Source organism: Pezoporus wallicus, unplaced genomic scaffold (assembly GCF_028554395.1).
Source record: "Pezoporus wallicus isolate ANWC-B61680 ecotype Strahan unplaced genomic scaffold, APGP_CSIRO_Pwel_v1 contig_736, whole genome shotgun sequence".
NCBI lineage: Eukaryota > Metazoa > Chordata > Aves > Psittaciformes > Psittacidae > Pezoporus > Pezoporus wallicus.
Window position 1 is genome coordinate 1,453,642 of NW_026639744.1, and position 288,358 is coordinate 1,741,999.

Below are 288,358 nucleotides of genomic sequence, written 5' to 3' on the forward strand. Positions count from 1 at the left end.
GGATGTATGCAGAACTGCTGTGTGGTCACCTCCGCGGCTTAGGCATCTGCTAAATCAGGATGTTTTTCTGCACCAATTGACATGGAGCTTTGTCAATTTACAGCTAGCAAGAGCCAGAGCATTACAGAAACACAGCAATGTTTAATCAAAATTCAAAGCCCGTATCCTTCTTTTTTGTCCACCCAGGTTATGAAGATGCATTTTTATGTGATGTGAAGATGCACATGGATGGAAAAGCTTTTTTTGTAACAAGCTCTGCAGCTCAGAAACACCATTTGAGGTAAAAACCCTAAATTTTTTTACTATAATACCCTTCCCAAATATATTTTCTCAGAGTCCCTTCCTTGTTTGGAAAGTTTACATCTTTAGTGTCAAAGATTTGGACACATTGTAGGCTTTTGTTGTTATATTCCTTATTTTCACCTTATTTCCACCTCATTTCATGCAGTTGCTGGTGGCAGTGTGGAAGGGCCATTTGTCAGCCACATCCCCCTTCAGCAAGACTGGCCAGCTGAGTGCAGGGACACCCTGCAGGTGAAGATGCTGCTGGCTTCCAAGGCTGGAGGCAAGCCCTGGCTCCTTGCCACCTGGCCCACAAGCCACAGCACTGGCTAGGCTGGAGGAGAGAATCTGTAGGTGGGAAGTTATTACTAACATCGTGAGCCATCTATCTCAGCCCTACATGCAACAGCCTATTTTAAATACAGATTTAATATAGCTGATATTGGTATGGCTGTGGAGGGAACACAGAATTCAATTTGCAGTGTCAGCTCTGGTGACAGGTTCATCTGTAATGTTATGAATTAGCTGCAGCAGCTTTACCTGTGGAAATGTTGCATACACTGGTTACCTGCCCCTTCTAAATATTTAAGCAAACTCTTGTTCTCTGAATGAGAGTTTTTTCTTATTATCTCACAGAGCTACAAAACTCAATTTAATTTAGTTATATCTTCAATATTGTGAATTGCATCTTGTCCTCCTGTCCCAGTAACCACCCCTTCAGAAAGGACTGTCGCCTGGCTCCAAGCAGGAGCTCCCTGGTTCTATCACCACCTATTGTGGATTACTGAATTAGAAGGAAATATCAGATGAAAATGAAAGGCAAAGACTTCATTTGGTGGTGGAAGCACAAAGATTTGAAGAAAATTAATTGTTATTAATCTGCCTTTGGATTTGGAGAGACAATGGCAAAACTCACCCTGGAAACATAAACAGCAGTTGAACTATTTTTGTGGCGTAGTATCCATCTCTAAACAGTAATATATTACACCTTGTTGTACTATCATCCAGCACATCCTTTTGTCATGTACATGAGATGGCTGGTAAGAAGCTGATTTAAGGTGTTTTGCTTCTTTCAGCCCCAGGGGAAAGGGTTTTGGAGATTGACGGAGGGAGATAACACCTTGTTACTTCTTCCTTCCATAAACCCTCAACCTTGCCAAGTGCCATCAGGAGCTGAGGTGGTTCACCACTTCTTGGGAAGCTCTTGGAGCTGCTCAGAACTTCAACTGGGAGCTAAAAGGATATTGCACTTATTTCTCTTCCCTTACTGCCATTCCTTGGTTATATCCCACCATTTGCACTTTCCAGGAATTTCACCCTCATCACCACAAACTGTCCCTGCTTGGTCGTCAGAGGACTTCCTGGTCATACTGTGAGGTGGATGAAGCATCCCAGTGGACAGTGGGCTGCCAAGGGAGGAATTTCGCAGGGAACTAGAAGATCTTAAGGGTCTTTTCCAACCTAAATGATTCTATGACTCCCACCACTCCTTGTCCTGGTCACATAAGAAGCGGCTGACTGGGAGGCAGTGGGGAGCATTGGAGGGATGCTGAATCAGTTGTGATGCTTAAACTGCTGTTATCTTTGTTTCTGCTCAATTTGCTTTTGTTGCTGTTGGAAAAGGATGGTTTCCAGATGAGAGAGCACAGGATAGGTTTCCCATTATTCCTTTCTGTATGAACCTGGGTTTCATCAGAGCATCTCCCCAGTGGCTCTGGGCTCTGCCCTGTGGCAGTGTAGCTTTTTGCTTTTTTAAATGTGTACGCCCCTGCTTTGTTTTTTGTGAAATAGCAGATGTACCAACAAAAATATTTTTCAATTGAGCAGGTCAGGTCATTTCAGCTGATTTAAATTTCAACATATTAGTTGGTATGGATCTATCCTGCATGGGCAGCAGAAAGTTAAAAGTGCTTCTCTGGTAATCCTGGAAGCATGGTTAGGATAAGCAATACAAAGCTAATAAAGGAGAGCAAAAAAAAACCCCACCTCTTTATGCACTGATAGATATGGGTGCTCTATGTCATGTTACCAGCAAAGACAGTGCAAAAGTTTGCAGATACTTCAGGTACTTTAATTAATGAGATCTTAATTATCACTAAAAACACCAAAGGGAAAGCAGGAATGGCAGTAATTTTCAGTAGCCTCACAGGGCCTTTGCACTTGGCAGCACTGCCACGAGCATTGGCAAGTCATTTTCTGGGTGACTGAAACCCACAAAATGTGGGTTAAGTTGCTCCTGCTAATGATGGTTCTTATATTTACTGTACAAAATCCTGGAGGAAAGTGAGTAGGAAGACTTGAGTGGGGAGTTAGGTTTCTGTCGGGGAGCAGGCATGATGTTGTGCAAACCTGGTGATCAATGGGGTGGATGCACAGCATCTGCCAGCACCATTGCCTGCTCCTCCAGGAACATGCTGCAGGAAATAAACCATTATTATAGACAGGATACATCCAGACTTTACCACATCTACCATAATTTGGGTATTTACTCTCGCTATTAAGACAATTGGTTTCATCTAAGACTTGAACATATTGAATCCACAGGATACGACAGCCCACATTTATTTAGTGGGATCAGTGGTAGGTTGTTATTGCACACCAAAGCTCTAGGACTGGCTTACCAAGGCGGGGGGGCAGACAGCACAACCTGGGGGGAAATGGGCACCTTTGGAGCATTTGTAGGAAGAAGCAGGGGATGCTGCAGTGGCCCAGAGCCCCCAGCTCACTGGTGAGATGTGGTGTCCTCGCTCTGGTGCCCACCATCCTGATTACCAGCTTCCATTTACCAGGACCTCTCCTGGATGATACCTTTTTGTGGATGCAAAAGAAATTAGGGGCTAAAAGCAGAAGCCTCTTACAGAGGCCAGAGGCACCATCAGCTATAAAAGGTAAAGTTCCCCAGTCCTTTGAGTTTGCATATCCACCACCTTTATTTCATCCATTTAAAGACTGCCACTTTCAGCTCTCAGAGCACTAACAGAGACTCATTCAGACCCTTTTACATCTCCTCTTGCCCTGCTATAAGATGACTCATTGCAAGGACCCGCGGCTATGTCAGAGATGTCCTCTCAGTGAGGAATTTTTCCAGGACTGTTACGCCTTGGAAGAGTGCCTGGTATGTAAGTGTGACTATGCATCACCTTCAGACCATTCTATCATCTTTCTTTCAATGACAAATATCCCACTTTTATGAGCTGCTTTACTACTGGCTTCAATATTTTTCCATTTTCCCATTTTGGATTTCTGTTCCAAACAAAATTGTTATGCCACAGAGCTGAGGTTTTCACCATGTAAATGAGGACAGCTGTACTCAGGTGGCTAAGTGATGACTCTTAACTCTGTCTCCATCATATTGTCATAGGCACTTTGTGCTATACTCTTATCAAGTGGTTATAGCAGTGCAGTATGTCTGTTTTATGGCCTTATTAAGTCATTGCTGTGCTGTATTAAAGTCTCTGTCTTATCAATCATTTCTCTAGAAATGTATCAGAAAAGAACAAAATATGACTTAGAAGATAACACAAGTCTATAATTATGGTTCAAATTTTGTGTTTGCCTTTTAGGTTTCTTCATAAGCAAAAAATGATATTCTTGCTTTCTACTTGGCAATTTGTTTTTTCTTTTAGATTTGGAAAGAACAAAATAATTTTTTTCTGAAATAAATAATCACACCACAAATATCTTTCTAAACACTGCACATTTCCAAGATGATAGGAAATACAGTACTATGTCATCCCTGTTTTGCAGCCGCAATACTAAATTGCAGCTGGAGAACCAGGGGCATATCAGGTGTGGATTAATCTCAGTGCTCAAATATTCTCACAGCAAACATTTTGTGTACAGAACTCAAGATGCCATGGTGATTTGGAATACCTGAAGGGCTGCGTTCAAAGCTCACGGACCAGGGATGTAACCAGACAGGTTTGAGGCAGCAAGGGGATGCCTAGAGGTGTGCAATTCACCAGACGTTTTCACTTTCCCCAGAAGGCAGATGGAGACTGGCAGTAGCTGGAGATGAGAGAAAGGACAGGGTGGACTCTGCTCTAAAACTGAAGGGTGGGTAGTTTTGATTTTCCTTTTCAGCACTGACTGCAGGATTGTTATTGGGGCCATTTTCACATACCCCACTGTAGAAGAATGATCTCTAAAGTAGTAAAGTAGTAAGGTGAGTGAGAATGGCTACATACAAGCCCATTATAAATAAAAAAAAAACCCACCATATACTCACTGCAAAAGTTGGAAAACAGGCACTCTGGTAAAATAAAGGAGTAAAGGGGAGAGAAATAGCAAGCAGAAATGAGTGCAGCAAGGTTTTTTTTTAAGAAATGTTTTAGGAAAAGAAATAAAAAATACTATCTATGGTATTGTTACTATATTACTAGATAGGAGCAACACAGCAGTAAAGCATGGAGAGTGAAGGCAGAAATGTTAAACAACAAATTTGTTCCAAAAATATGTAAAGAAGCAGCTAAGGGCTCTTGATGTTGCTTGAATGATCTCTAGCCTGCTTGGAGAGCCCCAGATGTATGAAATGAAATTTTATGTCTTAACACTGTGGTAATGTTTTGAGAGTCTGTGAGGAGCACGCCTGCTAATCACGTGCACATCAATCATCCATCCATCCAAACATCGAAATCATGGATTACAAAAGGCCAGTACAACTGCTGATGATCTACATGGCTATACTCTTCATGCGATGTGCATTTTGATATTGTTTAACATGGAAAATGCATATAAGGATGAAGAAAGTAGGTGTAATTTATAGCCTCTTGGACTCTGCCCTAGGAACCAGGATTTTGAAGGGGTTTCTATGTCACTGCAATTGAATTAGCTGAAGATAGGTGTGAAGTGTGGCACTGGAGCCAAAAGAATGACGAGCATCCATATGCTTTTTTTAAAAACAGAAGAATATAGATTTATGGGGCAGAGAGGTTGTGTTGCTTTAGCAATCCTGTGGCTGGAACATTGTATCCATTTCTAACATCACAAATTTAGAAAAAAAAAAAAAAGACACTGATTAGTTGGCAAGATTCAGATAAGTGCTATGAACACAATTACACTACTAAAAGCATGTCTTCTGGTTACTTGAAAGAAAGTCCAGGGCTCAGGGTTTGTAAGTCTCAGTCCAGGGTATCAACTTAATCACACAGCTTAGTGTCGTTGGCAAACTTGCTGAGGGTGCACTCAATCCCACTGTCCATGTCACCAGCAAAGATGTTGAACAAGACCGGTCCCAACACCGATCCCTGAGGGACACCACTCGTTACTGGTCTCCAGCCGGACATTGAGCCATTGACCACAATTCTTTGCGTGTGGCCATCCAGACACTTTTTTATCCACTGAGTGGTCCATCCATCAAATTGATGACTCTCCAAGTTAGAGACAAGGATGTAATGTGGAAGAGCATCAAATGCTTTGTACAAGTCCAGGTAGATGAAGTCAGATGCTTTCCCTGTCCATCAGTTCTGTAGCCACCAAACTGGTCAGGCAGGATTTGCCCTTAGTGAAGCCATGCTGGCTGTCACCAACTACCTTGTTTTTCATATGCCCTAGCATGGTTTCCAGGAGAATCTGTTCCATGATCCTGCCAGGCACAGAGGAACTACAGGCTGGTTTGTAACTCCACAGGTCTTCTCTTTTCCAGTCTTTGGGAACTTCACCTGACTGCCATGATTTTTCAAATATGATGGGCAGTGGCTTAGCAACCTCATTTGCCAGCTCCTTCAGGACCTGTGGATGGCTTTCATCAGGTCCCAGGGACCTGCGAACATTCAAGTTCCTTGGATGATCTTGAACCTGATCCTCTCTTACAGTGGCCTAAGGTTTTCATTCCCCCAGTCCCTGCAAGACCAAGTCCCTACAAGTTCCAAGACTTGAGTAGCATGGCTAGAACACTTACATGCATGCTGTGGTGAAACCTCCTTCCTGGTGGTCCATGGAATGGTCCAAGCAGTGAAGATGAGGACAAGCATGCTCTGGCTCTGAGAGACAGCATGGCAATGAGAACGGTTTAAAAAACTGTTTCACAATGTTACACATTCTGGGCATGTTGTGTATGTCAGAATTCATTTGGCATTCTGACATAAAAATTTCAAGGATAAATGAAGCAGCATTCCTGGCTGGGAATTTGGCACGGTCCACCACCAGCTGATTGCCTCTAGCATCCCAACTCCCTTGCTAAAGCAGGCGCTATTGATCCTTCTTAGACTGGTTAGGAGCAGGACAAATTATTTTAGGACTTTTTTTAGAACTAGGTTAAATCAATTGCAGCTCTCATTTTCCAAGAGGCTGCTGTCTTGATAAAATCTCACTTTTCAATCAATTAGAGGAATGTCTCTTTGCAATGCTGCTGAGAAACAAAACAAGCTATTGTCTCCTTGCCCCACTGGACAACAAGGCTAGAACCAAGTTATAAGCCCAGGATATACAGTATGTGGTACTGAGCCACAGCAGTAATGGGATATCAACACTGTTACATGCTATGGGCCTTTAATGCAAATTAAAAACAGTACAGTGCATTAAGTGCTCCCAGATCTTAGTTTACAAATGACAGAATGCCAAATACTTGGCAGCAATCTTTTATTAAAAGTGTTTTTACAGTTCAACTTCACACTTCCCATGGGTACAATTGGACTCCCACAGTCTGGGGAGTCCACAATCCATGCCACAGGCAAAATCCATGCCACAGGCTGCACTCACCAGCACTGAGAGAGCTTAAGTACAATATATGAAATTGTGGTTATTCTTCCTTGATCCACCTTTCTTTGATCTAGGAAAGTCACTGGACTGAGCGTGGGGTTGCAATCTGTCCATTGAGGGTGGATAAACAGTGTCTCATTTAAACTGTGGTATTTAGTCGGAGGCTGAAGTCTTACCAAAATCCCAGATACATTAGGTCTTCCAAGTTCCTTGCAAGGTCCCATACTTCTTATTCCTCTTCGATGGCAATGACCTGCTGTTCCACATCTCACCAAGTCTTGTGCATTTAATCAAATTAACTGAATGGCCGTGCAAATTAACTGAATGGCCTCCTGCTGCAGTACAATGGATCTTCCTGGAAGACTTCAGTTTTTATTATAGCACATGTTAATAATATTTTCCCTAAAGCCTGCTTTTAATTAATGTATGTGTTTTTGGTTTATGTCCAAGGTACAACAAATGTTAGGTATCATTAGTTAACACCTGCTGTGCTCCATTTTCCAACAGTGTTATATATATATTTTTTTAAGTAATTTATTTCTCACTTAGAGAATATCTTGTGGATATGCTTTGCTCAAGTTCAAGGTGTTATTTATGTATAACAATGGTCATGGTGCACCATTTGAAAAGGAGAAAAAGTGTTAGCAAATACATGGAGTGTGCAAAGCGTAGAACTACTTAAGATAATGTATGTTTTCCTCTCTTTTAAAACTTCATAGGAACGCCAAGGATGTTAGCACCCAGTGAAAACCAGGAAGCTGGAACCAGGGAATATTTGCTGGTGGGCTTAATATCAATACGATAGAACGGGGAGCTAGGTCCATTAGAAATAGGGCATTTCTCTGCAAATGAATGAGCGTCAGTCCAATCTTTCTGCCCCTTGTAACAATGTAAGACAGAGGGGTGGTTTGTGTATGATGGCAATGAAGGCTCGTCTGGGAGGAGAGCTCCAAGCAATCTCAGTGATCTCCATCTTGAGTACGTGCTCTTCGGCAGCTCTAAGTTTATACTTAGCAAAGGGAAAGAGTGATGTAACTTTCATTTACCATGTAGAGATTTTAATGAAAGTTTGAATCACAGAATCCTAGAATGGTTTGGATTGGAAGGGACCTTAAATATCACCTAGTTTCAACCCCCCTGCCATGGTTGCAACCTGTTGCTAGGCCAGGTTGCTCTAAGCCCCATCCAACCTGGCCTTGAACACTGCCAGCGATGGGGCAGCCACAGCTCCTCTGGGCAGCCGGTGCCAGGGCCTCACCACCCTCACACAGAAGAACTTCTTCCTAATATCTAATCTAAATCTACCTGCTGTAATTTTGAAGCCATTCCCCCTTTTCCTGTCCCTCCCTGTCCTTGTCAGAAAACCCACTCCAGCTTTTTTGTTGGCCCCTTTAGACATTGGAAGCTGCCCTAAGGTCTCCCTGGTGCCTTCTCTTCTCCAGGCTGAACCAAGCCCGGCTCTCTGAGCCTGTCTCCACAGGAGAGGTGCTCCAGCCCTTAAAGCATCTTTGTGGCCTCTTCTGGACTCACTCCATCACGGATTTGTGAATCATTGAATACATATTTTGAAAGCTTTGAGTGGCAGTTCCATTACACACACAAATGCCCTGCTGGGTAACAGGCTTTGAAATGTTTCCCTTGCAGTCAAACAGCCAGCAGTCTTCTGCAGGTGGATGAATTAAAGAAAACTGGTTTGTTTTCGGTTATGGTTTGTTTTTTTTTTCCCTTTTTCTGCAATTGCCGAGTGCAATTCAGCTTGGTTTTTTTGCTTGGTAGTTTTTGGTAGTTCTTACATGTAATTAATATCTACAACATGATTGGCACTTTTCATTCATGTAACTTCAGTGATAGGTAGTTAGCTTAACCAGGGAAATTCTTCAGATAGTGATGAAGAGGTGGTACAGAGAACCAGGTCCAGCATCTTGTGAATGCAGCAATATCCTGTAGGGAATATATTCTTAAACTTAGAGTAGAATTTGTAAATAACGTAACTTTCATATCTTCCCGATAGAGATGAATCCACAGCCTAACATCTCTCATTTTCAAGGCTTTTCTACAAAGCAGCAAATTTGCTCTATTCTGTTCTGGCCTCTTCTAGCACAGCCGAACTTTTCCGGATAGAGCTCATTTCCAAAATATTTTTTTGCCCCATCGGGTTATCTTGTAGACGTGTATCACACATTTGGTCCTCATTTCCATTTCTTTGTCCAAGACTTCAGGGTATATTTATGCTGTGATAGACAGGAAATTAAAACAGTAAAAATGAAAGAAAAAAGAATTTGTGCTGAGATGGCAGTAACAAAGCGAGAGCACAGTGCTGCATACCATAACCAAGGATGGACCCAGGGCAATGGGCAGCAGTGGTGGGCAACAACTAGCCTGCCCTCTCAAGGTCCCACCAGCAACTTTTCCTTCATCTCCACTCCGTCTCTTTCATCCTGGTGCTGCTCCATCTCCTTCATCCCAGTGCTCTACTGCTCCATCTCCTTTGATATGGTGGACAGGTTTGTTGTAGCTGCTGCACACAGCTGCCATGGGTTTGATGGACCATTATATTCCTACAGCCTGCATCCTTGGAGGCACTTCCAAAATAGAAGAAAATTGGGGGGGGGGGGGGGGAGGAGGAGAGGGAACCCTAACCTGATTATGATTGAATAAAGCAAACAAAAGTGATACATTGCTTTGTGTATTTTTCATATCATGTGCTCATGACACTGCTTTTCCATGTGCTAAAAATATGTCCATAACTGTGGAACAGGTCCCAAGCCACCAGTGGCCAAACTGATGGATACACTTAATCATGAAGAGCTCAGGCTTCCTTTGGTGTCTTCAGTGAATGTCTCTGGTCTGCAGTGATAAAACAAAAAAGTAATTTTAGGCATTAAAAACATAAAGGTGTTCTATAAAAGAAAGCAGCTCTCTACAAATATATTAGAAAGGATAAAGTGTATGGTGACCAATATCGCTTGGTGTGGATTTAAATTCAGCAAGGGAAGGAAGGGAGAAATGGTGCTGTTAAAATTTTGCATTTGAGCATACATGATTGTTTGGGACAAAAATAAAACAAAGCCTGAATGCAAAGAGGTGCTCTTAAAGACTTTAAATATATTTTCTGCAACAGCCATCCAACTCCTGTGTTTGTAAAATAGCCCTTGAGGCATTCACCTCCTTCCCGAAGCACCTTGTGTTTTCCCTACCTGAGAGATGATGCCCTTGTCTTCCCTAGGAACTTCCCCCTTTTCTGAAACCTGACAATTTCACAGGCTTTGGTAGACTTTCACACAGGTTATCCACACAGTTTTTAAATAAAAAGAGTTTCAATTTGTATTAACTTTCAGTTTGGTGTCTTTCAGTGTCCATTCATGGTGCTTTCCCCCCTGTATTTTGTACTCTTCCCACTGCTTTCTGGCTTCCCTCTCTTTTTTCTCTCTCTTTCAATAGAGGAGCTGGTATCACTGTGCCAGTAATGGCGCAGCAGAGATGGGAAACAGCACAACTGGCTGCACTGTCAGGGAGAACAGCTACGTGCTGGTCACGAGGCACACAGGTGTGCGCAGTGGGCATCAGCTAGCACTTGCGAATGGCGAGTTAACAGAAGATTAGGTTTTTAGACAAGTTTACACTTTCATCATGGAAAGGACGCTGTTGTTTTATAATATAAAAGAATTGAAAGACTTGCTGTCCCTCGGGGCTCCTTCATCTATACCAGTTGGACAGCCCCAGTCACGGTTTGCTGAGATCGATGGCAGCAGCGTGCTCCATTCATACACACAAACAGAGCTGTTGAGAAAGGAGGAGCACTTTTAATGACTCATCTCTTAATGACAGTTAATATGGGCTCAAGTGCAGTACAGGTTGCCCATGAAAATGGCGTGCCTGGCTGAATATCAGCATGGAGATTTTTCAGGAAGAACACTTTCATTGAGGGTTCCCAGCTCCTGTGCTGGGTGAGTGCCTGGTGCTGTGTGCTGCATGATCCAGGATCACTCAGTGGCTGCTTTAAGTGATAAATATTAAGGCAAATAATGTAAATGTAATGTGTTTGCCTGTCACTTATGATGTTTTGTTTTTTAAGCAAATGAACATTGGGATTTTATCTTCTTTCTTAAAGCTAAACTGCTTTAAAAATTAATGTGAATTTTGCCTGAACATGAAAATGGAATAAAGCCCTGCACCTGTATATGTCTGAACTGCTAAAGTGAACCTTTTCCTCATTCTTCAGACAGTTCTTGATTATTATTACCAAAAATATGTAGAAAGCATACAATTAAAATTGTACAGCCATCTAGACAAATTTAGCATGAGTACATTCACAGTCTTACCTAAAAGCAATTGCAGTTGCTGGAGTGTTTTTAATAAGTGTATCACATCTAAAATATTAAACAAACCCATTTGGTGGGTGTTTGGGAAGTGACTAAGATGCCTCTTGATTTTTGTCCTGGAGGATTAGCTCACATTTTGTGCTGAAGATCTTTTTTCTCATGTTACCGAGACCACGTTCCTGGCTAATGGGGAGAAAAGGCAAGACTGTCTGAGAGGCAGCAGTCAGGTGACATTTGACAGGCTGCGGATTCATGCTGGGAATGAGCTTTGGTGGATATTTATGCCCAGAAGATCTGGAAGCTGAGGCTGAGCACAAGGGCTGAGGTCTGCCTACAGCAGAATAGCCTGAAGCTCTGCTGCCTTCTTTTAACTCGAGGCAAGATAACTGTGTTATTACTTTGTAGACAGTAATTAGGTATGCAGACAGCCTAAGGTGAGATTGCTTCAGCTTTGACTTAAGAAAAGTGAGATTTTAGCTTTTTTATTTAAGTACTCAGGAAGAATTACAAATAGTACTTTGTTAGGTTCTTGCTCTGGTTGGGGCTATATAGACTTTTGGGGCATCATTCTCTCCAAAACAGTCATTGAGAGGCGGCAGTGAGAGGTCCCAGTGTGAATCCTGCTAGAAGATGTCCTGCTGCAACATCCTACCACTCCCCAGCAGTCACTGAGCATCACAAGGGGCAGGGTTTCCTCAGAAGTTGGAAATTTCCCCTAAAAGAGCTCACATCTGACTGCAATGACTGCGAGCTGGTCAGGTCTCCCGGGCAGGTCACTCTCATAGTCTTCTGCTCCTCTGGGAACTTCATGGATGGAAACATTATGGAGAAATCATAGAATCCTATAATGGTTTGGGTTGGAAGAGACCTTAAAGAGCATCTGTTTCCAGCCTCCCTGCCATGGGCAGGGACACCTTCCATTTTCACAGGGAAGAACTTCTTCCTAATATCTAATCTGTATCTCTCCTCTGTCACTTTAAAACCTCTCTCCTTCCCCCCCCCCATCACTACTTGCCCTTGTCAAAAGTCCTTCTTGCTGGTTCCTTTAGACGCTGGAAGCTGCCGTAAGGTCTCCCCGGTGCCTTCTCTTCTCCCGGCTGAACAAGCCCAGCTCTCTCAGCCTGTCTCCATAGGAGAGGCACTCCAGCCCTTGGAGTATCTTCAAGCCAACTAAAAGATGGTGGAGCCCCACTTTGGGTACCCAACATGTTGTTTTCCCAGCATTTCCTGACACCTCAGCTCTGCAGCAAGTGTATTTTGGGAGCTGATGAGGCTTTACTTGTTGACAGCACAGGCTCTCCTAGATGCTCTCCTTGTAGCTTAGCACGTGTTTTTTCCAAAAATGTCCTTGAAATGACATGTGCAGTGATCTGAAGAAGGTATGCTCAATGTGAAGTTTCCTCCCCTTGAACATGAAGGTTGTGGCTTTACACACGTGTCTAGAAGGTACAAAGGTATGCTCTGGGCAGGGAGACTGCTTTATAAAGCAAGGTGTCCATAGCGCCCAAGGGCCGGGTAGGACATACCTGCCCAAACACCGCTCCTCTGCTCACCCTGTACAACGTGAGGGTGAAGTGGGTGCCAGAGCTCTTTTCCCAACTGTTCCCTGCCTAAAACAAGGCACCTTTGTAGTGACTAAAGAGTCACAAGCACTTGGGTAAGCTCTCACCTTCTGCAGGATCCTGAAGTGAGGGGCACTAGGCTGCACCCTTTCTTAGGCTGAGGTTGAAAATTTAGCGGTTTTATTACAGAACCAGGAGTTTGCCACACCTCAGATTTACGATGTTGGAAAAAGCTGTGGCTTCTGGCAAAGGTTAATCAAAATGTATCATACTTCAAGTGCTCACTAAAATTAATAAAGAATGCTTAATGAATCTAGCTTTCAAAATGGCTCAAACATGCAGTGCGCTCCTTGCAAATCAGATTACGGGAATGATTGTGTTATCTGCAATACCATGAAGGGATGCAAATTAAAAAGGCGGAAATGCTTTGCAGTGACTGCAACATCTATATTAAGAGTTTTCTCTCTTATTGTATTATCTTAAAATTCTCCTTTATTCGATGTTTCTAATGCTTTAAGTGGTAAAAAAAAATGAGAGCTTTGGTTAAATTTCCCAAATATGTTTGAGCTGATAGGTGGCTTTGTAACATTTATTTTGATGTAATGACAAAGTCCACAGCATATTTGTATCCCAGAGAACAGGAAGATCTGTTCTTTGTCTTTGTCTTAAATGTAGCCGTAAATCAGCGAGGACACGGCTGTGATTTCTGCTTGTGTGAGGGAATCAGACTATGCTGAGATACTCTGGTTTATCTCATTTTCTACCAAAAGTTTATCCGCAGTTTGGTGATGGCCTCACTCCAGCTTTATTTCAGCCCCTTCTAGCTCAGGTGCCTTTTGTAAATGTAGAGTTCCACCTTGTCAATCAAAATGGAAACTTCTGCGAACATCTCCTAAAGTTGCCTATAATGATTTGGTAGCTTGGCCATCTCAACGCAGCTTGGGATAAACTGAGAGAAAATCAAGCAGCCTCAAGTCTGCATGGCTTCTCTGGAAAACTGCCCGATGCCCATCAGAATTTAAAATACCGACAACTAACAGTCTTCTCTGACTTCGGATGTCAGAGACGTATTTTCTCCCAGGCTCACTTTTTGCCCCAATCCTACTTCTGTGCTCCCAGGCAAGTGCTTACACCAGTTCCATTCCTCCTCCAGCAAATGTGGATACATTGATTTATCGCTAGCAACCAGCGCAAGCCCTCGGGGAGCTGACTAACCTCTCATCGACAGATACTCTGTGATCCCTGCAGAGGAAATGGATGAAGAAGGAAAAAAAAAAAAAGATCCTGTGCAGGCATAAATTTCTCCCTCCCTTAAATGTGACCGTGATAAGTCACCTGTTGGTGAGGCTTGCGGCTGGGCTCGCAATTCGTATGTGTAGTGGTTTTCTACGCCCAGACCCGGACAGGGGGATACGCCGCGGTCTTCCGGCTTATTTTCCCGGCCACAGCCGGTACGGCGGGGAGAGCCGGTTGCCGCCGCGTACCGTGCACATCCCGCCAGGCTCGGGGCGCGGAAGCCGTCTCCCCCGGGCTCGGGCAACCCCGGCGGCTGGAAGAGCAGTCACGCACGCAACTTCTAGCACAGCTGCAAGGCAAAAACCCGCGAGGCTGGGACACGGGGCAGCGGCTCCCCCCGAGCTCCGCGGATTCGCCCCGGGCGCCTCCCAGCTCCCCCCACCACGGCGCCCGGGATTCGAAGATGCGAGGCATCGGTTAACGCGAACGGAAGAAGAAAACCCAGACCTGTTGCCATCAGAGCACGGTTTTACTTCGGAGCACCGCAAGCCGGGGCGGGCGGCCCCGGGGACCGCGCACGCCTGGCAGCCCCGCACGTCTCACCGGCTTCGGGCTCTCGGGGCTCGTTTGCTGTTGTGTTTAAGGAGGAATAAACTCAAATAAAAACAACAGACCAAAGAGTCACGTCTGAACGGAGGATGGCCGCTGTGCAGTCATCTGGGAGCGGGGGCCCGGGCCTGCCTCCCCCGGGGCCGCGCCGTCGGGATGGGCGGGCGCGGAGCGGGGCGCGGCGCGGCGAGGCGGTTAGTACGGCCCCACCACCACCGCCTCCACCTCTTTGGACGGGCGCCGATCCTTGACCAGAAAGTTGATCATTCCCTCGGACTTGATGAGGAGGTTGCAGCCAAGGAAGAAGATGCCGAACACGACGGTAAGGGCGAGGACGCACATGACGGCGATCTGCACCACTCGCATGATGTACAGGCTCCGCTCGTCCGCCGCCGCCGCCCCGCCGCCGTCGGTCACCACGGAGGCGGCGGTACAGCAGCGTAGCGCCCGCTCCAGCTCCAGCGCCGCACTCCCGGCGCCCGCTAGCAGCCCCGCCGCCGCCGTGCCGCCGCCCGCTTCCGAGCCGTTCATCCCGCCCGGCCGCTCCGTCGCCGCCGCCGCCGCATGCAGGCGGGCCGGGCCGTGCCGAGTCGAGCCGAGCCGTGCCACTCCGCGCTGCCCCGCGCTGCCCCGCGCTTGCGGAGGCTCCGCGCTCCCCGCTCCGCCCGCCGCCCCCTGCCGCCCCGCTCCGCTCCGCCCCGCCGCGCCCGGGCGGGGAGAGCGGCCGAGGAGGGGAGGAGGGAGGGGAGCGGCTTTAGTGAACGAGGGGGGAGAGGGGCTTCGAGAGCGGAGAGGCGGGAGGGGCGGTTGCAAGGGGGGCCGGTGGAGGAGCGAAGGGTGGGTCTGAGGAGCTTCGGTGGGGGAGCAGGCTTTTTACCAGTGGGCTCTGAGCAGGTGCTTTTGGCAACCAGGTTTCGGGAGTGGGCGTTTTCCAGGGGAGCAAGCCTTGAGGAGTGACTCCCTGGGGAGTGGGATCTGGGGACTGGTTTTGGGGGAACAGACTTTCAGAGGTCAGATTTGGGGAGAGCAGGATTTTCCAAGTGGGTTTTTAAGGGAGTAAGTTTGGGGACATGGGTTTTCTGGATTTTTTTTTTTTTTGGGGGGGGGGAACATATTTTGGGGAGGCAGTTTCTGCATTGCAGGGCGCAGTGCCTGTCCTTGGACTACAGCAGGAGCCAGCCCAGCCATGTCGGGACCTGTGAGCTCAGCTGGTTGAACCTTACCCTCCCCAGCCCTCTGGTCTCTTTTAATTGGAGGTTTGGCCATTGTTTTTCAGAGCTATGCCTCTCCATGTGCTGCTGCAGGCCACCGTGCTCAGGAGAGGTGACAACTGGAGGAGTGGCAACCTGGGGTGGCTCTGGGGCTGCACTCCATTTGGGGGGCACGTGGGCTGTGTGCCTCTGCACCCCACTGCCCAACCCTGGGGATGTGCCCAAGCACCCTGGGTACCAAAGCTGCTTCCCCAGAGGCACCCAAGTGCCTGGGGATGGCAGGGGCTTCGTTCACGTGAGGGACCAGCCTTGTTGCTGCTGCTGGTGCAGCCACTTCACCCATCTGCAGTTCAGAGGTTTATGGCAAATCAGGGCCGTGGGTTGGGTGTGCATCTGCCGGGCTGGTGATGGGCAGGATGGTTGCTCTGGTGCCTCCAGCCAAGCGATGACTTGGGATATTTCCGAACAGAGGATGTGGATGTAGGCACAGCTTGGAGCTGCGAGCAGCAGGCAGCAGCGGCTGTTGTTAACCCTGCCCTCTCTTTGCTTGAATTAAGATTTAGTGATCACTAACAGCCAGAGGAATCTGTGTGCTGGGATGTGCCAGGGGCTGCAAGCAAACACTGCCCATGGCAGTGTGGGATGCGATGTCCATGCTGCGCTTTACACCGTCCAGGATTGATCCTCATGGGAATGAACTAGCAGGGAGGTCGAGGCCAGGCATGGATGTTTTCTGAACCCTTTGCAACTAATTCATCTTAGTGTGATAGATGTTTTGTTAACTGACGCAATCATCCAAAGTCCTGATGTAACCTGTTCATTACGTCCTGGTCCTGATGCACCTCGTTCCTTTGGCACAGGGCTCTGGTTGAGGCAGTCCCCATGCAGGGGTATGGGTCACCTCCCTGGAGAGCCCTCTGCCTCCCTGAAGGCTGGCAGAGTCTCCTGCTGAGAGCAGCCCACCTACGAAGTGGTGCTGGAGGAGCCTTACAGCCTTATCAGATCGGACATGGCAGGAACATTTTGTTTCTACTGTTGGAGGAGGAATGTAGTATTAATTCTAATTAGCAACAGGAGTGCTGGGAGTTATTTTAGCCAGAGTGAAATGCTGGAGGGGATGTTCAAACTCTACATGGCTCCTTTTTGCAGTGAGCAGTTTCTCTGCGTTCTCCCCTTGTGTAAAGCAGCCAGCGGGAGCAGCAGGCACTGGGGTTGGGGTCTGCCGCTCCTGCTCCTCTCCATTCACCAGGTCTCGGCATATCTCAGCAGTACGTGGGAAAATGGATCCTGTCCCTAAGTTATGTCAGGAAAATGGATCCCATGCCTAAGGTATGTCAGGGAAGTCCTGCATATACTTTCAGCTATGAAGAGTCAGTGGCTGAGAGTAAGGAGAGCTGGATCCACTTACCCACTCGTGCTCTGCGGACCACTCACAAGCTTTCTGTGTATTAATCATTTGCAAATCCAAAACTTAAAGTGCTTTGGAAATGCAGTCTAATGAGTAAGTCTCAGCACCATGGCAGTGGTTCTGCCAATATGTACAAAAGCGAGAAATTGTGGAGAACACGATCTCTGTTCACGTATGTAGTGACTTTTGACACTGAGATTTCATCTTTATTAGTTTTCAGTGATAAGGAAACAATATAAAGAGTGAGCCTTAGTCTGAGCAAACATAACTGTATGTTTTTCAGACCTTGCCACTGCAATTTCACAGCAGGATGAAGGCAAGATGTGAAATTTAACCTCTTAAAGTCCCTGCCATTGTTTTTGTTGGTTTTATCCTTATGAGTTGAAAACTGGAGTTGGATTAGCCTTGAATAATAAAGTGTATTTCATCTTGCCCAGTGAAAAAAGTTGCTAAAAACTTTGGGGATACAGATTTCAGCCAGTGCAGTGCCAGGTGGGCAAAGGGTACTTGCATGCAAGGGCTCAGGGAATGGGTCATGCTTCTCCCTTTCTCTGGGTTGGTAGATAACTGAAGGCAGGAAGACACCAAGAAATAGTAGGCGAATTAAAAAATATTTTGTGGAACTACCAGATGGAAAAGAATGTTCTCATTTACAATGTTTTGATGTGGAGCAAACACAGGAAATGGAGGGAGAGAAAATTGCTGTCCATTTTGGCCATGCTCTGTACTGATGTGAGCAAAGATAATGTGTAAGAAATGACGCAGTTCTGGCTCATTGTGCTTGGGGCTGGAGGAGGTGGTGGACTCCAGTGCCTTAAGTGGGATTTGTGGGGTGTATGTGGCAGTGTGGGAGAAACCAGACCATGAGGACTATTTCTGGCCCATTCCTTCCAGTTCCATGAGGATGGCATTGCTGGGGGCCGGGGGGAGCCACACTGCCCTGAGCCCCTCACACTGGGGAGCCAGAGCACTCTGGCCATGCAGAGCCTCACTGCTCACTCATGGGCTGTTACACCTTCTTGGTTCACAGTAGGTTTGGGGGACACCAGGGCTGTTTGTGGACTGGGGGCACCCTAAACTCAACTGTGAGACAGCCCCCATCCTAGTGGGCGATTTGGGTTGGAGTCAGGATTGGGATGGGGTCGGGGTTGGGATAGGGGTGTGGAGGGGGATGGAGGTGGGGTCTGGATGGCATGGGGATGGGATGGGACGGGTCGGGATGGATAGACCAGAGTCCCCGGGAGACAGCAGTGTCTGGGAGAGGGAATGCCCTGAAAATCCCGCTCAGGACGAGTCGCTGCGGGGTGGAGGTGCCCCCCGGAGCCCCGTGCGCTGGGCGTGCCCCCAGCGGAAGGTCAGCTTCACTGCTCTGTGCCACTGCCCCGATCCGAGCAGAGTCCGCCCGGAGCTGGCTAGGAGCGGATCGGAGCGGGATTGCGGCGCGCGGAGCCGGGCGGCGGGACTCGAGGCCCCACTGCAGGTCGCGCAGTGACACCTAGTGTGTGCGGCGGGAGGCACCGCGGGCACTAGCACCGCGAAGGGGACGGAGAAGGGGATAGGGACACGGGTACGAAAGGGGACATGGGCATTGACACGAGCACGGGCACGGGCAAGGATGCGGCACGGGCACAGGCACGGACATGGCATAAGCAGGGGCGTGGGATAAGATGTGAACATGGACACTGGTGGGGACATGGGCGGGAACACAAACACAGATATGGATTTTGACACAGGTACAGGCATGGATGTGGACGTGGACACAGATATGAACAAGGGCTCTGACATAGACGTGGACACAGGCAGAGACACAGCCACCAACACAGTCATGGGCATAGGCATGGGCATAGACATGGTTGTGGGCACAACAATGGACACAGCCACGAGCATGGCCATGGGCACAGACACAGATGCAACAGCTCCAGGAAGCCCTGTTTCCTCCTGCTTCTCCTTCCCAGGGGCAGAAATCTGTTTTCTAAAATCATCAGAGTGCCTGTGTGAGATTTGCTTAGGTACTGCAAAGCTCTGCATACCTTCTTTTGGTTTCAGATTTATGTCACTAATCAAACAGGGTGTATTACTAGACTCAAAGCTAATACAGGAAAAAAAAAACAACAAAACCTGAACAGGTCAAATTCAGGTGGTCTCTTCAACACTGTGATGTCTGAGAAGAGCACAATGTTCAGCAGAGAGTCACTGTTAAACTCTGCTTTGAGCTCAGCTGAAGGGTTTCAGAAATCCTTGTAGCCAAGCAGGCTGCGAGGGGAGGTGTCCCCACCTATGCATGGGTATTTACTTCTCACCTTCTCCCTTAGCATCAACAAATGTCTTGAGGTGCTTAGCCAGGCGGTTACATTGGGGGTTTGCTGGTGCCCCACAGGGCAAGACCTGGTGGAGTGAGCCGATATTTCTGCATTGAGACCAACAAATGAGTTCCAGGGACATGGTGGATGTTTTGTTTTCTCCTGTTCTTGTTTCATGCACTTCATATGTATCCTTATTTGGGGTTTTGGTTGTGATGAATATTGCATGACTGTGGCATTTTATTCTCTGGCTTCTGAGATGTTCACACTGGGGACAGCCCATGCCAGGGCTCAAAGTGCTGCATAAGGACTGAGCAGTGGTGCAATTCAGCTGGTGGTGAGTCTCCTGCTGACTGCCCTGAGTGAGGTACAGCCCACACCAACACTGCCTTTTATAATCACTCAACACTCATGAAAGTTTCCCTGAGCTTACAACACAGCCCGCACCAACCTCTGCCAAGGTATGTGCTGGTGAGTAGCTCCTACATACTGATGCTTGAGATGCCAGCACAGCACAGGGTGCCTTCCCATCCCTGGGTGATGCAGGTGTACATCCTGCACTTTGTGGATAACACTGAGGAACCACCAAGTGCAACCCCAAAGGGCTGCCCAAGAGTTTCCACAGCTGTGGGCATTCACATTATTCCTTATCTCTTACTCCCAGAAAGAGGAAGTTTTTCTATGCCTGCCAGCAAGCACCACTGCCAGCCTTGAAGGATGAGTGGTGGGGGGACCCTCTTGAGGAGGATCACAGCACAGCTCTTCTTCAGGGAGTTTCCAGGTGGGGAAAAATGCTTAATTTGTTGTGATGATGTTTTGAAGAGTCAGTGAGAAAAGTGATGGGGGCATGGGGTGTCCTCTATGGGGCTCTTGCTGGAGGGGGGACGTGTCTATTCCTCAGCAGAAGGGTACTCTGGCTTGGCCAAGGTGGAGCTTCTGCATCCCCAGTTGGGGACTGCCGAGAGACACCAAGAAGTGCAGCCTGCCTTGCCAGGTTGTGGTAGGCTTTAGGATACACTGGCACAGCTGAGATTCTGGGTTAGCTGGGTTAAATGTCACTGTGGCTTCCCTTGCACCCAAAACCCACTCTGGGGATTTGCGTCTGTCCATATTTTCAGGTTGTGTTTATTTTGGTGTAATTCTGTGCTGCTGGGACTTGCCTTAACTAAACCACCCGCCTATGAGTGCTGGAGGCAGTATATGCTTCATTTATTAATGTAAAGCTTCAGGATAGAGAAAGAGGAAACTTAGCCTAGTTATTGTGACTCCTGGAAAGATGCACAGTGCAAGAGGTGCAGGAGGGCTGCCCTACCTGCTGAAGCAGCCCCTTCAGCAGTGAGCCCTTGCTCCCTCACTGGCTGGCCTGTGCCTCACTGGGTCTCAGAGCTCCAATTAACACTATTTAAAAGATATGTTTTAAAAATAGGCTAAAAATAATATTTAATGTGTGTATGATTGTGATAAGCAGGGTGTAATTCAGTACTTAAGAGGAACTTGTCTCTTCTCCCACAGAGAGCATCAGCAGTGGGGAGGGAAGGTACCTGCCTGTAGCCCCCCGCCACCAGCACACTTCATCCGAGGAATTACAGTGCCTAATAAATGCCCAGGGTTCTTCCCAGGGAAACTTCAGAAAAATGCAGATTTGATTTTTTTTTCTTATTTTCTACATTTTCACTTTGCTTATTATCTTAATTTGTTCTATTTTAATCAAGGCAATGAAAACAAGATTCAGTCTTTAAACTACTTTATCTGAGGCAGTGAGAAATTGTGTATTTATAAAACATGCCAGTCAACGGATGTATGAAAATCACTCTGTTCCATTCCGGGTGTATTCCTCTGGTAATTAGCTATAAATACACTCTCATTTGGTGACTGATTTTAAGTGTATTTATTCTACTTAGATGTGGAAAAATACTCATGTTGATCAGCTCCCCTGAGGCCTTCATCAGACGAGCTTAATGAAGAGAACAGACAGGTGATTTTTATGAGTTTTTTTTTAATTTTAGGCAAGGCTTGTAACAGAACCTCTTTCATCCTGGTCTCCAGCTGAGAACCCATGCCGTCAGCAGAGCTAATATCTCACAACAGGATCCTCTGGAGTATAAATATTCACAACTTTCCTCTCCTCCATTTTGTTAGAGAAAGTGCAGTAACCAATAATGAATGTGTGGAAAACAACCCCATAAATTTGCAGGGTCTGATTCAGTTCACGATGAGGATGACATAAACAGGGATACGACTGCTGAAAGAAAACGGTGGTACACTGATGCCAGACTGATGTAGAATAGAAGGGAATAGAGAACAGAGTTTGTTTTTTTTTCGGTTGGAAGGGACCTACAGTGGTCATCTAGTCCAACTGCACGACCACTTGAGGGCTGATCAAAAACTAAGGCATGTTGTTAAGGGCATTGTTCAAATGCCCCTTCAACACTGACAGCCTTGGAGCACCAACTGCCTTTCCAAGAAGCCTGTTCCAGGGCTTGGCCACCCTCTCACAAAGAAATACTTCTCCATGGCCAGTCCAAACCTGCCCTGGTGCAGCTTTGAAACATTCCCATGCGTACCTGGTAGCCTCTGAGATAAAGGATGGCTGATCTATCTTACAGTCTAAAATCCAGATTGTGTAAACATGCAAGTGCAGCTGCAGTGGGCTGCTGAGGTGATTTGTGCATGCCTCAGGGATGCATGCTCCCTAGGCGCACTCATTGAAATGGCAAAATCCATGATCAGGGCGCAGGGATGCTGGTGGCGTCTGCCTTCCTGCCACTCTGCCAAGCCCTGAGGCTCATGTTTGTCAGCTCCTTCTTCCCTGCTGTTGGACTGGACGGCTGATGAAGACATCCCAGCCTTGGAGAGGCAGTGGTTCTCCTCTTCAAGAAGCTCACTGTTGTTTTGCTGTAGGATTATTAGCTCCTTTACATCTGTAAGTGCTGCTTGACAGGGCTGTCACAGTACCTGGACAGATACACTGCAAAGGATAATTTGTTCCCAAAAGATTGCTATTATGTAAATTAATATATTAACTTACTTTTCACTCAATAGAGCCAACAGGCTCTCTCTGAACTATCTTGGCATGTAATTTGGCTGCCCACTGGGATGGAGGTAATTAATGAGAAAGAGGGAGACAGCTGTAAAAATTGGATATGGACATGACACAAAGAAATACATCTTCATATTAGAAAAGTACTCTTCTGCGTGAACCACGTGGGACGTGCGTATTCATGCACTCCTCAGTATGCCACTGGCTTGCTGTGCCTCTGCGCAAAAAAACAGTTTCAGGAGCCATCACATGCAGCAGGAGCCTGCTGTGTTATTGGGTTTGTATAAAACGTCTGACAAGGCGTGTTGCAATGCGCTGATGGAGCTGAAGCTTGCGTAGTGGAAAAGGCAGCCCTGATTGCAGCTCTGTGAGGAGGTGGAGTTGCTGGAAGCCCCCTGGAGTCTCCTCCTGTCCTTGCAAGCACACCCACCAAGAGACAGTGGTAGCATGGAAGGGGTATCTGGCTGAGGTAGACCCACCTTACCCAAGCACAGCTCTCTTTCTCAAGTCCCAGATAGACTTGTCATAGCAGATTGTGTTAGGGGAAAAAAAAATGCATTAAGCACCTGAATAAAAATTTAAACAAACTCAAGTTTAAAAAAAATAAAAAATAAAAAATAAAAAATAAAAGGAGGTTGGAGCTGGACTGGTGGAGACATCTCTTTTACAAGGCAGCATGCTCCAGTGCTGCGGCTTGGCTAAAGGTGGCCTTGAATGGAGGCAGTTCAGCCGTGAGGCAGGAGCCCATGAGATGCTTCTTCTTTTCCCAAAGGTTCAGGATGATCACGAGGAAGGGTATAACTGAAGATGCTGAGTGCAATCATGTATATTTAAGTCCTCAGTAGACAGGTCAGGGCTGTGGAGCTGACATTTTCCTGGGCAGCTGAGCACAAGGGGTCAGAGATTCACCGTCCACTGATGGATCCATGGGGCCTCAACGGGTCTTAGAGAAATTCTACCCGACACTTACCTGCTCTTTAGAAGTTGCTTGATGATGAAGTGCACTTCAGCAGTTGTTTTCTCATCTGGGGTACTGACTGTTTGCCAGCAAAGGCATTTAAGACATTTCTTTCTTGAAACATGGCCTTTGAAGACTCCTCAATGGGCACAGCAGTGCTGCTTCTTCAAGTGCAAGAACTGTAAGGAAAAAGTTACAAACAATATTTTAATTAAAACGTTATTACCATTTAAACATGAAGACTTCAACTACATTTAAAATAAATTGTTTCTGAAAGGGAGCTTTAAATAAGCACTATAAAATTATTTTAAATTAAACCAATTTCCTCAAACTGGAAAACCTTTGGTTGAATAAGCTGAAATACAGGAATGCTAATGTAAGAATGACAGTGGAGAAAACTGTATTTTTGGGGGTCAAAAGAGTTGATAATTTTTAACTATATGAATGCTAGGCATTGGCATCACTATGGCCTGTCCAAACTTGTCAGGTACTGGTCAACTGTTGTGCTAGGGACTGGATCTAGATTGCACAGGTTTGGGGCAAATGGGCAGAGAAAATGGCCAGTGCCACTCGAGATGGGGTTTCTTCAGCAAAGTGTTTGCTGAAAATAAGCAGCTGGATGACTACTTGCTGTTGCTACTGTGTTCCAGGAAACAGGACTTTGTGCTTTTAATGACACAAGGCTGCACCAAAATCGGTGCATGTTAATTTTTTGGTTTGTTTTTTTTTTTTCTTTTAATCAGGATGGAAACAGCAGAGTGAGACTCAGATTTCTGGCCAAAAGCCTTGATTGAAAATGCAGAAATATTTTTCAGGGAGTCTTGGCTGGCAACATTGCCAGCAGGAATTGCCTTTGCACACACTGCGTGGCCCATAGAAAGCAGCACTGGTAGCAGGTACCCATGTGGACACCACTCCACAGCATCCTCCTGGTGCGGGGCTCTGTCCCCATTGAGGGGCGTTCAGCCACCCAGGGCAAGTCATTTATCACAGCAGCCTTGTGACAGCTGGACCCCTCAGACACAGATGCTGTATTTACCCAGAGGTAATACCCCCTGTTGCAGCAGCATATTTTACTGGGGGTATCAGTAATTATAATCAGACCTACTTCACAACTGTTAACAGATAGCACTTTGCAATGACCCTGGTGTCGGATAACTTCAGAGGGTTTTTTTCCTTAAAATGCTACTTCTCTCAGTGTGGCTTTTTACCAAAAAATTATAGTAACATGATTTAAGTTCATTTCAACACCAGGTTTCAGTTATACCTTTGTGTGACAAGGATTCATTATTTTCCTGTACTAGTTTGCGCTCCTCCATGTTAAATTTCCATGCAAACCTCAAGCATGCAGTACACAAATACAAGAGGTATGACTACTGGTCCCTGAATGTGATATTTCCAGCTTGAAGGCTGGGATGGATGATGTCCCCCCAAATGTAATGAATATCATACAAATCAGGCCAATGTTTTAAAGGATATGTTTCTACCTTTCCTTATGTGTTTGTAGTAGGCCAAGAATGAAACAGAATTTGGAGAAGGATTTAATTCTATTTAAGGGAAGATATCTGCTGCTGGTAATCAATGTTTTTTTAAAGCTTGTATTATCACTTTGCTACAAAACATCAGACTGTATGGTCTGACAGAATTTGATGATCCTCACTTAGTATTTTACTTAACACTTTAAGTGTCCCCAGGTGCCTTAGATTATGGCATAAGACAGCAAACCTGTGGTCTACCTTGACAGTGTAGCATCTGGTAACGTTTCTTATAAATGACAGTTATTAACTTTTTAAATGTGGTGATTTTTTTATTTTAATAGGAGGTAACAATCCCTTCCTTTGGGAGGTGTGATTGAAGTAAATGGAGCCAGGTATCAGTCCTTCCCACCTCCAGGTCACCAGGTGAAGGTGCCCCCTGAATTACATCCCCCTGCCCTAGGCTGGAAGAGACCCCTGGAAAGGCGAAGCAAAGAAGGGGCTTGGGATTATTATTGCTGGCTTATACATATAATAGAGTGCTGAGGTAGAGCTGAGTTTGCTGCTTGTCCTAGGGGATGCCAGAGAGGAGATTCTGTTCCTGAAAGATTAAGGTGAAATGAAGGTATGTTTTATTTCTATGTATATATATATGTGTGTTAAATTGATTTATTTTTTGAGTTTTATGTATATATGTATGTATGTGTTAAATTGATTTATTTTTTGAGTGAGGGTAGTGGGGTGCAGAGAGGGTCATTATACTTTCCAGTGTTTTCTCTTGCTTCAGACCAGCTTTCCAGTGCCTGGTCCTGGATGGCTCTGCAGGAGGGAACTGGAGTTGGAGCTGCCTGGTTGGGAGCCCTGTGCCATTCCTGAGAAACTGCCCAGGTACAGCAAAATCTCCTGGTTTCTCAATGGCAGCTCCGTGGGTGCAGAGGGGTTTGCTAGAGCAGGCAGGACCACTGGGAAGTGCTGGAGCTGGCAGCAGCGTTGGATGGCAGAAAAGATGTAGCAGAAGAGTAACTGCTGGGAGATGGTTATGGCAAAAGGTGAAGCAGTAGTGAAAAGTGTAAATCCTGCTGGAGGCCCCATGGTTGCTGTTGCTTAGCTCCATGCTGGTGGCCCCTGGGCAAATGGGGTGGTGAATGCTGATGTCCCTGGTCACAAAGCTGCCCACTCCCCCGGGAACTGTGCATGGCTGCTGAGGGCTCAGCTGCTGCCTGCAGGAGCTGCCTCTCTGCAATTTGCTCTGGGGTGTGTCTTCAATGGTCAGTGTAACTCTGCATCTGCAGGGGAGAAGGGAGTTTTGTCAGCACTGGTGGTCCTGTCTTGCACCCTCTGTGTTTAAATGCCATTTATAGGTAGCAGGGAAAAAGCACTCTATAGTAACTGAAGTATGGAAATTGGGGCTTGCAGGAACAGTATCACTGATGCAAACCTGGATATGTGACTTTGCTTTTCTTTTCCACTCTGTTCCCCACACAGATGTACATCTTGAGCTTTTGAAGAAGTGCTATAATGTGCAAGTAGTATTTATATGTACTTGAGGTCCTGAGGTGAGAAGTACTTGGCTTTAACATCATTTAAACTGCTGTCATATAAACACCAAGTCAACACTCTAGATCAAAGGCAGTTTTTGTGCCTCTCAGAAAGAAAAAGTGGTTTTATATGTTTTGTGATCTGTGAACATTAGATCCATACGAAATTACTAAAATATTAAAACATTAAATAAAAAAATCATAACATTTTAACTTAAAATATTACATGGCTCATGTGATACATAGTTTTAGTTGCTTTTAAACTAGGGGAAGGGGTTAAAGAAGCACACCTGTAACTTTAAGATAATTGTAAACATATAATTTTCTTTCTTTATTCATGAGGGGATAACTATCTCCTGGTGACTGTATAGCTCTGTAGCTCAGATGGGCTTGCCTGCTCTTGGCAAGACTGAAGCTTTACTCAGTGGCATATCAGCAGTGTCTTTGTGATATGAGGGGGAAAATTGATGTAAAGATTATTTTTCATAACCCCAATTTAGTTTTGAGTTCCTTAGACACTCCTGCTCACAAGGGAAGATGCTCTGCAAAGCTTTCATTGTTCCACGGCTTGATTTGTCTGATCCAAGTATTTCCCCATGAATTGCTCACCAATTGAGACAGCTCTAGGGAATCAGCAACTGCCATATATTTTTGATTGCCTTTATTTTTGAAACGCACAATTTGATCCTACAGCTTGCAGTGATACCTCATATATGCATGTTTTTTTCAAAAGGGATTTAAGCAACATGTTGAAGCCGGACCATGATGGTACGTGCTCTGTTTCAGCAGCAGTGCATGGGGCAGGCAGACCAGCACAGTACAGCTTGCCACAGGCTGTGCCCAGGAGAGGTTTGTGGGCTGGGGAATTTTCTATGCATGGCTGGGTCCCAGCCCTATAGATCAGAGCTACTCCACAAGCTAACTTGAAAAGCTTAGTGAAAGATATGCCTGCTCATGAGAAAATTGCCATTTCTAATTCAGGCGGACGTCTATAGGACATCATAGAGCTTGCTGCATCAACATCGTGGTGGCTGGTGAAGATGGGTTAGGATATATCTTTGCTTTCAATAGGCTTTTCAGTAGTGTGGACGAGGGAGGTGCTGCTTCCCTCCCTGCTGCTGCTCTGAATTTTGACTGGACCATAATTGGCTGCTTTCCTGGAGAGCTCTTACCTTCAGGTTGTTACCCTTCCCCGTGGGGATGGCAGTGGTCTTGGTCTGTGGATACTGTACTGCCTTACTGGCGCTAGCAGCTGCATCTGTGCTGCCTATCAATGTGCTGCCTCTTTTCTTCTGCAGACTGCTTAAAATCAAAGCTAGTCTCTGTACCTCTGTAGTACTGCACACTCAGTCTGGTTAAAGAGCCTGGCTTGGTGCCAGGGCTGATGCTGAGGGCACATCACCTCCCTGTAACCTCAGACTTGTCTGCCCTTGTTTTAACTCAAATGGAAGAAAACCCATTTACCAAACACTCATCACTGCAGAGTGCAAAGGCACACAGCATTAATTTGCTATTGATATACTTTCAAAGTTCAGGTAAACCATTTCAGAACCAGCACCTTGCGTATACTTCCACAGCTCAGAACAGCCCAGCAGGTATTTGTGTTTTAGTGAGAAGATATTAGTTGGTAAGAAAAGACTTGTACATGCACTCCGTGCTGGTGTCTTAGTTTGGCTGCACAGATATTTACAGGCTCCCTATTTGACCTGAAATTAATATTTACTCTTGGGAAATGTTTTATGGTTTGTTTGGGTTTTTTTTTGTTTTGGTTTTTTTTTTGCTTGTTTTTTTTTTGTTTGTTTGTTTTTTGTTTTGTTTTGTTTTTTTCCCCAGAATAGTAAATCAGAAGAAATGTTCATTCCCTCTCCCCTACAGAGGGGGAATAGAAGTACAAATCCCATCCCCATCAGGAGCTACTATTGCTCTGTCTTCTACCACCCCCCTGCAGACCTTCCCTCTTGCTCAACATCTGCTGTGATGTCTCTAGCTGCACACAGAGATAAACTGAATTAGTTTACACACTGTCACTGACACTCACTTGGGCTTTAGAGAGGCAACACGCACCATCATGAGAGTGCATTGTATCTACAGCAATGTGTGTGGTTTGGGGGATCTTCAGAACCACTGGGTTCAGCCCTTCCACAGACGTGTGTGGGAGCAGCCCAGGGGCACCTCCCATGCCTGTTCCAGCTGTGGTGCGGACAGAGATAACGTCATTTTTCTTCTGAAGATAATCTGTGCTTGCTACACCAGCTGCCAGTCAGGCTGGAGCCCTGATATTCTGAGCATGTCTTGTCTGTATTGTGCCCTGTGCTGCTGCAACAAGCATTTGCAGTCCAGCAGGCTGAGGTTTTGCTCTCAGGTTTTTCTGTGTGTTTTGCTCCAGCACCTGGCTGTGTGTACATCAGACACTGATTGATGGACTTACTGGAGACTGAAAATAGACCCAGAGCTCTCTGTTTTCTTCATCGTCTTGCACACCTGATGGGGGAAAAGTGCAGGCTCTGCTCTCCTTCAGCAGCCTGTCCCCATCCACTGGCTACCAATGATCTTGGCACATGTGTGGCACTTGGTTTCATCCCTCCACCTGTATGCCCAGGGCTTGTTTTAATGAGCAAGAGGGCATTAACTGTAATTAATTGTTCATATTTTTGAAAAGGATCTATGATTTAAATTGGTACTAGAAAATACTGTGGACTATACCCTGGGCAGCCCTTTCAATCCTTTGCAGAGAGGATGTGTGGGGAGTCCCTGTGGCACTGTGGGCAGTCATCAGGGCAATTGCAGTGTGGTGCTTCTCCAGCTCTGCACTTTCTCTGGCCAAATGGTCTGTCACTTATTTCATGTTGTTACAGGCTGGCCATGAATATACATTTAACTACAGGTGAAGGCTGAGTACATTTATCTAAAATAGAAGCTGTTGCTTGACCTGCCTGTACTTCTATATCACACTTGCGGAATGACTGGTGGGAAGGACCTCAGAAGGCTGGAGTCCCATCTCCTGCTCACAGCGTCTGCTCTAAACCAGAACCAGACTTGATTCATGTTCAGCAGCATAGAAGATTACTATGTATAACAGATAGAGGGATTGAAGTAACACGGTGATGGGGAGGTTCAGCATCCTTCTTGAGACTACCTGTCTAATTGTTTACAATCATTATGAAATAATATTCCTCCTCACTGACTCGTCAAGCTGTTTGACTTTGGAACTTTTAACAGAAACCTTCCTAACAAACTCTCATGGCATGACCTTATAAGCTGAGAGTATAGAGGATGTGTTCTCATTCCAGGAATACAGTAGAACTCGGTGGTATTGCTTCCTGTATGATACATATCTCTTAATCATCCCGATTTCCCTCAAATGTTGTCAGTCTGCTTCTGCTACCTGAGATCAGCTAGAAATCCATCCTTAAAGATGCCAACTGAAAACCTTTCTCCAGCTCCGATTCCCATCTTCTACAATTAATTCCTGTCTAGCAGTGACAGAATGTTTCACTGAAGCTTGCATAAAAACCCATATGTTTTCTATCCAGAAAATTTCTGCCTAAAGCCATTGGGTGGGTTCACCAGCAGCAGGTCCTGCTAAGCATGAACAGCACCTTATTCTGCATCCTCCTTATCTGTTTTGTTAATCCTGTCTTGAAAGTGCTTGTCAAGAGAAGTAATGCTGGACACTTCTGAATGACCAAAAAGCTTAAAAACTACCATCCTGGCTGACAAATTTAAAGGCATGTTCTAATTAAATATTTTGAAATATTAAGGGTAGCTTTTGCAGTGTCCCTTGTAGATGTTAATTTCCAGGAATTAATTTCATGGCCTGTATAAAGATAGGTATAACTTTCAAGTGATGCGTTACCTAGAATTGTAGGGCCACTGGCTTTTATACATTTAGGTTGAAATCCTGTATTTCCTCTGGAGGATGTCTCTGTTGGTTAAGGAGCTGTTTCCAAGGAAACACTTGAAATCAAGGGCAGTAAGCAATTAAGCGTGTTAATTATATTGGGTGGTGTCATGAGACCCAAACCAATCTTGCTGAGGTCTGGGATGTGATGTGGGAGGAGATATGGAGAAATAAACTGTGTAACTTTTCCACAGGGGTAAAAACTAATGAACAAAGCCTATGTAGGATTGTTAAATGGATGGCTGACACTGTTTTAGTGTAACATTTAGAACATTTGACAAGAAAAGGTACTTGCATAAATTCATGTTATTGGATTACTAATGTTCAAAGATCCACACTGTATACTGCATACCCTGTCTCTGTGGGTGTGCTGTGAAGGAGCTTTATTGAAAGATGTACAGAATGAGCTGTGGAAAGGGATGGCTGCTTTTTGGAAACAAGAGAAATAGATTGTGGCTAAGAGAACAATGAAGGTAAATCTCTGACAGGATTCATGTACATTTTGGGATAGAAAATTACATGGTCAAAATACATACTGTTGCCTGGGTGTGCCAAATGCTGATTTTCTTGAGGTCAGTGTTCTAGCAGAGGCTAGTGGTGTAAATAATGCTTTAAAGTAAATAACGCTTCAAAGAGATGTTTCTGACCACCAGGGCTCTCAGCAGAGTGTATCAAAAGGCTTTTGGTGGGTTGTGCTGGAACTGATATGTTCTGGCACTCTGCCTCCCAGGTGCCTACCTTGGGCCTATCAAGCAATGCCCCGATGAGAAGCTCAGCATTGGCTTCTCTCACCCCTGAGTTGGGGGAGATAGCAGGCTGGCTTTGCACTTATTTCTTTGGTCTGTAAATAGCTCCAACATAGCCATCCAATATCTTTTTTTTACTGCCTCGTGAAGAGTGACTTATCCTTGTAAGTGGTGCTCATTTCCACTGCTTCAAAGGAGGCAGTGAGATGAGTGAAAGGAAATATCACTTTCCTATTAACAATTTTTTAACATGTTTGTCATGCAGTTCATAGAATCTTAGAATGGTTTTGGTTGGAAGAGACTTTAAAGCTCATCCATTTCTAACCCTGCTTCTGTGGGCAGGGACACCTTCCACTAAACCAGGTTTCTCAAAGCCCCATCCACCCTGCCCTTGAACAGTGCTGGGGATGGGGCAGCCACAGCTTCTCTTGGCAAAGAGCTGTTACAGTTAACAGTAGTTCTGTGTATAGAGTCTGTGGTTGTGTTTTCAATTAAAATAACTATTGTTACTGGACTAAGTTTCAGTTATATTGAAAAAGGGTATCAATATTTTAATGTTTAGAGAGACTATTCACTTAAAAGCTGAGCAGTGTCTTGAAATGGGAGGGGGGAAAGGATAAGAAAAAGTTCATACTTTGACAGTATAGTTGCTTCCTCCAGTTGGTAAATTGTGGAAGAAATTTGGGTTCAGGAAGAAAAAATATTTCCATATAGTCTACTGGGAGCTGATGTGGAGGAATAGATGCATTCCTGCAACTTCAGAGGCAGCCTTTACAGCTACCGCAGGGATGTGCCCTAGCCCCTATATTGGATGGGGATGGGGCTTAGCTGCTGAAAGTAGAACCTTTTCCATGAATCTGTCATGCAGCTAAAACCCCACAAACTAAACAAACAAACAAACAAACAAAAAAAAACCCAAAACCAAACCAACAAAAAACAAAAGGAGCCCACAAGTTGGTAAAATAAGCCTGAGCTTGCTAAAAGGAGTGTCATGAACCCCATGCTGATGCTGTTGGGAGGAAGAGACAGTCATTGTTGTCATCCTTCTCCTCCTCCTCCTCTGTGCTGGCTTCTCCCTTGCTTGGCTGCAGAGTTGACCTCAGATCTGTGATGGGAGTAGGGATTTGCATAGCGTGTAGAAGGAAAAAGTCAATGGCTATTGTTTTTCAACTCTATTGATTGCTTAACATGAATATCGTTTGAAGGGCTAGAAATGTAATTTCTTTTAAAGAGAAAGCATCCTTCTTGCAGCATGGAGTCCCAAAGCAGGGGCCAGGAAGCTGCAGTAGCTGCGTGCATCAGCTGGAGGGATGCACTGAGCCAGCTGTCATCCCTCTGTTAGAGGAAGGCAGAAATTAAAACGTTACCAAGGAAAGCAGCACAATGGACAGAAAATGTTCAATTATCCAAGGAGCAAAAATCATAGCTTCTAAGTGCTTTAATATAACTTAATGAGTTGTTATTCCTTGATTTAAAAAAAAAGACATTTTTAAGCAGTCTTGGAAAGCACTTTATACCATCCCATTAGGCTTACAGGGCAATAAAACCATTTCTCTGTGTCCAAATGTAAAAAAAAAAAAATAAAAAATCAATTTCTCTGGAGCCAGTTGTCATCTGTTGTTCTCACTTTGGTAACATGATGCAGTCCTGGTCACGGACAAAGTTAGGAGTTGGGTTTTGTGGTATTTGCTCCAGGAGTAGAAATGCCTTTTTTTTTTTTTTTTTTTTTAATATTTTTATCTCCTGGCTTACCCTCCTCTCCATCTTTCTCCAAAAGCCAATGATGGTGCATGTCTCCTCCTTCCAGGCAGCAGGGAAACTGGAGATTGCAGCAGGATGAGCTGGAGCCACTGGTGCAGCTGCACTGCATGCTGAGCTGGGGCTTTCTATACACAGCTTGCTTCACTGGGCATTTCTGCCCTGGGATCAGGGCATGTCCCATAGCCTTGGTGAACACTATGAATGAAAGATTTATTTTAACAAGTTGTGTGACGGGAGTGGAGGTGGAAAGCATGACTGCTGCCTTCATCTTCCCCTCCTAAAGTGCTTTTCACATTTTCATGCAATGGCATTGGTAAGAATCAGAGTGGGAGCTGCTGCATGTTGCCAGACAGGGTCTGGCTCCAGATGTTAGACAGAAGTGGTGCCAAAATAAAGGGATCCCCTGTTCATGGGGAAGGCAGCATGGGTGGGGTGGCTTTTCCATGGAGCATCTGAACTGGAGGCTGATGCTTAGCTGCATCTGAAAGCTACTATGAGTTCTGTGGTGTCCCTTCTCCATCCTTTGCAAAGGTAAGATACATAGCTCAGACCAGATCTCATCACCTCACAGAATCATAGAATACCAGGTTGGAAGTGATCTCAAGGATCATCTGGGCCAACCTTTCCAGACAAAGAATGGCCTAGGTGTCCCAGCACCCTGTCTGACCAGATCTTAAGTGTCTAATGCTGGGGAGTCCACCACAAGGGAGTTTCCATCTTCTTTGTAGCCACTTTTAAATAGTGGAACATTGTGATATGGTCTCCCCGAGCCGCCTTTTCTCCAGGCTGAACAAACCAAGTTCTCTCGGCCTTTCCTTGCTCGTCTTCACAGTTCTTGTACCACCTTCATGGCCATTTTTTGGACCCTCTCCAGACTGTTCACATCTTTTTTGTATTGTGGGGACCAAAACTGAACACAGTATCCAGGTGTGGCCTGACCAGAGCTGAATAGAGTGGGATGAAGACATCTTTGTCTGCTGGTGATGCCCTTGTTGATGTAACCCAGCACCCTGTTGGCTTTCTTTGTTCAACAGTGCACTGTTCACTCGTACTGAGCTTGTGTCCACCAGGACCTCCCAGGTCACTTGCCACAGGGACCACAATTCTACATCTGTACTGTAGATGTTCCTGTAGATGTGGATCTGCCTTGAACCATATTGGTCATTGCTCCAAACATGGGGACAAATGTAGCAGACCTGGTGCGCTCATGTTCGGTATGTTCCTGCTGGTGTCTAGAATGAGGCAGCTGTGGGGCACTGTTTCTTCCCACTGAACTCTTGGGCACAGCTAGGAGAGCTGGGGTGCTCCAACAGCCTTCCCCAAGCTGAGTCTTTCACTCCTTTCTGCATTGCATGGCACAGCATGCATATCTTGTGCTGTCTTATGATGATTTAACACTTTGAACAAATAAGCCTGATATTAGTGTAATGTATTGCTCCTATTACTGCTATGCCTAAGAGTCCCAGTGAGCAGATCCCACAGGGCTAGAGCCTGCAGAGAGAGAATGGAAGCAATCTTTTCCCAAAAGCTCATATTTGAATACAAGAACTAACAAGTAGCTGCCAAAGGGAAATTGAGGAAAAAGTAGACAATTTTACATGTCAGCTCCTGGCTCCCCTCTCCAGGTCTGGTACAGCACATTTCTTCTGGTTCTTCCTGTTTCAAGAATATGATAAACTTGTGTGGCATCTGGTTGATGCGGGTGCCTTGCCTCGAGCTCAACTCAGCCAGAAGAAGTCCTGGAGCAGAACAATTTGGTTGAGCTCATACTGCCACTTTGGGTGCGCACAGGAGAAACGGCCCAGCTTCCCAGCAGCATGCCAGGAAAAGTAAGAAACAGAGAGAATTCATGGGCCAAATCCAGCAGTATGTTACTGGCACTCATGACTGCAGCTCCTAGAAGAGCTGGAACTTGGTTACACTGTGTAGACTCCAATGCCTGTCCTGTGTGCAAAAAGGCAGGGTGACCATTGCTGCAGGCTTGAGCATCTGTTTCCCTTTCTGAGCTGCTCTGCATCTGCTTTGAGTGCCCAGTCCCACAGCTCTCGCTTGTGAGACAGCAATCCACTGATTGAGCAGGACCAGCCTTCCCCTGGCATGGGTGGGCTGACACGGCTTGGAAATGGGGAACTTGAGTGAGATAAAAAACCTAGTGATGTGTGTGGTGTTAACAGCAGTGTGTTCTAAAGTTCTTTGCCTTGGAGCAATTCAGGGAATTCAGCGGTGGATGTGGTCTACCTTGACTTCAGCAAAGCATTTGACACAGTCTCCCACAGCATCCTCACAGCTAAGTTGAGGAAGTGTGGTCTGGATGATCAGGTAGTGAGGTGGACTGCGAACTGGCTGAAGGAGAGAAGCCAGAGAGTTGTAGTCTATGGGGCTGAGTCTAGTTGGAGGCCTGTAACTAGTGGAGTGCCTCAAGGGTCAGTACTGGGACTGGTATTATTTAATATATTCATCAATGATTTAGATGAGGGAATTGAGTGTACTATCAGCAAGTTTGCTGATGACACTAAGCTGGGAGGAGTGGCTGACACACCAGAAGGCTGTGCTGCCATCCAGCGAGACCTGGACAGGCTGAAGAGTTGGGCAGGGAATAACTTGATGAAATATAACAAGGGAAAGTATAGAGTCCTGCATCTGGGCAGGAACAACCCCAGGTTCCAGTATAGGTTGGGAAGCGACCTGTTAGAGAGCAGTGTAGGGGAGAGGGACCTGGGGGTCCTAGTGGACGACAGGATGACCATGAGCCAACGCTGTGCCCTTGTGGCTAAGAAGGCCAATGGCATCCTGGGGTGTATTAGAAAGTGGTTAGTAGGTCAAGAGAGGTCCTCCTTCCCCTCTACTCTGCCCTGGTGAGACCGCATCTGGAATATTGTGTCCAGTTCTGGGCCCCTCAGTTCAAGAAGCACAGGGAGCTGCTGGAGAGAGTCCAGCACAGGGCAACGAAGATGATTAGGGGAGTGGAACATCTCCCTTATGAGGAAAGACTGAGGGAGCTGGGTCTCTATAGTTTGGAGAAGAGGAGACTGAGGGGTGACCTTATTAGTGTATATAAATATATAAAGGGGAGTGTCACAAGGATGGAGCCAGGCTCTACTCAGTGGCAAACAATGATAGGACAAGGGGTAATGGGTACAAACTGGAACACAAGAGGTTCCACTTAAACTTGAGAAGAAACTTCTTCTCAGTGAGGGTGACGGAACACTGGAACAGGCTGCCCAGGGAGGTTGTGGAGTCTCCTTCCCTGGAGACATTCAAAACCCACCTGGACACATTCCTGTGTAACATTATCTAGGTGTTCCTGCTCTGGCAGGGGGATTGGACTAGATGATCTTTTGAGGTCCCTTCCAATCTCTAGCATACTGTGAAACTGTGAAACATAAACTGCAATGGGATTGCATCTGCAAACTGGTCTTACATGGCAGATGTATGTCAGGTTGACTTGCAGGCACTATGGCTCTGTGGCAGTTGATGAGTCAGTGGCTTCTTCCTTAGTGTGGATGTAGTTAAGGTGCCTGAGCTGTCTTTCACCTTCCTCTAAAACCTTTGTCATGGAATGAGTGGTTTAGAGTCCCTCAAAGAATGACCATCCAAGGCATCAGCAAGAGTAGCTTTAATATAAATTTATAAAAGCATGACTTGGCAGAATTGGATGGCAAGGCTCGCTCTATTACTTACTACATGGATGAAGCATACAAAGGAAAATTAAGGTGAAATCAAGCTAAAAATGATTGATGAAGAGACTGAAGGCACAAAAGGTAAAGGGAGACCCTCCTGTTGAGTCACAAGGTTCAGAATAGACCCCCTTGCTTTCTAAACACCCGAAGGAGCCTAGGTGCAGCTAGGTCTAGCTTAAGTCTAACAGTTGGTCAATGGTTTGTGTCTAATGGAATGTATAAAAGGAAAATTGAGGTAGAATCAAGCTAAAATGACTTGTGTGGAAATCGAAGATGCAAAGGGGTAAGGGAGACACTCCCACTGAGTCACGAGGTTCAAAATGGACTCCCTTGCTTTCTAAACTCCTGAAGAAGCCTAGGTGTGACTGCGTCCAATCTTAGTTTCAGGCTTGGACAACAGTTTATGTCTGATGGAAGAAATTTGGGGAATAAGGTTCATGAGGTTCAGAATAGAATCTCTTGCTTTCTAAGCTCCTCATGGAGCCTGGGTGCAGCTGGACCTAGTCATGGCCTCAAACTTAGTCAGTTGATATCTAAAGGGTTACAAGTGTACCAGTTCACCACAAGTGCTAGGACTCTGGCTACCTCTGAGACTGGAACCTCCGAGTTAAGCACTGCCTGTACTCTCTGTCCAGCCTGTCAGGACTGCAGGTCATGCTCACCCATTGATACTCATCACCCTATCACTGAAGCTGGTGCAGAGTGAGCAGGCAGGAGGTTTTTGAAGTTTGCTTCTCACAGCTTCTTTTTGTGCCAGTTGCCCACCCAGTGTGTGTGAACCCCCCAAGCGCTGATGGTCCCCACTCAACTGCAAACTGGATCCAAAATGTCACTTCTGAGCTGCTCTGAACCTGGGTAGAATTTGGAAATGAGCTGTGTAACTCTGGGCTTGCTTGTAAATAAGACTTCTGCCTTTGAGTGTCCTTGAACCACTCTTCCCAATGAAGAATCTAAAAGAAAACAAATGTGTGCAATAGAAAAGTATTTCTTTGGGGATTTTTGATTTGTGTGTATGTGCAAGACATAAACCCATAGCAATGTTTTTTTTTTTTCTTTCCCATGCTCTCACAATAAATTTGTCAATATAAGATAAGAAATAGCTATAAAAAGGAATTGCACTCAGATGGGGACCAGAGCTGCTTCTTACTATACCATAGTGAAGTTCTTTACATCTCTTACTTTGCCTGTGTATCTCTTGGGGGTTATTTTGCTGTTGTATTTGTCACCACATAGTATTTATTATTCTTGTCGTAACCAGCCAAAAGGCATAAGTGGAACATAGCTTGCCTCTGATGTCCTCACTTTTCAGAACACTTGCCCCTCTGCATACCAGCCTGCAGCTCAGCTTTCCTGATATTTACAGTCTTTTAAACTGTGCATATGAAACCTTAATCTGGCAAAGCCTTATGAAGGAAATTGGTGTCCATGTTGTGTCTTGAGCATCAGTAAGGGGAGATTCAAAGAGTGTATCAGTTGATGTGTTGGGTGCATCTGCTTGCTGAACTCTTCCCCAGCACAAGCCCTTCCTGTGCCCACCGTAAATGGGAAAGGTTAGAGTGCTTGTGCTCTGCCCTGCATGGTCCCCGGCCCTGACGCTTTACTGAGGTGCTCAGCATCCTCTCCCAGTTGACATTGGTGTTGCTTCCACCACATGCTTCCACCTTCATGCCATTGCCCAGCTATGGAGCTCCTGTGCTGGTGCGCTTACAGTTATCTCTTGAAAGTTATCTCAATTTATTTATTGCAACTTTTCTTTTAGTAGTCTGTCGTGGCAACATGAACTGGTTTTTGAAGTATTTTAATAGCAGAACTACTTAGCAAACCTTTTGTGCCATTTCTGTAAAGACGCAGTGCCAGACTACAGAAAAGCCATAAAACCACTCTATAATCAATACAGTAAGACAAAAAAGCAATCAATTTCTTATATTTACTTAATCACATAGCATTTGATGCCTGAACTTTAGGTCTTTTAGAGGATTTAGTAACTAACTATCAGTCACATGGGTACTATTGACTTAAACTCTCATGATGCTGATGAAGTGATCTGTTTGCCAGAAAAAAAAAAAAAGCTTTCATAATTGTGTATGAAAGGTATTGGAGAAATCTTTTAGGAAACGAAACAAACGTTTGGACTGAACAGCATAAACTGGTGGCAGGGGGATTTTGCTGAGAGGTTTTTTTTTACTGCCACTGTTGTATTCTGACGCATTTTTTTTTTCTTTAGTTAAAGAAGAAAAAGTGCTTGTGGAGTGAAATGGTTATCAGAACAAATTAAGAAACATGTGCAATATCTCTGTCAGAGCTGGCTTCAGGAAGCTGGTTTGCCAGTGCACGTAGAACGGGGGTGAGTGGTTTTCATACATGCCCCATAAAAGCACACTCAGGCATTGCAATGCTTTAGAGTTTAAAATTTAGAATGCAGTTGCTTTTGCCATGCTGCTGTATAACACCTTTAGCATGTAACATAGGCATTTTCCTTGGTTCTCCCTGTTGCTTTTGTAGGGCATAACAATGACTGTGCTTGTACGTGTTTTCCATGGTCTGCATGTCTTTATCGCCAATATTCTTGATAAAGACACAAGGCTTTATGCACTCTTCTCAGGATGGCTTTTTGTGGGTGGTACCATTGTCAAAAGAGGTCACAAAAGTATGTGGTTTTTTCTGTTTTTTTTTTTTTTCTTCCCCTCCCCCCCCCCAAGACAGCTGGGAATATAATTGGTTTCTCAAAATGATTTTGCCTCTTCAGATATTTGCCCATGATGCATCTTCTAATGATGGGCTCTGTGTTTACCACCTTTTATCTTCCAGCATTTTCCATTTCTTTTTACAGGATACCTTGCTATTTCTGTATTTCTCTGCCTGAACCCTAAGGAGATTTTAATGATGTTCTCCCTCTATACTCAATTATTTTACTGCAAGCATTGCACAGGACCCCAAGCAGACTTCTGTGTTGAAGAAAACTTTCTTTAACGTTAGATATATAAAATCTGTCAGACTTAGAAACTTTCTGTACTGCAACTTTTTTTGTATAGAGTCTGTTAATGCAGCTGGTCTATAAAGGAAAGCATTTTCTTTGACCCTTCTATTGAATGGGCACATCCCAGGCTCTGGAGCTCAGTCTGGAAAAAGGAGCAGCGCTTATTTTCCTCTATTGCTTATAAAAAGAGGGGAAAAAAAATATCTAGTAACAGCTGTGTGCTACCTCTGACAGCTACCTTTCTACATGCTGGGAAAGAAATTGGGCACAAAGTGTGCATTAAAATGACAGTAGTTCTCATGTACAATTTCCCTATGTGCTTTACTATGAGCATACCAATTTGCATTCAGCCACGCTTGCTGAAAGCATGAGCTTGTCTGGAGCAGGAACTGAAGTTACATTGAGACCAGGAGTTAATAACTCATTTTTTCACACCTTCACAAGCTGTGGCCAGGAGGATTTAATCCTGCTGACATCATGCTAGACCTAAAATAAAATCAGTTAAGGATTTTGTGATTTTACTACTTTTCCGTCAAGCCATTCTGAAGGTGTGAAAGAAGAGGGGAGTGGTTTCTGGTTTTTAGCTGCTGTTCTCCTGTTATGTGTTTGTTAAAAGGACTCTGTTGCTGCTTGTAGTCAGGTAAAAAATACTAATGGAGGTACTTGGTGTTTTACTATAAGATGGGTAGGTGCAAAAGGTAACTAAGCTCAGTATGTGTGTATCTATCTCCTTTTTCTTAGTGCTGTGCTCATTTTTGGCAGTGGTTTGGAACATGGCAGCCTTGTGGTGCTGCAAAGCTGGGAAATACTGGTAGGTTTGAGAGGATGAGGTGGGAATTGAAGCACAGGGATGCTCAGCCACTGCGTCTGCATTGTCAACTCCATTCAGACCCTCTTCACCAGCACCGGCCCACAGGCACCTGCTGGGCTCCGGTGGGAAAAACATGAGAGCTTGTTTGTACATTGCAGAAAGGAGGACTCCTGGTGCCAGCAGTGAGTCTGCTGCCCCTGCACGCTGCCCCTTCTGCTTGGGGTTCACCCCTTGCTGCTGTTTCTGCCTCCCAGAAGTGTCCTGCACTGGTGTGCTCAACCTGTATAATGATCCTGGAGCACAATAAATACCAAGCAGGAAGGCACGGAATCCAAACTGCATTGTTTTTGTGGTGGTGGTTTTAATTTTTTATAAGTGAATAAGAAAAGTTCTACAAGCAGTACCATGAGATAGTCTGTAATGGTTAATACTTGTCAAGCAAAGCACTGTTCTCTTCTAAAAATATGGCTGAAGGGAAGAAAATGGTGTCTCCAGTGCCTGGTATATTAGACTTCAGTCCCATGGGAACTGTGTTTTCCAGCAGCAGTTCACACTAATACAATGGCAGACAGTTTCTTTTGCACTGGCTTTGGTGTAAATTCTGTCCTTCACGGAGACATTGCTCAGTACTTACAGGGCTGTTATAATCATCCCATGATTGTCTGCCTTACATGAGTAGTTCCTGAATTCCTATCTGCTGTGGCTTCACACAGCAGGTTTTTTAGCATGCTGCAGAGGTCTGACAGTGGGCTATGACACCTCAGACTGGATGCTTTCTTTCTGGGTAGTTTTGTATCTCTAGAAGTATACGTTAATATTACCAGCTATTTTGGAGGTTTTATTTAAATGTTAAAATAGCTTAAGAGAAATGGAACCTAAATTTCCTAATAACACATGAACAAGTGAGAAGGTAATTCTTGCTCTATTTTGGTAAAAGACACTAAGGTCTTATAAAGACTATAGGTAAACCCTTATGTTCTGACTTAAGATATTAGACTGTCTGTGTGTGCAGAGGAAGTTGTTTGTATACAAAAATAAAGCTGAGAACATCCCAGTTTGATATGCCTTTTATTCTTGCACTGACCTGCTCAGCCCTGAAGACAGTCTCAGGAGGTAAAGCTCTTTTCCGCTGTGCAGAGGGAAGGTTTCCTGGGAGTGGCATCTGCAAAACCTGGCCTGGGGAGCAGAAATGCTCAGCACTGTGCTCTCCTCAGGTGGGTGAATCTGGGCTCTTTGAATGTCTCTTAGTTCCTGGTGGCTAGCATCATGGTAGCTGAGAGGAAGGGAATGCAGGAGGACTGAATGCAAATGCAAATTTATTCAAGCAAGAATTACTCTGATGTCATTCTAAGACTGCCATTGACTTGCACTGAGGTTCAAAATGCATTCGGAATATCATGGGATTTATGAGATGGATTAGAGAGGATGATCATGGGAAACAGACTTTTGCTATAGCTCTTCTCTCCTAGCAGATTACTAATTTTGGAGCTACTGTTTTGTTGGTTATAAAATAGCTGTATTGGAAAACATTGGAATGGTGGCACAATAACATGGCAAATGAAAATGAAGGATAACTGTAATTAAAGTATTAGAAGACAAAGACCCTTTCAAATTGATCCAGATGTACCCAGCCCATAGTGAATCAGAATTTGGTCGCATATATCAGCTTTGCCGAGCTTACTGGCTGCGCCGATCCCATTTTGGCAGGTCAATGTGAGAATCTTTCAGTGATTTGATATCGCATACTGGGTTGAACAGGGATCAATCTTGTCATCACCCGCTGATTTGAGGAGCTGAGCATGGGGCTGGAGTTGGAGGTGAATCTCTTTTAAAATGTATGGAAAACTGGATTTCTGTGTTTGTCCTGCCCTATATATAGGAACACTTGCATTTCTGATTAGAAGATTTGTGTGTATGCGTGACAAGGGGTTGGGATGTCTTTTGGCAGCGAACTTCTGCTTCATGATCTTGCCTGGCTCTGCTAACAAGCTGCTCTGCCCTGGGGAAGCCAGCTTTGCTAGGTGAGAAAAGTTATCTGTTCTCCTACCCTGCCTTTTTACAGTCTTTCCTGAAAAGAAATTGTCAATCATGCTTAATTGCACTAAATTATGTGTGGCAGATCGGTACAGAAGTGCTGCTTGCTCTAGGCAGAAATGACTCCTGCAAAAGTGAGCTCTTGTATTGCAATTGCAGATGAGGATGCAAACCACATTCCAGCGCAATCTATCAAAGCAGTGCTAGGCCTTGGGGTAATCAGAAAATGGGGCAATTATTCCCACTTATTTTTTTCACAGAATCATTTTAACTTTCTTGGCTATGCTACGTACCTTTTCTTTAAATAATAATTACCGCTTTTCCTTGATGAGGGTGTCTCTTTTGGTATGTGCTTGTAGAGAATACCAAAGTACCTTCTCTTGGGCCTGTCTCTTTGGTATCTTACTCTGTTTCAAAGCTCCCTGCTGAATTGAGCTGCAGTCCCTGTTCTTCACAAGGCTTCTAAACAATCTGTATTGTGTCTCTACTTATCTTCCCCCCTTCAAGCTGCAGCTATCAGCTAATTCAATCAGGATTGATTAGAGAGTCAATTAATACTTAGTTAAACAATCTGTGCTGCACACTGGAAAGCCCAATCTCCATTGAAACAGTCACAGTACTTGCTACTGTTAAAAGAAAACAAACAATAACAACAAAAAAAGGATAAAAAAAAAGGATATAATGGCTGAATTGAGCCTCAGCCTCTGCTATGCATCCCCCTCTGGAGCATCTCTTGTGAGTTCTGCTGGCTCTCCTGGGAAACCCAGACCTGAAGTCAGGAACCAGCAGCCACGGCCCTGTGGATATTGCAGTATTTTGGAGTATTTTGTCAGTTGTGTTCCTGAGAGTAATAAAAACTGTGCTTTAAATTTACAGTTTTACACTTGCAATATCCCATGAAGGATATGCAGTAGCAGAAAATATTTTGTGGAAAAGACTTTTACTTGGTTGTAACAGATCCAAGCAGAGAAAATAAACCCCTCTCAAATACTATTTAGTTCAAAAAGTCTGCTTGTTCTAACTGAGAAATCAGATATTTTACAATCGGGTATTTTACATTAAATTTTAATGTAAATTTTAAATTTACATTAAATATATTCATTTAAAAATAAAAGGATTAAATTTGAGTATCATATTTGACAGTATGGTGGTGAGTTATTCCTTGTCTCTACTTGGAAACAAAACAACGAAACAAAAAAAAAAGGGGGGGCATGAAATCAGTCAGCAGCTGACCTACAGCTTCCAAAATGGATCTTGCAAAACTTCTTTGTTTGCATGGGTATGACAGTGGGTCTGTTGTAAACACGTTTCCTTCCTGAGCTGCAGGACATAGTACAATGAGATGGAACTGGTTTTTTAATTTCTGTTTTTGCCCTGCCAGCCTTTGAAGCTGGGCACCACAGAAGAACTCGGATCCCTCGTGCATGCTTATAAGTAATTCTCATCAAATCCTGAAATCTGATTTTGCTGGAGATCTTGCTCTGGTGGAGCCCCATTGGCAGGGGGATGCTGAGACCTGGTATGTATTTCAGCCTGTTTATTCACTGTAAACTGAGCAAATGCTGCAGCCAGCTCACCTTCTAGTAATAATTAATGGAACTTTCTTAATCTCATTCACTGCTATTTTAAAATATTTTTATTTACACTTAGCAGTGACCACAGATGTGGCCAGTGGCACACAAGCTGTGCTGTTTGACTGATCAGAGCAAGCTCAGGTTGCAGCTGCTTTTCCCTCACTAGACATGCGTAGGAGAGCCTGGAACATAAATATTTCGGGTTTGATTATACAAAAATATTTATTTTTTTTATTTTCTGTGAACTAGATGTTACCATAAGAGCATATCTCTGGTTGGCACTTGCTGTCAGTTGGATATATGCCTGGCGTGAATCCGAATACATTGTGTGGCTGTTACTCCAATAAAACTGAGTTATGTGGGCTTTTGTGGGAATCACACAGATGCAGATAACAGGAGTGTGGAGTTAAGGCAGGGGAATCTGTCCTCTGTGGTCTCATGGGGGTTTGTGTTGACTTCGATTGCTGGTCTAAGGCCTGTTCCTGGTTTGCACTGGAAGCTCTTCAAGGTTTCTAGACATTTTGAGTCTTGCAAAAATTGGTATTTGGAAAACAAAAAATAAGCTGGCAGACTGATGTGACTGTGTGAGAATCTCGGATGAACAAGAAGATTGGAGCACTGAGTGCAAGGAACAACTTGCCCTTGTATAAAGATATTATTTCAGGTCCATGGTGGAGTAGGGCTGTGCCAGCATGGGGTTGTGCCTGTGCTAATTAGCCTGGTTACTCCTCAGTATTAAATTCAGTGGTGCTAATTATTGTAGGTCATGTGATGTAGCTATTCTGCTCACAACTTCTGACCCATTTGCTGTGCTCCAGGTACGTGCAGCTTTGGGAATGATCACAAGAGCTCAGTGGCCAACACCACTGAAGCCACTGTGGGGACTGGGGAGCTGGGGGGGTGGCTGTGCAGAGGCTGCTGAGATGGGCTTGCATGCCCTGAGCTCTATTTGCAGGGTAGGTAACTGATGGTGTGCATCAGCTGTGATGAAAAGCTACCTTTGGGGGAGAGAAAAGGAGAAAACAAAAAAAAGGGGGGCAAAGGAAAAAGAGAAGGAGAGAAACTGTCCCCAGGAGCTGGCCATCCTCTTTCCCCTCAAAATGTCAGATGGGTTTGCACCCAAAACAGAGGGTAATTTGAAAAACAAATCTTTTATTCTGAAGATGGGTTACTTTGGGGACTGGCATATGAGAACCTGGACTCAGATGAACAGCAGGTTTCAGGGCTGAAAGATTTAACCCCTAAAGGCCCACTACCTGTTGTGTTTCCCTCCAGAATAAATGTGGGTGGTGGAAAAAAAGGTTTTTTTAATATAAAGAAGCACTTGCCAGCACAGAAGCTGATGTTATAACGGTTAGGCAATATTAATTTGTAGTTGTGTGTTTTCAGGGTCAGCAGTGTGGGCTCCCTGGAGCATTAGGGTAAAAGAGCTTTTTATTCTTCCCTGCCCCCCCCCCCCCCCCCCCCCCCCCCCCCCCCGAGACCAATCAGCCATTGGAATAATCTCCGCAGGGAAGTGGTGGACTTTCCAGCATTGGGCACTCCTAAGATTTGGCTGGACAGGGTGCTGGGCCATCTAGTCTAGGTCATGCTTTGCTGAGAAAGATTTAACCAGACGACCTTTGAGTCCCTTCCTGGTATTCCATGATTCTGACTCTCCCAGCATGATGGAGGAGCAAGGGACTGCTTGGGGAGCTGAGGAGGTGACACAGGAGCAGCCACAGAGAGCAGCAGTCTTTAATCCATGCTGGGAACATCTTTCAGACCCTTCAGTGTTAACTGTGCAGCATGTTGCTGTACGCTCTGTGGATCAGTCTGTAAAACTTAAGCAGTGTGTCTGGATGCATTGTCCCTTGCCTGCAGTGGATGGCTTCCAGAGGAGTACACATCCTGTGCGCTTTCCCTGATGCTCTGTATTCCCTAGAAAAATCCAGATTACTGCTTGGGGTTAAAAATGTAACTCAGTGCCTTAGGGTAAGGGATCTTGCTGCTTTCTGGTGGTGGTGTGGCAACCTTGACCCCTGCTTCAGGAACTGGCACTGCTGTTTTGTGGCCAGATCCCAAAGCATGCACAGAAAGACCTTTTGCACCAGGGCTGTGGAGATGGCTTTTCTCAAAACCTGAAATATCTAATGTTCCCTGCTTACCAAGATCAGCAGCATCTGTTCCACACAGGGATCACACTGCGCAAGATGTGCATAAAGACTAAAGCATCTTACTAAGAAATAGTCTCTAAAGGAGGTGGTTTCCACAACATTAATTTTTTTCATTGCTTTTGTAAATTTAGAATATACCTAGGAATAATTTAAGCTCGAGAGTAACCAGTTCACACAAAGAAAAAACCTCATGGCCCAGGAAGGCTACAAAAATTAGGAAGATGCTCAAGTAAGCAAAACATTAGGCACAGTGAAATAAACGTTAAATAGGAACACAAAAAATCTAGGACCTCAGCATAGGCTTTGTAGGCACTTATGTGCTGGTGGGACTTTTAAAATTAAATCAAGGAAGCCTTAATGTTTAAACAGTACATTTAAATTTTAACCTGTGTGTGTTTGTCATCCATGCTTCACAGCAGCTACTTGCTTAAAGGCCCAATGACAGCGCTCTTCTGCATGCAACAAGAGGCTATTATTTCCCCAAGATGCAACCAAAACCCAAACCATTCTAACCAGTATCAGACTCTACTTGGGGGCTAAATGGAAGGAGGGGGAGAAATGCTGCAGGGGGCTCCTCGGATGTTCAGTAAAGCAAAGATGGAGCCATGGAATTGCTGCTGTGAAGGGTTGGGCTGACAGCAGGTGGAAAAAGCAGGGCAAGACATCACCCAGCAAGGTTTATCCATTAAAGCAGGTCACGAGAGGCATTAAGGGTAAGCCAGGAGGGCTTATGTTCAGCTGGGATCAAGCTTGGAGCCCTCCTCGAGCAAAGCTGCTCCTGGATGACATGTGTCCCTGCAGCAGTTGTGGCAAGGGCTCAGCTGCCAAGGGGGAAGCACCCACAGACAGCTTTTAGGAGACTTAAAAAATACAAATCTGGTACAGTGTGTAACTGTTTTGTTAACCTGTAACGTAGCAGTGGCCTCTGGGATAAAAATAGGTTTGCCTTTAAGCTTCAATATACACACTGTGCTCTAAGACTATGCAAGAGACCTCCCTCCAAATTACCATGTGACACTTTGAGTACTTTCTGTTAGAACACAGCAAAATAAATGCACTTTTCACAGCTTCTTAACTTCTCAACGAAACAGGCACAAGGGCAAGAGGACCTTACTGAGAATAATACCTTAAGATTGCATTTCAGTATTTATTAATTGATGCATTCATTTGTGTATCAGCTTTGATTTGTAAGTGGTCATATTTCCAGGCTAAGCATCTCTTGGGCCTATTCATGGTGCTGGTGGAACTGCTTGGTCGTTCAGGAGGAGTGTGCTTTGTGATTCCTGAATGCTGAGGATCTTGCTGTTTTTCACCTGGGAGCTTCAGCAGGGAGTTAGGGAGGAGTTTGGCTGCTGAGATGTTGCTTTAAGCACCAAAATACCTGAATCCTGCACACAAAATTGGTCATCCTATGCTGGTCTCTGCTGCATAGCAAGTTTTGGGGACACTGCTTGGGGTAGAGTGGGTGGCTGGACCGCACACCCCCCCCCTCCCCCCAGCTGAGGTGGGACAAAGAGACCATCATTTTTTTGGTAGCATGTCCCTTCCATGGTCGTCTTTCCCCTGTCATAAGCTGTGTTGCTTCTAATATTTACAGTGTAGAAGAAATATCATTTAATACCCAGCTCACAGCATATACCTTCCCATTATCATCTTTGATGCTACTTCCAGCAGCATGGGGCTCTTCTAAGGTTTTCTTGTAAAGAGTTGTTTGGTCTGACAGAGCATTGCTTCATTCAGTTCTGGGGTTTTTGATGTGTCACTACGGTTGCACTGAATTGCTGTTTTCATCTGTGTATGATAAATCATAAATAGGTAATTTCCTTGAGAGATAAACACTGTGTTTATGTTCTGAGGATATAAACATGAAGCTGCAAGAGCCCTTCAAAACCAGCCTCACTGAGAAGGACTTAAAGAAGGGCTCTGGAATCAGAGCATAGTCCTGAAAATGTAAAACCCAGGGATAAAACTTACAGCTTGGAAAAACTGGCTATTAATAACATTCAACCATATGTGTGCTGATTTCCATAGAGAGATATAAAATTTTACAGCTGGAGTTTATGCTCATTTTGCACATCTGCTTACCAGGCTATAAGCTGTAAGAGTCTCACTCAGCTCTCCTGTAAGAGCCAGCTCTTCACTGAGTTGGCTTCTAGTTCTACGACTAAGTAATTGTCACACAAAGCCTGGCAGCCATTCAGAATTTGGTCAGTCTGGTGTTAGTCCCTGTTTCCTATCAGTGATGGTTATCCAGCCCTGCACAGGTAAGCTGCAGTCAAGATCGGAGTTGATTTCTTGTCTTTTTTTTACTGCCCCTGCTCACTGCACCTGCTTGCTCAGGGATCTCTGCTTTTGAACACTTCCAGCTCTAGTTCAAGGGTGAATATACCTAATACAGAGCTAAGATGGGAGTCTAAGTGAGGATTTCCGATTGCTTGTTTTCGGGGGAAAAATATTGATGCAGGACACACACAACTTGGTAAAGATTCAAGGCCAGTATCATTAGTATGATAAATGAGCAAAATAACATCTCTGCAATGAAGTTTACAAGTAATTAAATTTTCCCAACCCAGGCACAGCTGGATTAGCTCCTTTCAGATGCTGCATTTCCTGAATCCTTTTCCCAAATTTTCAGCTTGTGAGCTACAGAAAACAAGATGTTCAATGTCAGAGGCCCTGAAAACCTGCTGTGCAGAAGAGTTAGTATTTACCTCTCCCACAGTGCTCTCCATGTTCCACTATAAGTGCATCAGGAGTGCAGCATGTTTGATAAAATGGGGGGAAGCCTGATGTTCATATGAACAAATGAAGTATTTCTGAAAATGGAACAAAAATATTCTGAAAACAGGTATGTCCCTCGGTATGCTTGGCTGTAATCTCATTTAAAGGGTTATATTGCATATGGAGAGCATACACAATGGGTGTTCTGTGTAGCTGGGCATGGATATGCTGTCCATGGGCAGCTTTAGCAGTGCATGGCATGGGCTCAGGATTCCCCAGCGCCACTGAGGTTTTCTGCCTTGGCTGCTGCCTCCCTTCTTGGTCCAAATCCCAGCCTATGATATGCTTCACCTGCTTACCTGAAAATAAATGAGGGACAAGTGATTTATTTGATATGGACACTCAGACAGTGAACAGGTATTTTAGATTTTTAAATTCATATATGAGGAAGTACACACGTGACAGAATATAACCTAAATTTTAATTATGTGAATAACTGCAGCTCTCTGAACAAGCCTTCGGAGCCAGAGAATGAATAGTCTGAGCTATTTCATCTTCTTAATTAACATTAAAAATGTATTTTTATTAAGAGTCACTTCAAAGGTTGACTTTAAAATAGGCTCTGCTACTTGCTATCATTTTTCAAACCAATATGGCATGCTTGCAGCAGCAACGAAAATCTTCATTGTTTAACATTGCTATGTATTAATCCAATTGTCATTTTTCATTAAGCATTTTGAAGCTTTGAGCAGCTGCTCTTTGCATGGCAGCTCCTGAGGTTAAGATTGCATTTTCTTGCAAAAAGTTGAAAGGGAAGGTTATTTGGCAAACTCCAGTGTTGGGGTGTGTATTGTTGTTTTTTTTTTTCTGTTTCCTGGTGGGCTCCAATTCCAGCAAAACATTGATCTTTGTTTTATGTTCTTCAAAATTCTTACGGTTATTTGTACCTACAGCTGAGAGGAGTTCTGTCCATACAGGATTTGTATAGTAAGTACCATAAACTACTCATCTGTACTTCTAAAGAATTATGTAAGTTTTGTTTGGAACAAAGCGTGTCCTGAATGCACAGGTAATTTCATGGCTTTTCTAGTATTTTATCAAAACAGTCATGCAATGCTGGCTACATGCACAGAATCAAGGATGAAAGCAAGGAAAAAATAGTACTGCAAAGCCAAACAACTAAAATCACAAAAATACACCCATGTCACTACAAACATTGCAAAAATAAAATAAATAATTGGAGAGCAGAGCCAGGCATGCAGCAATGAGAAACTGGAGCCTACAAAACCACGGTTCATTGACTTCTGATAAATACTGGGGTAGTTCTGAGTTTTTCCAAGATTTGCAGGCCTGATGAAGAGTTGGAAAGGCACTGTGCATCACTGCGGTAGTGTGCTTTCAAGAACAGAGGGAATAGGTCAGACTGTACTTGGGGCCCAAATCCTGCAACCTTGGTGTCCTGCCATTGGCCGCCTTTCACCAGAAATGGTATTACTGCCTGCCAAACACCTGCCTGGCCTGGTATAAACCAACACAATTAAAAAATATTTAATTCACAAACTTCAGTCACTCTGCTTCCCTTTCTCCTGCTCTTCCCCACACCCCTTCTGCTGCTTCTTCTCCCCACTGCCATAAATCCCAGATTCTTCCTTTAGAAGAGACAGAACTGGAGAACTCTGTCTCAGTTCTCAGGTGGTAACTACACTGCATCTCTTTGCCTTTCACCTTTTTTTTTGGTTTTGCATGCAGTACCTGGGTGCGGAAGACTTGTGCACAGCTTCACAAACGTGTTTATGCTTGGCAACAGTAATTTTAACTTGGTTATGGCTCAGAGAACAAGCTCATTGCAGAGTAATAGCCAATTTTAAATATTGGATGCCATGAAGCAGCAGCAGTGAAGGTGCCAGGAAGGAGGCTAAGCGTCGGCATCAGCCCAGGGTCTTCTAGCCAGTTGCTGCGCTATGGCTATGACCAAGAAGTTTCCCATCATCTTAAAAGCCTTCGTTTTTCTCCTGGAGAACCAGAGGGTCACAGTTTCATGCAAGGCTCTGCATCAGGTTTTCAAGGATAGCATGAAATTTATTCTCCCACTGGGGGGGAGCCCCTTCCCAGCACCACGAATGACATTTGTGTCCCAAACTGGTGTGGTTGGAGGCTAATGCCTGGGAGCACAGTGGATAAAAATGAGAAGGAAAAATGGCCCCATAGATCTCTGATGGTTTTGTTTCTATCTTTTTTTTTTTTTAAAGCCCTCAGAGAAAAATCACATTAAAGTAGGCCTCATAAATAATTCACTACTGCTGACTTAATGCCTTTTTTGTGCAAAGGCCAATTATCAAAACAAACATTTAGCTTTATGTAGATCAGTAAATGAGAGAAGTCATTTCTATGACATGTGATATATGCTTTCATTTATAAATTTGCTACTGAATACAACTCTCTTTGGATCATTTTTTATAATGTTCCATTAAAAAAAGTCCCAACAAACAAACCTGCCAAGGTAAAAAGACTTTTGATGTTGTTATAGCTACTTTTTATATCTAGATTAATGAAACTTAATACTAATATAACAGTTATTTCACTGGCTCACATAAATCCAACTTTTTGCTCTTGTTAACAAGGCAGCACAATTAGTTGCTACGGATAGCTGCTTGGGGGGGTTTCAGTGCTCAGACACATACTTGACCCAGCATGGATGGCACCTCACAGTTGGCTGGAGCCTATGGCCTCAGGGGCTTGACAATAAGCATTTCCATGCTATATTGAGGCATGGCAGCACACAGGCCATGGGAGCTTTAGGGTGAGGAGCTGAAGTGATCCTCAGTGAGATGGGAAGAATGGGAAGAGAAGATGGATTAACTCCCCTGGACTGGCACTTGAGCAGTCTCCAAGTAGACGGTTTCCAAGGATCGCTGGCAAGGCAAGTTTAGTGTAAGTGGTCTTTTACCAGGGGAGCTTGACTCTAAAAGTAGCACGCTGTCTCAGTGAAGCTTTCATGTAGCAACAATGTTGAGAGACATGTGCCTTGAGCTACAGCAGTGGATAGTTAGCACCCTGCTCAGGCTCTTGGGGAGGAAGATCTGCCCGCAGCAGAGGAAGATCTTGTGGAGGCACTTCAGGAAGGCAGGCTGTTAAGGTTTTTAACATCCAGTGCATTGAGCTTTGCAGTTAAGCTTCTTACTGCTGTGGAAGTGGTGAGGAGCAGTTCCTATGTACTGCTGAATTGGGTCAAATGATGCGTGGCAAAAAAACAGGTTTGGCAAATGCAGGTCTCCTCCTAGGATGTGAATGGACTTATTTGTTCAAAATTACTTGCTGCATGGTGAATCTATTCAAGCAACCTCTAGTACCTCATTGCCTGAAAAGGGTTTTCCTATGTATCTGTCTCCAAGAAAAACTAGTAATTTCAAAACTGTCAGAGTTTTGCTAAATATTGAACAGGTTTGCTCTGGCTTAATGAGAAAAAGAATCTGTGTAATCTGTTTCTTTTTCATTCTTGCAAGAATTTGCATTTTTTAAAGCACTTTTACAAAGTTTTATTATAAAACAAACAGTTCAAAGTTACAGATCTCAAACTTGCTTAGCGCTAGCATTCATAAATACAAGGTACTTCATATACATTCTGAATACATTTTTTTTAAAAAGCTCTTCTCACTGATGCATGTGGGCATGGTTCAGAACCTGCAAACCCTTCCCTGGAGCCTCCCCACAAGAGTTCAGGTAAGTGACATTAACCAAATCTTTGCTTTATTAGATTATCTTATTGGTAGCCAAGTTTATAGCACTCGTTGCCAAATAACTCTTATAAATCAAAGTGAGATCTGAATCGTTTCAATTTTTAACGTAGATGTGAGTTCATGGAAAGGTACATCTTTAACGTTTTATGGCTTTAGTGCTCAATATTCAGAGAACTCCTTTGACTTCAGTAAAAAGTGATGGGATTTGAGGGAACCTCTGCTTTCCTAGCTGAGAGATTCAGTCTGATTTAAGTGGCTCTGTTGATCTTGCAGAAGAGCATCTCAAGCATTATTCATTCCTCTGAGAAATATGTGATAGTTGAAAGCTGTTAGGTTTTTACCATTATTGTTTGGGTTGTCCTGTAGAAGGATGAATTGCCCAGTTTAACTGATCACAAATCAGCATCCCAAACACTACACTCTGTAATTGCACTTCATGTAATAATTTATAGTTTCTTTAGTAAGAATATGGCTTATGGGTTATAAAATAGAAGCAGTAGAAATATTTAGCTAATGGATTTTTCTAAGCCACTGCAAAAAAATTTATTTGCATTATAACTTCTCTGAACCATTCATTTTTATAGAAGTATCCATTTCCCAAGCAAAGCAACATTATTTTACTCAAGTCCATCTCCTAGACCATAGAGAGGTCAAGGAATGTGGAAAAAAAGGTGACTTACTTTACAAATACTTTTTTTTTTTTGATGCATAGTAGGAGAATGCTTTACATACTACCCATTGGCTTCGCACGCTGTGTGCTCTTATTTCCTTGCAGACATCCGTGTGTTGTCCACCTGTGGAAAAAGGCTACTAGGCAGTGTGGCCAAGTCTTGCTTGTCTTCTCCTGATGTGCAATTAGACTGAGGCCAAGCTGCTTCCTAACACTGCCAAGGGCTGAGAAGCACCCTCTGCTCCCACAAAGTACTTACCATAGATTTACATGCTCCAAATTCCTACAGCTGAAGCTAGCATTGCCTGCTTGCTATAAACCCACAGCACATGTATTTTAACACACATCTTTATTAAAGACCGTGGTGGCTAATTTGCATCACCTTCCTTCTCCTCAGCTAGTGCCAAAGCCCTGTGTGATGGCTTGGGTTGCCCACCCTGGGGAGACAATGTAGGGTGGCTGCAGTTCCCAAGCCTCTGCTTGAAATAACATACGCCAGCTGGGCTGTAGTTTGAATCCAGGCAAAGAAAATGAGTTTGAACTTCTCATTTGCTTGAAAGTCTCCTTCCTGAATGCTGCTCTCTAATCCCAGGACAGCTGTCCCAAAGGACAAGGCTTCCAAGAAAACTGCAGCACTCCTTTTAACTATCCACCAAGTTTAGAAATCCTTACAGCTTTTGCTTGCTGTGTGGCCCTGGCATTTTGATAATTGCTTCAGCCTCTGTTCAGCTTGGCTCTGTCTCCTCTGATGATATGTTTCCTGGTTCAGATGTTTCACTCCTGCTTATTAATTCACCCTTTCTAGTCATGCTCTATGCTACTTTGTCTGTATTGTATTTGGGAAGGAAGGTGAGAAGTACTTATGCTGTTTTTTTTTTGGTCATCCACTTTGGGATTGTGTTTGTAACACTGTTAGTGTAAGGGGTGGCACTGAACTCTCCTGTCCAAAATTCAAATTTTTCCTAAGTTTTCCCATGTTCCCATGGGAAAGGCCAGCATGTCCTATGATGTGGTGAGGCTGTTTGTTTGTCCATCTCATGCTTCCCTCCATCACCTGCTGACTATGTGTTTTAGTTATGTCACAAAAGGTACACCCAGTATGTGACTTGCACTACTCGTAACATGATGCAGATTATCTGCCTTGGTATCTCATGATTGATGCATTCCAATTGATGAAACTGTGTTCTGTCAAGAAGATACATATGAAATGGTTTATTAAGATTGTACTTGATCTCAAGGGTCTTCCATCCTCACTGATTCTATGATCTTTGGAATCTATCTATACATATCAATCTGTCTCACTCTGTTTCTCTTTGACATGGCCAGGCTTATGCAGACTGATAAAACTTCAGCTATAGCAATGCCAGAAGAAATGATCAGCAGAATTCTTCCTCATCTTTATTGTTGTTTTCTGTTTCGACTCCTTCATGTTCATGTTCAATTCAGGTTTCCTATCTAGGTTAGGTGTTTGGAGATTTATCTCCTACTGTGATTTCTTTGAGTTTATTCACTAAAGACAGGCTTTCTGTCTCTGGCTGATAGGGCACATTTTGGGATGATCAGATGGGGTTTTTTTGCATTCACTTGTCTTTGCCACCTTCTTCCCCAGTGCTGTTTCTCTCTACTGGCCAGTTATCTCTCCCTCTACAGAGAGTGTGTCTTTTTTTTTTTTTCCCTTCTATTTCTTTTCCTTGTTACCACTCTTATCTATAGTTCAGTTTGCCTCGTATCTTTATGAAAATGTTTACTCCTGCTTTTCTTTCTCCTTTCAGGCTGCATCCAACCAGCCTTTAATTCCTCTTTTGTTTATATCTCATTGATAGTTCAAGTTAAGCAAAATTTACTGCTTTTGCTTAAGGGAAGTAGATCTGACTGGATTTGCAACACATTTTGGTGCAGGACTGTCACAGATGGAACCAGAATAACCTATGGTGTCAAACATAAGATCATTCACATTTGGTGACTGTGTGATTTTTTTTTTAATTTTTTTTTTAATTCTTTTTTACATGAAACTAAATTGGAGTTTTTTGGTGTGTGTTAATTTAACTTTATATACCATGCTTTTTTGGCCAACAGTCCTAAAAGCTCATTTTTCATAACAGTAAGTATCCCCATCTGCTCTAAGGACATTCCAAGTATTGGTTCCTCTGTGATTGCTTAGTAGCTGGAGATATTACTATCCACTTACTCTCCACTCTTAGGCTAACATGACCATTTTGCCCAGTCTCCTGTCTTCAAGACAGAAGGTACCTATGGTAACTCTGGGGAAAAAATGAGACATTGCATAGGATGGCAGAAGGTCTGTGGCATTCTGCTCTCTGTCCCTATGAATCCCTGCATAAAAACTGCAATGGGAAAACTGGAGAGTGGTTTCTAGCATTCTGATCTCTATCAAGTGGGTGCCATTTGTACATCTTGTAATATTAGGGATGGTATTAACATCTATCAAGATGACTCAAGGAAAACACGTAAACGTGCCTCTCATTTTAAAGATTTAATTCTATGTTCAAAGTTGACATTTTGAGAAAAATGATGAAGAATTCCAGGAATTCAGTGAAAACTTCTGGGATATATTTTTTGTGTTCTTAACTTGATTTTGGCTTTGGCATTACCATTTTAAACCAAATGAATTTCTCATTTTATGTGCCTATATACACATACCTGTGCTCCCCTTTGTGCGTGTGTGTATTAGATATGGATAACCTTAAACAGGTTTTTTGTTGTTTGTTTTTTCTGTTCATATGACTGGGTCCTATTTCAGTGATACAAATCTGACTTCATGGGCTTCTGCATAGGCATAAGTTAACAGTTATGTAGCCTGGCTACATGTTTCAACTGTGTCATTGCGATATCTTCAGGATCAGTTACTACTGTGGTGGCATTGGGGTGATTGCATAAATTGCTGTGATAAGGAACAGACCTTGTATGATATGTTTTTTTGTGCTACATGCCAAGATGATCTGAAGCTGCAAGACTTTTTTCTACTTAGTTTAGAAAACATTCATTAGTGTGCAGCATCCCCAAATTCTTGTGGTGTTCTGAAAATTTCTGATTTATTGAAATTGATAGATATGTATTTGAAGATGTTCATTAGTGTGCTATAAAAAAGCATATACTGTTACAGAATTGTAAAAAATCAGAGTAACTCCAAGGTGATTTAGAACAGCTTACTGTCCACAGTATGTGAAGTAAACTCTTAGCGATCAATTTATTCATTTTTTAGCAGTATGTTGTATACTTAAATGAAATCAGCATCTACACTGCTTCACATCTGCAGTATTGCTTTTCTTGTATTTTATGGCAATGGAAAATTAAAGATGCTTTAAGTCCAAATAATTAAAAATTATGTATGCTGACAGTTATTTCCATAAATATTTTTAAAATCTGGGGAATAAAAATTTCTGAGCCATCCCAGTTGTGGCAGAATTTGGAGACAACAGGTAGCTCATTATGGGTTTAGAACAGGCACAGAAATCTGTGCCCACAATGTAATTTGTTTAGATGATGTTAAGCTCCTGAAAACAGAATTAACTGCCTTCTCAGCCATAACTGTGGCACTGCAGTCATGATGCTAGAATATGCTGGAGCACAAGTATTTTAGACAAACATAACAGGCTGAACATATAAGCAAGAAACATGCCATAGGCATAAAGGAAGCAATTTGTAAGCATTTGTGCTCTCCAGCAAGGCACAGAAAGTAGAGGCTAGTCTGAGAGCTATCAACATTTCTGAGAAATTAAGGGTAAACCAAGTAGGTAAACTCATTGCTTATCCAGTATCTTTTGTGTAAATTTTATTCCTAGGGCTTGTTCATATTCTCTACAACCTAAGACAATCCCTGATAAAATATGGTTGCCATGCTTGATAATCATATTTCTGTAAGCTCTGTTTTGTTAAATAGAATAGATGACTATTACCCTCGGTTCGAAGACGAAGGAAACAAATTCTCTGGTTTGGATAGTAGATGATGATCTTAACTGAGTTTTGGGTATGTTAGCATTTCTACTGAGTTGATACTTATATCGAGGAAAGGCAAAATCTGAAGAGTTTGTTTATAGTTGGAGACAAGCCAAACCAATTACTAATCACTCCTTAGTAGCACCAGTTTTTGAAGCATGATTCAAGATTTGGACAACACTTAGTTTTGTATTAGGTGAACACTGCAAAATGTGAAAAGTGGTTAAACACATCATTTTTTCACATTCATTCTGCAGGTTTTGCAGAACATCTTTCACATGTTGTTCCTTCTTTAAAAATGTTGTTGGTCTTTGTTTAAGAGATGAGAACAGCACAGGTACCAAGGGACGATACCTGCCTGACTATTACATATACATTTAAAACATGCCTCCTTAGATGTGATACAAGCTTTAGGCTAAACAGTTCATTGTGTCTGCACATTCCATTTTTCTTCTTGTACTGTCTACACCTGATCATTCTGCTACATCTGTTGCATTTTTAAAGATTTAATATTGTGTGTCACAGCAATGCTGAGTATTACTATGGACTATTTCAGAGACCTGTGCACAACAGCATCCAGGTCTTTCGTCTGAGAATACTACTTTAGGTTTCATCAGTGTTCAGTCTATACTTTTCAAACATGAGGTATTTATCAACTGCATTTGGGCTGCCATTCTCCTCATTGTCCCTTCCAACTCGAGATATTCTATGATTCTAAATAGCTTTGCTTACTTAAGCACCTCAAGAGTATAGATGTTCTATAAATGTTTTAAAGAGAACTATTTGATATAAACAAGATGATTTAGTCAGTGACTTCCAAGTATAAAGCTTAGCTGTTTTACAACATTAAGTTTATGTTTCAGACTATATTACCAGACTTTTATTTGTAGTTCCATGGGTTCTTGCAGATCTCTTAGAAAAATATTACTTGGCCATGAAGTTACGTAGCACTTCAATTTGGCTGGTTTGATCTGACCTCTGCTTTTTTCACTTTTGCCATTTCTCTGATTGCAATTGTCTATCTCTGTTAAATTTAAATAAATTTCTCAGGTTTCTGCTATTATTAATAAACTGTACAGATATATTCTTAAGCTTTTTGAGATACTTTATTCTAGAAAATTATTTTTTATACCCTTGCAGCTAAGCCTATCCCTTACCTTGCTTGCAACTTGCCTGCTCCTGAAAGTTTTTCTACCTTTGACTGATCTTTGCATTCTCTCACTTATCTGTTACATCCTATGTTTTAACTACTGAAGTTCATTACTTACACAGCTTTGAAACTAAAAACTATCAGTTGCCACATCTCTTGTGCTATGACATAATAATCTCTAAGCTCTGCAAGCCTTCCCTAAGCATAAAGAAAAAAATATTTCATACTCCTGCTTTGTGTATTTCTTAATAATTTGTCTTTTTCTTTAAGTAAATCGGATGGTTTGAGGTTTGTTTTTTGTGGTGTGTGTGGTTTTGGTTTGTTATTTTTTTTTTACTAGTACCATTTTTACTGAGGTCTTTTGTATAAACAGTAAACACTCGGAAAAATTTCGGAAACAAACCTGGAAAGTTTATTGCTGTACTACTAAAACATTACATTAGACTCAGTAATGACATCATAGCTTCTTTAACAAATTAGTTGCTTCTTTGTCTCCTGATTAAATAGACATTAAGATGTGAAAATCCATTACAAGCTTGGTATAGCATTGCAAAAATAGTTACACATTAAATAGCTAGAACTAGTATATGAAGTCTGTAATAAGCCTTTTCCTACAACACTGTTGGTGACTGGCACACTCTTTCTGTCTTCAATTAAGACAAAGATTTTACTTATGGGTGGAAATCTAAAACTAAGAGGAGACCTTCTTAAAAACTGTTGAAGATAAGATATTTGTAATATTTACCTTTAACATTAATTTTCACAAATGACTAAGTGAAATCTTTTGTGAGGGTGATGATCTCAAGGAAAGATTGCTCCAGATATTTGGGTCAACAAATAATTACTTATAAATGGAACTCAATGGCATTCCAGCTTACATATTCCAATACACATACAGTATGCTGCCTGCCAGCTGCTTCGTACAAGTGCTCATATCTGTTCACATGACTGAGAACAGTCTTTAGAGTCTTTGTTTTGCACAAGTGAGTAGTTCAGGAGATGAAAAGGAGTTAAGGACTTCAGTCGGATTCAAGAAAAGTGAAAAGAAGTTTTACTTTTCAGTAGGTGTGCATATGAGGAAACAGAATGAAAATAAAATTTAAATTAAAACTCAGAACCATATTATAGAAAAGAGTCATAGAAATGAAAGAATTTATTGTGGATAATTCAGGGTACTTACTGAATGTTTAACTGCCAGATCAAAAGGAACTAGTAGAGCTATTTCAGCAAGAGGTCCTTGCATTTATTCATTTATTCTTGCTTTGCATCTACAGTAATATGGCATTAGAACTTCATGCCTATCCTGTTTGACCCCTGTGATATTTCCCCCTCATGGATATTCTAAAGGTTAAAGTTAGCCTCACCCTCACAGAACAGCTGCCAAAGATCCCTGTAAGTCATCTGAGAGGCTCCTCCAGCGAGGGCTCTGCAGCAGGCTGTCCTGATTCGCTTGCTGAGGACTAAGTACCCTTCTCTGTGGCTGTGGAACAAGCCAAAGGATAGTAACTTCATTATGCTATTATTAGCTTCTGTGAACCTGTACATACAGCTACAGAAGAGTTCTCTGCACTATGTGCTACAATAGGCTTTTTGAAACACTTGGGTTTTTAACCACTTAGCTATTCTGCATCTGCGAAACTTCTGGTGGTGCAGCTGTCCAGGCTTTGCTGATGGTGAGCATGTTTTGTCTGTAGCACAGCAAACAGCAGCTGCATGTTCAACATCTTGTTTGTTGATCAACATTGTCTGTCTTGTTGTGTTTCATCTTGGCAAGAAAAATTCTTATTTTCTCCTGTGTGATTTTCCCAGAATATTTATGAACATGTTCATATGGCCAATTGCTAGGACTGGGGTTACTTAACAAAAACATTAAGTGACTTAGAAGCCTAAACTATTGATTTCAGGACAACGTAGGCTTCTGCAAGGGGTATACTTGTAAAGTGTGACACAAATTCCTGAGTTGGCATCAATAGCTCTAAAGAGCTCTGTACCACAAGCTAAAACGATAACAATTCTCTAAGAACTTGTGCACAGAGGTGCACAATGGAGAAGCAGCCTACTACAACCATAAAACAAGTGCTTTTAGTAATTTTACAAGAACAGACTTCACATGGGCTGTCTATCAATGTCTTTACTTGCGTTGGAAGTGGTGTGCTGATTTATTCTTTTCTTTCTTTGAATACTGAAATAAGGATGGAGCTAGTGCAGACTGAATTATTCTTGTATAATAGAAGCCTTACAAAGTTATTAGGCAGGATAAGCTACACCATTATGAACCCACAGGTATTGTGTTAATGACTGGTTTCTTCAGCTCTGTCCAGAACACATTTAACAGTACAGCTGTGGTTAAAGCAGGAAATGGAGAAATTGAGTGATTTGATAGACATACACTGCAGTTAATGTTTGCATAATTTAATGATGTTTATTTTTTAAATGAAAACATCTATAAAATGTGAAAAAAAGAATGCACCAGTCATGATTACTGATTTGCATTTCAAGACACATTTTTAATTCTCCTATTTCTCCTTTCTCCTGTCTGGTAAAGGATCAGAGACATCAGATTAAAACGGTTTCCTTGGATAACATAAGCATAACCCCCTACAGTAACATGCTCAGCTCTAGGGCCCCCAACATAAGGGCATGGACCTATTGGAGCAGGTCTAAAGGAGGCCACAGAGATACTCTGAGGGCTGGAGCACCTCTCCTGTGGAAGCAGGCTGAGAGAGCTGGGCTTGTGCAGCCTGGAGAAAAGAAGGCTCTGAAGAGACCTTAGAGCAGCTTCCAGTGCCTAAAGGGGGCAACATAAAAGCTGGAGAGGGGCTTTTTACAAGGGCAGGTAGGGATAGGACAAGGGGGAATGGCTTTGAACTGACACAGGGGAGGTTTAGATTAAATGTTAGAAAGAAGTTCTTCCCTGTGAAGGTGGTGAGGCCCTGGCACAGGTTGCCCAGAGGAGCTGTGGCTGCCCCATCCCTGGCAGTGCTCAAGGCCAGGTTGGATGGGGCTTTGAGCAACCTGGTCTAGTGGAAGGTGTCCCTGCCTGTGGCAGGGGGGTTGGAACTAGGTGATATTTAAAGTCCCTTCCAACCCAAGACATTCAGGGGTTGTATGATTCTATGGTGAAGCACCTTTTTATTCTTTTTCTTCAAAATCATACCCTGGTGATATTAACTCAGTGGAATCTATCTACTTATGTCTTCACCTTAAAGTAAATGAAACATTTCTACCAGATATCCACTGGTTTGTCTTTAATTGTTAGGCTTTTATTTCATGAATAACTTCCACCAGACTCAATTCGAACAGTCAAAACCCACCAGCTTCAATAGATTTTGCTCAGGATACCGTGCTGAAGAGATCTACAGGAGTTCTTCAGAAAAGTAGATTCTGCTGGACTCAGTGTATAGAATTACTTTATTGAATAATATGTTGCCTACTCTTCCTTGAAAAATAAGGACGACATCAGTCTGCTTTGTTTGTGATCTCCTTTCTTTATACACAGGTGAGCGGGTTTGCCATCCTCTTATGTCGGTGACTGAAAATAAGAATTGAAGCTGTATTGCAACTGCACTTTGCAGTTCTATGCTAGCTCTAGGTGGTTTGGAGCCACCAGCTACAATGAGCTCCTGATGACAGTTTCATTGATAGAAGATCAATAGCCTACATATGCTATTCTAGAGCAATATGAAGCATCAAACAGCTTTTACAGAATGTGTGGATTTAACGATATAAATAATATAGAGCACTGGTACCACACTCAGTGTCATTCCTGTGTGAGAATGGGAATATAATGCTAGAACCTTACTCTGTACTTCTAACCCAAGAGAAAATCTATAATCTTAATTCCCTACCTCCTGACAGCTGAAATTTCAGCAAACTTCCTTAAAGGCCTAGGCAAGTGGAGGGTTAATGCCACAGCCTCACAAATTCAGCCTTGTTCATTTCTTGACCTGGTTCCTGTGATATGCCTAAAACCTGAAACAAGAAAGAAGGAATAGCATTACAAACCTCCTGAGTGTAGCAGTTAAAAATCCTACCACCGTCAGTGTGTTAAAAGCTTACTCGGGTCACTATGGTCACTAAGCCACCTGTCACTTGACAGATGATTTTAAGTCTTTGTGTGAAAATCATGCAGCCATAGAATAAAAAAAGGGTAGCAGAAATAAAATGTAGATGCTGTTGTCAAACTGTGCAGACATAAGGAAGAATACACCTGAAAAACGAAAGAAGACAAAGAGAGAAACTTAGATGTTTGGTACAACTAAGGTGGTGTATTTTAATGAATTATCTACCTCAGCATCCGAGCTAAAACAAAATCTTCAGAAGCCGGGCAGCGAAAGAAAACACCACAATGAAATTCAAAGAGGACTTGGGATAATTTTCTGTCAAATAAACACATTTCTCAAGTGATAATTCTTTTTCAGAGATATGAAATAAGAAAATCAGAGGTATCACAAATAATATTTTCCTTTTTTTTTAAAAAAAAGAGTATTGAAAAAAAAAGAGAAAATGTCTATAGCCTTCAAGGCCTGGCAAAAGAGCGCAGTTAGAAGGACATGGTGTGAAATGCTAATCTCAGAAATCAAATAAGGAATGATATTGTGGAAGAAGTCTTCATAAATTTCTGTCATAACATGCAATGTTCTTGTAACTGACTGAACATCTGCGGAGAGGAGAAGGAATCTGACAATAGGATACATGTGATGCAAAAGGCTTGCAAAGATGATGGGAAATTAAATATTAAATTATCTTTTACATATTCAGAGGCATTTGAGAGAACTTCCTCTGCTAGCATTTTCATTTTGGTAAGCGTTGGGTGATGAGATCAGATTGTGTTATTTTGCTTCTGCATGTAGAAATGTCTACGCTGTTCCCCCCCAGAAAGACAAATTGACAAAAAGCATTAAAAATGAATGAATAATGTTACAGTTTGCAATAGGAAATCATATTTTGAGTTCAGATGCAAGCAGTGTTCTTTCAAATCAGAACTGATCAAGAAAACAGTCACGGCCAGCATTAATTGACTGTAGTGGGAGTCTAGTGACTGCAGGAAGGAAAATATTGATGGTGCTGATACCAGAGGTAAGGAAGAACACCTCAAAGCCCTCTTTTGCCACAAAACCCAACAGATGCATAAAGTTTGGATTGACTCCATGACAGTACATTTACCTTCTACCTAAATGCACTCCCTAGAATTACAGCAACTTTTCCTGGTGCTGGGTAGAGCCTGGCTCCTATCCTGCTGGCTGGTTTTTGCATTTTTTTAACTCCATCAGGAGTAGTTAGTAGAATGCAAGCTACACGTCTAGGGATACTGCAGCTATTCAGTTTGTGGCTTCAAATTCTCTCAAGCTTTCCTAATAAGCAAAAGTCTGTAAACAATTCATATGCTGCTTTATGCTCACATAAAAAAGAACAGTATCAGATGATGTCAATATGTTGAAACTGTTCTCTGGCTAATGAATTAATGAATAGGAGGAATAATTCTGAAATGAACCAATTACTTGCTGTAAACAACACACCCTGTTGTGTGTGAACTTAATTAGAAAGGTTTTCTCTTTCAGCACTAGAGCACTCATAATTCTGTTAGAAAGTCTGAAAGAAATAATCTTAGAATTGGGCAGCTGTTTGCGAATTAGCACTGTCACAGAACTCAGCATTTTAAATGCTTGAATTATGCAGACTCAGGATTTATTTTAACCCACAGTACATTGCTATACTTGAAATTTAACTCATTCTTAGCTATGTGCTGCTTCAGTATGAGTGAACCTGTGAAGGAAGACATTGCGCTTTTCAGTGTATGCAGAGATGCGGGAGAAAGCTACACTCTTTCATTTGGTGGAGTTATAAACCTTAGCTAAGGTAGGAAGAAGTTAAGTGTTGAGAGCAACCTAGTACATTCTGTCACAAACGGAATTTTGACAGCAGCACCAAAGGAGGCAATTAAGCCACTTCCAGGTTTGAATGTTACGTGGAGGCTGACTACAGCACATCAGCTGCTTGTCTAAGGTGTGGGTGGCATTCTCCCACCCCATCAAGATTTCAATGCACTCCATGGTTTCAGATGGATTCATACAAAGCCTTGCAAAATTAAACCAAATGAATGCATTTTTAAGAAGGGAAATTCTGCAAGTAATATAAATGACATTTGGGTGATGCCTCAGGAAAACATTTGGAAAGAGTACTTACAAAGGGAAATCTAGCTTCTCCTTTTATAGCACACTTTATTTCTTCACAAGTAATACTTCTGTAATTTTTGTAAGTACCAAGGCCAAACCCTTCTGCAGTTAAAAGGACTAAATGCAAATGTGTTGTGAGACACTGAGTTTACACCACAATGGGTAATGACTGTTCATTTATTTCTAAGTAAGAACCTTTGTGGTTTACTTTTGAGCCAAAAAGATTGTTGGCCACTATTACATATGTGAAAATGTGATAGCTCATTTAAAATGAAGCAGCAGCTCCTGACAGAAGCAAAACTAACCCCCAGAAAACACTGTATCAGAGTATCTGTTTTCCAAATATGAATGAGGTCACCCTTGGATGTGATCTATGTGTTATTAAAATGAAAGATTCCTCTAGGCAGAAAGCCATTAAGACTGAATTAATGCCATAAATATCTAACAGCTACTTCAGGTGAATATTCTGATTAAAATATTGCTGTAGTTCTCTCAAATCACACTCCATGAATATTTGTCTCATGAAATTAGAAATTATGAGATTAAGAATACAATGGTTAGCACATACTAACATGCTTATACATGATACAGTGGAGAATTTGCTGCGAGTTTCATTAAGTGTCTGGTGGTGTGCCCTTGGCAGGGAGAGGTGGTGTCACTGGCATAGTCTCAGCTCTGTGGCTGTGGTGCCCATACAGGATGTCAGGACTTGGATTTAATTTCTTTCTCTGCTAAGAGAACTTCAACCCACAGCTCTCATTTCCTGTGAGAGCTTGGGCAACTGTTGGTTAATGAGGCAGGAAGGACTCTATTAAAGCCACAGCATTTTGTGAGGAATTGTTAAGTATTAATTGGGCCAAACCTGGGGGGATGCTGCGAATAGTTGGGTCTTAGGTCTGCCACCAGTCAATGTTTCATTTTCTCCCTTTCAACAGCCTTCAGGGCAGGGATGTGAACCCAGGCCTGCTCACTGAAAATGGTGTGAAACTACTGTCCGCTGTAGGCATGCCTGGGAACATGGGGGGGATGCAGCACACCGTGCCACCCCTATGCTGAGCAAATCCATCATGCAGCATGACACTCATGCATGCAGCAGCAGCATGTGAAAGCAGGGTGTTGAGACCTCTGTGCCCCTCTGGCTGCAGTGGAGAACTAACTTACCACCTCCTCAGCCTGGGAACACACCACCTCCTAAAATACAGAGCTGTAGGAGCCAGAACTTGGGTGTGCTTGGGTTTGCCAGCCTCCCTTCTCCCAGTGTGAATTATTTCTCCTGTGGCTTACAAGTTGTTTCAAGCATGACTTGCACAGAGCTAGATCAAATTCCTGTTATCATTTCATGATTTCTACTCAAGATTGGCATTTCTAACGGTTTTACTTTATTTTCAAGAACTCTAATTGAGTTTGCAAAACATTATTTTTCCTCTGAGTTGAAACCAAAAAGACAGTAATCTCTCTGATCAATGCCTCTGAGTTTTCCAAGAGAACATGTGCTGAAATCCCAAAGGCAGTTTTATGGTGTGAATTCAAGACACTTTTTATTCCTAGTAAGAAAGCTATATGACTTCCAGTATTCATAAAGCATTGTTTCTATATAAGATTTTGGAGTGCAATTTGCCCTTCATGCAGATGAAGATTGGAAGCCCAGACTGAGGAAAAAACACCGAACAATTGGTAGGATAATAGTAGTAACACAAGTTTTAATTTTAAAAAAGAGATTGTTTGAAGGGAAAAGATTAATTGTATTGACAAAGAAAATTGAGTTTTACTGTAATGTTATCTTCATTTATCATGTAAGTTTTACTGTAAACAAGCTAGAAGAAATGATTAGAGCAGATGTGATCAAAATTTTATTGAGGTTTGGCAAGATGGCAGATTTTATTCTTTATCTGACACCTAAAACATTATCAAGAATCAGAAGCAAGTATTACAAATATGGAAATTTGACACATTTCTAGACAGTGGACCAGATCCTGTCCTGCATGAGGGGAAAAACTATTAAACTGTCTCAGCTCCTTGATCTAAGGGGTAGTCTTGCAACTATGGTTCCCCCAGCCAAAGCAGGAATGTACACTGATTTCTGCAGATCTTTCCATGAATTTAGGACCTGGAGGAAGTCTTGTTAAGGCTTCATCTGTATTAGGACATTAAACTTGCCAAGAACCATCCTCTGGCACTGAGACTAACTGGCATGGACTGACCTCTTCCTCCACAGGTAAATACATGGTCCAATTTTAGCACGTGTGTGCTAAATACAGAAATGTCTTTAGAATTTGATTTACTATCTACTTTGGACAAAGGATGCTTCTCAATTAATCACTCAGGTAAGGACTCTGTTGTCTTAATAACCATGATGGGGATAGAGAATTAAAAAATTCTTGTATTGTATAACCAGTTCACTCAATCTTCTAGGTAGTGATTTTTATTCTAAAATAAGTCAAAAGAGTGATTAACCCGCCTTCTCTCCACCTAGAGAAGGCACACATAGCACCTGGGAAAAAATCCGTACCTTAACTTTCCCCGTTCTTCACAAATGAGTTTTCTTAACTTAATTGCCTTCACGTGTTTTTATGCCATTCCTGTTTTTAACCACCAGTCAAAATGAAACCACTTCTGGCCTAAAATTAATGATAAGTCACAGGTAATGAAAAATCTGTACTTCCGACACTCCCACAATGAACGAAACAGCTTCACTGAGAAGGGTATAGAAGTAATAAACTTGCAATAAATGTCAGAAAGATGTGAGCCCTTTATTGGAAAAAAACTCATGTACTGCTTTTAACAACTGAAGCTGTCAGTTATATAAATGATAATGTGCACTGAGGGGAAAGCAAGCTATAAATCCTTCATTTCTGAAATGAAATTTTATCAAACATGAAGAAATAGGTTGATGACAAAATTAATTCTCTGGCAATGCCCAATATAGATGCATATGGATAATGGTGTTTTGAATTCAGACCAAAAAAGGATTTTCCCAAATATTTTCTTACATAGCAAGTGCTTTATATCCAAAAGCAGCTGCATTCTTTTGATCATCCTCTCCCTCAAAAATTCTGGAATATTTTTTTTACTGTCACTACCTGGTACTGAGCAGAGATCAGAGTGCTGGTTCCAGTAGGCACCTAGCCAAATAGCAGGCTATTGCGTTCAGAGAAACCATGAGAAGAAACACCCTTCACCTTCTCCAGCACAGGTTGGTTCCCCAAGCTACTATAGACCCTGGGGCATTCCAACACTGACTTCTCAGTGGCCCAGAAACAGAATTTACAGAAATGTGAGATTCTTTCTGGGTCCATAGCTGTAGAAAGAGGCTTAAATTCAGCATGAAGTTTTAGACTCAGTCCTATGTCTTTTTTCCACCTTTACTGCATTCACTCATCTTTTTAAATCTGAAGAAAACCGATGCATCTAAATGGGGCAGTATTAATGCTAATGCCTTTACTTTGCTTCCATTACCAGGTAAATATATTCTATTCTTTAATGAACAAAAGATGCAGAGGTAAATTATTCTAAAAAGACAGGACTAGAAAGACGCAGCCCGAGGTTTATACCCTTCATAAATAAGGGAGGCAAGACACAGGTAGTTACTAAGATGTGCAAGAAGAAAGGAAATTAAATCACAAAGCCCTGATGACATTTATCTAAGAGTCCTGAAGAAACTAAAGTCCGGAGTAACTGAACTACTGCCAAATGTATGTAATTTATCTTTACACACACCTGCTGTATCAGATGAGTGGACTACGTGTCATACCCTACTTTAACAAAGCTCTAATATTTGCGTTAAAGACATAAAGGGAGTACAGGACGTGAAGTATTTAAATGCAAGGGTATTCCAACCTTCTCATACAGGGCAGGAAAATTTATCTCAAAGGTTATCCAATTTCTTTTCAAATGGTAAACCCAGGTTGTGCTGTCCTACAGGAAGGCTCCATCAGAGGATGAATGGGATTAACTGATGCATTAGTTGTGAGTGCTTTAATGTTATAAATGATATTTCATGGGTTTGATGAATAGTTACATTTGGTTTACCTGTGGTTCTGCATTTGAAAGGGTAATATAGCCAAAGCAATAAAATTGAGTAAGTAGCACAGTATAGGCTGTTATTACTTAAAAAAGAATAAATGAATTACACTGAAAGGCACTAGACATGCAATAACTGTCAGTCTGTTATCTATCAGCCCATTTTATTTCTATTAGGTGGTAGGAAAGAGTTCTATGTTTTGTGTAATTATTGATGTAAAATTCAGATGAAAACAAATCGGCTTCTTCCTTCAGCTTTGTTTTCCTTTCTGCATATGATAATACACAAGTCAAAGGATCTGTTATAGGAAATACATATACATTATTTTTTTCTCCAACCTCACCTGCCAGAAGAATAAAGGTTACCTTCTGGCATGACAGATTGGTGGGAAGGTCATGGTAGGTATTCCAGTAAACCTAGGAATACATTTTTTGGCACCACATGATATACATTTTAAATAATGCAACACAATATTTGAATGTACTTGCCAGGAAAAAGCGCTGGTTCTATTTAAGCACTCTTCAGCTCCTGCCTGTAAAAGCTTAGCAAGCATGAGCTTATGCAGGTCACAACATCTACCTACTGATAACCAGTAGTATTGACCTACTGATAACCAGTAAGTATCACTGACTGTGATACTTACTGATGGTGGGAAAGCAAAGGGATAGTCTATATTCCTATTTTCTCAGGGAGGGAAAAAGGGAAGTTCTAATAGGAAAAAAAAGAAACAAAGCACAAAATAAAAAAAAAAAACAGAGGGAAAGATGAGGACAAGTGAAGATGTAGGATGGCTTTTGCATAGGAAAACTACAGCGATTTTCCTTCTACCGGTAAAGGCTAAGGGAAAAGAAGGTCTGGGGCCTGTGAATTCCCAGACATCATAAAGAAGTATATTAAAAATGATTGTCCACCATTTCTCAGAACACAGGAGTGGAAGACCACCCAGTGTGAATATCAAGGAACCAGTATACCACTCATGTGGTGAAGTTGAGGTATTTTTATACAAAATGTATAATTAATCTTGGAACTCTACGGCTCAAGCTGTTGTTGAAACCAAAAGTCAAAACAGATTAAAATAGATGTTACGAGAAATTCATAAACAATCTATAAATAGATGTTAAATGCAATGGTCTGAATTCAGCCTCCACACCGGGAGTTCCACGCTGCTAATTGCTGAAAACACAGATTGCTGAGAGAAGAATGATTTTATATTTTTGCTATTTCTTACACTGTTTTCCAAGCACCCACTCCAGATCACTGCCTTTGACTCAACCAAGTATGTCCATTTTTCTCCTATGTGCCCTTTACTATTATGTTGGTTTTATGTAGCATTATGTTGGGGCTTTTTTCCTGAAAAATGGGATTCCTTTTGTCATGGTTACCAGCATACAGCCCACCTACAGCAAGTTACAAAACAGATGCTTTGGTGCAAACACCATGGCGTTACACGAGTCACACATTTACAGTTTGTATATCTACCCTTGCATGTTTTATTCATTCTTGTATCTCTATGGCTTTGTATTTCATCCTTCAATTGTCAGGATTACATTATTCTAAAAAGGACACTAATGCTTTGTAAGTAAGCATTTAGGTAAGTTTGGAGCATAAGGTAAGTTTGGAGAAATAAGTGTTTCCTTGGCTTTATGTATCATTTGGCCATGATACATTAAAGGATAAGAAAACCAGAGAATAATAGCAGACAAACTAGATAGGTTACTGCAGAACCACTGACATGAGTGAAGCAGAATTGCTTAATTTGCCCCAGTTGCACTGAAATCATCTGGATCAACATCTTTAACTCCGGGACAAAGACAATGACAAAGACAGAAATCTTGGTACGCAGAGAGGAAATAACTGCTATTACAGAAGAATCGAGCCCTAAACAACTAGGGGAAAATGAAGCATAAAATTTTTTTGACACAGAAAACATCTTTTATACGCTTGTTGAAAGACCTGTGCAGTTGTACTGTTGAAAGGAAGTATCCTAGTAACATTTGGAGGTTGGTTATCTTCATGAATAAAGATAGCAGTTGTCTATTGTATGAACTAAAAAGAAAATTGGAGTAACAAGTGAATGTTTCTGCTTTATGACAGTGCATATGAGTAGTCAGGTGGTGAAAAATGTCCTTCCATGTGACAAAACCTCTCTGGACTATTTTTACAATGCTCTTTCAAACAGGTGGCATCACCCAGAATCCAACACGGTATCAGGACTGAATGAATAATACAGTCATTGAACTTTGGTATTTCTTTTGTATTTATTGTTTTTTAGGGGGAGGATTGCTTTAAGGGTGCCAAAGTCTGTGGATTGTTATTTTCTTCTACCATGATAATTCATGTTTTCCTACTTCAAGCAAACACCCTCCTACTAGTATTAAAAATGAACAGAGAAAGAATACTTTGAACATATACAGGCAACATCCATTTCTGTGTCCTAACACACTTTACAGGAAGCAATTAATGCTTACAATGCCCATGTGAGGTTAGAGGTATGAAAGCTGCAATGCAGAGAAACTGACATGATTATCCTCAGAGGCACATAATAGGGATTTCCAGTCTGGCACTCCAGCACTGAGTGCTTATCTCGAGTATACCTTAAGAAATCATTCAACACTTTACAGCGTATGTATCATACATGCTGAACTGACTCGGCTCCCCAAAGAGATGTTTCAAAATTCTCAGCAATCTTTTGGTAGGTTTTGAGAAGAGAAACAAAGGCCATCAAATCATTCATTTAAATGTTAATTTTAGAGCATACCGAAAAATGCTTTTATTATTTTGTAAGGGGAACAAGAAACAAAAAGTGCCAAGAGGTTTCTCATCCTTCTATCAAGGCAGTTAGTTTACACAGTTAAGTTTTCAGTGTCAAAACGATATTATTTAACTGATAGTAAAATGTTGCAAGTCACGTCTGGTCACACACAGCCAGCAGGAGGGGAAAGGAGTGCTCCAAGATCGGCTCCTGGATCAAAACACAGAACTGCGAAAAAAAGTTAATGTCAACGTAATCTTTGCCTGGCTACTCATGTAAATCGGGTGGAGAGATTTTATCTTTTGCTTTCCCCTTCCAGTAAGTGAGATTTCCCCTTACAAAAGTAACAGCATTTCAGCCAACGCTGAAAACGTACTGCCACTTTTGAGATGAGAGATGGGGCCTGCAAGATCTGCGCGTGATGATCTGAAAAGCCACCCCAGCCGTACGTGCAAGCAAGCACTCCCATGCGAGGATGTACAGACTCCCTGGGGGAGGCGGCAGAAGCTTCCTCTGAAATTTACCTGGAGAATGGAGAGATACATGTGCTCCAGCGCCCCTCTCCGCCTCCCGCCCCCTCCCGGTAGCCGCTATTTGTGAGCCAGGGAGCCTCCCGCACCTGCCTAACTCTCCCCACCGAGCTAAGGAGGCTCCGCGCCCGCTGGTAGAGCACCCACCGCGTCGCTCCGCCGGCCCGGGCCCCAAGTATCGCGGGAGCCGGGCGCTGCCCGCGCCGCCGCAGCCATTGGGCGGTGCGCCGGAGGAGGAGAGGCGGCGGCTGACGCGCGGCCACCGACCCGGCGAGGCGGCGGTGCACGAGCCGAACCCAGCGCAGCCCCCGCCGCTCCCGGGGGCCGCTGTCCCGCCGCACCGCACCTCGCCTGGGCGGCCATGAGGCGGAGGAGGCTGGTGGAGCCGGGCTCTGCCCTGGGCGGGCGGCGGCGCTGCTGAGCGCGGGGCCAGGGGCGCCGCTGCGGGGCTCAGCGTCGCGCCGCAGGTAAGGGGAGTGCGACCGGAGGATCCCCGGGTTGGACGAGTCCCAGCGCTGCCGATCTCAGTGCGGAGCCTGCCAGGAGCAGCCCTAACCCCCCAACTTGAACCCTGGCTCCTTTGTCAACTTTCAGTGCGTGGTGGTGAGTCCGTGTCCGCAGGCGAGCCGCTTTCGTCGGGGCCGGTGGGTGCAGCCGATGCCGGTGGGTGCAGCCGGGGCCGGAGTACAGCACTGGTACCGGGGGAGCCGTTCACTGGGCGAGGCTGTTCGCGGAGGAAGCTGTCCTTGCTTTATTCCCGCTGCCTTTCCTGCAGGTTCCAGGTACGGGTTAAGGTGGTGGAGAGCTTTTTAAGCAGGGGTAAGTCTGACCTGAGGCACCGGCTCTGGGCAGCGATGTATGACAACCTGCGATTAAATCCGAGTCCTGGGACGCAGTTTTCTCCCTAACGCTAACGAACTGACATTGTGCTTTTTGAGGTTGAGAGAAAAGATGTAAATGTCACTGGAAAACAATAGCTAGTGTATGTTTAAGGTCGGTAGAGTGTATTGAAGGTAGAGATGGAACGGTGCTTTGGGCTGTGCATGTCAGCCGTAGGTCTCACGGCTCTCTGGACGTCGTTAGCCTGACTCGCTCCTGTTTTTCCCAAGGCAGCGTCTCTGCTCGCAGCAGCGCCGGGTGCTCCGAGCCAGCAGGGCAGACCGCTGTTAGCTTTTTCCTAGCTGCTTCTGTTTGTTTAGCTTGAATGTAAAGGGTCAAATGCCGGTATAAATGACATTTGGCACAGCTGATTTGAAGCTAGGGGTTTTGTTCAGAACATTGTGAAGTTAGGATGCCAACTGTTTTCACAAGGAATTGGGTAAAAACTTCTTCCAAGCTTGCAGAAAATAACATTTCTTCTCAAAAACCGTAAAATAAACTTTATCAGTCTGAAATAGTAAAGAAAGGCAAAACCCAGCTGCTGGAGCTGCCATTATTTCTTTTTTTGTTGCAAAATGAGAACGGGTTGAATATTTGTTTGGCTGCTCCTGGGTGACTGGAAATAGAAAAGATTAATGAAAGATTAAGACATGCTTAGAATTACGTAGAGGGAAGCAAGAGGTAAAGATTGTTTTAACTGGTTGATGGCTACTGACTTTGAGGAAAGAGATGAGGTCTTAAGGTTTATATTGTTTTTCAGGTATTCTCTTAATTTTCCTCTGTTGTGGCCTTGGTTGATAGCATTGTCTGATTGCTGGTGATCCTGGTGTTCTACATTCATTGGTAAAACCATGCAAAAGTGCTAAGGCTAATGGGAGTTAAAAAAATTGCTGGGACTTGAAAAATGATACTTTATCTTCTGGTATTTTTTTTCTTTAACTAGGCCTGTTACTACAAATGCTTTAGGATATTTTTTTTTTAATATAAAAAGTGGTTTTGGAAGGCATTAAACTGAGAGTGTGTAATACGGCATAAATTTGGATTCCCCTGGGGTTAGTTTTTTGAGGTTTAGAAGTGATTTCTCCACCAAATAGCTATTCTAAGAAACAAAGTGTGTGCTGTATCTTTCTCCCCTTGTGCTCATGCACGAATGATTAGTGTTTGCAAGTTCCTGAAGATGTGCTCTCGGGAGATGCTGATGCTGGTAGAATAGGGTGGAAAGGTAGACTCGGCGTCTCCTGTTTGACTGCGGATGAGCTTTAAGAAAATAGAAGTGGAAATAGTGCCTTTCAAGCACAAATGAGGACTGGGGGGAGGATGTAAGCCTATGTGATTCTGGGGTTTGTCTGTTAACACCTGCCTCCCACCTGCCCTAGAACAAACTATGATTCTTCCTGAACCATCATGAAGAAGAGAGGTGATGTATCCTTTCCCACCATCTCTACCCTCAAAAACACTATTACTTGCAGATAGTAAGTTGTAAAAATGTTCTTTATCAGCTATAGCAGAAGCTTATGACCAGTTTATATTTGGACATGTGCAGAATCAGTTTGAGTTACTTTCCTTCTAATGTTAAGTGCAGTTGTTTTGGGTTGAGGAAAAAAACAGTAGAGAACCACCAAACCCTACTGTTGGATGGCAGAAAAATTAAGGCTGAAGAAGTAAAGCAGAATCACTTGGAAATAAGAAACTAGGAAACCTTGTAATATTTTTTTTTTCCTATGTAAGACAGAATTCTAGCAGAATTCTAATTCACATGAGCAGGTGAATTCAAGAGACTACTGCTTCTGAAAATATGGGAGAATTCAGTACCATTTGGCTGTACATCACTTTTATGAACATAGGAGAATCTGGTTTGTTTTTTCTTTAATAGAGTGAGAGCTGTGAACTTTCTAATGAGCCTGATTTCCTCACAAACAACAATATGAGTGGGGAAAAAAAAAAAGATTAGACAGTGTATATTCTACTACTTTTGTGATCAGTTTTAACTTAGAATAGGTATGATATGACTTACTGATTGTCAAAAATGGCCTTTTTAGTATTCACTAACTACTTTGTTCAAGACTGTTGTTCTGTTGGATTGGAAGAAGTGAGGGAGTTTTGATTTCCCAGCATTACAAGTAAGTTCCTTTGGCCTTGCTATGTAGAAAAAAGTATCAACAGGTTTTTTCTCATCACAAAGTTGGTGAAATACATGTTTTCAGTCGATGCAGCTGGAGGTGGTCCTGGGTGGGTATGTCCTCCTAGCTCAAATGAGCAAGAATGCCTTACAGTCACTATTTCCTGATCTTCAGGTTTGAGTTGATGGCTGCTGATGAGTGCTGCATTAGGACTGCACGGTGGTGAGCAGGTGTACGTTCAGGAGATCACTGCCCTTCTTGGCAATGCAGAGTAGTAAGGAGTCTATCTTACAAACAGGATTTGTGTAGGAGATTCTTATAGAGGCAGTGGTTCTTTCTTTATTGGTTCTCTTATTCCAGCTGTTTAAAGTTTTGGGTTTGTAGTGTTACCTTCACACACAAACACCTTTGCACCAATCCCACTCATCACATGGACAGTCTGAGTGTTCGGTTTATTTTTTGATGTCAGTGCAATGTTGATAATGAGTGTGTCAGCGCAGTCAGGGTGGCTGGGCAGCTGGTTCTGTGTCTCTGTGGTATGTTTGGCACCTGTGCTGGTGAGTGCTGCAAGCCACATGTTTGATGAAGGTTCATAAGGAAATCACTGGTATGTGGCTACAGCTGTCTGAGCTGTGTCCTTCCTTGGATATTTGCCCTGTAGCTTTTCCCCTGTGTCACTGCCTGGCTTGCATCAGCATTTTGTTCTTGCTACTTGTTAATTTCAGTGTTATGTGGGAGAACACGCACCATCTGAAAACAGAGTAAATATAGTCAGGTTAGTCTGCTAATTAGCTGTGATGAGGTCCTGCAACAGTTTGCAGGGGGAATACCTGCCCGCCACCTAGTGAGGCGGTCACTGGAGATGAGAGAGGGGAGATGCCAGGGCTGACTGTCAGGGCGAGAAGAAACCTGTGAGGTTGGGGACCAAAGTCCTCTGATTTATGTCGGCTACTTTGGGAGAAGAATGTGGAAAAAGGAATGAGAAGAGGACTGCATTTTTTTTGTTTGCAGTATGTTATAGCACCTGGGATTGTGTTCTGGTATTTGGGTATTGAATTTATGCCCATGTTCTTTTAAGGGTTCAGGTGGTTTTTTTGTGTGTATGTAGTATTTTTTTTTTGATTGGTTTTCTTTTAGTTGGCTTTATGTTTTTGGTGCTTTGTGCTGACACAGTGGCAGAAACAGCCTGGTTAATACAAGGTTGGCATCTGAAGGCATGGACTTTAGAGGACAGAGCAAACTGCAAATCCAGATAAATTCTTCAGAAATTTGACACAGCTTGCAAGTTAAACTGGCTTCCAGAGAGGTTGCTCTGAACACAAAAACTATTTCTCATCTGGATTTTGGGGATGTGGTGCTTGGAGGTATCGATTCTGGGAGAAACTGGTGCTTGTAATTGGCTGACTCTAGTCTGAACAAAGCAATGCAAAGTAAAGGGTAGGCTTTTATTACAAAGAAGTTTGGTTAGATGAATTAATAAATCTTTTCCACTTTAATTTCTGAGTCATGGAAATGCATTTTAAAGTGAAGAATAGGTCTATTATTAAATGTCAAGCAGCCTATTTCAGGAAAGGAGAAAGGAGTAGAAACTAATTCTTAAAACACAAAACACTGCATAGCTCTAACTACAGACCTGATTTCCCTCCCCACCCCCCACGCCCCCCTTTATTTATTTATTTATTTATTTATTTATTCTTTCTTACTAAATGTGAAAGAGCTTCCTGTATTGATCTGGGAGATTGGCAGTTCTAGCATTATAAGGTCTTCAGATAGCTGTACCTGAATTAGTAAACTGCTCATGGTATTAAATGCTGATTCATGATTTGTGGAGTGTATAGTATGTATTGAGGTTTGGTTAGATCAATCTAAATTTTTTGTAGGCAAAATGTATTTTACATATATTTATTTTAAAATAAAGGTATGCCTTAGATAACCTTGCAGACCTTAAGGGTTCTTAAAGCAAGCTTACCTCTTCCTTTTTTAAATGGTAATTGCTCTCAGAGTGACTCTGATAAATTTAATCTATAATGCAAAGCACATTTTACCCAAAGCTTGAGCAGTGGACTTACCTTGTTAAGTCATATTCCATGGTACCACGGTGCTAGTACACATGGATGCTGTTGTGTTTTAATAGTCTTGTCAGTTCACACTGGCTAATTGCCAGTCAGTGCAGTACTGCCTGCATTGGACCTGAGTCTGCAGCAGAGACTGACAAAAGTAATAATGCCAGATCTTTCTGGGACTGGTGCTTAAATATTGTCATTGCCTGTTTGTGGGGTGGTTTTTTTGTTTTGTTTCGGTCTTGTTTTTTCAACTCCAGCACCTGCAGTGAATCACAGGAAAGCCATGAGAAACAATCACATTCATCCTTTGATTTATTAGAGATGAAGGCTGGAAATCTTAGATTTTGGATGAGCTGAACTCTGGCCTGCCTTCCTTCAGTTTGAAAAAGACATTTGTGATTGCTCTTATTTCTGCTCAGGAATTTCTTCCAGCAAACTTCTTTCTGATTACTCCTCAGCTGACCTACCTATCTTTTGCAGAAGTCTGATCCAAATGGCTCTGATGGAGCAGATGTGCGCTATAGATCAGTTCTGAAAGATTGAAACGCTACTTTACTGGAGGGCTCTGTGGATGCTTTTACTACTGAGTTGCATTAATTTTTAAAAAATAAGTATTCTGCTACTCTCACAAGCTCAGTGTTCATCAATATGTACCTCACCTTGGTGTCAAATGTTGCGTAATAACAAGAATTTGTCAACAGAAGTATTTAGTGTCTGAATTAAGTGGTTCATAAAATGATCCGGTGTTCTCACGTACTCTTGTGGTCTATACCATAACAGTGTCTATGGCCATCCTAAGGTTTCTATTTCTTTGCCTTTAGCCTAAATTCTTTCAAGTATGTGAGAGGAACACTTGAAAGGCTGTGAACTGAGATGCTTGCTAGTATACAGAGATGTTAAACGGGATAAATTTCAGTGCTGGCTGAGGTGTTAAAAACATACACATAGTTAAAAGAATGGTCTACATGACAAATAAGAGATTCACTAGAAAATGCCGCGGGCCTCAGTTAAATAATGAAAAGGCAGGAAATTACCACTGGAGTCATAACAGTAGCATAACTGCATCCACTTATGTATCTTCCTAATGCACCTGCCATCTGAAAGCTGTGTACATATGGTAGTGGATATGTACCCCAAAAGGTCAGCCAAGGCAGATTTCTGCCTCCCCCCTTCAATAGCATGTTTTTTTCCCTTTGGTTTAGAAGGTATGTAGTTTAGTGCTATGCAGACATATTGTGGAAAAAGTCTCTGTGGAAATGTGTAGCTGTGTATGGTGATATTTAATCAAACATGTACTATAAAACACCAGTAGGAATAACAGATTGTCAGGAATAGGCACTTTTGATTCTGCTTTTCAGCTGTGAAGAACTGCACCCATGACGTGTGCTATTTAACTGCAGTAAGAACCATGATATGATTTGGAAACATGGCTCTATCCCTCATCCTCTGAGGAAGTGAGACACTGTAGTGGCAGTGCAGGTATTGCTGGGGCACATTTTACTGTGTCTCTGTTCCTCTGCTATCATCATTAAAGTTGGTTAAAGTTCTCTAGCATATAGTAAAACTTAAGTTTAAATGTGGCCCCACCAGGAGGTAGAAGCAGGCCTTCTGTTCCTTCTTCTGCAAGTTGGACTTCAGGGTGCTGGTGGGATTCACGGGTGGTTTGTTGTCCCCATAGGCACTGCCTAGTGTATCCCTGCTGCTGCCAGCTGGCCCCACATAGCTGTGGGCACGTGCAGCCTCATCTCTGGGGAAGGCCCGTGGAGCCGTGAGCCACTTGGAGCAGAAAAACTGAATTCTTTCCATCCCCAAGAGCAAGCCGTAAACCTCCTGGTGGTCTGGGGAGCAAGGCTGATGTCCTGAGGTACAAGGGCTGCACTAGTGGCTGGTAGGAAGCTGGGGAGTGGCCAGGCAGCTCAGGGGGCTTTTGGCAGAGGCTGGTACCCAGGGGAGCAGCCCCCCAGTTGCTAGGCAACTGCTGCCTGATGCTGTGCTGCAGCATGCTGTACATGCATGCAGATGCGGCCACATCTGGCAAAGACAAGAGATGTAGCATTCTTCCTCATGTTCTGTCTGTGTTCCTATAATACATTGTAGATTAAGCTGCATTTTTATCAGGCCCTTCATTAAGCTCTTACAGCTAACATTAAGATCAATATTGTCTTGAAAAATATTCAGCTCTACTTTAGATTTCATTCCATATGAAATTAACTGTTTTGTTTTGAAACAGTAATAACATGCAGTTTGCATCCTTTCTTACCCAAGCATCTAGACATCATTAGTCACTTTTGGTGTTCCTGGAAGTGCTGATGGCTAACACAAGTTGCTTTGCACAGGTTGCAGTCTTACAGATTTGGGAGATCAGATTGAGGTCAGAGTAGTCTCGATATTAATTTGTAATTAATATAAAAAAATATTAATTACAATATCGGAAGATGTAATCACAGTTCTGGGAAGTAGGTGGGTTCTGGGACTCTTAACTGTGCTTCTGTATTTCCATCAGTAAAAGCACCAAGTGATAAAATTGGGTAAGTCTTCTGATTTTCTCTGGAGGACCTTAACATGAAGGTTATGCTTACACTTAGCAGACCATACTGTCCCTTAGGCAGCTTTCATCCTTTTCTTTTTCTCGCGTGTGACGAGCAGGCTCTGGGACGGGCAGGAGCTGACTCCTGCAGGGTGGATGCTGATCCTTTGGGAGTGATTTTGGAAGGGACAGATGCCTTTGAGGGATCCAGGCAAGTGAGACCTAGGGCCTGGTCCCTTTTTCACACTGGTAGTAAAAAACTGGCTCAAGAACTGGGGCTTTTGTTGAATCAATGTGCTAATATGGGGCAATGTGTCAAACTTTGAAGGGTGTGACTGCAGGAACATCACCGGGGAGTAAAACCAGTGAGTACTTTGAAAAGTCTTGGCCTCAGTCTGTGCTCCTATTGCTTCCACAAAGGGGATAATACTACTTCTTTTAATATTACAGATATTGTGAAAGTGAATTAAAAGCTTTTGAGGTGACTGGAAAGAGCAGTGATGAACGTCGTGGCTTTGAGTCCCTGAGAAAATGAAATATTGTTCATTCTGTGCATGGCTTGGCTTGTATGAAATAAAAAGGCATGGGGCTGTGTGGTGAGCTACAAGAAGAAATACCGAACAATTGCTTTGTTTTCCCAAATCTGATCTGCTGTGTGCACTCAGTGAAAGTGAGCTCTGCGGAAGGGTGGATTTTTGTTTTATATGTGAGAAAGGCAAATCAAGGTTTTGCAGCTATCTTTAATTCTGCCTTGGATTTGTAACCTCTGTAACATTCTCATACCACAGCATTTTATTGTGGTAGTTTTAGGAAATGCTGGCAATGCAGATGATTTCTAAATTTACATCCAGTTTTCTATTATAAATCTCTCTTTATTGTTTATAACACTGCCAAACTGCAGGTTTTTGGGGCAGGAATTTCTCTCGTTTTGTTGTTAGATGCTGGTTTTAAATTAGTTTTATTCTTAGAAGTGGTAGCTCAAACCTCCAGCATTTACTTCCCTCCTCTTCCTGAAAACCTTGTTACCCTGTATATTAGTAAAATAAAGCCCTGCTCTTTGAGAAGCTTTGTCTCATCTGAGATCTGGAGGAGGGATTTAAATTAGCCAACATGGCCAGAGATGGTGCTTGTGTTGAGGCTCCTTCCACTTGTGGCTGTTGGTGGACAGATTATCGTGGCCGTTGACATCCCATTTCCCAGCAGTGCCTGCTTGATCCCCTTTGTGGGTGTTGTACTCAGTGGTGGTGAGCCTGGATAGAGGTGTGGAAGGAGACCGTTTGTTTCAGTGCAGGCAGGAAAAGTCTGAGGTGAGTGAAAGAGCCTGGCCCTTGAAGAAAAACAGGTATTTGGAGGAAAAGAGAGAATCAGCTGCTTGGAAAAGGGGGCTGTGGGTAGGCTTAGGAGGTGGAAAATGGGTGGAGAAGATCACTGAGAACCCTGACCGGGCCTTTAAATATCTGAACAAGGAAACATTAAGGATTGGAAAGTGAGAGGAGGAGGAGACCCCTGACAGGAGAAGATTGCTGTTCTTTCCACTGCAGCAGCGGTGAGGTGGCAGAGCAGAGGACAGAGCAGGAAGGAAGCAGCTGGGTGACAGAAGAGACCAGCGTGGAGACTGGAGCTGGGGTGTGCTGGTGGTGAGAGTGGCCGAGTGCTGACGCCTCATGGGAAGATGAGGTGATGAGGCCATAGTGCTGATGTACTTTAGGCATTGCCTTACACTTTCCAGTTCTCGCCCCTTGTGCGTTGGGAGGTTTTCTTATTGGTTTGAGTGCTTGAACTTTGTGGTCCTCTTATGTAGTGCTGAGGTCTTCCCTGTGTGATAGGAATTGAGTAGCACAAGTTTAAACCATACACTTAGACATGAGTGGCTCGTGCACCAGCCATAGAGAGAGCACGTTGTTTGTGTTTGTACTTGGGAGGAAGATGAAGAAATGAATGATTTTCATGATAGGCACAAGTCCTTGCTTAAGTTTCTTATTTGCTGCTAAGAAATCTTGGAAAAGCAGCCCGAGGTGCACTGCTGGTTTAGTTTTGCTTTTTTAGATTAGTGGCCGTTGCATGTAGTTCTTGGTTTAAGGCATACTATTTATGTCTCAAAGGATTGTAATATAAAGCATTTATGGACACTGAAAAACATTCATAAACCACAAACGTATGACAGGAACTTGGAGTTTTTGGCAGAAGTATTCCAAGATTGGTTTGAGGTGGTCTGGACCATAACTGAATTTTTTTTTCTCGTGTATTTTGTGTTACTTCAAATGTGAGAACGAAAACCTTGTTCCTGATTGCCTGGCCCTAGCTTTTATTTTTTTTTCATTTCAAGTACTCACTGAAAAATGTTATTCTGCTTAGTCAATACGATTGTGATTTTTTTTTTTTTTTTGAGCAAATGTGAGGTTTGTAGGGAGGGAGAAAAGGGAGAGGGGAGTTACATCAGTCTTGAAACAGAGCTGGGTTAAAAAGAATCCAAATGATAAACTTTCCTTTTATAAAAAAACCCAACCAAAACCCACAGACAAAAACCCCAAAACACCTAAAACCCCCCAAACAAACAGGAAAAAAACCCCAACAAACCTCCAAACAGAAAAAGCCCCAAACCATTTTATCTGAAACTGTTTGTTTTTTCATAATTCAACTCAAGCACTTGATAGAAGAAAAAAGTTCGACTAGCCTATCTTGGTGATATCTGTGTATACATTTGGAAGTGAATATGCATGGACTTTGCTAATTTTATTTGTTCAAACAAATCTTAATTGAAATATAAGCTAACTTGAGGATTGCTTGTGGGTGGGTGAGTAAGGGCTTGGGAGCTCTATGGCATGTGTGGGAGCTGTTTCGACTGAGTGGTGCCGGAATTGTTATGGGTGGTGCACGGCTAGGATATGCCTAGAGAAGGGTCAGGGAGGGTGGCCTTCACCAGAAGGCTATGTAGACAGCAAGTGGTCCCTCCTCAATCATTTGATCTTCATTCCTCATCCTGTATGAATGAAGTTTCCAGCAGGGACCTTGAAGGAGAGAGCCGCCCCTTCAACAGGACACCTGTCAGACTCAGTGGTGGGATTGAGCCTCTTGTGTGTCTTTGGAAGCTTCCTCCCACCCCATGTAGATAGCTTTTGTGAATTAGATTTAGATAATATAGATAGGGTGAATTTGAAACTTGCATTCCAAGGGAAAAAAATAAAAGTCATCCCTCATACTTATCCACAGGCCAGATTTCTTACAGACATTCTTGGATGTGTTTGCACAGCAACTAGCTGCTAAGTTACAGTATCTGCTGGCAGTTTTTCTCTGGGTAATGAAATACTTTATTTAATTTCTTCCTTGGAAAAAAATCAGGGACATGTAGGACATGAAGAGTAGAAGGCTTGGTTCTTTGCCACTGGTAATCCTTACTTTTGTAGCAAAGCAACCCAGGACTAGAGAGATGGTTAGAGCTTTAGGCCAGAGGCTGCACTGCGTGTCACCTGTAGCGAGGTGCTGTGTGTACATGGAAGTACCTTGAATTAGGTGGACTTTAAAAGATTGAAGTGTGTTTTCCCACTTTTTCAAGAAAGGTGACGAATATTGAATCTAAATGTTAACTATTGTAAAAAAGAAGCTTGCCATCACTGCTGCTAACTGTAACAGCCTGTTGCAGCACCTTTATTTGAACAAGCACTTGAAAGCTAGCTAGTTTGTCATAGCAGGCTGCTGTGGTTTCTGTACAGGCTGTTTGTTTAAAACCTGCACAGCTTTGGGAATAGAAGATTTTTTTTCCAATCACCCATCAATGACTGCTATGCTTCTGAGGTTTACTTGCTTGTATTAAAATAAGAACTGCTGAAGAAAAAATTCTCCTGCATTATTAAGAGCTCAGGGAGGAAGTGCCTTTGTATCTCAGCTGGTGCCGAACAAGTAACTATTCTGTTCAACACTACAAAAGCTGGTTACAGCCACCATGGTGACAGGGGCTGCATGGGGAGGGTTAACACTTCAGCTCCTTTCCCCCTCTCTTTTTTTCTAATACAGATCTCTGTTAATTTGTTTTTTCTTTGTCATTTTCTTCCTATAATTGAACTGTTCCTGTTGACTAGCATGAAAATGAATTGTGCTAATCTGCAGCACGTATTCCTGAGCCCTTGAAATTTTAAATCAACTGGCTGTGTATCACTACAGCTAGAAAAGGAGCTGTTATCTGTGATAATATTGAAGACAGATGGAAAACTTTATTAATGATTACATAGTAAAATAGCGCTTCAGGAATAATATGGAAAACTATTTAAGTCATTCCATCTCTTCCAGTCCTTTAAACTGGCAGAGGGGAGTTTTAGGTTAGATATTAGGAAAAAGCTCTTCCCTGTGCAGGTGGTGAGGCACTGGCAGAGGTTGCTCAGAGAAGCTGTGGCTGCCCCATCCCTGGGAGTGTTCAAGGCCAGGTTGGATGGGACTTTGACCAGCCTCATCTAGTGGAAGGTGTCTCTGCCTGTGGCAGGGGTTTGGAACTGGATGAATCTTTAACGTCACTTCCAACCCAAACCATTCTAGGATTTGATGATTCTATGAAACTTCTATACATTCTAGGAAAGGCAGTAAGATGATGAGGACTTTCTTCTGTTTGTTTTCTTTTATAGGTACTTGGAAAATTACACAGCAGTTCAGTGCTTAGACAGTACACGGCCAAAGCAGAACTCCCAGTCTTCACATGGGATACAGCTTATAACGGTAAGCTTAAATTTTAGAAGCAGTCATCTAGCTTACATATCTGCACTAGGAATAGATATGAATAGCATAAATACATTATTTGAAGAAAATGAAAATTTAAGTTTTCTTTTTGGAGTTAATATATGTCTAATGTTCGATAAACTTATGGATATTGGCTAGAACCATCTGTTAGCACTGCTTCATTGTTTTTTTTTGTGTAGTCTTTAGTAAAATTTATTATGTTGCATGAAAGGTGTATGTGTGTTGCACATGTTTCTAAATGAAGTCAAGACTGTCCATGACTTAAGCAGCACAAAATGGTTGGTATTCATAAAAGGATGGTAGAAAACAGTGCCTGTGTCTTTAGGAAGAAACAGATACTTTGAATATCTCTACACTGTACTTTCCTATACATTTTTCCAGTTCAAACTATGTGTACGTTACCTAATTCAGATGCTTTTTTCTTTGCTTGCAGTGGGATGCTGGTCCTTGCTTCCATGTTGGATTTTAGCTGTGGGAGTTTGATACCTCTCAGCAACTGCTGTCTTTCCTCAGTATTTGACCTAGAAACCAAGTAAAGCGATGAGGAGATTTGTTTACTGCAAGGTGGTTCTAGCCACTTCTCTCATGTGGGTGCTTGTGGATGTCTTCTTACTTCTGTACTTTAGTGAATGTAATAAATGTGATGATAAGAAAGAGAGGTCTCTGCTTCCTGCTCTGAGGGGTAAGTGCCAAGTCTAAGGTGTCTTTAAAGGTCACAGATTTTTATTTATTTTTTTTTACGTATTTAGCCTCATGTTTCTTTCTCTGTACTTTCTAAATTATTTTTCCAATTCAAACAGACAAAATACCAGGATCTGAAGAATTTTGTTTCTCTAGTGCTGTAGTGGTTTCTGAATTAATTTTTGTTATCCTAGTGTTTGACCTTTGCTGTAACAAAGCCTGAGTCTTATGTTTTCTTCAGTGAAAGTAATATAAATTCTTCACAATACATGGAGGAGAAGACGGAAGTAAATATATAAGTTTTTTATACGAAGTAATTTGACCTACAAGATAAATGATTCTCTATGATTCCATGGTTGTTTTTTTTTTTCTTCATTTTTGAACAGTACTTACTTGTAAGCTTGCTTTTAAACTCTTAACTTGGGTAGAAACAGTTGTTCCAAAAGATTAGATTCCCCTCCACCATATGAAAACATTAGGAGCAAGTCTGAAATGCAGATGGAGCAGAGATTCTTGTCTTGCTCCAAATATTTTTAGCAATGTAATTTACTAGAGGGGAGTTCATGAAAGGTGAGTCTTGACTGGAACTACAAGATTTCAAGTTTGTAATTGCTAATTTCCAGAGCTGCCATTCACAGGATAGATTGCGTGCTTCTGTGCATCCAAAAGATGCAAGTGTTTGCAGTTTAATACTTGACAATGAACTTGAAAGTAACCTGTAGAAGCTGTAACTGATGTCGACTGCTGAATGCAGTTAAGACCCATGAGAAATTTACGAGAAGAACAGGGAGTAGAAATTTACAAAATACAGGTGTTTGTTTTTCTTTTAAATTAACATCCTAGTCTTAAAGAGTTCAAGTTCAGTGTATGGAAGAAGGAAGATAATTTGAATCCCTAATAGGATTGGAACAGGATTAATTAGAACTAGTGCAACTGCTTTTGTAACATGTTGATAATAGACAAAAACTGTGCCTGATGCTGTTTCTCTCTTTGTAAATACAGGTGCATGTTAAAGTACTGATCCTTAGTTTTGTTCACAAGATAAATTGTTGTCATCTTTTTAAAAGCACTTCGGGGTTATAGTTCAATTGAATTGATAACTTTGCAATAATTCGAAATGAAACTGCCATTCAGTGGTGGGTTTGTCATGTCACAATTCTTAAATGTATTCGGAAAGCTTCACTTCCACCTTCCAATCGTATTAATAGCTACATGATATTAAAAATTATTTTTTCAAATGAAGGGGATATTGCTTGTTGCCATAGTTGTTTGGGTTCTTTTTTTTTTTTCTTTCCCCTGTGTGATTGAGTTTAGCCTGTCTTTAAACAACTATTAGGCAACAATCTGGCATATCGTGAAGGCAAAAAAAACCCCAACCAACCCATTTTACCTAGGCTGTCAGCTGCAGAAAAGTGATCTTAAATTGTTTTTGAAGTATGCATTGGAATTTTCTCAGAATTTATCACATTTTGTGAAATGACTTTAATTGGTTGCATTTTTTGCTATGTAATTGGATAACAGAAAAAATATTAGAATTATAGAGTTTATTTTGAACATTGTCAACTTTTAAGTGAATCTAAGGTTAAAAGATGATATAAACACGTCCCTGCCACCACCACTGAAATTTAACTTGCAAGTATAAACTCACCTTTATTTCTCAGTGCAATACTATGCAATACTCCACTTTTATTTTGAAGTACTCTGTTGCATTTGACTACTTGAAATGACTTTTTTTTTATATTAAACTTACTAACTCTGTGTGCTGTGCCTGTTAAAAAGAGATGAGGTTTCTGTGCAGAGATTCTGAAAGCAACACTGCTTCTTGCTCTTAGGTTTGAGAAGCAAGTTATATTGCATATATAACATTATTTCTACATTAAAACTTGATAAAATAAATATTGAGTCTCTTACTATACTATTCATGTTCTATATAAATATCGTAAGAATATTTAATTGTAATTTTTACAAAATCAGAGACACTAATACAGTTTTATTGGAAATTGATTCTATGTCTTTTTTTGTTAGATAACTGAAACTCACCAAGGCTTCTGCCACAGAGGAACAAAATGAGCCAAAAGCAGAGTTCAGTCTACTTCATCCTTAATTTTTTGATCAGTTGTTTAAGGGAGAAGTACCTCTACTCTGCTTGGTCATATACGGACTTAAATAACAACAGTTCCAGTATATGAGAATTATTGAACATTCTCATTGAAAAGATTTTGAGTTTTGGAAAGCGTTGTTTGGTAGATGAGAGCTGTTAATTCACTGAAAACTGGCTTGCATAAATAATTGCAAGAAACCTACTTTTTCTTATTTGCAGCTATAATTGAAGGTTTGATAACTTAGAATGTAGTTTGTTGTGTTTTGTGTTAATATATCCACCAACTTGAAAAATGATACACACTGTTCCAAATAAATGTATGTGTTCTTGAATGAAATTTACATTCCGGTCCACTACATTCAAAGTTAATTTGTCTGGTTTTTTTGGGGGTTTTCCAATGTCCTAAATATTTATTGTTATATTAGATAGTCATAGGTATTGCTATGTCAGTGTGCATATTTGAAAATACAAAAAAAATTTCTCTTTGTTATGGTGATTTAGCAAAATGATTTAATTTATTTCTGTTGAAACTGTATGTGTTCTGGTGGAGTAATGAGAAATGTTTTTTAAACTTCTGTAGCTTCTAGTGCAGCAGACTACTAAAACCTCCTTACTGTAAGTGCCATGAGCTATTATGATGGAAATGCAGTGTAGTGCTGCTTTTTTGCTGTAAAGCACCTGCATGGTACTATCACCTTTGTCTTATTAATAGTGTATTTATTAGTCTCTGAATACCTGTAATTGAGAATGCAGATTATCTGTAAACATAAAAAGCAACATAATTACAGTATTTCCACAAGGGTATTAAAAAAGGCACAACAAGAATCAATACACTATTAGAAACTTAAATTGGACATGTTAATCCAGTGTTTGAAGTCACTTAATCCATCATGCTCATCATTAATTGGAGAGGAAAGATTCTGCTTATATAGAAAGGTGTGTTTAGAGGTGAAACTTTCCATGCCTTTTTCAGTCATAGTTACTGTATTCTAAATGGTTTGTAAAGACAACTTTACAGTAGAAGAACTGTAAGCAGGGACAGCCCATGGACTGGAACGCTGCTGTCAGGAATCCCCCTCTGACGTCTTGCTGTACATCTGTAAGTGTACAAGTGACAAGTATAAAAGCTGAGTGTTATAAAAATGAGCTGTTGCTGAGCTGGGTTAGTGGTATTGCTTAACAACTTGCAGGTGTTATCCTGATCAACCCTGAGCTGGCTTTCAGTCAAGTCATCATTACTGGCATCTATTTTCATGCCACTATGGAAAAAAACCCAAAACATTTATTTCTTAAACTTACATAATACTTTAGAGGAGAATGAGTGGAATCCTTTCACAGGCTCTGGTTATCAGTGGCACAGAAACTGTGAAAGTATCCTATGAGCAGCTTGGCAGTTCTGCTTCACTCGGTGTAGGATCCACAGCCAAAGGATTGAATTATGTCACTGCTGCTTTCCTCTGACATTTAAATGTGTGTTTGAACATAAATCGGGCTGTCTGATGTGGTGGTGTTTGGGCAGCATTGTCTAGATCTTGAGGTGATGGAGAAGTAAGTTCCCAGGATGTGCATCAAACAATGGGGAAGCTCTTTCAAGAGTAATCTGTAGCATAAACAGGATTTCCCATTCCCAAAGGCTTACTTGCGTCTTATAGGAACCTGCTCAAAAGCATATATATTTTCCTGGAAACTCATGTTTTTCTTGAATTGCAGGAAGCTTAGTTTAGGACTGGCTATGCCTACACTATAAGTTATACGAAAGGTAGAGGTTTTATGGAGAGCATTCTATTAAGTAGGAGTTGGATCTGGCTTCTCCCCAATGCAAGTAAATGCATAGTGTATAGTGGAAAAAGGGACAGGAGCATTTAGAAGCGCTCCTGGTATGAGAGAGCAGACTGGAGAGAGGGTCCTCATCTCTTTTGCTTCTTCTCAGTGTGGTCCTTCCTGCAAAAGTAGGAGCCAAAGCTGTCTTACAGGTTTAAAACATTGAGAACCTATGTGCATAGTCAGCTGCTTGCTTAGAAAGGGTTTTGAAGGGAAAAAAAAGTTGGCAAGTCCAAAATCAACCAGGCATCTGTCATCTTTACCCAGTGGGGTGTGTGCATGAGGACTTCAGGAACATGGCACTGAATAAACTGATGGGAGGCACAGCTGAGCCATCACTTAGTTCAGAAGTTTGGGAGTATTCAAGATGTATTGTATTGCCTCTTGCAGGACCCTTTCTGCAGCCTCAGCCAGTTGTGGATTCAGCATCACATCGGAGAAAATAGCACTTGGTTTGTCAGATGTTCTGACTTGTCTTGGGCTCTTCTGTTCTGTGTAGGTGCAGTATGTACTTCTTGCTTGGCTTCCAGCTAAGACTACTTCAGTGCTAGTATTGATGACAGCCACTTCAAATATTTCACAAGAACAGGTCTGTTTCTTTCAGAAAAGCTGGATCTTGAGGCCTGTCCGTATGGGACTGTATCTAGTCTTCTTTAGTGTACCTGGAAGCAAGTGCGTGAAATGACAAGCAGAAAGGTAGCTGCCCAAGAAAGAGGTTGCAAAAGCAGACTTTCTCATGTCATGAACCAGTTGTGTTCAATGTGATGTTCCCAGCAGATGGTTCTTCTGAACTGTGCAATACTTGAGCTGGCAGGACAGGATGCTTTTAGGTCTGCTTGAAGTAAGTCTTATCTTTATTAAAAGCAGAAGTGTCTTTTTTATGCACAAACTAGAAGTTGATTTACTCAGCACAGTGAGCTTGCAGTGAAGAAAACGTTTAAACCATACTGGGATGCTGTTAAATTCCAAGCTGTGAGATTGAAAGGGATTTTATGAAGAAGGTATGGTATGTAAAAGCCATGGTCCGTCCTTTTGTTTAAAAAATGGCTTGTGTGTCATCTCTGCTGCTTGTGTTGTCTTTCAGCAATTTCATGATTGTATGTTCTTACTAACTCTGGAAGTCTTGTTCTCTGAACACACAAATTAAATACTTTTGAGCAAATATTTGGTACATAATCTTGAAAAGCTGAGAGAAGGGGTTTATGTCTTGAAGCAAACACACAGATGGTCTATATCACTTAGCTATAGATACTTGATTACATACATCATAATAAAGCCAGTTGCCAGGGATGTCACATGTCTGATAAGATGCCCTAAACATTGCAAGGCCAGAACTTTTTACTGTTTTTTTTTGTTTTTGTTTTTGTTTTTGTTTTTTTTTGCTTTGGGGGAACAAAACCCCAGAGTGGACATTCCCAGGTTGCTGGTGGGAATCTCTCAGTAGAGCTGCCTGTCCCAGAAGACCCTACTTCTCATTTGTGTTGTGAATGGTGGGTTACTGTGTGGTAAACTGCACCTGCTGGGTCTTGCTGCTTTGTTAAAAAACCTACAGACCATTTCTCAGCCAAGGCAGCTGACAGCCTGGCATTTTATCAGTTAAGCTTGATTTTAGTTTTCCGCTAATCAGGATAATTCTGAATGGCCCCAAGACCTCTGTTTCATGGTTACTGGAGCCACCTCCTTACTGTGAACCAGATAAAGCCTGTCATCCCTTTGGGTTGGGTGCTGGGGGATGAGAAGTTCATGGCTGCAGCTAGGGTTAGGGACCCTTGTCAGGGACTAAGTAGTGTGTGTCAGCAGTGTGGCTGTGCTTGGAGGTGTAGCCCCTCTTGTTGGGCTGCTGTCAGCAGGAGGAGGAACATTACTGAAAGATGGATAAACCCTCTGTCTTTTGATCTGTTTGGCTGTATGCGTAGCCTTCCATCCAAAATCTCAAATACTCTCAGAGAATCTTATCATTCCCCAAGCTTCTGTCATGCTGGGAGGGGGTTTAGTTTATTGTGCCTGCTGCAGCAGTTGAGAGGGAGGATCTTAATTTCTAGATGTTTTGTCATGAAGAACACACCCTGGAGTCAGAGGGGGTTTTGTGCATTTATTTTACTGTTTTTCCATCATTTGTGGTTAAGGAATTTGAAATGGAAAAGGAAATGGAAAAACTGCTAATTGTTAATTTCAAATTCAAATATAGAATCATAGAATAGTTAGGGTTGGAAAGAACCTTAAGATCATCTAGTTCCAACCCCCCTACCATGGGCAGGGACACCTCACACTGAACCATATCACCCAAGCCTCTGTCCAACCTGGCCTTGGACACCGCTAGGGATGGAGCATTCACAGCTTCCCTGGACAACCCATTCCAGTGCCTCACCACCCTTACAGTGAAGAACTTCCTCCTGTTCTAAACTCCCCCTGTTTAAGTTTGAACCCATTACCCATTGTCCTGTCACTACAGTCTCTAATGAAGAGTCCCTCCCCAGCATCCTTATAGGCCCCCTTCAGATACTGGAAGGCTGCTATGTTAGTTCCATTCCATGTGTTCTGTTTGGAAAGCTGTATTTGAAGACAGTTGTTGGCAGTTTTCTGTCCAGATTGAGAGTAAAATATGTAGTGAGGTTGAGGAAAGTATAATATTGTTCTTCAGATAGTAAAATGGGGAGCATGTGCCATTATTGAAACAGTAATTGTAAAGAAAGTGTGATTAATTAAAATGAGTATGTATTAGTAACGAGATGAAACTGTAATTTTAATTGCTTTGTCTTTGCAATGTGACTAATGCTTTTAATGCAGCTTTGTAATGTCAGCGTATGTTTTTAGATTTTCATGAAGTGGTGACGAATCTTAAATATTACTTTGGTGTCTGTTTTTGTTTCTGTGTTAACTACATTCTCAAGTGCTACAAAAAGGACTTGAAATCAGTAAAATTATTAAAATGCTATTTTGAAGAAAACTCAGTATAAGAGAAAAGTTTGCTTATTCAAATCCTGTAATTTTTTAAAAAAGGTCTGTGTTCTGATTGCATAAAGCAAGTGAATGAAACATTTGAATCCTGGAATAAAAGTTTGGGGTTATGGCCAAGTTTAGAAAATAAGGCATTCATTTTGGTGGTTTCCATAGTAACGTGTTTATCTGTCAGATTACTGTATGCATTGGCCTGTCTGCAATAACAATGGTAGCAAATATTTTTAATAGCATACCATAAAGATTTAATAGATGGATGGATGAGTCTGTACATTGCACTGAAAACTTTTCACCAATTTGTTGACAAATAAAATTTACAGTGCTGATTTGGATATTGTGACAGCGCATTAAGTTTATTTATAGAACTCCATCATGCAGTTGAAGAAAAAAAAGCATTGCTGAGCCTTGAGGGAAAACTAGCCTAGTAGGCGTGTGCTTTTTTCTGATTGCAAAATTAAAAAGAAAACAATAAATGGAGGCTGGCTGAGTGATGTGGTGCTCACTGGTTTGAATGTATGAGCTCCAGCGAGGAAGTGGTGTGCTTTCTAGCACAGTCTGAACTCCCATCTGAGAATGAATTGACAGATATTTCTTAATGTAGTTACTTTGTTCCGTAACTTCCTGTTAATTTTTATCATTAGACATTTAAAATACTAGACATTTAGAAGAATGACTGCTGACCTGTTTTGGCAGAATGAAGGACTTGTTGGTTGTGGAATGGGTCTCAGTAGATAAGTATCTTTGAAACTATGGTTTGTCTTTCCTGGGAAAGGTGTTTCTGTGGCACTGCTCTTTCTGTGCTGAATGGTTTGTACATAGTCTGTCTCTGTGGCTGTAGGTATAGAAAGAGGCAAGTGAAGATGGTAGCAGACACTAAATAACTTTTCCACCCCTTTGAAGAAGGGGAAAAAAACCTCCAAAACCCAAGAAGTACTTCTCAATAATTTTTGAACTCCTGGAAAAGCAATAACCAGCCATGTGGTCCAGAACTCCCATCCATAAGTTTGACTGTTCTGTGGCTCTGGGAGAGAGGTGATTCCCAAGTGTACTGCTTTTAAGAAAGGCCAGCGGTTTTAGAAGAAACAGGAATCATAGAATCATAGAATAATTAGGGTTGGAAAGGACCTTAAGATCATCTAGTTCCAACCCCCCTGCTGTGGGCAGGGACACCTTATGCTAAATCGTATCACCCAAGGCCTCGTCCAACCTGGTCTTGAACGCTGCCAGGGATGGAGCATTCACAACCTCCCTGGGCAACCTATTCCAGTGCCTCACCACCCTAACAGGAAAGAATTTCCTTCTTATATCCAATCTAAACTTCCCCTGTTTACGTTTTAACCCGTTACCCCTTGTCCTATCACTACAGTCTCTAATGAAGAGTCCCTTTCCAGCATCCCTATAGGCCCCCTTCAGATACTGGAAGGCTGCTATGAGGTCTCCACGCAGCCTTCTCTTCTCCAGGCTGAACAGCCCCAACTTCCTCAGCCTGTCTTCATACAGGAGGTGCTCCAGTCCCCTGATCATCCTCATGGCCCTTCTCTGGACTTGTTCCAACAGTTCCATGTCCTTTTTATGTTGAGGACACCAGAACTGCACACAATACTCCAAGTGAGGTCTCACAAGAGCAGAGTAGAGGGGCAGGATCACCTCCTTCGACCTGCTGGTCACACTCCTTTTGATGCAGCCCAGGATACGGTTGGCTTTCTGGGCTGCAAGCGCACACTGAAGCCGGCTCATGTTCATTTTCTCATCAACCAACACCCCCAAGTCCTCCGCAGAGCTGCTCTGAATCTCTTCTTTGCCCAACCTGTAGCTGTGCCTGGGATTGCTCCGACCCAGGTGTAGGACCTTGCACTTGGCATGGTTAAAATTCATAAAGTTGGCATCAGCCCACCTCACAAGCATGTCAAGGTCCCTCTGGATGGCATTCCTTCCCTCCAGGGTATCAACTGAATCACACAGCTTGGTGTCATCGGCAAACTTGCTGAGGGCGCACTCAATCCCACTGTCATGTCAGCGACGAAGATGTTGAACAAGACCGGTCCCAACACCGATCCCCAAGGGACACCACTCATTACTGGTCTCCAGCTGGACATTGAGCCATTGACCATAACTCTTTGTATGCGGCCATCCAGCCAGTTCTTTATCCACCGAGTGGTCCACCTATCAAATTGATGTCTCTCCAATTTAGAGACAAGGATGTCGTGTGGAACAGTATGGAACGCTTTACACAAGTCCAGGTAGATGGCATCAGCTGCTCTACTCCTGTCCATCAGTTCTGTAGCCCCATCATAGAAGGCCACCAAATTGGTCAGGCAGGATTTCCCCTTAGTGAAGCCATGCTGGCTGTCACCAAGCACCTTGTTGATTTTCATGTGCCTCAGCATGCCATCCAGGAGAATCTGCTCCAAGATTTTGCCAGGCACACAGGTGAGACTGACTGGTCTGTAATTCCCCGGGTCATCCATTTTCCCCTTCTTGAAAATGGGGGTTATATTTCCCTTTTTCCAGTTGTCGGGAACTTCACCTGACTGCCATGATTTCTCAAATATGATGGCCAGCGGCTTCGCAACTTTATTTGCCAGCTCCTTCAGGACCCGTGGATGGATCTCGTCAGGACCCATGGACTTGTGCACGTTCAGATTTTTAAGATGGTCTCAAACCAGTTCCTCTCCTCCAGTGGGCGCAAGGTCTTCATTCTCACAGTCCCTGCATCTGCCTTCCAAGACTTGGGTGGTTTGGTCAGAGCCTTTGCCAGTGAAGACCGAGGCAAAGAAGTCATTCAGAACCTCAGCCTTCTCCAAATCTTGTGTAGCCAGTTCTCCTGAGAGCTTCCTGAGGGGGCCTACGTTCTCCCTAGTCTTGTTTTTTATTTGCTACATATCTGTAGAATCCCTTCCTGTTACCTTTAATACCTCTAGCTAAGTTTAATTCTAACTGAGCCTTAGCTTTCCTAACCTGGTCCCTAGCTTCCCGGCCAACATCCCTGTACTCTTCCCATGACACCTGTCCTTGCTTCCACTTACTATAAGCCTCTCTTTTCATTTGAATTTTCCTCAGGAGCTCTTTATCCATCCAAGGAGGTCTCCTGGCCCTCCTGCTGCACTTCCTTCTGGTTGGGATGCAACACTCCTGAGCTTGCAGCAGGTGATCCTTGAATATCAACCAACAGTCTTGAGCCCCCATGCCTTCTTGGGCTGTATGCCATGGAACCTTACTAAGCAGGTTCCTGAAGAGGCCAAAGTCTGCTCTTTTGAAGTCCAGGGCAGTGAGCTTGCTGCATGCTCTTCTCTCAGTCCTGAGGATCTCAAATTCGAGCATCTTGTGATCGCTGCATCCAAGGCTGCCCTGGAGAGTCACATTTCCAACCAGCCCTTCCCTGTTGGTGAGCACAAGGTCAAGCATGGCACCTCTCTTTGTTGGCTCCTCTATTACTTGCAGAAGGAAGTTGTCTTCCGCACAATTGGGGAACCTCCTGGATTGCTTGTGCCAGGCTGTACCGTCCTTCCAACAGATGTCAGGGTGGTTGAAGTCACCCATGAGAACAAGGGCCTGTGAGCGTGAGGCTTTTCCTACCTCTCTATGGAGTGCTTCATCTGCAGGTTCTCCTTGATCAGTCAGTCTGTAACAGATAACCACAGTAATGTCTCCCATAGCTATATTCCCTTTAACCCTGACCCACAAACTCTCTGTGGACTGCTCACCTCTCCCCAGACAGCCTATCCCTAACATAAAGGGCAACTCCCCCTCCCCGTCTGCCAGGCCTGTCTTTTCTAAAGAGCCTGTAACCTTCCATTCCAACACTCTAGTCATAGGAGCCTTCCCACCATGTTTCTGTGATGCCTATTATATCATACCCCTGTAGACATGAACACATCTCTAATTCCTCTTGTTTGTTCCCCATGCTACGGGTGTTTGTATAGAGGCATCTGAGCTGAGCTCCACATGAAGCCGGCTCATTGGCTGGAGCGGCTGGGGTATCTCTACATTGCTCCAAGCATTTATTATAGGTTCTGGCAACTGACTGGGTGTGTTGGAATGGAATGATGCCCCTCTCCCCCAGCACATCTAGTTTAAAGCCTCCTTGACCAGTCTGGCAAGCCTCCTACCAAAACTGCTTTCACTTAGACCAGCTCCACCAGCCCCCACTAGACCTGGCCTACAAGCTTGGGTCCTGTGTTCAAGACACCCAAACCCCTGACTATGACAGCACCCTTTTAACCATTTATTAACCTGGCCAATCCTCCTAGCTTTTTTTAGGTCCTCCCCTGTATCCTGGAGAATTGATGAAAAGACCACCTGAGCTCCAGAGCCCCTAACCACCTCTCCCAGGGCTCTGTAGTCCTTCTTTATGTTCTCCGGGCTACTACTATCTATATCCCTAGCACTCACATGCATCACCAGGAGTGGGTAATAGTCTGTGCGACTTACTGGAGCAGGCAGCCTCTCTGCCACATCCCCGATCCGTGTCCCCGGTAGGCAGCACACCTCCCTTGAGACGGGGTCTGGCCGGCAGACGAGTGCTTCTGTCCCTTTCAGTGTAGAGTCCCCTACTACTACGACCCGCCGCTTTTTCCTAGCAGCACCAGTAGAGATCTTCTTCAGCAGTGCATCAGCCGGCTGTTTCTGGCTCGAGTGCGCTTCCTCATTAGCCCCCTGCAGGACAGCAAAGCGGTTCTGCGTGGGGACAGGGGATTTAGGGGGAAGCCCCTTGCTTTTGGTTGTCCTTTTCCTTCTTTTTTTGTTGTTTTGTTTTTTGTTGTTTTTTGTTGTTTTTTTGTCACTAATTCCCGGGTTAACGGCCTCCTTCTTTCCTTCATGAGGGAGAGGTGAAGCTCGAGGCCCCTGCACAGTTTGGGCCTGGAGCAACCATTCCTGCTTCCTCTCAGCTTCCCTGAGATCTCGCAGCCTATTGACAGCATCCCGCAGCTCAGCCCCTGCTGCAGGAGGACCCCCACCAGGGAGCACCGAGCGCAGCCCTGCCCACTGTGCACCCTCCCCTCACCAGACCAGTGCAGGCACTCTCTCTCCTCTCTACACCCCGAGCTCTGCACTGCAGCCTCCCCTCTCGTCGGCTCTGTCTGGGTGCCTACGCTGGCCACCGCCGGGGCAGCCAGAGCAGAGCTCCCGGAGCAGGCCCTGCTCATAGGACGAGTGCTCACCATCCCGCCCGCCTGCCCGCACAAACTGTCCTCCTCGCCGCGCTCCCTGGGGCAGGTTTTAACCACTCGGGGCTGGTGCCGCTGCCCCTGGCTCCGCCCCGTGTGAGTCAGCTGCTCGCTCTCGTCAGCTGAGCTGCCGGCTGCCGGGCGGGTCCTGTCGAGGACTTGAGGCTCCCTCGGTGGCTCTTGTCGCTATGAGTTGAGGCTCCTGGACGCTGATCTCCCCCCCGCTCCGGTGTTGAAGGCGTCCTCTCTCGAGCTACTCACCTCAGCAATTGACCGTGTGTTTCTCAGTGCTAGAAGCCGGAGCTGTTTCCTGGTTATGGCACTGGGAAATGTATGGACTCATCCTCAAGGGATGTAGTTTAAAAAACAAACCTACAAAAGCCAGAAAACAAACTTCATCCCCATCACCCCCAAACCAAAACATGGGTTTGTTTGATTAAATTGTTGTACGTGATCATCCTGACACAGAACAGCAGAAAAGATTGTGTACTGTGCCATAAATGTAGAGCAGGAAGGGAATGATGTTCTTCCAAGTCTGTGACTTCCTGTGGAAGTCTGACTGCACAAAGTGATTTTTTTTCATATTTTTGTGTGCTTTCCATAGTTGTGTATTTTTGTACAAATTTGGTTTATCTCAAGCTTTATTGTTTAAAGCATTTAACTTAAATATTTAATGAAATGTATGAGTGAGCTTGTACGGTGTATCTATACTGTATATGTATTGTATGCTACCACACACTGTCACATACACGTGCTTAAGCTACAGAAGTTGCTCAAGCCAAAAGTATAATGAAGATCTGCCCTTTCCTCACCTGTCCTTCTCTAACACTCAGTGAGAGGTTCTGTATGACCAGAGAGGTTTATGATTTTTTCTTTTTTATGCTGCTTAAGAATTTAGTGTTTTAACTTTCTTAAAAATTTGGCAAGGGGAAAAAAAAAAAGTAATTGCGTATGTATGTGGTGTTTTGAAATACTGTTAGTAGTTCTGTGGTTAAAGTGAAACAAAATCTATGGTAACTTTCCAAATAATAGGAAAACCTGTCAATGACACGTTGGTAGGAATGAGCAATATTACCTTTGTTAACCTTGCTGACATTCCTAATACCTTCTTGCAGTGTTTATCTATCTAAACAGGTGTTATGTTAGAAACCAATGTGAAAATCTTCAGTATTATTCAGGAAATCTTTTTTACTTGTTCATAGGCGTGAAGCATGCTGTGCTTGTTTTAACAAGTAGATACGACCAAAAATTAAGGTTCACATTATGAAAATGTATTTCAGCACTTTTGTCTATCACACTGTCCTGCTGTTGTACCTTAACTGTGTCCAGTATTATGAACTGAGTTGTGATTTCAGTTTTTCTGAACAAATATCTAAGGGAATTGTTTAGTGGATATTGAAAACTGCACTTTAGCTTGTTGACAGTAAACACAGACATATTGGAAGATGTCTGAAGTACTTTCCATCTGTAGTAGCTGACAGAAAAATGGCACAGTAGTGACAAAACTGCAATTATGTTCTCTCTTGCTGCCAGAAGTTGGTTATCTCTAGTGTCATGTGTGGTAGGACTGTATTTTGAAGCTGTCTAGAAACTTGGACATGTCAGTCCCTGGATTGGTTGTTGAAATGTGATTTTTCTTTCTTGCCTTTTTAATTTTCCCTCCTCCCTCCCCCCCAATACATTAAGAGTTTTCTAATGATTCTTTTTAGCATTTTGGTTGATGTTTTGGAAGTAAGTTGTTGGTGTGTAAAGCTCGCGTGGGTCTGTTCTGTGTCCTAAATGTATGAATATAATATTGTTATTTTACATAACACTTCAGATTTTAAGAAGAATATCAACTGTTGGGTTTTCTGACTTGTTTACTTTTGATTTTTCTCTTGAATATTCCACAGTGTTTTGAAGTGTAAAAGTTGTGTCACATTGACAATATTATCCCTCATATCCAAGTACTTTCGGGCTGTCCTCATAAAGCATATTCGGAATTTTCCAGGAGGCAGGTACTCTGGGTATGAGAGGACTGTCCTAGCTCATCTGAACTTCCTTAGCAGGTATAGCTTATCAGGTTGTACTGTTTGTTAGTCCTTTAAGTTCTTCTTACTGTTCTTCTGCTTTGAGTTAAGCTTTGCATGCTTTTGTTTCATTGCTTCATCCTTGCACCAGGTGTGTTTTTCAAAGTGGAGCTCGTGAATGAAATGTAGGCATAGAGATGTCTTGCTGGTTGGGGTTGCGTATGTTTAATAAAGGTATGTGTTTTTTTGATAACAGCTTAAGTTTTTATGTCTAATAGTATAATATAAAAGTATTTTTGTGTAAATGGTGACAATTTGCTTTTCCTGGTAGATGGATAAATATTACTGGCTTTAATGATGGAGGTATAATCTAAGATCACAGGAACCTGTGAAAAGTTTAAAATACTTCAAGGGAAATGATCTTACTGGTAGCTGAATATGCAAGATAGGCAGAAAAATGTACCATCCTTTCTAGAAATAGGTACATTGCACTTGACAATTTTTATTTGAGAGACAGGCAGCTTAAAATGATGAGTGGTTGAGGATGCCTGTGACTAAGCAGTGTGTATATTTGTGTGTGTGCAGTAGAGGCATGGTTTGATTTTGCATTATAATTAATATTTTTCTCAATAAGTCTTTCTGATGGCAAAATACATAAATTGTTTGTACTGTAAGGCAGAAGAAAGAAGCCAGTCCTTCTGTGTTAAAAATCTTCACATCATTTTTATGAGGATTAACAGAAACCCAGAATTTTAGAATACACTTTCCTTTGTCAATGGCAGAATATGCTTTCCAGCTGCTTTGAAGGCTTTTAGGTTTTCTGGTTTGCTTTTTATGTTCAACAGATGAATCCTAAGATTACCAGAAATTCTTTTCGGCACTGTTTACTTTTTGCAAAATACCTCCTTGCTTGCAAAATTTATTTACAGTCACTATCTCCAGAGAAGAGGGTTTTATGAAAACTAGGAAGGATTCATGAAAACCTCATGTACTTCCATCATCAGAAGCTTTTATAGTGGAGATTGACTAAAAATTATGAATCCTCTCTGGTTATTGACAACACACTTCTAGACTATGAATGAAGCTTCTTTTGTTTCAGGAAAGCTTTACAAATAGTGTCAGTCTACACATGTCTGTTTGCAAGAAAAAATGTGAAGCTCAGGCTGCCATCAGCCCTTCTTAATCCAATTTTAAATAATCCTTAAACTGTTCTACAAATTACACAGTATATTTGAATCTCTTCCTCACTGTCTGAAACTAAAGTGCAGGAGTTTTCCATCTCAAATGAGCTCTGTATAGATTTTTAGAAATACAGCAAATCACTGGAGAAATTGGGATTACTGAGAGGGCATACAGAGTAACGTGATACACCAAGTTAAATTGTCAAATGCTGCCACTTTTTTATTTTGCAAAGTAAGAGGAGGGGGTTTTATGCTAGCTTGAAGCCACAGTTTTCGACTGCTGTTTTTTTTCCCCCCTGAAACAGGATGATAGGGAATTTTAGGGCAACTTTGAAATAAATAGCAATTGGTTTTATCTCTAAGAAATCCTTTAAAATGGTGCTTGTCAGTATTAGTGCAATATGGAATTTGAATAGTAACTAGAAATCATAATATCTATTGTAAAGCAATGATTGTTTCTATCTCTAAATGCCATCCTTTGAGATTTTTTTAGTAGATGTCATGCACAGTATTCATGTATGCTGTAATGAAAGTGTTTAGCTACAGACATTCTCCAGGGCCTTGATTGCCAACTCTGACAAGCTAACAGGAGGATTCATTTGCATAATAAAGAATGAAGAATCAGAGTGAAATTCATTCCAGTGTCATCCTTCTCATCCTTGGGATTCTACGCTGTATTCAAGCAAACAAAAATCAAACCAGGTTCTTAGCATCAAGTTGTCATGCAGAAAAATCATAGAATTCTAGAATGGTTTGGGTTGGAAGGGACCTTAATCATCACTTAGTTCCAGCCCCCCTACCATGGGCAGGTCACCTTCCACTAGACCGGGCTGATCAAAGCCCCATCCAACCTGGCCTTGAACACTGCTAGGGATGGGGCAGCCACAGCTTCTTCTGCACAACCTGTGCCAGTGCCTCCCCACCCTCACCGTAAAGACTTACTTTTTTATATGTAATCTAAATCTCCCCTCTGTCAGTTTAAAGGCATCACCTCTTGTCCTCTCCCTACCTACCCTTGTAAAAAGCCCCTCTACAGCTTTCTTGTCATCCTCCTTCAAGCTCTGTAAGCTGCTCTAAGGTCTCCCCAGAGCCTTCTCTTCTCCAGGCTGAACAAGCCCAGGTTTCTCAGCTTGCCTCCATTTGAGAGGTGCTCTAGCCCTCTGAGCATTTTTGTGAATTCCTCTGGACTTGCTCTAGCAGTTCCATGTGAGATTATTAATACCATCTGGTATTTTGTGCCCTTTGTGATGTGTCAACTACCAGTTGCAGAAAGGTCTCATTTGCCTTTAGTATTTGGCTAAAAAAGGCATTCTGTTTAATGAAGAGGGATCTAGGAAGCATTTTGAGACTAAACTGTCTGGCACTGGAATAATAGTGCATTAAACGTAACTCCTGCATCACAGAAGTATGATTTTTGACACCTCCATATTGACTTCTGTTCTAAATATCTAAAAGCTTTCCTGAGGCTAACCAGCAAAATAAAATTTATAAAAGATCAGTTAATTAGTTTATTCAAACTGTTTAAAAAATATCTGGAAATTAACAGAAAAGTACTTTGTTTCATCGATTCACATACATGTGTGTGGAACTGTATCCTAATACTCAAAAAAGCCTGGTTCATACCTTAAAGTATTTCTGCACATTTTTTTTTTAACCCCTGGCACAGAGGGGATCAGTGAATACAGGATGAATGTGGGTCCATTTTGTGCATGTTCAGATGAGCTGCTGTCATTAATTAGGTCTTCTGTACTGCTCTCTTTCCTAATTTTCTTCCTTGACTTAATCTGAAGCTTTTTTTGCTATCAGTACTGCCTGGGTTTAATTGAAGCATGATATAATCCTATATTTATTTAATGTGGAAATTAGTCTTTTTGCATTGTATTTTATGACTTTATTGTTAGGGCTTGATTAAAGTTGGAAATAAATTGGAAGTGTTTAACTCTGAAATTGCTCAATTTTCTACCCGTATAATGCCAAGTGAGTCTGCCCAGCATTTTCTTTCTTTCTCATCCTTTTTATTTTTACTTTTTTTTTTTTTTAACGTGAAATTAAGTTTAGTTTGTTGCAGCAGGCTCTGTTCTGGCCTGACCAATGCAGTTCCATCTCTTCCTCTGTTCTTCAAATGCTGTAAGTTCATGTCTGCATTGGGCCTCTTGGGATCTTGGCAACAGGTTTGAATCCTGTTGCAAGGATGCCTGGTATTATTTGTGCCAGAAGTAGTCCTTTCCTCTCTCAAGTCACCATTAATTACACACTTCATAGCTGATCTGTGTGCAAACAAAAAAAAAAAAATCTGTAGTGCTTTGGAAATGGAAGCATCTTGGCTGAATAAGAGAAAGCTGGATGCATGCTTCTTGTTTCTGTGTTACTACTTTTACTAATCCCCACTGCACAGGCATATAACACGGCTGTAAACCTAACTTTCATCAAGAGACGGTAGAGTGCATTGTAAGGTTTACAAAAAAATGAACCCGCAAAGGAACCCTTTAAGAGCAATTATGATATGAATTTGGTAGGTAAGTCTAGAACAAATGGACAAATTTGGAAATATAATTCAATTGTAAGTAAAGGTTTGTACATAGGCTTGTTGGAATAAGTATAATAATAGAATCCTAGAATGGTTTGTTTTGGGAAGGACTTTAAACATCATCTAGTTCCAGCCCCCCTGCCACGGGCAGGGCACCTTCTACGAGACCAGGTTGCTCAAAGCCCCATCCAACCTGGCCTTGAACACTGCCAGGGATGGGGCAGCCACAGCTGCTCTGGGCAGCCTGAGCCAGCGCCGCACCATCCTCAGAGGGAAGAACTTCTTCCTAATATCTAATCTCAGTCTGCCCTCTGTCAGTTTAAAGCCATTCCCTCTTCTTGTATCTTATTGTGCTTTTTACAGTACCTGGCACTGTAAAAAGCCAATCTCTAGCTTTCCTGTAGCTCCTTTAGGCACTGGAAGGTGCTCTAAAGTCTCTTTGAAGCCTTCTCCAGGGTTGTGGATCTCTAATTCACAACTTTTCTCTCTTTCTAATTTTGTCTATCAATGCTCATGTCTGCAATTTCTTTACACATAAAGCTAGCACCATGCTCATGGAATTAATGTGCATTTTTATACCTAGGAGGGCGTATGCTGCAGTGTTTTACACTGCTCTTCCGTGAAGGAATGTATAGAGGCATGTGCTGCCTGGAACTGGTGGAATCATTTCTGGAAAAATTTGGCTTGGTGTTCTAGTTACTTCCTTTTCTGTGGTTTGCAGAGCTTGCTCTTAAATGTTAAATAATTTTACATGTAGTCATCTGGTGAATATTTTTTATATGCCAAATGCCAACTTGTTACACTTGGATTAGACTGCAGCACTATTAAAAAAAAAAAGGCAAACACAAAAAGACCAACCCACACACAAAAAAAAATCTGGAAAATATTATATTAATTTAATCGGCCTGTCAAATTATGTTGTAAAACTGCAGCGATCAGCACCACATTTTGATATACCATGCTGAGGGAGTACACTTGCTATAGCGTGTTATAGAATATTTTAAAGTGTGAAGGACTAGTGTGTGGTTAAAGGGTGTGTGTTTTATTTTGTAAATGTGCATTGTGCTTTTAGAAATGTAATGATACATTTATGCTTAACTTCTGTTTCCTTATACTGAAACTGAATGTCTAACTTGCTTTGACACTGGGCAGTGGCTAAATGTTTGAAAACCTATGTTGAGTTCTTTTTATCATTAATTAAAAGTTCTGGTTTACAAATACTTGCCAAGCACAATGTAAGATGCTTTTGTGCAGAGCACTTCTCTTTGGCCCCTCAGTTTGAAAACGATGTTGGCTTTTTTTCAGGATATGAAACTGTGTTGAGTCTCCTGTGAGTTTTTCAAAGAACTGTTACAAGGTCAGTATTTTGAGTTTTGAGCTTAAATAGGGTTTGGGGTATTTCCATTTTAGTGAATACATTTGAACAGGAGTGTAATGTGTTGGGGTTGTTTTGGTAGCTTTTTTCCTTTTGCAAAACAAAGTAGTTTAGAACTCTAATCTCTCATGCATTTTTGCTGGAATTTCACTTCCTTTTGTAAGTAGATTGTCTTACAGAATGTGTTTTTAAATTATTTTAATTTGGGCATTTAAAGCATTTAGACATGACTGTGTACAGTTTGGATAAAAACTTTTGTATTACAAAAGCTGCATCAGATTACTGTTTCATTATATTCTTTTTTAATACATTGAAAATAATAAAACCCCTTGATTTTATTTTTCTCTTTCCCAGTTTTTGGCAAAATCTGTCACTTTCTGCATGGTGATTCTAGCATGTTTAGATTTTCCTATAGGAAATAGGCCTAGTTGCATGAAATACTTACTATGAAAAATGTTAGGTGCACCATTTAGGAGCATGTCCTGGGTTCAGCAGTAGCAGTCATTTTTCTCCTTCTTGGTAGCTGGTGCAGTGCAGTGTTTTGACTTTCAGCTCAGGAACAGAGCTGATAACAAGGATGTTTTGGTTTGGCCAAGGATTTTGTGAGCCTCATGCTCTGCCGGGGAGGAGGGGAAGCCAGGAGGAGGCAGAAACAGGACACCTGACCCAAACTGACCAAAGAGGTATTCCATACCACAGCACGTCATGCCCAGGGTGTAACTGGGAGTTAGCCGGAAGGGGTGGGGGACTGCAGGGTTGGAGGAGGTATCGGTCGGAGCTTGGTCGGGCTTGGGGGGCGAGTTATCGGTCAGCTGGTGCTGAGGTGTTGTATTCTCTTCCTTTGTTATTTCCTTTATCATTGTTATTATTGGTGGTAGCAGTAGTGATCTGTGTTATACCTTAGTTACTAAACTGTTCTTTTCTCAGCCCATGGGAGTTGCATTCTTTTCAGTTCTCCTCTCTGTCCCTCTGGTAGTAGGGGGAGGGAAAGAAGGGGGGGAGTGAGTGAACAAGTTACCTGACTGGGTTTAAACCATGACAGAGCATTATGCCATTAATGTGAAAGGCGTTCTTCATGGGTCAGTCCTTGAATTCATGGGTCGGTCCAAAAACCTCGAATTCCACTTATGACAAAGTGGAATTAGTTGGGATACAAAGACCCTCTTTTGTGCAGAACACCACATTATTTTCCATGAGCTTGTAATGGGGGAATGCATCTATAGATTGCTTTACTCATGTTCTTTAATGGTTTATTTTATGTTTTTTTCAGTTGTTTCAAGTAATTAGCATACCAAGTCATTCCTTGCATAAAATAAATGGAATACCTGACCACTAGTGTGTCAGCTAACATTGGGAAGTGGTGGAGCCCTATTGCACTACAAGGCTAATTAGAGCTACCATTATTGCACTCTGTTTGCCTTGAGTCATCGTGTGAGGACTCCAGGAAGAATGTCTGGCTTCCATGGTAATTCATCAGTAAGTGTTTGGAGGGAGGCAGGAGAACTGAGCTTGCACAGGACCTCTGAGCTGTTGGTTACTGCCCCCAGGTATTCCTGAGGAGTCAGGTACTCTGAGAGAAGCGTCTTTTAAAGTTGTGTAGAAGTAGGTCAGGTTTTACTCTGGGTTATGTGTACATGTGAGCTGTCTGTACATGTGAGCCGTCTAATAGATGAACGAATTTAACGGATACTCACTACCAGATACTGAGAATACTTATGAGGAGCAAGGAATGCTTAAAGATAGCCGTTAAATAAATTAACTCAGTTTAGTTACTGCGGATGGCTCTTCTTAGCATGGTGGTTTCAAGTCTGCAGTAGTGATTGCTTGTCTCTGTAAAACTGCAGTTTTTCAGTGCACTTAACTTTAGAAGTCCATGGCATGCTGCTGCTTAGATTTGCCAATTTGGTGTTTATTTTAGACTAGAATTTTATTTAATAAATTACACTTTCCAATTATGAAGTCTTTAAAGCCCTCAGTTTTCTTATTTTTTATTTTTTTTTTATACATGTAACACTGTGGGATCTCCACAGAGGTGGTGTGCTCTCAGCAAAAACAATGAAACTGTTCCGGCCATGTTTGCACTGCAGAGCCAGGCAGGGGATCATGTTCTGCACTTGGGCATAGGTCTTGGCTCCACTGAGGTCCATAAAAGTGCATAGGGACTGTAACTAGCTACACTGAACTAAAACCTCAAAACACCCCACCAACCACCCCTCCAAACCCCAACCAAAACACCAACCCAAACCATGTAAACTTCCATAATACAACATCATGCATAACTGTTCTAGTGAATTCAGCTGTAGGTATTGTACTCTTGCTCTGAGATAATTCTGCTCTCCAGAATGCGTTGAATTACAAGAACAATGTTCTTTATGTAATGTTGATAGCTGCAAACCAAATAAAATGTTAATCATAAAAGACTTTCTCCATTAAGTGATAAGAGCCCTTTGTAGTAAAAACTTGTCAGTCTTTTACGGTTTAGGAATAATTTAACTATGTTAAGTTCTCTTCGTTTAGACTTTATATAGCAGCAATCTCCCTTATTTGCTACTCCAGTGGAAATCGTAAGTTTAAATAGGGTGTATTGGGACTCTGCTAGTGGGTTCAGTGGTTGGTTCCACTTTTGATAGTCTTAAATTTTAAGTGCATTAAATTATACTATGTTAAACTTCATAAAATGTCAATTTGCCTTATTTTGCTACTCAGTGGAAGTCATAATTCTGAGTGGAATGTGCCACTTGCCCTTCTAGGGGCAGATTTAGTAGTTGGTATGAGTCTGCAGAAGTTTAGAATTGCTTTTTGTGATCTGCTTGACGAAAAGAGCTAGTGTGTGTTTTCGCGGAGCTTGTAGCTTGTTTTGTTATCACCATTACACATCATGGGGGATATGGGTGGTTCCTTGGTGCTGGAATGTATGTGTTGCTGGTGGGATGGGTCAGTGGAATGTGTTGCTCTCTTTAGACCAACGTTAACCTTGGGGTGCTCCAGGGTAGGAGTTTGGGGTTGTCTCCTTGAAGGAAAAATGTGAAAGTAGCTGCATTGAGCAAAAATAGCAGAGGAAGATGCTTCTGTTGGCTTTTTTGATTGTTTTGACTACTCAGACGTCTGTTTCTGTTTTGAAGATTGAAGATCTATGTCACTGATAAACGTTTCATTCAGGCATTTAATTTAATTTCCTCAAGGATACTGTATCTGATGGTATTCATTATTTACGTATCTGTGTAGTCCTAAGTGTTAGATACTTTAATCCTCATAATATGAAATGACAAGACAATTAAATTGAAATAAATGCTGTGTAAAAAGCATTTATATTTATCTATTATATTTGCTATGCTTCAGAATCCCTTTGTCCTTTTGTCTTAAGAATGAGTAATTAGGTGGTTCTGTTATGGATGCTGAACTGTGACAGTTCATTTTCCTTAGGCACCCTGCTGATGGAGAGAAGGATGATGGAGGCATTTGTACACACCCTGAAAAGAAAGGAGAGGGACAGGTTTTGTTTGGTGGGTATTTGGATTTTTTGTGCGTGTGCTTTGTTTTCATTTGAGTGGTAGGATTTTTTTGTTTACTTTTTTTCTTAATTTATTTTTTTTGCTATATGTTGACAAATGCTAGGAAGCTTGAGTCTACCTTAGATAACTATTTTCTTAAAGAAAATAATGTTTTTTCTTATGGTCCTTGCTGCTTTGTTGACATTTTGAAGATGCTAGTACTAAAGGAAAGCATAATGCTGTCTCTACAGTGGGGATTTCTTAAACTGCCTTTTAACTGCTGGTTATGTCATCTTTAATTAAATGGTTATGCTTGAAATAATCTTCCTTTGGGAATGTTTGTGACTTCCCATAGATATGGAAGTTGCTCTGACATTCTGAGGGTGTACTTTATAAAAGAAAAGAAATAAGGGAAGCCAGAGCTGATGCTACAGCAGTACATACTGTTTATCTTGCATGAAGTTTTATGGCATGACGGCAGAGTAACTCTCAGAGAACTGCTTTCCCACAAGTAGATTGTGTATCTCAAATTTAACATCTAAATTAAACTGGCCTTGGTTTATTGTTTGTTAGTGCAACTCAATGGTACAAGGAGTGAAAGCCGAAAAAGAATAAAAGCATCATTAGGGTGTACTAAAATTACTCATTCATTCAGTAAGTGTGATGAATGTACATTCTTTCAGTTAGTACTGTAGACAGCTAATCGTATAAAACTGTAAACATTGGGTATTCTGTGAAATGAACATTATCTATAAATTCAGTTAAAACTCTGCTGTTCATATATCTGTGGCTGTATTATGAAGGGCTGTTTTTTTTGTTTGTTTGTGTTTTTCTGGGCAGACAACTAGACCACAGATGGAGGGTAACCATGTGGCTTTTTGAATTTTCAGAGAAAGTAGTTAGTTTGACTCACTTCTATAATCCCTCAAAAAAACCAAAACCAAAACCAAAAATACCCAACACCCCCCCCTCCCCCCCAGACCATCATAGAATTACAGAATGGTTTGGGTTGGAATGGACCTAAAAGCCATCCAGTTCCAACCCCCCTGCCAGAGCAGGGACACCTTCCACTAGACCAGGTTGCCCAAAGCCCCGTCCAGCCTGGCCTTGAACACTGCCAGGGATGGGGCAGCCACAGCGTCTCTGGGCAACCTGTGCCAGGGCCTCACCACCCTCACAGGGAAGAGCTTCTTCCTTATACCTAGTTTAAATTTCCCCTCTGTCAGCTTAAAGCAATTCTCCATTTTCCTGTCCCTACCTGCCCTTGTAAAAAGCCCCTCTCCAGCTTTCTTGTTGGCCCCTTTAGGCACTGGGAGCTGCTCTAAGGTCTCCCTGGAGCCTTCTCTTCTCCAGGCTGAGCAAGCCCAGCTCTCTCAGTGCTGTCTCCATCAGAAAGGTGCTGCAGCTGTTGGGGCATCTCTGTGGCTTCCTCTGGACTTGCTCCAACAGGTCCATGTCCTTCTTATGTTGGGGGCCCCAGAGCTGGATGGAGCGCTGCAGGGGAGGTCTCAGGAGAGCGGAGTAGAGGGGTATGATTATAACCTCTCTTAACCTGCTGGCCATGCTGCTGGGGATGCAGCCCCGGACGTGTTTGGCTTTCTAGGCTGTAAGCACATGCTGCTAGGTCATGTTGAGCTTCTTGTCAACCAACACCCCAAGTCCTTCTCAGGGCTGCTGTCACTCCAGTCTCTGCCCAGCCTGTGTTTGTGCTTGGGATTGCCGTGGCCCAAGTGCAGGAGCTCGTACTTGGCCTTGTTTAACTTCATGAGGTTCTCACTTACCCACCTCTCAGGCCTGTCAAGGTCCCTCTGGGTGGCATCCCTTCCCTCCGTCATGTTGACCTCACCACACAGCTTGGTGTCATTGGCAACTTGATAATGGTGCACTCAGTCCTACCATCCATGTCACTGACAAAGGTGTTCAACAGTGCTGTTCCCAGTACTGACCCCTGAGGAATGCCTTTTGGACTCAGGTAGTGAGAGGTGGCCAGGAGGGTTTACTTGAAGAGTAAGCGGACCTGTTGAAGTTGGAGAGAGGGAGCTTGGCTACTCTATTCTGTTGCTGGATCTCATGTCTGTATTTGTCACAGAACTTGGGGTGAGCAATGCCAGCTGTCTCCTCAGGCACCTATTTCCAGCAGTTTATTGCCCTCCTTTTGAAAAGTTTTGTTTTTTTTTTTTAATATTGTTTAGACTGAGTCTTTCCTGCTGCAAAAAATTATGTACTATCAGTCTTTAGCAGACCCTGGCCAACCCAATATGCCTCTGCCACCTGCGACAGTCTTGCAATGATTTGAAGACTTTAAGTCTTCTTGTCTTTAGGCTGGGCAGACACGTTCCTCTGGTCTTGCATGATTGTTTTGTATCTCCAGCAGTTCTTGTACTCCTTTGGCGTATTCTAACACATGAGGTATTTGCATTATGGTGCCTAAAGCTGAACCCTGCCTCAGGGCACTGAGTGTGGGGGAAGATACTTCCCAGGTTCCACAGGCTCTACCCCATCCACACTCCCGCTTTTTCCTCAGTGGCACCGTGGCTCATCTTCTGTTCGTAATTCTTTTCAGATCCAGGGTTCTTTTAACATCAGAGGAAAAATGAAAAAGGAGGAGGAAAATCGTGATAGAAAAGCAGTTTAAAGGTCAACTACATGAGGAAATGGTATGATGGTAAAATAATAAGCTTTAAAGATGTTAGGACTTCTCTTCCTGAAGATGTTAAGGTGCTTTTTTTGTAAACAACAAAATAACATAAAAAAATAAAAGCCAGCAATTTTATGAGTAGAAGTTAATAACCTATTTCTTTTGTAATGTCATAAAGTATAATTAAAACCTGCTGCCATAATGAAAGTGTTATTTCTAATGCGAATTATTACACCAAGGAGACCTACAACAAGAGAAAGTATCAAGCATTCAGTGACAGTGTGGAGCTCCCAGCTTTGTATTTTCAGCTTCCTATTGCTTTTATAATCAAAATTGTTATAACACAAATATGGAACACTTTTTATTAAAAATGCCTTTTGCTTGGAGCTTTCCATAATGAAGGACAGCATTGATGCACAGGTCTTATTATGCGAAATCCTTGCCATTACAACAGAAATTCCAAGTTAGAATAGGACTGAGCACGTTGTTCTAGTACTGTGCTGTCCAGTTTGCTATTGGCAAGCTCAGTGCTTCAGTATGCCTTTGAGGATGAAATTGAAGATTTCTTTTTTTTTGGCTATAGGAAAAGTTTAAACTCTTGTGATCAAAGTTAAACTTGTGGGTAGAATGGTGGAAAAAGAAAGGAGATCTTTCAGTGGGCATTGCTAGTTTAGCTACAGCACACAGACCAATGTTTGTGAAGGTAAGAGTCTTTAATGTATCAAACTCTCCAGCAAAGTTGTAGGTGTGCATTGATGCTTCTGTCCTTTGAAGCTATACCCAGGCCCAGTGTTGCAACACTATCACCTGGTTTTCAATGTATGACTAGGCTTTCTCTAGCTGTAATCCCTGTAGTTTAACATCATTCCAAGCATCAGAGATAATTCTTCACACAGTTACAAAGGTCACTTGCAATTTATCAGTGCATACATTTATTGGGTGGTTCAGTGCTCTTTTTCTAGAATATACACTTAGTCCATAGAGTGCTTGCTCTTCCTTCTGTTGGAGAGATATAAACATATGAAGGAAATAATAGAAATAACAAATTAGGTCCAACTGTATTGCAGCAGGACTAGTTGCAGGATCTGGCAGCAGGACTAGCTCTGTGGAGCTCAGGGACATGATTTCAGTCCATTTACCACAATCGCCTCTTGGGTTTTGTCTTTGCTAGTTAAAATATTGCTGATACTTGTTGGGCTGAAGGTTGAAGACAATCGTAGTCCATCAGTGTACATGAGAAGTCTGTGCTGGAATGGGAACCTTCCCGTTTCTTTATCAAATTCAGCCATTGTGCAGTTGTGCTTCTGTTCCAGTCAAAAGCACAAAACTGAAATGGGGGAGAATGAGCCCTTTCAGTGGGTTGCTGGAGGGTGCTTTTAAGGATGTCTTTTGTGAAGGTTTGGTGCAGGGTGGTAGGCTAGGAGAGGCTTTTATTTGTCTTTAAACCAAGCAAATAGGAGGGGTATAAATGTGTTTTCTCAGCTTATTTGCGCTGTCTGCACCTTCCATGATGCCCACTGATGGGACAGGCTGAGAGACGTGCTTCCCATTTTGCCTCCTAGCAGAGGAAGGAGGGAGAGCTGCATAAAGTGTCATGGCAGATACAGCATTTGCTCTCTTGAAAACAGTGTTGAAAAACTAAAACCTGTGTTTTCTCCTGAAAACTGAGAGGCTTGTAATGAGATTTGTGTAAGTACTTGTGGGAATTCCCCAATAATAATCTTGTAATTAGAGTGCTGCTGCCAGGCACTCACCTCCTCTAATTGTTGCCTGGGCTGTCTGCAGCTTTCGAGTTTGCTCGTCAAGTGTGGGGGCACAGATGGATGGGAATGCATAGCACCTTGGAGCTGCTCTCTTCTGATTACTTATAACCTACTTCTTCAGCACACAGACCTTCTGTTGATCAATTAGGGGCTCCTTGTATTTGCTAAATTGTTGCAGGATTAATTATTATAACCTAATGTAGTCACCAGGTTATGTGGCGAGAAGGTTAAAAAAAAAAGGCAATCTGTTAGGACAAACATTCTTTCTGGCAGACAGGTTGATGTGTGGGTTACTCGGTGTTCATGTCATGGTATAAAAACAGGAGGGTGAATGCACAGAGCTGTAATGCACTTTAGAAGAGTGGAAATTAGTAAGTTGGTTTTAGCCTTGCCAGTTCTGGAGCCAGGCCTTTTCTCCCTTTGTCCATCCTGTCCTTAGCAATAGGCATAAAAAGACTTGAGAAGCCAGGACAAAGCATGGGTGCCAATTTGGGGTGTTCAGTGTCTTATAACCCCAGGAGATTTTGCTGGGAGGTTAAAACACACCCAGTAATTATGCAGCCTCTGTTCTGTAGGGTTTCTGAGCCCATGCTGACACGTGCTGTATTCCATATATGAACTCACGCAAAACCTTCTTGGCAGCCAGACAGAGCTCTGGACTCCTTAGGTATAAGACATGCTGAGAATTTTCTGAGAGCAAAATGATACAAAAATTAGATCACAGAATTGCAAAATGGTTTGGTTTGGAAGGGATCTTAAAGATCATCCCGTTCCAAGCCCCCTGCCACAGGCAGGGACACCTTCCACTAGACCAGGTTGCTCAAAGCCCCATTCAACCTGGCCTTGAACACTGCCAGGGATGGGGCAGCTACTTCTCTGGGCAACCTGTGCCAGGGCCTTACCACCCTCACAGGGAAGAACTTCATAATACCTCATTAAAATCTCCCCTCTTTTAGCTTAAAGCTATTTCCCTTTGTTTCCTTTTACTAATTTTCATGAATATAGAACCAACAAAGTCAATACCTGTGAACAGTCATAGCTGCCCTCATAGCTGTGAATGCGTGGAGGCGTTGAAGGGCAGGTTGGACAAGGCTTTGAGCAACCTGCCTAGTGGAAGGTGTCCCCGCCTGTGGCAGGTGGTTGGAACTAGATGAGCTTTAAGGTCCTTTCCAACCCAAACCATCATAGAATTGTATGATTCTATGAAAGAAGTAAATGTCTTTCTGCTAAATCAGCTCAGGAATATTGAATAAACACAAGAGGCCTTTAGGTCTGTACAGATGGGGTTGAATTTATTTTTTTTCCCCTGCCACCTGCTCTCCCTCGCCCTGGAAGAAAAGTCAGTATGTCTGTTGTGTGCATGGTTGCAATTGTGAAGGGTTGAGTGCTGCAAGAGGAGTCGTGAGAATCTGGTTTGGTTTGCTTCTGCCCTAGCCCTCCTAGCAAGGCAGAAGGCAGCAGGGCACCAGGGGAAGGATGATCCATGCACCATTTCTGTGCAGCACTGTGCACCAGTGGTCATGGCCTTCTGTGGCTGATGGTGTAGTCATGGCTGTGCAGTGGGCTGGAAATCCTGTTCTCTGGTTCTGGAAGCCCCATGAGCAGCATTGCTTTGGCTGTGCCTGTGTGCTGCTGTTGCGCACAGTGCACAGAGCCCAAATTCATATGTGCCTTGCTCGTGACAGCTCTTCAATGCCAAGAATGGTATTTTACAGATATAGAGGAGCAGTCTGAGGCTTATTAATACTTGGAAATGTTACCTTCTTGTGTGAGAAGAAGAATATTAAATTTCTGATGAAACAAATCAAATCTAGATTAATTTTAATTTAGCTTTCAGTCTTTGTGTTTTACTTTATTGTTCTTCTGAAGCCGTTTGGAACAAGTCTGCATAGCTCCTTCATGCTGCAGAAGAATTCAAGCTTCTTAGAGCTGGATTTCACTATATGAAAATCTCCTGGATGTCACAGCTTTAATCAGTGTTTGTTCTTAAAAGTTTTGGTTTCGTTGTGTTGTTTGTTTTTTTTTTCAGGGGACATAAGTAATGACTCTGATTCGTTGTGTGTTAGTTACTTGTTACTGTAGATTGTGGAGCTGATGGGTTTAAATTTGTTTGAAGTCTTTTAATCTTTAGACCCCATACTCTGCTTCCATTATGGTGATGCTAACACATCCATTAATTTAGCTAATGCTTTAAAAAATTGACAATTTTCTCATCTTTGCAGCCATACATCACTACTGAAACACACAAGATGTCACACCCCCACAAAACCTCTTCAGGGGAATAAACATATTTATCTATCCTCTAAATGTAGTCTGTCTGTTTTCCTTCAGACTTCATGCTGTGCTGAAAATAAATTTTACTGAGTTTTAGAGGCATATTTAAAACACAATTAAATTGTGTTTGCGTAGAAATTTCTTATTCTTTGCCTGTGTGCACACATGTATGCATGCTGATTCCTTGACTGTGAAACCCTGTTTGCTTTTGAGTTAATTTCATCTGAGACCTGATCACCTTAGACTACTGGGTTTCTGTTTTTGCAGTTTACAAATTTGTTTTTATTGACAGCACGTTTTCTGCCCTCCTTCTGTCTTGATTAAATTTTGCTACTGAAATATGTAAAATTATTTTTTATTGCTCTTTTTATATCCATATATATATATTCAGTTTTCTAAAGTAGGTTAATATTATCTGGAATTGTTAAAATATTAACTTTGTCATCTTACTGCTTCTCATTAGTGGCCTATTTTTTTATTTTATCTCTGAGTTGCTGGTGTGCTGTGGAATTGACTTATGCTGCTTTCATAGCCATTTTTGATGCAGCAACTGTTGGTGCTTGTGCCTGACCCAGGGACTAACAAGTGAAATGGGCTACCCCTGGAACACAAAGTTCAGTTTTGGTCTCTGCTCACTAAAAAGCTGTGGATGGGCTGGAGATGGTCCAGAGAAGGGCCACAAAGATGATCCAAGGACTGGGAAGCCATGGAAAGGCTGAGAGAGCTGGACTTGTTCAGCCTAGAGAAAAGAAGGCCCAGAGGAGACCTTATTACCATGTTCCAGTGTTTAAAGGGTGGCTACAAAGAAGATGGAGACTCCCTTTTCACAAGGAATCATATGGAGAAGACGGGGTAATGGGCAGAAGTTACTCCTGGGGAGTAACTGGGGAGATTCCAGCTCCAGTTTCATACACAAAACTAATCTCCAGGAATCTCCAGGGAGATTCCAATTCCAATTGGAATCCTGGGGAGATTCCAACTGGACACAAGAGGAAAATTTTTCACACTGAGAAGTATCAGCTATTGGAATAATCTCACCAGAGAAGTGGTGGATTCCCCAGTGCTGGACACTTAGGATTCAGCAGGACAGGGTGTTGGGACATCTAGTCTAGTTCTTGCTCGGACTGGATGATCGTTTAGGTCCATTCCAACCTGGTATCCTAGGATTCTATGATTCTGTGACAAATTTTGCAAAAGCAATGACTGTTTTGCACTACTGGGAATCTCATACTAATTAGGCATCTGTCTCTGGTGACTCTCCTGCACCTGCAAGTTACTCTGCACCATTTCCTGGCCTGCGGCTGAGGCTCCCACAGCATCCTACTTGCAGGAAAGGTGAGATGAAGTGCCTTCCTGTAATCCCTATGCAAGCTTAGCTGGAATCACGGAATCACAGAATGGTTTGGGTTGGAAGGGACCTTAAAGATCATTTAGTTTGATGTAGTCTGTTGAGGTGGAGGATGAGAATAGTTTCTCCGTGTGTCCCATTACATTGTCCCACTTGAGCAGTTTGTCCAAGTGGGATTGTTCCTTCAGGGGGAGGGAGGAGTTTGGTGTAAAGCATCTGGAATTTGGGAGTTGATTTCCTCCCTCCCTTCCCCTCTTTTTTCTCTGCCCCAAACTCGTGAAAATAGTGTCTCCTGCTTCATTTTTAGAGCAGGAGAAATTTCTAGCTTGGCTGTGCTAAATGAAACCCAGTGTGGGGGTGTTTCCAGATTTCTGCATTCCCACCGGGCGGAGGTGTCACTGTGGGACCTCACAGTGTTCCTGTTGCCACCTTGTGATGGCTGATCCCATGAGTGGTTGCATTGCTGTCTTCACCCATAGAACACCAGGCAGGATTTCTGCAGTGTGCTTCACCTGGCATGTTACCCCCCTTTTGCTTTATTTAATTACTGCATTGATCAGAATTAATGGATGCTCTTGAAGTGGGACAGTTGGCATATCACATTAAAAAGGAGAATAAATAAAGGTGAGAGCAATTAGGGAAGCCTGCATTTCATGGCAAGTTTCCTTCTTGTTTGCAGCATTTCCCGCTGGCTGAGGGGCTGTGCTGCCAACCTTTCTGGCAGCAAATAAACTGCTTCTGGAATAATTTAAATGAGAAACTACAGCATTCCTGACTGGTGGTGTTTTCCTTGTGCTACTTTGCTCTTCCAGGAAAGGAAAAGGGGATAAAATGCAATCTAATTTTAGAATAACCATGTTTTCAATGTGAGTGCATTCATCCTAGGTGTTACTTAGTGTAATGAATTTCCTGACTTCGTAGTGCAGATTCCACAAGAGCAATTAATGTGTGTCAGGAATTGGGAGAATGGGACTCTTGTAGGGTTAAAAAGAATGGTTCTCAACATTTTGTATAGGTTCAGCTGGGAAATAGTGACAAGACAAATACTGCCTAATTTAATTATGATTTTTTTTAATTATTATTTTTATTTTATAGTCCTGGTTTTCCACTGAAGTTGCAAGTTGGAAGACATTAGCTGTGATATTGCTCTTACTTAATTGAAGCTGTTTCTCTTACGGTTCTTCTGACTCTCATTACTCAAGCAAGCTTCTTTCTCAGTGTGTTTGTAGTTAAACGAGAAACCTTGGTATGTTTACAGCTACGTATCTGTAGTTGTGCTATTTTCTTATCCAGGAACATTTTTTGGGAAAGATTATATTCCACAGAAAATGAAGCTTTCAATATAAAACATAGTAAAAAAGAAAATATGTCTGTATTAGGTGTGCAATATTAATGTTAAATTAGTTTTAAAATGGGTTTTATACAATATTTTTTTTAGCAGCTCTTGATTTAAAGAAAAAGAATGTGCCCATGAAGTACAGTTTATTGTATAGTGAGCTGCTCTTAAAAACACAGAGCTGTATTGATCTTCCCTGGTATCCTCTATGTGTGATCAGCCTGGCTGAATTCATCTTATATAAACAGTCTTTTTTTTTTTTCTATCTCCCCCCCCCCAGTCTATTTCAGTGATTAAAAATGCATGAAATGCTTTAATTAAACCATCCAGTGTTTGCATGCGGTATGTAGTTTCTTGGAAGAATTATTAGTTTTGGGCATGAAAGAATTACTGGCTCTGTCGGCAAATGTATCTTACTGGCAATGGGCAGTTGGTGCAGAGATGCAGATCGTCTGGCTCTGTGGCGTCTGGCGTGAGGTACCATACATCCAGGGCGTCTTCTCATTAACTGGAACAGCAAAAAAAAACCTGGTTTAAATTAAAAAATGCCATCTTGGAAAAATAATAAATTAGAAAAAAAGTTGGTGAAAGTAAATAAAAATATATTTTATAAAAGCTGAGTTACACATTCACCTGCACACATACATATATATATATATATATGATGCCTTTTAATATCTACAGCTTAACCCGACAAAAGCAGTGTGAGCACTTTCTGAAAGAGTAAAAGAACAATTTCTGCAATTATGCAGTACACTTTTGGTCTTTCAGTGACTTTAAAAGCGATATTGTTTGCTTTATGGATGGTGAGTCTGTCCCCCCCAAATATGTATGTTACAATGATTTTTTCCTAAATTGCATTTATGATGTGATTTAGTCTTAGGGTTCCCGCCCCTTAAAGTTGCATGGTTTATGTTTTAACTGTATATGTTTAACACAATACACCCAAATATGCACATGGAGTATGTGTGTATATGCACAGTATGTGTATGCGTTGCTGTAGATTTGCAGGTGTGGTATTTTTAATGTGGCACTGCAGTATCACCTTTTTCTCTAATTTTGTCATTAGCATATTTTGCATGGGATGACTGAAATCTGGTTAAAAAAAAACAAGCAAGCTTCAGAATCAGTTATTGTCATCCCTTTTTAATTGCTGCAGCCTTACAGCCAGGTTTGTTAGTTCCTGTTATTCCTGATACTGGTGTTGCTCAGTGGTTTCTCACAAGGAAGGACTGAAGAACTAACCTCTGCTTCTGCTGCTTGTTTTCATAGCAATTGCATGGCACTTCCCTGGTTTTCCATTGCATGGTCCAGCTAATGCATTCTAGGCAGTATTCATGTAAATATGTGAAATCTCAAATTAAGTAGGAGTAAACAAGGCTATAAACAGTGTCTTGATTTGATGCCACAATACAGATTTTATACTGAATGAGTTATGTGTGGGGGCTGTGATTTGCACACAGGAAATTGGACTAATTGGGAGATTGCTAGACCTTTTCTTTGAAATCTGATTATTTTCCTGTCCATAAAGTAAAACTTTCTTTACTGCAGCTGTTACGTGGATGCTTCCCTTCCAAGTGTAGGTTGCTTTGGGTTTGGAAAGCTAACTCATGATGAATTTTCCAGTTATTTTGCTGTTAGGAGACTTCCCAGTTTAAGCTCAGATTGCTTATTTTTTCCGGTCTTATGGTGGTTTTTTTCCCCTTTCTTCTTCTTTTTCCTTCCTGCGCATCTTCAAATTGTAATCTGTATTGGCTGAACTTCACTTGTCACTTTCTGTGTAGACTGGTCATTTGGTAGGTGTATGTAGATGGGAATTTATGGATTAGGTCAGTCAATGATGGGATGTGCTACTGCTATGAAAAGGATAATCTGGTCCTTTCTTCCTCAAACAGCTTTTTCTAATAGGATTAAGATGGATGTGTGTGGCCTGAAAGCTAGTGTTTAAAATTTGATGCAAATAATAAAACCTAAAGAATTTAAACCCTGCAAGTTATGAAAGCACCTATTATGCTGCAGATCATGCTGTTGTCATTTAAGACCAAACCACTTGTGATTTCATATCAGGCCCTTAATCTCATTATTAATTCATGAGTGGGAATTGATGGTGATGTTTTCTGACTACAGCAGTTCTTCAGGGGGTATCCTGGTTATACCACCTCAAACAATGTGGTTCACCCACTGTTCTGCCTTGCACCCTTTGGTGGCTGATGTGCAGGCATGGAGTGGTGCAGGAGGCTGCAGTGCAGGGCTGCAATGCTCTGTACTCCTCTGTGCTCCTCCCTGTAGGTCTGACAGTCACCTGTGCTGCTTCTGGAGTTAGTTACAAATTCTGTAGCTGTTTCTATTAGTCTTTACATTTGTTTCCCCTCCATTTTTATGAATAGTAAGCCATGCTAAAATTGTACAACACAGCTATGAATCAATTTGCATTTCTCCTTGCCTTTAATTAGAAATGAGATCATTTCTTTTGAGGTTGTTTTCATATCCAACTCTTTTGTATTTTCCTTGCTACTTACCAAACCCTGGTGCATGATGACATTACCTATTGCTAAGAAGTGGCTAATTAGACTAATGTATAATTTTGCACAAAGCCTGATCTGGCTGTAGGGGTGAATTGCATGTCCTTGGGGGCTGTAGAGCCTGGGTAAATCCATACTTTCCTCTTGCTTTACTGCTTTTGTTGGAATTCAGCCTCCCTTTGATAGGGAAAAGCAGCAGAGCTCTGGAGGATGAAAGCAGGGTATTCCCAGCTGATTGAGCAGGGTTTAGAGGCAGCCTTACAGAAGAGGTGCCAAAGATGCACTAAGTGGTTCTGGATGGTGCTAGGTAATGGACTTCCTCTGAGGGATGGGAACTGGTGTCAACCTTGCAGCCAGGGTGCAGTGCATGGGTTTGTGGTGTGAAGATGTTGGGAAAGCGCCAAGGGGTGCTAACACTTCCCAGCAGAGGTATTACAGGAATGGGAAAGTCCCCCTTTGCATCTGTAACTTGTCAATGGTAGCAACAAAATGTACTTGCATACTGACAGTCACTACTAAATGTGCCCACCCAGTTGTTTCCCCCAGGGGTTTCACTGGATCCTTTTCACAGAATAGAACCTCAGAATGATTTGGATTGGAAGGGAACCTAAAGACCATAGAGTTCCAACCCCCTCTCATGGGCAGGGACACCTTCCACTAGACCAGGTTTCTGATAGCCCCATCTAACCTGGCCTTGAACACTGCCAGGGATGGGGCAGCCACAGCTTCTCTGGGCAACCTGTGCCGGTGCCTTACCACTCTCACAATGAATAATTTCTTCCTTATATCTAATCTAAATCTCCGTCTCTGTCAGTTTAAACCCATTCACCCTTGCCCTGTCCTTTTACAGGCCCTTGTAAAAAGCTCCTCTCCAGTTTTCTTCTTGTCCCTTTTAGGCACTGGAAGCTGCTCTAAGGTCTCCCTGGAGCCTTCTCTTCTCCAGGCTGAAGAAGCGTAGCTCTTTCAGCCCTGTCTCCATAGGACAAGTGCTCCAGCCCTTGGAGCATCTCTGTGGCCTCCTCTGGACTTGCTCCAACAGGTCCATGTCCTTCTTATGTTGGGGGCCCAAGAGCTGAACACGGTACTGCAGGTGGGGTCTCACCAGAGCAGAGGGAGAGAATCATCTTTCTCGACCTGTTGGTCTTTCTTGCTTCACTTACTCTTTTATTAATACTGTGGCTTGCTTGAGAAACTCTCCTTTGTTGATTGACTTTGCAAATGAACAAAACCAGCTGCCAGTTACTCTGTGTTACATGAACACAGTCACTGACTATAATATGAAAAATCACTGGTACATATTTGTCTTATTATTCATTATTTTACAGTTATTTTTTCAGCTCTGAGGTGCAAGTTTAGAAATGACCAACTTTAGTGTAAAATTTTAAAGTTGTCACTTACTAGACCATTGTGATCTGCTCTCTCTGGGAGCTGGCAATCTTCCCTTTATGTTTGATGGAAATCATAAGTTGCAGTAATTTGTGACATGGTAACACAGGACTTACTACAGCCTCCACAAGCTAGTAAATTTAAGCTAGTCATAAAAAGATGATTTAAAACTAAGCAGACATTGTGATTTAGGTCAACAGGTCTAGACAGGAAGCATTTTTCTTAATAATGTAAAACTTTTCAGTAGTTTTTTTTTTTTTTTTATAATGGAAATTGACCTATAATTCTTTTGGGTGAAGAAAATTCTTGTTTTGGTTTTAATTTTTGTTGCACTTACTAAAGCACAGTATTTGTTAAAAAGATACATAAATGTAGCTGATGTCTTTGCAAAATGAAATTCTTCATAAAACTGTTTTTCCTGTAGAAAACCATCCCAGAAGTGGAACATAGCAATAATTAGTATGGAAATGCATTGTTTTAAGATGTGTGCTTGTGGAGATGGAAATCTTACCCCTTGCTAGCAAGCAGGATGGGTTTTTCAGGCAGAATAAAGCTTGCTCACAAGGCAGTGGCTCTTCAGATACAATCTCCCTCCTTTTCTTCTTTCACTGAAATAACATTTTATGGGCTAGACTGAAGTATGTAGCCTCTGTGCACAAGTGATTGATGCATGCTGCTGAAATGTGACAAAATCAGCTGTCAAGCCATGTACCAAAAACCAATTAGGGTAATGTACGGTGCTCTGCATGCATCCTGGCTCCTAGCTCACAGGGTGCCAATTCAAGTAGCGGTTGTCCTGAAAGCAATTAATACTGGTGTTCCTAACTAAACAGACTTGCACACACTGAGTTGCTCTTCCTCAGATGTGCCTCAGGGCCCCTGTTGATCGATGCAGTCGGGTCCCCTGGGTAGGGCGGTGAAGGAAGGATGATCTGGGAACATGGGGGGGATAACCTGCCACCCTCCACCCTGCTCCACTCCCCCTGGCACTAGAGGGTGCCCCACTGGCATCAGAGGCTCTCCTGCCTATTCCCCTTTTCCTGAACCCTCTAATGTCTAGGATACATTGCGTTTGGGAATCCTCAGCAGGTTTGGGGTGGCAAAATCTGCTGTTGGTTGAAGATAGGGAGGCTCCTGTTGCCTATGGGGAGTGAGCAGGTGGCAGCAGCCCTCTCTGTTCAGGCACAGGACTGGGGGGTTTGTTAGCAAAACTTTTCACAAATAAGAAAATTAAAGTTTTTTGTTTTTTTTTTTTATCTTAAATCTTTATCCTTGTGGAAAGTACAGTGTGGTTGACTGAAAACATTGAACTGTTCAGCCCTACAGGAAAACAGACAACAGCAGCAACAAAGGAGAATCTTTTGCTACAGATTTACTCAAGATTTGTGTAAATAAGTTCAGGTAGCTATCAAATGCTTCTTTTTCCATAAATGTGGAAAAAACACACCTGTTAATGAAAGCAGATAAAATGCTGAGATAGAAAAAACTAAATGTCAGTTGTGGTTTGGCTTTATAGGCCACTCTAAAATATTGGAATGACAGCCAAGTGGGGTCAGGGAAGGTTTAAAAGAATGAAAATAAATGAAATGCCTCTTACTTTCATTTCATGCAGTTACTGAGTGCGTAATTTTGTTTTGCAGAAGACTGCTTTGCCTGTCCCTGTTAATCTTACATTTGTAACTCTACCTTTACTTAAATATTTTTAGTTTCATTTGTAATGGTGAATTTTTCAAAATAAAGAACTATTATTGCTGCAGGAAAAAATGGCACAGACCTGCATACACAGGTATTGTGTATGTTCAACATATTTGTTGAACATATTGTGTATGTTCAACAAAGATCTTTACAGGCTGGTAGAACTACAAGCAGTAGTTCTGTGCTATGTAGGCAATGCCATTTACAGCACTGTGAGTATTTGGGAAAGGAGTGCCCATGGAGGGCAGGAGGCACCTGTGAAGGATGCCCCCAGACAAGGGAGTCTCTTGCTGAATAGCACAGACCTCTGAAATGTGGCCCAAAATGCTTTCTGTTGCCTTTGGTTGCTTTGCACTTAGCATCAGTTAGATATTTCCATTATAGTTAAATTAATATTGATATACTACTATGTCTTTCCTGGCTTGTTGCTCACTTCTAATAATTTTCAGAGAGGTGACTCGCATCTCGCTGTATGTGCCAGCCTGGGATTCATTTATAAAACACAGCTGTAAAGGTGATAGATGAGCAGGTGATGCACATGCATTCCATCCTTGCCTTCCAAGGCTGGGGCTCATCCCTCTATTGCCCCATGCCTGGGAGCATGGTGACCCCCAGGACAAGGGATACACGTGACAGAGTGCAGCATCACTGCTGTTGATGCGTGACAGTCGCGTCCAAGCACTGTGGCTTAGGGAGTGATAGGCTGCTCCAAAGTGCTCCCAAACAGATGCTTCCTGGATAAATCCTCTCATTTTTCTTGTATTTTTGTCCAGGATGTTATTTCCTGTAGTGGAGGAGACAAATGAGTAGGCTGAACCTTGCTTCTGTTCTTTGCTGATCTTGAAGCCTTGCTCTAAGTTTCTGTGAAACCTGTTTCAATTAGAAATTGCCAGATTTTCTGTCTTACTTAATGCATTTTCAGTTTTATTTTTGTAGCAAAGTGCAAGTAGAAAAAATTACCTAGATGTTTTGGATTAATGGAATCATAACCATTGCCTGTGTCTAACACCAGGACAGGCAAACTGGTGCTGTTGATGTCACCTGTGTGGTACATGTGTTCCCTGAGCACTGCACTGCATGGCTGCAACACCAAAGCAGCATCTTTGTGTGGCTGGTGTGTCAGAGCAGAGAGTGTTTACTTACAAAACAGATATACAATAAAGCCATTTGGCAGCATAATTGGTAGTATTGTACTTACAGTTTCTTCTTTCAGGGCTGATAATATAAATATTGAGATTTTACAGAGGCTAAGCTTTCACAATGCCTTTCCTCCGCCAGCTTTTCCAGAGATCCAGTGGTTACCTAATCTCAGGCCTTTCATATCTCTACATTCTCTGGTTTTGTCCTGAAGTCCATTGTAGTTGAAAATTAAAGTAAGCAGTACCTGGACGTGCTGTATTCTTTTTGAAAAAGATCCGAGCCTTTCATCATCACAAAGATACTGTTTATTAATTGATTAGATATTGTACAGTAAGATTGGAAGAGGATGGGCTACAGTGGTTAATTGTTTTTATCCCCTTGAAAACAGTTTGCTCAGCCCAGTATCTGTGGTTTCTTAACTGTGTGTTACAGCTGATTTGCTAAACAGCACAGTTACAGTTCTGAACTGCATTGAGCTAATACGATATTTAATTAGACTTGGTATTTTTTTTAATTATCAAAATCTAGCAGTTGCTATTAGTGCAGTGTAATAAACATGGCTAGTAATTGTGGAGACCTTTTAACTTTAGATTGTGCCATTTAACTGTGTGTAGGCTTTGTAGGAATTTATGAAGAATGTTCAAAAGAGTTGGTGAAATTTTAATGAGAAGATGCCTCTTTTCAGATCTTCTCTCTTAGAAATGGCAGCCAACATCCGTAAGTAGACTTCACATCCATCCTAAGTGGTATTTAAAAAAAAATCTGGTGTTCAGTTTATACTCTCGCTCCAGGCCTCTTTGAACATCTCTAGGCATTCTGCCTTGAGGCTATCAGCAGCAGTCAGTGTAGGCTGGTATGTCTCTAGACAACATGTGTTGCAGAAATGCTAGACAAGGTAGTTGGCAGAAGTTACAATGAGTTCCAATGCTTTTAGTGTTGGAAAGCAACATTAATTTTTTCAGAATCCTGGAATTTTTATGTTGAGAAATACTGTCAAGTATATGATCTATTTAGTGATGTTTATGACAACTTTACAGGATTTATTGCAACCATGCAATTAAAACTAGAATTCTTTATGTTCTGCATTAAGGTAAGTCTGTGTATAGTTCGGAACAGCAGAGATACATCATGTAAATGGCAAAGGGCTGCAAATTGATCCTTCAGTTTATTGGCTTCTGTATAGAGTTTATGGCAACAAATTATTTGGGATAAAATATCTAACACCCGCTATGGAGACGCAACCAGGAATTATTTGTTCAGGATTCAGGTTTAAAAAACCCAAACCAGCCAAAAAACACCCCACCTGCAAACCCCGCCAGCCTTCTGTGTAGCAGGCTAGTAAAAGGTTACTGCAACTCAGGTAGTCATCTATGCAGAAATAGAGCAATAGCAGTGATGGAGGTTGTGATGTATCACACCATGTCAGGACTAGTCCTGGTGACTGGGAAATTGGATATGTGTTTTGGTGATGGGTCAGGACCGTTCCTTAGCTTCAGCTTGTTTTTCCTTCTAAACTCAGAGGGAAGCTTATGCTGGCTTTTTCTGAGTTTTGGGTAAACGCTGCTGTGTGTCACTGTGGCTGGCAGCAGTTGAGGCAGGGCTCTCTGGATTGAACTACATGGCTGTTAATATATTGCTCAAGCAAAACCATTGGAAAGGTAGTTATTCTATTCATCTGCTTATTTAAAGGAAAAAAAATGAAATAATGTAAAATAATCAATAAAAATAGTGCTTTGAATTGAAATGCTAATGCAAGTAACTAGACTGAAATCCCAGAGCAGGATTTAGTACCCAGTACAGGATTTAGCAGGAGACTGGATGTTTTACCCAGGTGAAATGGCTGCCCCATGGACTATCTCCAGTGCAGCTCCTGCTAGCAAGGATTTGCTGCGTTCTGCTTCATAACCAAAGAGCAGTGTTACATGGCTGAGAACAATGCCTTAGATGATCTTTCGCCCTACAATTTTGTTTAGCAGTAGGAGCAACCCTGAAGAGTTATAGGATTTATAGGTTGAAATAACTGGGAAAATTATTTCTGTATACCAGGTTAATTCACTTTTATAAGGACTTAATTAGAATACCATATTTTGATTCATACTCTAGATTTCTAACTTACTCAACTTTCTAATCTTGACCACATCCCCCTTCACAGAATGAAACGAGTCTTTAACAGCTTTCTGCCAGCTCTATAAACATGAATGGCTCATGAGATATCTGTGAAATCTCTAAATATATTTTAGTGAATTTACAGATAATGTCTTGATCCTCAGCAGCCCTTAAAGCTCATTAAGTATCTTCCCTGTGTACTAGTTACTAAATCAAGAAAGAAATTAATGTTTAGGTATCTGAAATACTTAAAGGAATACTCCTCTTCCAGGGAAGGTTGAAGAATCTGAAATACTTTGAAACTGCACAGGTTCTGTTTTCCACAGTTTTGTCCTTACCCGGAGGTACCTTGACTGACAGGTGAGGAGGAAAGAGCAGAACCAATACCTGAAGAAAGTCAGTACTGTATGACAACTTTTTGTTATTAAAAAAAAAACAAGCTAAACCCCCCCCCCCCAAAATCCCAACAAAACAACCCAAACAAAAAATCCCCAAACACCCGACTTAATGCTCTGCCACATTCTTGATGAGTTACAAATTGCAGCTGAAAAGCTGCCCTTCTCCTGGGTGAAACTCTATCAAAATTATTTTTAGTAATTCAAAATCAGTGTTATTTACAAAATAAGATTGTACACCATGTATACATAAATTCAATAAGGAAGTACAAACCACTCTTGTCTTTTAAACAATGGAGTTTCATTCGTCTTCTGACCTAGTCCTTCAGATGTCACACCCACCTAAGTCCAGATGCAGCTCTGACCAGTCAGTGGTATGGTGGAGGTGGAGGAATTTTTCCCATCTTTCCTCTACTATAGACTCATCCTATTCCTCCAGTTCCAGCTGCGCTGTTGTTTCTGGCCCAGTTTAACTGCAGCTTGTTGACAGCCAGCCCTGAGCCCTTGGGAGAATAGCTATGCTAAGACTGAGACCTCATCCATGTGAAAACACAGTGTGACTGAGGTTTGCGGCCAGGCTTCTGGTTTTCCCCAAGAAACATGGAGCCAGTGGCCTGAGCCAGCAGGCTGCAGCCGGAGAAAGCTCCTAGAATTTGCAGAATGGTGTAAAACTGCATGTAATGCAGCTACAGCACCTCCTTGCTGAAAGGAGGAAATGCTTACTGTCACATTTCATCCCCTGATGGGTGCCTGGGACAGCGGAGCAAGGCTGCACTCAGGGTGCATTAAAGTTAGGACCATTGTCTGGCGGGTATTTATTTAGCCAGTTTGCCTAGCTAAAGAGAGCATCCAGTACCGGAGAGACAGGTTTTTATAAGATTCCTCTGAGAATGAGACAAGAATGATTGATTTTTTTATGCCTTATATTAGTATTGTAGTAAAATATAAATCAGAGATAAGTAGGAATGCATAATGCATAGCCGGCGTCTGGAAAGATGAGTGGCTTGCAGGGAAGGGAGGCAGCAGCAGGAAAGCAAGCACTGCCCTGGTGCCCAGGTCTCAGCTGGGCTACTACCTCTTCATGCATCCCTGTTTCCATCAAAAGTGTATTTATGAAATAACATTTTTCAAATTTTCATCATGATTAGAGACAAATCATCATTTGCTAGGATATATTTATCAGTAAGCCATTTACATTCTGTCTGTGGGGATGTCTGAGAAGACTTTGTGTACTGGGCAGAGAGTAATTGTGTGTGGCTTACACCTCTTTAGCTACCTTACAAGGTGTTTGCATTGTCCTCGATGGTTAAACCAAAAAGCTCTGGTTTGTGCCCATCAGCATCACTGCTGCTTTTGTGTCACTGAGGGTATGAAAGTACTGCTGGGACACTGCTGTGGATACCCATCCTTATGGGATGAGGTGATGGCTGTGCTTGGTGTTGGGGGACACTGGAGAGACCCAGAAGGTTTTTGGGGCATTCCTATCCATGCTTAGCCCAGAGAAATGGAATGTAGCTGGTGTGCTGGGGGAGATCCGGCTCTGTGGGGACAGATCCCGTGGCCTCCTTGTAAGAGCTGCCCACAGTTTCTGGACCTCTGCACAACGGCAGTGTGGTTTGGTACTTGAAACTGAAGTGTGGGTGTTGCAGTTGAAGTACAGGAAGGAAGATGAACATTTGGGGTGAAAAAACAACTAAAAAAAAAAAAAAAGATGATGAGTCCTTGGAATCTTCGGAGTGTTGCCATGCTTATTTGTGCAACAGTCCCTGTGCAGTGCCTACTGAATTGTTAAATAAATTGAATACTTTGAAATCTATTGAGCTTTGCTCCCCCCCCTTCTTTATCTTGAATTTTGTGCTTTCTATTCTCCACTGCACCAAAGACCTCAGCACTTTTAATAAGCCCTTGTGAGGAGGTTGTTTTCATTTCCAAAGGAAGCCTATCTCCACTGACAGATGCTGAAAAATGTCTGCAGGCAGAATGCTGGAAAAATAGCATTTTTATTCTTTGTGGGCATGCTTCATGTCAGTTCCATTATCCCCATGTGCACCAGGATGGTCATTGAAGAGATGAGCTGTTAATTCTTGTGCTTGGAGGTAAAGCTATTTTTGAAAGATGTTTTTTTGGGGGGGCTTTTTTTTTTCTCAAAAGGCACTCTTCAAAAATATTTGAAATCTGCTTCAGTAAGTTAACAAGCAGAACTGCTGAATCACTGCTCCTTAGTTGCAACTCTTAAATAGAGTTAAGTGAAGCACCATGAGGTGCATACAGATGCCTCCTTTGTAATGTGTGAAGTGTGTACAGCTCCCTCTGAAATTACACAAGTGTGACAAGGTGTGGAACTCTGCAGAGAATTGTAGATTACTCTGCTCTCAAGATCTCGAAAGATAATCACAGAAGAATGCTGCTGCGAATTAAAGAAGCCATGGTTGCTTTGCTACCAGCATGTGAATTCATGCCCCTGAAGGACAAAAGCATTGGGGCTTGTTGTTGGTTTGGGTTTGTTTCGGTTTGGTTTGGTTTGTTTTTTTTTTTGGTGCTGAGTTCAAGCTAAGCTCAATTTCATTGAGGGGTTCAGAAAAGGCAGGCAAGGATGATTCCAGGTACTGTTTGGCCTCCCTGTAGGGAGATTATTAAATAAATTCTACTGCTTGGAAAAGCAGTGAGCAAAGAAGGATAAACTGGATTTGTAAAGGCATAAATAGGCAGAGAAGGTTGATGAGGGATTCGCTATGTCTCCCAAGGTAAAAAACAAAATGTGAGACAGCAAATCCAAAGCAAATAAACAGGAGGCTGGGTTTGTTAGTTGTTTTTTTTTGCCAGCAGTGCTGACTTAACTCATGCAGTTCATTGTCAAAAAGATAAATAGATTTTAAAAGGGAGCATACAAGCTGATGGCAGTTATCAAATACAGCAGTCTGGGTGCAGCTCCCACCTCAGCAAAGGGAAATCTCTGGAAGAATTATTTGAAAACCTGTGTTTTACCTCGTCTGCCATGATCTCTCAGTTGCTCTGAGACAGTATGCTATGCCAGACAGACCTTTGTCCTGATCTAGGAAAGGATTTGTTGTCTTGTGATTTATTTGAAGCCTTTCCCACATGGACAGAAAATAAGAAAAGATTTTGGGTTTGGTTTACTGAATCATAATAGTAAAAAAATTGGAAGAGTCCTGAAGACAGACCACCTAATCAGTTCTGGTGGTATTGTTTTTCATAGCTCTGTTGTAAATTACTCCACAAACAAGTTTTTCCTTAGTGCCTGCCCTGCATTGTCAGCACAGACCTTGGTTCTGGTCAGTGGACACCTCACTCCCTTGGGCTGTTTAGTCTCTGGCTTTAGCTAAGATTTCCCTTTGCTCAGTTCCCCACCCATACTTTGTCCACCTATGTTCAACCCTGAAAAGCTCTTTAAGAGCATCAGTTCTCCAGTTTTTATGTGGTTACTTCATTAAAATTCTTCTAATGCCTCAGGTGTTTCAAGGTGCGAGTGTAATTCAGTAACTTACTTTGTTGCTTGGATTTCATCTAGGTTTCCTTGAAAGGCTGTAAAAACTCTATCCTCAGAGGTTTCAAAGCAAAGATTTAACTAAAACCGCAATCCCCATATGCTGTGGATGTTTTAAGTCTGGTTAATTTTGTCCCATGGTGTGGGACAAAGCTTAGTTGATATTCTGAGATCTGCTTCCATCCCTATTCTTTTCTCATTTCCTTTCTTTCATCTTACATTTAAACGATGACAAGTGGACTGCAATTTCGAGTTCATTAATCAATGTGATTTACAGAGAAAAAGAGGAATCTAGGTCTCTGTTTTGTTAAAGTTTTCACAGTGTGAATTTTTAATATTAGAAGATTGAGCTAATACAGTCTTCATGGAAAGAAGGAATGAGGTGTGTATTTGTCATATGCACATGACAGCAGTAATGGGATTGATTTGATAACACTTGCAGACAGCCATCCTTTACTGCTTACCCTTTAAGATGTGTGTATGTATCTGTGTGTATATGTGTGTGTACATATGTAATTGCATGTGTATGAAAGTGTTGTTTTTCAGATCTGTAGTACGTGTTGCCCAAAGCCCAGACATACTGAAAGGCAAAAAGGATTTCTGATGTTAGTACCCAAATTATTTGAGCTATGACTGTAAATTACTCATGTAGAAAAATGACAAAATTACTGAAATAGTTTCTGTCTTAAACACACACATGGTGAAGGATCTCAGGTTACTAAAGCCCAGGCTACCTCGTCTTTTGATGGGGGTTATAATAGACTGAGGAAATGCCATGTAGATGTCATCAGCTCTCAGCGGCTTCTCCAGGTATTGGTTTTGCTCTTTCCCCCTCACCCCTCAGCTAAAGGACCACCGGGTAAGGACAAATCTGTGAAAAACAGAACCTGTGCAGTTTCAAAATATTTTTGATTCTTCAGCCTTCCCTGGTAGTATTTCAGGTATCTGAACATTAATTGCTTTCTTGACTTAGTAACTAGTATTCAGGAAAGATTCTTAATGAGTTTTGATGGTTGCTGAGGATTAAGATATTTTTTGTAAATTGACTAAAATATATTTAGAGATTTCACAGATACCTCATGAGCCATTCATGTTTATAGAGATGTCAGAAAGCTGTTATAGACAGACTAAGACTCATTTCACTCTGTGAAGGGGAATATGGTCAAGATTAGAAAGTTGAGTAAGTTAGAAATCAAAATACGGTATTCTAATTACATTTTCAAAAAATGAATTAACCTGGTATACAGAAATAGTTTTCCCAGTTACTTCAGCCTATAAATCCTCACTGTTTTTTCACAGGTCCTCTCTCTCTCTCAGTGGAGGTTAGTTTGGAACCTTGTGTTGGACCTCTGTTTCCAGGTGGCCATACTGCGGGTGGGGATGCTTTCCAGCTCCCTGAATCCTTATCCCACCTGTGCTGCTGTCTGATTGATACCCTTTTATCTCCATCATCCCCCCACTGCTGCTCTCTATTTGATACCCTCTCATCTCCATCATCCTCCCATCATGGACACACAGAGGGTTCCTTTTTCCTTCTGGAAATGGGCAGGTTTCCTAATTTCAGGATTTCTAAGCTTGAGAGAATCTTATTTACATTATAGTTGGTGCAAAATTGTGTTAGTGAGCTGAACTAGCAGGAGAAGCTCTCCTGGGTGCACTTTGCTAGCAGGATAATGAGGCTTTCAGACTGCAGGTCCTCCTGTGCTACCAGAGTGATCGCTGAGATATGCTGGTTAATGGAAGCCTTGAACAGTAATTTTTGGGTAAGATCTCATGCAAAGCAAGTTAAAGGCAGCAGAGTTCAGGAGGTTATTGCTGTTTGTATGGTCAAAACCACAGCCAGTGCTTAGAAAGAATGTGAAGTACAGCATTAGACAGTGTGGATGGCACCTATGTCCCTTAACCTCAGGATGGTATTGTACCGTAAATAAATCTCAATCAAAGTCCTGAGGAGTGGTGTGAGATACCAACAAGAGCCCATGGAGACCCATTAGCATGGCCAGATCACAGACTGTGGCAGAAATATCAAAGGAGAGTGAAGCATGGTACTGACGTATTGTGCAAGTGTACCAGCAAGAGGGAAGCCTGATAAGGAGGGTGAGGTGGGGTTTTCATCACAAAGGAAAAGCAAATAACAGATGAGTCCAAGTTTTTTTCCTGTTTGGTTTTAATATTCACTAAAACTTTCAGTTTACCAGCAGCAGAAGCACTCCCAAAGTATTTATGGGTCAGACATGCTGATAAGTCGATTGATTGACAACCAGGTAATTTTTATATAGAAAAATTAAATACATCTCTTCTTCCACACTGGCTTCAAGAATCGTGTCTGTCCCAAGTGCCCCTTCAGGTCTCGATTACAATTGCAAGGTATTTAAAATGCTAGCCTGGAGGTGAGCTCCAGTACTACTTTGAAAGGTGACAGCACTATCTCTTACCTGTGGGTTTGGGTTGGGAAGGGCTGCTCGTCATGGGAACATGCAGCTCTCTGTGGGATTAATCAGCCGTTTCCATCAGGGAAAGAACCTGGAGGCAACAGGGGCTGGAAAATCTTGGACCTCTCTTAGATGAAGGACTTGTTTAATTTCTTACAGCATCTGGACAGCCCCTGTTTGTGTTTTACTACTGCAGAGGGACAGAGTCGCTCCCTGCCAAGTCGTTGAGAGGCAACGATCTTCACAATGCTGTTGAAAAGATGTGTGAAATCTGCATATAGAAGGTGTTTTGGACGATAAGTTCTAAGTGATATTTTCAAAGATGTACTCTGTAAGGCAATTGCTTGCTGTGCTTGCAATGAACTTGTAGCTTGGGCTTGTAGTTTACGAACACTGATACCAGTGCAGTAATTCATAATCAGCGGCAGCATTCACTGATTGTTGCCTTCTTTATCATACATACATTCTGAATACTTAAGAAACCTATTTTTTTTTATCCTCTAGGTGAAGAGATTTTGTACTATGTTTATGTTCTCTGATTGAAGAAGTGGGTGTTCATATGTTTTGCATATATATTTTGGTATGGAAGCTCAAATACAAATTTGGTATTTCATAAAATATTCTGAAGAGTTTGATTTGAAGTATGCTGTACTAGTTAAGTACATTGTACTTCGGAGGAAGAGGGTAAAGCAGAACATAGTGGTGAACTGACAGCATCAATATTTCGAAAAACAGTAAAATTGTTTTGTGTGCTTTGGGTATATAACAGATCATTTGGTAAAAATATTTATAGTGGATTTGTGCATTTAGAAAGCCAACCTTGGTGACATACCTGGTGTTAGAAAACTTTTGACACCATATTTAGATTCTCAGATCTATTCAGTGCTAGCAAAACCACATTTTTCTATGAAAAGCTTGGTCAAATTAAATATTTGCAAGAGGTCTTAATTTGCTAAATATTCCTGCCGCCTAGAGTATTTTGATGTTTACATGGTTCTCATTTTAATATATTACATGTTGCTTGGAAAATGGAAAGTGTTATTTTCCCTAAGTTGAATATGGCTGGATTGCTGCATGCTTCTCCTCTCCCGGGTATGAGTCAGCTGAGCACTGTTTCTTACAGTCTCTGGGCTCACAAGTTGTTTATTCAGATGTGGGAGAGAGATTGCAAGAAGGTCCTGGGTATGGATTTGAGCTACATCTCTGAAAATGTCAGTGTGTGTGTGATTGTTAATTCATAAACCATTTGTGTCTTCTCTAAAGATCTAATAATTTGAGGTTGCTGCATTTAAACATAGTGAAATTAAATATGTTTCTCTGTCACAGACATGTTTAAGCTCTGATTGAAATATAATCTGATAATACTTTGCTCTGAATAAAACTGTGAGGGTAGAAAGGCTGTTAAGGAAATTTCTGGTTAGTTTTATAATAAACTTCAGGACAGGAAAATCTCTTTGAAATTCTGTCTTGATGGACCTTAGTAAACAATAGAAGATGACAGAATCTTGTAATGAAAATTAGTTTTGCAGATGAAGGAATATGTAACTCATGCTTTCAAGCAGGATAAACAAGGTTTCAGACTGAGTTTAAACTGAGTCCCTGTGAAGTTATGTTGTGAATGAGCTGGGATTCCTAATGAATTTAGAGAGTTTACACTGAAACCACATGTCTCGGCAGCTGTCTTTCTAGTATTTGGGCTTAGAATGTAAACCCCTCCACTGCTGGTATTCCACACATTTCAGGGAGATACAGTTCTGTTACTTGGCTTACGACAAGGAGAAGCAGCAATTTACTGTTGTAATGACTATGCTAATAATGGGTTGCTTTTTTTTCCCCTCACCCTAAATAATTTGTTTTAATGAAAATTTTCTGGTTACTGCAAGAGAAAATTGTCACTAAGGTATTTTTAGCTAATCCCACAGTATTTCGGCAGAAAAGAAAAATACTTTGGCATGCTTCCTTGCTGTATCAAAGTATTTGAGTGCCTTGTGATGCTCCTCCAGCTTTCATGCCACGTGGCAGGTCATGGCAGGAGATGGTGTGTCCTCTCTCCCAGGGTGCCCTACTCTGCCCTTCAGGGGCTGCAATGGGTCACTCAGAACATGATCCATATGGCTCCCTGCCTGGGCAGGCAAACGCTGCATGTGCAGTGCTAAGGAGGCGATCCTGGTGGTCTGGGTAGGGTCTGTGAAGTCCTTGGAGCTAGTACAGACCCGTATATACAGCTTCAGAGGCAGAGAACAAAGAATTCCTCTTCCAAAAGATTATCACCCTGAAGGACACGACAAGGACAAACTTACTTCACCTTCTCATTGCACTTTTTCTGCTTTGGAGACATTCATCCCTATGTTGAGAAACTCCTTCCTTTCCTGTTATGCTGTGTTTCTGTTCCTCTTGCCCATTTTCCCGCGGTTTCAGCAGTCAGGCTGCCTCTTTTTTGCCTGCTCCAACCTACTGTTCAGATAAATTTGTGTCCTCTGCCTCTTCCAGCAAAAAGGAGACAGAATTTATTTCCATAAACAACATTTGCAGCTTGAGGGACCAGCTCTTCAAATTGCAGCCTTTGAGGAGTCTCATCGTTTCTCCAGGAAGTGATGATATAGCAGAGATTAATTACCAACCATTAATCCCAGATATTTTATGATCATTTTACACGTTAAATAAATATTCCTTATAAAATGTTCTGAGGGGAATTTAATAGTGTATATAATGTATCATTGTCTGTGTATGAGTGCAGTACAGGTTCCCAAGCAGTTCTTTGGATGAGGTCCATCATCGTGTGAAGAAGCAGTTAAAAGCACACACAGCATGGCTAGATTCTTCTTGATCTTTCTTTCTGGTGGCATTTGACTGAGATATATATTCTCTAAGAGAAAATTCTGCCAGTCAGGGGTCATATAGAGCAATGTAGTCACAAATTCCTTTCCCTGAGACAGGTAAAGAGGAATCAGCAGGCTCTGCTCAGATGTAGAGTTACAGAACCAGAGAATGGTTTGGGTCAGAAGAGACCTTAAATATCACTTAGTTCCAACCCTCCTGCCACAGGCTGGGACACTTTCCTCTAGACACTAGGGTTAGGGTTAGATATCTCCAGATATCTTGTTGGCCCCTTTAGGCACTGGAAGCTGCTCTAAGGTCTCCCTGGAGCCTTCTCTTCTCCAGGCTGCACAAGCCCAGCGCTCTCAGCCTGTCTCCATATGAGGGGTGATCCAGCCCTTGAAGCGTCTCCGTAGCCTCCTCTGGACTCGCTCCAACACATCCATATCCTTCTTATGTTGTGGGCTCCATAGCGGGGTGCAGTACGGCTGGTGGAGTCTCATGAGGGCAGAGTAAAGGGGTATAATCCCCTCTCTTAACTTGCTGGTCATGCTGCTGGGGATGCAGCCCAGGACATGGTTGGCTTTCTGGGCTGCAAATGCGCATGGCTGGGTCTTGACAACTTCCACCCCCAAGCTGTTCTCAACGCGGCTTTTACTCCAGTCTTCACCCAGCCTCTATTTGTGCTTGGGATTGACCCCATTGTGGAAAAATGTACCTGAGAGCATCAAGAGCATGCATTTGGTGACCATGTCACAGCCTGTTTAGCTCCTGGGTGGATGCTGCAGACCCCAGTGGACTTTAACCCCTGAGATTATTGTCCGTTGGAAATCAGACTGGGTTCAGAGGGCTTCAGAGTCACCACATTTTAGGTTTATGTGTCTGTCTGATCACAGCTTCATCTTCTTGTATAATCACAGCTAAAATTTCTTCCTGTGGCAGCATACAAAGGTGCTTCTTCTGATCAAAGGGAAGGATAAAAAAAATATATCAGGTAATACTGTAAAATGTTCTTTGCTCAACTGAAGCATAATCTAGAACTGCAGAAACAAAATTTCTGTGTCTGGAGTCTGTAATATTTATTTTTAAAAAGCCTTTTATGTAAATTTCTGCTAGGTTCTACCAAGCCCTGATGTCTGATGTGTTTGTAAAAGGAACAGATTCTTCCTTAAAAAGTCACTTACCTGTGCATTTTTTAGAAAAGGGTTTATCCTCTTAGGTTTTTTTTTTGTTGTTGTTATTGTAAAAAGATTATTCTTCAGCTAGGGAGAAGCCTTCATAAGTAACAGTGTTTCAGGATATTGAGCATCAAATTTCTCAGAGTAATTTTGAGATGATGAAAAATTAATGTGATGGCAGAAAAATAAAACCAAGATCCCTTTGTTAAGATAATATGCTAGTGTTGGCATATGGTGCAGAAGTGCACTGCTTGAAGGTCACCGTGAGCGTTGGTTACAGCCCAGCACAGCCCGGGCATGGGAGCCACCCTCTGCCAGGCTGTAGACACAGGAGGGCTCAGTTCAGTTTATTCGTGAGAGCAGCAAGCACCAGTCATCACTGAAGACTAATTAATCAATGTTAATTAATCAGCCTCAGTTAAGAGACTGATTGAAAGTGTGAATGTAAATTATTTAAAAATTCAGGTATTTCTTGTTCTGTTGTTTGAAGAAGCATCTTGGTAGTAAGTAGTTGGGGGGAAGCTGCATGGTGAAGTGGGAGAAGGAAACATGATGACTCTGTCTTCCTTTGCCTACAGCTTTTGCTTTAGAACAATTATAATTATTTGTACGTGGGATTTTTCCTTTCTTTTCATAGGCTGTTTCCTAGAAAGGCACTCTGTATCTCGCTCGTTTTTGTGGGCTTGTATGAGATGATACCATAATTTTCCTTAAAGTTTCTAATTGACTGTACAAATATTTTTCCTAACTAGTCAATAATATGTAAAAGATACTCAGCTAGGATGTGGGTGCTGTATTTTTCAGGATGGATTATTTTTTTTTGTCACTGAAGATTAGTTTATTTATTTACTTACAGGAATGGGGTTGTGCAGTCACATGCCTGGTAGTTAAACCAAAATAAAAAGTAAACCAAGTTGGTTAGAATTAGTCTAATTTACATGTTCTTCAAAGATTTTCCATAGCTATAAAAGTGTTTGCCAAACCTTTTCTACCTGCAGAATCTCACGGAGAATCTAGTGCTATGCTCTGTAATCCTGATGTAAATCTCACAAGAACAATCATCGAGATTACAACCAAAAGCAGCAAGGGAACAAATCTGGGGGATTTAATCATCTTAGAAAAGAACTGGATATAAATTTAAGTCCAGATAGAGATAAAACCTCTTGTGGAGCATAGAGAAAATTGTGTTGGGTTTTTTTTTTCTGTTTGTTTGTTTGTTTGGACTGATGCCCACATCCTAAAAGTTGGCTTTTGCTATTTTGTGTTATAGCTGTTATTTCTCGAAACCAAGAAGGACCTGGAGAGATGGGAAAGGCTGTGCTCATTCCAAAGGATGACCAGGAGAAGATGAAAGAGCTGTTTAAAATCAATCAGTTTAACCTTATGGCCAGTGACTTGATTGCCCTGAATCGGAGTTTGCCTGATGTGAGACTGGATGGGTGAGTCCCTGGGGGACGGCGTGTCTTGGTGCCATCTGCTGAGCCCACCTCCAGCCTTCCTCCAAGGCACAAAGGTTGTCTTGAATTAATGGCTGTTATTAGCAGTGGTTGCCTAAGCAAAAAGAGGTGAGATTTAGATTGGATATAAAGAAGAAGTTCTTCACTGTGAGGGTGGTAAGGCCCTGGCACAGGCTGCCCAGAGAAGCTGTGGCTGCCCCAACCCAAGGCCTGTTCAAGGCCAGGTTGGATGGGGCTTTGAGCAACTTGGTCTAGTGGAAGGTGTCCCTGCCTGTGGCAGGGGGCGTGGAATTCTACAGTCTTTATGTTCCCTTCCAACCCAAACCATTCTAGGACTCTATGAGCCTAAGGAACCTATTGAAGAATTCAATAGGTTTGAGTGGTTCTAGATTTGGCTTCTAATGCAACCTTTCTTAGGGAAAAGTTCCTACATCACAAGTGTTATTATCCTGTGCAGTTTATTTTGTGAACAGCTAAAGAATTGTCAACTAGAGCTATTGGTTTGCATTGCAACACAAAACAAAATGCCCTCTGGTGTGTCCTATCACCTGGAATAATTTAAATATTTTTTTTCTTCAGGGAAAACTTTTATTTCTAAAGTTTTAAAAAGATATAAACATAAATGTCTAGTTTATAAATGTTCACAACTGTGCTGTCAGCTTTTAAAAATGGGCATTTACTGCTGATAAAGAGAAAATGCTGCTAATACTAAAAGTACCTGCAGGATGTTGTTTTCTTCTAGCTTTATCAATAGACATTTCTGGAATAATCAGAATTTTATAGAACATCTTTCAAAACGTTTTGCAGCAATATAAATTCTGAAGGGGGGTTTGTGGTTGGGGTTTTCTGTGGGGAGAGGGTGTTGGTTTTAAGTCTAGTAGCTTTCATTATTTTTTGAGTAAAGGCTGGTGTTCATGTGGTGACTTTGAGACTGTGGGATAGCTTGGGGCTGGAGAGGGGGGAGGGAGTGTTTCACTAAGTCCACTGATTTTTTTTTAATGGAATTTACAGATCAGTTTTTGCAGTCACTGCAGCGGGCTTGTGTTTGCACATATATGTGATATGAAAGTCCAAATAAATGTGTTTATTTCCATTTAAATGGGGATTCTGAAGACTATCAATTACCCTGTACCAAGTCACAGTACTTTAAAAAAACAGAAAGCCTAGCTCTGTCATATATGTTGTTTTCAGCCAGAGAATTTCCTCCTGTCTCTCAGGAGCAGTATTTACTGGAATTTATTTGTAAATGCCTGCAAATAAAAGAAGCAGAGGCACTACTTTACCAACAAACCCTGTTCACAAGCAGCAGAGGTGATGCTTCTCCACAAGGTGATCATTTGTAATTCAGTCCATTCTGGACAGCATCCTCCTTTCCCCTGTTGGAAAGGAGCTGTTGGAAGCACAGTGTGTACTGAAGGAACCATTATGATGATCAACTTCATGGGCAGTTCTGATCAGTCTGAGGGAGATGAGCCATTTAATACAGAGAGAAATCTGTCTGCTGCATTTTCTAGATGAAAAGGAATATATTGTATACTTTACTGAAAGGACAGAATCATCAGAGAATGGCAGAGTTGGAAGGGACCTTAAAGATCAGCATCAGCCTCGAGGAGCTCTGTGTTGCTGCTCAGATGTTGGCAGGTTGTGCAAAACCTGGGAAAGGGCCAAGCTGTCCTTCATTTCTGTAATGGTGCTGGGAGATTAAAGGAATGAAGGGCATTTATACAGGACTAATTAACTTCTGACATGACTTGACCTTTCTGTTGTACCTATCTCATGTCAACATTTTGCTGCGTGTAAGTGATGTTTTTGCATCTCTCTGAGTGTTTGCCGTGCTGCTAAGTTGCAGTCTCCGTTCCAGCTGGTGCAAGCTGAGAAAGGTTCCTGTGCATCAGGGCTGTGCAGGGCTCGCATCCACTGGCAGCAGTCCTGAGCACAGTTTCTCCTCTTTGTCTTGCACCAGGGGGCCCTGATGAATGCAGCAACTCCCCTCCATCAGCTGTTTGGAGATGTTGGAAAAGCGGCTGACTGTGTTTTTCTTCATGATTTCTTCTTGCTCCCGGTGGTATTAAGTGTAGGCTTAAAGCAGAAAATTATATGTCTTCAATGAAAATAAAACCTCAGCTTTCCCATTATTCCTGTGTTTAGAAGGTTTTGTGAATTCCAACTGTGGTTTGACCCTAAATGCAAAATATCATCTCCTGTTGAGATTCCCTACTACCTTTATATCTCTGTGGTAATTATTTAGATTTGTGTTATAATATGATGTCCATTTAGCAAATGAATGCCTACAAATATACGTAAGAATTCTGATGAGAAACAAACAGCCCAAGAAAAAGAAGAGTCTTGGAGTAATTTCTCATTCTACTCATTGACTCTTCAGTTATGCTGCAGTACAATTATTGGCAAAGCCAGCTGGGAGAGCACTGTGGAAGGGATGTAGTACACTGTCAAGGTAGCTTTTTCATTGTTATGGGTTGTATATGTATATTTTATATATGTATATATACGTATGTATGTATATGTATAACATGTATATGCGTATGTATATGCATTATACATTTATCTTTATATTATTTTTCTATATATTATGTAATCTATATAAAAATATATATACATATATACTTATATATAAAGTTATATTTATGTGTGTGTGAATCAATCCATTCCCATTTTTTTCCTTTTCTGGCCGTCTTCATTCCTTCTCACTCTTTGTTCCTCACTGCCTTTTTTCCTCCTGCAGACGATTTTCTCCCATTTTCCTGTTGTGGGTGTGCAGGTTTCGCTTGCCTTGCCAAGGTTGCTGCTGCCTGCACAGCAGTTTACATGTACTTCTGGGAGTTAGTCTTCAGTGTGCAAACTTGGAGTGAAGATCAAAGATGCTTGTCAGTCCTCCTTGCTGTCCTCTAGAGCATGGTACTCTATCCCCCAGTGGCAGATAGTAGCAGGGCTCTCACTGTTTGGGATTGTTGCTGTTGTTGTGCCTCCAAATGATCAAAGCAGTGCTGTGGTCAATGAAGGGAGCATAGGTGTCATAAGAGTCTACGTAATAAACACATATTTCAGTGGAAAAAATATCTGAGGGAATTTTTTTTTTCTTTTCCTCACATTAGCAGATGAACAAAGACCCTGAAATATTTTATGACTTTGCTTCTGATGAAGTTTTATGACTGTGAGCTAATTCTTGGGTTTACACTGCAGGCACAGTACAATCGCAAGCTACACTGCAACCACAGTACTTGGGTTTGTAAGATGGACATCTTTTTCCAGAAAGAAAAATGTTAGATTTCTTAAAAATAGTTTTATTTTCAGTTGCAGGAAGACAAGGAAAGCTGTGTTGGTTGCTGGCGAATGAGAAATTACCTTTACAGCTTTGTGAAATAAAGTGTCTGTTACTTGTCAGGTTCTTCTTCCAAACAGGAAGGTTTAGGATAGACCTAATGGAAAGTCCTGACCTCTGGGGAGTCACTGGGAAGGAACGAGGTGTCTCATGAGGAGATCGCAAACCCCCCTCCCATGTGCTGTAATGAAGCACTATGTCCGAGTCCTAATGCCACTGTCGCACTAACAGTGTAACTTGCATCCTGTTGCATCTAGTGTTGTCTACCAAGGAATGTCCCTTGATTACCCGAGTTGGTAATGGGCAACTTGAAGATTTGAATCAGTGTCAGGTCTAATTTGAAATAGCTATCGATTCAACCTCAAACTCAATTTAATTCAACATAGAAATGTTTAATTTTATTTCTCGGTATTTTCTCTGGCAAGGGAAGAAATTCATCTTCAATCTTTTCTGGATGAGTGAAGTTGCAAATGCTATTCTGCAAATTGCTAAACCGTAATAATTGGATTTTCTTACTGAAATTTATATTGAAGTTAACTATTGCATTGTATTTTTGTATTTATATGTGCTTAGAAGCATACATTTTTGATCAGAAGCAAACTCTCAGTACAATTTTCTAAGTAGCAATCTTAAACTTGGTGCTGTAGTTTTGTGTTGGCTTCTTCAAAGCAAAAACTTTGGCAGGTTGTCCTGGGGTGGCGGAAGAAGCCTCTGAAGAAGTGGTATAGAAGTGTAATCGCTCCCTGTGAAAATCGCCTTTATAAAATGTCTGTGAAAATTCTTTAGTGCCTCAGACTCCGTATTACAGAGCAGCTTTGATTAGCTTTGATTATTTTTATTATTTTTTATTTTTTTTGTGAGACCACTATTTGTTCTTTATGCAATTTAACCCTGAAAAGGGGGAGGGTAAATTGTTTTATTTTGTGCTGTTCACATCTAATCCATTTGTCTTGCACCAGAAAGTGTTGTATTAGGGTTTTCTCCATCTCTGAGTCATGGTGGATGGAAGTATGTAGGAGGTCCTTTGTTGCCAGGTTTATCTGCTTGCAGCTTCATACAATTAAAAGCTAATTTATTTTTTAAGGTTTTACTGTGTATATACAGTTATGCATAAGGAATCTGTAAACCACTCATGAGCAAGTAAACTCGGGAAAATCAGTAACTAGTTTAGGCTAGAAAATACTTTGAAATGACAGTTTAGAAATTATTCTTCCTTGTTTGAGGGGGGGGGGAAAGATGGGTGAAGGAAAACTCTCCCAGTGTGACTGCCAGTAGGGAGAGAAAGTATATGCAGGTAATCTGTATAATATCAAAGCCAATTCCCAATGTATAAATTATCTAAAGACTGTTAAGATTAAAGAAGGTAATTCTCCAGCAATGAGAAAAAACTGAGTCAACAGACTGCTTCTAAACTGGATTTGTGAGTCTTTCATCTGTACTTTCATGTGACAAAAGGAACAATTAGAATTTGTTGCCATTTCCCTTTTGCTGCTGTGTCTCTCACAGGAGCTGGGCTTTGATTCTGTCCTCGCTTCATCTCTGGTGCCATTGTGGCGGCTGGAGCAGAGGCAGAACTTGCCCTAGGAGCATGCCTCAGTTCCTATTAGCTTAGTGAAGCTCAGGAAAGGAGGGGGGATCACATTTCCAGATAAACATAAACTGGCATTTGGAAAATGTGTCCTCACTGTGGAGCACCTTGATATATTTTTGGAAATTCCACTTGGAATATCTTCTGTAACCGTTTGATTGCTGGTGTCTCTCAATGCAGCTGTAATGAACCGAAGTAATTTACTTGGTTTCTTATTCGTTGCTATTGTGTCCATGTGCCTTGGAATCGTAGAATCATAGATTCCCAGAGTGGTTTGTGTTGAAAGCGACCTCAAAGATTCTCTAGTTTCAACCCCCCTGCCATAGGTACCCACAACTTCTCTGGGCAACCTTTTTCAATGTCTCACCTTTTATAGTAAAGAGTTTTTTCTTAATACCTAGTCTAAATCTACCCTCTTGTCCTATCACTACATGCCTGTGTATAAAGCCCATCTTCAGAGTACCTTGCCTCCTTCCCTTTGTATTTTCTCTCGGAGAATCCGTAGGACAACTGTCATGTGGCTTTTCCCCCAGACCTTTGAAAATGGGGGGATGGTGACCGGTCTTAACTGAAGGTTTTGATTTGCACAGCTGGCTTACCTTTTAAAAATGTACGGGGATTTCACATTTTAAAGCATGTCAAGGTTATCCACATTGCAAGGATAAGCGTGTTCCTAGTTTTCCCATAAATAACCTAAATACTGCAACGATGATAGGTTAAACTTGCAGGTACTTAGTCCTCATGTGGTATGCACTTTAGGAATGTACATAGTATTTAAACAGAAAGAATGCATGTTTTAGGTAGATTGATCTTTTATCAGTTCTGCGTTTCCTTCAGCAGCTTATCCCAGGAGCGGCCCGCTATGTACCCACAGGTCTGATCTTGACCCTCCCTGGCAGCAGAGCCCACCCCATCTGGTGCCTGTCGCTCAATTTTCTGTTTTGATAGCGCAAGGCTGTTCAAGCATGAAATTGCTTTCTTCATGTAAAGCTGTCCCCTTGAGCAAGTCAAGGCTCAGGAATGGATGGTTACTGGTATTGCTGCTGTTGGCCCAACCAGTTGTGAGGGACAGAGTTCAGGTTTTGTATGTGCCTGTAAGGGAAATTTTGGAATAAGTCTCTAGATTCACCTGAGAGCCTGCAAAACTGTATTCAGCAGCAAGAACATCTAATTATATTTTCTTTACTAAAATAAGAGTCCTTAATGATTAAACCATGTTACACTTTTTTTTTTTTTAAAGTGAGACAAACAAATGCCATCTCAGCCTCTAAGATAATGCTTCTACAGCCAGATCACAGAATCCTAGACTGGTTAGGTTTGGAAGGGATCTTAGAGACCACCTAGTTTCAAGCCACCTGCCACGGGCAGGGGCACTTTCCACTAGACCAGGTTGCTCAAAACCCATTCTATCTTGGCGTTGAACACTGCAAGGGATGGGGCAGCCACAGCTTCTCTGGGCAACCTGTGCCAGGGCCTCACCACCCTCCTAGTGAATAGATTATAAATATAAGTTCAACCAGCCATTGGAACAATCTCCCCAGGAAAATGGTGGACTCTCAAACATTGGGCTCTTTGAAGATCTGTCTGGACAGGGTACTGGGACATCTAGTCTATGTCATACTTTGCCAACTTGGACCGAATGATCCTTGAGGTCCCTTCTAACCTGGGATTCTGTGATTCTGTGACAAGTGCATTTTTGCAGGCAGCTGAGCACTGAACAGTCAAAGCAGTAAAGATCCTTGGTTCAGCTTTTATCCGCAGGTAGTACATAAGTAGCTTTGGCATGTGCAAGGTATTTCTATGCAAAAATACAGACCTGTGAAAAGCATCTGTCTGAGGTCATCCTGGCACTGCCACAGAAGCTTTGATCACCACCCAGAAGGACTAGTCTTCTCTATGCTATGTTGTTTGTTTTTAATGGATTCAAAGAATCATTTGGGTTGGAAAATACATTCAAGATCATTGATCTTAAAATGGAGTTTGGGTTTGAAAAGCCAGAGGAAGAGTTGATATTCAAGGCTATACCTGAAGCTTTATCAGCTTCAGATAGCTGAAGGTGTGAACGAAGGGTCTATTCTCCTACAAAGTGCAAACCTATTTATACTCTGTAATGAAACCCCAGAGAACAATTTTCATAAGGTATTTTCACATCCGTCACCTGCTGTATATAAAAATTGGTTAGCTACGGAGTATTTTGATACAATAAAATTTAGTGAGGCAATGTTGATGCAATTCCAGCACAGTCTAGTTTCCTGTAAGTGAAATAAATTCCTGTTCAATTATTTTCTGTTTACCTTCCACTTGGATAAATTTCAGTGTAAAATATGAAATGGTGGAATTGAAATGAATTTCTTACAGCAGAGTTAAAGCTGTGTATATTGAAATCATCATAAAATCTTAAAATGGTTTGGGTTGGAAAAGACCTTAAAGCTCATCTAGTTTTAAGCTCCCTGGCACAGGCAGGGACATCTTCTACTAAACCAGGGTGCTCAAAGCCCCATCCAACCTGGCCTTGAACGCTTCCAGGGATAGGGCAGCTGCAGCTTTTCTGGGCAACCTGTGCCAGTGCCTCACCACCCTCACAGGGAAGAATTTATTCCTGATACCTAATCTAAATCTCGCCTCTGTCAGTTTAAAGCCATACCCCATTGTCCTATCCCTAATGCCCTTGTGAAAAAACCCTCTCCAGCTTTCTTGTTGGCTCCTTTAGGCACTGGAAGCTGCTCTAAGGTCTTCCTGGAGCCTTCTGTTCTGCAGGTTGAGCAAGCCCAGCTCTCCCAGCCTGTCTCCATAGGAGAGGTGCTGCAGCAGAACCTGCTGCAGCAATGTGTTACTTCTGCAGAGAAATGCATTATTTGTCTGAATGGGAGAGGTTGCTCTCCATGGAGCTCCTGGACATGGACTCTTCTGCAGCTCCTTCAGAACCTAGAATTGTATGTGGCTGTGGCAGAGGGGCAACATAACAGATCAAGCTTTAATCCTATTCTGGCAGGGCATGTAAATATTTGGGTGGTCTTTTCATCTGTTCATAATACTGTACCATACATTTCATTTTCACACTATCAGTTTCCTTAAGTAGCTTACAGATTTTATTTAAAGTAGTCAGGAGGATTCTATTCCAGGCAATAGGATTTCAAGTAGTCCCAGAGTTATCACTTACTCTAGAAATAAATTATTGCTTACTGAGGGTGGTTAGCTTATAGTCCAATGTGTGACTTTTTTTTTAGAAAGCAAACCCAGAACCCAAGGAGGAACAGTGGTGATCTGCACATAGCACAGTTAACAGATTTGAAGTCTGAGTTTCTGAGAACGGAAGTATTCTCTAAATGTGGGTTTTCCACGAAAGTACTGGCCAAAGGACTGGCTTTGGAGGCGTCTATAGGATGCTCTAGAAGTTCTGATGGCTGGAGTTGTGCCAGTGAGCATTTGATTTCTTGTGCAGTACCTAGTGTTTCAAAACCACTTTATCAAAGAGAGGCAGGGGTTGTGATTACCGTTCTTTATGGATGGAAACCAGAAATGGTCTTCTGCTACTGCTAATCATTGAATAAGCAGTTGTTTTGCTGGAATATTTTTTTTAAATTCAGTACACCATTTCTTATGTTCTTAAATCCTGCCCAAGATTACACAAAGATGGAAATACTTGAAAGTATTTCTGTGGATAACCAGCACTATCCCACTGGACTAATGGAATATATAAGTGTGCTCTTAAAAGCCAGGTACAGCAGAGCACAAGTTACATTTGTTATGTGCCATTAGCACAGAATAGAACAGCATGATATGCGTTGGCATGTAATCACTATGAATTGTTATGGTTTGGTATCTTGTGAGGTACTGGAATAAGATGGTGGCATCTTATTTCAGATGACATCTTATTTCAGATGTAGAGGGAGATAAAGAAATGTGCCTGGCTGGCAGCTTTACTGATGCACAGAGAAAATCTCTTAACCTGAATGATTTTCAGGCACTGGAACAGGCTGCTTAAGGATGTGGTGGGGTCACCATCCCTGGGGGGATTTAAAGACAACTCAGTGTGGTGCCTGGGGATGTGGTTTAGTGGTGGACTTGGCAAGGCAAGGTTAATGGTTGGACTCGATCTTAAAGTTCTTTTCCAAGCTAAATGATTTTGTTGCCCATCTCTACTACGGTGAGTAATAATTGAGCACCAAGGCTGTTCATGCTGACTTGCTCTCAGGGGTTACTAACGTGGGGGATGATGAGAAATAGCAGATTGCAGGCTTTGTACATTTCATAATAACAAGAGATATGCCTGAATTTCAGCTCTGGCACTACAAAGTTATGGGATGATGCTGGAGAAAAATCAGGGGTGATGAACACAAGTTACACCTGAGGAGATTCCAGTTGGACACAAGGGGAAAATTTTTCACAGTGAGAATCACCAGCCATTGGAATAATCTCCCCAGAGAAGTGGTGGACCCCCCAGCATTAGAAACATTTAAGATCAGCTGGGCTGATGTAGTCTAGGTCTGGGCTATCTAGTCTAGGTCATGCTTTGCGTAGAAAGGTTGGACCAGAGGATCCTTGAGGTCCCTTCTAACCTGGTGTTCTACAATTCTGTGAAATGCTGTGGGTAAACACACAGATAGACGCCCAAGATGTTGATGTTGGTGATTGGTGCTGCTGGGAAATCTCTCAGGCTGTCACTGAGCATTTCTAGAGGGCATCCAACAGCTCAGGAACTATTAGACCTCTGGAGAAAAGCTTCCTGAGACAGGAGGGCACGCTGCTGCATGGGGGCAGAGCATTGCAGAGTCCCAGGGGCAGTTTCTTTACTGAGCCTTGAGCCTGTGGCTTTTCATGTAGCAGTTGCTGTGGGATGCTCTGGGGCCTTTTGAAAGGGAATGGTGCTTTTCTTGAACAGGCAGTCAAGGTCTTTTAAAGGCTTCATTGCAGTGGGAGCAATGTGCTACAGAAAACGTACCTGTACAAAGCAGCTGAGCCACACCAGCCATCCCCTGTGAGTTTTAAACACCTAGAAGTAGTCTATCATGATGAGCAGTTTCATGGTGTATCTTGCCATCTGTTTGTATTGGGAAGGTGGTGGGAGGGGAAAGAAAGATGAAGGATGATGACAGACAGTTACTGATGGTGCGGTAGGGGCTACCCTTGTTTATCTGAAACTGTCAGTCCTTTCAGGTCATCCTTCCACTTGCTCTTCAGAGAATACTTCTGTGGTGCTAATAAATATCATGAACATTTGGAGTGCTTTTGACAGTATTGCATAGCTGAGCCTTGGTGTTGGAGTGCTTTGTTGCTGGGACAGCTTTCAAAATGAAATCCATGAGTTCAGAGGCTTCAAGGCATTGTTAAGGTTGTCCAACATCTGCCACTTCCTCACTCCCATTGAAGATGCTTTCACTTGCTGTTGTTGTCATGGGCCAATATTTAAAAATACTGGTGCTGAAGTTGCCCCATAAATACTTGAGTTTTCCTCAGCTTGTTTGAGAACTGGTAAATGTTTTCCTAAAAGTTGGCATGTGAGATCTTATTCCAAATGAGAACACATTTAGATGTATGGGGTTGTTTTAGTACCTGTGATAAGCTATTTAAAGGTGAGCTCCTCCATTTTGTGTAAAATTATTCCTGAGCTTTCTTCAAAAATAACGTGTGGATGTGATACTAAATTTAAGATAGTAAAAGAACTGCAAGGCATGAAGTTCATTGTAAGGTAACCACACCTATGAAAAGATGAATTTATCAATTTAATTTGCTTTATAACATCTAATGCTTTGGCAGTTTGCTTAACTGCAGTGTTTCCACTTTTAAGAGGCAATTTTGCAGAGGATCTTGCTGCATAATGATAAATTCATTGCTTTGGCTTACACCACTCTTTGATATGGGTCTTTGTGTGCATTACTGTGAAATTAGGATTGAGTTTTTCTCATGCTTTGACACTGCTTGCAGCTTTTTTGACCTCGTGCTGTGTCTAAGCACTATAGGGTATAGATTCAAGGGGTGGTGGTTGTGTTGGACCCATGGGTCAGCTGTGGTTGCATTAGCTGCCGTTAGTCAGTAGTGCTCAGGAAATGTGATGCACTAAGATCATTGCTGTGGTGAAGTGCAAACAGACAGAAGTAGGTGTGTGTCCTGCTCCTTTTTAGGGGCTGGCGGACAACTTGGGGGATGTCAGCAGCTTTTCCAAATCACCTTCTGGTGTAGTATTCAGCTCACAGCTGAGAATTAATGAGGTGGTAGATAATATTTAAGGCAATCATATTAGCTGGAAAAAAATACAGCATATGATATGGCATAGCAGGAGTTTAAACTGGGCCAATTTTAAAATGTAAGAATTCAACAGTGAAAGAGACAGGAACTAAGAAGCAAAGCTGAAATAAGTACAAAAAGAGAAATGACATGTCGGTAGGGCAAAGAAGAAGTGAGGAGCTTGCTTATGTTTCTTTCAAGTGTTATCTTTTTACCGCAAATGTTAATGGTTTGTACAATCATAGTTACTTTATAATGATGGAAATCATGACTCCAGTGCAATCTGGTATTGCATCAGTGTATACAAGAATATTAATTCATCATTAATAGTAAATACCCTTCAGGGAGGAGAGAGACCTTGCTAACCCACAGAGAAGTTAAGTTTTCATATGTGCATATATGCAGGTTTTTACGTATATATAGATAAATAAAACTAGATATAGGCATGTTTAGATATAAACCTATGTATGTTAGATACCTGAATAAATATACTGCTGCTGGACATGTAATATTAATCAGAACATAAATATGAATTAAAGCAGAGGCAGAGATGCAGTGTATGACAAATCAGGAGTTTAAGTTAGAACTGGGAATTCTCTCATTCTTTACTTCTGCCACCCTGATGACTGAAGGCTGCAGCATGCGCTATTGCTGGTTTCTCAGTCTATCTGTGCCTGAAATTTGGGATCCCGTGTTGGTATCCTGACCAACAACTCCCCCATTTTGCTTCAGTCCCAGTCTGTTTCATGTTCCCTTTATCCTAGCTTGGCTGTGAACCTTCTCTGCAGCACATCTGCCTTGCCTCGCTGCATGTGGTAGTGGAGCACATCGTTCTGCCTTTTGGAGAGCGCTTCACAGCAAAAGCACTGGTCCCACACAGGCTGGTTTCTAGTGCCCTCTTTGCACTGAAGTGTACAGTAAATCTGGTCAGGTAGAAGAATCATACCAATGATCTGTGTTACCAGTCTTTTCTTTATGGGTGTTGATCTTTTGTATTTTCACTAAAGCAAAGCAAGAAAAGGTAATGACTAAATAATCATGAGAATCCCTCAAGTAATATAAACTACGACTGTTTAACACAGTTCCATATGCTCCCAAATCTATCCTATAAAAATACTACATCAGAAATTGTATATTTACAGGGGAGACCGTATCGTTCTCTACAACTACCTGAAAGGTTTGATTGGATATTAGAAACAATGTTTTCACTGAAAGGGTTGTCCAGCAGTGGAACAGCCTGCCCAGGAAAGTGGTGGAGTCACCATCCCTGGGGGTTCTTAAGAGACATGTAGACATGGTGCTTAGAGGTATGGTTTAGTGGTGGGCTTGTCAGTGCTTGGTTAACTGTTGGACTCCATGATCTTAAAGGTATTTTACAACCTAAATTATTCTGTATAGTAGTTATAGTCCAAATATTTTGCTTTCATGCATGATATTTTGGCTTGAGTTGCTTCCACGAGAGCTTCTACACAGTTCTGGAAGGGATAAAATCACAGTGCAATCCTTCACACTCACATAATGTGCATACAGCCAGTGGAAAGGGTGGTAAATGGGTAGAGTATCAGTCTGTTTCCATGTTATTGATCTTAGAAGATGTGTTTTTCCCACATTTAAGCAGCTGTATTTACTTCATGTGTATTCATAAAGTAACATCTGATGACTGCATGAGCGAACCCAGTTTTTCTGGAGAAGTATTTCCAGTGTATGTTGAACAATCAGTATGCATTGTAAATAGTGCAGGGGTGGTGGAGAGGGAGTCCTTGTGTTTGATAGCATGTGAGTAGCAGATGACTTATTTATTGCTTCTTCAGCACATTGTGTATTTTTGAATTAGAAAAGAAGTGCAACATGAATCACTGTCGTAATTTCAGTAGAGGGACATGAAAGGTTTTTATTTTTTTGTGCACTTAGAAACACTCAAAAGTGAGCAGAATGTTAGGTTTGGGACTGAAATGCTATTAAAGGTGTGCTGCAAGGACAGAATGGGAATAGGTGTGTCCTTCCCCCTTCCCTGTGGTAGGGCACTACAGAGCCCAAATCTCCACTGATACTGAGCTCAAAAGGTGGTCCCTGAGTCGGTACTGTTGGACATGGTGGGGATGAAAGAGTTAATCTGCAGCAGAAAGCTGTATATTTGTTGCTGCACTTGTTGAGGGAAGGCAAGGGAGCAGCCATTGGCAAACAGCCTGTTGGGTCTGGGAGGTTTTGGTATACTGGGTGTCTCCCAACCATGCCCTTCTCATGCCAGTCTTGCACTATCTCCAGCACCTCCCTGGCAATCTGTGTGCTGCATTCATTCCTCACCATGCAGAAAAACTGGCCAAGAGGTGGCACTGGGGCTTCTTAGTGAGGTGATTCAGCAAAGAGTTGTAATGAGCACTGGGTTTGGAGCGTGGCCACATGCAGCCAGGAGTGAAGTGGGGAGCAGGGTACAAATTAGTCACGTTTGGCTGGATTGTGATTTGTTTCCATTGCACACCTTGTAAATGGCAGTGGGAATTACTTGAAGAGCATGAACAGTGATTATACACCCACCGTACAGTTGTATTATTACCAATCTTTGTTGTTTAACTTTAAAAGTTAATCAAATACTCATGAAAATTGCTTTGAGTGAGCTTAGTAAAAACTAATTAATGTCTTGCTTCCACCAGAAAACAAAAACACGCTGGTAAAAGCATAACCTTACAATCCGGAGCAGTCTCAGCCTCGCACCAGTCAGTATTTCAGTCTCTGTCTCCTGCTTGCCTCCTTACTTCATCTTCATCGTCTTTAGTAGCTAAGCTGGACATAGCAGGCTCCCCATGGAGCGGTGCAGTTGCTGTTTGTTCGGAAATGCTGAAATAGGACCCAGGACAACAGCACGTGTTTAAGTGTGTGTCGTGGTTTAAACCCAGTCAGGTAACTCGTTCACTCACTTCCCCCCTTCTTTCCCTCCCCCTACTCCCAGAGGGATGGAGAGGAGAATCGAAAAGAATGCAACTCCCACGGGCTGAGATAAGAACAGTTTAGTAACTAAGGTATAACACAGATCACTACTGCTACCACCAATAATAACAATGATAAAGGAAATAACAAGGGAAGAGAATACAACACCTCACCACCAGCTGACCGATAACTCGCCCCCCCAGCCTGACCAAGCTCTGACCTCCTCCAACCCTGCAGTCTCCCAGCCCTTCTGGGTAACTCCCAGTTACATCCTGGGCATGCCGTGCTGTGGTATGGAATACCTCTTTGGTCAGTTTGGGTCAGGTGTCCTGTCTCTGCTTCCTCCCGGCTTCCCCTCCTCCCTGGCAGAGCATGAGGCTCACAAAGTCCTTGGCCAAACCAAAACATCCTTGTTATCAGCTCTGTTCCCGAGCTGAAAGTCAAAACACTGCACTGCACCAGCTACCAAGAAGGAGAAACATGACTGCTACTGCTGAACCCAGGACAGTGTGTAAATGGAGCACTTTCCGTATTGGTGGGAAATGAATTGGCAGCTTTCTGGCATCTAGTGTGTAACGCCTGTGTCAGCAAGGTAAGGAGTCAGCTATGTTACACGCGCACTCATCGATTAACAAGCTCTTGTCTGTGCACAGTTTGCTGACTCCAGAGCAGTTGCTTTTTTGAAAATCTGGTCCTTAATAGAATAGAGTAGGCTGTGTCAGTTGGAAGGGACCTACAACAATAACCTAGTTCAACTGCCTGACCACTTTGGGACTGACCAAGCTAAAGCATGTTGTTAAGGGCATTGTCCAGATGCTTCTTGAACGCTGGCAGGCTTGGGGCATTGACCACCTCTCCAGGAAGCCTGTTACAGGGTTTGGCCACCCTCTTGGTGAACACGAACCTCCACATAGAACCATAGAATCTTGGAATGGTTTGTGTTGGAAGGGACTTTAAAGCTCATCTACTTTCCAACTCAAAGTCCCGTGCAACCTGGCCTTGAGCACTTCCAGGAATGCGACACTCACAGCTTCTCTGGGCAACCTGTGCCAGTGCCTCACCACTCTCACAGTGAAGAACTTCTTTATATCTCATCTTCTGTGTAACTAATCGTGTCCAGTCTGAACCTCCCTTGGCACAGCTTTCAGCCTTCCCAGGCATCCTGTCCCTAGGTCCCAGAGACAAGGGACTGACACCTCCTTCTCTGTGTTTACCCCTCAAGAAGCTGCAGAGAGCAGTGAAGTTGCCCTTCACCTTCCTCTGAGCTAGACAATCACAAATCCTCAGAGAATATGTCTTCCAGCCCTGTCACCAGCTTTGTTGCCCTCCTTTCGAAGCAGTCAAGGACCTTCATATCCTTACACAGTGGGGCCCAGCACTGCACACAGTGCTCTTAGAGAGGCTGCACCAATGATAAGTACAGCCAGATCATCGCCTCTTTTGATCAGCTGGTTATGCTGTTTCATGCACTCAAGGATGCTGATCGTGGATTTTTATGACCACATTTATGATAATTTAGTTTGTCTGCTGTAAAACATAGGACATGCCGCATGTCTTCTTCCTGGGTGTTCTTAGCTCATCTAGCCCTTCTCTGGGTACTGTAAGATATATTGAAAAATAATAAGAATGATAGTTAAAAGTACTGAAGATCCTGGCAAATACGATGTGATTATAAACATTCTTGTTCTTAATATTCTGTTTGCTCTGCAAAATTAGTGTTATACTACAGACAAGGAAATGTCTTTTCCTTCTTGTCTCATTTTACTACTGACATGCTTTTCAGAATATTTTTAAACACAATGATAGGTAGTAGTTATTTTCCAATTTCCAAGACTGTGTCTGGTTTAAATGTAATTAAAATGACTGTTGTGAAATATAGGACAGGCAGAATTTATTCCAGTTTGGTGTATAGTTTGAAGTATGACGTTAAGCTCTGGAAAACAACTCTGAACATAAGCAGCGCTGAGCTTTGCACTACGTCCTTTCTGGTTTTAGTCTTTGATATCTGACTTTCAGATTCCAGGGCTGACATGAGACACCTTCTGAGGCAAGGAGAACCTTTACTATGCCTTGGAAACAAGTACATTCATAATGTCCTTTTTTTGGACATCTCGTCCTGCTGGGCTCACACTCCTTTGGACACTTCTGGATAAAGAGAGGGTATTGTCAATGCTGATAATTAATAAAGGATTTTTATTTGTTTGTCTGAACTCTAAATCTAAATTGTAATTGAATGATAGTCGTATCATTAATTAGATTGCAGAAATTGGGAAGGTGGGATGACTTCTAAAACAAACTTCAGTGGTCATTATCAAAATGATGTCAAGACTGGTGTGTGTCTGTGTGTTTTGTATAGCAGGGACCAAAACTAAACACAATATTCCATGGTAATGACCTATTCAGAAGTTTTTAGGGAGGCTTCCAATTTGTGGTGTTACAAAGAGGATGCTCTAAAAAGCTATACATAATTTCTTCTCCATTTACATGCAGTTTAATTTACTGGTATGTGTGCTGCTGCTGAAGAAAGTACGTCCATGCTCACCTGTCCTTTCCTGAACCCAGACCACAGTGGGAACAGTACAGCCAGAAAATCATACTACAGCAAAATATATATATATAAAAGTGCAAATTATTTCAAGTCACAACAGTTAAGAATCCCTATTAGGTGTATTTAAGTGCCATCACTTGACCTGTGTCAGCAAACTGATTTAAGCTTTGGTTCTGAAATGTGTCCAAAGCATGAAGAAACGTGCAAATTTTTGGTTTGTCCCTTGTAATATGCAAATAGCTTTAATTTGCTTGCACAAAATCAGCAGTGTTTGGTATCTGTTGCTCACTTTGCCTTAATTTCTCAATTTTCCAATGAGATTATAGACCTCTCAATCTTCCATTCAACAGGCATATAGAATGCTGTAGAAAATAGTAATTTTTTTCTTCTAAGAAACCACTAAAAATGGGGAAGTCTCAGGCCTGTGTACTTCAAACCATAGAATTTGGGATTTCTCACAAGAAAAGACTTATTTAACCTCACTTTAACCACTCACTACATGTAATATTAAATACCCCATGTCCAGAGTTTTCTGTTTGTGATGTCAGGACGCGTTGATCCAAAGGCTGCTGGAAGCTGATTTCTTGGTATACCAAGTGGGAGCAAGGAGACCGTGAGCCTGAGGCAGCTGGGAATGCAGCAGCGCGACCTTCCTCTGGGTGCTCTGCTGTGTTTTCTTAGTAAGAAAACCGAATTTCAAATCCCCTCTGCCTTCGGGCTGCAGACTGGGAGCTTGAAGAGATCAGTAACTGGTTTAAAATGTATCCCACTTACAGGTTTGGAGACCCTTTTCTAGGCTGTCCTGTTGGTAGAGCTCTTCAGGGATTTTCTTAAAGATTAACCTTCTTTTTCTTCTGTTTGTTTTATTTTTTTTGGCAGGTGCAAGACTAAAGTCTATCCTGATGAGCTTCCCAACACAAGTGTGGTTATTGTGTTTCACAATGAAGCCTGGAGCACTCTGCTTCGGACTGTGTACAGTGTGATAAACCGGTCACCGCACCACCTGCTTTCGGAAATCATCCTGGTGGATGATGCCAGCGAGAGAGGTAGGCTCAGGATGAGAGGAGTCCTGTTGCTTGTGTTATTTCAGTGCCACTGCAGACTTCACCTGCAGAAAGGGTGGTGAAGTCTGACTTCCTTTTGTCATGTTGAACTGGACCTGTGCCTCTTGCCAAGCATTTACGATTGGATTTTAAACCCAGGGTTTAGAAAGAAAACGGTCTACATGTGAAACTGCTATTACCTGGCAAAGGAATCACATTGCATTCTATAAATGAAATCAATGGAATGATAAATTTTCCTGGAGTAGCCAAATTAATATCATTGTAAATACAACATGTAGGTGCAATGGATCAAGAGACAGAAGGTGCAAGCTAAGCCAGCCTTTATTTCTGTAGCATTAACTTAACTGTAATTACTGTCCTGGATTTCCCTGCTTCAGGAAAAAAGTCAGCTTAATGTTTCTCTGGGCAGGAAGGTGGAGGAGGACTTGAGCCCAAGTAACTACAGTTTTTCCCTAAAAGCAAAGTGTTGGATTCCTAAAGGACTGAAATGGTGAAATTCGTGAAAAATAGACATGTTGGTATTAACCATAGACAGATCAGTGTCCACATTTTGCACTCCCTGTTGGCTGCTGGCTTATTTCAAGGAAACTGATCACAGCTCTTTAAAATTTCTGTGATGCTTGGGCAGAGATGCTCGGGCAGATGTGTCTGTGTGCGTGGGCTGTTTTCCATGTGGCTGCCTGGAATAGAGTGTTTGTGCAAACCCCCATAGCTCAGCTGTGACTTCAGAACAACTCTAAATAAGTCAAAACGCATTTCCTGTGTAAGGGCAGTGTTTGTGCATGGCCGTCCTTGGAAGGCCAAGCATGACGCATAAACTCAGCAGTTATATTTTGAGTCCTTGGTACTTGCTGAACCTCACAAAAAATAATACTTTTCTTCTGTTTTGTTTTTTTTTGGGTATTTTGTTTGGTTTTGTTTGTTTGTTTCTTTCTTTGGTTTTGGTGGGTTTTTGTTTTTGTTGTTTTGGTTTTGTTTTTTTTTCCGCTTATCTCTGGCAGAGTTTCTGAAAGCCTCATTAGAGAATTACGTGAAAAATCTGGAAGTCTCCATAAAAATCATTCGGATGGAGCAGAGGTCAGGACTGATCCGTGCGCGGCTCCGTGGTGCGGCAGCCTCTAAAGGGCAGGTGATAACATTCCTGGACGCACATTGTGAGTGCACCCTGGGCTGGCTCGAGCCACTGCTGGCCAGGATAAAGGAAGACAGGTAAGGGCAGCTTTCCCCCTCCAGGTGCAGGGATCTGCCTCCTGCCTCCAGCCAGTCCTTGGTTCCTCTGTTCTGCTAAAAAATAGAAATGAAACAAATCATTGATCTGAAAATAAAGATTAATTCTTTTATTCTTTTTTAATTTATAAGGCAGATAGAAGGTTTTCTAATATTTGTGTCAAAATCTAGTTTCTAAATAGATAGGTGAAAAACTTTTTATTCTTACAGCAGGATTTATGTTGCTGACAGTAAGAATAATAATGCCAGTAATGACAGCAACCTGCGCCGTTTACTTTCACAAGGTCTGCATGTCCCCCATCCTGATGGCCAGCTTTCTCCATTCTTTTTACCAGGCATAACTTTTTGTCTGTGTGACTGTCAATACTCTGAATTTTTTACTCTTTCTTACTACCATGAAAACCTGTTTTGTTTAAAAAAGCCCAATTTTTTCCTTACAGGAAAACTGTTGTCTGCCCAATCATCGATGTGATCAGTGATGACACTTTTGAATACATGGCTGGATCTGATATGACTTACGGAGGGTTTAACTGGAAACTGAACTTTCGCTGGTATCCAGTTCCGCAAAGGGAGATGGACAGGAGAAAAGGAGACAGGACCTTGCCTGTAAGGTGAGTGAATCAAAGAGAACTAAGCTACTTAACTCTACTGTGTACTTGTTTATGTAGATGATAATGCTATATATCTCAGGTTTTGCTGCAGTATCAGAGAACATGTGTCAGAGAATGGCATACTGTTCAGGGTAGTGAAGACCAAAATCTGACCTGTCCTTAATGCTGCAGTGTAGGTATCAGAGCTGAGAAAAGTCCTTTATATCTTTTTTTCACCATACAGTAATTGAAAATATTGCCTGATTTTTAAGTTCCTTCCCTGTTTTCTGCAAATAGCCTGTCGACCTTGTGTTTACAGATGTTACTGTCTTTTCATAATTTAAGGCAAATACCAGAACATATTTCTGAAATTTAAATTGTTGAACACTGAATCCAAGTATTCGGTTATGATGATTTGCACTTAAAATGTATGCTTTTATTGCCTAGAAAATTGATGACTGTGCACACTGAGTCAAAAATGATCTAAGAGTATGTCCTGAATTCCTGTGATCATTCCTGACCTCTTTCATTTAATTGCTTAAACCACAGACTGTAACAAAACCTCTATAAAAACTTTAAATGAAGCTGAAACAGAGCAAATCGAATAAATTACTTGCAGTGGGTTATTTGCTCAGCTCTAATAGCTTCTGTGGTCTTCATGAAAAGTTTTTTTTTTAAATAAAATGTATGTAATGGTTTCAATTCTGAGTGAGAGACATGAGGAAGTGGACAAAATTCCAGTCCTGCATACCCCCAGTTGTGCACAGCAGGCAGATAAAAGGGAGATCTCAGGGAGCAACAGTCACAGCGCAGGTTTGTGACACACTTCCAGGTAAGGCAGTGAGTTGGTCAAGAAAAGCCTTTCAGAATTGCTTATGCCAGAAAATGGGCAAAATCTTTCATTGCTTGTCCTTCAAAGCCTGGAGTCACAGAATCATGGAATCACAGAATGGTTTGGGTTGGAAGGGACCTGAAAGGTCACTTAGTTCCAACCCCCATGCCACAGGCAGGGACACCTTCCAGTATACCAGGTTGCTCCAAGCCCCATCCAACCTGGCCTTAAACACTGCCAGGGAAGGGGCAGCCACAGCTTCTCTGGGCAACCTGTGCCAGTGCCACGCCAGCCTCACAGGGAAGAATTTTTTCCTAATATCTAATCTGAATCCACCGTCAGTCAGTTTAAAGCCATTCCCCCTGTCCTGTTCCTACAGGCCCTTTTAAAAAGTCTGTGGAAAGGACCAAATTTTTTAGATTTTATTTTTAGGCAGTGATCTTGGGAAACATGAGCAGGGTCCCAAGGAACATACCCTGTTGTTAGCAGAGGGGTGATGAAGCTATTTTTGAGTTGAGAGAACTGTTTTTCTCATGATCTAGAATGTTACCACTCAGCTGTGGAGTCTGCCAGCAGCTATTTCATTAGAGCTCAGGTGTGTGTTAAAATTGGTAGAGTTAATTACCCTAACGAGCTGCAGAACCTCATGCAGTGCTCCCACCATGCCACTTGCTGGGCTGTTTATCCTGTCTTTCCTGTGAAAAAAATCACAGACATAGGGAGTTCTCAAAGAAATGCAAATCCCACCTCTTACTCTCCTATGTTGAAATGGAATAGTACTTGAAGTTAATCCAGAATCAGATGTGTGACTGACTCCTAAAATTATTAAAACAAAAAACAGCACTTTTTTTTTCCCCCTCAATTTTTTTTTTTTTCCCTCCAGGAGCTTTCAGCTGGTGATCACCTGGGCTTCTGGGGATTCTCCTGGTGAGATGGCTGTTAGTGAGCAGGGTCTGGGTGAAGAAGACAGAGGTTAATGCCAAGTGCTGTGTGCCCCAGAAATATCTCTTAGACAAGTGTTTTAGAGTGAAGAGCTGAGCTCTGGTGTGTAATTGTGCTGGCTTCAGACAAAAGTGTCAGCTCTTCGACATAGAGATGCTCTTTCTGACCACATAGTAAAGGCATTTCGGCGTCTTCAGTGTCAGGATAAGGTGCTCCCTGTTTCATTTTCCCTTTTACCCAATGGAAAGAGAATCAGCAAAGCAAGTGATCCATGGAGCTGCTCGGGGATAACAGCCTTCCTGTAGGAAACAACATTTAATAAGTCATAAGCTGTGTTCAGCACCAGCTGGTATTTCCAAATGCTTATCAAGCGCAGTCCAAGAGACTGCTGCACTACATCAGTCCTGAGGTGTCACAAATTCTGCAAGTGTATTTCAGCTGAGAATGGTTTTGGCAGCTGTTGCCACCTGAACATTCAAAAAATGGGGTAATAAAAATAAACAAAACCCTAACCCCTACCAAAAATTTAGAAACAAATTGGCAAGTTCATTTTTTTATTCCGTGTTGCTTTCCCCATTCTTAAACATTACTTCAGTTTCATGTGGGTTGAATGTGTCTTTATTCATATTTTTTCTTTGTAATCATCAATGGAATAGGCATGGAATACAGACATCATTGGGTTACCTGTCTGTGTGCATGCAATATAACAGCTGGCCTCAAATTCTTTTTTCTAAAATTTCTAATTTTTTTTTTCTAAAAGCCTTCTAAATTCTGCTTTTTGTTGTATTAAAAATCCACATAATTGACAAAAGCTTTACTCAAAATATTTCTCTTCCATAACAACACTGATAAGTTCACAGAATCACAGAATCCTAAGGGTTGGAAGGGACCTCAAAAGATCATCTAATCCAACCCTCCTGCAAGAGCAGGGTAACCTAGAGTACATCACACAGGAACTGGTCCAGGCGGGCCTTGAATATCTCCAACGCAGGAGACTCCACAACCCCCCTGGGCAACCTGTTCCAGTGATCTGTCACTTTCACATTAAAGAAATTTTTCCTGATGTTCACATGGAACCTCCTATGCTCCAGTTTACACCCATTGCCCCTTGTCCTATCACTGGATATCACTGAAAAAAACCTAGCTCCATCATCCTGACACTCACCCTTTACATATTTGTAAACATTGATGAGGTCACCCCTCAGTCTCCTCTTCTCCAAGCTAAAGAGTCCCAGCTCCCTCAGCCTCTCCTCATAAGAGAGATGTTCCATTCCCTTAATCATCTTTGTAGCTCTGCGCTGGACTCTCTCCAGCAGGTCCCTGTCCTTCTTGAACTGTGGGGCCCAGAACTGGACACAATATTCCAGATGCGGCCTCACCAAGGCAGAGTAGAGGGGAGGAGAACCTCTCTTGACCTACTAACCACACCCTTTCTAATGCACCCTAGGATGCCATTGGCCTTCTTGGCCACAAGGGCACATTGCTGGCTCATGGTCATCCTCCTATCCACCAGGACCCCCAGGTCCCTTTCCCCTTCACTGCTGTCCAGCAGGTCAGCCCCCAACCTGTACTGGTACATGGGGTTGCAAGATTCTACACTTGCCCTTGTTGAATTTCATCAAGTTCCTCTCCGCCCAACTCTCCAGCCTGTCCAGGTCTTGCTGAATGGCAACACAGCCCTCTGGTGTGTCAGCCACTCCTCCCAGTTTAGTATCATCAGCAAACTTGCTGAGGGTACATTCAGTTCCCTCATCCAGGTCGTTGATGAAAATATTAAACAGCACTGGTCCCAGCACCGACCCCTAAGGGACTCCACCAGTCACAGACCTCCAGCTAGATTCTGCCCCATTGACCACAACTCTCTGCCTTCTTCCTTCCAACTAGTTCTTGATCCACTTCACTACCTGATCATCAAGCCCACACTTCCTTAGCTTATCTATGAGGATGCTGTGGGAGACAGTATCAAATGCCTTACTGAAATCAAGAAAAAACACATCTACCGCTCTACCATCATCCATCCACCTAGTTACTTGCTCATAGAAGGCTATAAGGTTGGTCAAACATGACTTCCCCTTGGTAAAGCCATGTTGGCTGCTCTTAATGACTCCCTCATCTTTGGTATGCCTAGAGATGGTGTCAAGAATAAGTTGTTCCATCACCTTTCCGGGAATGGAGGTAAGGCTGACCAGTCTATAATTACCTGGGTCCTCCTTCTTGCCCTTCTTATAGACTGGCATGACATTTGCCATCCTCCAGTCCTCAGGCACCTCACCTGTTTCCCACGACTTACCAAAGATGATGGAGAGCGGCTCAGCAATGACCTCTGCCAGCTCCCTCAGCACCCGTGGGTGTATTCCATCCGGACCGATCAATTTATAGATGTCCAGATTACTTAACTGATCCCTAACCCAATCCTCATCTACCAAAGCAAACTCCTCCTTTATCCTGACTCCTTCCGGGGCTATAGGAATCAGGGTCCCCCGAGGAGAGTCTGCAGGAGTAAAGACAGAGGCAAAGAAGGCATTCAACACCTCTGCCTTCTTTATATCCTCTGTCTCCAGGGCACCCACCTCATTCAGCTGTGGGCCTATACTGCTTCTTGTGTTAGTTTTATTCGCTATGTATTTGAAGAAGCCCTTTCTATTGTCCTTGACCTGACTTGCCAGATTAAGTTCCAAGGAGGCCTTAGCTGTCCTAATTGCTTCCCTACATCCTCTAACAGCTGTCCTATATTCCTCCCAAGTGGCCAGCCCCTCCTTCCATAATCCATAGATTCTCTTTTTCCATATGAGTTTGCCCAGCAGTTCCTTCTTTAACCATGCTGGTCTCCTGGCTCCCCTACTTGACTTCCTACTCATTGGGACACTCTGATCCTGAGCTTTGAAGAAGTGGTCCTTGAATGCTGACCAACTATCTTGAGCCCCTTTACCACCTAGTACCCTTTGCCATGATACTTCCCTTAGCAATTGATTGAAGAGGCCAAAGTTTGCCCTTTGGAAATCCAGAAATGTGGCCTTGCTAGGTATTCTGTTCCTCCCACACAAGATCCTAAACTCCACCATCTCATGGTCACTGCAGCCCACTGCCATTGACCATCACTACTTCAACCAGACCCTCCTTGTTGGTGAGTACCAGATCCAGCAGCGCTCCTCTCCTAGTTGGTTCGTCCACCATTTGCATTAAGAAGTTATCATCAATGCACTGGAGGAACCTCCTAGACTGTGAATGACTGGCTGTGTAAGTCTTCCAGCAAATATCGGGGTAGTTAAAATCCCCCATAAGGACCAAGGCATGTAGTCGTGAGGCTGCTTTCAATTGCCTGTAGAAAGCCTCATCAACTCCTTCATCCTGATCAGGAGGTCTATAATAGACCCCCACAGCTGTGCCACCCGTACCAGCCTGTCCCTTAATTCGCACCCACAGACTTTCCACTTGGTCCTCATCTGCCCCTGGACAGAACTCAATACATTCTAGTCACTCTTTCACATAAAGAGCAACTCCACCACCTCGCTTTGCTGATCTATCTTTCCTAAAAAGGACATAGCCATCCATAACCACATTCCAGTCATGTGAGCTGTCCCACCATGTCTCTGTAATTGCCACCAAGTCATAACATCTAGATCACACAGAGACTTCTAACTCCTCCTGTTTATTCCCCATGCTGCGTGCATTGGTGTACAGGCATTTCAGGGAGCGAGCAGAGCACGCTAGTGGCAAGGTTCCTACCTTTGCTTTTTAGATTTAAAATCATAATGCATGCATTTTCAAACTATGAATTATTTTATATACAGTTTATTATTTATGTATATAATTTGTGCGATGGTATAAGCATTTTTGTGGAAAAGGTCAGGATATCTAACTGGTAAGAGCTTGCTAGTCAATAAGCAGCGTCCAGGTAGTGCATAGCTGTGACCAGTAACCTCAGTGAAGTTGAAGGTCAAAGGGACTGTACGCTGGGAATAGGGTGCCTGATTCTTTCTAGTTCGTAGACATGAGACATTGCTTGCATGTTTACCCAGGGAACAGGAACTGCTAAATTCCTGAGTTATTTGACTCAAATATCTGCCTTTCTTGGAATCTCTACATTTAGTGGGAAAAGGTTAATTAATTCAATGACTGATATGGAAACTCCACAGCTAATTGTCATGCAGTACAGCTGTGAAGGAGCTTTCTTCTTGACTTCCGTTAGAAAAGTTAGATTGTCATATTGTTAGCAAACAGAATAGCAGGGACTCGTGGGTGCCTTGCACACTAATGAATGGTGCCTTGCCCCAGCCAGATTAGGTTCTTATCCGAGATCCATACATGTGTGCTATTCCTGCTCTTTTGCCACTTTTGCTCCTTTCCCTCTTCTGTTTCTTAAACCCTAGTCTAAGATCCCTTCTCTTCTTTCTTTCTAGTTCTCTTATCTGGCTTGCTCTCAGGTCAGCTAACACCCTGGTAGCATAACCTTTCCCAGAATATTCTAAAATGGTGACTATTAACTGAGGTTTTGTGAAGGCAGTGAAAGCATTTCTGGGTTGCAAGCACTCCCTATTTAAAGGCAGTAGAGAAGGGTGGGCAGTGCTCATGGTGGGAGCTCTTCCGGGCACTGGGTCATGCTGTCTCCCCCCTGACCCCCCTCTCAGTGCTCCACATCTTGGGGCAGGAGATGGTAGAAGTCTGTGGCATTTCTTGGGGGCTTTTAAAAGGGTACTCACAATTTTTTTACATGTACATGATCAAAAGCAGAAGTAATGTCAGGGAGCTTTCAGTGCATGAGGTGTCTTCGCTAGGACTGACACTGTAAATTGACAACAGGGAGGGGACATTTAGAAGAAAACCCTGAAGAAAAGGTTGTTCCTGAAGACAGAGGTGTTCAAGACAAATGCTTCATTCTTTGAGGTTTGTTAGAATCAGTGGAAGTGTTTGTTTTTTTTCAGGTGTATTTGCAGAATCAGAGAGGAGCCGTGGCTTTGAGAGCCATGGGGATTACAGGGGCTTCCAGGTGTTGCTGTAGAGGGAAATTTCCTACTCTGAGGGTACAACAAGCCCCAAGGAGTCATGTCCATGGGTACAGTTGTATTTTCTTTTGTTTCAGTAGTCAAGACTATTCATTGATGTTTGGATGCACCTCGGGATATTATTGCTTCCATACAGAGTAACTGCTGTGACTTCCACTGCCACTGGAGTCACCTCTGGCTTTGTAAACTTTATAAACAATGAGACCTTGTGAAAATGTGTTATTTTTAAGCGCAAAGCCTGTTTCTGTTACTAAAGGCCTCTCTGGGAACAAAACCTGGATGTTTGCCCTGTTGCAGAGGTGCAGCTTAAAGCTAAAGCTTCCTGTGGATGGTGTGGTCGATACAGGTGGATCTGAGAATTATAGAAACAGGTAGCTCTGGGCAGTGCAGTTCCTTCTCAGGTGGGGCCTGGTTCTGTGCTCAGTGTTCATGGGTAATGCCAGCTAAGGCCAGGGTCTTGTGAAACCTTTAATTCTTCTTTTTTCCACTTGTACAACATTTGTACTTTGCAGAACATCCTTTGGCTTTAAGTGAACTTGTTTCTCCTCCTATGGTTTTGCCTGTGGCAATAGAAAACTTGCCTGCACTATAAGATTAGTTTACAAACATCTTGTCTTCTTACATCTACAGTATTAAAAACATAAACTATTTCTGTGCTGGGCATTTACAGTCTCTGCACAGCACATTTCTCTGGATATTTCCATTCTTGTCCTCAGTTTTTTTAAGCTGAAGGCACTCCAGGCTAGTATTATAAATACTAAAAAAAATATAAAAATATATATATTTTTTCCGGAAAATATTTTCTCAAGTATAAATTATTTACTGAGAGGAAAAATACAAGATAAAATATTCAGAGCATATTGTATTTATCCTCTTATTATTACGGCTGATTAAACTTAGAGTTGATTACACTTAATACTGCATGGATGATGTACAGCAGTATTTGAAACCAGTGTAAAAACCTTATTCTAAGGTATGTAGATAGCAGTCTTGGTCATTAGTGTTGTTGCTCTTATGACTGCTGGACCCTGTTGAGCAGGTGCCAGGATGGGGAGCTCGGAGGATGCAGCATGAGGTGGTGGTACACATCCTTAGGGAGCTCGCAGGCTGGGGGGTCCTGGCTTGAACATCCCCTTGGAGCTGCTCCACACCAACCCCTCCTTGTTTTCCCTGCCCAGCACAGCATGCTGGATTGCATTTGGGGAATTGGAGGGATGCAGCACACCTGGGATTACTGCCATGCTTCATGTTCTGCAGCCCCTCTTAGAATAGTCAAAGGTGCAGGTACATGACCAGGAATCCTGCCTGCTGCTAATAATTGTAGAAATGAGAAACAGACATTATCTCCAAAATATAATTGAAAGTCAGCTTGAATGTTGGTTAATCATAGCACATTACTGTAGTTGTTATTATAACTTCACATAGGCAAAATACAGCTAGGAGGCACAAAGCTGAGAAAAAAGCCTGTAGGAACCATTACTCTGTCTAATACTACTATTTCAGCTGTTTTCACAGCGAGAGCTCTGCAGATCTGTTTGTGCAACATTAAATTTACATAGCAGAGAAAAGTCCTGCCTGCTGCATTTCAGTTGTCTGAGAATCTGCAGTGTACATTGGTGCATAGTCACTTATGTTTTACAGCATTAAACCCAGCACTTCCAATTTCAGTTAGTGAGTTATTAGAGAAACACTGTTTTTCATGAACAGTTGCTGATGACATTTTGGAAGAATCCGGATCTATGTGTAAAATTCAGTTGCATCCTTCAAAAATTGATTATGCCTGAATCTTTGTGAAAATGGAAAATTTGGTATCATTCAAGCACAGACTGTCTTCCTTCAGGTGAAGAAATGAAAGGATGAGGAAGGAGAGGAGGCAGAGTATCATAGAATCATCATGGAGCCACAGAATGGTTTGGGTTGGAAGCAACATTAAAGCTCATCCAGTCCAACCCCCTGCCACAGGCAGGGACACCTTCCACTAGACCAGGTTGCTCAAAGCCCCGTCCAACCTGGCCTTGAGCACTGGCAGCAATGGGGCAGCCACAGCTTCTCTGGGCAGCCTGTGCCAGTGCCTCACCACTCTCACAGCGAAGAACTTCTTCCTAGTGCCTAATCCAAATCTCCTCTCTGTTGGTTTAAAGCCATTCCCTCTTGTCCTATCCTTACTTACCCTTGTAAAAAGTGCCCCTGCAGCTTGTTTCTTGACCCCTTTAGGCACTGGAAGCTGCTTTAAGGTCTCACCCAGAGCCACCTTCTTCAGGCTGAACAAGCCCAGTTCTCTCAGCCTGTCTCCATAGGAGATGTACTCCAGCCCTCAGAGCCTCTCTGTGGCCTCCTCTGGACTTGCTCCAGCAGCTACACATCCTTCTTTTGTTGGGGGCCCAAGAGCTGGACACGCAATGCAGCTGTGGTCTCACCAGAGCAGAGGGGGAGAATCCCTTCCTTGACCTGCTTGTCACGATGCTGGTAATCCGGTCTTGGGTGAGGTTTCTTTTGCAGGCAGAGAAGTTGGGATGATTTTGTTAATTTGAAACCAGTGACACTACTCATTTCAGTAAGGTTAGTGGGGACAGGAAATCAGTGCAGGCAGGAGGTGAAGTTAGTGCGTGCAGTGCTGGGCACAGGCTCACTCAGAATGTTTGTGAATTCCTGAGAGTCCTAAGGGGACTTGGCCAGTTTTGAAGGAGTGAGTAAACCATGGACTGCCACAGCTTTTGGTATCAGTGTGAATAGTTTTGCATAGGCCTATAGAGTTTCTGGATAATCAATAATAGAAATTTACTTTAAATATAATATTTTTGCATTGATATTCATCTGGCACAAAACCATTTCAATTAAAAAAGATTTCAAGAGTCAGCTCTCTTTTATGTTTCCTGTACAAGGTGGTATTTAACCGTCATGATCCCAAGCAGGTAGAGGGTCACACCACCTGGCCATTCCCATCTGCTCAGTTTGCTCACATGCTCCCAGCATAGTTTTGGGGACATCCGTGTTACTTGTGGCAGAAACCCAGCAAGGCTGAGGGCAGTAAAGTGGCTTTGAAACCTGGGAAGGCTTAGCCCTGTCCAAATAAGAGACAGTTAATTAACTGAGCATTTCCAGTGCTGAGAGCACAAGGAGAAAAATAGAAATGAGGTGTTCGCAAACTCAGGGTCCTGTATTATTTCATTGCTAAGTCATGGTGTTTTTTTTTCTGGGAGCAATGATAGCTCTTGCAGAAGAGGAAATAATTGCACAGCTGGCAAATTATCTGGATTATCTGTGTTCAAGAGTAAGCAAGCACTAATTACTACCACGTTGGGAAAAGCTTTGTGCAGCACAGCACCATCCCCGACCATCCCTGAATGACTGCGCTCTGTGACTAGGGTCTTGGAGGCCTTACAACACCCACACTAACCCAACAGTTGAACTCTGTGGTTGTGTGTGCAAATAGGGGAGTACTTGATCTATTTCCTCTTGCATACAGGACATATGAAACCTACCAAAGGAAGATCTGGGAACTGCCCAAGTGATTCAGGTTCTGCCATGGGTGGGAATGCACATGGTGACTCTCTTCTAGCGTTTTCCTGCACTGCACATGAAAAGTTTTGTTCCTGTTTACTTGCGTTCTGGAAAAATGGTAGCAGTTTGTTTTATATCACTGTTTGTATGAGGCTGTCTCCAAATGCAGGAGCTCCTGCAGAAGCTGAGCTTTAGATGGGCAGAAGTGCTGATGCTGGAGATGCTGCACTTGGACAGATTCAGGTGCCTAATCTGACCACGGGATAGCAGATATTCCTAGCAGTCTTTGCAAGCAGTTTACTAAATATCTGAATGAATTAGTTGATTTTTGTGACTGAATCTTTGAGATACAGACAGTAGTTACTGTATGTTGATGTGCAGTTGTATGTGTTGAGCTAGCATGATATTATGCATTCTCAAAATTCAGTCTTGCCCACTTTCATAAAATCACAAAATGGTTTGTGTTGGAAGGGACCTTAATGATCACCCAGTTCCAGCCCCCTGCCATGGGGGGGGACATCTTCCTAGACACTAGACCAGGCTGTTCAAAGCCCCATTCAACCTGGCCTTGAACACTGCCAGGGATGGGGCAGCCACAGCTTCTCTGGGCAACCTGTGCCAGGGCCTCACCACCCTCACAGGGAAGAACTTCTTCCTAATATCTAATCCAAATCTCCCCTCTGTCAGTTTAAAGCCATTCCCCCTTGTCCTCTCCCTACCTACCCTTGTAAAAAGCCCCTCTCCAGCTCTCTTCTTGACCCCTTTAGGCCCTGGAAGCTGCTCTAAGATCTCCCTGGAACCTTCTCTTCTCCAGGCTGAACAAGCCCAGCTCTCAGCCTTTCTCCAAGAGGTGGAGAGGTGCTCCAACCTTTGAGGCATCTCTGTGGCCTCCTCTGGAGTTGCTCTAGCAGCTCCATGTCCTTCTTATGTTGGGGGCCCCAGAGCTAGACCCAGAATTGCAGGTGTGGTCTCACAAAGAGTGGAGCAGAGTGGGAGAATCACCTCTCTTGACCTGCTGGCCGTGCTGCTGGTGGTGCAGCCCAGGATGTGGTTGGCTTTCTGGGCTGCTAGGTTACACATAGTCAGATCATGATGAGCTTCTAATTGACCAATACTCAAATCTTTCTCCTCAGGGCTGCTGTCAATCCAGTCCCCACCCAGTTTGTGCTTGGGATTGCCCATACCCATTTGCAGGACCTTGCATTTGAACTTGTTGAACCTGCTGATGTTTTATGCAGTTGTTTTTGCAGCTGGGTTTGAAGTTGAGGACAGAAACATGACTTTTGATCCATATCTAAACTAACATGCCCTGAGGTCCCCACCAGCAAAGACTGTAGGTGTAGGGGTGCTGAGACCTTGGCAAACTCCTTCCGCCAAAGTCCATCTGTCGCATGTGGTGGATGCTGTCACCTCACACCCCTCCTGACGTCTGTGGACAGGTGGACAGGACTGTAGCACAGCTCTTGTGGCAGTGGCTGCAGGGACACATTTGGGCTGAAAAGCCTGTGCTTGGGGCAACACATTTAGCTGAGCTAAAGTGCGTATGGACCATGCATCCCATGAGGTTCGCTGAGCTGTGTTTTTTTTGGGTACGCATTAGTTATGAATCGGTACAGCATCTCAGAATGATGTTCCTGTGAACTGGAGTCAGCAGTTTTCATTTCCTGTAGACATCAAATGCTGAAAAAAATAGAGCAGGTATTTATGGGGAAAGAGGACATCTTTACACAAAGAGAAGTTGTACTCTGACTGGATTTGCCTGTTGTAAGGATTTATAATCCTGTTAAGGGAGATTATGCCTGGTAATTTTATGCACATTTAGTTACTCTCTATGGCAAACCTGAGGCATTAAACTCTCTTCACTAAGCATTTCAGATTGGATTTGAGCTGCTGTTCTGGATGCAGAAGGCCAAAATTCCATCCACTTTACCATTACAATGCTCCTGAAATAATCTATGGAATTGTGATTTTGTGGGTAGGAAGCAATCCTGCAGGTCTCACCCAGGCAGCGCTCTCATCAGCTTTGGGGGAGCTCTGCTTGAAAGTCAAGCACACGGAGTATACAGTCAAAACCATACTATTATTGTTAGTAGTTTATATTTAAGTTGCTGTGCATAGAATATATTTATAGTGAAAATGTCTGAGGTAGTGAAATGTACTGTAGTGTCACTAAATAAATTCCACAGTGTCTTTCAAAAGGTATTTTTTCTTTTCTTTTCTTTTTCCCTTTTTTCTTTCTGTTTGTTTTCAACTAGGACCCCTACTATGGCTGGTGGCCTATTTTCTATTGACAGAAACTACTTTGAAGAGATAGGAACTTACGATGCAGGAATGGATATCTGGGGTGGCGAGAATCTTGAAATGTCTTTTAGGGTAATTGCCGTTTTCCTTCATTTTCTGTCAACAAACACAGTTGTGCTGTAACGGTTCCTATGGCGCGGACAGGGCACTTCTGCTTTAGCTGTCTTGCAAGTCATGGGTTAATTTAAATTCTCAAGATGTTCGGGAATGCCTCATTATGGTGTTTCAGTCCTTTTTACTGCATGAAACATTACTGTTTAAATATTTCTACAGTTTCAAAATAATACATGTTTTAGTAATACTTTTGTTTATAAAAGAAATGAGGCTTTCTGTGAGCAAATACTAAATAACATAACAAGATAGAAATCTGTTTAGTGTAAAAAGTCAAATATATGTTTTAATAGAAGTTTTTGAAAGTGTATGTTGTCATGAACTTGCAAGTTCTGGCTGGGAATTTTATTCTGTGTGAGAGCTGAGCTCACAGAGAGATGTCACATTCTGCAGAAAAGTGACTGTTTCTGCTGGTGATAGGTATGTTGTCCATGACAAGAATAAAATCTCTTTGAGTGAAATGCATTTAGTAATTGTCCTTTAGACAGGAAGCAGGTGGAGCAGGTATTTTTAGAGAAGATCAACTGGGAATATGAAAACATTTTCAGGCTATTTTCTGTAAACCATAATATTTTCCTTTCCAGTAAAAGAGAAGGGTAGAGTTACTTCTGAGCATTAATGTTATAAATCAGCAGATTTCAACTTTTTTTTGATGTATAGACCCCTAAAAATTTTCCTTGGATGTATATAGGCCCCTATATAGGAGTTTATTTTTAAATTCAGCCTGTTAGTAGGCTTGTTTTTCATGCCTACAGAAGTGATCCCTGGAGCAGAGGGTAACTAGTGCTGCTTTAAAATGTTGAATATATGCCTTTCTTAGGCTAAATCTTCATATTACTACTGCTTGTTTTTCACCAAATATTAAGAGTATGTGATTTCTGTAAAGTTAATTTTACCTGTTTCATTGAAACTTTGAGAATTGCTGATGCACATTAAATCCTGACAGAGAGAACTTTGAAGGAGTGTGTTATTGTTGGCATTAGTTATCACTTACAGAAAACCTTTTGCAGCACCAATTTGGGGTCATTACTTTGGAAAGGTCCCGTTCAGTGTAGTCTGAAATATTTAGCTTTCCTTTTGGAAGAACAACGGGCTTTCATCATAAAAATTATAATCCCTGAAAAACCAACTCTGATGCAGAGGGACAAACAAGGCAATTTTAAGAGTCTGTATTATTGGAGAATACGTGGACTACTTTTGTCAGTGGCTACTTTTCTAACAAAGATACAAATATTGATCATTTTTCTGTCAGGCCTTGTAAATGCATCAGAATAAAATAATTTACAATTCCATGGCCCTTTTCTGCTCTCTCGCATAATAGATTCATTTTGGCAGAAAGCATTTGATCTTCTGCTGAAAGCAGCATGTGAGCATGCATTTGGCTTCCAGCATATGGTGAAGAAATGTCCTAAATAGGATATTCTTAATACATACTCTTGCTCAAATAATTCTACTATATTTTAAAAGCCTTTCCTGAGAAGTTTAGCAATTTAATGGTGCTGTTCTGTCTTCATCTTGGGCTGTTCTGCTCTGGCTGTTGACAGCTGCATAAGAAACTCATTGGGGTTCCTGGCACAGGTCAGCCAGCTCCTGGTCAGGATGATTTGGGGTTTGCAGTCAAGCGCAGTGCAGGTTGAGCTGGTACCTCTGCCTTTGGTACAGTTTCTCCTTCCTCAGCATTTATGTAATTTATATTATATAATATAGCACTTGGAGGGTCTGTTTTTCTTCTCTGTGTGTGTGTGTGTGTGTGTTTCTTTTTCCTTTCCTAAATAATCATTGCTTGAGTCCTGTTTCAGTTGGACTTCAATTCTAATCAATGCTTGTGTGAGTAAGCCAGTGATGGGCTTAACTTACATAAACCTTTATGAGAATACTGTCATGAGATCTTAATTTCAGCTTTAAATTAAAAATCTCAGCCATAAACATGTGCAAAGATGAAAATCAACGATAGCCACGGTCTCTGCAGAAAGCCCTAGTGATAAAAGCAGGGAAGCAGCTCTGCCACTATTTTTATGTTATGTGCTAAGACTAAGGGGTAGGGGGAACAAGGAGAGGAAGCCCAGGAATTTTGGGGCATCATATTAAGGAAAATTACCTTATGTCTTCAGAAGATTTTGCCACTTAAACTTCAAGAAAAAATGAGCCTGAAACATGTGCATCAGACTAACGAGGATCATAGAAACACAGAATGGTTTGGTTTGGAAGAGACCTTTAAAGCTCATCCAGTTCCAGCCCCCTGCCACAGGCAGGGACACCTTCCAGTAGACCAGGCTGCTCAAAGCCCTGTCCAACCTGGCCTTGAGCACTACCAGGGATGGGGCAGCCACAGCTTCTCTGGGCAGCCTGTGCCAGGGCCTCACCACCCTCACAGGGAAGAACTTCTTCCTAATATCTAATCTAAATCTCCCCTCTGTTTAAAGCCATTTCTCCTTGTTCTCTCCCTACCTACCCTTGTAAAAAGCCCCTCTCCAGCTCTCTTCTTGACCCCTTTAAGCACTGGAAGCTGCTCTAAGATCTCCCTGGAGCCTTCTCATCTTCAGGCTGAACAAGCCCAGCTCTCTCAGCCTGTCTCCACAGGAGAGTTGCTCCAGCCCTTGGGGCATCTCTGTGGCTTCCTCTGGAGTTGCTCCAGCAGCTCCATGTCCTTCTTACGTTGGGGGCCCAAGCGCTGAACACAGCACTGGAGCCAGGTGGGGGTTGGGGGTGGATGCTCACAAAAGTGGGGCAGAGGGGGAAAATCCTCTCCCTCACCTGCTGGCCATGCTGCTGGTGGTGCAGCCCAGGACATGGTTGGCTTTCTGGGCTGCAAGGTCACACATAGCCAGATCATGATGAGCTTTTCATCAACCAGCACCGAAATTCTCCTCAGGGCTGCTCTCAGTCTAGTGTCTGCCCAGCCTTTGTTTGTGCTTGGGATTGCTCAGACCCAGGTGTGGAACATTATGCTTGGCCTTGTTGAACTTCATGAGGGTCACATAAGACACATTTATCTCACGGTGTCAAGAGATAAATAAAATTATTACATGCTTCTAGTGCCTGGAAATTTGCTATAGGAATGCCAGGCAGCCTTGTGATGCTGTTACTTGGTTTTTAGAGGCTTCATCTATAAAGAAAACCAAACATATAGTCAAGTACATCAGGTATGACTGGATTGATAAAATGCCAAGGCCTCTGCAGTTAAAAAACAATCTGATGTAAAACAACTGCAGAATATTGCTAGCAAAGAGTGCCAAGTGGCTGGGGAGGTTCCTCCAGCAGCTGCATTACAAGCCTGCAATTAGCCAACAGGTTTCCAGAATATCTCACTGCAGACAGTAAAACACTGATGCTAAATTCTGGTTTGGAACTGTATTATAATAGGTGTCAGCTATAAAGACATTTCTAGAGTTCTTACTGTGCTGGATGTTTTTATCATTGAATGGGAGCAGGTTCGTTTTGGTGCTGGTCTGGTATTTAGAAAACAAAACCAAAACTTCCTGTTTTGCTAATCCCTGCATCCTCAAAAAATGTTACAAATTGCCTCCCTGAACATCTTCATGGCCTCCTCTGGGTTTGCTTCAACAGGTCCATGTCTTTTGTATTTTGGGTGCCCCAGAATTGGATGCAGTACTACAAGTGGGGTCTCATTTTTTGTAGGTGTTCAAACTGCTTTCCAGTGTTCCCTACTGAATTTGCAACATTACCGTACATCAAGAGAACTATTGGAAAATATTTCATTAGCAACGTTCATAATAGAAGTTTTAATGTTTGGATGTACTTTATATGCAGTAGCAAACTGTAAAAATGTAGCAAATGGAACTAGGTGTAAAGTGATAAATCAGGCCACACAGACAGTGGTTGTGATGTGTATTCTTTATATAATGCTGATTATGTCTTTGAGCTGTGGTCACCGTGTTTTGGCTGATGTCCTGTTCATCCTGTGTTACTCTTCGTCTGCCCACCTTCCTCATCTTTGTTTTAAGACTCATGATATGCAAATCCAAGTCATCTTGCTCTTCTCAAAGGTTGGATTACATGATCTTTAAAGTACGCTTCCAACCCAAACCAGTCTATGATTCTAAGCTTTTCCCAATATGCACAACTGATTATTAATAGCAATTTTTCAGCCTGACTCTGTGCAAGTCAGCTTTCAGATGCAAAATTATAGGTGTAAGAGAGCATTTAAACATGTTTAAATAAACATCTTCAGCTGATTTGGATGACTGTAGTTACAGTGCATAACTCCTGGCGAGGCTGGAAAGGTTGCATGTATGTGAGATTATTATCAGAAGTACACCATAACATTGAAATGTGGGTGAGCGGAATTTTGGGTATATAAATGCCTCATCACCTGGCAAACATATTGAAACGTTGTCTCTGTGCTTTTCAATATTCCTTAGCTGTTTGACTGTATTAGTTTTAGGAGTACAGTTTGCTCACAAATTGTACTTAAAATATGTTTGTGCACTTACATACATTTAAAGGGTATATTTTTCTCTTTCTTTGTACTGCATTAATTTTTTGGTATGTCAGGATTCTCTTTTTATAGGGAAAATATTCAGGATCACAGAATCCTAGATTGGTTTGGTTTGGAAGGGACCTTAAAGATCATCTAGTTCCAACCCCCCTGTAGTTGATTTCATTACAGAGATATTTGGTATTAGAGTTTTCAGTGATTTTTTTCGTAATTATTACTTACGCATCGCTGCATAGCAATAAACAAGTTTAACTCATTTAACGTACCTGTGCTTACATGTTAACCTTCTTTCCGACTGCAGTAATCTTTGGGGATTTTTTTTTACCATAGCTTTGATCTGTGCATATGTGTGGTAGATGTTTAATCTAAAACCGTCATCCATAAACACATATTTGGAACAATAGAGACCCTCTATGTAAAGAAATGTTTGTTAAAATGAGGTAAATAGAGTTATTAACATGTAAGACTTTTGCTTTTGGTGTTTATATCTCTGCAGCCTGAAACTTTAGTTTTATTTTAATCTAAAATTTAAAGAGTCTTACATTTCTTTTGGAATTAGTTTAACATATTTTGCCATCAAAGGGATTTGAAACAAAGTTATACCCCCAAGCATGAGGCAATAACTGGTAGCGCAGAAGCATTGTTTGTAAGACTCCCCTTTATAGGGTTTAATTGCAGAATGCAGAATTGCAGATGTGCCAACATCTGGGTATTGGGCTGCATGTTGCCCTGTGTCTGGCTCACCCAGAATCCCTGCCCATGCCATAGTTCCATCTCCACCAGGTGTAGGTGTCCACAGACACTGCTGGAGCTGTGACTACAGCAGCGCCGCTGGCAACAGGCAGTCACAGCCTTATGCTAAGGAGCAGAAAGTGCTGACAAAATGGGAGAAAATGATAGGATTTGCTTTATGCAGGCTGGAAGGATTCACCTGTATAGGACAAGTCATGGGGTGTGGTGTTTCCTTTCTTGGTATAGGTAGATGACAAATACTGAGGCTGCCCAGAGATCAGACAGAGTTTAATGCACTCATTCTATGCAGTAGCTGGAATGGTCTTCAAATGTCTATGAAATCAAAGCCAATTCTAAATAACTCATACCTCTACTTAAAAATAGATAAATTACATGAGCATATACAAGCCTGAGTTTTAATTCTATGGTGTACGATGTTTTGCCACAAACATTGAAGGAATAAGTATTTGTAAGCAAGAGGATAAATAGAAAATGAGTTAGTCTTGTGTGGAAAGGTAAATTATAAAGAGCTCATTTTCCAGACCTAGGAAATGGGGCAGATCTGCTGGATCTCTTCTTCACTGAAACATTTCAATAAGTGGCACTCTGTAAATTATCTCCTTAGTCAGAAGAGATGGGTTGAAATGACTTAGTGAGTGGGATAACAGCTAGTGCTGAAGATATTCAGGCTGGGGACAGTTAAGAGTTTCTCCACTGTAAAGTTGCGGCTGGATGTTGGGGGGGGGGGGGGAGTGGGGGTGGGGGTGGGGGTGGGGGTGGTGTTATTTATTTGCTTGTTTTTCCACTAAATAGCTTTCCACAAAAGGTGGGGAATAAACTTGCAAAATGTGCTGGGTTGAAAGATGCAGAGAGAGAATTTTGAAACACGATTGAAGTGCTGTGGTTGGAAGAACTGATTTGGGGGAATTCATGGACTGCAGAGGTTTTTAGGGGCAGGGTTGGTGGGCAGCAAGTCTTGGTGTAGCAGTTTGGTGGGAGACACTGGCTCCCTTTTCTGCTTTTTTTGTAGGAGGAGACAACCAAGATAACTAGATGGATTATAGTAAAGTAATAATTCATGAAATCGTTGCCATGCCTTGAAACATCTAGGCATGTTGGAGGAAAGATACAGTTCATTGGCAATGCTTGTTGCCCAATCTATAGGATCAAGTAAATTCTGTCCCTGGAAATTCTGCTGGATTAAAAAAATATGATGAATGTTAAAATGAAAAAGACTACAGTAAAATTTAATGACAGTTTCTCTCAAAAATTCTTGGAGCATTACATGGAACAGTTAGCAGTGTCAGTAAAAGGCTTCTGGCAGATACTGAATACCTGAGTGGAGGTGTTGTCTGGAAAGAGTTCTTCAATAGCAAAGTATGAGGGACAATTTGCTTAGAGAAGCTGTGGCTGCACTGTCCCTGGAAGTGTTCAAAGCCAGGATGGATGGGGCTTTGAGCAACCATGAACTAGAAACTAGGTGATCTTTGAGGTCACTTCCTCCCAAACCATTCTGTGATTCCATGAATTCGGGTATTCACTGTGGTTGCAATGAGAAGTGTATTAGCATACACTCTTCAACGTATTACCATAGCTTATCTTGTTTGTGTGGTGAACATATCTCTGCAATCTCACAGTCCTTGACCGATAGATGAACTCTTGGAAAGTGTTGTTTTACTGGGGGATATTCAGGAAGGTTGATTTGTTTGGGTTTTTAAAATATTACTGAAAAGTTAAAAGTCCTTTTGTTCTAAACAGGGTGCATGTTCATCCACATTCCTATGACAACTGTAATAGATAGCAGATTGTACCAGGGACAGCCAAAAAAGGGCTTAAAAAAATGTACATGACCATACTTAAAAAAAATAAACTAGTAGGGAGGGAGGAATTTCCTGCCAGGGCGAGGTAGGGGAACAGCAACAGTGACTCAGGAGATGCTGGTCCCCGGACAGAGACTGTGGGTTACAGCTCACCTAACATAGCCATCTGCTCATTACTGCCCCATCTGCTGAGTTACCCCCAGGTTACTCTGTGAGCATATTAGTAGTGTGTATTTCCATTGTAATGCATGCTCCTGTTTGGTACCATCACGTGTTCGCTGGCATCCATCAACTTGAAGTTTCACCTGAACTAACTAGTTGTCACTGAGCTGCAAAACACAAGATGTTAAATATAAGAATATTTTGATGTTGTCATTGCTCATCCCAGCAGAGTACATCACTTAGCATACTAATGAAATTATATAAAGGGATTTAGCCCTAATTAAATAAAATCTGCTTAAGTTACTATGGTAACTTATGTCTGTGTCGAGGAGCTCTAATTGCAAGACAGTACTGGCATTCCTGTTTATAACACCCAACGGTTCTTAAATTCTGTTTCTTACTACTAGAGGTATTGTAAATTTTAGTCCTGATGGCTGCTTAGGAGGAGAGTAAAGCAGAGGGTGGGACAAGCCTGAATCCAGAGCTGGGCAGTTGTTGATACCATTGTTTATGCCAAAATGTCAGTGAACCTTAGAGAAGAGTAAATCCCAAGGAATCGATCTTGTCTGGTAGAACAGCAAAACTTTCACCCTGTACACTTCACTTATCCCTGTTCTTCACCCAGTTGCCTGTGTTCAGCCTCCAGTTCTGCAGACTTGGGCATTTAACCATCCCTAGTATCTTCTCTAGTTCTTTTCAGAGCCTGGAAAGATGGGAGCTTGCAGAACAGCAGTTGATATACAGAGGTATATGATCCCAAGACTCTAGTGATCTCACAAAGAAATAAATTCCTTCATTTAACAACCAGGCATTAAAGTCCAGGATTATATGTTGGTTTTTTTTTTTCATACTTATGCAGTCATAGTGAATGCACTGAGCTTACTCAGAGTATAGATTCTGGCTCCAGTAGTGGACAGGGACAGTTTGCATCTAGAAATTCACCAAATTCTCTTCTTTGTCTGTAATTTTTTTCTTTTCTTTTCTTTTTTTTTTTTTTGAGTTGGTCATGGTACTTACTGGCATGTGAACCAGAGAAGACGTGTTTTGCATCTGTTTCACTTCTGTGGTTCTGTGATGTTCAGAGTTACCTGTGCTTGCTGCTTTCTGTTGCTGTCTGTGATAGCAACCAAGACCTTCCTTTGCTCATGATGGTCTTGGACATGTTTCTGCTTTGAAAAAATACACATATTTGTATGTAAAAGTTTTTATTTGTTTCTTTCCTCACGAGAGGAAATATTTTCACACTGAGAACAAGCAGCTGTTGGAATAATCTCCCCAGGGAAGTGGTGGACTCCCCAGTGTTGGACACTTTCAGCTGGACAGGGTGCTGGGCCATCTAGTCTAGGTCATGCTTTGCTTAGAAAGGCTGGACCAGAGGATCCTTGAGGTCACTTCCAAGCTGGTAGTCTATGAAATCATGGAAAATTCAAATATAGATAGTATACATACCCTACACTGAATCTGTTCTGACACCTTTCTGAGATGGCGCTTTGTGTAGGTTTACGTTGTAAGGCCATGGAACCAGATGAGCTATTCACACAAGCTTTCACATTGCAGTTAAAGCCTGTGCACTTTCCTTGCTGTCAAGAGTTTGCCACTGCTGTTTCCCTTAAACTTTGAAATTTCCTATTGAATTGTGACCTGGGGAGATAAATAGGGACATAGGTGCTAACCCATCTGTCAGAGTCCCTCCTGCTATGAACACATTGTGGTTTGTATTTGTTTTAGTCAGTGTTTTCTGCATCTTTTCATTTCAGATTTGGCAGTGCGGCGGCTCCCTTGAGATTGTCACCTGCTCACATGTTGGCCATGTTTTCCGAAAGGCAACACCTTACACCTTCCCTGGTGGCACAGGGCATGTCATCAACAAGAACAACAGGAGACTGGCAGAGGTCTGGATGGATGAGTTTAAGGACTTCTTCTATATAATATCCCCAGGTAAGAAATTATTTTCTGGTGATATTATGATCCGTAAAGCTGTCTGGAAAAAAGGGAAATATAAATGTAAGGTACATACAGGTAAGTGTAGACATATGTATGCACACATATGTACTAAAAGTTGAGACATAACAGCAAAAGTGCTTTCAAAATTCACTATCCCAGCTGAGACCTGGACAACACGATAAAAGTATAAGTTAAGTTTCCTTCTCTCCTGAAGATCATAAGGTTTTTTTGTTCCAGAACGTTGTTCTCATGATGTTGGGAATCATGAGAAGTAGGAATGCTCTTTGACCCATCTAGTCTGAGATGCAGAATTTGGCTGGATCATTGGGATGATCCCTGAAAGTCCCTTCAGAGGCATCAGTGGGAGTGGATGGTGGAGATGCTCTGGGCCACTTAAAGGGAAGGAGCAGCCCTTCAGGTCATGGCACAAAATTTACCTGTTCGCTTGAAAAATTAGGCTTGGAGGCAATTCAATTTTTATCAGACACAGAATTTAATTTTATTTTTTTTTTCCTCTCTAAACAAACACAAGAAACAAAAACTTTTAAGGAGTGGCCATGATCAGGAAAAAAGAGTATGTACCTTCAGTGCTGGCTTTCTGGTAAAGACTGTTTTGGACCTGGGTTTCAAGTAGCCCGTTGTTCACAGCCAGCCTCTTAAAGCAGGCATTTTCAGCTAAGCCTCTTCTTTCTGTAAATCAGGACCAGTAGTTTTATTTAACTTTATTTGGCTGAAATAAATTAAAAACTAAGTGTAATATACTTTATAATGTTACTTTTCTTTTAAAGATTTGTATATAAAATAGAAAACTATCCTGGGTAGGTTTTTTACTCCCAACAGTTTTACTGATACCTCACAAGTATACAGTTAATAAAACCTCAATTTATTCAGTTCAAAAGCCAGAGCATCCAGTGCCTCATATATGAAAGCCAGTTATTTTTCATAGTATTTATAAAATATTACTTAAAATGTCTGTGGTAGAGTGTAGCCATAGACCATGTAAGTTATTGTTGCTATTTTGTTGTCTGCTCTGGGATAATCTTTCCATTCTTCCATCTTGAAACTTTTTTCCAATTTAAATTCTGTAGTAACAGAAGCAGTTTAAATTTTCACTATCACCAAGCATTGAACCCTGGATCATGTTGTTATCCGTATGAGTTTTGTATTTCATCTCCAGCACAATTTACTGTTGTTATACCTCAGCTCATTCTGCCTGCAGACCCACTTGTTTCCATAAGCTGTTTTGGTGCTTTGATTTTTCCAGGGGCTCAGGACACCTCAGTCAATCATTAGGTGCCAACATGCAATCACAAGCTGTGAAGTCAGAAGAGTCTTGTATTCTGCATGGGTTATTGCACGTGCTGTGGCTGTCACAGTATGTGCTCATAAAATATTCTAAGTCTGTCTTGGAAAGCCCTTATCAATCCAAAAACCATAGAACCATAAAAAAATAAATGTGTGTATAACCACAAGATACAAGCATGAAACAATTCCTAGGAAAAAAAAAAAGAAAGTCATCAGAATGATGATCCCCATGAGTCAGATGTTTGGGTTAACACTGAGTGCTTTTGGGAAGCATTCGCATGACTCTGTCTCCAGCTTGCAGGAAGGGCCATCGCATCATAGGGGAGAGAGGTGCAGACAGCTCTTCTATGTCTTTTTGAGATACCTTCTTGGGTACATCTCCTTGTGCTGTTCTGGCAATAAGGGCAACAGCATGAAAAACATACGGAGGAATGGCTGGTCACCTCAAGGAAAAGGAATTCTGTTCTCTCCAGGGAACAGCCCATGGGGAAAAGTTTCTTGGTCCGGTAAGAGGGATGAAACCAGGGAAGAAGACTTAAGTGTTCCTGAGTTCAGGATCTGTAATAACAAGAGCCAAACTAGCCAGCGAGTTGTACCATCCATCACCAGCCCGCGTTTCATTCTGGTGGCAGCGGGTTTCCTGGAGGGCAGAACAGGGTCTCCAGAAGCCATTGGTACCTTCGGATTCTGTTTGTCCTCTGCTCTCTGTGCTGCTTCTGAGTCACAGCGAGGACGAGCTGCTGCCTTGGTCTGGAGGAACAGGTCTGCTGTTAAAGCTGCTGGTGTTTGTCACCTCTCACAGTGCTGACTGCACAGGCATTATGTGCTGCATCTCGCGGGAGTGCGCCATGGGTTTCACTTTTACTGGGTTTAACAAAATTCAACAAAAAACATACCACAAGTGAAAAATAACCATGTTGACAGGGTCCTCTTAAATAATGGAAATTTAATTTTGTGTGATATAGGGAGGGCTGTGTCCCTTTTAATTATATCTGTTCAAATAAAGCTGAAGGAGTAGGGTACATGACAGAAATTTGGCTGTTTCTAGCATAATTGGTTTCTGTTCTCCTACAAGAGGAAAGAAAAAATGGGAGAAAATAAATATAACACTGATGAATATCTAATGTGGTCTAAAAGTGAATTCAAAACACATGTAAGATGCAGTCATGTTCCAGCCATAAATATATCACAGGGGAATTAGCCATTCTTTAATTCAGTTCTCCCTTATTAAGTTCTTTGTTGAACTAAATGCATTTCTAATAATTTACCCTGAAAGCATGTATTTTCTTATGAGTGAGGCATACAAGTGCTAACAATGTACATTCAGCATGTAGTGTGTGGGGTGAATACATTGCATTCCCTTTGCTTTTAAGTTCTGCCTTGACAGCAAGTTTTTCAGGGCTGATTAAAGCATTTAGGTGAGCTGAAGCTCTAAAGGTACCCTACTAATGGCTATTTAAAATACAATACATTTAAAATGAGATGTTAGCAAAATGTAGTCAGAGGCAACTGGAATAGTGATATACATGGCAGGATAATTTTAAAATTCCAGTTTTAAAGAGTGCTGGTTGAAATAGCTTCAGTGCTCACATTTCAGTTAAAAAAAAACTTCCAAATTGGTTATGTTCTAATTTTCAAATTCCTAAATGCAACACTCCAAATCCTGGATCAGAAATTTTCCTTTTTTCTCTTTCCCTTTCTTTCTTCCATTGTTTTTCTCTTTGTTTTAGACCCTTCTAATTCAGGGCCCCTTTGTTTACAGTAGGATTCCTTATAGGGCTTGATCTTTATTATTTTTTCATTTATTTTTAAAAATCTGCAGAATTTACCCTGAGATGCTGAGTGATGGAAGTGAGGAATTTAGAGCTGAGTAAAAGGTTAAGTTTGGATGGAGAAATTAAAATAAAAAGACCATGGAAAAATATATCTGATTCAAGCTTGCCTTTGACTGGCTTGACTAATTCTCCAGCAGATCTGCAAAAGCTGGAGCAGCACCTTCACTAAAAAACTTCCCCTGCTCTTCTCCTTTGATGACTTGATATGTCAGAATACAATACAATACATTAATTTGGAACCACCCCATTAAAAGAAATTAAAACTCAAGAAAGTGGCAGTAGGAAATACCCTGTTGCAGACCACCATGTGAAATGGAGTGATGCAGTGGTACCTCTGCAGGTCTAAATTGTTGAAATATGAGATTTAGTTTTGCAAGTGGGTGAGGAGCGTGTTAGATGGTATAAATGAGGACCTTAATCCTTTCTGCTGCTGGTTCCAGTCTGGAGCTGTCTGTGTGGCACAGCTATAGCAGGGAGTTACTTCTTGTGGCCCTCTTCTGTCAAGGGGATGTATGGGCAGATGGATGCTCTCTGGGTTTGGAAGAGTGGTGAATACTGATGCGTCATCTTCTGAACTGGCCAGTATCCTGTCATTCAGCTGGATGGAAAATGCCCAATTTGGACATTTGGAGCTGTGTGCAGATGCTTTTGATGGTGAAAGCCATTATGAAGCCCTGTCTAGAAAGCCTGCATTTTGAACTTTCCTCATTAGCACTTGTACCTGGGACAGAAATTAGAGTATTTCCTATTGCGTTAGAGAGGAGCTTCTGAAACCACTTGGGATAATTTTGCGGCTGCCTTCACAATTTCCTAGCTTTCAGCAAGCAACGGGGGAGGATTTTTTCAGTGACATTTTTTAACTTAGATGTCCAATATTAGGCTCTGTATCCTGCATTTCATCAGCTGGTTTCCAAGGTGAGAAGACATCCTTTCTCCCATGAAGAAGACCAATTCTTGCCGTAGGCCATTTTAATTTAGGCTCCTATGCATAGATATAAATGCAAGGCTATCTTTAACGAACCATTTTTCAGCACTGACATCCAGTGAGATACCATGCATTGCAAATATAGCTTTCCGCAGCAATTCTTTTGGGAAGGAAGGCCACTAGATGAAGCATCCTTTTTCTCCTTCCACCTGAGGAGGATATTTCTTTATCCATTTCCCTATCAAAATTTCCCCAGGTTGGCACCTGGCTGGGATCATTTTGCCCATTCTTTTATACTGATATGATGCCAAGGTAGCTCTAAAAATGCAGACTCCATCTGAAAAGATGGGAAGATAATAAGCAATCAACCCCACCCTGCAATGTTTTGGCTCCAGGTGCAGGACTGTGCAGGGGGGGAGGGAGGGGGACGTGCCTTCCACACCCCCAGGTTATCCTGATGGCTCAGCTTCCACTGCTCTTAACCTCAGGATGCAACTCAGTAATTCCTAGGTCATTTGCTTTCAATTGTTATTTATAGGTACAACTGTGGAGCCAACACAGCATAAAATATTTGGGTTTTTTTGATGATTTTTAGTGAAACAGTTTCTTTTTGTTAGAAAAGTTAGGGTGAAATGTGACTGATATGAGCACAAATCAGCAGAAATTTGGTGCTTTTGAATGTACTCTTATCCTTTACACAGTTATACATTTGCATATTTGCACAAGATTATGATACCACATTCAAATAGAGAACCTATGGACAAAATTCTATTGAAATAAAGGGTTACAGACCACCGGATCAGGGTGAGGAAGTTGACGAGGCCTTCTACAGGCAGCTGAGAGCGCCTCACAGTCACAGGCCGTGGTTGTCGTGGGGGATTTTAACTTCCCTGATGTTTGCTGGAAGGACCACTCAGCAACCCAGCCACAGTCCAGGAGGTTCCTCCAGTGTATGGATGATAACTTCTTCCTGCAAATGGTGGATGAGCCGACCAGGAGAGGAGCGCTGCTGGATCTCATCCTCACTAACAAGGAGGATCTGGTCGAAGCAGTAAGGGTTGAGGGCTGCCTTGGTTGCAGCGACCACGAGATGGTGGAGTTCAGGATCTTGTGTGGCAGGACTAGTAGAATACCAAGTAGAATTGCAACCCTGGACTTTTAGCAGGGCAAACTTTGGCCTTTTCAAGCAATTGCTAGGGGAAATCCCATGGGCAAGGCTGCTTGAAGGTAAAGGGGCCCAAGATAGTTGGTTGACATTCAAGGACTGCTTTTTCCGTGCTCAAGATCGGAGCATCCCGACACGTAGGAAGTCAAGGAAGAGGGCCAAGAGACCTGCGTGGCTAAATAGGGAATTGCTGGGTATGCTCAAGTGGAAGAGGAGAGTTTACAGGTCATGGAAGGAGGGGCTGGCCACTTGGGAGGAATATAAGGCTGCTGCTAGAGGATGTAGGAAGGCAGCTAGGAGGGCTAAGGCATCCTTAGAATTAAACCTGGCAAGAAGGGTCAAGGACAGCAAAAAGAGCTTTTTCAAATACATGGCAGACAAAACTAACACCAGAGGCAATGTAGGCCCACTGATGAACGGGATGGGTGCCCTGGTGACAGAAGATACAGAGATGGCAGAGTTACTGAATGCCTTCTTTGTCTACTCTGCTGCGGGCAGTCCTGAAGAGCCCTGTACCACTGAGACCTTAGATGAAGTCAGGTCGACGGAGCAGTTTGCCTTAGTCGATGAGGAATGGGTTAGAGAACAGTTGAGCAATCTGGACATCCATAAATCCATGGGTCCAGATGGGATGCACCCGCGGGTGCTGAGGGACCTGGCGGAAGTCATTGCTAGACCACTCTCCATCATCTTTACCAAGTCTTGGGAAACGGGAGGGGTGCCTGAGGACTGGAGGAAAGCAAATGTCACTCCAGTCTTCAAAAAGGGCAAGGAGGAGGACCCGGGTAACTATAGACCGGTCAGCCTCACCTCCATCCCTGGGAAAGTGATGGAACACCTTATCCTTGGTACCATCTTAAGGCATATCAAGGATAAGAAGGTTATGAGGGGCAGTCAACATGGCTTCACCAGGGGGAAATCATGTTTGACCAATCTCTTAGCCTTTTATGAGGAAATAACACGGTGGATGGATGATGGCAGAGCGGTGGATGTGGTCTACCTTGACTTCAGCAAAGCATTTGACACAGTCTCCCACAGCATCCTCACGGCTAAAATGAGGAAGTGTGGACTGGATGATCAGGTAGTGAGGTGGACTGCGAACTGGCTGAAGGAGAGAAGCCAGAGAGTTGTAGTCTATGGGGCTGAGTCTAGTTGGAGGCCTGTAACTAGTGGAGTGCCTCAAGGGTCAGTACTGGGACCGGTATTATTTAATATATTCATCAATGATTTAGATGAGGGAATTGAGTGTACTATCAGCAAGTTTGCTGATGACACTAAGCTGGGAGGAGTGGCTGACACGCCAGAAGGCTGTGCTGCCATCCAGCGAGACCTGGACAGGCTGGAGAGTTGGGCAGGGAGTAACTTGATGAAATATAACAAGGGAAAGTGTAGAGTCCTGCATCTGGGCAGGAACAACCCCAGGTTCCAGTATAGGTTGGGGAACGACCTGTTAGAGAGCAGTGTAGGGGAGAGGGACCTGGGGGTCCTAGTGGACAACAGGATGACCATGAGCCAACACTGTGCCCTTGTGGCTAAGAAGGCCAATGGCATCCTGGGGTGTATTAGAAGGGCGGTGGTTAGTAGGTCGAGAGAGGTCCTCCTTCCCCTCTACTCTGCCCTGGTGAGACCGCATCTGGAGTATTGTGTCCAGTTCTGGGCCCCTCAGTTCAAGAAGCACAGGGAGCTGCTGGAGAGAGTCCAGCGCAGGGCAACGAAGATGATTAGGGGAGTGGAACATCTCCCTTATGAGGAAAGACTGAGGGAGCTGGGTCTCTATAGTTTGGAGGAGACTGAGGGGTGACCTTATAAGTGTCTATAAATATATAAAGGGGGAGTGTCACGAGGATGGAGCCAGGCTCTACTCAGTGGCAAACAATGATAGGACAAGGGGTAATGGGTACAAACTGGAACACAAGAGGTTCCACTTAAACTTGAGAAGAAACTTCTTCTCAGTGAGGGTGACGGAACACTGGAACAGGCTGCCCAGGGAGGTTGTGGAGTCTCCTTCCCTGGAGACATTCAAAACCCGCCTGGACGCATTCCTGTGTAACATTATCTAGGTGTTCCTGCTCCGGCAGGGGGATTGGACTAGATGATCTTTTGAGGTCCCTTCCAATCTCTAACATACTGTGATACTGTGATACTGTGAAATGAAGTCAGTAACAATGGTGTTGGCGGAACAGGATTTTTTAACCCAAAACATCATGTCTGTTGCTGCTTCAGTCACTGGAAAAAATCTCCTTCATCTATTCTGATCTTTTTAAAACTTATTTATGAATATGCTATCTCAATTAATGATTAAAATGTGATGATGATGTTCCCTGGGATTAAGAAGCAAATGGAGGAGAAAGGTACTTAGGGGCTTCAGAAAATAAAGCTAATAACATTTAAACTAAAAAAATCTTCTCACTAAAATGCATAGGAAATAATAGATTGTTTTATTAGGTCATTTCTAAATGTCAGAAAGTGTTACAAGTAAGACTGCTTTTTTATCCTTTTGTCGGGCACGCATTTCTCTTGGTTTATTAATCTGAAAAAACAGATCTCCCGATAATTCTGTTGGAGAACAAAGAAAGTTGTATTTTAGTAACTAGGTCTCTGAAGTTATTATCCATCAGCACATACTCATCTACTCAGTTCTCCTCTGGGACGTGATTAATCTGATTTCTCAGATAATGTCCTAAGAGAAAGAAGAACGGATGGTTGCTCACAGTGGTATTGTGTTAAATATATCTCTCAGCGTAATTAGGATGCACACCTAGTAATTGTATTTCAAGGTAGAAGTCTTGATCAATTGAGTTCTGATTAGCTTTCTTGTGGCTGTCTGCCTGTAAAAATATAACTCTGCTGAAGAAGAGCCCAGCTGAAATTTTTTGTGGTTTTAGGCATATTTAAAGGTGCTGCCTTCTCTTGTCTTTGTAGAAGCTGAATGTAGGCAAGAATAAAATCTTACTTCTGCTACCTTTAAATTTGGTCATCCTGTGTGTTGCCAGTTTATTCATGCCATGTGCTCAGATGAGTTTGCAACCAGAATTTTAAATACACCTGTGCTGGATTTGGCTGGATTAGGGTAAACATCCTATATATATTAAAAAAAAAAAAAAAAGAAAAAAAACTTTGCAAAGTATTTTGAGTTAAAAAAAATGGTTAATTTCTGACAGGGTGAGAGGTTGGAGGAACAGGTCTTGTAGAACAAATACTCTATTTGTGTCATTTGTCACTGGTGTGTGGGGAAGCAATGCAGTTTTATTTTCACTGTGTCTTCTGGAGTGAAGAGTGGCTTTGCTCTCTGTCTGGAGTACAGCCCCAGGGTTGTGAACACTCTGCTGAGGCGGCTATGGGTTTGAAAACTGCGAGTAAGATGACAAAAAACAATCATAGTAAGGACCTTTTACCTTTTTGTTTTAGTATTCGATACTTTGTTTTAGCATTCGATAAAGAGGTTTGAATTTTTCTTGGCAAATTAAGAGGCGAAGGGTCCGCAGCATGATTGCAGCCTGAAACTAAGAGCCAAATAATTCAGGAGAGCTTAAAAAAAGTCTCAGAAATGCCGGATACACTTCAAATGGGATTAAAGGAAATGCCTGTTTCAGGAAAGGAATTTATGGATTTGTTCCAAAAAACTGAAGAACTGCTGAGTGTTGTGTATTTAAGGTCCCTTCCAGCTCAACCCATTCTATGATTGTACAGTTGCCCATGTTACAGTTGACATCCCCAGCACTGCAAAGCCCATCTCATTTAGGATAAGGTTAAACCAGTAAGAAGAGTAACAGACTTTCCTCCCAAAGCAGTACAAATCCTCACAGTTTTCTGACTGCAAAGTGTTTTTTCTTTACTGCTTGGAAATGCAAAGTGCCCCAAAGGGAAATGGCCAGCCTCATCCCGCTGAGGCAAAATGTGCCCAGTGCAATGCAGACAGCAAGGCAGTAGTTCTTTGCTGTTACCATAGAATCACAGAATGGTTTGGGTTTGAAGAGACATAAAGTTCATCTAGTTCTAAGCCCCCTGCCACAGACAGGGACACCTTCCACTAGACCAGGTTGCTCAAAGCCCCTTTCAACCTGGCATTGAACACTGTCAGGGATGGGGCAGCCACAGCTTCTCTGGGCCACCTGTGCCAGTGCCTCACCACCCTCACAGGGAAGAGCTTCTTCCTGATACCTCTGTCAGTTTGAAGCCATTCCCCCTTGTCCTGTCCCTTGTCCTTGCCCTTGTGCACCAATATCTTTTTCTCATATGCAAAAACATTTGTCTTATTGTTTCCAACACAAGTAAAAGTGTCTGTATGTACCCAGATGGAATGCCATGTAGGTACCTTCTCAGCCTGTTCCAATCCCGCAGCACAGTATTCCTATCAGCCTCACTCCTTTTTCAAGTCATTCCAGCACATCTTATTCCATTCAGCCTGTATATTCCTAAATGTAGGCAGTTATGTCAATTTATGCATTAAAATACAGTATCTAATAATTGAATGGAAATAATTACATGCTCAGAATAGGCCTGCATTTGCACAGTCAGCTGAAAAAGATAATGCACATAATAGTACCGTTTCTCCATACACTTAGTGCATTGCTGAACCACTTTATCTTCTTAATCATCAGTTAGTATTCAATTCCCATCTCCTACCTAGCCTGTTAAAGTCAGGCTAAAATGCAAAGTTACATTAGTTTTGGAGTGCTTTGTTTAAAGCATTACTGAGAATTTAAATATAGTACTTTATGATTTTAATTTGGGATTACAAGATAAGAGCTTGTGTTTTACTTGGGTTTACCCAGCAGATGATGTGCAATCCTCCTTTCAAGTGTAATTATATAATTAGGTTGATAATGACTGTATCAATTTAGGAAGCAAGAGCTCTTGATAAAACATTTTCCCTCTTCCCTTACCTATTTTGCATTTTAGTGCTAGAGGACTGCCAGAGCTGCAAGCCCACTGAGTCAAAAATAAGTTCATTTAACCCGTGATGTTATGATCCTGCAATGAAATCATATGTGGCCATCCTTGGGCGCCTGCGTGACAGCTGAGCTCTGTGCTGGTTCAGTTAGAAAAGCACTCACCCAGAATGAGGATTTTTCCGCAGGAGCAAAGCGCTGCGCTGTGAATTGGGCTGCTCCCATAGCCTGCGATGAGTAGGAATAAAAAAAAAAGTAGGGATAAAAAAAAAGGAAAAAGCGGGGGGGGGGGGGTGGGGGAGGGGGAGGGCAGAGAGGGATTAGGAAAAAGAAAAGGAAAAAGCAGGGGGGAAGAAAGCAAGTACAAAATTTAATACAACTTTTTCAGCATCATAGTTCCCAAAGGGATTGGGAACTCTGCTCAACCAGCTGTAGGGCTGAATGCATCATAGATGAGGGTAGAAGTTTCTCATGGTTACTCAGTCTCAGGCTATGTGTTAATTCTGCCCTTGACAAATATGAGTGCATTCATGTAGGTACTCTTAAGTGCCAGAAATGTTGAGTCTGTATGTATAGGAAACTGCTTGGACAGACCTTTACTGTGGTACCTCTAGGAGGAGAATCAGTGCAGCAGCTGCTGAGCTACAGCTTCCTGAATCCAAAAAACACCTTTCTTCTATAGCTTCTCTGCTTATATTTAAGACACTAGTATTGAAAACATGAATCATATTGATAGCCCTTGCTTACTGAGCTTCTGTGATTGAGAAAAAAAAAAACAACCAACCAAAAACAACAACAAAAAAATTGACTAAAAGCAATTGTGCTGCAAGATACTTATCTTTATAGTGTTAGTCACTGTTCCTTTTCAATTAAAAATTATATGTGTCTGTATATACACACAGATTTTCCTCACAGGTAGGTGAGGAGGTGTCAGATGAAGAGCCATGCTAAAACTGGGTGTGATTTCCGAGGCTGCCTGCCTGTGCTCTGCAGAGGGGATGCTACAGCACTGCCAGGAGAGGGGATGTAAGGATGGACAGGGCTGGCTTGTGGTTAAGTCTGGAGAGGTCATGTTGTTCCCATCCCTACTCCTCCTGCGTGATCCAGGTGGATTCTTGTGGGTCCCTCAGTCTTTGGTTGGCTGGTCAGGTTCACCCAGCTCATGTAATTAATTAAATGTAACAATCTGAAAACTAATAATGCTCTTCAAACACCACTTGATGGCTAGGAGTGACCAAAAATACTGAGTAATGTGGAAAAGGAACAAAAGTGAATAGTTGAATGAATTACTTATCTGAAAGCATTTGCCCTGATCCCATTTCTGGTTGGTATTACTCTACTGAAATTTATTTTTATCATTCAAGAAGGAGCAGCCGCTTAGGAGGCTGCTGCAGTGGGTGCTGGAACAGCTTTGTTCTGCAGGGGCTCACATTTCCTTGTATAATACTTGGCTATCATTCATAGACTCATAGAATAACAGGTTGGAAGGGACCTCAAGGATAATCTGGTGCAACCTTTCCTGTCAAAGGATGACCTAGACTAGATGTCCCAGCACCCTTTCTAGCCAGATCTTCAAAGTGTCCAGCTTTGGGGACTCAACCACTTCCCTGGGGAGATTATTCCAATGGCTGATTGTTCTCATGGAGAAAAGTTTTCCTCTTGTATCTAGTTGGAATGTGCCCAGAAGTAACTTGTACCCATTATCCCTTGTCTTCTGTATGTGACTCCTTGTAAACAGGGAGTCTCTGTCTTCTTTATAGCCACCCTTTGAATACTGGAACATGGTGATAAGGCCTTCCCTGAGCCTTCTTTTTCTGTAGCCTGAGGAAGCTCCATGTCTCAGCCCTTCCTTGCACTGCTTCCCACTCCTTGGGTCATCAGACTCTGATTTTTAAGAAGAGATTACTCCCGCTTTCCATCGCAGATATCCATCTCCAGTGTACCAGCCTCTTTGCATAGTAGTTTTGTGACAGAAGGCGGTGAAGTGCCATGGATGCTTTCCCACAGGGAATGTTTGTAGAAAGAAAGGTCAGGACTTACTGAATGCTCTGTTATTAAAAGCAGCAACTGCTTGAGAATTAATAATGTTTGACTTAGTTTCTTGGATTGTCTAGCTTGATTTAATTCAAATGTACTTATGAGAGGAGGTGCAAGAATTTGGGTGTTCCTTTCTTGTAGCTCTTCCAAAGGTCTTCACTTGTTAATACAGCCCTAACCTAAAGCTGTGGTTATAAAGAAGCTTAAAACCTGGCCTCTTAGATGCGATCCCTCTTTTTATTTTTTAGAAAAAAAAGAAAGATGACATCTGTAGATCAACAAATCCGTAAGTGCTCCTGTGTAATTACCATACATGAATCAAGAGAGATCAAATTCCTGTTTTATCTTTTATAGCACTGATATTTGCAAAGATCTTTTTATTAAATTTGTAATAAAATGGAACATCATAAAGAGTGGATTGGCAGATCATTGCCAACCAACCAGAACCGCCTTAGATTACTTTTTCCTAATGGTGTCACCTGTGGGCCATGTTACAAATCTCTGATGATTTAATGTAGCTTTTCAGCTGATATGGAAGAGTAGAAAGAAAACCGATATTACTTTACCTGTAATGTAAATGGAATAAGAAAAATAATACCCTCATGCATACCGTAACCAATATTGAAATAGTGGGTAATACACACAGGGTAATATTTGAATACCCTGAGGAGAGAGGCTGGCTTTGATTCTATCTATAAAATTTCTGAGTTGGGAAACAATCCTGTTCTGAAGAGGCATATGGATGTTCAAAATGAGACTTATTTAAGATACCAACAAAATAGAGATTGGCTGACCTACTTGTTTAGTCTTAATGCACTGAACGTCAATAGAAACCCAATGTTTCAATTTGAAAACAGCATGAATGTAATGGTCTTTTATGAAGGTATTTAGTAATTTCTCCAGCTACAAAAATACGTTGTTTTACATGCTCACTCTTACAACTGAAATCATCAGCTCTAGCTTTGTTACAGCCCCAAAAGCACGTTTCACTCCTGTTACTCTTGCATGTTAGTAAAAAAGGACAAAATTTACCAGGAAGACTTACTTTTCTTTTCTTTTTTCCTGTCGAAATTCTTCTAGTACCTCAATTTTACTATTTACTCTTTGCTGCTGGGTGGTCAAAGCTAAAGTCAGAGGTTTCTTTTCAACTCTGCCTCTCTTAAAAGCTTTCCTAAGATATGGTCCAGAGAAACATCTTAATGAAGGATTCATTTTATCCACATTAATGTTCCCATTGATACCTGTTTCAGTAAACTGATATTTTTTGCTTTAGTGTCTGGACAAAATTGGCAATGTAAGAGTTAATTATCCTCTGTCTTTCTAAAATATGTGTGTATAAGTATCATACAGTGCTAGCATGTTTATAGGGTAAAACAACATTTAAAGTCTTAATCTTTTGACATAGAATAAGCTTTAAAAGTGCAACACAATGTCATGCAACAGTTTATTTGGAGAAATATTGTTACTATTGACTCACTTTCTGGAATGATTTTTTTTTTTTTTTTATGTTAGAAATTGTAAGCAGGTTTTCTCCAAGCTTATATAGCTGAAGTTTTCCCATGAGAAGTTCAGAATCTTCATTCCATACTGTATTTTATGTTAGAAATCCACTACCTATATTAATCTTAAATTGCTCACGAGTGGATACAAGAACTCCTCAGAAAGAGTGGGGAAGGTGGTGATTTTGGGTGTTGCTTTTGTTTTTTTAGTTAGCACATTTTTTTATTTATTTTACTTATTAATGAGTTATGTGTATTGTTTGGCAATATAAATAAGACATGTCAAGAAATTAATGTTTTGAGTAATTAGAAAATACATGTGTTACGAATTAGACTGTCTGCTTTTGATAAAGGCAGAACATGAAAATCCTTTGATTTTAGAAGTGTAGAGCTTTACATGTTAAATTTCCTGGCTTGTATTGTAACACTGCAGGATCTGCCTATGCTCAGCCCTTGTCTGTGAGGGATGGAGCTTTTCTCTCATGCCACAAATTGCTGGCAGCCACCCTCTCGCTCCTTGGATGCAAGGCAACACAGTGTGCTGGAGAGAAGCATCCTCCCCAGCACCAGTTGAATCATATTAATACAGCAACTAGTATTCCAAAATTGTTGGCAAGTGTTCTCATTGGTTCTCTGTCATGCGTGCCAAACCAGGCACCCAAGTGTTGCAGACTCATTTTTAATTTAGCTCGTTGCCGTCTTCAATCCTGTGGAACATAATAATTTTGAGTACTGCTTTGGTGGTGAAAAAGCAAAACTCAAACTAAACTATCTCCATCTCTGGAGGTTTCCCGTGGCCTCCAACTTGGTTCTTAGATTTCTCATTTAAAGGGAGCACCTTGGATAATGAGCTGGCTTCTGAGCAAAGTGATACAGGCTTCCAGGGCTAATGGGCAGATGTGCATAGCCTGGCTTCTCTGGTCACACTGCCCCCTCTTTGAATATACTAGAATATCTCTTCAATGACACACACACACTTTTGTTTTAGGCTTTTCAAGGCAGCAGAAGATAGCAAAAGCCTAATTTGGATTATTTTTTCAAAGTGGTATTCTTACATAAAGTTAATTATTCTCAGTTCTACAACTCCTAGTCCATTCCAGGGTTGTGTTTTCTTTGTTTGGTTTCTATTTGTTTGTTTTTAATCTTTGTCACCATGAATTGTTGTCTTGTTCTGCAGAAATGGTACATTTTGCCAATTTTGAAACTATGCCCTTGTATGCTTATTCGCAGGTCATGCACGTTAGAAAAAAGTGCAGCTGCAATGCAATGCTACAACCATTTAATTTGTTCTACTTGGAGCACATCTACTGCTCTGCTAGAACAATCTGCTTCTCTCTCCTGCGATGTTTTTAATCCATCCTTTTGCACATTACACTTCCTGTAGCTTCTTATGAGATTTCTGTATTCTTTTTCACCTAGGGACATTTTACTTATGTTTTCTTGTTTAACTGTAAGCAGCCTTATTAGTTATTAATTATTTTTAGATTTCCTCTGAGTCCCATCGATTCCTTAACAAGTAGTGACAATACATAAGTATTGATTCATAATAGCTTGGTTTTAAGTTGAGCAGAAGGGAGTGTAAAGATTTAATGAAGAACCTTACAAATGAGGACCTTGCTTGAAGATGAAGCAGGAGGGTGCTGGCATTGCCACATGTAACTTGAACGACTGCAACAAAATGAGCCAGTCCAGTTTGTGCAAGATGAGAACTATGTATAATAGAGCCTTGGGAAAGGAGAACCTGTCAGGGTTTTAGCAGGGAGTATTGTCAACATGTGTTAAGAGCCTGTGGGGAGAAAAGGAAAGGACAGCTTGGATTAAAGGGGTTGTGTCAGTGCCTCGGTGACCTTGGGTACAGTGACCATGGTTTCTGCATCTGATGTGTGGTTCCAGGACCTAAAAAGCCTCAAAATAAACCTGCGTGAGCATGCCACACCCACCAAAGACTACCCCTATCTGCAGCTGTGTTTTATGAAAGCTGGAGTTTATTTAATGACAGAAAACTCAAGATGAAGTTGAATCAGATTAAATGGAAAAAACATTTATTCCTTTTTCTAATCCAGCAATTTCAGGGCTGAACCAAGCGCAGAAATAAAAATCCCTGTGAGAACTGTAAAGCAAAATTGAAACAAGGTGTTTGGTTGATCCACAGGGTATTTTTATTGAGAGACAGTGGTTTTGATTTTGTTCGTAACTCAAATATCAAACTGCGTGCAGACGGTGGGGGTAGGCCGTGCTGTTTGCCATCTCAGAATATAACTGTGCTAATATCCTTTTTCCTCATGTTCAGCTTCATCAGATCCCCACAGTACAAAGCAGTATGAAACAGATATTGCTTTTCTGCTAGCACTTCCAGTGCCTTCCCATGAGGAAGATTAGCTTAATTATAGATAAGGATTGAGTAGCACAAATAATAGCAGTAGTGCACGTCTTTTTTACCAGAAGAGGCAGTAATTGCAGACCCTTGCCTGTTAAAGCTTACCTGAAAAACATTTTTTTTTTATTTTTTTGTTTTTATAAAGAGTCTCTTTTCTGATAGCAGAAATGTTTTCACACAGATTAAACAGATAGCTTTGAAGTCAGGCAGGTGTTCATGGTCTTCCACCACTGGTACATAGAATCACAGAATCAACTAGGTTGGAAAAGACCTGTAAGATCATTAAGTCCAACCATTACTCCAGGACTGCCAAGACCACCATTAAACCATATCACTGAGAGTCTCATCTATAGAAGTGGGGGATTTCTAACTGATTTCTCCTCTTATTGCTGATAATTCTGTTGGTTTTTTTCTCATCATGACCTGTACTTCTGATTTGTGGCCCATGCACCACTCCTGATGGGCAGCAGGATGCTGCTGGCTCAGGTCTCATATATAGGCTTGCAGTAGGAATGGCCCCACCAGACAAGGCAACAATTTAACTGTGACATCTCTCTTGAGGAGAACCATGCCACCAGTGCCCTGCCTGTGATAGGGGCTCTGGGTGCAGCTATTCTAAATGTATACTTTCACCATTAAAAATTTATCTTTTAAATCGAGTAGTATATTGGAAAAGAGAGGTTTGCAACTAATATTTTGAAATAAATAAGCAGCACTGGCTGCTCTCTGCAGAAACCTGCCACTTTGTTCCCCCTTCCCTGCCTTATTACAGGAGACATTTAATTTTATAATACTGTTGATGATAGCTATGCTGTGAGTTGTACTGTGGGCTGAGCCGGAGGCCTGTGGGACCTTGTAGGGCATAGGAGGGAAGGAGCAGCAGGGTTCCTCAAATAGAGATTGTATCCTTGCAGCTGAAATCACCCAAGGGCTGATCTAGATTACACAGTAAAATAGCCATGCCTCACACAAGTTCTTTCTCCCAGCAGAGTGCTGGAAAACACCAGCAAGATGCGTTGGAAAAAATGGTTTGTAAAAATATAAATGGATTTCTTTATTTTAGAATATGAAGAAATCAAGGAGTTCAGGGGTCCTGCCTTTCCAGATTGATAAAATAATCTGGAAAGAAAAAAAAAATAATATTCTGGGGTTGGAACTAGGTGATCTTTAAGATCACTTCCAACCCAAACATTCTATGATTCAATTTGCAAAATTGAAATTGCAAAAATTAATCATTTAATGCTTGTAAAGATCTATGGTGTGGCAACTGCATATGCATTCACTTACTGCTGCACAATAATTCCAGCAAGTGGGTATTGATAAAAAGGAAGTCATGACAATGGGAGAAGAATCTGCGATGCATGCTCTGCATCTTTACAAAACCTGTGCTTTGATCATCTATTCTCTTAACAATTCCAGGTGTTGTTAAGGTGGATTATGGTGATGTATCCATCAGGAAAGCACTGAGAGAAAATCTGAAGTGTAAACCCTTCTCGTGGTACTTGGAAAACATTTATCCTGATTCCCAGATTCCACGGCGCTATTACTCGCTTGGTGAGGTATGAACCATTTTCTTTGGTTACACTAAAACAGTAAGTACCCAACACAAGGGGGGAACTGCTGAGAGATGAGTTGGTTTGGAGGAAAGGAGTGAAGTGCTTGTGTGCAGTCCCTGCATCTAACTTATCTTTACTTCTGAGAAGGTTGCATCTCCTCTAAATCTTTCGTAGGAGGGCATTGCTATTCTGAATGTATACTTTCACCATTAAAAATTTATCTTTTAAATTGAGTAGTATATTGGAAAAGAGAGATTTGCAACTAATATTTTGAAATAAATAAGTAGTATGCAGTAGTCGAAGGAAACTTTCCATCATTACTGATCACTTACACGTACAGTAGAAAAAGCTTTGGGTTTTTTTGCTTTTTTTCTTCTAAAAGAAATGTGTTTGCTAATTGACACTGAGTTTTCCAGCAGGGCTGCCTGGAGCTGGGTATCACAGGCATTCTGAATAATCTGCCAGTTCTAGTACCACCCAAAGCTAGAATCTTTTTCAGATTCAGGTAGTTCACTGTTAAAAATATTCTATGGAGTTGTAACTACACTGACTTTTAAAAGCTCTTGAATGGCTTGATTTAAAGATCGCCACGGATGAAAAAGCAGTCAAATGATCAAATTTTACTTTTTTACATCCAGGAAAGTAGCTTATTACTTAAACTTGCAGTTGTAGTGCCGAATAAAAGCCACAGTAGGGTTTCCAGTTTAACTATGACAAGAAAAAGTGAAACATAGTGTTTACAGCAAGGAAGGAGCTCATCTAACAAGTGTCAAATAATAAGGTTTTGTATGATATTGTCAGACTGCAAAATGAAAGTATGAGAAAGTAATAAAATAGTTATTAAAACACCTTATTTTTACCAACAAGGCCTCAGTTTCTATGGAAACAGCAGTTCAAGCAGGATCTAAAAATTAAAACTCACACTTGACTATTGTAGCTGCTGACTGCCAATTGAGCAGTAAAGTGGATTTTTAGACCTGAAGCTCAGGTACCATCATCAGCAGTAATGGACAATTTCTAAAACATCAGGAGTGCATTTCTCAGTCATTTTCCCCTCTTTCAGCAGATATGTAATCTCAGGTGGGGCAAACTGGCTTGCCTGTGCAACTGGCATCATTAGTCCACAAACGGTCCGTAATGTGCCCAGGGGCTATGTGAGATGCATCATGGGAGGCGGTGGCTAGTCAGGAGAGGAAGACACTTCTCTGTGGCTCAAAAAATGATGAAAGAGAAAGAAAAGAGAATATGAAGCTCAGCAGCCTGCAGGTGGGAGCGTGGGTTTGCTGGCTGTTAAGAATCAGGCTCAGTAATAAATCTGAGAAAATTATTCTTTAGTATAGTGCAATCTAAATGTAAGGAGCATTCAACACTGGGCCTCCAAATAGAGTGTGTGAATGCATATTTTGTTCTTTTCTAATATAAACAGTGACGAAAAGCGTGAATCATTTCAACACATTTGGGATAAACATCCTTGCTTATGACCTCCTGCAAGATAGTGCAGGTGTGACTTCAAATCAGACAATGTTCACACATGGCTCAGTTGCACTGCCCAACCTGTTAGAAATAATAGTGTTGGTTTACATTTTAATTTGGATTTTATTTGGCTGTTGCACAACTAATTGATATATGCCTGTTGCTTTTATAAATGAAATGCACAATTTGTGAGATTTCTAAAGTGTGGTGTTATACAGAACTGAAATTCTTAAGTAGTTTCTGAAGCACATTAATTGCATGCTTAACAGGTTGATCCTAAAGGTTGCCAAGCCCTTATTTGCAACTAAATTTTCTATTCAGTTAGAACATAACTTATATACAGGGACTGTATTAGTTTTGAATTTCCTAGATGGATAATATACCTCGGAATGAGAATAAAATGTGCAAAATGTGGTGAATACTGAATGTTCTTTTTTACATTTCAATTGTGCAGCATTGAATACAAAGTAAACATGAGACAAGAATTATTTTGTAAACCTGAGACATAATAATCATAGCTGAGTTTTCAAGGCAGTATTTATTTTATTCCCAGCTTTAATGAATCAAGGGTTTGCCAGAAAAGAAAACTGCCGTTCTTGTGATATGCTTGAAATTATTTCTACTAAAAAAGGTTATTTGAGAAAAAACCCTGGGATTATCATACGAGGTAATTGATAGGGTACAGGTTGGTGATCTGCAGTTTCTTTGGTAATCTGCAGAGTAGTAGCATGTGGTGGAGGAGAAGAGAGGAGGAAGGTTTGCCCATGAGCTGGCTTATCACTTCTGCTGCTGGCAGTGCTGCAGCTGATTCCTGGCATGTACATGCCAGAAAGACACACATACGTAGCCGCATGTAGGGCGAGGATACATGTCTCTAAAGAGGGGCCATTTGTTTTAAAAGCAGTGGTGAAAACCAGCGGTGTGGTTATCAGCTGGTGCCTGAGGTCTGAACCCCTGGGTGGATGAGCCAGCTGCACATGCCAACAGCCCTTCTCCTAATTTTGGCAGCTCTTGGAGGATTGAGCAATTAAGATCATGAGCCTCCAAGAGGTTACACACCAGCACAAGGTAGTGCCACTCCTTTCTGTGTTATTAACAGCCTTAGAGCAGGTTAAGAAGTGACCAAGTGAGCTTTGCTGAGCTGCTCTGCCCCATCGTCGTTAATCAGATTTCACTCTCATTTTCCTTGGCAAGCCCAGTCTGGTGGCATTAGTTTAGTGCTGACAGCTGGGCCTGCTGAGCCTCTGTCCTGGGTGCAGCTGTAGCATGGAGCATCACAGATGACTGAGAGTTGTACTAAGTGCCACTGAAAACTCTCAAAATACAGGGCTTCCTGACAGTTTTACGGGTGGAGTGCGGTACCCTGAGGTGTGTTTTTGCTTTGCACACATTTGTAAGAAAATCAGCCTGTGCTGTTGAGAGTGAGGAGAAGCCAGGGAAGCTGTGTTTGTAAAGCTCTGCTGACAGGTGCATGAGGAGGGTTAAGAAAAATAATATTAAATGCACATGTGTTACAGACTTAAAGCACACACCATCGTGGAGGCTGCAAGGTTGGAGAGCTTCAGGGAGATTGTGGTATCTCCTGCTTCTCTCCTACAAAGCTGGAATTGGTTGATTGCTTTTATACCCAGCCATTTTCCTGGATAAACACATATTCTAAAAATAAGATTTAGAGCAGCGATGCTCTGGTATTTACCCTGCTGCTCCTCATTGCTTCTTGCTCTGATGTTTTTTGGTTGCAATTGCATGAGCTGAGCATCACTGGAAGGAGCTCGTGCACTGCATCACAGGCAACCTGCTTGTAATGCTGCCTTCCTCCCAGCTGCATCAGAACAACTGGTGTGGAAATGCTCTGTTTAACCAGAGATGTTCACTAGGTGTGTTTGTTCTTTCTGAGAATGAATAGATTCATTTATTTAAAAACTTCTAAAAAGCATGCAATTAGTCACAAACCTTTCCAATGGCCTCTGCTCTGAATGAATCAGATGTCCACTGCTGTTCATACTCAGTTTTTCTCTCTCACAAGAGTCAGCCCTCCTAGAAGGAAATAAAAGTGTGTATTGCGGGCAAGGACATGATAGTTTTGTGTTGTTTAGAAGTAAAAGCATATTATATTTGTTAAAAAAACAATGCAAGGCACTGGATGAGATTTGCCTAGGATGCTGTTCATACTTACACTTAATATGTAATTTAAAATCTCATTCTATTCTTTGTAATTATTTTCTTTTTCTTTTGGGAGTGTGACATATTTACAGATTGCGAGTTAAAATGTATTTGTATAGTCAAGTGCATGGATAATGGACTTCCTTCTACAGCACCGTGATCTTTTCTGCACAAATGTGACATTTGCAGGCATTTTTTTTCAAGGAACGCTTAATCTCTTTCTTTCTCCAGATCAGGAATGTTGAAACCAACCAGTGTTTAGACAACATGGGCCGCAAGGAAAATGAAAAAGTGGGCATTTTCAACTGCCACGGCATGGGAGGAAATCAGGTAAAATTAAGAAAAAAATAAAAAGCAGTGTTATTTGTGGCAGCATTTCCTCCTGGGGACCCTCTGGTTTTGCCCCCTGATGAAATGGGAATCCGTCAGGAATCTACAGTTAATGCACCTCAAATGTGGGCATGTTGGGTCACTATAAGAAAAGCTAGCAGCAATTAGCAATCATATTAAGGAAAGTCCCAGAATGTTTGAGATTTAGAAATTAAGAGTTTTAGGAGTACTTGGCCATTTTTTCAAGTAATAGCTGCATATTTTGAGAACATATCACTGCATAACAGTAGGTCCAGTGGAGTATCCACGTGAATATATTGAATATATTCCTGCTGTTTAGAGTGTGGAGAAATGCATTTGAAGTTTCAGATGCTAACATTAGAAGATTTGATCATGAATTTTAATCTGTTTATGGCATTGCGGGGGGGGGGGGGGGATCTTTTTTAAGATGAAATGGATGAGAATATACGTGACTTATGGCTGAATTCATCTGTTTCTAAAATGCGTATGTGAAAAATAAATGTAGTGCATTCATGCAAGCTGAGGTTTTGTCATTAGTGGAAATTCGAATAGTGGGGGCGTGGAGTATTTCACTTGTGTCTTGTGTATGTTTGAAAGGGAGTGAAGAGGTAAATGGAAGTCATGTAGCTCATTGTACTGCTGATGACTGTACCTGTTCTCCTTATAAATAACAGTAAACTTTGCATATTCTACGCCTTGGATTCAAATTAGCAGGGGTGATTCATTTGGGTTTAGTTGAGTTTTGCAATGTAAACTTGTAGTTAGGGGACTTTTACCCAGGGAGGCTGTAGTGTGCAGCATCAAGACAGGAAGCCTGCGGCACTGAGCAATGCATGGCTGCTGACCACTCTTTTTTGCTTTTCCTTCAGAAAACCCTTCTCTTCTTCTTCCCCTTAGTTCTGACAGCTTTCTCAAATTAAAGACTCCAGCTCCTATCATTCAGCTTCTGATACATCCCAGAGCAGAGGGCTGTTCTTGCCTTCACACACTGCAGTTTTAAAAGCCATAGAGGTCCCTCAGCAGGACCTTATATTTGTGCTGGCATCTCTTCCAGGAAGGTCTTTTGACCATGTACCCATTGGATAATGCTTGATGAGGGTGGCATTTTGTAGTGCCACATCTGCTAAAAAGAGATGAGAGGAGGCAGGACTTTAGACCGAGCTCGCATATTTCTTCTAGAGTTAAGGTTGTCCATGATATTTATCCCAAACATTACTGTCTTTCTAAATTTGACTTAGGAGACGGAAGCGTTAGCATTTTAATCAGACTGCATATGATCAAGGTTGAAGATTCTCTTTATGCCTTGGGTGTTTGGCATGTTTCCCTTTCTTTCTGCACATTGGTAGGAAAACCCTTCTCTGTCTGTTGAAAGAGAAGGGAAAAGCTTAGATGACCGTTAGGTCTCCAAACCTCAGTTCCTCCTAAGTATCAGGTTTGAAGTTAGGACTGTAAAGATAAAGATAGATGGATTGTGAGTGTGTGTATGGGCTATTTATCCTATAGAAACCCTAATTACTGACAAATACAAACATTCTTTCTGAGCTTTCTAAAGCCAGTATATTTCATATATAAAGAAATTTTGGCTCCAGTCTGCTTTATACATCTCATATCAGCCAGAAACCACAGATGAATCTGTGGTGTGCACTTGCAGGGTGAAGAGGCTCTTCTTCTCTGTATTTGCATGAGCAAAGAGCAGTATGTGTCATCTGGTGGACATCTTGCTAGGAAAACCTGACCAACATACAGAATGTTATTCATCCTTTAGTGTTCATACACAACTCCCATTAAAAGTTATCTTTATTAAATTCTCTTCTAATGAGAAATTAGAACTGAGAGAAGGCATGTAAATGCTGGGGGCGGGGAAATGGGGAGGCTGTGCTGTTACAGAAATAGGTGAAGAACAAAACTACTAAATGAAAATGAAGCGAGAATAATACCTTGCTCATTAGAGTCGAGTGCGATGCATGGGTGCGATCTGCCTTGAGGCAGGGCTAAATATCTCACAGCTAACAAAGTGTTTTAAAGATCTGAGGATTGTTTTAAAGGACTTAAGGATAATGAGATTGTAAAAATACTAATTTCTTTTAAGAATTAAGAAAAATGAAATACTTTAACAGAGTCCCTTCATGTGAAAATTGTTTTCAGAGTATAAAACTGTGGAGGATTTGCTGCTATGTTGGTATGGGCATTTCAGATTATCCTTATTTAGTTATTAATGATGTTTGAAATAAAAAGCAATCTTAGAACTGTTTTCTTCGCTTTATATGGAGGGGGAAAATGCAAAGCCTGTCCTTGGATCAGGTACAGTGGGGATATGGCTCTAGGGGCTAGAATACCACGTCTGTGCATCTCCTGAGGTGTGGGCAGCATGTGAACTTGCTTCAAGAACGATCTTTTTCAGAAGGAAGGTACCTGATTAAAGAAAGCAGTGACTACATCCAGATCATGGGAAAACAGCTACTATATTCAGCCTCAGACAGAGGGGACTGACCCATCAATCTCATGCCTTTTTTCCCCACAGCTGACTTGAGGTTTTGTAGCATTTTAAAGGAAATCTGTTCCTTTCTATGGCCTGGTAGAGGGTGACACAGTCATCTGTTTTCCCTGCCTACAGTCATCCTGAGGGGTATACCTCAAGGGCTTTCATTGTGTTACCATAGGAATGTCATCTGTTACTGTGATTATTGGGAGTGTCTTCACAGCAGTAATCAAATTGTGTGATCTCACACAGGCAAGAGAGGGATATTATTAAAAAGAATGGCTGGGGAATTGTACAGGTTCACAATTGCACCGCAGGTCAGCAGCTGCTCTCCTCCTGGCTGCCCGCACAACAGGTTCTGTTTAGCACCTTGTGCCTTTTCTCCTCTTGGGAGCTTCAGTTGTCCTAGAGATGAACCTGCTTTTTTGTCAGAAAAAAATATCACCAGGAAAGTAACAAGGACCCTTTCTTGTGCTGTGCAAATCCCTGAAAAGGGTCCTGCGGGGCTCCCTGCTCAGCTGGTGTGTCCTACAGTCCTGGTGTCTGTGCTATCACATGCTGCCACCTGCTTCTCCATTTTGTTGCATTGTGCCCAAGGGAGCAGCCATGAAACGTCTGGAGGGGTAAAGCATTTTTTTATCAGTATGTGAGTCAGCTCCATTGTCAGAGTGTGTGTCCTGTGTGTCCTCAGCAAAGCTAACTGGAAGCCTTAGAGTAACAAAATCAAGAGCTGAAAAGGGCTGCCTTTCTTTCTGAGATGCTTCACAGAATCACAGAATGTCTGGTTTGGAAAGGACCTTAAAGGTCATCCAGTTCCAACCCCCCTGCCACAGGCAGGGACACCTTCCACTAGACCAGGTTACTCCAAGCCTAGTTCAACCTGGCCTTGAATACTGCCAGGGATGGGGCAGCCACAGCTTCTCTGGGCAGCCTCTGCCAGGGCCTCACCACCCTCACAGGGAAGAGCTTCTTCCTGATATCTAAATCTAAATGCTTTCTTTGTCAATTTAAATCCATTACCTCTTGTCCTGTCTTTACTTGCCCTTGTAAAAAGTCCCTCTTCAGCTCTCTTGTGGCCCCTTTAAGCACTGGAAGCTGCTCTGAGGTCTCCCCAGAGCTGCCTTCTTCTCCAAGCTGAACAAGCCCGGCTCTCTCAGCCTGTCTCAGAGGTGCTCCAGCCCTTGAGGCATCTTTGTGGCTCTCCTCTGGACTTATGCCAACAGCCCCATTTCCTTAATCTGGGGGCCCCAGAGTGGGATGCTCTGCAGGATGCTCTGGATTTATCCTCTGGATAAGTATTGTGGTGTTTTTTCCATACTGATAAGAACAGTGAGGTATAAGCACTAGTGTGGCTGTGACCATGTGACAATTTCTCAGCATCCTGCACGGCAACAGCAGCTCTGCAGCTCCTGCTCAGTGTTCCAGTGGGCACTTGGAATTCCAAGCAAACGTGCTAATCTGGGGAATTTTTGTAGTTTTACAGCCTGTATTGGTTTGCTGAGCATAGAGGGCTGAGCTGGCAAGTGGAAGAAACATGCTTCATGTAAAACCTTCCCCCAGGTGGCATGGGGCTCTGGTCCTCAATTACCAGGTGCCTAGGTTGTCGGCATCTTGTGCACATGGCAGCTCTGCATGGGAGAAGGATTTTTTGGAAGGAACATTGTTTTCCCAACAGGATGAGGAGTGTTTTGTCAAGATTCATTTTAAATGAATGTACAGTTGCGTCAGCTGGGATTTTTCTGGGTATGAGCTTACCCGGGGCAGGGGGAGATCGGAACGAACGTGTTGTTCTATATGTTTAAGTAAATGTGCAAGGGGAACATGACTTCCTTCTGGCAACGTTTTATACAGAAGGTTCAGACTCAGTACTCACTGGCAGCTCAGAAAGCCAGCACACACAATAAGGCTTGTTAGAGGGTTGTTTTTTCCCCAGTTAGCTCCAAATAATGGGTCTTTCAGAAACTGTTCTATTTCATAGTTCCAATTTTTTCCTATTCACAGTAAACGCATATGTCTTCAAATGCCTTTTTGAATAGGAGCACTTTCTGTGTAGCAGTATATAGAAAAATAATTTATAAACTCTCAGTCTGTAAGGATTTATTGGTATGCTGTGATAATTTGCTTACTGCTGGGAATGGATGGGAATATGAGGTGTCTGACTCATGAGATGCTTCTGTAATGGAAGGCCGTTACTAAGTCATCTAAAAGCATTTTATGTACAAAACTGAATAGAACAAAGCCTTTAGTTTAGTGACAATTAGACATTTATCCATGCAAATGATGCAAGTTCCACACAGAAAGAGGAGTTGCACAGTAGTTGTGCAGCTGATCCCAGCCCAGTAATCTCCTTGGAGAGCTCACTGGGTGAGGAAACACAGCACCCGTTGCAGACTATAAGTTTAGTACTGCAATTTTACTAATTGTAGTACCTTAGGTAAATACTAGGTTTTGTAACAGGTTATCCAAAACTTAGCCCTTCTTTGCTCTTTCTGCCTGTTTCACCTTTACGATCTCCTGTTTTCCTTGACTTGGCTTTCTCTGCAGCTTTTCATCTAAACAGACCCATTATGAATGAAACTAGTTATTGCTTATATTTTCTTAGTCCACTTTGCTGCTATATGATTCTCATTGTAGGCTTTGCATCATTGTTATGGACTGAGGGGATAAACCTTTTGGGGTGGGAACTGTCTTAATATTCTGGATTTGCTCAGGAGGTAGCACAATGGAGCCCGCAGTGATCTTCAGCACTGTTATGATAACTGTGATTAATGGGGAACAAAGGAGCCATGTCTGCATGTTAAATAGCAGTATCTTTCATTTAGCAGATGTAGAAGTAGAATAATGTCTTCTTTTTAGAGACCATGGAAAAATGGAATTGCTGCTTCTTTACACTGTCAGAAATAGTCACCAGGGAATGCAGGAAGGCAGGCACTGGATGTGTAACATTCACAGTAAGGAAGTCTGGGTGGATAAAATGCAGAATCTGAGTGTTTGACTGGTACCTGCTAACATGTGTGAATTTGGCACGGCATTGTGAGACCCTGGAAGCAACAACAGCTTTGTGTTGCAGATGTGTATATAACCATCATTTATGAAGTGACAGCTATCTGAAAAAATAATTAATCCTTCCCCAAACTAACACAGACACCACCACCCCCCCCACCCCCCCAAAAAACACGAGGCCAAAACAAAACACGCACACAAAACCCTCCACAATCCCTATCTGTGGAGAAAAAACAAACATTTTTTTTCATTTTCTGTTCAAAATGCTGAATGCACCTAGAAGCCTTATAGAATAACACCGGTTTTGAGAAGGACAAAGGATTCTGTTGGTGGAGCACAAAGGTTTGAGTAGTGAGAAGGTGTGCTTGCTGTCAGCAAAAGGGGTGATGCCAGCATATTTCCCAGTGTCGTTTTCTGAACATGATAAAACCAAGTTCCTAAACAACCCTTGGAAACCTTGCTAAACACCAGTGTTTCCTGCAGATTCCCACAGTTGGTACTGTACATCTTCCCAGTAGATGCTGCCAACCAGGTTTTTCCTCTTCCTCTCTCCCTTTTCTTTCTCTTCTCTTTTCTCTTCCTCTTTTGTTTTCACTGAAGTCCCGTTTCTGCCCTTTCTCTCCTTTCCCTTCCATTTTCTTTTCTTATATTTTATTTTTATTATGCTTACCATTTAGTATAGTTCCGACTACTGACTTCGGTCTGTGATAGCTGGTGGTAATTACAGTGTTCCTCTGGATTACGGTGAATCACTCTAAATTATAATGTTTTTCTCCTTGGGGCTGAGCACCAGGGTAAGGGAATTCTTGGCAGTGGTGGTTAGAGGTTGAGGCAATGGCAGAACAAGTTTCATATGAACTTCCCAAAATGCAAAAGTCAGCTCTGGCTCGGCAGCACCTCTGCTGTTCAGTGATGACTGTGGGATGGGGTGAGTTGAGTTCATGGCATTAATGATTTTGGCATAACCTCTTTCTTAAAAATAAATCCGATCCCTGCTTCCAGAATGGCTGCAGGGAAACCCCTGAGCTCTTCAGGGGCTTGGAACTGGGCATGTCTTACAGGTTACCCAGTAAACTGAAGGTTAACCCTTGACTGGAGTTAATATCCGCCTGGTGGGTTTGTTTGGTTTTAGGTTAAAAATCTTCTTTCAGGGCAAAAAAGGAAGCTGTTAGAGTAGTGAAAACTAAAACCTGTTCTATAAATTATCTGGAACTAAAGCAGAGCTGGATACATCCAACCCCAAAGGCTCTGGATGAAGGACTGCATCTTTGAAGGACTCTTACAGATACTGCTGATCTCTATCCATTCCTGTCAATGGCTGAAGGCTGCAGGAGCTTTGGCAGAAGTGAGGAAAGCATATGTGCATTTCTTTCTTTTCATATGATTAGATCGCATACTGCACAAGTAGGAATGAAAATCAGATACTTTTTTAAAATTCTACTCCTAAAGAGCTGTTCTTTGTATAGTGGTGTACTGGAACTGGGCGTTTTTTCCTGCAAAGAGTTAGTGTGGTGATTCTCTGATACAGAATAGACTTGCCTGTCAAACACCAGTCTTCCAAAAAGTCCTCTTTGATGAAGACACAGAAACTGCCTGCTGGAGCTGTGGTGTGCCTTTCCCACATGGCTGTTCTGCATTTGTTGTGGGGCCAAAACACTGAAGATATAGTTATCAGCTAATCAATTTACTGGAAGAAGTTCTTCACTGCAAGGGTGCTGAGGGCCTGGCACAGGTTGCCCACAGAAGCTGTGGCTGCCCTATCCCTGGCAGTGTTCAAGGCCAGGTTGGACGGGGCTTTGGGGAACCTGGTCTAGTGGAAGGTGTCCCTGCCTGTGGCAGTGGAGTGGAACTAGATAAGCTTTAAGGTCCCTTCCAGCTCAAATCATTCTATGATTTTATGATTCTGTGATTCATAAAATAAGTTACAGTCCAGGAAAAAGATAAAATAAATTGGTGTTGGTGGGTCTGTAAGCCATAGAGAATACCTTGTGTCTGTGAATGTGCTGATGTTCCCCTGAAGCTTCTCACTTAGTGTTAGACTTCAGGTTTTGCCACCAGCCAGGCGATTAACTTGGTGTGTTGCCCAGGTCATGGGGAGCCAGGCTGTGCTCCCCACTGCTGTTCACTCGGGAGGTCCATGAACCAGCCCAAAATGTGGGTGCTTATGGCACCAGAAGACTGGACTCCTGCTCAGAAAGTCCTTTCCTGTCTTGCACGGAATGTGTAGTGTGAAATATACTATTAGCTATAAAATGCAACGTGTTCCTCACTATTTTTAAATGACATCAATATAATTATATCTATAATTAATGTGGATGGTAGCAAAATGCTAGCCTGATAATTTTACATCATCTTAATTAGCATTAATTTTTCTTTCTTTAGATGGTGTGTTTTTCAAACGCTTCTTCTGTAATTGTCAATTAGACATCAGACATCAGACGTCATAAACGTCAGACATCACTTTTTCAAAAGATATAATGGAACAGGGTATTGAAATTATTGAACATGAGAGGAAAAAGAAATATGCAAATCGAAATATATTTCAAAATATAAGTATTTGCTTTTTATAAAACACAGAAGAAAACATCTCTCTGAGGCTGAAAACATGTCTCTGAGGATAGAAGAAAATGGCTGATGCAAATGCTTAGTGTCGAAAAACACAAATAGGTTGAAAATTTGTTAGAAGTTGCTTCAGAATAAATAGTAATAGATAAATCTCCTAATAATGAGCACAGAAAAAGTTTAAATAGCTGTACAATATCTTCATTGAGTGATATTTTTGAAGCCAAACTGATACTTTGAGTGAGACATACGTTGTGCTACACATTATACCAGTGATTTTCAGATTATTAGATTATTTGGCCATGTTTCTTGTTCCAGATAGAGCATGAATAGTTGAATAATTTGTTTGTAAATCCCTCAGATTTCAGTTTAGTCCAGAACATAGGCTGCTCTTGTAGCTCTCTCGAAGAAACTTCACAACTGATCCTGATTTTTTTCTTTTTTTTTTTGACCTTATGTACTTCTCTGAACTTGACCTGATGTGCTAATAACAGCTCATCTGATGATGGATGTGGTTTTGAACACCCTGATCTAGTTGAAGATGTCCCTGCTCATTGCAGGGGGGTTGGACTGGATGACCTTTGAAGGTTCATTCCAACCCAGACTATTCCATGATTCTATGTTAATGTGTCAGACCTCTACAGACCAAACCAGTAATCAGCCTTCTAAGTGTAGACTTTTTTCATCAGTGTTTGGGTTTTACTTACTAGGGACAAGTAGCATCTTACTGTAAAAAAAGTAAAAATAGATAAATTGGAAAACCCACAGATTCAGGGTACAGAGTGGAACTTGGGAAGTGTTTGTGTGACAGCTTGTATGAATTGAAAGTTTGAAAAATCTGCCTCTACTGCCATGGATTTAACCTACTCCAGTAGCTGTGAATGCTTTAGTCCTTGCTGAGATTTGCCAGAGATGGGCACAGTTAGAGCTGCTTTTCAAAATTACCCCCGTATCTGTTCCTTGGTCAGCCCTCAGCGTACATTCCCTTCTCTAAATACTTCCAGAATGTAACTGGATGAGCTAGTGCATATGCAGAATTTCCAGCACCTTGGCTGAGGTTATATAGGTTTTTAAAGGCTCTGGGACTTGCTTTTGCGCACAGAAAAGTGGGGAAGGGAAACAGAAAATGTCCATGTGAAGAAAAGGTGGCATTTTTTGAGGTGGTATGGTCTCATTTCACTCCCTTCCAAAAGGCTGGTATGCTTTGGAGTGTGATAGCTGCAGAACAGTGGCAGGTTGGTATTTCAAAGTCTTTCTTTCCACTGGAGAAAAAGTCCAAGTATTGGCCAATGGCCAAGGTTTTTTTAAGGCAAAGCAATACATTGAGACCCTCAGATTTGATCTCAGCGATTTAACACTGGATGAGTAAATGCAACAAGCAGCTGGTGCTTTGCTGACATTTGGATCCCAGATTTTCACCCATGCAAGGGGTTGGTGAGTGTGGAATAAGAAAATGGAAAGACGACTGATCCTGGGAGCTCTTGCTCTCTCCCTTGTGGCTTTGATTTGGACCTACCTGCTCCACTGCCACCTTGGCATGCTACTTTCAAATTCCATGGAAGGTTTATCTGAACCTCCAACTTCCAAACCCTTGCCTTTATTCTCAGCATATAGGTTTAAAAATAACATGGGGAGAATTTCCTTTAGTAGCACACCACTGCCAAGCATCGTATTTCTAAGTGATGAGGTATCTCCCGCCCTCTGCTTAATTCACTGAAAAAGTTCCATTTGCTGCTTGATTTGAGTCTTATTCCTTGAGTACAATTCAGTGTTTCTCTGGAAGTCTTGATGGATAGACATCCCCTGGGGCACTGTGTTATTTGTGGTTCAGATCTTGGCCCTGGCTCTTTGAATTGTACTGTAGTCCTTTTACAAGAGGTATAGGTTGTATAGGAACTCTGAAAGCACCAAGTATGGTATGTGTATGTTCACAAGCTGTAGTTGTCTGTGCTTTTATTTATATGGCTCTGTTAATTTAAGCATTGCCACCTAAGTGAGTATTTTGTATATTTTTGACAGCAAAAGACAATTTCTCCATTGCAGTTATATAGATATAGATTTTTTACCAATCAAAACCCGAATAGGACATAATAATTCTATCACTTGCCATGGTCTTGACATTATTTTATTAGCTGCAGCCTTTCTCCCATGTCCCATTTCCACCCCAGTGGTACTGCAGCCCCATGGCTCTAACAGCAGAGCAGATGCTCTTTGTAATTGAATGGTGGGTGCTGGTGGCTCTGCTCTCTGGTCTCCTTCATTTATTATGAAAATAATTCACTTTTTTCTAAGAAAAGGAAAGCACAAAGCAATGCAGACCAAAGGTCATGCAGTTTCCTAAGGTCATTCAAGAGCTTTTATGGTAGGGCCAGCAACATTATGAAGTACGCAAACAGTGGTTTAGGAGCAGGGAGATGATTCCTTTGTGTAATTTTATGTAAATACTTGCATTTCTCTACCAGCTTCCTTCATTTCCTCCCCCTTCCTCTGTGGTTTCTACATTTTCATCCCTCTCTAGGCAGCATACTTTGCTGCTTGTGTTATTCACAAGGAGCATGCAGGAGAGCTGGCTGGAGACCCCGCAGTGGATTAGACTTAGCATGGAAGTTCAGTCAATATTCTTTAGCACTCCTTCAGATTCCAAACCCACCCACAAAATGTTGAGATCTGGTTGAGCATTCTTCCACATCAGCCAGATGGATCCTTGCTCCAGGACCTTGATGATGCTGCCCCAAGAGCTCAGCCGGAACTGCATCCATATGGATCTTTAACAGTATTGGTACATAAACTTAAGGTTGATAGTAGGAGGAAGAATTACTTTAGAAAGATTGGAATCTTCCAGTGATGGGCTTGATTTATCCATCATTAAGATCTATGAAATTTCTCCTGAAGATACTGATCACAATTACATACTTAAATAGTATTCCCAGGAGGTAAAATTGAGTGCATGCTGGGGTGATTCCTGGGCTTGGTCCCATAAAATTGTTTTTCCTCAACACAGTATTCCTTCTCTTACGTACAGCAGACACTCATTAGTGGAGAAACTTGCATGAAACTTGTGAAATCCAAGGCACCACTTCAGTGTTTGGAGAAGAAAGTAGTTCTGCTCCACTGGAGTGATCAGCAGTTAGAACTTTTGCTGACTCTTTGTCACTTCAATGGTTCTCTGTTTCCAGGTCTTTTCTTACACTGCTGACAAAGAGATCCGCACAGACGACTTGTGCCTGGACGTCTCGAGGCTGAATGGCCCTGTCATCATGCTGAAGTGCCACCACATGAGGGGGAACCAGCTCTGGGAGTACGATGCTGAGGTACCCATGGCTTACGCTGTTGCACCCACATTCATCAGGGCAGAGCTGGGAATTTATTCTTAGAAGAGCATGGCTGTATCCTGAGGAGCCTGGGAATGACATGGTGGACCGATGCAATGGGGTCTCCTGCCATATCACAGGGATGCAAAGTAATTCAGCTGACCACTGGGTTTTAAATGGTGTTTCCTCAAAATGTCATTTTTTGAGGGGTGAAAAAGTCAATTATTGTTTAGAAAAGCTTATTTCTAGTAGCTAGCATTGTCTTGCATTCTTGTAAACTTTAAGTATTTTGCATTTTTTTATATAAATGATGTAAAAAACAAGATTTATTTCTTTTTTAGTTAAAGTTTTTCTGGTTTCTTTCTTCTGGCTTTTCAAGATTATTTACTCTGCATTTAAATTGTGTTTAATAATTCTCTGTGCTTATTATCAGTCACTTCTTTAGGTTGTCACTACCATGGGATGGGAGGTGGCTTCTTCTGGGTTTTGAGAGGGAGTGCAGTTTCAAGAAATTTGGTGGCTTACGTGAGGTGGCTTGCAAAATGAATACAAAATATGCGTAAATATCTAGTGTTTTATGGCTGAATAGTTCTTCTTTTTAAATGGGATAGGAAAGAGCAGATGAAAGCTAAGGCATTTAATTTAAGCTTTTGCTTTTTGATATGAAGGTGCAGTTCTGCATGGTGGAATTCACACAAAAGTATTAGTATTCTCTTCAAGGCAGCATCTTTCTAATATGTTGCAGTAAGAAAAAAACACGCAAATATTGCATAATATTGAACTGCCAAGTAGAAAAGCAACGATACTTACCACTGAGATGCAATTTATTTGTTACTTTTTGTTACCTTCTTGAGTTTAAACAAATTTTCTCTTTCATAAGGAAGATTATTTTTCTTCTTGACAAAATGCATGCATATTTTGATGATTTTTTGATGTTTTTGAAGATGTTCAGGCCCATAATCAACACCTGAGATTTAAGATTAGTGGCTGCCCCATGGTCTGTGCTTATGTGGCTCTGCTACTCTCCATTTAGAAATCCCAGATTAGCATTGGTGCATTTCCATGGCTGCAATGGGAGAAAAATACTGTAAAGCTGAAAAAAATACTGGTGTACTAAAAGGCATGAAGTCTAAAAAGTATTTCCAGTGTGTTCATAGAAACAGCTGGTTTCACCTTGCTGCATGAAAGGTAAATTTGTTTCAACCATGTATGTTCTTTAATTTTAGTGTTGGAAACATGCTGTTTTTTTCTCTTAAACTTAGCGTAAGAGATCCACAGTGGAAAATTTCTAAGGAGCTGTGTAAAACCAGAATCAACCGTTAGATGGAGCTCATAAAAAAGAAATACACCATTTTTTATGTAAGGGATCTCCAAGACAAGGGCTTTGCTATTTGTTCCACGAACATTTCTGTTTAGTGACAGGAATATTTTTGTTACCAGTTTTAGTCTGTGAACATTCAGACTTCAGCTTGCAAACTTCCCTTTGATGACAGTATTGATATTTATGATCCAGGACCTCCAAAACCAGAAGGACATGGACCTGATGGATCAAGTCCAGAGAAGGGCCATGAAGATGCTCTGCAGGCTGGAGCACCTCTCCTATGGAGACAGGCTGATAAATTACATCTCACAGAAAAGAATGTTACAGTTCCCAAATGGTTGTTCTCACCCTGAAGAAAGCAAACATTTAAGTTGGTATTTGCAGGGATTAATGTCATATCATGTAAGCATGATGAGCAGTCAGAGCGCTAAATTATTCTTGCATCTTTCTCCAAAAAACACCCCTTAAAAATTAGTTTTATGGACTTTCTGCTTAGTGGCATAGGACTCGGCAGTACCCAGCCTGAGTGACGGGTACACCTATAAAATCCTAATTTATTGATTGAGAGGGTTGGTGTAAGAAGCAAAGCTGTTCAATGAACTTTTTGTGAATAACCTGTTGCGCTCTTGCTTGTTTGTTTCATTTGCAGCATGGAGAATATTTTACATGAAGCTTAAAAAGAAAGTTGAATTTTTTATTTTTTTTTTCTCAAAACCCTGAATTGCAGGTTCAAGTAAAGCATTCCCTTTTAATATCTGCATAAAATGGAACTCCGTGCTGAAATGAAATCATCTGCAATCAGAAAGTGGGGGGGGGTTTGCTCTTCAAACTGATTTTTCCATAATTCTGTTTTTCAGTTTGACAGAAGCATAACACACAGTGGTTGTGTCTCTGGGGCTGATATGTCTGACCCATAGGTCATACAGGGTTGCCTAAATGTTGTATTCCATTCATTTTTCCTGCAATGCAGTTTTCAGTGAGCGGCATCTCTTTTTTAACCCAATGGGGTGAATTATTTTTGATACCCGGTCTAGTGGAAGGTTAAAACTAGGTGAGCTTTAACATCCCTTCCAACCCAAACCATTCCTTGATTTTATGATACTCATATCTATATAGTCTAAAAAGAAGCCTTTATATGCACAAAATATTAATAATATAGTCTGGATTTAAGGAAACACTAAATAAAGAAACCTGCTGTCACCAGGAGAAACAACAGCACTGAATTTCAGCCTGCATATCCCCCCAGCAAGCTGTTGCCAGGAAGGGTAGCCAAGTCTGTGCAGCAGTCTCCATTTCTAATGCAAAATGGCTTTTAACACTTGAGGTAGAAGTAGTTTACAGCATTTTTAAACATCTCTTTTACTGAATGTTTCAGCATCTTGACAGGAATTTTTTTTTTTTTTTTTTTTTTTAATTCCTTTGCCTTCCATTATTGAATTTTGATGCTTTCCTCTCCTGCTTCTTGAAAAACACAGTAAGATTCCTGGCCCTTTCTCAAGCTGCCCATTACCTTGCAAGGGCAGCTCTATGAATCAGCTGTGTCAAGGGGATGTGCCAAGTTAGACGTTTCCCAGCTTTCAAAGGTTTCTTGTCAGTGTGTGTTTTATAGTATATTTATAATGCATTAAAACTGTTTGCTTTGGAATGGGGGTGGGAAACAAGGTGGCAGGTCAGCAGAAAAAGATCTGGGAGTGAGGATGGGCTGGAGCCAGAGTTTCTCCCTCAGCCTCTGATCTTGCTTGTCTAATGAAGCATGTTTTACCAATTTTGCTATGATAGCTATTTGCTTGGTTTGTCCCTGTACTGGGGCACTGGTCTTGCTGGAGATATTTGTGCAGGAGTGACAGGGAGCTGCCAGATAGATCCCTAAGGTCCATGTTTGTGCTGATGTCCCTGGTGACTCCTCTTGTGTTTCCCTGTGGCATCCCGGCAAATATAGTATGTAAAGTGTGCTGAAATTTTATAATATGTAACACATGAATGAATTCGGTGGAAAAATAATGCTGTAAAGATGTCACATGTGGTAGAAAATAGTTTCGTTTCCTCATGCATGGATGATGATGTCAGGATTTGATCTTGTGCAATTACTGTTATTTGTCGCTCGACGCAGTATTTGTCCATGCAAGAGACGTTGCATTGACATTCACAAAGAGCTGAGATCTTCACAAAAAACAGTTTCTCGAGTCCCTCTTTGATTCCAATTTCCTTTATTCTTTTTTTTTCCCCTTCCACCAGTATGTTGGTAAATGGGAATATAGCTTTGAGGTAAGTTTGGTAACAACTGCAACCCCTGCACCAAACCCTAGAATAGCGCATCTCTTGCTTGCTTCTCGAACAGTGCTGTGTTAAAGTGATGTGTCCTAGTACCTTTACATAATTGCTGCTACATGCCAAATGTCATTTATTCAGGTAGTCAGTACACGGTGTCAGGCTGCCAATGTTTTCTTCGGAATATATGTGTCAGAGTGATAACTCAAAGGTATCATGTCAGAAAAGTGATTTGATGAAAGGCAGATGCTGATGTTGGCATGCACAAGAGGATGCTGGCATGTAGGGATAGGACAATAGGGAAGGGTTTTAAACTGAACGAATGTAGGTTTAGATTAGATATTAGGAAGAAGTTCTTCCCTGTGAGGGTGCTGAGGCCTTGGCACAGGTTTCCCAGAGAAGCTGTGGCTGCCCCATACTTGGAATTAAGGCCAGGCTGGATGGGGCTTTGAGCAACCTGGACTAGTGGAACGTGTCCCTGCCCATGGCAGGGGGTTGGAACTGGATGAGCTTTAAGGTCCCTTCCAACCCAAACCATGCTCTGATTCTATGAGTAGAGAAAAGCAGGGAACATCAATTTATGGTGTAAAGATCGATGGCTGAGAAGCACATGAGTACATGGATACAATGTCTGGGAAGAGCTGGCTTGTTTCTTGTGCATTTTTTGTTTACAAATGATGTAAATACACATTGCATTATCAATGTCACATCTGCTGGTCTGCATCCTTCAAACAATTGCAGACTGTGACTGTTTGTCTTCTTAAAGTTATGGGACCAGCTGGAGTTGGTGTAGTCAAACGAACTTGTACCAGAAGAGATTATGGCTAATAGTTTGAATAGTCCTATAAATTGCAGTCTTATTACTAACTTCTACCTTGGGAGGTTATTATAATTCAGCTAGTCCTATAAACTGCGTCTTTTTACTATGTAATTGAAAGTCCTTAGTGCTTAAAAAATCAGTAAGGAAAACATTGCAGGGATTTTTATTATTTTTTTACATTACCTTCTTAGAAAGTAGTGTTTAATAAAATGAGTGGAGAGGAAAAATGATTTAATTCTTTCAATACTACAGATTTTCTCAAGTCAGTGCAACCTTGCTGATGTACACAAGTTAAACTTGCTGTACCATGTACCAGAAAAAGGAGTCTGGTCAGATTAGCAAAATAATGCTTATACTTTTTATGCCCATATGAAAAATCTACTAAATTTAGGCATTTACTGTAGTATAAATGTGCAATATAGAGAAATTGTGACATTTTGAAGTAATTTATTTATGTACCTCTGTATTCCCTAAAAGAATAGTAGCCAGAAGTGAAGATGAAGCAATAATACACAATGAAACAAAACCAAGCAGTGATGTTTGCACTGGTTACTCAAAGTGACATTATAAGGACATTCATTCTTGGTATTTTTAGTGACTTCTTTATACATACGTTACTTTTACCCTACCAAGCCAAAATCACAGAGCAGGAGAGGGCGAGGGAACAGCAGCTGGGGCCAGGATGCAGGAGGAGCATCCCCAAGCAGCACCAGCCCTGGGCACCTGCCATGATCTGGCTGTCGCAGCCTAGGGTAAGATTTAGGAAAATAAAAGCTGCCCTCTAACTCTGTCTACCTGACTGGTAAAAGAAGAGCTGAAATCGCACTTGACAAAAGAAATTCTGATTTCCCTTTATGTAAATGTTTAATTCATTATATTTTTAATTTAGTAATGCTTGGGTAGGCTTCAGAATGGTTAGCACAAGTTATTACTGCAATAGAAACATCATCTCTGCCCAAATCTTGCTGTGCAATGGGAAATCATGATTGCAGTGAGGCAGCAAGTATGGGGAGGAGGGTTCAGAGGCATACTCGGTCTAAATTGCAAAATGTAAAGTGAACAGGTCTCAAGTGGACTGGTCCCTCAAAGCAAAGCAGCTAGAACATTTTTTTTGAAGCTGAAACTTGGTTATATATACATTATATATATATATATAATATGAGCATTTATGTGTGTGTTATGGCTGTGTAAGCTAGCACAATTTCCTTATGATTTGGCACTGGTGTGCTCACAGGCGCAATTACCCATTAGTAATTCCCATCAGAGTGCTCTTAGCTTTATCTGGTTCACCACTGTGGATGTCTAATCAGTCTGTTACTTTTTCCTTTGTTTGTCATTGTCTTTGCTGGTTTTGTTTACTTTTGCCATTTTTCTGTTATGCAGACCCATACATTTCTTCATATAATCACCCAGTCATGCCTGACAGTAAGCAGGATAGAGGATGGCACCCGTGGTCCCACGGTGGAGGCTTGCGATGGCAGCCCCTTACAAATGTGGATTCTAAGAAACTACACGAGGCTGGAAGTCTTTAGAAAAATTTTTTACAGCCCCACTGACTATTTCCTTTAAGAAACAGTTGGAGGTTGGTATTAAAAAGCAAATAGCATGTGATGCTTTAAGCTATTCCCAGAAAATTGCTTCTCTGTTCTCTGCCTGTTAAACTCAGCTGAATTTCTTTCTTGTTTTCACAGATGCTTATACAGATATATAATAGTATGTATGGTTAATGTTAATTATTACTTATTTTTAATTTTAACTAATTTTAGATTAATTCAACTACCTTGATCTATTGATGTCGATGTGCTGGTTCCTGTTGTCGACAGCTGAAGATTTGGTTCCTATTCTAAGACATAGAAATTATGCTAATTGCTTAATATTTTTCAGAAGTCTTCATCTTGAAAATTCCCAATTTTAAGTAATTCAGTCCTAGAGATATTAGTCACAGATAATTTTAAAAGATCAACAGATAATTTTAAAATATTAGTCACTGAAGGAATCAAAATATTGTGCCAACTACTGTTCTTTCCTAGACAGCTGGTAGTTGTCTAGTTCCTAGACAGCTGAGTAATACAGGGGATGGTGATGGGGCAGCACATGTGCAGGGGTGCAGGCTGGGTTTCCTCTCATTTGTCATCTCCTCCCCAGTCAAACAATGTCACCTTCCTGTCTGAGTGCATCCTGCTGAAATCAAGTGGAAGCCTCTCTTGTTAGTGGCAGACCGCTAACAACTGTAACCAGCAGCATCTCAGCAGGTGATGTGGAGTTTCAGCTTCATTGTTTACCGTAATGTGTTCAGAGTCCTCACTCATCAGAGCTATTATTTGCATGCATTTGGTAAGCAGGCAACCACTGAGCATCTGCACAGCTGTACAGGCAGCTCTGTAGCCATGCATGTGTTCTCACGTCTGTGTAAAACAAACATTTTAGGCTGGTTGTATGAGTATCGCATTGCCTAGTAATTAATTGTTTTCCAAGCAAATGAGACCTTTTTTGTAATAGCATAAATAATGATAGAACACAGAAAGGAAAAATTTATGAGATGGGTTGAAAATCCCAATGATACGGTAATCTAGCATGAAAGTATTCACTGAATAAAAGGGAACAGCTGATGGAGGCAACAGCAGCGTTTTTAGACTTGTTTTCATTTCTGGTTATAGTAGAAAATGATAGCAGTTTAATTGCACTTAAAACAATATAAGTGAAGAATCAGTGATGCTTTGAGCAGTGCTATTTAGTAAACAAGCTACTTCTGTTAGCACTGCTAATTCTTTCCTCTTGTAATTAGAGGGAAAAATGCCTTTTATTCATCAGTGAATGCATATCAAATGGCCCCTTGGTGATTTGTTATAATATCTGCAGGCTTTCTTTGAGAATTGTGTAATAGTTTGTTATAAGTTGAGGCAAATCTCTAGGGGAAAGCTGTTAAAAGAGTATTTATAATACAAATTTGGAGTGTTAATATGTGACATGGCAATCCAGTATGAACTAAAATTATACAGTGCAATAGCACAGGTATATGTTCGGATAATACAACCACATCGACACTTAGCATTTCCCAGCAGTTTAATTGAAAAAAACAGACAGTAGTCTTTTGTTTTTCATACAAAGATACATAAATTAGTACTATGTGGTGCATTAGAGATGCCAGTTGTTAAAATAACTTACTTCCATAACTTCAGTTACAGTAGCATTGTTTATATTATATATAAATAATATATAACACAATGCTGCTGCAATACTGCTGCTGCTCCAAGACTTTGGGTCGAGCTCTGCTGTTGTGCAAACTGATTCATCCTTTCTCCCTCCTCCAGGAGGCTGCAGGCTTTTACCCCCCACCCTTGTTCCTCTAGTTATTGCTTTACATGGTGTTTGACATAAAATTGGTTTCTGCTCCAGTGGAGGGTCTGCAAATACCATTTCAGTCATGAAATCACCAGTTCCCTTGTTTGTTCTGGTTGTGGCAGGGTTATAATCCCTGTGGAGCTCCTGTGCAACAGCTCAGATCTTGTTTGACCACTTTACCTGGAGCATTAAGCTACCTGTGTTAGGTTGCTTGACTCAGAGGACCTGCTAGAGCAAGTCCAGAGGAAGCAAAAATGATGCTCCAAGGGCTGGAGCATGTCTCCTACGGAGACAAGCTGAGAGAGCTGGGCTTGTTCAGCTTGGAGAAGAAGGCGGCTCTGGGCAGCTTTCCAATGCCTAAAGGGGCCAGCAAGAAAGCTGGAGAGGTGATTTTTTAAAGGACCTGTATGAATGGGACAAGGGGAATGGCTTTAAACTGACAGAGCGAAGATTTAAATCAGATATTAGGAAGAAGTTCTTTCCTGTGAGGGTGGTGAGGCCCTGGCACAGTTTGCCCAGAGAGGCTGTGGCTGCCCCATCCCTTTAAGTGTTCAAGGCCAGGGTGGATGGAGCTTTGAGCAACCTGGTCTAGTGGAAGGTGTCCGTGGTCTTCAAGGTCCTTCCAACACAAACCAGTCTGTTATTCTGTGAACAGAGTCCATATAATCCCATGGGGTAGAGGAGCTGGTGCAGGACCTGTCCTGCCGTAAAACTAGAAAAAGACCAAAATAATGACGTTTTGAGTCAAGTGCAGCAGCAAACACAGATGTTTACTGCCAAAATATTAAGTTGATATTGAGCTTGCAAGGCTGTGGATGACTGCAAGTGCAGTGCCTGGCTATTGCATTGTGCAGGGCTTGGCTGTAGTAAAAGTATCTGGGAGCCAGGCTCTGCACTCTGGCTGAGGAGGGCAGAACACTGGGCTGGCACGGGGGAATATGGCGAGGTGGTCCCCAGCCCTGAGGCATTGGTTCAGCTCCATCCTCAGCTGGGCGCAGACCACAACTGCTCTGCACCATTGTGCTGCCCTGGCTCCTGTGTGTGTCACTATACGGGCTACACAGGTCTGTCACAGATATGCCACTGTGGACTTCAAGTGTATCCAGGTGCATGAGCAGGTTTGCATATTATGCAGATTTGATTGAGGTGAGGCTTTTTTCAAGAACTGGAGGACCTTTTAGGTAATAGTAAATTGGTAAATGCAACACTTTTTATCAGAGGCGCTTAAGGTGTGTTCTTAATTGCTGTGATTTGGTGTGTAAAACCCCCAGGTCAACCCCAGAGGAGTGACACCTGCTGCTCAGCTGCACATGTACCTGTATTGTTTTATCTGAGTACACAACTTCATGTTTAACTGCCCTGGATCTCTTCATGGACATGTTCTCCCAATGCTTTTGAATGGAAGATGATTTATTTCTTCAAAATAAATTCTATTTTCTATCATCCCTTTTTGACTCTCTCATCCCTCAGAAATACAGTGTCATGTAGCAGGGTGTCACAAAGAGGAAGAAATGTATTGGAAACAGAAGAGTTTTTGCCTGCATGTTGCCATTGTTCACATAATACTTAGCAAATGTATTGCCATTAGGAGTTATTTCTGAACTGGTGCAGTGATCTGAAATGCACAGGTGTTCAGGTTGTTGGAAGCTAAAATCCTTAATCCAGAATACCGTTGTTTTGAAATAATACTTCCTTGCACTTATCTTGTGTTTTTCTGTTGCATTTATTTGTTGCTGGGTTCAACAGACGTGCTCGCTCTCCGGATTGCCTGGCCATGCATGAGTAGGTGAGCTGGGCACCCCATAGCATGGTACGGGTTTTGTAGAGCTGTACAAGTGATGGCCAGGGATGAGTACTGGTGTCGTGGCTTGCGTAGTGGCTAGAATAAGATTGAAATAGGACCAAAAATACAATTACTGGTTTTCAGCAGTAATTATCTTGCTGCAGCCCTCACTCTTCTCTGTTGCAGAAGCTCACCCTGAGGCATGTCAACAGCAACCAGTGTCTGGATGAGCCGTCAGAGGAGGATAAGATGGTTCCCACTATGAGGGAGTGCGGTGACAGCCGTTCCCAGCAGTGGCTGCTGCGCAACATGACCTTGGGTGCCTGAAGTCAGCGCAGACCCACTGCCTCGTCCGGGATCTCTTCTCATTCTCTTCCTCCTCCTTCTCCTCCTCCCATCCTCCTTGCTGAGGCCAGTGGTGCTGAAGCCCTCTCCAAATCCCAGCTGACAGAGCAAAGTCATGGGGCAGGGTTTCTTGATGCGTCAGGTCTCCACATGCCCCTTCAAAACCTGTGACTGTTCAAAAGAAGCTCATCTGAGTCTATAAATGTCGAAATGTGTACTGTTACCAACACAAATCTGCTCAAAAATTGTTCCAGAGAAACCTCTGTGAGCCCTGTGTCAAAGAGGTTGGGATGGAGGGTATTTTCTGTTTGTCACACACCACTACAGAGAAGTGACCCGGTATAAAATGCCTTATAACACTAAACGGCATTGGGACCATCCTGACAGGCATCTCCCAGGCTGGATGTATTGGCTCTGGTCTTTCTTGGCAACACATGGCAGGCATTTGCTGTTCTCTCGTGTTGAAAGGGACTTGGTGAAGAACCCCACTGAGCGGCAAAGTTGCCAGGCTCTCAGCTTTGTGGTTTGTTCAGGGAAAAAAATGGGATCTGGTGTTTGGAAAAGCAACAAAACTGAGCAAAAACTGCACTCAGAAATTGAAATTAAATCAGATGAGGCAGCAACAAAAGAATGACTGATGCATGTGGGTCACTCAGACCAGCACAGGTGGAACTGTCCTGCAGTGGAAAGAGAAATGGCTGGGGCTGATACTTGGGAGCTGCAAGGGGATTGCAGATGGATGTTCCAAAACCTGGCCCTCTGAGACTGCTGGAGACTGAGAGTTGGTCTGAACTTGGTCCCTAGCTGCTACCCTTGAGCATTAGTATATACCCACATCCTGTCTAAAGCACAGACAAGAGCCTCATCCGTGCATCCCCTACGCACAGAGGAGAAAACTGGATTGATTCCCAGTTCTGGCTCCAGATGTTCTTGCTTTGATAGCAATGACAGATGCTTATTTATATTTTTAATAATTTTGTGGCTTAATAATTTCATTAGTGTGGTTATTAAAAATGTGCTGATGGCACACAGTTATGTCAGAAGCGTCGCAGGACCTGATGCCGTGCCAGGCCATGTGGGTGTAGGGAAGGGGCCCATATGTAAGGGTGACATTTCTTATATGTACTGTTGATCTTTCCTTTGCTGCTCCCAGCAGAATGTACTCCCCGAAATACATCTGCTGCGTGATGGGCTGGGCTGGGTTTTTGGCAATACTCTGTAATTTCTTATTGTCTAGAGGGTTCAAGAGACCTAAATCACAGGGCAGCAGCTATGAGGTAACTTCAGGACAGGTAAGTGGTAAAATGGTGTCCCATTATTTCACTCAAAACTCCTCAAAAGCTCTGTTTATGCACTAGGTCATTCAAAATGACAGTATTTTCTGTATAATGTTCTGGTTGCTATGGATTAATAGTATCATATATGTACCTACTATAAATTTATAGATCATCCATATTTTCTCAATACACTGTTAAATTGAAAAAGTGATTGTTGTGCATGCGTGGGAGCTAGGGTGTCACGGGTTAACTCAGACTGGAAGCTCATCTAGTCCAGCATTCCTGCTCAAAGTAGGGTCAAATAGTTCCAGTTCTCATCTTCAGGTCACTAGAGAAGTACACGATATGGCTTAAAAGCTAGCAAAACAGGAGGTGGCCATAATTCTCCTTCATAGAAAGAGCATGAGAACATCACAAACGAATTCAACCCCCAGTCTCCATGCAGACAAAAATAAGTTGTATCCTTATCTCCTTTCCAAGAGCTTTGCTGTGTGCACAGCCACTTGTGCTGGTACGTCATGTATCTAGGCTCTTGGCTTCTGTATGGTTCAGCAGAAGGAAGCACTGTGGAATATCCTGCAGCATCCAGGAGCACTGAGAGAGGGCAGCAGGCTCTGGTGGTAATTTGGAAATACCCCCAGTTTTGGGGGGGCGAAGGCTGGCAAGTCGTAGAATCACAGAATCATAGAATTATTTGGGTTGGACAGGACCTTACAGCTCATGCAGTTCCAACATTCTGCCAAGGGAAGCAACACCTTCCACTAGACCAGGTTGCTAAAAGCCCCATCCAACCTGGCCTTGAACACTTAAAGGGATGGGGCAGCCACAGCCTCTCTGGGCTACCTGTGCCAGTGCCTCACCACCCTCACAGGGAAGAACTTCTTCCTAATACCTAATCTGAATCTCCCCTCTGTCAGTTTAAAGCCATTCCCCCTTGTCCTATCCCTACAAGCCCATGTCAAAAGTCCCTCTCCAGGTCTCTTGTCAGCCCCTTTAGGTACTGGCAGCTGCTCTAAGGTCTTCTGGAGTCTTCTCTTCTCCAGGCTAAACAAGCCTAACTCTTCTACTGTTCAGATACCCTTCACTGCCTGTTCAGATCCCAGGGTTTTCTTGGCATCGTAGCTGGAGGGTGATGACAAAGTGCAATCAGTGTGCAAGTGTGTAGCCTTTAGGCACAGCCTCAAAAATGGATAAATAATATTTTTCTCCTTACAATTATTATAAAGGTTATTATTCTTCTAAAGTTTATAATCCCTTGACCAAGATAGCAAGCTTGCAGTGTTTGGGGTGGTTGGTTCCTGCATTGCTATGTCCCTGCTTGGGTAAGAAGGGAGATGCCTTTGTGTTGTATTACACTTATTTAGGAGCAAGTGCATGCATCCCTCGTGACCAGAGCAGGACTATTGCTGTAGGTCCTCAGCACACTAGCAGGGTGGCCTGCTGCCTAGAAACTGTGAGGAAAGCGCTGAAATATCTGTTCAACTTCTGTCCCTCCTGGATAAGGATACAGAAACCCCACGAGTCTCACTGCATGGGAATTTCAGGCAAAGCCTCAGGTACAGCAAGTGAGGGGGTGATGGCGGAGGTGCCTTAAATGCTGATAAGCATTGGAGATGATAAATGATGGGGTTTAGAGAATGAATGTAAGTTACTGTGCTTGGGCTTCTGCCCTTCCTCCTGCCACTGGACTCAGGTGTTGCCTTGGCAGGTGATTTGGGCTAAAATAATTTAAAATAGATTGTTTGGTTGCCTCGGTCGGTGTGTATCTGAAGTTCAGTACCCACAAATGACCACAGAAGAACATCACTTGGTCTTTGTTTCCCCATCTATAAAATATCTCAGAAAGGTGTCGGGAGGATTAACTTTGATTTGCACAGTGTGTTTAAAATATAAAGAACCTTACGAATGCTGAATATTTATTGTTTTCATTGAAAAGTGTTGCCAGTTTTTGTGGTTATAAGACGATGAAATGGGAGTGAGCTGTAATGCTGGGCGGCAATCGCAAGCTGACCGCTTTGAGGAGTAAGTTGAACCATAAACGCTGTACAAAGCTGCAGTCCTTTTTATCTCCCGGCACTTCCTGGTGATCCATGGGGGTGAGGAGACCCAGGAATAACCCCCGAACTGAAATGGGCATTTGGATCAATTGACCTAGGTGGGTTTTTCTACCGATGCATATACACTGGTTGCTGGGAGGATTTTATCTATTTGTTGTGCTCTAATAGGAATAGCGCTGTGAAGAGAAGTTGCAAAACTCCGTGTTCTGATTTTAGCTTTAATTTGCAATTGGAGATCTCCTCAGATCCTATACCATAGGCTGCATCTCAGCGGGTGCTGGGCAGAGCCTGACATGGTGATCCTCCAAAGGCCAGAGCTGCTAAACAGACTGGAACAGTTTGGGGAGATAAAAAAGAGTTGGGCAGTGCTGGTGAATGTCACAGCCTACCCAGGACATTTGTGCTTTTTAGGGGGAGCTGATAGCCTGCCTGCATCCCTGTGGCTCACACCGCGGGTGAGGCTACACCACATGTAACCTGCTACTAATGATGAGCTGTGATCTGGTCCAGTGGTGTTTTGGATGAACACCAGCAATGTGTTACAATGCTTGTGTGGCTTTCCGTGTCTATGCTGACTTGCAGTCACATCCAGCCAGAACCATTGCTCCAGTATGTGGCCACCCCCATTTTATTTTCTCTTTTCCTCTGTGAGCACATATTCAGGACAGCTCGGTAAGCAGTGCCCACGAAAAGGCCACGGTGCTCTGAGATACTACAGACTTTATCTGAAAAATGCTGGAATTCTGCTTGGTATTTTCCAAGGCAGGATGAGACTGAGGTGCAGTGGTTTGGAGAACACGCTTGCAAAGGCTCCTGAATAAGTGCTGGGAACACAGATTTAAATTAAATTTCTAAAAGCAGATTGTGGATAAAGAATTACGCATTTTAAATGTTGTAACAGTTATCAAATGGTAAACTGGTACTCTTTGCTGTACATTTAAATATTTATACATTTTTGTAGAATTAAAATATACCAGTTTAGTTTTCTTCTGGTGCATTTGTCTTTTTCTAGATGTACTTATTTTTTGTATGGTAAAGCAAGGGATGGGGAGGTGGCTGCACACAGACCACGGCTGGGCCGATGCAGCTGCTTGCAGCTGTTCGCCACCTGGAGTTTAAGGCTCTGTTTCCAGCCATCCCCTGGAAAACACTGTCAGGCCGGAAAAGTGAGCTCAGCTATGCGTCACATATAGTCCAAGGAGTCACACTGGGGTCTGCGTCTCACACCTGAACCTCTAGTCTTTACACTACTGTGTTGGATATTGCCCATATGCTGCGTGAACTATCTGTATGTTGGGAAAAATAATAAGTCAATGGGAAAGAAGTAATCTCCTGCATATAAATCCTGCTCCAGCCCTCCCTGCAGCAAGCAGAGAAGGTTGGATGGCCATGTTGTGCATGCATCATGACTGGTTTGTGATGCTGCTCATCCCTCAGATGACAAGGCTGCACGGTACTGGAGCTGCATGGAGACTATGATATTACATATATAAAAACCAGACAAAAATTATAATAAATACATTAATCTAAATATATTGTATCTAATTAATTTAGTAATATTTTTATATATTTTTGTTCTTTATATATTTGTAAAATTAATTTTATTAAAGACATCAGCTATATCTTAATATGTAATGTAATAAAAGGCTATATATTATATATAATACATGGTTCCAGAAATGGATCCTTAGTCTTATTTCAGTGATGCGAGGATTTTCCTTCTTTTAAGTCTTTGCTCTGATCTTGAAGTGGATAAATTCTGGTAAGAAGGGAGGAAGGACAGTATTTTAAAACCAAAGCATTTATGAGCATAAATGAAAGTTAACCTTCAGGAGACTGAGAGAGAGAGATCAGTTCATGTCATCACTGTAGTACAAGTAGTTCCTAAGGAATTTTATCACAAATAATAGTACAACAATATTGAATTATTTCAGATTTTACTGTTCATTCCAGTTGCTGGGCAAAATCCAGCCTTTTTGTTACTCACCTTACAAAAAGTTAAGTAAAGTGGTAAGAGTGTTTTAAGGGATAGAAGATTATGTACCCTTCATCTGCATTATCTTAGAGTAACTGAAAAAGACATGATAATGATAAAGATGATAAATATTTTTGTTATAATAATGACTTCGGACAAGTTTTATAATCCATCTTTCTCCACTGCTGCAGAGAACTTCAATTGACTGATTCACAGAAGTACTGCTGGTAAATGTCTCATTTAACAGGATTCTGCCCCACCAGAGCAGCATCTTTGCTCATGTAACTACAGAGGAATAAACATTAAATCCTTTTTATCCCTCTTTACTTGCTTTAGGTTGTCTTCAGAGAAATACATGTTTGTGTATCTGTTTCTGATGAGCTGCAGTTTATATAAAACATTCATTGCGTATGTGCGATTAAAGAAATGACTGCCAAGTTTCTACTCTGATTATTAAACTATTTTGCAAAGATGCAATTAACTGTAGAGCTCATGTTAATTATAGTATGTGAATGATTTAAATGAATCATAAAATAATCTATTTATGGGTAAAGATTGCAGACGTAGAGGTATTTATTTTTTTTTTTTTCATTTCTCAGAAATGTTAATAATCAGGACTGATTATAGAGCAAAAATTGCAGTGAGGGAAACAACCTACTTCTGATTTTCCCTAAAATCTGTACATGGTTTTGTCTCTTTTTTTTTTTTTTGACATGTATTTAAGGGTCTTAAGGAGTCCTGTCCCTTCCCGTCCCCCCCTCCCCCAAATGAAGCCCTGCTGGGTGTCACAGGGGTGCAGGACACGTCACCCAGGTGCTGCTGCCAACCCTCCAACTTGCACTTTACTCCTGAGCTACAAAGTATTTTTGCCAAGTAAAGTTGGTGGGATCCACCCTAAAATCCATATTCAGGCGGTCTGCAAGCCCATTGGATGATACAAGTTTGGGACTGTAAATTCAGGTCATAAATAATTAGTGTAATCATTTTATTTGTCATCAGCTCACCCTGCTTCCCAGACACCCAGCTGCTCTCTGTGCCCACAGTGCAGAAGCCATGTACTTTGGTCAGCTTAACCCTGAAAATGCTGACGTGTGCTGAAATGAGGTTATTGCAGATAATAAATGGAAGTAGGCAAAATGGCCCCAGAGGTGACTATTGCCCAGGTGAGTTTAAATGGAACCGAACACGAGCCTCAGAGCGGCTCCATCCATACGTGTAGTACCTACACTCACGTAATCAGCCACAGGTTTTTTTCAGGGCTCTTACTGGTGATGTCTCCAGTTGTCAGGCAGCAGGGAAACCTCGGGTGTGGCATCCAAATATGAAGTAAAGCAGACACAAGAAGTTTAGGTTTGTGAGCTAATTAAACTTCTGTTGCTTGTTTACCCTCGACAGTTACAAAGCTTCCATTATTTGACAGATTGCAGATCACATCAACGTAAGCTCAACTTGAAGACTGCCTTTTATTTCATTTTTCAAAAAGGTTCTTTATTTTTTTTATTATTTTATACATATAATATATATAGTATTATTCTGTATTATTTATTTCTTTATAATTTTCTTTATTTGTTTCCAGGTCACTCCATTTGCAGTACATATAGAAGAACAGTGTTAATTATTTTTAAGTTAACCGGTGAATTAAATGTTAAAGGGCCCTGTCTTGACATTCTCCTGCATGTGACTTGTATCATGGTGCATTTTCATCACTTCGAATCCCTTTGCACCCTGGGGTCTGCAAGGCAGGCAGCTGCAGGGCTGGCGGGGAGGGAATGCCCATGGAGGGGTCGGTGTTGCCCAGGAACAGAGGGGAGCAGGAGGTGAGCTGTCCTTACAACCACACAGCAGCATCTCTCCCCTTCTCTCTGGGCATCTGCCTGCTCGTATCTCCTCTGCTGCTTATGTCCCTCTGCTGTGATCTGGCTGTGTCACAGGTCATCATTCCTGCATAACGTGTATCTCTGTGGCCTTCACCCTGGGACCATTAGGACAGCTGATAAATTGAGGAAGAACTAACCAGCTCTGATTGTTGATTTAGGGCAACCTATGGGATTACCTGTCTTGACCTTGGACCTGTTGGAGGTAATGAAAGGGCAGCATTACTTCTTGTCCCTTCTGATGTATCTGAGATCAGGGAGGCTATCACTGATAATGAGAGCAGAGCTGATTTAAAAACAAGTTTTAAGCTGGTTTTTTGAATTCCAAAGAAACTAGCAGAGAAAATGAGATCCTTTTCTTGGACAGCAAATGGCACTCAGCATCACCCCTGGCATGCTGAAAGGTGCTTGCTGGCAGCTGGGCTTCCTTCTACTGGGAAGTCAGGTGAGTTCCTGAGAAAGGGCAAGGGTTTCTTTTCTGCCAGGCAATGCAGAGGGCCCCCTGCAGCCGCCCTGAATAGCAGGGTGCTGTTAAAACTGAACTTTATTACCTAGCCTGTTGGCATTGAGTTGATAGAACAAAGATAGGTTGTTAAAAGGTACAGAACATTGTACATTGGTACAGAACTTTCATTGACTACTCATGTGATGACTGAGGCTCTCCTAAGGGTGGAATGAGAAGGGGCACACACAAACATGGCAGAGAAAGTAAGCTCAGGTTCTGTGGAGGAAGCTATTCTGTATGCCCCTTCGTGCCCACCGGTGCAGGTAACGTTGGGTGTTTCGTGGGCTAGGAATGCTTGAGTGATAGTCTTGGTCCTGCATACGTAACATATTTCATCTGCTTGAAGATCTTAGGCATTGAACAGGGACAATTCAGTACTCCTCTGCTGTTATCCTGATAGCTTCACCCTCATAGTCTGCAGGGTTGTAACTGCCACAAGGCTTGAGTCATGCTTGGAAGGGATTAAATTGGTGTTCTGTACGTCAACTTTCATTAATACAGAGTTCCTCCTTCCATTATCCTTTCATTGTGCAAGTAGATCTCAATCAAATATTGTGTTCTGCCTGCAGCAAAGTAAACGTAGGAGTTTTAGTGTAATGCCCATGGCAGGAGGGTTGGAACTAGATGATCTTAAGGTCCTTTCCAACCCTAACTATTTCTATGATTCTATGCCTCCAGTGGGGAGCTACAATCATGTGAGAAGCAGAGCCATGGTGACACAGCAGCTGGATGGGCAGCAAACTGCCAGCTGTGCCTTTCTTTCCAGCATGCTTTCCATGCTCTCTGCCCTGTGTGGGCTTTCCTGCTGGTCTGAAATGCATTTATCCACAACACATGCCAGGAGCTCCTACAAACTCCTGTAAGCAGGACATCACAGGTGACAAATCTGTGACGGGTCAGCCCCAAGTGACAAGAGAGCCACTCCGGGGTCAATAGAAATTTCTTGCTGTTTCCAAGCCCTTTCTCTCTTGCCACAACAGGTATTTAAGTTTTACGTGTTTAAGTTCCAGGAAGTGCAGGCAGGAAAGGTGGAATTCAGCTTCCAGCCTAGGAAACATTGAATTTCCAATAACTTTTACGTTTTCTGGCTTCGGATATAAACCAAAATGGCAGTAACTTTTTCTGCTCTGTGCATATTAAGGTCCGAATTTTGGTAAGAGCCCTCACAATTAGAGGAGCAGATACTATCTTTATGATCTGTCTATAGATTTGGGGCTGGCACATGTGGGGACCTGAAAAATGTTTATAGCACAGTTGCCATAAAAGTTGCGTGCTTCATCTATTTCTGCTGATGAGCTGGTGATGATAATCCCTGGGGCCCATAGGTGATGTGCCTGGGGAAAGGCAGGGGCACAGTGGCCCTGGGTGTGGATTTCAACTCATTTGAACACACTCGCCCCATCTCCCTCCCTTTTCCACTCTTTATGCCCATGTCCATGCTCTCCTGCACGGACCATCCACTGTAAAATGCAAATAGCACAATATTAGTTAGTTTCTGAATATGCATCTATGTTTGCTAGCAAGTTTCTTCTGTATTGCATTGATATTTAACTGGATTTATTCAAAACCCTGTTGCTTTCTCTCATACGCACAGTCCAGCAGCCTCCGAGCCCTGTGGGCTTCAGCAGAACTCAAGCTTACCAGCAGTTAGAGGTAGCTAGAAATCAGGTCAAGTCTCTTTGATGGGATGATATTTTTTAAAAGTATCCTGGTTTCAGCTGGGATAGAGTTAATTTTCTTCCTGGTAGCTGGTGCAGTGCTGTGCTAAGGCTTCAGTCTGAGAACGATGCTGATAACACACCACTGGTTTAGTTGTTGCTAAGTAGCATTTACCTGTTCAAAGACCTTTCAGTCTCTCATGCTCTGCCAGTGAGAAGGGGCACAAGAAGCCAGGAGGAAGAAGAGACAGGACACCTGACCCAAACTGACCAAAGGGGTATTCCGTACCACAGCACATCATGCCCGGTGTACAAACCGGGGGTAGTCACCTGGAAGGGACCAATCGCTGCTTGTGTTGGGCTGGGTATTGGTCACTGGGTGGTGAGCAATTGTGCGTGAATCACTGCTGTTTATTGTTTTTTATTTCCCTTATCATTATTATCATTATTATCACTAAGCTAAAGCCTGAGTTGAGATATTTTCGTACCAGGAAAAGCAGGCTGCTCTTCGCAGAGTTACAACTAGTCACCTTTTAAACTTTTGTTCGCAAAAGGGAGAAAGCTCAGGGTATTGCCACATTGTTAAGATTAGAGAATTTGAGTTGAGATTTTTGAAATCTCTTTTCTTTATGGGTGAAATGTATAAAGAAGAGTTTATGATGGCTAGCTAGCTACTTAGAAGGTTTAGTAACATACTCATTAACCTTTTTTAATCCTTACAATATTGCTTAATGAAGACTATTATCAGATCTATATCCCGGTAAATTGCAGTTCCTTAGGATGTGAAATGTGTTGGAAAGTAATATTCAGTGGGAAGTCCTGTTCTCAGAGGGATCGTATACTTAATCTTACAAAATCTGGGTTGGTTGGTTGGTTTTGGTGGTGGTTTTTTTTTTTTGCAATACCCTGGCAGCTCTTCACCACGTGAGAGAAGACAGATTTCAGACAAGCAAATAGCAGGGTTTGTCATAAGCATATTTTAAACCCATCTGCTCAGGGGTGGGATGTGAGAAGCAGGGACCTCTTGTTGAGCCCTTGCCACTCTTTTGCAAGTAAACGCACATTGTGTTTCGTGAGGTACTTCGCTGCTCTAACTCTCCGTCTCCCTGTGCAAGAACTGAGACAGGGCTTTGCTCTCTGAAGTGAGACTTTGGCAGGATTTGGTTGCAAAATAGTGACCTTGTAAATCAGCATGTGGGTTGTAACCCACCCATCAGGGCTGGACAGAGCTCCACTGAAGGATCTGTTCTGTATTGAAAGGAAATATCACAGGACAAGAAATCCATATGAATATGAAACATCTCTCTCTAACAGATCAAGTGCAGCTTGTCCTGCATAGGTAAGTGTATATATTGGCAAAGCAATAATTTTTCTGTTAGCTTTTATGATGATGCCAGTTGTTCCTCAATAGCTCAGTGTTGTTCCCAGAACATCAGCAGTTAGAGCATGTGATCTGCCTAATAAAGTGCCTTCAACATTAGAAGTGCATCCTCAGCCACATTAGAACCAGCTCCTGGGGAGAGAAGCAAAAAATCCTGGGCTAGCAATCAGGAAAGCATCCCAGGTGAGAAAGTAAATGACTTATTGGGTGTCTGAGACTATTTGTCCACAAATGTCCTTTTTTTTAAGTTTCACCTGGCTTTAAATGCATGTTTCTGTTACTGTGTTAAACAAGCCTTCCCTGGTGCAGCCTTGTGCCCCAGGGCACAGGTGGGTTTGGATGAAGAGGGTGGGTGGTGTGTCTGCAGGCATAGCAGAACCCCTGTGCCAGCACTGCCCTGCTTCTCTCCATGTGATGCTGGGGTTCCCCACTTGGAAACCAAGACCCAACACTACCAATGGGAGAGAAGCACTCCTCAGTGTTTCACCTACAGGGTCCTTGGGAGTGGGATGTAGAGACTGAGCCTGTGTGCAGGGACAGTGAAGTAGTTCCCACTTCAGATGAACTCATGTTCAAAAGGGAAATGCAGAAACTGCACCTGCATCTCCACTCAGTTCTCTCTGGAGGCTGCTCTAAAAACATTAACAAAACAAGCTGTCACGGTTCTTCAGCCCTTCAGAGAGACTGTTACAAGGAGCAGCTAGAAAGCAGATTGTTAACAAATGACATTGTTTTTTTTTCCTTTTCATTCTTTAACATGCAAAGAGCTGGCCTTGACAGATGTTTGTTACTTCTTCTGGAACATTTTTTCTTATAGAATCATAGAATAGGGTTGGAAGCGACCTTAAGATCATCTAGTTCCAACCCCCCTGCCATGGGCAGGGACACCTCACACTAAACTATGTCACCCAAGGCTCTGTCCAACCTGGCCTTGGACACCGCCAGGGATGGAGCACTCATAGCTTCCTTGGGCAACCCATTCCAGTGCCTCACCACCCTTACAGTTAAGAACTTCTTCATTATATCCAATCTAAACTTCACCTGTTTGAATCTGTTACCCTTTGTCTTGTCACTACAGTCCCTAAGGAAGAGCCCATCCCCAGCATCCCTACAGGCCCCCTTCAGATACTGGAAGGCTGCTATGAGGTCTCCACACAGCCTTCTCTTCTCCAGGCTGAACAGCCCCAACTTCCTCAGCCTGTCTTCATACAGGAGGTGCTCCAGTCCCCTGATCATCCTCGTGGCCCTCCTCTGGACTTGTTCCAACAGTTCCATGTCCTTTTTATGTTTAGGACACCAGAACTGCACACAATACCCCAGGTGAGGTCTCACGAGAGCAGAGTAGAGGGGCAGGATCACCTCTTTCAACCTGCTGGTCACACTCCTTTTGATGCAGCCCAGGATACGGTTGGCTTTCTGGGCTTCAAGTGCACACTGAAGCCGGCTCATGTTCATTTTCTCATCAACCAACACCCCCAAGTCCTTCTCTGCAGGGCTGCTCTGAATCTCTTCTCTGCCCAACCTGTAGCTGTGCCTGGGATTGCTCCGACCCAGGTGTAGGACCTTGCACTTGGCATGGTTAAACCTCATGAGGTTGGCATCAGCCCACCTCACAAGTATGTCAAGGTCCCTCTGGATGGCATTCCTTCCCTCCAGGGTATCAACGGAACCACACAGGTTGGTGTCATCAGCAAACTTGCTGTGGGCGCACTCAATCCCACTGTCCATGTCAGCAACAAAGATGTTGAACAAGACCGATCCCAACACCGATTCCTGAGGGACACTACTCGTTACAGGTCTCCAGCCGGACATTGAGCCATTGACCACAACTCTTTGCATGCGGCCAGCCAGTTCTTCATCCACCAAGTGGTCCACCTATCAAACTGATGTCTCTCCAATTTAGAGACAAGGATGTCGTGTGGGACACGACATCTTATCATCAAGTGGCTCCCTGGTGTGGGAGCTAGCAGGTCCTGACTTACATGCTTTTAACCAAACCTGTATATGTGCAGGAGTGAAAATTTATTATGATTACAAAATCCCAGGAGCTGTAATGTGAACTGTGCATTTCCAGTGCATGTTTGAAATGTGACCAAAATGTATTTTAAATCATTCTCCTTTGAATTATAGTAAATTTTTTTGGTGTTTCATAGGTGCAGCAGCAGAAAGAAAGGAAGGATTTATATACTGTGCTTTTAAAACAACCTAACAAATGGTTTTGAAGGCCCTGAACTTACTTACTTAATGTACCAAGAGGAGCTAAAAAGGCATATATTTCTTTCCTTGTGCTTTTGCACTTCAGTGCTTACTCTTAATTTTAAACTGAAAGGAAAAAGAGAAAACCACACTACTTGAGCTCTTCCTTCTTACCATGGGGTAAGAAATTGCCCCACCAACATTTCCAAAATCCTGCATCAGGTAGAGGTGAGAAAAGCTACCTTTCACATAACATAGATACCAGTGCCCAAACTATTTATTTTAAAAGATACCATTGTTATGGCATATCTAATGCTATATATTCTTGATATTCATATAACTATTGATCATCCTTGTGAATCAAGACTTTTTTTAATCACCTTAATGAATTCTGTTTCACTAATTGTGTTCTTCATTCTGTCCTGAGTCAGGGAATACGGAAAACAATTTATTATATTGTGGAACATGCTACTAGCCCTCACTGGAATCATTATGCACCTGCATTTAACATCATAGATGGTGGTAATTATGCTTTCTGTGTCCCTTTCAGCTTCTCAGAGGCTGTGGATCTGGTTCAGGTCTTTCCATCCCCTTCGATTTTGTAGTTTATTTTTCCTGGGGTTTCATGGTAGTTTCCCACAAAAGACTTGGCAATCCAGGTGCTTTATCCCAGTCTTAAGGGGCTTTCAATGATAACATTCTTTAACACCAAAGTAAGCAAGGAATGATACAGAAATGGTTAAAGGGTATATAATTATGCCAATAAACTTTGCATATGAAAAAGATTGGAACCAAGCTGTTTTCCAGTTTGATGGCCACTTCCAACTCTCTTTGAACTTCAGCCACCTCTATAAATGCTTCTGCGTGTGTGGAAAAATTAGTGCTGCTTCATAGAATGATGGAATGGTTTGGGGTGGAAGGAGCTTTAAAGCTCGTCCAGTTCCAACCCCCTGTGACAGGCTGGGATACCTTCCACCAGACCAGATTGCACAAAGCCCCTTCCAACCTGGCGTTCAGGAGTTAGAGATAGGACTTGCCACTCTTACAGCTTGCTGCTATGGTCCTGCAGGCATGGCTACATGGAAATTTGCTCTCCAGGTTTGTATTCTGCAGCCTGTGTCCTGTGGCAAAGCATGCTGGTGCTAAAGCAAGTGCCCAGCCTGCACACACGCATGTACTCTTCTCCAAGCCATTTGCCCATTTTGCAGTCATTCTGGTCTTGAACAGAAATTTAGACCAGAGTAGGATAAGGCACAAGGCAAGGTAGGAAAGCCACCACAGGGATCTGGGAAGCAGAAACTCATCTGGGTGTTGACGAGTGTATGAAGTAGTAAAACAGTTGAAAGCCCAACCAGCCAGTGACTATGAGCCCAAGATCTCAGGTCCTCTTGGGATCATTGATAGAGTATTAATTGAAGCCAGTCATCTAGCTGATTTTTACCCATTTTGGAAGAATGCACTTGGCTCCTAAGCATCTCCCTGGCTGCAGGTGCCCCACTTTGCTGCTGTGTGTGAGTTGCCATGTACCTTCAGACCCATCCTCAGGTACAGCAGCCTAGGACTGCAGTTTATACAGCATTTCTGCCCCAGAGCCAGGGTTTCTATTGTGATATCGCCTGCATGATTTCAGGGAGCTGAGAGATCGTTACAGAGAACCTCTCCATTGCACTATCTGCAAGCTGGTGTGTGGTGAGTGGCTAGACAGCGCCAGGGTGGTTATCTCTGTTGCAAGCAGTGCCACAAGAAACCTCCCTGGTGTGGCACAGTGAGCAACATCGATGCTCTCATGGCATGATTTTCCTTGATACTGGTACCTCTTCCATGCTCTGCTCCCTCCTGCCACTTCCATCAACGTAAAAAGTTGTTACCTGTCAGAAATCCTTCAGGCTTCTATTGATTCTCTTGATCAGCAAGATCAGCACCTTGCAGGCTTTCCTTGAAGTTAATCTGCTCCTTAAGTGATTCCTGTGCAATCAGTATTTTCATCCGTATGGCCATTATTTCTTGCTTGCAGTGCTGTGGGTTGCCTAAGGCCAAGGTGAGGGGCTCCCCATGCACTGGCTTAGCACCCAGCAAACCTCAGGCTACCCCTGCTTACACAAGCAGCAAGAAAATACAGTGAAATCTGATAAATTAGAGAGTAAGAAATGCAGAAGCAACTGAAATATTTATAAGGAGACATGTTTCCAGGGGCTTTCTTGGTACCTGGCAGGAATAATATCAGGAAAAGATCGCTGAACGTGTGAGTGCGAGTGATGGAGATCTGTGCTTGATGACATGGAGGAAACCTGTAACAGAAGGTGGAAGGTGATCTTTCTCTTTTGATCCTTTATATGATAAATACAATAGAAAATTTCTCCAAAGCCAACTTTAACTCATCTGCCAGCACCCAGCATGCTAACAGGTCTTCATTTACTTACTTTCTCCTGACACATTTTTATTCACGGATGTATTCATATGTGCACACCCTGCATTTGCCCTCCCGGGAACTACTGTGTGGGGCAGATCCAGTTCTGCCTCATTGGTATGGACTAATAGGGTCATGGTTTTGTAATGTGGACAGGGTTTGAGTACAGTTTTATTTTTCCTTCTTCTCCCTACCCCCCTGAATTTCTAGCCCTAAAAGTAATGTCTAATGGTTGGGGGTTTTTTTGCATGATTATTTTCTAATGTGATGTACTGGCTAGGCTCCTGATAATGCTTCATGAGTCTAGCATGATTATGATAAGGCAAGGAAATGAAGAGGCATGCCTTAGGTAAATTAAGATCTTATATGTGTATTAATAATGTCATTATTACTGTCTTTCCTAAAAATAGAAGTGGGTCCTAATCTCTTGGTGCTGCCTCAGAGGGAACTTTTTGAATAAAAATCAGACTACAGGCACATACAAGCAATGAGCCATGTGTGCTTTGCACAGATTTGGCTTTGCTGTGCAAGTAAAATGCCCTTTCTGTAGCTTTCATGGATTTGCCTTGCCACAAAGGGAGCCTCCTCTGCCTGGTGCCCTCTTGTCTCTGAGCAGCTGAGCTCCCTTTGAGGAGGCTGGTGTATGTTTAATACCGTTGGTTTGGTTTGCTGTCTGGCACATCAGCATCAGTCCCTTATGTCTGTCATTATTTCACATCAGTATTTCCTCAGTAAATCACCACAGGTCTCTCAAATCGCGCTGGGGCTATAACAAAAAACAGGGACCAGCTCTGTTCAGAAGCAAAGTATGTGTTTCTGCAGATGCAGCCATGCACACCCCCAGATTCTCTGGAAAGAGAGAAAATTCTTCTGATGTGCTGCTGCACAAGATGCACACAGGCTGGTTTCAGCCTGCACCGAAGCAGCAGTGTCTCTGTTCCCTGCCCATGATGGGGCTGCTAGAGACACTGCCATCACTGCCCTTGCTGCTGCTCCAGCTGCTGCTTCCACCTGTATGAAAGCAATGCTGATGCATCCAGGCATGCAATAGGAAACATACTTCCCTGGGCTGAGCATTAGCATGGGAGAAAATTGCTAAATAACTTACTGAATAATTCTTGATTTTCAGAATGCAGAGCAGTATTCCTGTCGCTGCTCATGTGCCTGTTGAAGTGCTGTTTCCCTTATGCAGTTCCCAAGAAGATCAAATTAATACATTTGTTTTCAGTGTAAATGGATGTAAAGCTGTAGTTTACAAAATGTGGCTTTTGCTTTTTGTTTTCTGCTTAATAAGGTCCATCAAGCCAGTGCTGGTCTCGTAAGTCACGGGAAGATTCGTCATTTTATCATTGCATTTAATGAGAACTGCCTTTCAGCATGGTGAAGCATGTGAGACAAAACTGTCCTTTTAATCTGTTAATAAGATGGATATACAATTTACATACACTTCAGATTTAGGATGAAATTCAAACCCTGCCATCTGGGATGATGGCCATGTCTGACCAGGATGGAGCTATGGCAGTTGTGCAGCACAAGCACGAGAGATGATGGAAGTGTGGCAGGAGGGTGAGGCTTGAAGGCTGAAATTTGGAAATAGAGGCAGCAGGAGTCAAGGCACTGGGACAACCCTCTGTGATCCTGTATAACGGTCCTATGCCTGAGATGGATAAAAGTAGTGTTTCATAGGTCCAGTTGAGAATAAGACGATTTTTGTGAGGATGTGATGATATATCAAAAGCTTCTTTCCATTATGTCATGAAGATTATTTGCTGTCTGGTAAGTAAGCCACCAACACGGGGAGGTTAAGTATTGTTCAAAGTTTAATATGAGTATTTATTAATTTATTTACAGCCAGTTTTTCTAAGAAAGTGTGGCTTCCTTTTTGTTCATACCCATGTTGCCTGGAATTTGCCCCCATCCCCCCCTCCTGCTTCCCTTAGTCAGCCAGCCCCTGCCTCAGCTCAGCTCCATTCATGTTCCATGGGGAAATAGAGACTCCTCTAACTTGGCTGAAAAACTGGGGATCAGAATCTGCTTTTGCACTTGTACGGCTTCACGTAAGGTAAGCCACTATTTGCCACCTTCTTGGCCATCTCTAAATTACCCTGATCTTGTCCATTGCCTGGAAGTGCCAGCAAATCTGCTGTCTGTTTTGGTAAGATACTGCCTTGTGCAAAATGAGCCTGTCCCTATGGACCAGTATGAACCTGCTCACTGTATGACATCAAGTGGACTTATAAAGAAAGTATATTTGAAATACAGTCTGTCACTATAATTCTGCAGAAATTACAGGGTTAATTTTGGCCCATGTTCTTCAGAGCAACCCCAGCATACTAAACGTGATGGGAGGAAGCGCTGTTACCAGCACGGTATGGGGGAAATTGAACACTGCAGCAATGGCTTGGAAAAGATCAATACCAAAGGGCAAACATTTCCCTAAATAACCATGTATTGCAGCAGTGCTGGCACCAGTTGGACTTAGAGGATTTAATTATCAAAGATAAGGGGTGGGTGATATTTCATGTTTATAGTTTGCAAATTTCTTTGTCCTTTTCCCAGGCAGACTGGAAGCATTTGAGCTGGTGTTTCACCCTGGAGTCAGTAGTTCAGGTTTCCAGTGAGTGTGAATATGCATAAATCAGAGCGAGTCGTGTTAAAAAATGCGTTAAAAAAAACAACAACCCTCAAACAAACAAAAACCCCACAAAAAAACCAACCAACCAAAACCAACCAACTATCCACCAACAAAAAAAACACTTAAACCCAACTTCTCTATAACTTTGAAAGGAAAAGGGATAAATCTGTTATGAGAAAATGGGTAGATCTGGTTGCATACACGAATTTGAAGTTTCTAGACTAAAGCCCTGGCTGGCAGGTGAGCTGTGCAAATGAGGAAACCTGCTTCTTCACAGTGCACCTGTGCTGCTCTATGGGTAGAAATACCAGACAGCCTCAGATGCAGTATTTGGGTTTCACATTAGTGTTATCCTCTGATCTAATCTGTTTATGTATTCCTAATTCCTGCCTTGCCATAATATCTAGTGGCCATTTATTTTACCCCAAAAAGGTGTTATTTCTTTGTGAAGACAGCCTAAATATTAAAAAGAGAATTTATATGTCTCCGGAGAGCAAATAAATCAAATTCCAGGTTCATTCGCAAAGGATGGAGTCTCATCATTCCAGTTCAAACCCTGAGCAATATGGAACAAGCCTAGGCATTCATTCACCAAGGGCTTCCTTGATTTATGGTGTATTTCTGTGCAACACAATACCTGTTTTTCATATTCTTTTCTCTCTCAGGGTCTCCTGGAGAAGTAGTGACTTTGGGATGGATATTGCTGAAGGCAGTCAGAAAGTTTGCATATTTACCCCCTGCTCCTCCTCAGCTTTGATAGGACTTCGACGTCAGCTAGAGCCTCTGACAGTCAGAAATGACTCTGAACACAGTCATACTCACTTTGTGGTATTGCCTCTGTTTACTGACACTGGGCTTTCTTATGTTCTGGAAGAAAGAAAATATGCACAGTAATTTAAGTAAATTAACTGGCATTGTTCACTGGAATTTATTTTGAAGGTCAAACTAAATTAAAGCTGAAGAAATCTGCTAATGTAACTGTTGCAGGTGATTTGCTTCTTTTTCAGTGAATTCAGAGATAAGTGGTCTCATGAATATTGCATGAAAACACCTCTAGTAATGGCTTTTAAATGATTTAATTTTGAGAAACAGCAGTTTAGCAGAGCAGCCTTATTTTCATAGGAAGGCAGCTCAGCAGCGCAGAGCCCTCGGTTGTGGTGCTCCTGCAGCTGAAGCCAGGCCACCTTCAGACACAAGGGGTACCATGGAGTGTCCCTCCTGTGGGACAAGCTGCTCAGCACTGAGGCTTTCCTATCCGCATTCAGCAGATAAGGATTTGACGATCTATCAAGGCTTTCCCTTCCTGGAAAGAGGTGTTAAATAAGTGAAGATTCATATTGAGTCTGCATAACTCGGGTTGTGAAGAGCAGCGGTACTGCAGCACCACAGCCGTGATGATTGTATGCTACCATTTTTCAACATTTGACTTGGAGCTCTTTACTTTCTATTTAGCCCTGTAGTGCAGTATTAATGAAGAAAAATAAATTATGTATTAGATTTGGCACCAATTCTCAAATTCCCATTAAATATTGCTCTTGGTACTTGAGTGATTTGCATTAGTGCAGTGGGCACTGGGTGGATGCCAGGCTTTGGGTACAGATCCTACTTGCGTCTGAGCAGCACCTTGTGTGTCTCTGTCCATTTACCCAGCTGCCAAAAGCAAACAGTAGTGCTGCCTTCCTGTAGACACTTGCAGGTTTTTAGGCAAGAAGGGATCATTATAGTAAAGGTCAGGCTAGCTAATACAGTGTAGGCTGGAGGGCATCAGTCCATTTTTCCTGTATTTGAGTGAAATACATTTTAGAAAGGAATCAGCTCTTGATCTGGAGAACTAGCACTTCAGTTGGAAAACTGTTTCAGTAACGAATTGCCCTCAATTCTGCAGGTGAGCCTATTCACTGCAGTACTGTTCTTCTAAATGCTTTTTAGGAAATGTGCTGCCCCAGCATCTTAATACTCCAAACCTATTCTTGCAACAGATCAGTGCAGTTTAAATCATATTACCCTCATTTGAGTGGAGTCTGGGCAAAGAGGGATTTCACACACACACACACACACACACACACACACACGCATACACACACACACATTGTTTTGGCAAGTAATTTTGAGTCAGTCCAAGTCTGACTCATGAGTTCCCATGTCCTGCTCCTTTAGTTTCTTCTGAGAGCTTAAAAATCTTCACATGATTGGCTGTTCTCACAAGATAGGGAAAGGTTGATTCTTTCATCAAAGAAATGCTGAGACTCAATTACACGGGTTTAAAGCCCAGTTAGGCAGTCCTGGTCCCACAGGTCAGAGTAGGGGCAGTCACCAGCCTGGGTTATCTATCTTCCTGTTAAGCCCAGCCCTCCTCAGTCCACCTGCAGAGGAGAAGGGGGTGCTTTGCAAGTTTCTCTTGGCTTTATGGGGCTGTTCTTTTGCACTGATGGTGGTGGTTATAAAATATGCATGCAGCAGCATAATTCATGGTGTCTGGTGCTAACAGAGGAAGCAGGAACAGCGAGGAGCAGCCCATTGTACATGGCATTCCCCTTTGCTGTTCCAAGTGGCCTGCCCAGCCCTTCCTTGATGGGATAAGGCATTTTTCTTCTAAAAAGGGTTCAAGCAACTAAGAATGCTGAGTCCCTTCCTTCTGCCAGAGACAGCAGCCACAATAATTAGCCACACTGTCTTGAAGGGCCTGAGTGGGCACCAGATGCTCTCTTCAAAGCAGGCTGCAAGTCCCTGTATGTTTTGACATCACAGTGCTAGGGTTCCCCCAAGTGTTTTGGGGTCCTTTCTTTGTTTGCTGTTGCCTGGCTCTATCCCCCTCCCTCAGTTCCTCATGCTCCCTTGGAAGCATGCCATGGCATCCCCCAGGAGCTAGGCATCCCCCAGGCTGTCTGCAAAGGCAACTGGGCAACCGCCTTCAGTGCGCTGCTGACCCATGGGACTTCAGCACCCGTTTCTCAGGGCGCAGCCTCATGGGAGCAGATCCTGATGAACCCACAAAGGCACTGTCCAGATCTCACCTTTTTTTCTGTGAGCAAATCAGAGCCACACAAGGCAGTGCATCAAGGGATGCGACACCAGAACTATGCTCCGTGATGGGCTTCTGAACAGCAGATCTCCTCTGAGATGAACACAAACAGGACTGAAATATAACTCAGAATATTAATTATTTAAATGTTATAAAGTCCTTTCTGGTACTTTGGGTTTTTTTTGCTCAGCACTGTCAGGTCACACCTGGATAGTGTGCTCTTTTTTGGTCCCCTATAAAAAAAAAGAAAGATGTGGACAGGCTGGAGAGGGTCCAGAGAAGGGCCACAAAGATGATACAAGGACTGGCAAGCTGTGTAAGGAAAGGCTGAGAGAGCTGGGTTTGTTCCGCCTAGAGCAAAGAAGGCTCAGGGGAATCCTGACCACCATGTTCCAGTATTTAAAGGGTGGCTACAAAGAAAACGGAGACTGTTTTCACAGGGAATCAGATGGAAAAGACAAGGGGCAATGGGCACAGGTTAATTCTGGAGAGATTCAGACTAGGCACACCAGGGAAGTTTTTCACACTGAGAACAAGCAGCCATTGGGATAATCTCCCCAGGGAAGTGGTGGACTCCCCAGTGTTGGACACAAGATCCGTCTGGACAGGGTGCTGGGCCATCTAGTCTAGGTCGTGTTTTGCCTAGAAACATTGGACCAGATGTTCCTTGAGGTCCTTTCCAAGGTGGTATTCTGTGAGTCTCTGATTTTGTACATGGTACGAATTTCATTCAGTGGCAAGATGACCGCTGAAGGCAGACTGGGACTTTTCTGCAGGGTCCCACTGCTGCCAGCTGCCCAGGCACACTCTGTCCCACTGTACTAGTCCGTTTTTGGACACCCTGAGGTTTTTCTTCCAGAAGTATTGCCACTTCGATGCTTTAGATGTCTGATTTCTTCCTTGAAGGCTTTTTAATATTCTAGTCAAACTGACTCTGTTTCTGGCTCTGGTTGGTGCACTACAGTGTCGTTTGCAGACGTTCTGTGACTGGGATCAGTAAAGCCCTTGTTTGAACACATGAAACACAATATAGTGTGAAGAACTACAAAAGATCACATCACTGGGTATTTTAAATGGCGCTCTCAAAATACTTTTGACCTCAATTCCTCAGTCTTAAGCTCCAGCCTGTAAAATTAGGGGAAGATAAAATCTGTTTGCCTCCCAGGAATCTGGTAAAAACCAATTAGGTTTTATGAAGTACTCCAATAACATAATGACAGGCGTGACAGAGGAACATGGGGGGAAATCTATAGTTTTCTGTCTGGAATAAATTTCAAGTTATGTGCAATAACTAAAGCCCTGGGCAAGACATTGAACTGGAAGGAACTAAAGCATTGAACAAAACGCTGCACAGAAAGCCAGAAGTGGAGGAAAAACCTGTCACAGAGTATTATAATTAAAAATTAGGTTGTAGTCCTGTAGAAAGAGGAGGTGAAGCAAACTCAGGTTGTGCAGGCAAGTTCAATTCTGGCATTTTCTAATAAAATGCTTAATTTCATGATGGCATAAGATCTATGTGCCAGATACCATCTCCCTAGGGGTGTAGTTCCCACCACCCCAGTGAGGGCAAACGTGGGGGCCCGCACCACCCTGCCCTCCTCACCACACATATTCAGCCAGGACTCAGGGCAAGTGACTTCCCGTGTGTTTTAATGGCTTTTATCAGCATACCCTGTGTCCTATCACGGAGAAGGAGCTGGAAGGAGGTTTTAAGGAAACATTTGTCAGCCGGCATCCTCAGCTGAGAGGATGCTGGATACCTGCTTGGCACCAGTGGCTGCAGGGCACTACGTTCTAATATGCAAGCACCGTTTAACACTCAGTAAGTATCTAAGGAACAGACACAAATTGTTCTTTGTGGTTGTGTTTTTTTATTTTGCAGTGCTTGATGAAGCTTGAATGCACTGTCACAGTGGAAACAGTCACAGTCTTCATGTTCCTGTGCTGAACCTTGCCTATGAACAGCAGAAAGGATTTAAGCAAATAAATAAACAAATGAGTTTCCCAGGAATGTATTCTACAAAATTATATATATATAATAGAGTAACAAAATATATATTTTTTATTATACATAAAAATTAAAAATATATTTGTATTTTTTCTTTTTAAATGGCTCACCTCCAGTGGACACTTAGCACCACCAATCTTGAATTCTGTCATCAATTAAAACTGTCTGACTGGTGATGCAGGTGAAAACTGCTGACAGGATGCACTGGCAGGTTGAATAATGGGGCTCTGGACTGAGCATGGAGCCGGTAAATGCAGTCATCAGCACTGAGCTTTGTTGGGCAGCTGGAAGCCAGGAACTCAGGATAACCTATAGGGTGCATATCCTGCCCTGACAGGCAAGTGGTTTAGTAAAACTGATATACAGGCTTTTATTGCTGGTACAGCAGTTGTTTTCTTGGCTCTGATTTACTACAAACTTACCCTTAAATCTTCCATAAAATGTGATATTAGTTATTGGTGTGACATTATTTCCTCAGGAATGCTAACAGAAGGTGTTGAGTGAGGAGAAAAAGGGAGCTGAAGGATGCTGTAGTAGAAATGTCTGCAGGAATATTTTGAGCAGCCTAAATCGGCACTAGAGGAGAGAGACTTGCACGGTCATAAGGAAGTGCTTGCTAAGATTAATAATGAATCCCTGCAGCAGTGGCTTAAGGGACCGTCAGTCTCCATACAATTTTTCCATGGCCAGTGGACTTGACTGCCAGTGGATAACACCCACTACTTTTCAGCTGGTAAACTGAGGCATGATGTGTAAGATTCCCTGCCTTCTGTAGGCTTTAGAAGTTGCATCCCCAAGGTGTGTTACACTGGGACCCTTCCAGGCTAGAGAAATGCTGAAAAATGCCTGTTAGATATAAATTAAACATGGGAGGCTTAAGTTGCTGTTATGTTAAACTGAGCATGATCCGGAGGAAAGCCATGCCTTGAATCAGATAAAATGTAAATAGGCAGCTTCTCCATCTTGAATTAAGTGGCTAAGATTAGTACAGATATCCACTAACCAGCGCCAGCCTGTGCTCTTTTTCAAGCTCCTCTAAGATCAGGTTTTCAACCGTGTTTAGCCTGACTGATTTTTATAGGTATCTGGATTCTTTTTCTGATACTGACTTAAGACCAGACCACAGGGGATCAGGGATGAGGCAGTGGCAAAGCAAGCAGGTTACAGGTATAGAGAAGCAGGATAAAGAATTTCCTGCAAAAACGGATGACCCTCCTCTTTACCTCTCCCCTCTTCTCTCAGCAGCTTTGGTCGCAGGAAATAGCACACATGCTCTCCCTATTAAGAATATATATATATATATATATATATATATATATATATATATATAAATGTTTTGGTGGGTTTAGTGTGTGTGTGATTTTTAATCTGACTGTGAGGAACAGGGTGTGAGTGCCCTGTTGCTGACCCAGCAAAGAGCTCATCCTTTCTTGCTGGTACCCATTCTTGCAGTCCATGAGAGAGCTGCAGCCCAAATAGCTCCTTCAATCCACAAATTCACAAAATCCAACTTAGGACAGAGCCTGACTTCCTCCATAAAGCTTAGGTTTTTTCCCCCTCTCTTTCCTGCAGACTTTTCAAAGAAACCTGCCCTGTGCCTGGGTTCTTATCCACTTCTCTCCCAGGTTTCATAAGCAAATAAAACTTTCTTCCAGAAGGGAGACCTAGGCTGGTTTACTTAAGATGTGATGGGAAGGGAACAGTTTCCAGACCTGCCTGCACTGACATTTCAAGCAGAAATAATTGGGTCTACATTCCAGCAGAAACAGAACAAACTGCACATTTTTTACAAGCTGTTAAGTTTATTTGGGGAAGAATTAATGATTTGAGACTTAGGAAGTTCATAAATGCCTACAGATGACCTGGGGTCACCTCTCTGGCCCTGAAACTTTGAAAAAGTGTTTGTAAGGGATCTGGAGACACATACACTTTATTCTTCCTTTGTAGCCTGTGTGAGTCTCTTTGTTCTGTCAAATGTCACTGCTCTGTCTCACAAACTTCAGTATGAGCAGTGGAAGGGTTGAAAGAGAGTGCAGGAGTCCAACAGCAACAGCAGGAAGAGGAGACAGGACAGATCGATGGAAAATAACAGTCATCAAGTGCCTTGGCATCAGTGGGCAGTGAGTTGGAAACTGGAAGGGGTTTACGTGTACCATAACAGAAATGGATGATATTTGTGGAGGTCACCTGCAGTGCTCCATTCTTTAATGGAATACAAGCTCTTGTAATACACTCTTCTTACTATGGCTTTTAAATATTCCAATAATATTTAATCTCATGCAAATTGAGGCTACATACCCCTTCTTTTCCCTGTGAGCAGCTCTTCATTGTATGATCTAATTTAGTGGAGGGGTTATAATAGCAAATTACTATTCAGGCGCCTATCTGCCTCCCCCAGCAATCCCTGCTCCTGCACTTGGGTCAAGCCCCAGGGATAATTCGAGGCAGTTACTGACCTCGGCACTTAGAAATGTGCTATTACATGGGAGAAAATCAGATACAGTTCTGGGGTTCTCTAACCCATTACCTGGTCGTGCTCTGTGCTGTGCCATTGATTTAATGTTCTGGAGGAATGCACAGACCTCTGTATTAGACTGCGATTGCTTCTTTAACTGCCAGGCCTGAGACATCTCGACTTAGCATTAAAAACGAAAGCCTTGCAATTTGGTATGTACTTCCTGCTCTTCTGGATGTTCAGTGAAGAGCAGAATACAAATTAACCTCATAGAGCCTGAGCAGAAAGTAGTGCAAGGGAAGGCTGGTGCTGATGTTGCTGATAGAAATTGTTCAAAAGTGATCACATTTTAAAAAATAAAAATAATCAATAGTTGCAGCTGCCAGTTTGTATTAATGCTGCATGGTTTGTCTTAGCTTTTCCCCTTTTGTTCAGTTCACTGCAAGAGCTTTTGCTCTAACACCAGAACATTTTTTTCATTCTTGTCTTCACTGCAGTATGTTGATTTAATTACAGTGGGTTTTTTTCAAGATTCAGTGGTAGAAAGAGGCAAGACAAGCTGAAATGCTGCAATGGAGCAGACCTCTTCCATTCACTCCAGGGATGAGTACAATACAAAGCAGACAGTAGGACATACTGGCTTCTTTAATTGAGACTAATTTACTGGAAGAAAGACACGCAGCGCAGTGACCGCTGCCACACTGCTTGGGGCTCCCCTCTGCTCCCAGAAGCAGAAATCCAGCCACTGCCTTTTTACACCATTTCTTGTATTCAGCAGTCCCATAACCATCTTCTCACTGTCTGTGTACTCTCCTGCAGCTTGGGGTCTCCTCAAGGTTGCTTGTCTTCACACCAAAACCGAAATAATGAAAAACTATAAGAACAGGACAGAATAATTGGAAGGGACCTACAGCGATCATCTGGTGCAACTGCCTGACCAGTTCAGGTCAAAATACTAAAATAGGGTTTTTTTGTTGCTGTTTTGGTTTGGGTTTTTTCTCTTGTGTTGATTGGTTGGGATTTTTTCTTAAGGAAAATCCAAGTATTTCTTCACTAAGTTGCTTCCTCTGTTTTTTTCTGCCTCTGCCAGGACTCATTTTCTCCATAGTGAGAAGAAAGAGCAGAAAGCAGAGATATTTCCAGCCATCACTGAGGGATGAACTGGCCACTGCCCCAGTAGTGGGGGGAAAGGTTTTCCAGCCTCAGTACCAACTTTTGACAATAACAGTATTTTATTGTCATCATTTACACTTGTATTGTAGGAAAAATGGGGAAAACACTAGTTTGCTAATAGCACAGATGGGAAATGTAGAGACTACTTGAATGCCTGCCTCAAACTAATAGCCATTTATTCTCTGGAGAAAAAGATATTTGCTGCATTTCAGCTTTAACTGTTTGTCTGAAATGAAGATTGATTTACTCAACATAGTTTTCTATACCCTGCCATCTTTACCTGTGCATTTTAGTGAATTATTGCTCTAAAGTTAGTTACATGTGTAAGCCATGCTGTCATTCTTTTGTGAGACTACTGTAGTCATTTCTTCCATTTCAATGTGTTGGTTTGAAGGTGATTATTCCTCTCCAGTCCTAGTACTTTGAATTTTTTCTTACTGAATTGTACATTTTTTTTTCCTTTTAATTCCAAATTATTATTTCAGTTTATCAAAACATTTTAAATTCTAGCTTTGTCCTCAGTCTTCTTGCACTGCCTCTATGTTCTATATTGTCTGTAAATTTAACAGACCTGCTTCACCTTCTTCATCCATAGACCCATGGCTTGACCTGGAACCAAGAGGACCTGCTGCAGACACTTGGTTATTGATCTCTCCAGTCCAGCCTTGAGCCTCTAAATCTTGGCAGAGACACCAGCTGCAGCTTTTCAAGAACTCACACAAAATACACTGCACTTTTTAAAGGAAAGAAAATATTTCAGAAAGCGTGACAGCTGTCAAAATTCAATTTGTGATACTGTACGAGGGATGTTGAGCACAGTGCCTTGGAGAAATACAGACCTGGTGATGCTTCCTGCTGATCACACACGTACATCCAATGCAGCTCCCTCACAGAGCAATTTTATCCTCGGTGAGCGTTGCTCTGGCACCACTTCTACTCTGAAACTATTTTGAGTTCAAAATGTGCGAGACCATCCATGTGATACCTTCATATGCCATGGCAGGACACAGTGGTTCCCCTCAGTGTGCTCTGCTGGGCTGAATACTCATACGCAGGGAGGAGCAGAAGACATGGGATTTGGTGACAATCCTCTCAAACACTGACAGAGCGCTTGGCCCTAGTGCCTGGAGATGGCACCTGTGTGCCCACTTCTCTGGGACAGATCTTTACTGCATTTCCCCGGTTGCTTTATTGAGCTCATGTATATTCTTATCTTCCCTGATAGGCTGTGAGGAGTCCCACAGGGCAGAAAGGGTTGGTATATGCAGCATATGAAGAAACACTTCTTCTTTTTCTTTTTTGTTTTTTTTTTCCTCCTTTGGATGTTGGTCTATGTGTGATCTCACAAAGCAGCAAATGGGCATTGATTGTAAAGCAAAGATTCCTAAGTGCCAACTCAAAAGTATGTGCTGCAATCAAATCAATAGCTCTGACCACATATTCAGGGCAACCTAATGCCTCTTTCAGGCAAGTAACACTGCCCTTTTAATAGAAGCAATCTGAGGGGAGCCTTGGCATGGCCAGCAGCTCATTTAAAACTGCAAAAAGAGCAAGAAAGCAGTATAGATGGGGAAAAAAAAACCCACACTGGAAAAAGTACTCTTTTGGTCAAGACTCTATTTTGACTAATATTTTTATCATATTTGTCAAGACAGGATTTTAGGGCTTTATCATATTAAAATGAGATAGGAGAAAATATTAGTGAGAGAGTATTTGCTGTGAGCACTGGTGAGAGCTGCAAGACACCTTCGGTCCTCTCCAGAGCCTACAGCAAAGGCTGCCCTGGCTTGACACCTCCAGTGCTGCTGCTGGGCTCCCTGCCTGGTCCTTTTGCAGCCATTATTTTCCAAAAGGAAAATTCATGGAGTAAAACAGACCTGAGTGGGAAGCAAAGACAGCAGCAATCATTGTATCAAGGGACCTGTGTTTTTCAGAAAAAAATTGTTTCTCAATCCAGTGGAAACTGGATTAAAAATATTCCAAATTTGGCAAGTGGATATAAAGAATTCCAAATTTGCCAGGTTTTACAGTAATTGTAAGAGTGACATTAGCTTCAGAATAGTGGGGGTGAAATTATGTTTGTGTCCATTTGCATTTGACAGCTCGAAGCCTTGAAGCCTGATTGCAGTGATTTAAGCCCAGCCTATAACTCAGAACCATGCAGCCGCTCACTCATCCCCCACCACACCCCTTGTCCAGGCAGGATGGGGAGGAGAACAGAAGCAATGTAAACCCCATGGATTGAGCAGCCCAGTAACTAAAGTATAATATAAAACTACTACTACTAATAATGATTATGATAAGAGACATAACAAGGGGAGAGAATATAAAACTAAAAGAGGAAAGGACAAGAAACAATAAACACCAGTGATGCACAACACAATTGCTTACTACCTGCCAACCAACACCCAACCCGACCCAAGCACTGATCTGGGCCTTCCCAGATCTGGGCCTTCTCACCAGTTTATGTGCTGGGCATGATGTGCTGTGGTATGAAATACCCCTTTGGCTAGTTTGGGTCAGGTGTCCTGTCTCTGCTTCCTCCCAGCTTCTTGTGCCCCTCCTCACTGGCAGAGCATGAGAAACTGAAAAGTCCTTGATCAGGGTAAGTGCTACTTAGCAACAACTAAACCAGTGGTGTGTTATCAGCATTGTTCTCAGACTGAAGCCGAAACGCAGCACCGCATCAGCTACTAGGAAGGAGGAAAAAATAACTGTTCAGCTGAAACCAGGACACTGATGTTGCTACAGATTAGTTGGACATAAATCAGAAGTAGCTTCTCTGAAGTCAGCGGAATGACAAGTGCCTGAAAGCTGCCCAGGGTCTGGGAGCAGAGGGGGCTCTACGTGCGGACAGGCCCCCTGGGAATATGCCCTTCCTCTCCAGAATGAGCTGTGTAACAGATAAGTGAACAAATGTTAGTTGTGACTTGTATTTTGGAAGACAAGGAGATGCTGATTGAGCTTGCTGTGCCATGACTGCAGTTCCTGTCTTGTGAGCCCAGCCACCAACAAGTTCATGTGCAGTATTTTTGCTGTCACACAACATGGTAAGCAACAGGGTTTCAAATACTGTCACGCTGCTGTTACGGTGGTTTTCTGCTCCACGGGGAAGAAGTGAGACCTAAAGTGTGGTGTCTGTCCTGAGGAGAAGGCTCAGAAATGTATCTGTGGGCAGCAGCTGGAGATGCCAGTGCCAGGGGGATATTCTACCCCTTCCCCAAACTATTTAAGAACCAGCAACACACATCTGCATTTTCCTGCTTTGGGTGAACCTTCCTGGCTGCAGTTGGTGGCCTCAGACTTCAGAAGGGTCAGAGCTTCACTTCCAGTTTTCCCTCTTAGCCTTCTGATATTCAAACAGACAAATGTGACCAAGATGGTATGACCATGAGTGCATGGTTCAGTTGAACGTCACAGTCCAGAAGGGTCTTCTGAATATTATGCAACCATAATATTTCATGACGCTTGTATTTATATTTGACATCCTTTTTCAACACACAGTTTTTTCTTTGGATTTACCCAGTATTTCCTGAAAAAACAGAAACAAATTCATTACTTGGGCACACTGACACTAAATAACACCCTGCAGCAGGGTGCCTGGGACTGCGTCCTGTGTGTCTGTTGTAGGTGGCCTCCCACAGTGGCTAGCAGTGCTTTCCTATTTCTGAATTAGGTTTTCAGGCAAGAGGCAGGGCTAAAGGATGTTTACACTGGCAGGGAGTGAGCTGGGAGACAGAGGGCACAAGGCTCCAACAACCTTGAGCAACCTGGTCTAGTGGAAGGTGTCCCTGTCCATGGAAGGGGGGTGGAACTAGATGGTCTTTAAGGTCCCATCCAACCCAAACCATTCTAGGATTCTATGATTAATGTTGCCCTCTAACATAACTAATGCTGAACTCATCCATAGGTAGTGTCATAGGATATGGATGTTAGCCCAGCCCATTCGCAGTCACTTTGAAGAGTAGCAAGGTTGCTGCTCTGGACTCAGGAACTCAGCCAACTCTGCAGTCATTAGCGGTGTTTCTGATTTTGGTGTGAATTTGCTTATGAACAATTTTGATGAATCATGGTGGAATTTTCTGTTCTGCAACCTAAGAATATTCCGGATATCAATCTGAATTTGAATTGAAAATCCCCACATGGGTTTCCTGAGTGTCTTTGCATCTAAAACCCGTTTCATTGCACTGCCAGGCATCACCGCTTCTTCTTATGCAAGTGGCAGGGCTGCTTGTATCAATGGCTGAAAAAAAAAAAAAATCAATCAGTTTGTGCTATGGAGGGGAAAAGAGTGCTCTTGGCTTTTCCTTCCTAACTCTGTAGCTGCTGAGGTCTGGGCTGAATTGAGACGCAGGCATGAAGTGAAGAGCATCACGGACATCAGGAGGAATTAGAGGTTAGACACACTTAGCTTCTGGGTGTTTTCACTTTGTCCTGCAGCTGTAATGTAATGCAATTAGCAGGGACTCGCATCACTTTGGAACTCATGGCTGGGAGGAAATAACTCTTCCCAGGGCTTTCCTGTGAGCAGAGTGTTCTTGTCACCAAGATCATTCGTATGATGGAGGACATTTTTTTAATGCCTATCATTTTCTTTTCCACTCACATGATTTCCTTACCTCATCATGGATGACAGAACAAGCACATTGTCAATCTGCTTGTCTCCCCAAGAGCAATAATAATTTTGATTTTCATTTCAGTAATTAGAATGAAATAGCTCCCCTTAGACTGTTGTAGTTCTGTTACCATAACATTGTGATTAATAACAGAAAATCTTTGCCTACTGCTATCCTATAGACAGGAGAGGTGAGAGAGGCCAGTCTGGGAAACCAGGGAGAGCTGGAGGAAGAAAAAAGTAATGTTGAGTACAAGAGAGAGGAGGCTGGAAAGTACAGACAGCCTCTGTCCCAGGAGGACTCCACTAGTGTTGCACTGCTTAGCCCTAGCTTGGGATGAACTCCACCTAGCCTTTGTATTAACCTGGACGGTGGAGGGGGATTAACAGACATCATACACTGCAGGAGAGAAAGTAAGGTAGAGGATCTGAGAGATCAAATGTGAACAGAAAATAGCAAAGTAGAGTCATTTTGGTAAAAGTACATTCATCTTGTGAAAACAACAATAAAAAATATTCTGAAACATAAATGCAGTGGCAGGGAAAACCCTAGGAAAATAATGCTGAGGCAATAATGGCTAGAAAATTAGGTATGATTGTGCTTTATAACCTGGCTAACAATGCAAATTGTCTCTGGGTAGCCTCCTGCTGCACCACTGGGGAGCAGATGGCAAGTGCTGGTGGGCACCTGCCCCTGAGCACCAGGAGGAGGAAGAGTTCATGAGGAGGAAAGGATCTTCAGAATACTGTCAGGACACACTGACAGGAGGAAAAACCTACGGCTCCTCACCGGGGAAATGGAAGGGTTAGCATGGAAACGCAACAGCTGCATGGACCACTAAAGAAAAAGACCAGGTGGGAAAACATTGTCAGGTTTGTACAAGCTATTATAAAACTTTACTGAAGTTATTACAGAAATGTGGGATGAGCCAAAAGAATTAGTGTATTACAAACAACTCAGCAGTGGTAAGGATGCAGAACACCACCTCTCTCCCCATGTGGTAAAACCCATCTGTTTGGGTGACTAAGGTTTATAGGACAGCACTGAAAATGTGCCGTAGGGACAGGCGTTTGGTCAGCACTAGGGGTCAGGGGCCACGCCATGGAGTTATGAGCTCTTTCCACTTACTCTCATTAAATTAGTTGAATTGACTAAATTTTAAAAGTCTTTTCCCATGACTGCTCATGAACAAGGAGCAGCTATGTCCATGTGGCCCGGCTAGCTGGCAGCTCAGATAACCAGGCGACCTAAACCATACCAAAATCTAGGTATTGCTTATGCAGCGTGAGTTCTTGTTCGGTATTTTGTCATGATAATTTTACAACCCCCTTGAAACCAAACATTTAAATTACATTATTCCCCTTCTATTTATTTTTTCTTTTAATCATTTAAAAATCCCAAGTGGCCAAACATTCACTGTACCCCAGACACAATTTCCAGGTTAGGGTTTTGGGTTTTGTTTTCTTTCTCTCAGTTTGAAAATGTTTACTTGTCTGAATTTTTGGACTGAGTTTTTAGTCGCCTGCCCAGCCCAGGCAGGGGCTGTGCTTTGTGGCTCTGCTGCATGAAAAGGATCCTGCTGTTGTTCTCCCCTTCTCTCACCTTCCCTCCCTGCTCTCCAGAACCTCTCACACCTGTCTTTTTTGAAGACTGGATATGAGCACTGGACATAATATCACATTGGCACACACGTAATGGCCAGGCACAGACATAATGACACATTCATGGTCCCACCCGTGCTTTGTTTCTGTCTGCAAACATCCATTATGTGAGACTTTCCCACATCAATGTAATTTTCATGTACTTGTGCCACATCTTTCTCAGACCCAGGCTTGGGAGAGCTGAGTTCGGCATGCCTTCATCCTACCCAGCTGTGTCCCCTGCTCCTCAAACCAAAATGTAGGTCAGGCTAACTTTAAACCATGTATTTTCCATAGACCTGAGCTGATGAACATTGTGGTTGTCTCCACTGATGCCTCACAAATAGTTACTATTGGCTCTTCAGTTATTTTGCTCCTGCTCATCACCTGCGGCCCCACCTGAGATGTGGGAACACATCCACTATTTGCAGAGTGATTAAAAATGGCTGTTAGTGACAGAGAAATACCCAAATCCAACTATTTTTTAAAGCCCCTATTCTTGTTACTTTGACCTTGTGACCCAGAAATGGGATAAAAAACATGCGTGGGAAATGTGCACGGGTGTCACGCAATGGCTGCATCACCCAGCCCTTCCACAGACACATGGAGAACAATTGCCAGCCTTCTTGCTATCATTTTTGGTAGTTCTGTTGGCGGAATTTTTTGCTCTAGCACACACACATTTTGAACCCCCGCCACTGTCTCTGCTGATGATGGGTCTTCTTCGACCTTTTTGTTTCTCTTCACCATTTCCTTCTGCCAATGGAGCGAGGTGAAACCAAAGCAGGTGGAAAAGGTTACCCTAGCCCACCGCATGCTGCTGGCCTCATCCGGCTTCTGCGACGGCCAAAAGTAAAAATGAAACGGAACACAAAGGAGCGGGTGCCGCACCCCCCCTCCCATCCCAAGGCCTCTCCTCTCCCGGCAGAGAGGGAGCACCGCGGCGGGGAGGAGGAGGAACGGGGGGAGACCCGTGTGCGAGCGGCGGGGAGGATGATAAGGGGGAAGAAGGCGACGGCCGCTCCGAGGATGCAGCGGGAAGCAGAGCAGCTGGGGCGCTGGACGGTACTCGGGCTGTGCTGCGCGGGGGGCGGAGCGGGAGGCGGAGCGCGGGGCGTTGAGCGGGGGGCGGAGCGCGGGGCGGGTGTCGCCCTGCCGGGGCCGCGCCGTCGCTGCCGCCGGCTCCGCGTGGGTGGCGGCCGCGCAGAGCGGTGGCCCCGCGCCCGCACAGCGGCGGCGCGGACCGGGTTGTTCCATTCCGTTCTATTTCATTCCGTTCCGTTCTATTTCATTCCGTTCCGTTCTGTGTCGGGCTGGGCTGTGCCGGGGCCGGGCGGGGCGGGAGCAGCGGCGCTGCGCTGCGCGGGGCGGTGCAGCGCGGAGCAGCGCGGAGCGGAGCATGTCGGCGCTGCGGCGGAAGCTGGGGGATGAGTACCAGGTGGTGAGCACCTCGGCCAGCGGCGGGGGACTGCCCCCGCCCCGGGCGGCCCCGCGGGGGAAGCGGCAGCGCTTCGTGGACAAGAACGGGCGGTGCAACGTGCAGCACGGGAACCTGGGCGGCGAGACCAGCCGGTACCTCTCGGACCTCTTCACCACGCTGGTGGACCTCAAGTGGCGCTGGAACCTCTTCATCTTCATCCTCACCTACACCGTGGCCTGGCTCTTCATGGCCTCCATGTGGTGGGTGATTGCCTACATGCGGGGCGACCTCAACAAGGCTCACGATGACAGCTATACGCCCTGCGTGGCCAACGTCTACAACTTCCCCTCTGCCTTCCTCTTCTTTATAGAGACTGAGGCCACCATCGGCTATGGGTACCGCTACATCACGGACAAATGCCCTGAGGGCATCATTCTTTTTCTTTTCCAGTCCATCCTGGGCTCCATTGTGGATGCCTTCCTCATTGGCTGCATGTTCATCAAGATGTCTCAGCCAAAGAAGAGGGCTGAGACCCTGATGTTCAGTGAGCACGCCGCCATCTCCATGCGGGATGGCAAGCTCACGCTCATGTTCAGGGTGGGCAACCTTCGGAACAGCCACATGGTCTCCGCACAGATCCGCTGCAAGCTGCTCAAAGTAAGTGCTGTCCTTCCATGCTCACCCCACTGGCACTGCTGGTCCCCCGGGGATGTCCCCACCTCTGCACTGCCCTGGAGCCACCAGCTTTGCCGCCCCTCACTCCTGCCTTCGCATCCTGTGGTGCTCCTCGGGCACCAGATTCACTCTCAAGTGATTTACCAGCAGCTGTCTAGGATAATGGTTATAGTCAGACCTGGATTTATATGCATATTTTTATATTTCCATAAAGTGCTAAATTTCTCTGCCAGATAAGTACTTTGCAGCTCCAGTTCCTTGGTGTGCATTTTCAAAGAAAGCTGTTTGCCTTTCTGGCTTATTTCTGTGCTTTCAGGCAGTGCTGAGTCCAAGTCAGGCAGAACTTCATTGATATGGGCCATAACTTCATGGAAAGCAGGATGTCAGGGTTAGACACTTACAAATCCTGCTAATGGCCCTGTATGTCTAGGGAAAATTAAGTATTTGTTTGAGGCTTGGTACAACAGCTGCATATCCATAGGGCATATGAAATAAGGGTGGTGTGTGTGGAAGAGGATGGCTCGGGGGTGATGTTTGGTGCATGCAGAGCACCCCAGTTTGTTTCTGTGGCTGGTGGGGTTTGTGGGTGTCCTGCCCTGGGATTGGGTGCACTGCAGGGGCAGGCAGGGTCCCCTGCCAGGAAAGGACCCCACTTGGAGTGCTGCTCTGACTTTGTCCTTGCTCCTCTGGCTGCACGATGCATAGGAATCTTCATTCCCCCCCTCTGTTGTGCCTGGATTTGGGCAGTTTTGCTTGGGGGCTTGCCATGTCTTGGTCCAAAGACATGTTTCTGATGGGAGTCTTGCAGGCGGGATCATTGTTGCGTTCTCAATGAACTCGCACAGCACCCTAAACATGAGGGAGCCCCTGGCCTGAAGGAGGGGCAGTGCTTGCACTCAGCAAGCTGGGGTGGGAAGAGGTATGTAAAGAATCCCCATCATTTCACTTGTCCCCTTCCTGCCAAGCCTGGATGATTGTGGTATCTGGGAACTGACTGGTGAGAATGTACTCACTGCCACTGACCTGGAGGTGCCCGTTCCTGTTCTTTCCTTTTTGAATAATTAGCTGGGATCTCAGTTACGGTTTTCCCTGGCGTGAGCTATCCTTGGTTGTTTCCTTGTGTCAGAAGTTCAGCTGGGTAAATTGAATGATGTGCAATTAGGCTGGTAAGTAATCATTCTGTCTTTAGAGGGTACCATGGTGACCCCTCTGACTGACCTGTTTGAGGAGGCCATCCTGACTAGAGAAAGGTCAGGACGTCATGTTTAACATAGCTCTTTAATAGCTTTAAGTTGGTGCTTAAAACTTAGTGTGGCTCCAAAAAAAAATCCTGAACTTTAAATATGTGAAAGAGCAGTTTCATAGCCATCTTTCTTCTGGTTTTGAGCAGGCAGGGCTGAGGTTGGAAAGGTGGAGGATAATAAAGGTCTAAAATATGTCTTTTCTGTGGATGCAGTTATGGTTGGCTCTGCTCAGCCTCTACCAAATGTCTCTGCATGGTGCATCCTTCTGCTGCTGTGGGGGAGCAGTGCTTGGCTGGGCCTCCTGGCCATAGAAAAACAAGAAGGGAAAAAAGAGAATTGCAGCAGGGAGAGTCGACCCTCTCCCAGAGGGTGCTGCCACACACGGGCAGTTCTTCTGTCTGGCAGGGGTGTGTTGCTGCTTCAGTGTTCCTGCTTTGATTTGCACATAATCTTCATTGCAGGTTTGTTCCAGAACTGGAAGGGCAGAGTTAACTGCAGGGCTGCTCACAGCAGGTTATTCTGCTTGTAAAACCTGTGTAAAATTGGAAATCCCCATATACTCTGTTTAATAGTTTTTTTCCCCTGGTTAGATCATGCTGGAGAAAAACAAAATATTAAGCCTTAAAAGTGGCAAGTTAGTGCAAAGACTTGCGCAGTTTAATATTCACTTTCTTTAATGAATCTCCAGGATTGTAAAGAACTTGAATGACACTTAGAAGCTCTGTACTCTCCTCCTTACATTACTTTGAGTCAAAAGAGTCACCCAAGGTAATTTCTTTTGTGTTAGCTTGAATAGCAAAATGGTCAATAGTACGTGCCCTGCCTTGGGTAGTGTACTGCCTGTAACTTGGGGGGAAGTTATAAAGACATACTTGGTTTGTCTGTAACATTTTAACTCTCGATCTTTATCTCAGTTCCCTCAGAACAGAAGCAGTCTTACTTTTGTAAATGACTTCACATCTAGGTAATGTAACACTTGATTTTACTGCGGCTGTAAAATCTTAGGGTTCCTATAGCAGCCCACCCATTTTTAACCTTTCTTCCCCATCATTTTCTTCTTCCCATCTGTAGCTCGTGCCTGTTTCTCTGGACTTTGCTGTGTCCATCAAGAACCACATTGTCTTTAAGTCTCCTTTTTCATGACTGTTTCATCTGTTAAGATGTCCATTATATATGGGAGGTTTTTTGCAATAATAATATTTCACTCTGCTTCTTCATCCTCTCCTGTGTGTTGGTAGGGGATTTTTGGCTGTTTGGTTCACACTAAGATTTTGGGGCAGGTACTGTTTGGTGTCCCTTGGAAAGCATCCACAGAGGAGGTTGGACCAGATGATCCTTGAGGTCCCTTCTAACCTGGTATTCCATGATTCTGTGAGATGTGATGTGAAAAGGCAAGACACTTTGGACAGTAGCAGTGGTAGATGAAAAACTAACCAGAAGAACCAGAAGGCAGAACAAGCAGCAATTTTACAACTATATATTTAAAGGACTTTCCCAAACCACTAGCATTCTTACTAAAGCTGGGTGCATGCAATTGTGCTTTGTTGGGTCTGACACAGGGCCAGCAGTTTCCTCTGTCTCAAAGCCAGGCCAGGTGCATTTGTGTCCCCATTATGACCATGTCACCCAGATATGGGCCAGCCCTCGCCTTCTGTGGGGCTAGAATGGTATTTTAGGGGTGCGGGATGGCTGGTAGAAGTAGTTCTCTCCCTACAGCTGCTCCTTGCTCTGCTTAATGGGTGTAATTTGGTGCTTTGCATGTGTTTTTTCTTTTTTATTGGAAAATAGACTTCTCTCTAATAAAAGAACAAACAAAACCCCGCAGGCAGGATATTTATGCAGATGTGCTCTAGATGTTTCTTGGCTCTGATGTCTTTATCTAAAACTGTATGGCGTATGCTAGAATGGGGTGGAAGAGACAGGTGTGATAAATCTGAATTTTCACACAGAAAAATTAAGGCGTGTTTCTTAGCCAAAGCTTCAGGGCAGTGAAGCACACAATTGTTTGTTTGGGATTAGGTCTCCTTCAAATCCAGCCACCATTTAGGGAATATGTTAAAAATAGAAACCAAGTCCTAAGCGAGGCACATAATCCGGTTTTGCTCTGTCTGCTGCCTTTTGCTTTTAGGATCCTTTTTTGCTTTTAGGCTCCTTACAGCTTCTGACCATCAGCCGTGGCTGCCCTCCTCGCTGGGGGCTGCCCTGTTGACATGTGGCATCCCCCCTTCTGCAGCAGCCAGTGCAGGGCTGTTTTGTGGGAGTCAAGGGGCTGGGTTTCTCTAGGAGATGTTGGTGTCACTTGTAGAAGAGCTGTTAATCTGGAGGTGATGGCTGTGCTGGTCCCTGTCCAGTGAGGCATCTTGCCCCACTCCTGCCCCCTTTCGTACTTAATGCATCTGAATAACAAGGAGAATGAGAACAGCAGAAGTTAAGGGAATGATTATGCTTCTTCCTGCAAGCATAATCATGCTCCTGTTAAAGAAAAAAACAGCCTATTTCAAGTGAGTCTTATTGCTCAATATTGGAAGTTTGACATCAGCTGAAAATGTAAGGAGTGATGGATATGCCTCTTAAGTGTCAGAGTCATAAAATCACAGAATGGTTTGGGTTGAAAGGGACCTTAAAGACCATGCAATTCCAACCACCTACCACAGACAGGGACGCCTTCCACTAGTCCAGGTTGCTCAAAGTCCTGTCCAGCCTGGCCTTGAGCACTTCTAGCAATGGGCCACCCACAACCAAGTAGTGATTTAACACTGGGTTTTGGCTGTGTTTGATGAACAGCAGTTTGCTAAACTTTTGTTGTTGTTTTTGTTGTTGTTTTTTTTTAATCTGAATAGCAAATAATGGAAAATTCTGTAATAAAAGTAATGACTGGGAAGGGCTATAATGTTCTGTTCCTGCCTATTCACATCACAGGGAGAAGCAATAAAAGCCAGAGTTGGGAGCATTTGGGCAGGGCTGTGCTGGTTACAGTGCTCCTTATGGACTGGGGATGTGAAGCTTGCAGCAAGGCGCAAGAGCCAGAGAGCTGAATGAGCTCCAGCCATGATTTTATGGACTTGTTACATAGCTGTCAAATTGTGGTTTACAGCTGCTCTTACCAGGCAGCGATAACTAACACAGTAACAGCATCCCCTTCTCTGGGCTTCTGTTGTCAAAAGGACAGCAATCCAAGAAGTTCCCTGGAGGACTGTGCCCAGCTGCTGTGGGGCTGACAGTGGTTGTTCTTAGTGCTGGGGAGCTCTGTCTTATGGAAAAGCTGCTAATGAACCTAATTGCTGCCACTTTCTGCAAGGAGAAATGGGAGTGACCTTGGAGGTGGCTGTGAGCCCTCTCCTGTGATCACTGTGTTGCAGTGTGGATTTGTTGAGGTTTTGGGTATCTCAAGGGGAGATACCTTGTCTGAGATCTTGGGCAGGGGACCCTTTATGGGTACACCACTCTGGGCACCCATTGTACAAGGGTTGGTGTGCAAAGCTGGGTGAAGGGTAGGCTGGATGTTCATCTCCCCTTGGTGGGTGATGCTGCAGGTCCATGCCAGAGCCATCACTCAAATCAGTGGCCTGTGATTTTCACAGAATCATAGAATGGCTTGGGTTGGAAGGGACCTTAAAGATCTAGGGCTTCTATGCTGGTGAGCTGCAATTGCAGTAAGATATGTATTAGAAGTAATTCATCCCTGCTCAGCATGTCCAGTACTAGGTTTCCACCCATTTCGTGGCCTAATGGCTGGACCGGGTTTTGCCTCATGTGACAGGTGGTACAGAGCTCTGTCAGGGATGCAGGATGCTGTTGGGGTGCCTGGGTGATGGCTGCTCCAGTGGTGATATCTCTCTCTCTGTGTCTCTCCCCTCGCTGCCCATCCAGTCCCGCCAGACCCCAGAGGGCGAGTTCCTCCCACTTGATCAGCTGGAGCTCGACGTGGGCTTCAGCACAGGGGCCGACCAGCTTTTCCTTGTGTCCCCGCTTACCATCTGCCATGTGATTGATGCCAAGAGCCCCTTCTACGACCTCTCCCAGCGCAGCATGCAAACGGAGCAGTTTGAGATTGTCGTCATCCTGGAGGGCATCGTGGAAACGACGGGTGAGTAGGGAAAGCAAATGCTCTGTGAAGCAGATGTCACCTTGCAGGTCTTCCCATCCACGTTTGAGAAGTTGTATACTTCAGGGTGCCCTTTAACTCAGTGACAGTCAAATTTTGCAAATGCTTTGAGATGGCCTCACTTGTTTTTTCCTACAAAGTGAAAATGTTCGAGGGATTTTTGGCAATGTGTCTGTTACCAAGGTGATGCACTTTGGCGCTCCCGGCAAGGTGGAAAAACTTCTGCTGTGGTTCAGTGGTGTGGGGATGCTGCAGTGGGGTCGGTGTGCTATGCACCCTGTGGCATTGCCTGGCAGCCTGTGATGCTGCAGCACTGGCATGGGCTGCCAGCCATTCAGAATATTCAGAGGGGAATATTCAGAATATCTTAGATTTTCAGTCCATATGCTGGTTTCCCAGCATTTCCTTGCTGTGCTGCTTTTCTAGTGCAGGAGGCTACTTCTGAGAACCTCTGGCTGCAGCATTTTCGTAACTCAGCCTGGTATCAAGAGGGACTGAGGGCAGCAGAGGTGGTTTGCCTGCGCTCTTCCAGAAACACTGCTGATATTTCAAGAAACGCTCCCTGATAATTCAAAAAAAACTCTCTGTTTTCTCGCTCATATAAAGATTTTTGGGCTGACATGCAGACAAGAGGACTCCAGGTGTTTGTGTTTTCTCTTTCCTAGCAGAAGTGTTTTAAAACACAAACAATTGAAGAAAAGGTACTTTGTAAATAACTCTTTAGAATTTCAAAACAAAGTGGTGTGTGTGTATACTTTTGAATATGTTTTTGCAAATATTTCTGGCTTAGAAATTACATGCATACCAACAACAACGACAAAAAAAGGTATTTTCTGGATCTGTAAAGCCTAACTCATATAAACTTGCACATTTTGGGACCAAGTTTTATAAGATGAGATGAATACTGGGTAAAGTAGAGCAAAATGTGCTCTGTCTTGATAAAACATGGGGGGATGAAAGGGTTTTTAAGTTAAAAAAGTCTTTAAATATGTGAGTAAATGAGGGAGGAGGAGAGTTTGGAGCTAAAGGGCAGCTGGACTGGAGGAGAATCAGTATCAGTGATAGCAAGAACATGTGAATATGAAGATGGAGGTGGTGAGGAGACAAAAAGTCTTCCTTCTTGGCACTGCCTTTGGCACAAGCACAGGGGTCTGTATAAGCTGCAGCAATTCTTACTGTTGGTTTCTAGCAGGCAGCTTTCCCTGGCTCAGGGAGGGAAGACAGCACCACACACAAGGGAAGGTGCAGTCCTCCCTACAGCATGTCCTTTTTTTAAAGAGGGGAAGGCTGGATGTTTAGTAAGTTAAAACTTGCAGAAAGTCAGGACCCATCTCTCTATGTTGGTGCTCTCAGCAGATTCTTTAGGAATCTGCCCTGTCAGTCAGCTGAAAGCTAAAATGTATCTGGCAAGACAGCAGTCTAGCTCTGGGAACATGCAGTAACATACTTATACAAACGTGGGCAACTTGTGTTTAGGAGTGTACGCAGTAGATCAAGAAAAACGGGGTATGTTTCGCATGGGTTATGTACCTGAATACCTCTGCTAATGCAAAAAATGGATTTGATTCAGAGGTAGTTTTCTGAGAAGCTGAGCATGGTGCTGTGACGTTTGGCTGCTGGAGCTGGACTGAAGATCAGGAGACACCAGCCTCAGCATTGATCATATGTGCTGTGCAAGACAATTTTCTCCTCTTTGTGGAAATAATATGTTGCAAAAATCTTCCATCTAAGCTATCTTAACTTAGAGTTTGCATCTAACAACCCACCACTACTGCAAGATAGAAGCAATAATTTGAAGGGTATTATTAGAAAGATAAAACTGTTTCCAGCTTGCTCTGTTGGGTGTTTTGTAGATAAAGCCAGTAAGAGACTCAGTCTGCTTTCTTCCTTCTTGGTGTAGGATAGCCCTTGCTGTTGTGTTTATGTGATGCCAGCCAGGGGTGCAGTACATGTCTGAAATGTCTGCTGGCACGGAAAGAACAGAAATAACTTGAGAAACCAGGGTGCTGGTTTTGGTTAGGTGTAAAAACAATGTTTGGTGTTTTTTTTCGTCTCAGGAAGTCAGTGAGTAAATTATACATTTGAAAAGGTTTTTCCAATGAATTTCAATTGTGTTTGTCTGGAGAAAGAGCAGTGGTGGTACTGGGGGTGAGTCTGATGAATCTGCATGTAGGTCAGGAGAATCCTGGGGATGATGAATATATAGTCTGTAGGAAGTAGGTTAGAGGAAGATTAATTAGACTGTGCTTGATTTGCACATTAAGCTGAAGTTACAGGTGCAAGTGTTTGATCTGAACCAAATGGGAGAGGGTTTCTAGGATTTTTTTTGTGTCTGGTCCACTTGAACCCAGAAGAACCAGCCAGAAGTCAGAGCCAAGGCTGAGTGGAGAGGAAGGTTGAGTTATGTACAAGATCATTTATGCTGCTGGTATCAGCCTAGCTGGTACTTCAGGTACCCTGCCTGCCTTCCAGGTTCTCTCTTGGTGTGGGATAAGCTTCCTTACATTTTGTGTTCTGAAATACAATTACAATGTTCTGTTAATCCTACTGGGAGCAGCATTTATTTTAAGTGAAACCTATGCAGATGGGACAGCAGCCTCCAGGGAGCAATTCTTTTGTACAACCCCATTTTTATAATGGGTTTCTCTCACATCCCAGAAGTAAAAGAGACCTTTAATGCAGTGTGTGTAACTTTCTAACTTTCAGTCTATAAAGCTGCCTTTGTAGTGGTTATCTCTTACCCTCCTATCAATGAAAAAAATCATCATCATTTTGTATCATTAAGTTGAATTGAAATGGAATTGGATTTTGAAACTCAGAAGACTGTATTTCAGTACTAGAACATGATGAAAATGGATGAATTTGTACAGTGATGGAGTGATGGAGTTTTGGCATTTGGTTTCTTTCCAAAGATGAGGTGCAAAAGCCAAAGTGAGGTCTGGTAGCGATATGTGCTCTTTCCTGTGCTGATGTCGTGACGGCTCTATCCTTATACTGCCGCAGACCAAGGCATCCTTCTTTGTTAGGGCTGGGAAACCCTGCTTGTGATCTATATTTTGAGTTTAAAATTGCACACCAGCTCTAATGTTTCCCCATGAAAGCAGTTGATTTCACTCAGACGTCTTCAGTCCCAAGTGGGGAGCTGTGTATTGAGCGCAGCAGCAGTTTTAGGATGAACATTCTCCCAGTGCCAGATGTGCTGTTTGGCTCCTGTGCCACGTCTCCTGACTTGACAACCAGTTCAGGGGATCTCATAAAATAACATGGCTTCTGCACATAGTCATTAAGCATCCTTAGAGACAGACAGTTTTCTAAAGTTGCTGTCTTATTTTATCTTTCTGTAAGATTGCCATGAAGAGCATCAATACCATAGAAATAAAATGGTTTCTTACCCACCCCAGAAACATGGCACAGAGGAATTGCTGTGTTTGCTCCCCACTACCATATTCCTACAGCAGGTACCGCAGGGAGCTGCTGCTGCCTGGGCTGCCTGTGTCTTCGCGGATGGGAATTTGTAGCATATTTAGTGGAAAAGGCTTTGATATTCATCCAAGTTCTTTAACTTTTAGAGATTTAAGAGAGAGCTAGGTGCTTTCAGCCTGCGCTCCTTGTTTGTTTCTTCAAGTAAATTATTTCCTGTGTCTGAATTGTGCTCAGATCTGCAATATCCTTTGTAAAGAACCAAGCTACTCATAGAACCATAGAATCATAGAATAGTTAGGGTTGGAAAGGACCTTAAGATCATCTAGTTCCAACCACCCTGCCATGGGCAGGGACACCTCACACTAAACCATGTCACTCAAGGCTCTGTCCAACCTGGCCTTGACCACCACCAGGGATGGAGCATTCACAACTTCCCTGGGCAACCCATTCCAGTGCCTCACCACCCTTACAGTAAAGAACTTCCTCCTTATATCCAATCTAAACTTCACCTGTTTAAGTTTGAACCCGTTACCCCTTGTCCTGCCCCTACAGTCCCTAACGAAGAGTCCACATATCTCCTCTGTCCTACAGAGATCTTCTGCTCCCATCATCAAAATCGGATGGCAAGCGACTAACAATAAGTAACAAAAAATACTTATTTCATGGTATACTGTTAACACTTCTTCTCTCTGTACTGACATGACAGAGGCAGCCGTTTGTTAGTCTGGAACTGAAGGAGGTAGAAATACCTATGAAAAATAAAAGCAGACTTCTGGTTCAACAGAAAAATAAGAGAGAATTAAAGTTACTGGAAGGATCAGTGGGGTGGATTCAGGGATCTTGACATGTTTTGAAATGTCTTAACCTTAAACTACTCTATAAATCATGATTTCAAGGTAGATGTATCAGTACTGGTGCATTCTGCAATGACATGGGATTGTAGAGTGCCATGGGACGTAGCGTTTGGGAGGCATGTCATGGTGGTTAGATTAAGTCAGGACAGTACAAATTGAGGCTAAGCCCTTTTGAAGGATCCTGTTTAATTTGCCATTTTCCATGTTATTCTTGTTCCAGTCTTCTGCTGTCACTGTGTGGTGCAGGCTGGGGTGCAAGTGCCTTACAAATTAGAAAAAGAATTAGAAGGTATTGAGTATTTCTCACTTTAATATAGCCATTGGATTTATAGTAAATAGAAATTTATGAATCCTAATAGCATTTGGTTTGAGTCAGCCTTGTCTTTTGATAGAAACTCAGAGCCTCTTGTTTTTCTCTGCAAGTGCTTATGAAGACTTTTTTTTCCTTTAACTTTGTTTTTCTCTTTAATCGGTTGACTTTTGATATGCAATGTTACCAAGGGGTTTAGAGAATTAGTAAATATATACAATAAATTTTGTTTTGACTGTCTGCAGAGACAGTAAAGATTTTTTTCTGAGAAGTCTTAACGAGTTGTTTAAGCAGGATCTTCTTGCTTCTAAATCCCACTTGACTGATTAAAATCACCATTTCTGATGCCTTCTCTCATTAAATCATATAAAAATGATTTCTCATAGATGCCTCCCAGCTTGATTAAGATAATTTACTGCCTCATCACCGAAACGTTAATTTCTGGAAATAGAAGACTTTTCCTTATGTTTCCCTTACCCTCCTCAATTACATACAGCTTTTAGGTTGTTGGGATAATAACACGTGGAAAGTGGGAAGCGGACCTAGCACATCCCTAGAGGAAAGGAAGCCAGGGTCTGCTGATCCCTTCTGGTCCTTCCTGGGGGTAGCAGCAGGGCTGAGCTCAGCAGAGCTTGTCTCCTGTTCCCTCGCCTTCCCTCACCTTCCCTCACAAACAGATTTTGTTTTAGGGGCCACAGATACTTGAGGTAAGCATTCATGGATGGCTCCTGGCTCTTTTAATTTGTATGGCCCACAGTCTAAACCTCCTGCATGGGGAGTGCTCTGAGGTTACGCCCAGCACCAGACCCCAGAGCTTTCCCTGGGAATGCCCAAGGATGCTCAGGTCTGGCTCTGGGGTTTGCACTGTTTCCATTTTTTGGAGTGTCAGTCAGCAAGGGGAGAGTTTCACAGCTGAGATGTTCAAATGGCTTTTCAGAATCTGAAGATGGTTATGATTCATAAGGGTAATTGGTAACCATTTAGGATTATTTTTGATATATATTCAACCCCTCCATTATTATGATAACATATAATTTTGAAGAACACTCAAAGCATTTATTTTCAAAAACTATTGTCCTGATTTCACATTATTGTGATGGAGGATTTTAAGCTCGGTTGTCAGCAAACCTTCACGATGGTGTTCATGGGGAGAACAGGTTTTGACTGTTATGTTGGATTCCCCTTCTGGGGCTTTACCTCTGCATGCATTTAGGAGCATGTAGCTTTTTACAATTGCTGTAGTATCCTGTGACTTACTGATAAGCTGCTGAAATGGCTGAAAAAACCTGAACAGTTAATAAGAACCTGAAATATACAGAAACCTGGCAGGAATGGTATATGCATCCATTTTCGAAACTCATTAAATGATATTTTGGAAAACTTTTAACATCATTTTCTGATTAAAGAAATCAAACAGCCTGCCAGGCTTTCTAATTAAATAAATAGTGATGAAATCAAAGGCATATTCCACTGTTCTTTTAAAAATGTGAATAGCTTGAATTATGTAACTGTGGGTCTCTACGGAAAGATTTCCCTCAGAAACAGATGCAGGGGAATGATTTCAGAACTGAAACAACTTGAGTGAATAAAGAACTGTAATACAAATCTGAAGACTGCTGTGATATAGATAATTTCTATAGCCATTTAAAGATGTTTCTCCTATGTGTTATTCTCGTGGTCGCTTAGCTTTAAAGAAAACTCAGTACAAATTTAGCAACTTTAAAGGTGGAACGTATAGTTGTTCTATTTTTATCTTACCATCTGTATTTTGGGAGGGGTGTGGGGTGTGTGCAAATGTTGGCAAAGTGTTGTGGGCAGGGGACAAAAGGGAGGGAAAATACTCTGGAGTTAGTGGAGGAGCTAACCAGAATCAAAATATTGCATCAATCAATGGTTGGTACAGTTCATGAATTATACCTAGGTTCATCTTCTTCCTCTCCTTCACTGTCTTACTAGCTTTTGTGACCTTGTCAGGTGTTCAGACAATCTCATTGTATTGACAGGGCAGAAATTTGGATAGAGAGGTAGAGTGAGGAATGCAAAGGTCCAGCACAGACTCTTGCAGCATTGTGTGTACTGGTGTTGCTTGACCTTGGATGGGCCCTTGCTCACTCTGGATTTGCTGTCTGCATGAGAATGGCCGAAAGCCACCTCTAGCTTGGGTTTGATGGAGCATGGACCTGCACATGTGGTGTAGACCTCTTCATTATGTTCTCTGGCAAAGAATGAGAGAGTCCTGGCCTTCTGCATTGGTGGGAGGGGGCCAGAGTCTTGGGAAACCCAAGCCAGCTTTCACAAGGAATAACTCAGTGACTGAATTTGCTTAGAAACCGTCACTCTGAACCACTTCTCTGCAAAATATCACCGATTTGAAACATCGCTGAGTTTGGAAGGGACCTCCGGAGGTCATCTGGTCCAACTCCACTAGTTAAGCCGGGCCACCTAGACCTGGTTACTGAAGACTATGTCTAGACAGCTTTTGAATATGAGTTGAGACATCAGTAAGGTGTGTTAGATGGGAAGTGACAGCAAAAAAATAATTCAGGAGTTCTGCGTCATGAAAGTGGCTTTTTTTCTTTCTCTTTTTTTTTCTAAGTGTAACCTAAAAATGATACAAAACTGATTTAAAAATCTTGTGGTTTTAGCAGTTCAGCAAATCTTTTTCCAGTGCTGCCATTATAGAAAATATCTGTTAGTGGAAAAAAACAGTATTTGGTGGTCAAGGGGGCAAACATGCTTGTCGCTAAGTGATCATGTGCTGAAATTTGGACCTTCATGGCTCAGATACCTGCTGCCCCTCCTGCAGCTGCTACTCAGGTGCAGCACAGCCAAAGGGCCCAGCTGGACCAAAAAAGGGAAAAAAAAAAACCACCCCATTTTTAAATGCTAATGAAAATATAGCAAATGTGTAGTGGTTTATGTGCTGGTTCTAAGGAGGCACAACTGGGAGTGAACAGTTTTGGTAACTACAACCCTTATATAACTTGCAGCCATTGAAATTTGGGTAACACATCCTTCCTCCTGCATAAGACAGCAGTTTCCCACAGTACTGAGCTTCAATGCAGAAAGCTTTTGTGGATCTTTCTCCTTTCCCCCCCTTAGATCTCTTTGGAGATATATGAGAGAAAAATGATAGCAGTTTTAAGCTGGAGCTCGGCAGGAGCTTTCCCTTCACCGTATATATAATCTGAATAACTGGTGATTCATCAGAAGTCATGTCTTTGCAAAAAATACTTGTTCGCGCTTAATCAAACAGAATACATTCTCCTTGAGCACTTCTTGTGCTGATCTTGTGCCGTGTGTGCTGGCACAGACGGGCCTTGTAGCATCAGTCTGCTCATGTAGATCAATATTTTCCTTGAATAAGTATTGGAGGGCTAAGCAAGAGCTAGTAATCTCTGGGAGAGTGACATGTGCAATGATTGAGAAAATTCAGGAGCACTAAAACTTGGTCTCTGATACAAATCTGTGCCATGCCTCCAGGAAATCAAATGTATCTAAAGAGGAAAATATGAATACCAGATTCCCTGAGAGCATGGGAACTCTGTCCCTGCTGCAGCTGGAGCCGTGTGGGTTGGGTTATGGGGTGCTGGGGGACAGGATCTCCCTGGTGGGGCTGGGGAATGGTGTTCACACATGCCAAGCTCTGGCAGGTTGAAGGTGTTGTGTGAGTGCTGTTTGGAAAAGTGTGGAAGGTGAAGCGCTTGAATTTCTCACGGAACAAAAGCAATGTGGTTGTGAGGAGTGTTGCTTTCTCATGCTGCAGTGACAGGCAGGGAATGCTTCACTCCTGTAAACTCACCAGTGGGCAGGGATGTGGAGCCACTGCTTGCTAAATATAGACCAAAGTGCTCCTCTCTGAGAAATTCATGAGCGATTAAGGAAACTCTACAGTGCTCATATTGTTTTGTTTCTCATCTATTGTTTTTCTAGTTAATAAGCATAAATTGGAGGTTTTCATTTTATTCATCCTCTTACCATCACTGCCTCTTCAAATGAGTTTTATAAATGATTTAGTGATTATTTTGTATTTCTGGACAGAAAAAGGCTCTGGCAGTAGCCCTGGTATTGGAGTCACAAGGATGCTGTTGTGGATCTGTGAGAAGATCGGCTTGAAGACCTGTTCAACTCACGTACACGTATGGGTTGTGCCAGGATCTGAATTTGAGCCACCATGAATCTGAGGGACATTTTGTTTGGCCAAATGTGGAAGTGGAGCATGACATATCTTAAATAAGAATGTTCCTTCAAAATAACTTGAACAAAGACTGAAACTACTAATCTGAGAATGGCTATTTTTATCTTAGTTCAGGAAACATTTTAAATGGTGAGGCACTGGAACAGGTTGCCCAAAGAAATGGTAAATGCTTCATCCCTGGCAGTGTTCAAAGCCAGGTTAGACAGAGCCTTGGGCAACATGGTCTCTAGTGTGAGCATAATTTCAGTGACTGGTTTTGCCATGTCGGTATTTTCTAGAATAGCTCATTCCATGGTATTTCAGTATGGGATTGTCCTCGGATCTCCATTTAGTACCAAGCAGTTTCGCCCTGAGAAGAGGAGCTCCTCCTGGGCTGAGCGCTAAATTTATTCTAATTTAATTCAAGCCTGTTCCTGTTGCTGTATTTGTGCAGAACAAGTATGTGTCAGGAGCTGTAAATCCCAGTGCCCAGGATTCTGGGGTGTTGACTCCCCAGTGGGACTTGAGAGGGGACAACTCAACCCCTTTGGTCCTGGACAGCCCCTGAAATCCCAGGTGAGGTCAGTGTAAAGGCTGGAGGCATTTTCTGAGTGGCAGTGCTGCAGGAGGGACCACCCTGGAGATCAGGCTGGGGTTTCCAGCAATGATGTCGCCTTACAGGGAATTTAATGGGAAATAAGTGGAAAATCTTCACTTTTCTATTGATGAAGCAAATGTATTCCTGCTGCGAAGAGCTGCACTTTTTAGCCATTTACTCATATATTGCATCTGCATTATTTTTTCCTCTAGTTTGTTAATAGTATTGAAAAATAAACTATAAAAATAGTATTCTTGCAGGCAGTCAAGTTCCCTCCTACTCAGCAGCTCTATTCCTCTGCCTCAGAAGGAAATTAAGTCCATTTGGCCTGATTTGCTCTGACAAATCTATTTTGGCCCTTGCTTACAACCTTGTTGTCTTCTAGCTGATGAAAATTGTTTGATTACTTTGTGCAGTGTTTTTCCGTGATTTGAAGTTGGCCTGATGGGGTATAACTACCCATCCCCTGCCTTCCCCTTCTCCAGCATCATGGGCTCTGCCTTCACCGTTGTTCAGCTTCTGAGGCAGCGGAGGAGCAGAGGGGTGGCAAATCAGCAAAAGGATTTCATAATACGAAGGGGTGAAAAGCAAAGCTGGAAATACCAATAGTTCCTGGGAAAGGCTTGCAGATGGTAGCCAGCTTGGTGAAGCCCTTTTAGCTTGACTTCAGTTTGTAAACCAGGATTAATTAGTATTCATTGATGCAAACCAAGGGGTTAGAGCAATTTGTACTTTGCAGTCTTCCTTTGTTTCACATAACCAGAAATGCTCATATTTTCCAAATTAAAAAATTCCTGCCTTTTATTGCTTGCTAATTCTGGACAGACACTGCTGAGCATCAGCATCCTTCAATCTTCATATGGCTTTTTTTGCTGTTAAATCTTATCTCTTATAAACCCAAAGATCTTTACTTTTTTGCCTGAGAGGTCAGCTGTGAAGACACAAAGTGCTCATTACTGAGCGCTCCCTAGCAAGACCTAGTATTCAAATCCTAACTCATTCATGTAAATAAGCACAAACCTCTTCTTATCCTTCCACACAATTAGCTGTTTGAACATCTTTAGGAGCAAGAGGAAGGTCTTATAAAGTGACAGCAGTCAGATGAACCATTTCTTACTGTCGTGGTTTAAACCCAGTCAGGCAACCTGTTCACTCACTCACACAGCACTGCACCAGTTAACACAAAGGAAAAACATGACTGCTACTGCTGAACCCAGGACACTTACCTTTTCTGTTCGGATGCATTTGGTCCTCGTAGATCAAGGTTTGTAATTTGCTGTTATCTTTGCAAGCATAGCTGCTGTAGCTTACAGTTTACATCATTCTGTTTGTCATAGTATATACACACAAATTTCAAGTAAACTGTCCTAATTCAGAAGGGCATGTGCAGGTGAGACCATACTCTGTGTTAGTTAGGCCCCCAGCCCTTTGGCATACAGCTGTACTATCATAATATTAGTAGGGTTTTCCTAAATTTAGCATTCATACAATGACAAAGAGTGATCTGCCCACAGATATTGTAGGAGGGTTTGTGTCTGCGCTGCGTGGAGTTTCCTTAGGTTTTTCTTAGTCAAAGAGCTATCAATCAGGTAGCAGTTTTCTTCTAAGGGTATTAGAAGGATGTGATGGTGGAAAGGGGGAAGAAGGGAGCCTGACCTTCCAACACCTCCTACATTTGTTATGTGATTTCTCATTGCTACTGGGAAGAGTGATAGTGCCAATTTAATTTTAATATTAATGAGAAACTTCAGAAATACTCTTTAGGTGTTTCCAGGATGCATCTGAACTGTCAAAAATGCCCATGTATGCCCAAGAAGAAAATAAGTGGTTCTTCTCTATGTGCTTTGGTTATTAACAAGGACTTTCAATTCTCTTTAACTTATGCCTAATCACTTACGTGGACATTTTAGTTCAGTAAAAATTTTATAGGTATTTTATTCTACATTGAAATTGCTGAAGTGACGGGTTTCAACTATTAGACTAAGAGGCTCTTGCTGCTTTTTTATGCTTATAAGGTCATTCTGTTGGCTGATACTGGGCCAGATCATAGTGTGATAATGTAATATAATTAATATGGCATATCAGTATATATGTAACATATGAATAAGTATGTAAGCATAGTAAATTCAGTACTGTAGAGAGGTAAATGAGGTGGTACCTCTGGCTGATGCACAAAACTGTGGTCCGCAGCACATAGTGTATTTAGTGTATTTGGTATTGGCAGATTGCAAAGGGATGCCATGTCCTAATGGCAGCCTTTTAGCTGCTGGTGTGTGATTGCATGTGCATGTCTGTGCCATAGAAACAAAGAGCACGTGGAAGTAGAGGTGTAGGCCTCTATGGCCTCTCACCAAAAAGATGTTTTTTTTTATGCATGTCAATTATGTGAGTTGAAAGGTAGAGTGCAGAGGAAACCTATGCTTTTAAACATCTTGGTTAACCTCCAAGGTAGAAGGCTCGTGTGAAGGTCTGTTTCTTCATTAGGTGCAGAAGTACATTTTCTTTCTTGATTTCCAGCCAAGTCCCTTAAAACTTGTTCTGTTTTAGATTTTCCTCATAGCAAAACCTTGATATTGAAACTATACTAACTCACAGAAGTGTCAGGAAAGATTAAAAATGAGATTTAACACCCCACCCTCCCCACTGTTTCAAATGTTGCAGACATGCCAGTCTTGTCTGCATGTGCACTGCAGCGCAGGAGGGTGATGTTTGTTTGCTAGGACAGGGCCTGCCCATTTATCTACATGCTGTTTGCACCCAAGCAAACCCAGCATCTCTCATAACTACTCAGTCAAAATCAGGCCATGCCTTCGAGGCAGGGAAGGAATGCCCAGAGATACCTGAAGTTGCCACGTTCTTCTGAAGGGCCACCCACCCGCCCCTATTTTTAGCTTAGTGGGCATGACTTGGTATGATTGGGAAGGCATCAGATAAAGTCCCAAGACACTGGCAAGTGCTTTAAAATAATTTGAGTACTAGTGAGAATTCAGCTTCCAGGACTAAGTAGGAAAAAGATTTGTGGTGCCAGTAAAAGATAATTGCGTAGCATATTGTTAATAATGTCTCCAAACGTATCGATAATGCACCTTGCATAAAGCACTCTGTGATATTTTCTGTATATAGAATCGTAGAATCATAGAATGGTTTGGTTTGGAAGGGACTTTAAAGATCACCTGGTCCCAACCCACCTTCAACTAAACCATGTAGCTCAGAGCCCTGTCCAACCTGGCCTTGAACAATGCCAGGGAGGAGGCAGCCACAGCTTCTCTGGGCAACCTGTGCTAGGGCCTCACAAGGAAGAACTTGTTCCTCATATCTAATTTAAATCTCCCCTCTGTCAGTTTAAAGCCATTCCCCCTTATCCTATCCCTACAGGCCCTTGCAAGTGCCTCTCCAGCTTTCCTGTATGCATCTTAATTTCTGCTTTAGGTAGAAATAGCTTATTTGGTGGAAAAATACATAGCTAGTGTCTAGAGTTTATTTCATTCTGGAGGAAAATAAAATATAAGTAGCTGCATTTCACCCTTTTTAAACTCCGCCTAAGCTGCTCCCAACCTAGGCTCTTAAATGAAATGAGAAAAAAGGGGATGTGGGTCTTGCCCTTCAGGGCTGTTGCTTCTCTGTGGGAAGGATAGAGAGAAGAGTCCTCTGGGATGAAGAAGAAGGGGAGGAAAAGCAGGCAGGACTGTTTGAAAAGGCAGAAAGAATGAAATTAAATCCATTAAACTTAGTTAAGGTGAAGAATTTTCCGCTGACTCTGTGCCTTGTTGGACTACATTTTATTAATCATGGACTTGTCCTCGTTGCCCTTGAGAACCCATTCTGTATAGCCTTTTAGCTGGACCTCCCCAGGAGGATGGTGGAGCTTGGGTCATCCTTTATCTTGCAGTGCCTTTGCTGGGACAGTCCCGGCGAGGATGCTGGGCATCCCCTGGGTGAGTCACAGACTAAATGGATGGCCCACTGCCCATTTCTTTCTATCATCTGAGCTCAAATGAATCCCTAGAGCTGCCCTGTTCAAATAAGAACATGCTTCTCTTTGGGAGGGCAGGCAAGATCTGCAAGTGGGAAATAAAATCTGCATTCTACATATCCTGTGTTAGTGTTTGGAATTCCATTTGGAAACTATTTCAGTGCTGGAAATGATGAGTGCTGATCATGGGGCTCACAGAATTAAAGTATGTCTTTGAGATACTTAGCTGGGAAAGAAAAATAATGAACCAGTGAGTGTTCCCTGATCACTGCTGGGAAATAAAGAGAGATTTACTATGGTGTCTCAGGAAACGAGTACTTTCTGTTTGCCACAAAAATCCTGTCTTTTAGGTTTAGATTGCAATTATTTTTTATATTCAACAGTTGAGTTAGTTGTAAAATTTCCAAAGGCCGGTTGCACAAGGAGAAGGTTTGGAGTCAGCAGGTTAGTTGTGAGTGTGGTACTGAATGCAGTGTATGGTTTTTCTGTTTTAATGCACAATGTTGTTTTTCACCATTAATTTCCTTCTCTGAAAAGAGAGCTTTGTTTGTGTTTGTGACCAAGGGAAGGTTTGTGTTTGGTATTTATATGCCTGCTGGTTTGATACCCTTTAAGATGTGTCCCAGATCATCCACCTTCTGCTAAGCATGGTTTTCAACATCAAATATTGTCTTTTTGACTTAGCACAATACTGCTCATTCAGTATTAACTTTCCCCGAAGTTCTCTGTTGTCTGAGATACCAGCTCACACAGCAAGCCAAGCAAAGGAAATGTTTTGCCGTGTCAGACAAATCTCGTTTTAAAAATCTGATGTTAATAAATTTGTTTTGTGCACCCTGTGAACACCTGTGCACTGTTTACATGTAAGCTAATGTGTCCCACAGGGGAGGAAACCCATCAAATTTTTGTTCCTATTCGGTTCGTAATCTGAAAATACACTTACAGCATGGAAATCAGTTGCTGCTTAATGCTGACATGAATCTGCTCACGCTGTGTACAGGACAGGGTGTATGCATCCTCTGCTTGCACATGTGGACATCTTCTCAGGCTGCAAAGCAGTTTTCGAGTTCTTCTCCCCAGATGTGCACCTGCTGAGGCAGGGGATGTGCAGCAGGCTTGCTTCCTCCTGCACATTCACAGCTCCTGCTGCAGCTGCTGCCCTATGTTTCCTGCAGTGCTGAGCTTCTTCAAGCAGAAGGACATTCAGATGCTGCTCACCACAGCGGGGAAGATGTTACATGTGCATTTTGCCCTTTTAAAACAATCGTAAATGTTCCTGGGGTGACAGGCACAAGCTGCATCACAGTTTGCTGGGGTTTTCCATTCTGTAAATCTGCAGAAGGCTGGGGAGCAATGGCAAATTTAGGCTGTACTCAAAAAATCAACTTAGCGTAAATCAAGTAGTTGAAAGATAAATACCTGTCACTCAAATTGAGGAATATTAATTTTTCTTCCTTTACATGGAATAGAAATGATAAAGAAATGAATGCTGAGAATGAAGTTTTTAGTAAAATGAATAAATCATTGTTCCTTGAAATAGCATGTGCAGTTTTCTGTTTCAATAGTGCACCTTTAGGCAACTGGTTTGAAACCATTTGGAATTCATCTGCCCAGTTGGTACACTGGACTGGAGTGACATTTTGCATTGCTTCCCAGGGATTATTCTGGGTTTTTTGACTGCAAGCCTGTCACAAAGCAGTCTGTTCTGATGTGCTTTGTTTAGCCCAGCTGTAGTGTGGGAGTGGTAGTTGTTTCGTTCCTCACCCCATAGGCAGGGAGACTGCTGCTGGCACTCAATGCAATTTATTGCTGCTGATGCTTGGTGGCAGGGCAATGACTCAGGGTGGTACCCAACACACATCAAGGGTGTGTTTAGGATGCATGGTCAAGTGGAGGCATAGTACCATTGGTAGCGGGTTCATATTTCCTAGAGTTAATTTATTAGAAAGAGGATAATGTAATTCAGGGGAATTAGGAGAATATGATAAAGTGGATGTTTGACACTAAGACTGAGGTTCCTTTCTTCATACTGCCGAATATTTTAGTGTAATTATGAATTATTTACTCATAGTTTTAGATATTCCTTAAAAGTACTGTGTGTAGTGAACTTATTAAAACTTATTAAACTTATTAAATGTAGTGTTTTGTGTCCCACGTCACATAGATGTCATTTGAGGCATAATGGTTGCACTTACCTGGAGTTACAATCTCTTTATTACCACATTGTTTGTTTCTTTGCTTGTTTCATGTAAAAAAAACCTCCAGAGCTAGGTGTCCTGGTGTGTTTTCTGCATGGAGAACAGCTCTCCAAAAGCCCATGATTGGTTTCTGCACCGCTATGCTACCTCTCCTGGGAGGCAGGGTCTGTTACAGCCTTCAGTGGCAACATTGCAGTTCTGTCTGCCTGCCCTGTATGAGGCTCGGGCACAACCTCCCATGCTTGGGGGTTTCTGATGGTTTGCTGGGGCTGTAGGAGGTGGTGATGCTTGAGGGTTGCTTGACTCTGTTGAACATCTTGTGCCAGGCAGGGGGTGTTGGGTGCTGCTCCTGGTGTCCCACCAGTGATTCTGCACCAGGACCCATACAAAGACTCCTTTCCTAAGCAATGGCCTGCAGAAATGAGCCTGAACCTTCCCTGTTCTCTTGGCTTTGCCATACATAAAAGATGCTGCGTCTGCTTCCTTTTTTATTTTTTTAAGCCATTGGCTTTGACAACAAGGCTAGACCTGTTGGTGTCCTCATGGCAGCAAGTGGTGCATGTTTTTCTCTTTTTCTCTCCAAAACTTGGTGAGGAAAAAAAAAGGAAATATCTTCCCTTTTGAGGCATTCTTTACTGTCAGGGGGGTGAGGCCCTGGCACAGGCTGCCCAGAGAAGCTGTGGCTGCCCCATCCCTGGCAGTGTTCAAGGCCAGGTTGGACGAGGCTTTGAGCAACCTGGTCTAGTGGAAGGTGTCCCTGCCCATGGCAGGTGGGTTGGAACTGGATGAGCTTTAAGGTCCTTTCCAACCCAAACCGTTCTGTGATTCTGTGATATACAGCTCAGTGTATTTTGAAAGGGAAATCCCAGAGGCCAGTGCCTGTGGGATGGCTTGTGGGTCATCTCAGCCTCAGGGATGCCCAGGGTTTGGGTCAGAGCTTGAAGCATCAGGAAATGTGTTTTCTCCTTCAGACCTGGAAGAAGTGGTGAATCAAAGGAGGAAATGGAAGCTGCCACATTCTGTGGCAAGTAAAGTGTATTGGCAGTCCTGCCGACACGGGGAATTTGTGTTAACTGAATGCTGAACCCCTTGGTAATACTGGGAGCTTAGTAATCTTTACTTACTTTCTTTACATTTATAAAGACCTACATGGACTTTCCTTTTGCAGATTAATATGTGTTTGTCTTGGTTTTTACATAGCTTGGGGGGGGGGGGGGCAAGAATGTTTTTTGTTTTGTTTTGTTTGGGTTTTTTTTTTTACAGTTTCTTCCATTTTTCTTCTTTTTTATGTTGTTTTTTTTTCTAGTTTCTTGTTTTGTTTTCCTCCCCCCCATTTTTTCTTATTTTTTTTCCTTCTGTTTTTTATTTTTGTAACTTTTCTCTTTCCTCTTTTGTTTCTTTTCCTTTTTTTTTTCATATTTTCTTCCTTCTGCCTCCCCTTTTTTTTTTTTTTTCCCCTTTGCCTTTCAGCTTAATATACGGTATTTTTGATTTTTGCACAGCTGGGTAGGGGGCAGAAATGTTTTTTTTCCTGCGCTCCGTCACATTTCTGTAATCGGGAGGGAGCAGGTTTTCCTCAGAAGGTGTTCAAGCTATGCTGAGAAAACACTTTTGTGGCAGTGGCCGATATTTCTCAGGCAAAGATGGGGTCTCTGATCCCCAGGCTGCTGTGGAGCAGCGAAGTGAGGGGGACTGCTTGGCTTTGAAGAGAGTGTTTTGTCTGTTGTACTGAAGTCTTAGCTATTATTTTTATGTGGGAAATGATTTCCTCTTGTTAATTAACATGTCAGATCAACTGGCCATTCAGACTCCATCTGGATTGTTACCCTCAATAAATTATTAATGATATTGTCAGTATTTTTTATCAGCAGCCAATTGATACCTCCCAAGTATTGTTTATTTATAGTTTAAATTATATTCAGCAGGGTACCTGCCTCTGGCAGATGTTCTGTCTGCTCAAAATGTGGAAAAAATGCCCAGTTGGCTTCTCCATGGATACCTGTTACTTGTCCTGGATACCTTAATGCTCACTATTCTTTATTTAGAGCACTGCACAACGGGGGCAGGGTTACTAAACATTTCATCTCCCATTAGGTTGTTCCCAGGTGTTTCCTCATGTACTTGCTCACCTAAGGGATAATGAGTTTCAATCGAAGAAAAAAAACATATTAAATACCCCTGAAACCTCTCCTATCTGTATTCCGCAAGCCCTAGAAGAGGCACTTCTAATATAATTTCTGTGCTCAGAGTGCTAAAGGGCACTTATTTTTTTCTAAGCAGCTTATCCGGGGTTTGCTTGCTCTGAAGTAATGTGATTTACTGTGCTGTTCAGATGGGCTGAGGTGCTGCTGGGATGTGTGCAGGGGTGGCAGGTGTGGATGGCAAACTGCTTTTAATGCTGACAACTACAAATAGTGTTTATGGCAAAGCTCCCCATCAGCAACCTGCCTGCTAGATTTGTTGTCAGTGCAGAGGTTGCTTGTCAAGCCAAAGCTTGTAATCACCAAGCAAAAGGAGTGTTTAGATGAAATCTTAGTTGCACTAGAAGTAGCAGTGCCCTGGTTCTGCTGACAACACAGGCATCCGGATGAGGAGGGATGCAGTGCCCTCAGCACTGGTCCACTAAATACGGTTATTTTGAGAGACCATAGTTTGAAGCTTCTTCCCCAAAACCTCTCTGTGAAGGTTTGTGTGAGGAGTGGCACAGATAGCTCTCTGAAGGTGGCACTCCTTACTGGAGGTGGAAAACTGGTTTAACCATAGTATTGCATTTCCAAATGGCTTAAATGGCTTTATGGTGCAGTCATTGTCATCACAAAGCACCAGTGCTTGTTTATTGCAAAAGACTTCATTGGCACATCATCTTGACTTCTTCCTTGTGATGAACTCTGTTTCTTTTGCCTTTTGGAAGTTTGAAACCTAAGGGACGCTATGGGGAGCATGCAGGGAGCAGGGTGTGTACTTGCAGAGAGCATCCAATCATCAGTAATATCCCAAAGCAAATCGGCCTTACCCAAACAGTTGCTCCCAGCAAACTGTAACTGGGTTACAAAATGTGAGGTTCATTTACAGAGGAAGAACCTCAGGAAAGGTTTGCTCTTTCATCCACAGGCAGAAGGACAATTTGCAGCCTACTGCTGCTGCTTCCTACTGGCTGCAGGGCTCATGTGGTTTTAATGGGTGACATAAAAAAGTTATAGTTTCTGCTTAAAACCTTTGTACATGTCTGCTTTGGTTTCATTTGTCAAGCAAAGGTGAGTTTTAAACAAAAGACAGCTGTTTTAGCCATGTTAACAAAATCAGACCTTCACTACTTTTAACTAACTCGATGTTGAAATTGTTTGGCAGGAGGAAGGGGAAAAAGCCTGTCGTGGGTGAAATGCTGTTATGTTTCAGGAGAGAGTCATCCAAAATGTACATCCAGAGACTATAATTAGGAGCTTCTGAATCTAATGGAGGGGAAACCTGTGCTCAGCCTGAAAACTGCCCAGAAGCTCTTCGAGTGCTGTGGGCTGTGGGGAGAGCCCTTCAGGCTAGGGTTTGGCTGACAGGAGCAGCCTGCAGGCACTGTCTTTATGGGGGCTGGCTGGGGGCCTGCTTGTGGTGGGCTCTGGCACCCTCCCTTTAGGGGCCGTTCCTTCTGCATCCCTTCCCTGCTCTGTTGGCTTGGCTGTGTGGGGTTTGGAGAGAGCAGCTAGGGAAGCCAGAGATGAGGAGGACAGCCCATGTGCCCTGCCCTGGGATGGGACATACTACTCCTGGACTGCAGGCTATACTAGAAATAAGAGGTCCTGAGAAAACTTGCCTTTATGGTTATCTACAGTGGCAGCACTTTTGATTTGTCCTGCTTCTGGCATATCACATTAAAGTGAGTAGAAGAGTTCAGAGTCGGCTGGATTCATAGGGGTGCAAAGAATTTTTTTATCTGTGTATGTCATCACAGTATTAGTAGTAGATGCTGGGGATCTTGAGAGCCGCTTCCTTCTTTGTTTGTATTATTTATTACAGATTAATCATTCCCCCCCCCCCCCATATTTATTAGCTCTCTGTGGGTCTTCAACATATCACTTGTGCTGTAGATTAATAAATCATACCCCCCCCCCCCCCCCACTGTGGACCCCCAGTGCCCAGGTAAGGTACTACTGTGGGGAGGGTAACACCACACGCCAGGCTGCCAGCCCTGACTTTGACAGAACTGTCAAACCTAGTACCAGAAAGCACATTTACCCTCTTCTTTCAGTAAATTCTCATTTTCTGAATCAAGGTTAAGGAACTTTCATTCCTGTTGGGAGATCTGCGTATTCACTGGCTGCCTTCATCCCTGGTAGGGTCACAAGAGTACTTCAGCTGTAATGCTCTGCTTCTAGTTATTTATAACTTCCCAGTCAATTACCTTCTAGGACTGGATTCTCTTCATGCTTGGTCTTTGCTTGGAGGAAAATATATTTTCACAAGTTGGTAGACAAAAAAATATTTGCATTTGGTGGATTATGGATTTGTGGTGCAGAGCTGCACATTCCCCGGCCAGTACATACAGCTCTCTTGGTAGGCGGGAAGTGGAAAGGCAGCAGAAGAGGTAGAATTAACATTGCTAAGAGATTTATTTTTTTCCTTAATCTGACCTGATTTCAGTCTCCTGTCACATATGACTTGATAAAAGGTTTCTTAATTGCCTGAGGATCTCTAAATACTGAGAGGCATTTCATATCATGAAGCACAATTTCCGGTGTATTTCTGTGGCAAGATGTTTAGGAGTTCATGGAATTCATCTCGGAAGTTCCAGAAAAATTCAATTTTCTTAAAAGGAAATTGTCTGATATCTAACAATTTATTTCTTAGTGAAAGTTGGGAAGAGCCTTGCATATTGTTTGGTATTCAGTGTCCACAGTGTAGCTGCTTTTTGACAGGAATTATTGTTTTGGATTACTTATGTGAAGAAAATACACTATGGGACCTTTGTGTGCCCTGCTTGGCGCACATTGCTGCTGGCAAGTGATTTATTAAGGGTCTTTATGCAATATATTGGTTTTTAAGAAATAAATATGCAATGTGCCATGCTGTTCCTAAGGTGATGCATGACTGTAGGGCCTTCAGAGCAGTATTTGATCATTGTACTGTAACTGCTGTTGCATTCACAAACAGCAGTGAATACAGTAGTCAGGTTAGGTGCCTGGTTGTATGTTAGATGTGTGTTCTCTTTGAGGCCATGGTCTTCCTTGAGCCCCAGAATGTGAACAGTGGGGGTTACTTTCTGCCTTGTAGCAGTGGGAAGCCAGTCTGCTTACACAGCCTGCCTGTCCCCTGGAATGGACATGTCTCCAGGATGCTTATTTGACACTGAAGTATTTCAAAACAGATAAAAAGTCAACATTTTGGGGATTTGAGCAACCTGGTCTAATGGAAGGTGTCCCTGCCCATGGGTGATCTTTAAGGTCTCTTCCAACTCAAACCATTCTATGACTCTACAATTCTATGTATTATTTGCATTTATTTCTTTTTATCAGCCTTTACAAATGTCATTGTCCAGAGCTCCTTAGACAGGTCTGTGCTATAAAGCCTCAGGATTGATGATACTGAGCTTTTCTTTGCAAAGGGTGCCTGGACTTAATGCTTAAGCTATCGGTATATGTGCTTGGAAATAGGATAACCAGACACGGTATTGGTATTTTGTGTGTCAGGGAGTGCTACTTTCATGTAAGGACACAAAATTCATTGCCAATGTTGAGGCATCTTGGTCATACAATCGTTCCTTGAATCTTTATCATTAGTGACAAAACATGGGCATGAGGAGTCTTTCTAGGAAAGAAATTGAATAAATCTCTAACAACAGAAAGTATTTTAACATAATGGGTAGGGCACATGTATAAAGCAAATCCAGAAGCTGAATAAACAACAGATGATTTCCAGCCCAGGACTGCATGCTGTCCACCAGTTTCACACCGATAACGCGCTGAGCCAGCTTTAATCTCACAAACAATAAATCTCTGGATAAACAGACTTCATAGACTGTTTTACTGCCTTGTGGCAGAATTGCTTGTTTCTTGTGGGTTTTTGTTCTGCCAGCTCCAAATGTGCTTGCAAAATTTGTATTTTCAAGAAACATTCTGCAGAAAGTCAACTACTTGACATAGTTAAGACAAAGAAAAAAAAAACAAACCCCCCAAAAAGCTGTGTATGATATGCATTAAATACCACTAGCAATCACAAGGATGCATGTGTTGATGACAGGACATTCATCAAGAGGTGTGACGTGTGCTGAGGTTTTTGCAGCCCAGTGAAAGCACAGGGAACATCCACAGGGGTGCAGATCTGCTGGCTCTCCCCATAGCACCACCATGGGATTCCTGCATGCTGTATGGGGGGTGCAGTGACTCTGTGTCCTCCTCAGCTGTGGGGGAAATACACCTAAATGTACTGAGGGCTACCAGGGGAGGGTGATTAGCAACCTTCACTTTTAATATACATTGTCTTTAGTCAGCTCTGCCCCTGCAGAGCCAGCGTGCTTCTGCCAACTTAAAGTAAAAATGGAATTAATGTCCTATGGTTGAGCTAAGCAAATGATGTAAAAATCCTACTTACCTATTAAAAAGGCAAAGGTTTAAAAAAGTAATCACCCCTTTAAGTCATTCACCCTAATGGGCTCCCCCAGCACAGGCACAGAAGCAGCTATTTTTGTCGGAGAGGTGGTACTGTGAACTTCAGAGAGGGCATTGGGTTGGTGGCCAAGTACATAGCAGTCAGGGCTGTAAGATACCTGAAAAATGGTCAGAATGTTCAGGAAGGACAAGTGCTGCCCTGCCCGGCTGCTTTTAGCTTGTGTCTGGAGCTGGCCTGGGGGGGCTCACTTTTTGGGTAAACCTCTGGACAAGAGATGCTGTAGTTGCGCTTATCATTGCTGCAGTGGGAGTTAGTGTCTGCGTCCCTTCCACAGGCTGAGAATGGATTTATGGAATATTTGTGGGAGTGAGGACTTGGAGATGCTGTGGAGTCCCATGGCTTCTCCAATGTGAGTCAGGTAGACCAGTCCTGTTGAGAATCGCCATGTGTTTATTTCAGGCAGGTCTAAGGAAAGGTCAAACATAAATGCAGAAATAAACATAGTAAAAATGAGCTGGCCTCTTGGAACAGCAATTTTTCTGACAAGATTTTCTCTGCTCCCCATTAAGACATGGATCTGTGTCTGTAGTAGGATGATTCAGGACAAGGCTGAGCGCTCCCATCTCCTGCATAAATAACTGAGGACACAGCGTGACTAATTGTTTGTGATTAAGGACATGCGTACACCATGTCCGACGAGGCTGTGCTGTGTTAAGGTCCTTCAATCATTCTACCAATTGCTGTTAGCCATTTCATAGTTTTGTGTTGTGAAGTGGCTTCTCCAGCAAGCCCCATGATGCTTTCCCTCCCTTCTGCAGTGTTTTTAGTATAGGGAGGATATGGGTTTCTGGCTGTTTTTGGCTTCTGGGGTGCTTTTGGGATGAGAGTGAGTAAGAGTTGGAATAACTTTAAAGTTAAAATTATGACCTCAGGGTGTAGGAAAGTGCAAGGGTAATAAAGATAGTGCCTGGACAGAGCTGTGAACCAGCAATCAACTGCTGCATTTGGTGCTAAATTTGGTTTCCTTTCCATATTGAGAGCTTCAGACTGATGTTCTCAGCCCATCAACTGCCTGGGCTCTTTCTCCTGGTCATCCCCCTTTCACCTTCGCTCCTGGAGCTGTAATTTTAGTTCCTCCGTTAAAAACCATGTCTGCAGAAGTTCACAGCTGCAGTGATAAATGCTATAGCAGCACCAGAAGTGCAAGATCTCTAATTTAGGAATCATTACCCCAGATAAGAAGGCAGTAAAGAGGCCAGAATGGGTCCAGTGGTAATCCAGCTGCAGGGTGCGTCTGCAACCATGGTGAGCCTGAGAGGCTCTGGCTCCACACCCTTTCATCATGCTTTGTGGAGAAGTTTCTGTGTGTAATCAAAGGAATATAGAAACACAAAAGTAATTACCGAAAATTAACAAGTTACATGATATGTAAACGGATTTTTGTTCTGTGTTTTGTTATTCCTATGGCTAATGATATGAGAGGGAAGGCTTTAATTTCAAATACTCCAAAGTTTTTAGAGGTGAGTGACCAGCAGCAGAGGATTGGGTGTCCCACTGAATTCTGCCCAGTTACTGATTTAGGCAAAGAATATCCAAAGAAGCTGTTTGTTTGAGGGTACCCTGGGGCCATGGAGTAGTTAATTGTTAGTTAGTAGGTAGCTGGTGTCATCCTCTGAATTCCTCTCTCTCAGAGTTTTGCTGCCAGGTTGAAGCTTGAATGTGCTTCAAGATAAGTATTTTGCTGATGAAAGGAGAAAACGTTAAAGGAAAGAGAAATGAATTAGGAGAATATTTAGAACCAAAAGGGGGGGGGGGAATAATACACAACTGAATGGCAAAAATATTTTTCTTAGCATAAATGTGCCCAGTTTTTGGTACGCAAAGAGCGTGCAGATTGCTGTGCTTCTGAAGTGGCTTGCTCTGGCAGTAGGATTCATTGTTCAAATAATATTACCATTACTCCTAATGGGAGATTGTTTCAAAGTGGTGCTATTGATGTTGTCATTTGGATATGAATTTTCTGGTTTCTCATGATAGCCTGCCTTTACTCTAGCTCATCTGTGAAAACACAACTTTTTTCTTCACCTCCTGTCTTTCCAGGAGAACAAAGTGGAGATTCATTCCTAAAGAAAAGCTGAAACCCTTGCTTCATACCAGGACTGTGTCAGGGCAATGTAGAAACAGCCTTTTGGCATCCAAGACAGTAATGTTTTCTAAGAATGATTATCTGTGTCTTAGATTTTAAAGCTGAAATATTCCAGGAAGATTTTCATGTCTGCTGGTGTTTTTAGCTTGTGGGTCAGAGTTTGGGCTGGTTCTCTGGGACCTGGGCATCAGGCTGGGATAAAGCGTTCAGCGGGGGATGGGGGTTGCTTTGCTGCCTCCATGTGCACAAGACACAGTTTGGAAGCTGGGAAGTGTAGGGATGTGAGATTTATTAACATCTCCCAAAAGATGTGGGGCAGGTATAGGAAGGAGAGTCTCTGACGGCTTTTACTTTGTGGCGGCATGCAATTTGTCGTCATTGTCCCCAGGATTTCCCATTTAAATAGATTTTGCCCACAGGGGTAAATACAATGATCTTTCTGTGTCTAACTGTAGATAGAAGCTTGTATCTCCATCCCTTGGTGTGCATTATTACCAGGTCTTTTCCAGCAAACTGCATAATGCATTGCATAGAAACTATTCTTCAGCAATCCATGTTCACCCACAAGTTGCTCTTTGAAATACTAATTTACATGAGTTCCTTTTGTGAAAAAAACGTTGTGGCAAGTTGGGCAGAGTTGGTTGCTTCCATTATTTTATGTAACAGGCAAAGAGCCAGACTGAGATTTATGCAGGGATGTGTCTTCTCAATAGTCTGTTGGAAGTTTCTGGAGACAGTTTGAGCACACTAAGCTATGATAGCAGTAAACTGTAAGCATCCTTTGAGGTTTTGGGTTTCCTGCCCTCACTTCAGTACTTGTGGCAATACATGGCAAGGGGTGCTGGGGTGATGCTACACCATGCTTGAGGGGTGAGTGTAGGTGCCATGCCACTGGGTGACCCATGGCTGGGCTCGTAGTTTCCTTGAACAGATTTCACCTGCCTTTCCCTTAATCTCAATGTTGCTGAACATTCTGTCTTGCCATGACCAAGCCAAGTGTATCTCACAGATTTTGCTTCTGAGACAGGTTCTCAGAATTAGGGTTTTTTTATTTCTTAGTTCCTTGTCTCCAGTTTGTCACCTTCCATGTAAAACAGAATTTGCTCCCAAGTATTTTGTGTCTCAAAATGGCAATTTCAGCTCTTGGAGATGCTGATATCTAGAATATAGAAACTTCACTGGAACCTGTGTGTCCTTTCGCCCTGGGGTGCCTGTGAGCTGGCCATCATGTTACAGCCATCAGGGTCTGAGTACCGGATAGAAAGCAGACCCTAGAGGCTCCCTCTGACTATAGCTATCTTCCAAAGGACCCTTCAGGGCCATATTAATTATTCATTCTTTTTTGCCTTTTTATTTTGTAGCATGACACTTCACTTACATTAGCCGCAGTCATCTAATGGGACGCAAACTGTGGTGCTAAGCATATTCACAGTGTTTCCTGGAGATCCTTTCCTCTTCCTCATTATGCTGCAGATTCATTAAATTCACACGGTACACAGTAATGGGGATGAAATTTCCCACAGTGGAACATTGCTGACTTAATGTTGCGTGATGAAATAGCCCAGATTTATATTTAATATTTTTTTTCCAAGCAGCCATCGCAGTGCAAGATTTCTCTGCTTGTGGCTGTTTCTCTCAGTACTGCTCAGCAGCCAGATCTAGGCAGGTTTTTAAAGCTGTGGGAAATTCACATAACACTTTAGACTAAATACCACATACATAATAAAAAAATCGTATTTTTCTTTTTTTTTCCTTTTTTTTTTTTTTTTAACCTGAAATAGTTTAAGCCTTTAAAACATATCCAGCGAACATGCCTTGAGATGTTGCTTGATCCATGATGCCCATCTTTGCATTCTGTGATTGTGTGTGTGTATTACCAATGGGAACGTGTTACTAACAGTAGCATTAAGGTAAATTATATTCTCTGGGTGCTCTGGCTCAGGGGACCTGCTCCAAGGGGAGGAGAAGCTCCTGCAGAAGGCTGAGCTCACGTTGTAATTAATTCATCAGTGAAACTCTCT

At 42.5% G+C, this 288,358-nt stretch overlaps 3 protein-coding genes and 1 long non-coding RNA gene across 10 annotated transcripts in view; 2 read left to right on the top strand and 2 right to left on the bottom strand.

Annotated features, from left to right (window-relative positions):
- Window positions 1-14,611: 14,611 nt before the first annotated feature.
- RPRM (reprimo, TP53 dependent G2 arrest mediator homolog) lies at window positions 14,612-15,323 on the bottom strand. The gene has a single exon (XM_057415711.1). It carries the CDS (start codon window positions 15,239-15,241, stop codon window positions 14,906-14,908), a length of 336 nt encoding a protein of 111 aa, XP_057271694.1. The 5' UTR covers window positions 15,242-15,323; the 3' UTR covers window positions 14,612-14,905.
- Window positions 15,324-48,796: 33,473 nt separating this feature from the next.
- LOC130602633 (uncharacterized) lies at window positions 48,797-72,452 on the bottom strand. Of its 2 annotated transcripts, none has more exons than XR_008972946.1 (3): window positions 72,341-72,452; window positions 62,364-62,487; window positions 48,797-49,360 (listed from the first exon to the last, which is right to left on the bottom strand). It is a non-coding gene; the product is annotated as an uncharacterized LOC130602633 (long non-coding RNA). The 2 variants fall into 2 exon arrangements; XR_008972947.1 differs by lacking the exon at window positions 72,341-72,452 and adding an exon at window positions 72,142-72,321.
- Window positions 72,247-221,843, top strand: GALNT13 (polypeptide N-acetylgalactosaminyltransferase 13). Of its 4 annotated transcripts, XM_057415707.1 has the most exons (15): window positions 72,247-72,461; window positions 84,197-84,287; window positions 84,742-84,990; window positions 137,426-137,594; window positions 155,118-155,284; window positions 156,304-156,511; window positions 156,970-157,140; window positions 169,653-169,770; window positions 178,740-178,920; window positions 196,381-196,520; window positions 200,385-200,483; window positions 211,725-211,859; window positions 215,416-215,445; window positions 217,652-217,850; window positions 221,580-221,704. In XM_057415707.1, exons 3-14 carry the CDS (start codon window positions 84,849-84,851, stop codon window positions 217,835-217,837), a joined length of 1,746 nt encoding a protein of 581 aa, XP_057271690.1. In that variant the 5' UTR covers window positions 72,247-72,461; window positions 84,197-84,287; window positions 84,742-84,848; the 3' UTR covers window positions 217,838-217,850; window positions 221,580-221,704. The 4 variants fall into 4 exon arrangements, with proteins under 4 accessions (XP_057271690.1, XP_057271691.1, XP_057271692.1 ...); XM_057415708.1 differs by lacking the exons at window positions 72,247-72,461; window positions 215,416-215,445 and adding an exon at window positions 80,822-80,925; XM_057415709.1 differs by lacking the exons at window positions 72,247-72,461; window positions 215,416-215,445; window positions 217,652-217,850 and adding an exon at window positions 80,822-80,925 and having other exon boundaries at window positions 221,580-221,843.
- A 34,071-nt stretch (window positions 221,844-255,914) lies between these two features.
- KCNJ3 (potassium inwardly rectifying channel subfamily J member 3) overlaps window positions 255,915-288,358 on the top strand; it is a 644,250-nt gene continuing 611,806 nt past the window's right edge. For 2 of the 3 annotated variants that reach the window (XR_008972951.1, XM_057415721.1), the window contains exons 1-2: window positions 255,915-256,694; window positions 261,827-262,043. Coding sequence is in view for 2 of the 3 variants with exons in the window: in XM_057415721.1 (XP_057271704.1) it covers window positions 256,017-256,694; window positions 261,827-262,043 (895 nt within the window). In the remaining variant the exon portion in view is untranslated. Of the gene's footprint in view, window positions 256,695-261,826; window positions 262,044-263,633; window positions 263,934-288,358 lie in introns of those variants that run through there. The other variant, XM_057415722.1, reaches the window with a different exon arrangement.

Excerpts from the sequence above, each read along its gene's own strand:
- RPRM (XM_057415711.1), bottom strand. The coding sequence starts at position 15,241 with ATGAACGGCTCGGAAGCGGGCGGCGGCACGGCGGCGGCGGGGCTGCTA.
- GALNT13 (XM_057415707.1), top strand. The coding sequence starts at position 84,849 with ATGAGGAGATTTGTTTACTGCAAGGTGGTTCTAGCCACTTCTCTCATG. Across the intron at positions 137,595-155,117 it reads CCTGATGTGAGACTGGATGG|GTGCAAGACTAAAGTCTATC; the intron begins GTGAGTCCCTGG and ends TTTTTTTGGCAG. Across the intron at positions 155,285-156,303 it reads GGATGATGCCAGCGAGAGAG|AGTTTCTGAAAGCCTCATTA; the intron begins GTAGGCTCAGGA and ends TATCTCTGGCAG.